This window comes from Xyrauchen texanus, chromosome 1, assembly GCF_025860055.1.
Source record: "Xyrauchen texanus isolate HMW12.3.18 chromosome 1, RBS_HiC_50CHRs, whole genome shotgun sequence".
Lineage (NCBI taxonomy): Eukaryota > Metazoa > Chordata > Actinopteri > Cypriniformes > Catostomidae > Xyrauchen > Xyrauchen texanus.
In genome coordinates, this window is record NC_068276.1 from 54,778,207 (window position 1) to 55,066,564 (window position 288,358).

General features: G+C 39.9%; 1 protein-coding gene across 1 annotated transcript; it reads left to right on the forward strand.

Moving 5' to 3' along the window:
- The first annotated feature begins 4,505 nt into the window (after positions 1-4,505).
- LOC127634562 (zinc finger homeobox protein 3-like) lies at positions 4,506-195,967 on the forward strand. The gene is made up of 10 exons (XM_052114206.1): positions 4,506-4,917; positions 66,968-70,055; positions 73,752-74,248; positions 115,206-115,437; positions 166,114-166,221; positions 184,156-184,289; positions 184,715-184,915; positions 188,063-188,180; positions 188,270-193,723; positions 194,065-195,967. The coding sequence occupies exons 2-10, from the start codon at positions 67,004-67,006 to the stop codon at positions 195,756-195,758; spliced, it is 11,490 nt and encodes a 3,829-aa protein (XP_051970166.1). The 5' UTR covers positions 4,506-4,917; positions 66,968-67,003; the 3' UTR covers positions 195,759-195,967.
- The last annotated feature ends 92,391 nt before the right edge of the window (positions 195,968-288,358 follow it).

Here is a 288,358-nt window from a genome sequence, read left to right on the forward strand (position 1 = left end):
CTTCTGAAAAGCCAGCTACATGCCAAGGTCTCCAGTCGTGCGCGCACCACCTGATTCCAAGTTTGGTTGCGTGCGTAAAGTTAAGATAAATATCTTGCCTTAGGCATATAAAAAAACATGTTTTTATAATAAAACATGTTTTGTTTTTTTGATGATAGTTGATTACATTCTAACCACGGAATCGAACCAGTTGCTCTCAGACATTTACCTGTATATGACGCAGTCCGGTGACAGGAAATATCTGCAGATGCAAACAGGGAATTGGTTACATCCCAGATGAGGCAGGTTCATGTGGTGTTTGAGCCCCTTGGTCAGAGTGAACATAAGAGGGCGCTGCCATTGCACCTGGTAACACGTCCTGCCCCAGCCACCCGCGGCTTCAGGCCGGACAATGCTTCTCTGCTGTCAAAGCCATTGAGTCCCTGTGTGTGGTTTAGACCGGCAGTACGCCGCAACTCTCACTGCTGCAATACATGCATCGGTTGGAAGACCAATCCCCAAAAACTGTTGACTGGTGACTAAGTAAAAGTTGAATTAGTCAACCATGCAGATAAATTCTAATTAAGTGCTTTTTTCCCCTCATTACGGATGGAAGCAGATGCAACTCAAATGAAAGCGCCATTCAGTCAGTGCAACTTGGTCTTGTGCGGCTTCCATTTTAATACAGTGACATAAACCTGCAAGATCTGTATCGGATCTACAATGTTCTTAGTCTATTAATAAAGTTACAAGACTATTGTAGACAGCAGCCTTTATCTCTAAATGCATTCGCCTCTTTTCATTTCCTTACTGCTCATTATTCAACGGTGGCACGCGCGGTGCATAAGGGGAAGAGGATCCCCCACCCCACCACCCCCCGTTTTGTTTTTTGTTACTGCAGATTATGTGGCATTTATTGTATGCACGTCGTTGGGATGGACCGATGTTTACACGTTCCTGGTCGGATCAATCAGCATGTTCACCAGAGGGGTTGTTCATGCATATTCGGTTGCCTGTACAGTCATTCTCAGTCGTATTTAGGACAGTGCATTTGCAATTGATTGAACCTCACAGATAAACACATTTACCCTTTGTTAAAAGAGAATTCAATAAAGATTATGCGAGAATATTGTTTTCAACGGAATTAACCTGGCCAAATTGGTCCAGAAATCGAAGCTCTGGTGATATTTGCGTCCATAAATACGGCTATCAAGCGCCAGACAGGACCACACTGCATATTCAAATGTGCTTAGATTTGCCATGGCAGGTTACAAAGCGACAGATAAGCTGTGATTCCGTCTCTTTTCACGCGCCGGCCTCTTATGATCTCACTGGCCCTCTAACTCTTCACGCACTCTATTTTCAATCCATTCATTTTTACAATCCCTCTCTCCCGAGAGAGCAGGCACATCACAAATCCTGAACATTATCTCTTAGGTAAAATCTGTATGCATATATAACATATCGACACGCGTAACGTTGCTATCTTCATGAGTACAACACGGGTGTTCGTAAAACTGCAACGTTAACGTTTTATTTGTAAATTTGCCAGTCCTGTTCCTCCTCGCACGTGATGGAAGCCAGTTTTTGTGAATGTACAGTCTAGGGTAACATTTCAGATATCTATGCACTATACGTGACGACAACAGTAATACAAATATGCTTTTTAAAATAGAACTTTAACATGTACACAAGCACACCCACGCACAAACAGCAGAGACTGTCACGTGTATGTTATATTATTCCAGGAGGCCACAGTGTTTGTTATTGCCATTGTTTGTTTAATGCACTGATATGCTTTTGAGATAATGCGTCAGCACGTGCAGTGCTAGTGCACTGGGATTTATATAGACTATATGTGTGTTTCCTTGAACTCCCAAGGCAAGGATCTCCATTGCTGCTCTCCAACAGGCCTATATATTCCGCATGGCATGAGATGGAATAAAGTAAAACAAAACACAATAATTATTGTATATTATACATTTCTTTTTATTAAAGCATAAAATATTTTCCTGCAGTTTTATTATTGCATTGAAATATTACATACAAAATGAATTATTAGCATCAATTGTATAAACACTTTCAATGTTTAATTCTGTAATAATGCACAGACTAATCAATTATAATTGTACAGCACACAAAAAACACATATTTATTAATATTATTTTAAGTGCAAATCATATGTGTTACGTACAGTGGAAGTAAGTTATAGTACGACATTTACATTCACATACGACCATATTCTGAGAAACAATTATATTGTCTGTATTTCATTGTGCAATAAATAAAAAATAAAATGATAAAAAATAAAAAAATGCTCCAGTTACAAGACACATGAACTAAAAAGTTATATCTGATCATTTTCCAATAAACATTATGTAATCAATGAAAGTAAACCGGTTAGTTGTATTTGGGAGGATTAGGGCCCCTTAGAGTTGTCAATAGTAAAAGTGCTCATCGAGAGTGTGTGATATTGTCATTTCTTTAGTCAGAATCAACAATAGAATTATCATGAGAAAGGACACTGGGCTCACAGGTTGGATCTGGGACACACGCTTTTGATTCGGGAAGAGGGCGTTTTAAGTGACCACTAAGAGTATAGAGTTGTTTTGGGGCAAAGTGGAAAAAGCAGACCAGTGGAGAAACCCACCGATCTATATACTACATTTGTTGCTATTGATCAAATGTCACCTCTTTGAACGCACGCGCTTGAAAGTTACACTACTTATTGCGAATTATATATATATCTATAAAAAAAGAATATACACAGCATGTAGAGCGTACTATGTCATTTTATCTGGCCATGCTGCTTATTTAAGGAATTATTTGCATGCAGTTGAAATATAAAATAAAATATGAAATAAAGAAGCATCACTTCAATACAAATGTAGGCTATTTTGTTTTAGATTACAAAAAGATTGGCTATTAAAAACAAGCTAATGCTTAAAAGTAAAGTAATACTATACTTTGATATATAGTCACGAAATTACAAGACCAAAAGTGAGTAACACAATGTTTAAGAGAAATACTTCTAAACAGATTGCACCATCTCCCTCTCTTCAATTATGTGTGTAAGTGTGTGTGTGTGTGTGTGTGTGTGAGAGAGAGAGAGAGAAGAGAGAGGGGAAGAGAGAACGAGCAGGGGGTACAGAAAGACAAAATGTAATATATTATTATTATTTTTAATATGTCTAACATTTTGTTTAAAATCATGTATACAGGGATTTTCAGTCTACTTTCTTAGCAATGTAGCTACTTTTAAATATGCAACATATATTGCTCCTCGCGCAAAGTAAAGCCTCTATGTAGAGCGTTAGGTCCAGCAGAAATCTCAGTCAGGAATTATATCAAGTTGTCCAGCAATGCTTAAAAGAGGAAGGTGATCGCTTTTACTCTGTCTAGTTTATGCACAGTTTTTCCTCGCAGTCTGTTGCAATGTCTTGATTCATCCTCCTTCAACAAATCTCTCAATATCTAGCATGATGAGACAGACCGTGAGCGTATAATAAAGCGTTACTACGATATAATACATTTCATTTATTGCATTAAAAATGCCGACATGTAACTTTTTTCTTTCTTTTTGGTTTTTATACAAATGCTGTGTTCCATGCATAGTATGCAGCGTGTTGCTAACCTGTCATTTCAAGCCATAGTTTAAAATCTTCATTGAAAATCCCTACACTTTCTTATAAAATGCAGATATAAACCAATATCGTCACCGTGCACGCTAAATTAAGATTGCTATGTGCAATTGTTTTTATTCTAATAGTCACTTTATGAATGTGCACAAAAGTTAAAGCGAAACAGCCTTACAACCTGCAGATTGAATATATATATATCATTTATTTATGATTTGTTAATACATGCGTTGTACATGTATAGTGCGTCTAGTTACTTTTTGCATGCACCTTTTTCGACGAGTCTTGTTGTTTACGATAACGTAGATAAGTGCATATCCAACACAAAAATATTTCAAGGCATTTTTTATAGCTATATCTCAAATAACAATGCTTCATTGAGGGTACTGCGTAGTACTAGTTGGCTATGCTGATAAAGCTGCATTTCTTTCACTTTTGTTTATTCTAAAGGAATACAATGCAAATGTTATAATTCCTGTTATTAAATGATTTTTATTAAACCAGAGGAATATCTAAAAGTATGGAAAACTTGTTGGCTGTTCTAAGTGCCCTAAATTATCTCCTGCAACGACGGGTTTTCGAGTTAAAATATGTGTCATTTCATTTCATAAAGATCCTCGGTTTGATAAACACACTTAAACGAGCGTATTTCTAAATATAAAACTAGCGCCGAGCGAAAACACTAGTGCAGCAAGGGGCTGCGCGCGCGCGCGTCTCCTCTATTAACTTTCAGTGTCTTCCTTCTCATCAAACTCTTACTTTGTGCTGTGCTTAATTCCATATTTTCAATTCCCGATCACTACTTTTCTCTTTTTCGTTCTCCATCTATCTATCCATCCATTCCTCCCTCCCTCCTCTATCTACCCTCCTCCTCCTCTCTCTCCTCGGCTCTCTGCTGAATCTTATTGATCCAGAAGGTGGCTAATTAGCCCTTCCCGTCGTGCCTGTGTAATGAAGCACATGCGCACTGAATTAATCACAGCCATTTTTTGCAGGAAACTAATTAGCAGGAATAAAGATCCAAAGAGTTTTTTTCTTTTCAATCATCAGATCTCACTTTCGCCCCTTCCTCTCTCCCTCTAACACAAGACTCATCGCCTGCTTTGCATCCAAATTATTTTTATATTGCCTTTACAACTAATACTCTGTTTTTTTTTACTCTCCGCAACAACAATGATCTTTCTTTTACCAGCATCCTAAACGCAAACTGACCAAAAGGGACTGCCTTGATGGGATCTTTAGCCAAAGCGTCTCAATACTGGATTAAAAAGCACGGATCTCAAAGCGGCAGCAAAACATTGTAAGTTGTAACTTTGCTTTCTCTTTTTGCCTCTCTCTCTTAACGATTCGTTTGTCTTTAGTTTCAATAACAGACTAAAAGCGATGGCTTTCGGGATTTCATCGTATCAGCCCCGGGTTTGCCTACACTCTTAGTATGATAAAGAACGCGCGAGCGCAAGTTATTTTCATGCAAGTTGTCTTTTATTTGTTGTCTTTTATTAGTATCTTTACCTGTGTTTACATCTGGCTTCGTCCTCGCTCCTCTCATGACTGGAGGAAAAGAAAGAGGCAAGACAGCGATTCCTTTTCCAAACAGTTGGATTTAAAACACACTTCTGCATTTTCATGTATTCACACTGGTCAAAAAAAGACAGAATAGTGTCAAGAAATAGGTTTTTAAGAGGACGCCGATGTGGAAGGGCAGCGATGAGCCATGGGAGACTAGCGGGAGCTCTGCGTGATCGTAGCCGGGAGAGAAGCGTCGTTGTCCAGCCTGCGAGTCCGTCCGTGTCCGCTGAACGGGAAGCGTCGCCCGCTTTTCCATTTTTTACACCGATATGCTCGTTCGTCCATAGCGTTCATTCCCCCCATGATTAAGTGAACATCTCATGAGCAAAAATCCTCATTATTGTGCTCATCTTTACTTTTCGAGTCCCCTCTAGTGTGGATTTCTCCGCCCTTTGCTTTGCATTTCAGTTCCTCTCACACTTTCGACGTCTTTTCGCGTTTAATTTTTCATTCCAAGCGTTGTGAAAGTTGTTCTTTGCTGCTTCCCAACCGGAGTCACATGCAAATCGATAGGCATGTGTGTGTGTGTGTGTGAGTGAGTGTGTGTGTGTGTGAGTGTTTAGGGGAGTGTGTTTGGTATAGAGACGGAGCCCCGGGTCTCGAGAGCGGATCAGCCGGAGCTCACAGAGCCCGAAGAGCCGCGCGACACACCGCAAGATTTATGACCAATACCGCCGACAACTTTAATCAAGAAACGCTTTGATATGGTGTAACATGCTATCCAAAATCAAACCAATGAAATGTAATTGACAAAACGCAGACACCGAAAAAGATACGAAATGTGCTATTATGAAGGGGTTACAAAAAAAAAAAAAAACGACAAAGAAAAAAAGTATTTTAAAATGGTAAACAATGCCAACCGCGTCGCTTAGCTATTCTGTCGAATTAGCTTAAACTGTTGAGAATTAAAAATACCCCACACATGTACGAGGGGGCTCAAATATGAATGAAATTAGCTTTATGAAATATACAGGTGTTGCATAAATAAAAAAGGTGAGATGTTGGACTTGAGGTGTGAGGTTAACGAAGAGATGTATATGGAAAGATAGTCCCTCGAAGACATACAGACAAAAACAAGCGGAAATGTGGATCCATACTTTGATACAATGTAGCCCACGGTGATATACAACAGGAGAAAACAGAAGAGACGCAATGGATGGACAGACAGACCCAGAGCTCACTGAGTGTGTTTGCAAGCTGCTGCATGGATGTGCAGGGTTGGGGAAGAAAAAAGAGGGGGAGGTTGAGAGATTCGGGGTCAGATGGCAAGAAACAAGGGAGCAGGGGTCACCGAGTGAGTGGAAGAAAGATAAAAAAGAATGAGAAGGGAAAATCCAACATTACCCTGGAAGGGAAGAGTGGGGTGGGTGGGTGAGTGTGTTATGTTGCGGGGTCACACAAACAATACACCCAGTTTGTGGGGGTTAGCAGGACTATAAAAATGCACCTCAAGTTTGATCAACAAAAGAGTAGCCGAAAAGAGAGCGTGTTTGACTCTGCATTGGGAAAACGTAATGTCCTTCGTTTGAAATGATGGATTTCTTCTTTCTTTTTTGGGGGGGGAGAGAGAGAGAGTGAAAAAGCTTATGGAGGAAGGCATGCATGCAAAGAGAGTTGAGAGGATAGCATGGGTCAAATAGCCACGAGCCATATCGAAGGAATCAGGGAAGAGGTCAGAAAAACACAAATCCCAAGACCTGTTCCACCCGGCGTGTCCTAACAAGAGCAACCAGAAGCTAATGCATAGGTGACACACACTTGCATGGGTTAGGATTCAGCGGCGTTTGGAAAGTGGCGTTTTTGCATTTTGCTTTAAAATATTTGTATAAACAATGGTGCATTTTTATCAGCAGAATTGCAGAAATGTATTAAAACGTGTGTGAGAGAGGAAATAGGTAGCCAGAGCGAGCCATTGTGTTTTTGTTATTACATTTCCAATTTTTCCTTTTTTTAACCATTTGATAGGGTGCATAGTGGGCAACCTAGCTCTTCATTTTTTTTGCGGTCCCTTGTTTTTAGGAGAGAGAATGATGGAGGGAGGGAGGAGAAGGACAGATAAGTCAGGGTTTTAATGTCTCTCGGCTCCCTAGTAGAGGGGTGGCAATAATTACAAGCGTCACACAAAAAGGATATATAGTATAATTCATGGTCTCTGTCTCTCTCTCTCTCTCTCTCTCGGCTCTGGCTTTTACCATCACAAAACAAAAACAGCAGGCAAGGTCTTTGCCATCTTACCCTTCAGAAACTCATGGATAGGCTATTCAGGGCTAATCCTTTTGGGGACAGTGATTTTGATGGCAGTTGCCTCATTTCTAGGAAGTGAAATTGCTGCAGTATTTGTTGTCTGTCTTTGCCTTTGTGTTTCACCTGGTTATGAATCACTGAAATGTTGCATTTAGTTTCTCTCTTCAGTATGCAAGGCAAGCAGTGTAAAAGACTATTTTATGTTGTGCAAGTGTATCTAAGTCAGGGAAATACTCTCTTATTATAGGGTTTGCACAAACGTGGATTACTGTGATCGTCTGCATGTTGGGCTGCTGTAAGGATATTTGAAAATGTGTGACAGTTGTGCATATGTTTGCATTGTGGTTTGGTTGATCATTCAGCTTTTCATTTTAAAACTAAAGAGAGGCACTGTAGACCTTTATTTGATCTACATTATATATTTTTTTATAATAATTCACCACAAACTATTTTTGACAAAAAGTGTTGTCGTTTTTTTTTCTTTTTCGAAATATATTTTTATAGTTAATTTTGATTCATATTGGACTGTTTTATTTTTTAATTTAGTTCTCATACACACACACACACACACACACACACACACACACACACACACACACACACACACACACACACACACACACACACACACACATATATATGTAGCATGTGAGAGAACAAACTGAGTTTCCTTATTACAATTTTCTGTTTCAATATGCGCCCCTATATCTGCATTAGTGGTCACCTAAAATAACTGAATTGTATTGTTTTTACCATTTATTAAAATGTATTTAACCTAACCCTATCTATTGTGTTGTTCTTGCAGCTTTTCTAAATTTAGCCGTGTTTTGAAATGCTAATATTATAAATGTATTTGTTTGTATACTGTTCACATGATATAGTTGCTTGGTGAAATTGCTGGTTCAGCATTAAATGTGCTATTTTGCTTTCTTTCTGTTTCTACGGAAAAGCGTTTCTCTGTGGCTTGATGCCTCACCTCTTCCTCTTATGAAAACTGTGATTGTATATAATGCCAAGTGTACTTGTTCTGGTCATGTACGGTGCATGAATGGAGATGCCTCTTTGATGACATGCCGAGTGGCGTGCATGTGCATGACTGTGTATGGATATTGTTGTGGAGATATAGGGCAGGGGGGACTGTGCTTTCCTCTTTACCCCTCCCTGTTCTCTCTCTCTCTGTCTCTCTCTCTCTCTCTCTCTCTCTCTCTCTCTCTCTCTCTCTCTCTCTTTCTGGAGCCTGGCACCCTCAGGGAAAGCCTCAGTGGTAGAGGGCCCTCTTTGGGTCAACAGCAATGACAGGCCGCCCATGTGCATGCTATACGATCATAGCAGAGATATTGTGTGTTTATACATCTGCTATGTAATCACCACAACTTTCTCTACTAATCAACACACTATTAAATATATATTATGCACAATGCAATATTTATGTTTATATGTGCCACTACAAAATGTACAAAAAATAATCAACACTCAAACTATAATGTATACATACACAGTTTTAGAAACATTGAGATTTATTACAAACCATATTAGTATGTGCCACTTTTCCACGATTTTAGTATAAAATCACAGTGTTTGTTAAATGTGGAGGTGAAAGCAGTGTGTGTGTGTGTGTGTGTGTGTGTGTGTGTGTGGAGAGGAGCCGATCTCTGTCACGAGTTTTCCATTAATCCAGTCGTGCCGAGGAGGCGCTCACAGAAAGCCCAGCCACCTCCATTTGCTGTAGGGCTTGGATTGTGTGTGTAAATTAGGTTAGCAGAAGCACTGGGTCTGATTACACATGATGGTTTTGAATATGCAAGCCTGTGCAGTCAGGACCAGTTCTTCCAGTTGTCCCATAATGAGGGAGAGGACAATGGCGTACGTGTCGGTGCTATCATTAAACCACAGGCTTGGGGTAGGCTGAGTGTGGGTGGGGAGGATGGAGTGTGTGTGTGTGTGCACGGAAGGGGGTTTGATAGTTAGGTATGCTATACCTGTGTAAACTCAGCCTTTACCACAAGCCCAACTCAAGCCACGGTTTCACCTTACAGACGGTTGTGTGGACTGGCTGCACTTTTGCTTTCTATTTCCTCTTTTTTGTTCTCTGCTTTTCTGCTGCTGTTCTTGTATTTGTTCCTGGCGAAGTTGGCAGGAATGTCTGTGGCTTGCTGTTTCACAATATGTTGTCATGTAAACTATCTTCAATTCATTGTGGTGATTTATTGTGTGTGTGTGTGTGTGTGTGTGTGTGTGTGTATATGTGTGTGCGTGTGTGTGTGCATGTGATGGGATGGGATGTAGTGTACATCTGACTTATCATTTGTAGAATTATTATTATTATAATTTTTAAACACTACTTTTTTCTTGCTGTTATCAGGATCATCATTTGTGTGCATATACACGCACATACACACATTATATAACAGCAGAATTTAACTAACCAGATATTAAAATTGCTTAGAGTGTTTCTATTTTAGTTTAGAAGGGAAAAGGGGGGTAGAGATAACTGAAAGAATAGTCCTCACCTGATCAGGTGAATTCTGAGCTGTTTTGTAGACAGCGTCACTCCTGAAAGGGAGACGTGTGTGTGTGTGGAACAGAGAGAGACAGGAATTCCTGTTTTATTGCGAGATGCTGCTTTTGCACATTTTCCGTCAGTCAGGGAATATTTCAAGAGACAGACGAAGCCCTCAGCATTTGTTATTCACATCTAATGTCACGAGGACATTAAATAGATGCATTTTACTTGAATGAATATTTTGGCTAATTTATGTGTGTTGGGAGGGTGAGACAAAAATGTGTTTATATTTTTTAGACCAAATGGAATAGTAAATGTCAAAGTAAAGAAGATTGATATTCGTGTATATATATATATATATATATATATATATATATATATATATATATATATATATATAAAATATAATGCAAAAAATAGCTGTAATCTTTTAGTTTTTATTGTTGTACACCCCCATGCATGGCATTTGTGTGTATGCATGTAGGTATGTGCGAGGGTGTATTCCAGCATAGCAGCATGGCTGTACAGGCGTCACTGTTAAGCAGGCCATAGCTGAGATGGGTAATAGCAACGTAGCATAGCCAGCCGCTGGAGATGCTAGTCTCGACCAGCAGCTCTCAGTTCTTCGGCAGGGAGATGGACACGCTATTCCCCCTCCTCCTCCTCTTCTCTGCACCCCAGAGCCCAGCGTCCGGCCCTCCGCGCTGTCGCTTATCATCACAAAGAGGCAGAATGCATAAAACATGGAGGACACACACAGAGACTGGCAGCCCAGGTTGCCTTTCTCCCTCGACAGAGACAAAGAGTGAGGTCCTGTGGCCTGTGACGTTGACATGATCCTTGCCTTCTGTCGCATTCGCTCTTTTATTTTTTTGCTTTCATTCATTCCATCCAAAGTTTAACGCATTGTGTGTATGTATTTTTGTGCAGGTGTATGTCCTCTTCATGTAGAAGGTGGAGAATGTTTTAGTCTGATAAAAAAAAAAAAAAAAAAAAAAAGGTAGACAAATGCAGAGAAAAATATATTTAAAACAGAAATTAATAATTTAGTTTGAACTTTGCTGACATTTTCGTATATTATTTATATAGTTAAAAAAAAAATAGCAAAATGTCACAAGTTTGGCTTTGGCTCTTCTTAATATAAATAAATCCTTTATGATTGTTTTATGACATGATAATATGATTTAAATTTAATCGAGCTGTTAGAAGCAGACTTGTGCTGTGGAGGTGATCAGTCAGGCTGATCGGGGCCCTGAGAGCATCTGCAGATGTGATTTTTCCTGTGCATTTTAGGCTTAGCATGCCATATTATACCGCCAGCGTTAGCTTCAGCTAGATTAGCACCATGACAGGAAAACAAACCTGGATTGAGTGTGTGCGTGTGCAACGGTCGAGGAGTGTCGCTGTATCATGCTCTCTCAATTTCGCTGCTGGATTACATCACAGAATTGATCTGTTACATTAGTCCATACATTTAGTCTGAATATTATGTTAGGATGAAGTGCATCATTTGAATGCAAGAGTTATATTTGTGTCACAAAAATGAGTCAAAACGCACTGTAATTTCATCTTTTTTATTTAATTTTATTTCATGTTTTATTTTTAGTGTGCATACTGCTCAACACTGGTGCTCTGTGGATGTATTAGGCTTATAAATGTGCACCACATTTATTTTTCTGGGTGTCAAATCAGTGAGCGCGCTTGGATCATTTGCAGCTGAGCGCCTTGCTTCATGCGCTGTCACTAATGCTGACTCTTTCTGTGCATGTGAGTGAGTGATGGAGAGCACGCGTGAGTGTGTGTATAGCGTGTGAGGGCTTCAGGAATGCTGAGTGGAAACGGGTGAAGCCCGACAGGCCGATGGCACTTCCTCTCTGTGTACGGCACAGCTTATCCTCCTCAGGATTAAAGACAGCAGAAAAGAAAAGAGCGATGGCAGGAGCCCCCATCTCCCTCACCCTCCTCTCTCCCTTTTTCTGTGTTTGGAGAAGAAAAAAAAAAAAACTCAAACAAAAAGCGTGATTCATTTGCAAATGTGCTGCAGCCCGTACGGGTCCCCCATGGTGCACTGGGAGAGGAGGAGCAGAGAGAGGGAGGATAATAGGAAATAAAGGTATAGTAGCTGTGTCGTTCGGTTCTGTTTTTGTGGCAGTGAAGCCTTGAGGCACCTCTCAGGCCAGTTGGACTCTACAATCTATTGGTTTGGTCTGAAACAGGGCGGCTGTTACAAACTGTGCCACATATTGTTGAGTGTTTACGTGTGTGTACATGCACGTGTATGAGCAGTCCTTGTGGTTTTGATATTGTGGTGTGTGTGTGTTTAGCAGTGAAGGGGTTAAGAGGCAGAGATAGTCCTCTTTATCTCGGTGGCCCTCTTTGTCATTGTTGTGCTGGAATTGAGCTCGCTGCACCTCACTTGACCACAGCCAAGCAATAAAATGGCCCCTAAGTGCTGCAGGCTCCATGTCCCTCTAACAGCACCTCTCCTCTGGGCTTTCACCTCGCGCACACATACACATGCAGTACATACGTTTGCAGGATATAATGCCATAGACGTTATTCCTGTTTCAATTTGTTTACTTTTGTTTTTATGACTATGAAAACTTGAAGGATGAGAGATTTTTTTTTTTTTAATCAGTATTCATGTTTCACCCGTTTCCAGTGTCGTTTTATTATTTGTTTACATTTGCTTTTCTTACCATGAAAAATTTACTCAAGGAAGGGATTTTTATTTAATTTAACTGCAAACGTGTTGAACCTGTTTGTAGTGTCATTTGTATTATTAATTGTTTACATTTGTTTTTCATATTAATATACATTTGAAGGACGAGATATTTTTTTAGTACTTTAAAGGCATACGTCACACCTGTTTCTAGTGTTGTTTGATTCTAGTTTCATTTTTCATACATACCAAAAACATAGAGTTTAGTATTGATTTTTACTCCATAGATGTTACACCAGTTTTTTTAGTGTCATTTAATTTTTTGCTTACGTTAGTTTTCATACAACGAAAAATTTTAAGGAATTTTTTTACACAATTTGGTTTATTTATTTTTAATTGTTTATATATATTTAATACATTTTCAGTCCGACAGCATACACTAAACTGTGACATTTCTGTAATAACCAAACTGTACCAAAATCCAACCACTAGTTAGTAGATTGGATATTAATGGGATTGCAATCTAGTTTTATACGAATTTATTGTTGTATCATTTGATACATTTTTTAAGGCAATAAGTGCATAACGTGCATTTTCAGGACACTGAACAAAATCTGCTTATACGAAGGGGGGTGGGGGTGGAATTTCTGTGTTCATCTCATTTATTATTTAAAATGTGAAATTGAAATTTATTTAAAATTGAAATTGATAAAATAGTGCATTTAGTTCATGCAAGTTGAACACATGATATTTCTGTCCTTGTGTACACTACATTAGATTCTGTGTTAGTCATTTGACATGTTTTATGTAAACATATAATTAAAGGTGATACTGTGGTTGTTTGACTGTGTTTAAAGCACGTGTGTGTGTGTGTGTGAAGATCAAGGCCTGTGTCTGGCTGAGTGTGTAGACAGATCACATCCTTCTGTGGTGGCAGCCATTTTGGTGCAAATTCAAATATTTCCATGAGAAAATAAATTCAGGATTCGGTTCTGCTTTGTTTTACATAATGCAACATTTATCCAACCACTGCCTCAGACTTACTAATTAAAAACAAATATTCTAAGAAGCACATTTAATGGATAAATAAATGTATTTAATTTTTTCCACTGTTGTTTTTGCTTTGTTTCAGTTAAAAAACATAATTAAAAAAAATAGGAAGGTTTATAATTTGCCATTTTAAAATTTTGTTGATTTTTTTTTTGGCAGATTTACAAGTGAGAGTGGTGTAAAATCCCCCCAAATTTTGCGCCTGTGACTCCGAGCTGGAAGAAGTGTTGTTCTCAATAGTAATGATGATTGTTTACTCCAGAATTCTTTTCCTCTCAGACATTATAATTAAATGTTGGACAGAAAAAAGCTGTCTCTCCTTGTCACCTTCCTATCACATAGGTATCTAAGGAGACACGAGAGGAGCAGTGTGATTGGTGTATCGGCACAGGGAGACTGGCGAGAGGTTAGCTCATTGGCTGAGGTTTTTAATTGGTACTGTGGACACCCGTCCACCCCCTCTTGGGTGTAACTTGTTTTTGCCAGGTGCACTGTGCTCTTTATTTAACAGTTACATAGGGCCACAATTAAATCAGGCCTGAGAGTCATACTATTTCTATCTATCAATTTTAGGATGGTGCATCTGGCTGCTAGTCCTACACACTTGCACAACCTTTATCTCTGCTCTGCTAAACCATCATTTTATTCCTTTTGTTGGCTATTCACACGAAGAACCTTGAATCAAATTGATTAAAAAGAGGTGGGCGTTGCTGCAGGATATGGGGTTGAACACACTTGCATAGGCCTAAAACGCACCGAGGACAGTGTGAAACAAGGGGTTTTCAGGATATTTTGTCAGTTTGAACCCCCTGTGCCTGTTGTATCAACCCTGCATCCATTGGTTGCTTTATTTTCAAGCCATTCCTCACCCTGATTCTAATTTGGGAGTCTGGGGTGAGTGGGTTTCGGGGGGTGATCGTCCCACTGGGGATTGCTCAAAGCCAGACAGCCACTATAGATCGGTGACCCCCACACCGTGACGTCACGTGCTGTCTGCCGTTCTGTTACGTGTCAGCCAGACGCTGACCTTTTGTGGCACACGACCAGTAGTAGCATCTAAAATCCTTACCTTAAAGGAATAGTTCACCCAAAAATAAAAATTGCTCCCATTAACTCATCCTCATGTTGTTCCAAACCCCCATAACATTTGTTTTCTTCTGTGGAACACAAAAGGCGATGTTAGGCAGACTGGTAATCTCAGTCGACATTCACTTTCATTATATCTTTATTCCATACAATGAAATTAAATGTTGGACCAGGCTGTCATTCTGTCCAATATCTCTTTTTGAAAGAAAGCAAACATTGTGAACAGAATATAATTTAGATTTTCTGGTGAATTATCCCATTATTTAGCATAGAGAAATAACTATTATTCAAGGATGTAACCAAATATTAAAGACTGGGGGGAACCAAAGGTAAAAGTGAATATGGTAAATGCTCTGAACTTATAAAGTGCCTTTTTTATCCTAAGAGGTTACCAAAGCACTTTACACTATGTCCCATTCACCCATTCACCCATGCACATTCACACACCAATGGCGAGAGCTGCCATGCAAGGCGCTATCCTGCCATTGGGAGCAACTTGGGGTTCAGTGTCTTGCCCAAGGACACTTCGGCATGTGGAGTCATGTGGGCTGGGAATCGAACCTCCAACCCTGCAATTAGCGGCCGACCTGCTCTATCACCTGAACCACAACCGCCAATATTTCAATATGCTATTGAAAAACCCATATGGATTGGCTAGACAGCTACTATTCTGAAAATTGTGGTGGATGCCCCAATGCCTTCAATGTCTTTTTAGTTTATGAACCTTATCATAAAGGAAATCTTAAAATAACCCTCTTAGATTTCATTTTGTTGTTTGACTCGGATCTTAAAGAATTCTGAAGCACCTATTCATGCTATAATCCTCTCTTATAGGTTCTTTGTGTTCCTTGTTTGAACCTGAACAGGCAAAATGTTGCTGCGTTTTTGCCCTGAGCAGCAGTAGTCACCTTATCTGTCTGCTGTTTTACAGTTAATTTATCGAATGCCTAATTTTTGTGTTGAAAGATGACTGAACTAACTGGACAAGAGAGTGGGAGAGAGAAAGAAAGAGAAGTGTTCGGGGTCAGGTAAAGGTGAAAGACTGGCTGGGTGCTCACATGAAACATTTATGGATCAGTTACTCTGTCAAGTGCCAGTCTTTTTCCATGTCCCCTTTTTTGTTATGAGTTTGTAACTGTACATATAACAGTCTCCCCCACCTCTTCTTTTCATGCAGTTTAATCTGATGCCAGTGTTTAAATGTAGGTGTGTGGTGCTAATAGTCAAGGATGGTAAAGTCTTATAGTTGCTGGAAATACACGTGGAAAGCTAATTTGTTCAGTGCGGAGTAAATATTAATGTCACACCCTGGCAATGATAGACATGGTGTCGGGGAATATGGCACTCGTGTGACAGGGTGTCAGAATTTGTCAGACGTCCAAATCACACAAGGAACTGAGTCAAGTTACATATGAAAAATATCAGTCACCTTAGTTCATGATTGCAGATCTCACAAACAAGATCTCCTTTAATATATAATTTTATTTTTTTGTCCAGACAGCAATGTGATGTATGGAGAGCAAATTGAGACTTCCTGCTTAAATCTGCTTCTGCTTCTAAGATTTTTCTTTGAAAATGACCTCTAGAGTTACAGAGGACATATCAAATGTCATAAACTGTGATCAGATTTCTTAAGATGCCAATGTCTGAGGTCAAAAGTCATATATTTTAATGTGAACTTAAATAATTATCATCAAATGCTTCCCAGAGTACATTTCAATCCACATATAGTACATTTTATAGCTCTATCATCTCACTGTATGTTAACAATTGTCTCACTTGTTTTTTCGTATTTTATTTTTTCTTAGGAAGGGATCTAAAAAAAAAAAAAGTCAAAATACCTAAAAATTGACTTTAAGATAACTGCTGTTTTAACTAATTTCAGTAAAAAATATTTTGAATGGGTTAAGCAACCTGAATACATTAGGGTACACCAATTAAATAATTTTTTACGAATTAGGCGGAATAGCTCTTTATGAAACAAGTGCATGTATCCACTTTTTATAGTGTTGATACTTAATGGAGCTCTCATTTATGATTCTTATAAGTCTCCTCAGCTAAAAAAGAGCATCTCTGAGCAATAAAATTGTCCTTTGGTCTGAGTCCAACTTCTAATGAGGGTTACAGGAATAACTGCTATAGTCCTTGCTGAGAAGACAAGCTGCAAGTGTGTGCTTTTGAGTGTGTCCTAGGGCTGAATGATTGAAATTATGATTATTAAAATAATTATTGTAATTGCCATTTGAACTGCGATATGATAAACATAAATAAATCAATAAAGTTCTCCAAAATTAAACTATGTTTTGCACATGCTTTTTTGCCGACCAGAAGTACTGTTCTAGAAAGGGTTTTCACACTTGAGTCCTCTTAAAACCTAAATACATAATTTTTAATACATAAATAAAACAGTGAAACAGAGGGGGAAAAACCCATCACATTGCAACTGTCTGCTTTGTATTTTGTTTTATTTGTGAAAGGGTCAGCTCACTTTTCATTATATTTATATATATCATCAAGTTGAATATCGTATTATGGGAATATCATATATTGCAATAAAATAATGATGTTAGAAAATGTATATAGGAATGTATTTTATAATAATAATAATGATTATTATTAATAAAAAATAATACTTATGATTGTTATTTATACTATTAATAATAATAATAATAATTATTATTATTATTATTATTATTCAGTAGTAAATTATTTCTTTAATAATTTCTTACTTGCTCTCGTTAGCACACCAAACCATACTCAAGAGCACATCAGTCACTTAGGGCACTAGATAGAGAGAATTTTGGGGTATAAAACACAGAACCGCTCTGAAACCACATGTGTAATATACTGACCCCATTTACATGTATTCAACAATTTCATTTAATTAAAAGGCAGTCCTCATCTCAGCGATTTGAAAATCGCACTGGGTCATATCGCAATTTCGATTTTATTTTGATTAATCATTCAGCCCTAGTGTGTTCTGTGGGCTATCTCCATTTTGGTGTGGATATCTCCTGTTGGTAACACACATTGTGTTTACAGTGGATGGGGCATAGGGGTGGAGGGTGCACAGACACTCATTTCATCACTTCCTTCCTCTGCTTCGTTTTTATGAATTGATCTGTCATAACAACTGCTAGAGTTGTGGAGGAAGCTAAAAGATGGAGAGGCTCATGGAAAGGAAAGATTTGTTGCACGTTTTACAGAGAAAGAACAATAGCAGCCATCCCAAGGCCTAGATGAGGTGATCATGAAGCAGTTAAAAGGAAGAGGTGTTATTTTTGTTTCTCGGCTCCATCTGTGGGGCCGAGCACTCGGGGAGTTCATACTATCACATTTGGAGCAGGCCAAAAGAAAATGATTTTACTCCAAAACTCCCTGAGAATGCTCAGTGTGCCTGCCTGTTTTTGTCAGGGCTCATTTCAAAGGCTCGAAACACTCTCATGACATAAGTAGACAAACAGGAAGCCTGGCTGCCATCTTTCACAACTCCTTTGAAATGGGAACTGAGAGCAGGCCACTGCTAGCAGATGAGTGCCAACCTGTTGAAGGCAACAGGCACGGGGGAGGAGGATATGCGCAAAGGGAGCATGTTTCAGTGGAGGCCCCCCAGGGACCCCATTTCCCTCTCCTGGAGGGTCTGGAGGTTTGGTCACCGTCTGTTATGGGCATGGCTCGTGATGATGTGCTTAGCACTTGACAGCATGCACATTTATATGCAAATGCTAAACAAGCAATAGTTAGACTAATTACGGCAGATCCCATTGAGTCCGTGCCAAGCTCAGTGAAGGAAAGGGAGTTCCTACAAGCTGGGATGGACTTGCCCTGCTTGTTTACTCATTGTCTTTCTTTATTAGCCCCTCATTGACACTCCTCCTCAGCGTGTAGGGAGGTCTGTTTGTGGGCCAATCTGCTTTAACATGGATGTAACTCCATTGGGCTTGATTAAAACTAAGCCAGCTTGAGTTTCACAGTTTCTCCATGCAGCGAACCCTGTAGGAAAAACTAGGTTTTACAAGCTTAAGTTGTTCCAGTTGGGTTTTGGAACATGCTAGTTAGGGCTGGGACAACGAAATACGTCGACACAAAATATGCGCGTCGATTCGTCGGACCCAAAACAAAGATGGCGGCGCCGGCAAGTAGTAGCAACACGATTGGCTCCTCAGACTATCAGAAGTGCAAGGCGGCATGCACTCGTTCCTCTAAAGTATGGGAATTATTTAATTTAAAAGGAAACAATTCCGTGATATGTCGTCTTTGCAAAATGGAGATGGCCTTCCATTCTAGCACCACGGCAATGCACCAGCACCTTAAGAGGCGCCACCCGGTTGCAGCTGCAGATGACAGAGCACCGTAAGTTTTTTTCAACTCCCCACTTTGCACTCGATGTTGGAGTAGTCTATAATACGTTGTCGACACCTAAAGTTTTCGCTTATAGCTATTAATAATGCGCTTATAGCTATGAATGTCGTGAAAAATACATAGAGGACACTGACAACGCACTGACAGACAGGACCAAGCAGGTAACATTTAATAAAGTCTCAACTTTCAAATTTGGTCATTCAAAGAAAATTAAACCATAAATAGGCCAACTTTTTTGTGGCTCTTTAATGTGTCGTGACAGATTGCCTCAGTTAAAGCTGCTCGTGAACCGATCATCTTTTCCTTGGTTAATTTATAGCATCAAATAGGCTAAACATGAATGTAGCCTACATCAGAAGGACTGTTGTTTTAACCGCGGAAAGATGTCAGTACAGTAGCCTACAATCCATTATTCAAATTCAAATCCACCGACGTTAATCTTCTCTCTCCTGACTACTTTGTCGGATAAAAATGGCGTATTATGATTGATTGAGCAGATCGCCAGTCAATCAAACTCCCGGCAAATGTTTTTTTTTTTTAACATTTTATACACCCCCACCCCCGATGAAACCGGTATTACCCCCGATGAAACCGGTATTACCGGTGTTGTCACAAGTCGATTAATCGAATCGAAATCGAATCGGACTGAAAAAACGAATCGTTAGATTAATCGATGCATCGAAAAAATAATCGCTAGATTAATCGTTTAAAAAATAATCCTTTATCCCAGCCCTAATGCTAGTTGGTTCGTTGCTTGTCCGAGGTGGTCTGCTAGGTCAAAACCATTTCACTGGCTTGTAGTCCAGATGACTAATCATCAATACCACCTTGGATTAGTTAACGACCAGCTACAATTCATGTAAATGTTAATTTGCACTTGCTGAACATACAGGCCTCTTTTAGGCCATTTTTGCACTAATATAGTTTTTTGTCTAAAAACACATTTACATATTATAATGGTACATTTATACCTCTTATCCACACTAGAACGCTGTGGAGTGAAAATACAGTCTATCACAGCATACTATTTCCTAATGTTATCGTTTTCTAAATGAATAGATATTGTGTCGATGTGGCCATAGTTCACCTAAAAACGGACAAAATGCACTTAGATTTCTGTTCTGCTAAGGTGTCATGTAGAGATATTCCTTCTGTTCACGCACATCCCTGACATTTTTGACTTTGGAGAATCTTTCTTGTCAAAGAGTACTGATAATAAAAGGTAACAATAAATTGTGGGTGTGGTTTGGACATGACATTCTTTATTTTCAATTACACGTGCAAACTGAGGAGGTTGTAGCTAGCTAGATAGTAACTATCTTTACGTTAAAATGGATACATTTCAAGCCCATCTCTCCAAGATTGTTCAAAAGTAAAATATTTACATAATGATCAACAAAAACTTCACAAACTAAAATTAAAAAGGTTGCATGCATAGGTTGGGGTTCTTTAGTTTACTCAGGAGAAAAATGTTTGGCTGCTTCTGTTGTAGGAATTAGGCCTTGATTTAATTTGTGCAGGTCGCGAAGTTGGTCTGTTGGTTGCTAGTAGGCACCCCTAATCGAGTGCAGTATCCAGGTGTTAGTTGGATTTTCCAGCAGGGGGTATAAACCTCTTAGCGCATACCCTCCTACAAATGATGCTCTAACTAATTACTCAGGGTGCTCAAAATGCATTTAGGTCAGCTTTTATTTTTTATTGCATGCAAATTTACGAGCAGTTGAGAGGGAAATATTACATTTTGGAGTCAGTGGCTCTTATTGCCTGTATGGACAAAGGTGGTATATACTGAAATGTAGTGTCACCAGACAACAGGGCCATACTCTCTAACACACAGTCCGCATCCAAGCTTTTAAAGACTTGGTTAGAGCAAGTGCTATTTCATCATAAAGAGCAGGATTCACAAACCTGGGAGCAAATTTTTATTTTCTTAATTATTTTTAGGTGCTCACCATAATATTTAATCTGAATTTATTGCAGCGGACAAATCATGCAGCTCCAAATGTTTACATAAACCAGCAGATCTCAGATCAGACATGCTTCAGAACGGACTGGCTCTTGTTGATTGAAAAGTGTCTCTCACTGGCAGAAATGACAGCAGTGCTGGAACCAATTTGCAATGATAGAATTATGGCAGAGGCAGGCAACACTAGAGAGGAGAGGGCAGGCATTACCTCCATTTTGAGCATAAATGTTGTGAGGTGGAGGAAATTAATTTTGACAGTGTTTGAGTGTAGCCAGATCCCTGGGTTTGGAGTTTAGGTTTGACCTCGGTGAAGATAAATCAGATGGATAAGCTTTGCTCTGGTCTTGTTTCCATTGCTTTTTCAGGTCGTCTCATCCCTCAGTGCTTGTTTCTCCTACAGTTTAAACTAATTAGTTGTGGTGCCTCTTTAGTTATCTGGATAAGCAGCTATTGTGGGCTTGAGAGAGATGCTATAGTTATGTTGCAGAACATAGCTGCCTATCTATGCAACATTGCCTATGTGCTCTACCAACTCAAAGACTGTTCTAAAAGGTGGGCAGCAAAATTATGCTGCATTTTCGTTAGCAGCTAGCATCTGCTCCCATGACAAAATTCTAAGGTAGCATCGGATCCCTGATGGGTACGGTAATCTTAGAATGCATTTCAACAAGCTCATTGATAAAGTCAAGAGAATTGTTGTATGGATTGTATTCAATGCTGAAAGTATTGCTAAAATACCATTTTACATTGGACTGGGTAAAAATATGTATTTTCCGTAATCTTATTTGAGCGACCCTGATATCGATTCTTAAAATCCTATGATCAGTCTTTTTCATTAAAGTTTACTTCAGTTTTGGTTGTGTTGAGTATTAGGTATGTCTGTTAGCCTAAATATATGGCAACTGAAATGTATAATGTTTGTCCTGTTCATCTTTTTATTTTATTTATATTTTCATGATGTACAAAGTTAGAAGGATCCCTGTATAATTTACAACATTAGCTGAAATGTTTTTCATATGCAAGCAAAATAGACATTATGACTGAAATACATTAGACCCTAATTTGTCACAACTGAATCAAATTGAGAGCTTGTGAATCGGAATCAAATGTATTTTAAGGTATTGCCTTACTTTTCCCCAGTGCTCATGCAATGCTTTTTTCATGTTGTTAGCTTAGCAACATGCTAATTTAATATGTCACATCTCTCATGTGCTTCATGTGAGTAGTGCTATTTTGTGTGGTGCTGTTTATAGACGGTGGTAAATCTCTCACTTATGATGTTCAATTTGCGGATATGTAGGCAGCTAGGCAGATGCTTACTACATTTTGGGGCAGAGCAATTTATGCTAATAATTTGTAGTATGGAATACGTGTTAGAGAGAAAGGTTTCGGTTCGGCTATCCTTAAGAGTACTCTTCATTGACATAATGATTTTTATACTGTGCGAACTATAGATTCTATCCCCTAACCCTACCCCTGTTCCTAACCCTCACAAAAACATTTCAAGGGGACACTAGAAATGTCCTCATAAACCACATTTATGGCATAATACCCTTGTAATTACCAGTTTGTTACCTAAAAGATGTTCTGGTAAACCCCCCATCCCCCCCCCCCACACACACACACACATGGTTAAACACATAACCAGACACTTAACTGTTTGTATGCACAGTGTCTGGTGAGGGTCACATTTGGCCTGGCTACAGTGGTTTGATCAAAGGTTGTGTGTGTTGTGTACATCTGTGTGTGTTTGTGTAAGCCGTGGTTCCTCACAGAACACAGCTGGTCAGCACTGTCTCCTTAGCAGAGGGCAACACAAGTTCCTCTAGAACTCTGTCCTGGAAAATTGTCTCTCTCTTCCCCCTCTCTGTCAAACACATACACACATACATTGGCCTTAAAAGTATATATACATGTAAGCCACGTTTAATGGATGAATGTTGCATTATAAAAAATAAAAAATAAAATAAAACCAAGTGGAATCTACAAACAGATTATTGAAGACCTTTTCTCAGTTTTCGAAAGACATTCATAACTTTTTCAATGTGGCTAAAGTGTCCACATATTATTAGGGGCCACTAAAAGACAGTACACCTATTGAGTACACATTCTTTACAATATCTGGAAGCTTGCTTTTTGCCACTTTGTCTCTTTTTTTTCTTTCTTTTTCCCTTCTGCATTCCTTTCTCCCACCTACTTTTTTATATATTTTTTGTATTTAAACTCTCTCAAGGTCCTTTTCTTTTTTATTGTCCTTTCTCTCTCTGTACCCTTTTCTCTGCATGTCGTCCTGCTTTTTTCCTGTCTCACTCTTTCTCTTGCTGTCGTGTGTTTCTTCAACTCTGTCAGAGTTGAGAAAGGCATTCAGGGCCCTTAATCCCAATTCCCTCTATCAGGAATGCAAATGTGTGAGTGTGTGTGTGTATGTGTGTATGTGTGTGTGATCCGCCAAGGCCTGGGAACATCTGCATGAGGAGTCCCCCTACACACGTTTGCTCTCTCTCTTTCTGTGAATTCATTGTTTCTCTTCACGGCACTGTTAACCCTGTGTTGCATGTCCCAGCTCCCAGCCCGGCCCCTTTTCAGAAGCCATGTCTCCACACCACGTCTGTCCATCTGGACACTAGACATAATACACTGTTTACTTTCTCTCAGCAGTGTGTGTATGTGGCTTTGGGCTGGGGGTGGGTGGACTGGGTGAGCCCTTCTGTCAGACCTGGTTTAGCTACTCATCTGGCTGCTAGCAATTTGAGGCATACTTTGAGGATTTAGCCCTCACATTTTACCCTGAGGTCCACTTCATGTCGGAGTCCAGGTGGGTAGGAGTGAAGCTGGCCAATAAAATCAAGTTATTAGATTTAAACCCGCCCCTCTCTGACAGGTATCAGAGCGAGAGATAAATTATTGTTTGGATTGTCTATGTTTTCAAAATGATTAATTAATGGTAAAGCGCAACTGACAACGTGAATCTGCATCAAAGCCAAGTGGCCTTGATTGAACTACAGTCTACAGTCTTCCTCTGTCTGTCTTTCTTTCTGTTGCTCTATCTGTCTGTCTGTTGCTTTATCTGTCTTTCGGTCTGTCTGTCGCTCTTCCTATCTGTCTCTCTCTTTCTAACTCTGTTGCTCTATGTTAATCGCTCTATCCATCTATCTCTGTTGCTCTGTCTGTTGCTTTATCTATTTGTCTGTTGATTGCTCTAACGCTTGCTCTGTCTGTTGTTCTCTCTGTTGCTCTATCTGTTGCTCTGTCTGTTCATCACTTTATCTGTCTGTTGCTCTGTCTATAATGTCTGTCACGCTTTCTGTCTGTCTCTCTCTTTATATCGCTCTATCTGTCTTTCGATCTGCTATCCATCTATCCCTGTTGCTCTATATGTTGTTTGCTCTATCGCTTGCTCGGTCTGTCACACTGGCTGTTGCTCAGTCCATCTGCATCTGTCTGTCCCTTATATGTGTCTGTCGATCTCCTATCGCTTGCTCTGTCTGTCGTTCTATCTGTTGCTCTAGCTGTCTGTCTGTCTCTCTATCTCTGTTGCTCTATCTGTTTATCGCTCTATCCATTTATCTCTGTTGCTTTATCTATTTGTCTTTCGATCACTCTATCACTTGCTCTGTCAGTCATTCTGTCTGTTGCTCTGTTTGACTGTTTGTTTTCCACTTTTTCTGTCTGTTGCTCTGTCTGTCATGCTATCATCTATCTCTGTCACTCTTTCTGTCTGCCTCTCTTTCTAGCACTCGATCTGTCTCTCGATCACTCCATCGCTTGCTATTTCTGTCATTCTGGATGTTGCTCTATATTGTATGTCTGTCTATCGTTTTATGTTGATCGCTCTATCGCCTGCTCTGTCTGTTTGTTGTGCTCTCCATCTCTCTGTCAATTGCTCTATCGCTTGCTCCATCTGTTGTTCTGGCTGTTAAATCTATCTGCATCTGTCTGTCGCTATATCTATCTGTCTGTTGTTCTATATCTGTCGCATTATCCATCTTCCACTGTCGCTCTATCTGTCTGCCCTGTATCTGTCTGTCTGTCAATCTCTTTATCGCTTGCTATATATGTCATTCTGAATGTTGCTCTATCTGTATGTCACTTAACATCTATTTGTCTGTTGCTCTATCTGTCTGTCACTCAATCTATCTGCTGTTCTATCCATCTGTCTGTTGCTCTGGCTGTTGGGAAATTCATCCATCTTTTACTTTATTTGTCTGTCACTCTTTCAATCTGTCTGTTGCTCTATCTGTCAATGCGTGGGCTATATATTTATCTCTGTATACTGTATCTGTGTGTCTATCTCTTTTTTTTGCAAGAGAAACAGAAATAAAATTAAAGTTGCAGAGATGCCCGTGTTGTGATTCATTGAAAATGTAGAGCAGGAGACTTTCTCGTGTGCAAGCACATGGTCACACATGGCCACACACCCCTCACATTCAGCAAATAGGAGACAGCAGGGGAGTGGGTTTGCTTGTTGGTCCATGTATGGATCCCCCTTGCAGTCATACACTCTCTTCCACACAGCATTTATGTTGGAACAGCGGTGCTGGCCATTGTTATCAAAGGCGCGATTAATCATTACATTTGTGCAAAGCAGGGGCGCTGTTGCCATGGGGACCCAAATGATCTGCACTGCTTTGCATGTCAACAGAAAAGTTTACAATCGTGTTAGAGCAAGGGCGAGGCCTCAACTGAAACCTGCAAGCCTGCCTCTGTCTCCCTCTCTATCTCTCTCTCACTCTCCCCCTTTCTTTTTTCCTCATTCACTCTTTGTGGACAGACAAATAGCTCTTCAAACAAAGACTTACACAGCTAATCAAGATGGCCCCTAATGAGTGAGTCATGGGCGAGAGCTATGAGAATACTAGGAAGAAAAGTGTGTAAAGAAGTTTCTGCATTATTGAAATCCCATTCACATAGATTTCCTTTTGTTTAATATCAAATGTGACTGCAAATAAACTTCAAAACATAACCTTTATCTTTTTTCTCAGAACGTCCACTGATCAGACAGTATTATGACATCACTCAATGCTTAACCACTTGAGTAATCTGTCAGACACAAGAGGAAGGGAAAGAGAGAGACTTGGCATGCTTTGGAAGAAGTTTGAGGACTGTGAAGTGTCTATGGGTGTTTGCTGTCTGTAGAGAGCTCTGGAATGTTTTTTTACACTGCGTTCAGGCCTCAGGCCCCGACCTGCTTGAACTAAAGAGCTTCCATTGACCCCCAAAACACACAGAAGGGCATGACAGCATGGCTCTATTACACTGTTCGTGCTGAGTGCTTCATTTTCAGTCAAAACATAACGCGACATTCAAACCATTAATCTTTTTTTCATTATCTGTGGGGGCACTGTGCTGCACTCATTAGACACATATTCCTCCTGTTTGTTTAGCCATTTCAAGCAAGCTTTTCTAGCTGGTTTTGCTGGAATGGTCTCTCGGCAGCCAAATGGGATTTGTATATGTAAATATCATTTGGACAGGCAGTGAGAAACGGAGTTGGCTAATTATAGCAGCTCTGAGAAACATGGGGGCTAGTGTGGAAAATGGGCCCCCACTATGGCCATGTTTTTTTTCTAAGACAAATTTGGAGATCATAGATGGAAACAGTAAAGACATTTAATTTTTACATTTACATGTATTAATTTGGCAGGTGCCTTTATCAAAGCGATTTGCATTACATTCATGTTGGGAATCGAACCCTTGAACTTGCCATTGCAAGCACAACACTCTTCCATTTGAGCTATAGAAGCTACATCTTGTGGGATAAGATTGGAGACCTTTGTTAGACACTTTTTGAAGCATACCATCAGATAAATTTGAATCATGAATCAGTCACAATACTCTAGAAACTAGTTTTTACCCATTCTTTGCATTGCATGTCACTCATGTGACTGTTTTGATTATATGTTGCTGTTGTTTTAACCATTGGTTAACACCATTTTATGGCAGTAGGAGTCAAAATGGCAGGTAAAGAAGCCATAATACCTTGCAAAATACACACACACACAGATACTCCAGCCTGAGAGTTGTTTTTTATTTTAACATACTGTACGAGAGGAAGTTTTTCTTCTGTAATTACATGCAGTCGTGACACGTGTTTATGCTAGAGTCTGCCAGAGCGAGGCTCACTCTGTGACAAAATACCACTTAAAATTCTTCCCCGAATCATTTATCAGTACCTTATTCTACTCACTCCCTCCATTTCCGGTCACTCACTGTCAGAAACATTTGGTGAAAGAGTGCACAGCATGTCTGTGTGAGAGAGTAGGCTGTCCTCAGCTCTCCGTCATGTGTGCATGGAGACTTAAACACCAGCCGGTGTTTAAAGGGATGCAGAGGATAAATGTTGTATGTGACGTCTGTTTAATACAGCCTAGCACGTGTTTCCTTTCATTTTTTTTTTAATTTGTTCTTGAAATAGACGAAGGAAGTGAAGAATAAACAAAGAGAGTGGACAAAAATTCATTGAGAGAAGTCTTTGGGTACGTTCACTATGGACTACTGTACTATTGCTCTTACTCTGCCACTGAAAATGATGTAGTACTACACAGTATTCAAATGTTCTGCATGCATGGCGTACCTTGATGACCTACTGCATTTGCCAAAATGTGCAGTAAACAAATAGAGCACATTGTGTGGAACACTTTATCTTACAATTCAATGAACTCAACTTGACCTTCCATTTCCTATGCGACAAATAAATAAAAATGGGATTAATAATACATTTTTCAGAAATGATAACTGAAGACACTGAATTAAACATGCAATGTCATGGGTTCATGTCACATGCAACATGCTAGTGTTTTAAATGTTTATCATTGTGTATGGCATCACATTATATTTAAAACTCTAGTACACAGTATATAGCACATAATGCACTGTATAAAGTTAGCAGTATACTAGTAACCAACCCATCATGAACTTAGCCATTGTTGCCTGTAGTTATGTTGTATAACATTCCATTAACTTGTTGGGGGTAGGCTGATTGTGGGTCACTATCTGCTGTTATATGTGGAGGAGAAGTTCTTGTGGAAGTGTAGCGGGCTGGCAGAGCAAAGCACTGTGTTATTGAGGTCAGCTGTCCAGAATGATTTCATGTTAAAGATTTGGCGAGTCAGCAGGGTCAGAGCAGAAATGCTATGACAACACTTTCTCCTCGCCGATAAGGACTTGCCCTCTTTCCGTTCTTCTCTTAGAAAACAGAGAGAGGGATGGAGTAACTCCAGCATGCTACCCACTACATGATCAGACACACTCACCAACATGTATTCCACGGCTCAACAACAAGGATGGTCCAACGTTACGGGTCCAATTTGACAGAGTTTTAGGCCAGTAGATTGAACTGTCTTTCCTAGCCAGTGCTGTGTTGTCACTACATCGTACATTTGATGATTATGTGTATCTGCTTTTGGTTTGATCGCTAGAATGGGTTGAAAATGATAACAGAATGAAACTGCAGTTTTCAGTAATGTTTTGCACCGTATGCCCTTGTTTTTCAACAAATGTGTGTATGAATTAATAGCTGCCACAGAGTTAAATTATAGCTGTGAAATTTCTGTCCATTATCAGAATCAGAATCAGCTTTATTGCCAGGTATGCTTCCACATAAAAGGAATTTGTCTTGATGACAGGAGCTTCCAGTGCACAGCAATACAATATAGCAACAAGACAGCGATAATAATAAAATAAAATGTAATTAAAACATGATTAAAATAGAATAAAATAAACATTGAATAAAAAATAAAGTATATATATAGAATACACAATAAGAAAAAAAATATATATATACACACACACACACGTATCGCATACGTAGTGCAAATACATACAGAGCAAGGGAATGTAATTGCAGAAGAAGTAGGATATATATATATATATATATATATATATATATATATATATATATATATATATATATGTAGACTAAGCTGTGTATTGCACATAATTATTGCTCAAAGGGTCAGTTTTAACTGTTCATGGGATGGATAGCCTGTGGGAAAAAACTGCTCCTGTGCCTGATGGTTCTGGTGCTCAGTGCTCTGTAGTGTCGGCCAGAAGGCAACAGTTCAAAAAGTTAGTGGGCTGGGTCAGTGGGCTCCCTTCACTCATTCTGGAAGTGTACAGTTCTTGAAGGGAGGGGAATCTTTGTTTATTTTTTATTTATATATATGTATTTATTTGATTTTGTTAGGGGCAGTAAAAATCTTGGCATGGCAAGTAAAAATAGACCATGCCAGCAATAAAATAAATACAAAATAATCCTATAATCACCTCTGACTTCTTGAGTCAATCTCTTTCTTTCCAGCCTCTTTCACCACACACAGTCTGCAAAGTTCTAAACAAATATCAGAATAGTTTAAAATAGCATTTGGGATATTTCCTGGATGTCATGGTGGTGCTATCTGGGTGCTTGAACAATCCCTGCCTCTGTTTCCCATGCTGCCCGACCTCTGAGTTCAGCATACGGGCAAAAGTGACACAAGCAGATTCTTCCTCAGGAGTTCCGTTTGGAAAGTGCAGGACTGTAAACAAAAAATTGCTCTCATGCAGAAAGTAACCGGAAATAGGAAGGTCCAGGTCAGAACTGGAGTCTGAATGTGTTTTTCTCAGCACATTGAAACATGTGACTAGCATTGTGTAATGTCTCAATATGGCCATTTGAATGCTTGGATGATTGTAACAAAAGCAGTCAAATGATAGAAAACTGTATAAATTGTTGAAAATGTGGCCAACCACACACCCTACCCCCAGCCTGTGTTGTTAAAAGATATAGTCCAATTCTTTGTGATTTCGAGGGTGTGTTGATGTAAGATGATAAGTTCTGTTGGGGCAACCGTGCTGTGCTGGCAGCTTAAACTTTCCCATCATTTCACTTTTCAACGAAAAAATTCCCCCAGCGCAGAGAGCCACACACAGATATATGTTGATAATTTATGGCTGCTAGGTCCTTGATCAATTGATAGCAGCGAATCTTTTGGTAAATAGAGTTTCAGACATTTTGCCAATAGGCTTGGACTATTGATTTGAGTGTAAATTAAAAACTTAATCAGGTCTCTGAGATAAGATTTATCTCTGCCCCTAGCAAATTACAAGGTGGGCTTAAGAGTCAAGCGAGGCACAAGCAGTGCCATAGAAGAGCGTGCCAGTCCTAGGTACAAGAACACACTCCCTCTCTTTGGTTGAAAGTCTGTGCTAACTCTTTTTTTCAGACTGTTGAGTATGCTTAGGGTATTTGACATAGTGGATTACATTGTCAAAGTCTCAAGAGATCTAGATTGGCTTGAAAAAGATTGCTTGTATTTCTTAAATGGATTGAGCAATTTTGTAATCCTCTTCCGCGCATTTTGCACACACTCACCATTCTCCATTCTGGTAAAATATGTAAATCATTAAACTTTCGCCTCATTTCCTGAATACCCACCACAACCCTCCAATTGGTCATTTTCAAAATAGCATTTTCATGTCTATTAATGCAGCCTGTCAGTGTATACATATTCAACTTGTTCCATATTTTATGCATGTTAAGACAATTCCTTTGAATTGCACATTGATTAGATTATGGATTTCTACTGTAATTGCTAAACTGAGATATTCTGTGTCCCAACCTGTGTCCATTATTAATAATGGGGAATTGGAATGCATTAGAATTAAAAAAAAAAAAAACTTTGCCTCTGATGCTCTCGTACCTCAATGAAGGAATGAGATGGCGAAAGAATAAGTGCAGATTTTGTAGGATAATGGGCATTTACTGTTTTTAAGCTTCAGTGGTATTTTGGCCTTCGGTACTTCGTTTTTCTCTGTAATTAAAACCAACATTTAGTCTGTGATTAGAGGACGAATTGACTCCTCTGTGGGATTATACTGCCCTCATTATATCTCCATTCTGCTGCTCATATATGGAGCAGATATAACAAGAGAGAAAAACAAAGAGGAAATGCTCTAATTGCTAGATCACCAGACTTAATCTATAGGTGAAGTTCAGGAAGCCCATGAGAGCAGATCTATCTGAATACGGTAATAACTTAAGATTCACACATGCCTTTAACTACTCACCACAAACCACCTTGCTGGTATGATCATTCTCATGCCATAAATCACAACCTAATACTAACTCATGTCTTGATGTTGTTTTTGCATTAACATTTTTCTTTGGAAACTTAAAAAAAGATCTACTGGCACCTGCATTAATTTCTATGCTAGTCCAGCTTTGTTAGTACAAAGGTTTGCTGGTCTTCGCTGGTTTAAGTTAGTCTGCCAGATTGACCAAGCTGGTGTCCCAGATGGGCCATCTTAAAAGTGCCTAAAACCCCTCTGAATCAACCCAAATGCCCAGCCTGACCAAGACCAGCTAACCATCTAAGGCTGTTTTTAGCTGTGTTTTTTTTAGCAGGAAATCTGGTTTGTGAATCAGCATAGCCATGATGTTCACCAGGAAAACCTAGCAGTGAAGGTGAAGCTGGTTGACCAGCATGGTCTTTTTGGTGAAGTTGGTTGAATTAATTATGAAATCTTGTGAGAAAACCAGCAAGTCAGCATCCAGTACACAACTTATGCTGGTGACCAGGTATGCTGCTCTTTTTAGCAGGGTCATCAGGGACGTCAGTCATTTTGATGTAAGTATCCTCACTGAAAGGCCATGCTACTGTAGCTCCATCCTCCCAAATGAGGGGGGCATTGTTAGTAATAGCCTCTCTGGCCATATTAGCCATGGAAAGACTGGTTTAGTTAGGAAAAGTGTAGGGGGATTTTAGCCTGATAAAACCACTCTTTCGCTCTTTAATACCCAACAGCTAAAATCAATAGGTAGGATAATACTGCTGCTATTCGTCCAGTTGCTTTTATCTTCTGCCACAGTCAGCCCACATAGAAATGTGTGTGTTAGGAGACGCTATAACTGGAAGTGACTGATAGGCTTAATCTGATATATTTTTGAAATGCTGATGTATTGGTTGTTATTTAGTTCCTCTAGAGGTCATGAGTAACAACTGCGTGTTTTTCCGTCTTGCACTTTTTCCCTTTTGAGTTTTCTGGAAGAGCGCCAATATGGAAGGCTGTGCCACAAAGTTACACATATAGATCAGTTTGGCTGTGGTGAACTGGGTGTTACTCCTTGGGAATAAGAAGCCAAGATGTGTGTGGTGATGTAAATGTAAATGAGGGAAGCTCCTCTCAGTACCTTGATAGTTCTGGAAGTGTGGGCCAGAGGGATTCTTTCTTGTTCATTGAGCTTGTGTCTGAAAAAAAAAAAAAAACATTCTGCCCAGGCCTGCTGCTCTTCGTCATGGTCATCATGGTCATTCAGGAGAAAAAGACACACTTGTTACTTTAGGATTTCTGTCGGATTTAAGCGGTCTCTCAGGCCATATCCACACCAATGCTTTTTCGTTTACAAATGTATTTATTTTGCTACATTTTTCTCTACTGAAAACACAGAGATTCGAAGACGCTTTGGAAAACAATGATGTTAGGAAACCACAAATAGAGTAGTTGTTTTAAAATTAATGCTATTCAGAAAAGTGGCCTAGTTGTTAGCGCACACATTCGTATGAGCTTCCTATTTTGTTGTCTTTTACGGGTGAAAATATGCACCGATGCATCGCAGTGCATTGATCTATCAAAGTCATTTTGATTTGTCGAAATTTATGAATCGATTGCTTGCGGTCAGACAGACGGATGGATGGACGGACGGACGGACGGACGGATCAATGGATGGATGAATAATGCCGAGTTCGGCTTTCTGTGTCATTATACAAAACTGTCTGTATCCATTTGACCAACGTAAGTTGTTGTTGCTTTCCACCCCGATTACAATATATTATGTTAATATTGCTTTTGTATCTCCATAAAACAGTTTAACCACAAATAGAATTTGGCTTTTAATAAATGTGACATCTGGGCAGACATTGGCTGTGAATGAAAACACTCACTTTTTAATGAATTCTCTTTATAATGAATTATACAAATTGGGAGCGATTGCAGACTGTTCTGAAGGGAACTACGTGTGATTGCTCAATGGCACACGGCGTGTTTGCTGCAAACAGTCCTGCGTGACAATGCTATTGAATTCTCGTAAACGGGCTTGACAAGCGGAGGTGCCTCCATTTAGTCACCTGGTGCCACTTTTCCTATCCCAAAATAAATAGGGAACTCACGGTTACCACATATCTCGTGTTACCACCTTTAAATGCTAGTAATAGACTGTTTTTAATTCTATGACCATGCCCTATATAAAGATGGATCTTATTTGCCTGCACGTGACATTTCATCTTTAATTACTGGTTTCAGATTTCACAATGTATCGTGATGCATCGTAATTGTTAGGTAGAGAATCGTAATCCAATCGTTGTCAGATTGATGTCACACTCCTACTATAAAGGGAATTTGCAATAAGACAATAAAATTAAACTACATTTTAATGCATTTTCTGAAGAAAAATCTTTTAAATATATAATATATATATAGTTAATTTATGTTGCTATTCAGTTTTAAAGCTATGGTGTTCCTAGGTGGTTGCTAGGTTGTTCTGGGTTGTCACTAAGTGGTTGTTTACTGACCAAAATAAACAGAGCTGACCCCTAAGTCTCTATAGTGTTCTCCTTTGGTCTCCCATTCAGTGTCAGCCTATGGGATTTTTTTTCCACACTTTTTATCATGGTAGCAAGACAAAATGCATGCTGAAGTTTAATACTATGTTTTAGTTATTTAAAAAAACTCCTAACCATAAGTATGAGCAAATTATTATTTTTTTTATTATAATAGTCTTAGCAAGCAACATTAAAACGGAACACTAAATATTTAAATTGTAAAGACACGCTGTTTTTACAGTTTCCAGTCCCGCCTTCTTGCCCGTCATTGTGCAGGCTGTAAAATATTGCCCCAGGTGCTGGGAGGTCAGCCTGTGACATCCTTACCCACAGTGCAGTGTATTAAAAAGAAGCGGGCCCAAGATCTCAGTATATCACAGAACAGAGAGAGCCTGCGATAAGGCCTGCCTGCCTGCACATGGATCAATGAAGGTTACTGACATCATATCACAAAGTGATAGCCAGTGCTTTACCCCCGGCTATTTATCAGCCTATCATCTCATAGAGCGAGAGGAGATGGTGTTATGAGGGCAGCACTTCTTTACCTTTATCCAAGCCCCATCGTCCCACCCCTTCCCATATAACCTCTCTATCATATTGTGAACTTCTCAGGTGAAGTTAATGCTTTTCACATTGACGCTATACTCAGATGCGATAATCTCGTTTCATTGTCTTTCTGTTTTCCCCTCTCTATGTCAATACTGAGCTGTGTTTGCACTCAGTGAACTGTTTCCCAGGGCCTTAATTGGCTATTGAATGGTTTCATTTTTTTTAATCAAGTATTTTGATCATGGCAAAATGTATTGAGCGTAGGTTTGTGTACTATAATTTCCCATCCTATAATCTTGTGCCTTTCGAAGCCGTGCTAAATTATTTTGGTGTAGAATGAGAGAGAGAAAGAAACATCTGTGTCCAAGGAAACACTAATGGCCTTCACGACTCTACTGCCTTTTTTTGCCTCATGTCTCTCGCTTTGTCCAACTTACAGTTATTATGGTCATACTCTTTTGCTTTGTCAACTTTTCAGCCAACCTCAGTGTATTAGACCCCTGTTCTCACTGACCATGTCAATGTGTTTTGAGTGTAAGGGAGTGTGTGTGTGTGTGTGTGTGTGTGTTTGTGTGTGCATATGGGCGCTTATTCTCTCAGGTAGCGTATGAGTTCCATTTATCAGCTGCCCAGGGCACATTGTACAGGATTTCCCCCAATGGGTTAGTGTGTTACTGCTCTGTCAATACCTGCTTGTCAAGGCAGTGGAGAGCAGAGGGAAAAGACCCCTCATTCTGAGTACCGAAGCCACTTATTGAGCAGCCAATAGCTATTTACCTCCTGACAGGAAGGGGGAAAGAAGGCCCCAGCTGAGGTAGACAGATTTTGACTTTCACATTCTCTTTCTCACTGTCAGGGCTGACGTTATCGACAACATCAACAATAAAAAATTGTCTACAAAGTGTTTAATTGTCGAATAGTCGTTTGATCTCATGTAACGTAATATGAGATCACATTCAACTCTAATGATAATACGCGAGAGCAGTACTGCAGTTCGTGCCCGACTGAGGAGAGGAAGAATTACACTGATCACAGTCCAGATGCACTCTAAACTTTCCAAACAGCTTCAGGTGATGCATATCAGAAATATGAGGGAATTATACTAAATAAGTAAATACAGAAGCACTCTCATTGTGGAATAAGTGTAGCTGGAGCTGCCTCTTTGCTGAAGCTTCTTTAAAGGAAACACCCCGGCGTTACATCTTACATTTAGTTATATGCGTTATAGCTGTATCAAAGTTCAAATATTCAGAAGCAGATCATGTAAATAATTACAAACTCCGAAAGTGTAATTTCTCTGTGCGGTCAGTGCCTCTTCTGTGTGTTGCGCGAATGTCCCGATCTAAGGAGGAGAAACTGAAACTGTACCTGGATGAGGCACACTCTGGCGTGGGGATGCTCATCCCTAGAGTGTGTGCTCTTGCTGCAGCTAGATTATAACGTGATGGCTCGCACCTTATTTAATCATAATATGTGTCACTGTGCATTTCTTATCATGAAGAAAATTAGCAATATGCAGCTTTGTTAATACGAGAGCTTTTTGTGAGTTAAAGATGGATTGATGTGAACAGAAAGGTGCGAGAGGGTAGTCTTCGCCTCATTATACCATGCAACAAAATATGTTTTATGATTTGTTTTTGCTTTGGCTTCTTTCCCAATATAAATATATAAAACTCCTTTAAAAAAAAGTAGCATATATGATATTTAGACTTGCTTTTAGGGAATAGATCTTGAGTATAAGTATATTTTGTCTTTACTGCACTCGCAGAAGTATAAACAAGTGAAAAATACACTTATATGCAAAATACACTTACTGTATATTAAAGATACATTCTCTTAAAGCGCGTCTAAATATCTTATATGTTGCTTCTCAAATGAAATCTTGTTTTAAGGATTTTTAGACATTTTTAAATGGAAAACAAGACAAAAACACTTGATAACACTATCATTTTTTTGCAGTGAATTTCTTTACTGAATTAAACTTAATGAAAAGTATTTTTCCCCTTTAATTTATAGGTATTTTTAAAAGATGATTTTGTCATCTTTATTATTAGTAAGCATGTTTAATACAACCTTTTTAAGTCGGGACACAAGCAGAATAATTGGTTTAGAGCTAATGATTAATCGTTGCAATAATCTCTGAATAGTCGAGCAATCGTTCTAATAATCATTAGATTAATCGATTATCAAAATAATCGTTAGTTGCAGCCCTACTGTCATTTGCTTTCTTGTCTTGTTTAGCATGGTTTTAACTGAACTTGTGGAGAATAGAATAATGGAATAACCTGGCTGCTATGTATTTCTTTGTATGATTGCTGATCAATAGCTGTGGAGGAACAGATTAACAGCACGCTGGAGGCGATTGACCCACCCAATTTACTGAGAGTTCCCTGCTACTGTAACACTTCCTCTGGGTTGTCAGCAGGTTCAGATGGAATCTGGAGGGAAATCAGTGGAATGGATTTAAACTTGTTAACTGTGTTATTACTGGAGACTGAAAGCATTATCAAATTAGGCAAAATATTAATAAGATATGTTGGATGTGTAGGAGTTTTTGAATGATGGGCGTTACAGTTTTGCAGAAATCTGCCAAGTTCTGCAGGCACACATTCCGCATGGGCCAATATGTTTGTTTGAGAGCTAGAATTTCCCTTAGGAAAGACAAATTTGAAATAACTCACTTGTTTCTCCTAGGCAGCAATGAGATGTTATGTACTGTATGTCCACTGCTTATCAGATATTTCTCCTGAGAAATGGGAGTTTCAGAAGTGGTCTCAACAGTGAGCGTATGTATTTGCACAATCTTACGCCAACTAAGCTTTGTAAGTCTACAAAGTGTAAGGTCAGGTTAACTGCCTAAAACAGTTTTTGTTTATCAGGCTAAGGTCATAAATGGTTTAAGCTAAAAGCAATCAACACATGTAGATTTTTGATCATTACCCCAACTTCGCTCTACATGTTGACACTTTTCCGATGTTTTAACTGGCATATCCAATGTGCGCAATTGTTGTGCCCATGCCTGTTTATGTTGTGATGTCAAAACAGAGTAACCTGATGCAAACACAGTCAAATCTCATGCAATCATGGCTTTCTGGCACTGTCATATTTTTCAATTAGCTGATTTTGAGTAGTTTTCAGTGTGTTTTTTACGTGTAAACATAATGTCACACAATATGACAAGAAGTCAAACATGTAAATATGAACTCAAACATTTCTCATCAAACTGTTTTAAGCACAAATAATCAGAACTGTCCTATTCACATTAATTTTACACCTTTACTATGTCAACAATTGTCTAATTTGTGTCTAATTTTGGTTGAAACAAAGTCACAAAGATGCATTGAGAACTCCATAAATTCTCCTGAGCTATGAAAGTACAACCTCTTGAGCAATACAATTTATTTGTTTGGTGGCATACTAGGTGCTCTTGGTGCAGTGGGTTGTCTCTTGTGCCAAAGCCTTGTTTCCTCCTGTGGAGTCCGTGTGTTGACAGAGCGCATCTCTATCAAGTGAGCTCCCAGCTCCTCCGTACATGCTGGGCTGCTCGCAGTGTGCAAGTGACCCAGCCCAGGCTGACTTTTATCTGGCAGTCACACCCTGCCTGTAACCCCTCCTCGACCCCGCCTCGACCCCCCCTCCACCCCGGGCCACAAACACCTCCATTGTGAATGCATGTTTTGATGGATATTTCATTTAAGGGATCTTCTTTGATTCAACAAACAAAATTAGCTTTCTCTGTGATGCGTATTCTATTCCTCCTCTTCTTTCTGTCTGCTTTTGTTTTCTTTAAACCTCTCACTCCACTGAAACTCTTCGCCTCCTCTCTATCTCTCACTCTCTTTGTGGGTTTGAGCGGACATGGTGTTCCACGCACTGCTTTTGGTGGCCTGTTGGGACACGTATAGTATACCTGAGTCACAGAGCGAATGTTTAACTCATGGAGGTCCACAAAGAAAACACACACTTAATTACACATGCATGTATACACAGCTGTCCATATAAGCATTGAATCTGGCTTTGATAGGATCTGTACATTTAAACAGATTCCCACATATGCATGTGCATGCACACCCACACACTTTTTATTGCTTAGAGGTTGCTTTTTCATACCTCAGGGCACTTAATGGAGATCTCAGATTAGGTTTTGAGATATTTCTCCTAAAATTCCTAAAAGCGTCATATGTTAACTTATAGTAACAGCATAGAGCTAAAAAAAAAAACATGTTACAGCTCAGGTAGCACGGGTAATTTGGTCTTTGGAGAATTGCCTAGATGAGAAATGTTTTAGTTCATATTAAAATCTCAGACTTTTGCACACTTTGGTATCTTGGCAAAGCTGGGCACAGTTTGAGACATTTTTGAAAACTCTTCTGAATCTCTAGAGGAGACATGTGTGATTACTGCTGTCTTTTCTCTGGTGGAAAAACCTGAGAAGCAAGCAAACACTTATAAAAATTCTCAATTTTTCTACATTTAATCTCATTTCTGCAACCGAGATATAAAAGAGATCTCATTTGTGATTTATCTCTCCTTCTGACATGTTCGGTAAATCAAAGCAAAAACGTATGCCCGCATGAACAGCCTCTCAAACATACCACACACGAATCTCCCTCAGTGACCCCGGCACTCCTTCCTATTGCCAAATTGGAAATGTATTTCATGTTTATTAAGTTGAAATGAGACGTTAATTCTGCATAAAAAAGCAGAAGAGTCATGCTAGAGCAGCATCTTAAGATGTCCCGCTGCTAAAGGACAGCTGTCCAAACAAGGAGAGGGGGGAAAGGACTAGAAAAACACATTATATAAACATTTGACAACAGTTGCTCTGTAATCTGGTTTTACTTCCACAAGGCGAGGAGAGGCCTGTGGTCCTGGGTTGGGCCGGGCTGAAGGGGACACCGATGCTTTTGGGTTGAAGCGTGGTGCGCTGAAGAGGTCAGTGGCAGAGAGAGAGAATGGGGATTCATGGAAATCCTGTTGAGGACACCGAATTATGTTTGATCTGCATGTGAACTCTGCTGAAAAGACCAGCATTGCTTGCCACCAGACTATGTTGTATTTAGGATGCTGGTATTCCCACCAGGCTTCTTAACTAGCTTAACCAGCAAGACAATGGTGATTGACTTTACCAGTTTAACGCACCAATATTTGTCTATTTTTAAAGACACATTCTACTTCCTATGTCTTCATGTCCCTGGACTATGCATGTGTGTGAATGTGTAAGCTGAGAGCAATATATGCTTGGGGGTTTCCAGCATAAAACAGCTCTGGAACAGAGGGAGGTTTGTGTCCTTGGCCTGGTGGTGGGTGGCATCTCAGGATTCCCATGTACATTGCAATTATCTGTCAGACTGTGAAGGGAAGAAATGTTTCTTGCTGTAATTTATTCATGTGTGACTGAAACTGAATGGTAGCCTACACGATTAGGTACTAGTAGATACTAATACACTGTAAATATTATTGGAGCCGTGGCCTAGCTGTTAGCATGAGTGCAGACACTTCAATCTATGGTGTTCAAATGGGCAAAACAAGCTTGTATCCAGCTTACAACATTCCTAGCATTTGTTGTAATCTCTATTGCATAAAAATTGGGAAAAACGCATATAGGAAAGTTAGAAGGAAAAGGTACAACATTTTCGTTTTCCTGAACTCAATGGTTTGTCATTTCTTATTATCTACACAAAAGTGTAGATAATGAATTTGAACAGGGAACTCGAGTGTTTCTTGGTAATGGTTCTGTATAACATGTTTTTGTTAGGGATGGGTGGTTTTTCTGTGATCATATACAGTGTTTCCCCAGTGTTTTACAGCAGTGGTGCTGTTGTGCGCACGTCCACAAGCCCGCAACTCCAGACCCGTATTAACGTTGGTCAAAGAAAACAGGTGTGTCAAACTCAATTTCAGCCTGGGCTACATAAGGGTTTATTTGTGCCCTCAAAGGGCCCTTTGAAATTTTGGTGCCAGCACCTGCTTTGGTAGCACCTATGCAAATAATATTACATGCTATGTGCATTGAAATGCACATTTGACAGAACAGTATTGATTTTAAGGTTGGGATTCAGATGAAAATTATGATATTAACAACAGTTACAAAATGAACACCTAAGCTTTATATGGCTAAATTGAAATATTCTGACAGTGTGATTAAATTGGGTCTTCTTTACAGATTCCTTTCATCCAGCTCCTACTGATAAAACTACAGTAATTTCTTGAAATTTCTGAAGGCAATCAAAACAACTTACAATTTCCTACAGTCAGAGAGCATTACAAGAGTACAGATTTTACACAGATGAAAAAAATTGTCCATATTTATGAAAATGCCCCATAGTTCTTCTATAGTATCCATAGTTTTAACAATTATATTTTTAACGGTTCATGGTATCTATAGGTAAAACCATGCATGGCTCCGCACTACCATGGTTAGTAACAATGGTTTCTATATAAAGAACTATGGCATTTTTTGTAATGAAAAAACAGCTGGTTAAATCCATTTAGAAAGTTTTTCAGCCACATCTACCATAGGTAATACAGAACAGTTAGTGTTACTGCAGTAAATCCATGGTAAAGTTTTCTAAGTGTTGTCTGATAATTGAAAAGCCTTCTAATTGATGTTTTCTCCTTTTTACTTTGTCAATGCCATTTAGAATGTGGGGGCTGTTAGTTTTAAACTAGTTTCATCACCGAGACATAAGAGTTTTGCAACAGACAATTCTGTCCCGCATTCAAACGGGTTTCGCAATCCCAGCCGCGCATCTCAGTGGTTCACAAGAGCATTTAAAATAGTCTGTTGATCAGTCGAGACCAATCCGCGAATTATCGCACCTGCTCTGCCCTCGTGCTGCTATGATTAAGTAGTGTTGATAATTGACCCGTTTAGCTCTGTTTCATTCTGCTTTTGAAGCAAGCAAAATACGCTCCAAAAACACACTGATTGTTCAGTGAAACATTGCAATCACATGCCATCCTACGTTTCAGAAATTAGCTTGAAATTAAGTGAGTTTGACGTGTTGATATGCGGTGATGTCACTGTGAGTAAGTGCATGTATTTGTGTGTGTGTGTGTGTTTGTGGTGGGGTCCCTTTCGCAGTGTAGAAAGTGCACAGTTGAATGGGGCTGGCAAGCGTTATGTTGCATTAAGAATATTAAATTAACCATATGAAATCCCAAGAGCGATGCTCATTATTCAGCAGTGGCCAGTGCCGCTCTAAAATGCATATAGGGTAAACACTGATATAGGTATTGGCTATAATAATAATAATTTAAACAAATATTCAGATATTTAACTTTTTTCCTCCAAGTCATATACTGTTCACTTTCTATACTTTTTATAAAAGTAGTACTTCTGTACTTTATATATGTTTTGATGCTTGATTTCAGTTGCATGTTTAAATTACTATAAACTGTACTTTTGTTTAAAACAGGCAAGATCTGTAGATTTATCTTGGCCATTATATTGTTTATCAGCCATATCATAAAGCATTATCAGTTGTTATCGACATACATTTCTAAATCAGTGTTCCTCTAGATTTTGTTCTAGTTGAGGGAGAGCAGGCCTTCAAATCTGTTTGTCTTATCGGCAGATGTGTAAAGGAATAGAGAGAAAAGCAGGGAGTACAGTGTTGGGAGGTGGTGAGTAAAACAGGGATGTGGTAAGTCATAAAATGTATAAAGTAGTAGGATAAACTTGAGTCAGGTTTTTTTTTTTTTGCAGAGACATGCAAACATACATACACACTTCCCTTACCCTGGCTGTCATCACTTTAATATTTTGTTTTAGATGTTCAGGTGTGGCTACCTTTGGCAGCAAAACCCAGTGCTTAGGGCAATAACAGGCTAGTAGGCAGGGTGCCAGTTCAACTCTGCAAACATTTAAATCTTCAATTTTGTCTCTTTCTCTCTCTCTCTCTCTCTCTCTCTCTCTCTCTCTCTCTCTCTCTCTCTCTCTCTCTCTCCTTCCTTCTCTCTCTCTCTTTCCTTTTAAGTGAGATTGACCTTTAAACAAGACTTGGAACACTACAGCTGTTCCTGACTTCAAACAGAGCTCAGAGAAGAAAAAGGTGTCTATTAAAACATAGTTAAAGCCCCTTTTTGCCTCTGTGACTCTATGGGGATGTAAGTGACTTAGAAGCCCTGCTTGGAAAGCGAGAGAGACGTTAAGAGGAGAAAAGGGGCAAGTGGCTCAAAGAAAGCCACTCTTTTCTCCCAGTTGGCCTCAGTCTTTGTAAGGTTGTGATCTTCCCACATCAAAGTTCAGAGTTTAGGGGTCATGCCTGGAATCACTCTCCATTATTCATCTCTTGCTCACTTGTAACTCTTCTAAAGTCAGTTGTTCTCCACATATGCTGTGGGTGAATGTATGAGGTTGTAGCATGAGAGTTTGGCGGAGTCTGCCAGACAGACTCTCGTGCAAACAAATAGATAGATGAGAACATCTGAGGACAGTTTGTCACGGAACGGAGTTGCTGGAAAAAGTTAAGATGAGCGCAGCTGAACATAGCAATCTGACCACTCAGCACTGAATCATTAGTGACTCATGTGCTTGATGCCAGTATTCCTGGCTGCTTTTAAAAATAAAGCTCCCCATTTTTCACCCTTGTCTCTCTGAACTACATAATAGATGATTTTATTAATTCACTCACAACAGCTCGTCTTGCTCAATCATTACACTGTCCCAGAGATGAGGAGCCACTGTGGACTGGACCAGAGTTACTCAGTGCCTGCTTTCCCTTAGGTTCCAGTTGGCCGTCCATTTGTAGAGGGCAGACAATAGGGTTTGTTACTCACATATAACCTACACCAGCCACTTAGCCTTTTCTCATCCTGTTTTCATTGCTTTTTCATTCTGTTTTCATTGCTTTTTCATTCTGTTTTAGTAAAGTAGATTTAGTCTGAGCCATGGCGTAGTGGTGTGGCGCTCATGTGTTGTGGATGAAAGAGTTTCAAATCTAGCTGGCAATAATTCATATTCCCATTCACCCCTCATGTCTTCTCATCTAAAAGTATAAAAAAAAAAATCTGTGAAATATGAAAGAACACACAGAAAACAAATTGTGAAGCTATACTGTGAATTAGGGCAGTGTTCTTACAGAGAACCCTTGGGGTCAATTACTCATCAACTTTCATAAAATTGAGTAACTATAAGGGAACTACTGTTTTTTTTTTTTTTTTTTTTACATTTTAAATAGACTTTTCAAATCCATATATCTGTAATAAAAAGCTAGCATGGTTGTTCTGTCTAGAGTGACTATTCTATTCACTTTTGTCTGTTTAGGGCTGTACATTTTTTTTTTTAGTGTGCATACTTGTGTATTTGATTATTAGCATGGCCATGTGGATGTTTTTGTTTGCATGGCAGTACAACAGTAATTAGGAGCTATAGGGACTGCTTTCGAGTCTTTTTATTTGCTGGCTGCTGGGGTTAAGCTGTCATTATGAAAATGGCTAGCCTTCCCCTGCTGATACCTTTCTTCGTCTTTTGTGTGGTGAGCTGTGCTTTAATTACAGGTCTGTGAGTGATGTCACTGCTGTGGCATCTCCTGCCATTCACCTGGCGCCTCCACGTTCCACTCACACACGTGTGTGCACATTCAAACACACACTGCCCCAGCTGCCTTCCTTACCTACCTCTGTCTCACCCTTGAATCCTCCTCACCCACACTGACGGTTGGGTCTGACCAACCCCAACCCACCACCTACCAGTTTAGAGACGGCATGAGATTCCATTTGATTATTTGTTCTCTTAAGGCAGATATTTAACTTTTCTTCCTCAAGTGGCTGAAAAGGAACCCTACAACTGTTTTAGAAAGAATGAACTTGTGCCAAAAGAAAAGGAGGAAGAAAAAATGCGGGAATATACGTGTGTGTAGTCCTGCTCACGCACGAGCGATGTACCTTACATATGCATTCTAGAAGTGTGGGATTATGCAGGGGGAGGTGTCTTTGAATGAAAATTGATTTTGGTTCCACAAACGGATATTATCAATTTCAGAGAAAGAGCAAGGGAAGAGAAGACGCACCAGTGAGTGAAGGAGGGAATGTTTAAATTGCGCAACACCTGAGAGGTGAAACGCTTCATTACTGCAGGAGAAGAGAATGTTCAGTGCAATTCAGCGTGGAAGTCATGCTTCAGAGCTACACCTGACCTAGGGATTGTGCTACCTGAATGGCCACAGAAACTGCCTGAAGACTATGGAGCACTTATCATAGATGTTAGTTGACCCTGGTATAAAAAAAAATGTGAGAAGGATTCATCATGATACCTAAGAGCTCTGCAGAAATAAAACAGGATTTAATGTTTTCTCAAAGGGGAAAGAATGGTAGGTAATGTTATCTTGTTCACAGTTACAAGAATCCTGCTCAGAGAATTCTATGGGGTTTCATGTTTTTAATATGTATATTAAGTTTTTCTGGTACAACAGAGGTTTTGTCGAATAACAACCTCCCCCCATTCATATGCGAGCAGAGCTTCGAGTGCGGACAGAGCCGCGTGTCATCTCGGAGCCCTGAGGGCTGAAATGTGCATCTCGCTCAATGGCTTCGGCACACCGCTAACACTCCCAGTGCTGCTTCCAGACATGGATTAGGGAAAAAAATGTGGGAAAAAATGGCCTCCTGAAAATAAATTATTAAAATATGTGCCACGAATGACAGGTAACCCAAGTCAAAGTATAAAGACAGATAGAGAAAAGGCAGACAATAATTACAAAGCTTTTTGTTTTCAGATCCACTTTTAGCTGGCTACTTAAATGCTTGATCCCAAATATATGCCTTATAATTACAGTACTGGGCCCCATTCGGGCAGAGGTCTTTGGTGGGGATTATGCTCTCAGTGTGTATGTTTGTGTGTGATGGGGAAAAGATGGCACAGTTGTGTACTGTATCCTTGTCCTTGATTGGCTGAAGAGGCTTAAGTCCTTGGCTGAGTCAAGTCCCTGTTTTCCCCACACAAGGTAATGCCTACTTCCTGCTTTTCTGGTCTTTCATGGCCGATTTGAGCAACACTGCTTGAATAGCCTATTCTCAGAGCATACCGCTAAACTAAGCAAGCTAATTCACATCTGTGTCTCTCCCTCCCTCCACAAGCAACTTCCCTCTCGCTCCTTTCTTCTCTATGTGCTTATACAGGGAGATTTATGGTGATTATGAAATTCTGTCTCAGTGATGACTGTCTAATGTGGTGTGTGTCATGTTGAGTTGACAGGGTCTTTTTGGATGGGTGTCCATGGAGGCTAGGCAGCATCCAGAGCTCCAGCACTGGCTGTCACCAGGCTGATGGAGATGGTGCCAAACCCCAAGCCATGGCTCTTGGCCAGGACTTTGTATTGTCTTAGACAGTGTGACAAACCAACAAGTTTAAGCAAACAAATGAGACAATGAGTCATGTTGTGAGATCAAATGCACCACCTCTGATCACCCTTAACTTATCTTGAAGTTCTAATGATGAATGGTTGTTTTGTATGAGTGCGTGGAGATTCATCAGACCTGTGTGAGAATGAAAGCGGGAGATCTGCCTCTTTAAGCTGTTAGCTTTCCTAATAGATTTTTAAGCACTGGCTTTAGTGCATGTTAAACCAGGATTACCCAATCAATTATGGCCAGTACAAACAAGGATTACTAAAACACTACATTTTTCTTGTGCAAAGGGTAAAAACAGGGCAAATGAAGGGAGCAGTACTACTGGTGATGAGCAACTCAATCAGGTCTAGTGTGGAAGAGGTTAGTTGCAAGGTCAGTGGGGTGCCAGAGAAGGAACATTATATGACGATACAAATTTTCTAAGTACCCATTGTTGTTTTTAAAGGACCCTTAGAGGACCTAAAGCAGCTCTACAGGTTCTCTGGGTGCCGTTGTATCAACCTGTGGGTTATTTTTTTTGCATAGGTTGGGCATTTCATTTGTAGAACAAAGTAGGTAATTATCCCCCCATTGTAAATTGTATTGTTTTGTTGGTGTAATGTGATTCTGTATTTAACTATATGAAAGGTGTTATGCAAGACATGTTTCATATGTTTACATTTTCTTTCAAGATATAACAGTAACATGAATGAATTGCACATTTCTTTTGCTGACGTTTGTGTGTACGTGTCTATATTCTGGCAGTGACCTTCCTGAAACATGATCTGGAGGGTGTAGTGTAAGATGTACGTGCTGATACATCCCCATCTCTGCAAATATATAGAGAGGGCATAACACTGTGTCTGTTTACTTTTTTAATCTCAATTAGCAGCCAAAGTCTCACAGCACAAGTATAGACACATTCTTGCCAAACCAGCTCTGTGTGTACATTTGTGTGTGTGTTTAATTGAGCTTACCTCTCAGTGAACCACTACATATTCTGTGCATGTTGTAAGCATACTATGGTTGTAGCTTGCCCTCACTCTACCGTCATTTCTCTTTCCACCTTTCTATCACTTTTTTTCTGATTCACATTTCTGTTGCACCTTTGCTGCCTGTTGTCATTATTTGAGTTTCTTTGATAGGGTATTTTACTCTGGCTTGTGGTGTATGATTCCTCCCTTTGAGTCATTGTACAGGGCCTTTGAAAAGAGCTTGTATGTCATCTTAACCTCAGAACGAGGGGTCAGCCACTGTTGAAAAGAGTGCTTAGGGCGAAAGAGTGCAGGAGAATCCCTCTGGATGTCTCTTACAAACCCTCTCACCCTTTACATTCCTTTGCCATCGTGCTCTCCTCCCATCTCTGTCTTGGTGGTGAGTGAATTGTGATTGTAAACCTTCTCTACTCCCTTCCCTCTGGCAGGAAGACTGCAGTAGGAAATAAGAGTGGCCTAATCAGACCTAATAAGAATGTGTTAGTGATGGGGGGGTGGGGGGCTGTTGAAAGGGTTCGAGTCCTCTGTGGAGACACAAATAGGCAGAAGACATGCTGGGTATTGAGTTACCATGTCTGGGCCAAGCTTGAGCTGACTAGCAGAGCTCTCTTAGTGTCTCTCACATAAGAGGCTTTATCTTTAGATATTAAAGCTAGTATCCCCGCTAGACGAAACTGTTGTTGCAGTGAACTGTCGTTATATCAGTTACCAGTGTTGTTAGTAGTGACACTAGCAGCATATAGAATTCTACTTTTATTGTCATAGACATTTGTCTTTATTTACAGTGTATCATATCTTTTCTGTTGTGTGAATATGATTGCATCTTTATCACAACACTGTCATCACTGTGGGAGCCTTCAGGCTAACTCTCAACATAACTCAAAGCAAGAAAAGAGACAGGGAAAACAAAGCAAAAAATGTGACTGTTTTACCCCCTTTAGAATTTAATCCAACTTAATTAAGAAGCAATGAAGAATCCACAGATAGCATTCTGTAATTAGCTTAAGCAGGGGCTGCTGTAACCCGATCCACTGCATTAATGACAACATAAGGCCCTGTGAAAAGCATCATTGTTCTCCGGATAATTGTCGTTTTAGTTAACGGAGGGCAGAGGAAAGGCTCTCCTTGTTAGAGGATCTTGGCTCAGGCTGTCGACAGCCAGGGGCATAGATAACAATGGGTAAGCAGGGATGGGGCTGGCACTGGCCCTGTGCCCGCAATGACAAGCCCACTTGTGCCCTCTGCCGAAATTTAGATGGCATGTATAGGAATTAGCCCTCCCCTGGGTGAGGGTGGGGGGGGGGGGGGGTGTTCATGTTAATGACATGCCCCTGAAGGCTAATGAATGAAGAAAGATCAATAAAATAAGGCAGATGTATGCAAAGAGCATTTTACCGTCTCCATACGTTCACTGCCATGACAAACTTTTGTGAATTAAATAGCTCCTACTTAAGAGGAAAACTGTCAACTGATTTAATGTCAAAGATGTTTTTGTTGTCTCATGTTTTCAGTGTCATTTTTAGATTAAATAAACCATGATGCAAAAGATTTGTAAGAATGCACAATGGTGTGCTATTTCAGTTGAGGACTTGGATTAATCTTTTTTGGAAGCAGGCAAGGTGTAGGGGTTAGGGTGCAGCTTGGGAAGGCAGGTATGTTCACCTGTTTTGAGCTCTTTTCTTTGAGCTCCCCATTGTATCCAACCAGCCGGAGCTGTTAGTAATACGATATCTGCCTTTAAGCAGAGAGGGAGAGCAGCCAAGTCTTAACTGCTGTCTCATCCTGGCAACGGCATGGATGCTGTCTGCCTCCATTCATGAAGACGGAAAGAGAAGGATGAGAAAAGAAAGAAAGAATTCCCCTCCTCCCAATCCCTCCCTGTTTGTTATAGGATCAGGTCCACTGAGAAATGTGTCTTGCTCAGTGTACTTGTCCAAGTTAGCCAGATATAGCGACACAGTTCTAAGTTCAACAGATAAAGCTCAGCTTTGCACTTTCCGCAGCAGAATGTTGCTAGTGTTGGATTTTGGTGCAGGTGACCGCACGTCTTCGATTTTGTGTCCTTTTCTTTTTGTATCCTTTGACCAAGTCACTTTCACATGGGCTCACAAAACGACCATCAAAAGGCATAATGTCCTGTTCGCAATGTCCCAATGTCTTGGCTGTGTACCAATCTTGCAATAGATGAGACACTTATTAGTGTACTCAAAGCGATATTGTAAATGGAATTGTCTGGCGGAATAAAAAACTGACTGGTGACATAATAGCCAGGTGCTAAAGATTGGGTCGACACTGTGTGGTTTCATTATTTTAATGTAAACAAGGATGCTGCTTTTGCTGAAGCCAAATGACACACACTGCAATGCATCAATTGTTTTATTGCATTGGGTCAGGAATATGATTACATCTCTGCACTTCCCTCAGGCTTGAAATTAAAACCCCAGTCCACTGTTCAAGACCTTGGAGGACTTTCCAATAAGAAGCCAGAGGGCAGGTGGTGACCCCCTGTGGCCTTGGAGTATATTATTGACCAGGTCTGGCACCCCAGTTGATTGCTTTATTGTATTGCTATGAACCACAGTGGTTGGAGACATCTGTTTGACCCAGAATTGTTAGGTGCATCACATTGACCCTCACCTTAGTGGAAGAGATATGTGGCATTGACCTGCACCTTAATGAGCGAAAGGTTGATCTGCAGGACTTTAGGGATAATGACTCTTCTACCAGGCACCTTCCTTCTGTCTCAGCCTGTAATTTAAAAGCTGTTGGGTCTGTGTTGTCCCCAGAATTTGGGGTGTGGCTTTTCCTTGACTCCAGACCCTGGACCTAGAGTGGTGTTCATCATGTCACGAGTAGGGAGGAGGAAAAAAATGCTGATTAATCTTCTACAAATAACAGCAAAATGCTGCAAGATCATACATCTTTGATACCCAGGTGCTGGAGATTGGAGAGAAATGAATCTAAATCTCTGGGTACCAAGTGATGTCAGCAAGAAGTTCTATATCATTAAGAGTGAGGGGTCAGCAGCATCATGGCGAATATCCCGTTTAGTATTGCGGTTTGAAGTTGGAAATAGACTCCACTCAAACCTATTCCTCCCCCTTGTCAATATGAAGGTATTATTGAAGCCCAGACTGAAGACATTATGGATATCGTGCATCCTGTTTCAGTTGTTTTACATTAGTTAAATCCTGGTGTAGACATTGACACACAGACCTGCTAAATCTCTTTTGCTCTCACTCTGTCAACCTGATCAAGGCAATTTAGACTTGCATCCACAAGCTTCTCTCTACCTTATACCTTTGTTTTCCTTAGCTTTTGTCTTAAGTGGCAGTTTTCTAAGGCTTCCATCAAAGCTCCAGCTGTAAAAGAGGGTTGTTGAAATATTTGAATAATAGACTCTACTTTACAATCCAAGTGAAGCATACCTGAGCCCTCTTACCTGTAACAACACCAATATAAGAAATAAATACCTTTTAATACAATTAATTTCTGTTAAGATTCTGTTAATGTTTAGATTGACTTCCCTCTCTGTGCCCTCCCTAATGAGAATGAAGAAGGGATAGTTTCAGATAATGAGCAGGTGTTGACAGGGTCAACAGGTGTTGCTTTGGCTTTATGTTCCATTCCACCTCCCCCACACTCATGCCTTTTATCACATAATGTCTTATTGGCTTACATTTGAGTTTTCAAAGCTGTTCATTTTAGTTTTGGATGTTCATATTCTTATGATTGTACAAAGTGCTGGGTTCACATAATCTGTCATTCTAGGGAGACCTGGCTGTATGGTATGGCCACAGCACCATTTAGTTTAGTATATGACTCTTTGTTTGTCTAATACAGGCTCGCACACTGTGACCCACTCATGCTAGCCACTGAGCTCCCTGTGCACCCCGCCCAATGAAAAGAGTGCACCTGGCATCGTAGTTCACTTCAATTAATCCATTCAAATTACAGTCCCTGAGCCAATTAAGCACCTCTCATCTTACACAGTCCCTCCCCAGCACGAGGCTCTTTCCATTGCTGACATCAACCGTTCGGCCCTATTGCAAGAGGGGTGGGGCATAACACCTTTGCTTTCTTCTCCACGTAGTCCATGCAAATTTTCTTGGTCCCTTTTCCTTAGTGTGTTCATTTTAAAAGATCTTTTTGCAAGGCAGATTTAATATGTTGCCTAATCCCTATAGAGCAGGAAATGAAACCGTGTAAAGTCCAAACATGGGAACTTTGCAAGCGATGACTGCATTTCTAAAGCATACATGTCAACAATGTTTCAGAGAATGACTGTTAGATAAATTCTAGGAAGTGATTGACCTGTGTTTCATTGAAGGTGAGTGCTTATGTGTACATATACAGTATTTTTACCATATCTGTATAGCACGGTTTGTGACTTTAAAGACATTAAAGAGCATGTGGTCTGTTTACCATGTTGTGTTGGCATGTATACATAGCCACACACTCGTGCCTAGAGCCCTGGCACAACCAACTACAAACTCTCTGCTCCACTGAGCAATTTCATTCAAAGTATAGCACTAGATCTGGCAGCTTTCCCTCACCTTATACACACACACACACACACACAAAAAGAGAGAGAGAGAAAGAGAGAGCAGCTGTGTGTGACACATTCTCAAATGGTTAGGAAGATTGAGCGGAGCAATACCAGGGCCTTAGGTTAAGATTCAAAGTGCCTTGCAGTTGATCCTTTTATCCCGTTTTCTTTAGTAATCAGAAAAGGCACATTCTGACAGCCATCGAATGTTTATGTTGTTTTCTGCCACACTTACTCTTTGCCAAATCCATGTGACATCATTAATTTAGCACAGTTTCAAACTCTACAAGGCTGGATGAATTCCAGTACCTCAGAGTAGCCCACAGAGTTTATTATATTATATTTTAGTGGTTTCTAGTGTTTTACTCCTAATATGTTTATGCTATTTTTTTTGTCGCATTAGCATTGGAACTTTTATTAGGCTCTTATCTTTTGGTTTGGGATAAATAACCATGGCAGGTTAATCTGTAAGTGTCACGACACTCGTGCCCATTCGCTTGCCTTTGTTTTGTTTTGTATTCAAGCTCAACCTGGTTATGGCCAAAGTGTGCGACGTCTGCCTGCACACATGCCGTTGACTGTACTAAAAGAGTATCACAAAGCTTGTAGTGAGCATGTGTCAAAGCCGTCTGTATGCACACACGGTCAAAAATGTACAGTATACTTTGAAAGGCCGAATTCCCTACTGTAGGAAAAATGAAGTATATCTTAGCCCTGACGATCAATTCAATCTTGGAAGGTGAGAACACAGATATCTGGCCTTTCTTTAAGCAAGCTTAATACTCTAATTCTCTGCCTCTTGTACCCCTCTTAATCTAGCTGTTCTCCTACCCCAGCAAGAGGTGAGAGATGATGGATGGAAGTTTATCCCTTAGTCTTACAGCAGTGAATGGGCCCCGTCATTACAGTATGATGTGTTTGCAGTGAAAAGGTTTCTGTGTTACTCCACCATGCCAAAGATAACTTGCTGGGTGTGATACTGATTTGTCTGTACTCGACACTTACTTGTTGGCATTACATGGCTCATTTTCTGGGCCCTTGGAGACATTTTGTTATAACAGTAGATGTGTGCGTGAGGGAGTTGGGGGTTCTTTTCAATGTATCTTTCAGTGGTTTGGAGTCTCTCATTCTGCAGGTAATTACACAGCAATGTAAATTACAGCAAGGCAGCAAGATCCATAGCCCCTGTCGGCACTACTCTATCCATGTATTCGTTCCTCTTGCCTGACCCTGCTGCTAACGGCTAAACACAACAAGCCACATCTTAGCATGGGCCCCTGTCTATGGCTTCCCTTGGATAAATCATTAGCAGATGATGCTTTCTTTTGAATTCCTTGTTTCTCTTTCTTATTCTCTTTCTCTTTCAGTCTCTACCAAGCCCTTCCATACAGTATGTTCATGGAGTTCAAAAGGAAACAAAACCGGTTAATATTTAGCAGTCAGGTCCCAGGGTAAAGGGGTTGAGTTGGGTGCATTTTTTAACCTCATAGGTGCTCACACACTGTTGATGGTATGATTCTGTCCACTTAGGAATGTCTCTTCTCTTCCAGGATCTGACCTTTTGACCCTTTTCTGACACATGACTGCAAACTGAGATTGTTCAAGCAGTGCTTAAGGCTCTCGTGCTCTCTCTCTGTCTCTTTCAGGCCTGTCTGTTATTACACACACATTGATCTGTCACCAGCACTTAGCGCTCTATGCTCCAGTATCTTCCTCGGCTATTAGACATAAATCCTAAAAACATGACCACAGAGAGAATGTTCTAAGTTGGGGATCAGTGTCTTCTCTCTGTTTTTCTCTTTCTTTACCTCTTTCACTCTATCGCTCAATGTCTCTCTTTCTCGCACCTTTTCTTTCCGTCTTTCTCTTCTTGGCCCAGCTTTGCTCCAGATGTATTCTGCATTTCATGTGGCGCAGTGCAGGCAGGCAGGCCATGTGAGCAGAGTGTTGCTGGGCTGAGACTGGGCCGGGCTTTGGGTCTGCTGCTCAGCGGTTCAGTTAGATGTTGCCGTTAGTGTGATATGAACTTCGACAGACTGTGTCATGCTTAATGCCTCACTTCCCAAACACAGCTCTGTGAGGCAGATTTATATCTAACAGGTGCTGCTGCAGCATTCAGTGCAGCATTGGGACTGATGGGGTGGGGACAGATTGTGGCCTTAATAACAAGAGCTAGAGAGGAAAGAGTTGTGAACTCTGTTTTTCTCTGTCTGAAGTCCACACACATCGGCAACACATCCCAAACAGAAGAAAGAGGGAATTGCAAACATTTGCTAGGCTTCTTGGATTCTTATCATACACGATTTGAATTTCCTCTCACCCTGCTTGGGATTTTAAGGAGCAGTGGGTTTTGTGACCTCTGCTGAGTGCACAGTGGCTTAAGCCCTGGCAGATACCACAATGCCAGGATTGTCTGGGAGTGTTGACATGCCAGCAAACTTTGACGGGCTTATGTTAGTGCCGTGGTGTCTGTTTTTACCCCTGCTGCCCCTGGACAGCCTGTTAAGGCAGCCGTTTCTCCTCCTCTTGTCTCTTTCGTCTTTCTAGCGAGCTGTCTGTCTGATTATTTTTTTTATATATATCAGTCCTCACAAATTAGCTTGTAAAAATTGGATCTGGCTCCCTTTTTAAATCTAGTTTTAGTTTAAAATTTAGTCTAAGAATGCAACAATGCCCATCAACTTTTTTGCCATCTTGGTTCTGGAAGTATTTTCCTATTGATTTCATAAAGTACTTCATTGAAGAGAGTACACACTTTGATTTGAAGCAAAACTTTTTTTAAAAAACAGACCAAAAGACATGGGTTCAAGATTGTGTACTTATAGTCTTTAATGGGAGAATGAACAACAATCCCATGAAGTGTAGAATAAATTAATTTACAGTTTTGAAGCATATAAGATTAACAACCTTGGAGCTCATGGTAGGCCTGTTTTTAAAGGTTTATTATAAAAAATCAGTTCCACTTTGAAAAAAAAGAGTGGTATTTGTACTGTTGCACTCTATTGAGGTTTTACAGATATTACTTATGCCTGAAGCCTTTCCTAGAAGTTTTTTTTTGTCTGTAGGTGATTAGGAATCTTTTGTTTGCTGATAGGCGTGACACCTCCTCTGATTGGTTGAGCACCTTTTTTCTGCTGATTCTATTGGTTGGACATCTCTGGTGTGCCCTTCAATGTAATCAAATTATTTTTCAATTTGTAAACTTGGCCTCCACTCATTACTCGATTACAAAAAATCCTTGATTACAAAATTGCGGAATCGACAAATAAGGTGGAAGTAACACAGTCCACGGATGAGGGTGCGAACACATAATGACATGTGAGCTGTGTGAGAAATGTGAGCTGTGTGACCGAGATTTCAAACAATACAGGACCTAAAAAAAGATCACTTCAGCTATGCAACAGCACTTGACAAGATGAAATCCAGTTTTCACAGACCCACCGGATACACACACATGGTAAGCTCATGCGATTGCGGTGCTGCATGTCCAGAGGCGCTAGAGAAGTTGAGCCCTTCCTCGACACGCGGAACATGCTACATGCTTAACTTTGAATTCACATTCAAAACCTATTTATCAACACAATCATTTTGCAATATTGCTTTTATGAAGTAAAAAATATGTCCATTGGACGGATGCACAAACACATTCTGTTCAATAAATCTGACCAAATCCAGATGATCTAAGAAAGTTATTTTCTGCTAATTATTGTTTTAGTTCTGTTCTGTGTAATTTAATTACCATTTGAATGGAATGTGATATTTCTCCTCATGTAAATTAGATTTTGTGATGATTGTTAAAAAAGTAGTTCGCAATGGCCCACTTCCGATAAATATTTGATAGTTCATGGCCATTATTACAGGTAAAAAAAAAATTTGCGAATCCAGACAACTTCATTTACTGAATAAAACTGCAGGTCTATCTGTAAAATATGCTATTAGTCAAAGCTCAACACGAGTCTGTTGTTAAAGCCACAGCTGCATGTCTCGCTCCCCACAGACGCAATATAAAACTTTGGCTTACCTAAGGGAGAAATGTCTGTCTCCTCATGTGAAAAAATTATTAACAGTGTTAAAGGAATACTTCACCCAAAAATGAAAATTTGCTGATAATTTACTCACCCTCAGGCCATCCAAGATATATCTGAGTTTCTTTCTCCATCAAAACAGAATTTAAGATTTCAAGCCTCCTCCTTTAAACAATGCAAGTGAATGTACTCCATTTTTGACGGTCCAAAATGCATATTTAGAGTGCATCAAAATAATCCACACAACAAAGTAAGTTCTTCTGAACCCAAACGATTGATTATTTTTTAGAAACAAAACAATAATGATATGCTTTTTAACTTCAAATGTTCGCTTCAGTACAGCTCTGTGACGCGTGAGAGGGATGACATAAGCTTGTAGGTAAGGTCACTCGTCACGAGGAGGCAGGAAGCGCGTCATTGTTTACAAGAGAAGGAGCGCTGTACAAAAGCTGAATTGTTTTTGCTGTAGATTTGTATTTATATACGTAAGTGTATTGTTCAAAATGGTTGTTTGCTGTGTGTATCCTGGATGCTTCAACCTTCGGAAACCCCAAAGATAATGCACGCCGGGAAATATATTCACTTTTCATCGATTGCCTATACATGATCATGAGAGATTGAAGCTCTGGCTTATCACGCTGAACCTGGATATCAATACACCCCTATATACTCTCAAATATTGGAGGGTGTGCAGTGAACATTTTACCCCTGAGGATTACAGACCATCGACAAGCTTTTCCATGGCCTGTTTTCCCATTTTTGAGATCTAAACGGAAATGGGTAGATCATGTTGTACTAGTTAAAGAAAAAAATAGATTGTGCATGAAAAAAAATGAAAAAAAAAAATAAATATTTTATATTATAGATCTGATTTGGGTGTCTGTTGCTTTAGATATTGTTTGCAAATTGTTCTGTTGTTATTCAGTCTTACAATACATAAAAACTTATCTTTCAGCACCTGCCTCGAGGCTACTTTGTTACACACGTAACTACCTGTTTTCTCTGTGTTTTTCTCTCGCTCTTGCACTATTGAGTGTTACAAATATCAACACTGCTTAGGAAGAATCCATGCCACTGCACTTGCTTTTCCTTGGCCTTGTTTCTCGTAAGTACTTCAGGGTGAATACTACATAACGCGATATACCGCATGTTATGGTTCTGATTTATTAGTAGTGTCTACATACCGCAAACCGATCGATTCATTTAGATAATGAAAGTTGTTACAAAGCGAACCATCTGCAGGTGGATTGGTACTGTGTAGTTTAGAAAATAATAATGTTAACATTAACAATTTGGTCTTTGTATAAAATGAAGCTTTACGGCTGTCAACTACTCTTTGGTTTATATTTAGCTGAAAATGAGCCTGCTTAGCTTCCGTAGTGTCCCATAAAAATAGACTGTCTGTAAGTGGCAGCATTGGTATCTAATTGGAGATGTACTCTGCTGTTGTGCGAGAATAGTCGGGCATTAAGAGTTAGTGCCATCAGTAGGTATCCCAGTAGGTATCCCTTTAATTCGCCCTGGGAGTCCCACAAACTTCCACATTTTGAATGGCCTGCCTTTCCTGTTTCTCTTTGTTTTCCTTAAATGTCCGGACATTCAACACCAGCAAAACACCACCTTTGCTTCCCTCTGTTTCTCCAAAGAGCACATTATTCCTTGTACTTTATTAACACTCCATAATTCTTTAAAGGGGGTTGGTGGGGTGCTGTAGAAAGCCATCCTCCCTCGTGGTTTATTGCTTAAAGTGAGCACAGCTCTTTCCCAGGATAAGAGATTTAACTAAGCAGAGAGGAATTTGAGCCAGAACTCATAAAAGAAGTATTTGTGTACCAGAGAGAATTTGTACTTTTCTTTCCAAATCTTTGTCATTAATGACTTTATCAAATGTGAAGTGGAGAGCGAATGGAGTTGCAGTGTAGGGTCTTCAAAGCAAGCCTCTAATTATTTATCCAGGATATCCCACTGACAAATTATAGCAAATAAATAATTTCCACAGAATGGTTTCACTGGGACACCCTTTAATCCCCCCGTGTTTGTGCCTTTGTGCCGGTATTAGATCCTCAGATTCTATTTGAATACACAGGGCCAGAGCAGGACATGTAGGAGGTTGTGTCTTCTCATAGCTCATTCTCCCCCGTTGATGCTTTCCAGCTCTCACTCCTGAACTGCTGTCACACTTTGCTCAAGTTTCCTCCTTAGTCTGCCCTCCCATACCATCCAGAGGGATCATATCACACTCCACGGGTTTAAACATTTAACAACACACCAGGCCTCGCTGCGGTTACTCTGCCTAAATGTTTCTGTTCCACTTTTGCCAGCCTGTAACTCTTAGCGCCCTGCTCCTTTAAGAATGCACTACACAGGTTATTTGGCTAATTCCAGGTGCTGTTTCTCCCATTGCTCTGTTTTACCAGGTGCGGGACTAGGCCACTACTGAGGTATTTGTTTTCCAGATTAGTTAAAAAGACCTTGGATTAGAGGCAGGTTATCCAAGCTCTATTCAGCCTGCCATGACAGTGATTCCTGAGAGAAGCTCAGGTGTTGAACGCAGAGTTAAAGAGAATATCGTAGCAATACTCGCAAATAATCCTTTATGACTTCTCCACAGGGAGGACAAATATGACAAAGGACCTTATATATAGACCTCAGTCCCTGATATAATGCTTTCTTTAGGGCCTTGTGTATTGCTATTGAAAACTAATTCAGTTCGACCTGTGTCCCAGTGTTGTGCACAGCTGAAGTCCCTCTCATAAACCGTTTATATGGAGCTTCAGCGATTATGATAATGAACAGTTTTATCATCGGACTTACAATCAATAATGCAGCTTTTTCAGGTTTAATATTTCAATGGTATTGATCATCTTAACAACCGTGTTTGCGGTCGACTTGCCTTAACTGCAAACTCAGAAAGAGAGTTGGAGATGAAACGGTGAATGTGGGGGGGGTGTGTGGTTGGGGGCGGGGGGGTGTGACTAAGAGGGCATACAAAATCCTTACATCAGATGAAATGTAAAATTTCTTATATGTACAGTATAATAAATCAGTGGTGGTGGCCTCATTATTAAGATGTTGATAGAACTCAGTCTTTCTGTCAGCCACCTTCTTCTGCACAAGACAGATAAGCATGGTGCTCGTAAATCCATGTAGTTTGCATTTTTCTCTTCGAACCTTTGATACACGTATTTGCGTTTTCTCTGTCTGTCTGTATATCAATCTGTCTCACCCTTGTGAGAGAGGAGAGAGAGCAGTTTCCTTGAGCTATTAATAGTGGAGATTTGATAATTAATGAAAATGAAAGCCTTTGGGCCAAGCTGGCTTTGACTAACACGCGGCACACACACAAGTAACATATTCTTATATATACACAACACATGTGTATATGATACAGTATATTGATATTATATGCACATACTCTATGTACGTGTAAAAATTTGTGTATATATATATATATATATATATATATATATATATATATATATATATATATATATACTATACACACATACATACAGTACTGTGCAAAAGTCTTTTGCATAAGATGTTTCACATAAACATGCAAGGTTCAAGTAAGACTACTTTTTGCTGATTTTCTCTGGCTTATCTGAGAAGGTTGCAATGAACGCATTTCAAACATGCCTTGGGTATGCGTGTGGAAAACACATCCTGTAATTAATTGTTTGTTCCAAATGAGCTTATTCACAATTTTAGAATGTACGGGCAGGTGCATGAAAATGCAGAACTTTCTTCATGATAGGAAAATAGGCAAATGCACGTGTTCTTGTGCTTTCGGAGAAATAAGTATTCTTTCCCCACTGTTCCCTCCTGTGTTGTGGAGCATGCTGTGAGCTCTCAATGTGCCTGGAGGTGACTGGAGGGCTTTTTGCAGCACGAATATGATCACCCATCTCTGATTATACATCAATACCTTTATCCCAGGGTTAATTTATGCACTTACACAACACAAAGCTTTATCTGAACCAACCACTGGGGAAGGTGGAGGCAAATAATGTGCTATTACTTTCCTGTAAGTTTTGTAAAGAGAAGTGAGAAACTCAGCATTCGACTGCCAAGAGAAGCTATTTTACAATTCTAGAATAGCATTTTTTAACCTGATACCATTTAAATATCATATTGTGGCAGTACCATGGTACAGTGAGGGTATAATATGGTAATACTACCATAGTACTTTTTGTCAAAACTATAATATACTTATCATATTAATATACCATGTTATTTTTATGTTCCTATGTTCATTTTTGGTGGTTTAGCTCAACTCAACTCGTAGAGCATTGTGATACAACAAGGTAATGGGTTAAATTTCCAGGGATCTTGGCTACTGATAACATTTAGAATTTGAATTCATTATACAGGTGAAACTCGAAAAATTAGAATATCGTGCAAAAGTTCATTAATTTCAGTAATTCAACTTAAAAGGTGAAACTAATATATTATATAGACTCATTACAAGCAAAGTAAGATATTTCAAGCCTTTATTTGATATAATTTTGATGATTATGGCTTACAGCTTATGAAAACCCCAAATTCAGAATCTCAGAAAATTAGAATATTACATGAAATCAATAAAAAAAGGATTTTAAATACAGAAATTTCGGCCCTTTGAAAAGTATAATCATGCATATGTACTCAGTACTTGGTTTGGGCCCCTTTTGCATTAATTACTGCCTCAATGCGGCGTGGCATGGATGCTATCAGCCTGTGGCACTGCTGAGGTGTTATGGAAGACCAAGATGCTTCAATAGCGGCCTTCAGCTCTTCTGCATTGTTTGGTCTCATGTCTCTCATCTTTCTCTTGGCAATGCCCCATAGATTCTCTATGGGGTTCAGGTCAAGCGAGTTTGCTGGCCAATCAAGCACAGTAATACCATGGTCATTGAACCAGGTTTTGGTACTTTTGGCAGTGTGGGCAGGTGCCAAGTCCTGCTGGAAAATGAAGTCAGCATCTCCATAAAGCTTGTCTGCTGAAGGAAGCATGAAGTGCTCTAAAATGTCCCGGTAGACGGCTGCGTTGACTCTGGACTTAATAAAGCACAGTGGACCAACACCAGCCGATAACATGGCTCCCCAAACCAACACAGCCTGTGGAAACTTCACACTGGACTTCAAGCATCTTGGATTGTGTGCCTCTCCATTCTTCCTCCAGACTCTGGGACCTTGGTTTCCAAATGAGATGCAAAATTTGCTCTCATCAGAAAAGAGGACTTTGGACCACTGAGCAACAGACCAGTTCTTTTTTTCTTTAGCCCAGGTAAGGCGTTTGACATTTGAAGCCCATGTCCAGGACCCGTCTGTGTGTGGTGGCTCTTGATGCAGTAACTCCAGCCTCAGTCCACTCCTTGTGAAGCTCCCCACACATTTGAATGGCCTTTTCCTGACAATCCTCTCCAGGCTACGGTCATCCCTGCTGCTTGTGCACCTTTTTCTTCCACACTTTTCCCTTCCACTTAACTTTCTATTAATGTGCTTTGATACAGCACTTTGAGAACATCCAACTTCTTTTGCAATTACCTTTTGAGGCTTTCCCTCCTTGTGGAGGGTGTCAATGATGGTTTTCTGCACAACTGTCAGGTCAGCAGTCTTCCCCATGATTGTGAATTCAACTGAACCAGACTGAGAGACCATTTAAAGGCTTAGGAACCCTTTGCAGGTGTTTAGCTGATTAGAGTGTGACACTTTGAGCCTACAATACTGAACCTTTTCACAATATTCTAATTTTCTGAGATTCTGTATTTGGGGTTTTCATAAGCTGTAAGCCATAATCATCAAAATTATATCAAATAAAGGCTTGAAATATCTTACTTTGCTTGTAATGAGTCAATATAATATATTAGTTTCACCTTTTAAGTTGAATTACTGAAATTAATGAACTTTTGCACGATATTCTAATTTTTCGAGTTTCACCTGTAAGTCACTTTTGATAAAAATGTCTGCTAAATGCATCATAATTTGTTCGGGCTTTTTTGCCTTTTAGGCCTATTTATTTGACAATGAATAGTCACTAGTGTCACATGATGATCTCGAAGCACGTGCAATACCCACCAGGCCACATCTGTGACATACTCTATGGTATTTACTTGGTACCATGGTAATACCATGTTTTTAGTTTTTTTTGTTTTGCATATATCATAAAGTGTAATTAAAGAAGCATTTGTTTTCGTCAACATTCTTCAACTAATCCAAGGTCATGTAAAGTTTTTGAGGGGGAAAAAAGGTTTCCTCTTTTTTTTTTTTACATTCAATTTCAGGAAGAAAAGAGTAGCTTTTGGGCAAAAGAGAAGTGGTGCTTAACAAAAACAACAGTGAGCAGGGAATCTCTAATAGTATGCATTTTTAATAGAGTAATGTGGATATGTTGAGTGTGGTATTAGCTCCATAGATGTGAGTGGGCTGGTATGAAGCTTATTTGTACTCCTGGGCCCATTCCAACGCAAGCCCCCCATGCTGCCTACTAATTGGCAGGAGACTGGGAGCTTCCTGCTGCGTGTTCGCCACTTTCTCCTCGCTTTACCACCCCACCAGCTCTTTTTGCCAGCTTTCCCCTCCGAACTGAGTAATTAACCCACAGCTAATTAACCACTTCTAATTACACATGTGGAGCCTGTTTCTTTCACACTAACCAAAAGTGATGAGACACTTTGCTCCGCACAGACTCCCCATCAGCTGCCTTTGAACCCATTCCATATTTCATCGGCTGAATAAACTCAGCTAAATGTGACTTTATGCTGTATCATACATGCTTTGTCAGGGACATATATATGTTCCCTTTGTTTTGCTAAATTGATTGCATTTACAGATCTTATGCTGTTACCCAAGAGCGAAAATTATCACCAAGATTCAGTTTCAGGGCCTAGAACAGAGAGCGCTATTGATACCTCGGAATCAATTCGTCTGCGTTCAGACCAGAGGCCAATTAGTAACAGATGAGTTTGCAGATGTTTACTGTTACATAAAGTCACAGAGGAGTACCTCCTATTTCCACAACAAACATAATATATTAAACATTGCCAGAATGCAGGATGAAAGGGCTCCTGACACACTAATAGAAGAGTTGCATGCTGGTTAATGTATTGAATATTCACAATATATTTTTCATGATGATTTTGCTTGCAATGTATACATTTAGCAATATCCCAAGGATTTTACTGAGCTTTTTACTGTGCATTGAAAAGAATATTCTGGGTTCAATAAAAGTTAACTTCAATCAACAGCATCTGTGGCATAATATTGATTTGAACTCAACGGTATGGAATAACTTGAGTTAGTTATAGATTTGTTTCCCTTGGCATAAGCCCTGTCCTACGTTTCAGCATCAGAATTCTAGCTCAAACCATCAGAACCTGCCGGAAGGTGATGACGGCAGGGTAGAGGAGCTACCTCCACAACAGAATGGGACCTAAACTGGTGGTGTTGGGGTGGTGGTGGGTGAAGCAATGCAGCATACATTTACATTTATGCATTTGGCAGATGTTTTTTATCCAAAGCGACTTACAGTGCCCTTAATCTCCCCGGAGCAACCTGGAGTTAAGTGCCTTGCTCAAGAACACAAAGGTGGTGGCTGTGGTGACGACCTTCAGTTTACCAGTTCAGTGCTTTAGCCCACTACGCCACCACCACTCCCACCATACGAGCAATGAGACACATCTGTGGGACCTTATAAGGCATAGGCTAGATCATGATTGGATGAGATTCCGGAATTAAAAAAATTTATGATGTAATGCTACTACAAGTCCTCTGCGAGAATATTCGCTTAGGCTTCCATTACCACAAAAATTAATTTTGACTTGTCTCCTGGCTTTTTTTGTTGAAATGATGGTTCCTCTGAAGAACAAACAAACAAACACTGGCCATTTCTAAGCAAATATAAAAATATTTAGAGAGATATATTGAATATTATCAGAAGATTGAGATGGGTGTAATTGTTTTAGCTAGGAACCAGTGTATAGTCCAGTTTTTAGCAGTGCATTGGCAGCACAGCTGTGCACAGTTGCAACAGCATGCCACAGATATCTCTGCTCTCTCATCTCTTACTCACAGCCATGCCGCTCTTTCTCACTCTCTCTATCAGTCTTTCTCCCTCTCTCCACAGCCTCATTCTCAACACTGCCACTGCTATTTCTGTTGCACAGACTGATAGCTTGAACTAAAGATCATTGATTTTACGGGAAGTAATGTTTACAGCCAGAGTGCCATCGACCTGAGGTGACTTTTTGCCTTCTGACACAGCAACTCCACTGAAGTGTCGCTGTGTCTACAGTAAATGTTCAGTATATGGAAGAGGTGGAAAATGTTTCAGTCCACTCTGTTTACATTTACTCACTAATAAAGCTGAAAAAAAAAAAGAAATGGTGCCGACTCAAAGTGCCAACTGTGATACCTCCACAGTAGTGCTGTTGAATTATACAGGAGTCATGAGCAGCCACTGATGCCATTATTAATCATTTAGGAAATTAAATATTTTATTCTTTTGAAATAAATGCTATGTAGGTTAATGATAATATAACAGTACACAAATGCTGTGCTTATTTGATTTGTAGAGAATTAAGTGTGCGTTTGGGCTCCATAACATTTCTGTGATCAGGGTGTTCCTCTGTCTCAAACTTGTAAAGGTTTTACATACAATAAGATATGTCATGCTGACTAAAAAAAACAAAAAACAGTCTTCACTAAAAAAAAGAAAAATGGACATGTTGTAATTTGCCTAATGTTTAGCACATCTGATCGAATCACTGTGCTTTAGTGCCCATGCAGGTGACATGAGTTTGAGTCCTCCTTGTGAAATTTTCCAAAATCCAACAAAGTGGCAAAAAGTCCAAAACACACAAAATGAAGCTGCGATTAGGGCACATATATTTTTTTTTATTTAATTGGACAGTCCTCAGAGATGAACCCTGTTTACCCTCTCTGAGCCTTAATGAAAACATTCCCTTGTGCAATATCTTAAGGCCCTACTTTATCAATAGGAACATTCCCTTCCCACAGCTTCCTGTTACTTGCCTAGCATTTATGCCATTGATTTTTCAATAAGCTCCCTAACCCTAGAGTGGCCAGCCTGTGTGATGGCTAGATCTGGCAGAGTAAGGAAAAAACACAAAAGCAGGGTCCAATGCAGACCACTGGGAGGTGATGATGAAGCCTTTTTCTGGATGCTTGAAGGATATTGTGTTGTGTTGGGGGTTGGTTGTGGCGGTTCTTTGCTGGGGCCAAGCAGGAGTTAATTCCCCAGGAGAGAGTAGGGAGCGTTGGGCCTCTGGGAGTCTGGCCCCTGGGCAGGTGATTGTGCGTGCTTAAAATCAGACTTGGTCCTTAGCCTTTAATTCCCTCCTTGTTCAGCCGCTAAATCTCAACAAATAAAAGGGCCCATAAATGTAAACGTATCTAATTTTCTGTCCCCTCTAAATTACATCCAGACCCTGTGTTTGACAGTGTTCTTTATTTGTGCTTTTTTTATCATTATAAACCTTATCTACTTTGTTTGGAAGGGTGAGGTGAATGTTTTCTATTCTGCTTAATGTTAGTGGAGAAAAATCAGGATAAACCACATAAAGTAGTTGGTGACCATACTAAATTTACAGAAAAGACCATCTCTGTCCCTCTATAGCTCATCAGTGGGGCAGTAACTGTCTTCCAAACTTTAATATTGTATTTTAGTTTAAGAACTCTTAGTATGCTTAAGCTAGGTCTGGTACACTTCTGTCCCAATCATTTTTATCTGGAAAGAAATGAAAACATGCATGCATGTTGTCTAATATAACTTACCCAGGTTATATCGTCCATATTGTGCTAGGTTATGGAGTGTTTGAATTCTCTGCATTGGCATTACAGAAATCCACACTTGTGGATTGTTGAGAGCTGTTGTACTGAGTGGGAGGGCGGCCTAATGCGTATTTACTTTAGTTGACTGAGGATGCATCTGCTTGCATGTCTGGGCCTTCCTTAGTGAAGGGTAGAGATTAAAGATTTCCCTTCTTAAACAGGTGTCGCTTTGGAAGCAGACCTTTAGCGGACAAACTGCATTATATCTGCCCGCCCATCTGCGACTGGCAGACTCCAGACAATCCTATTCCATCAGTAACCACTGCAGGTTATTGAATTAGACCATCTCCATTTTAAAGGGCAATCCTGTTTTCTCTGGAAGCAGCAGACGGCTTGGGCCGCCACTCTGTAACACTGGCTAATTATTTAAAGGAAGCCATCTCAATTGCTTCAAATGAAATGCATATCATGGCAAATTTTCAAGACTGACCATTTGAGATCACCAGACTTGTTAGTCATAATCGTTGAGCGCTCTATTACATACAAATTCGGAATGTTGCTGTAGGTTGTAGAGTAGGCACTAGGAACCGGTCACTGGAATGGAATTTTTGGACACTTTCTCTAATATGTTAAATTTGACTTGCATATTTGATAAAAAAAATAATATTGCCATGGACAAGCCAGAGAGCACTTGCAATCAAATTATTTATATTGGGTATCTATTCAGTTTGATGAAATGCACATTATTTTTGTAAATATAATGTTAATTTATTACACGTAAAATTTGTGCTGAATAAAACCACAATTAAGAAAATAGCAATATACAACAGCAAAAGAAGATATTTAGAAAAACATGCCCATTGTTTGGAGGCAGTATGTGCTCAAATAGTGATTTTGATCACTATTTGGCTGTGTTTGTGTGTGTGTGTGTTTGGGGGGGGGGGGGTAGGTTATTGTCAAATTTTCATCAGATATTCATGAAGAGGTAGTCAAACATGATCAATCTTCCCAGCCAAGCGCTGTCATGTAATACATTTGGTGGGGGTGGGACTGCAGACACAAGACTGCTGAAATTTGCATCCCTAAGTAAATAAGTAAATAAATCAAGTAGAGGCAGTGAATGTGCTAATCAGGCAGGACATGGTGGTTAGCGTGCTGCCGGGAAACTTTGCTCATGTAATATTCAGCAATGGAGGGTGAAAGGGCAGGCCAAGAGTTATTGGTTTCAGTTTGGTTGCCCCCTTTAATCAATACTGCCTGCATCCCTTTATTAAAATTATTAGCTCAGCAGTATCTCTGGCTATCATTTTATCTCCTTGCCTGTTTGAAATTGTGGCCTGCTCTTGGCTCTTTGTTGCTTGTATTCATATGAACTCATCTATAGTGTGTCTCTAGCATATATTGAACTATCACCTATTTGAGCACTATGTGCTGTGTGTGGGATCTCTCTATAATGGAGGTCCTAAAACAGCATAGCTAATATATTTCTGTAAACCTTCAATTATTTCTGCGGGTGTCAGATGGATCGTGTGCTGATGGCATATTTCACTGTGTCTAATTAGTGGCACAATGGAGCCTTTTTATCCATTAAGTTGTTCTGTTACTCTGTTTCTCATACCCAACGTTAATTAAAAAGAAAAAGGAAGAAAAAAAGATGTATGCAGGCTTTAGAACATGGCAGACTCTGGGTATTGTGTGGAAGGTCTAGATAAAAGATGGTAACTGGCTGATATGACAGAATGAGGCATTTGAGCTGCCTTATTAGTGCTTGTCTGAGGTATTGTTTAAGTACCTAATCTAACCTAATGAGCACTCTGTCATTGTCCAATATTAGATCTCACACTTTTGTTTCTCATCTAATCTACTATACATTAAGCAGATCCTCTCTCTCTCTCTCTCTCTCTCTCTCTCTCTCTCTCTCTCTTTATACATAGCTTTACCATTTCTCAAAATACTTTGTATGTTTGGTTGAATGTTCAGCATTGCAAGACTGATCATTAGCTTGAATAGAAACAATGAAAATAAAGCATTAAATATGTCTTGTGTATTTTAATATCATTATACATTATAAGCAGAGTTTTAATCATGTCTTTTTCCTCATCAGGCTTGGATGCGATGAACGCCTCATGTAGGCATCAGCATGGAAAGCTGTGAGTCTCCCGTGGTTTCTGGGACAGACGATGGGCTTGGCTCCTCTGCCACCTCCCAGCAGCAGCTCTATCCACAGCCCTGGAACGATCACGCTAACGCACAGGTCTCATCCTGTAACCAGCCCTCTTCCTTGGAGCACTTGTCTCTCTCTGCACCCCACCCAGCTTATCTCCAGAACCCCAGCACACCCCGCGAGACTGTGAGAGAGCATCAGCAACAACAAACACTGTCACAGGCTCCCAGCGATAGCTCCACTACCAGACGGCTGCACCCTAAAGTAGAGAGAATAGAGGTGGAGGAGCAAGAGGGAGTGAGCTGTGGAGAAGAGGACGAAGATTTGGAAGACTTGGACGAAATGGAGATAGACAGCTGTTTCCCAAGTCTGCAGCCCTTCCCTGGTGTACCCATGGTGCCAAGTGCAGGGGGCATGCCCATGCTCATGCGGCAACAACCCTCCCATATGAGAGGAGTCACAGAGAGTGGGAGTGAAGGAGAGGAAGAGGAGGAAGAAGAGAGTAGTGATGTGGAAAACCTGGCGGGAGAGATAATCTACCAGCCCGATGGCTCTGCCTACATTGTGGAGAGTCTCAGTCAGCTGATCCAAAGTGATGGGAGCATGGAAACAGGCCTGCTCACCTCAAACTCTCTTCCAAGTGGGGGAAAGCCAGGGGAACCTGCAGGGACCTCCTCTTCTGTGTACCCTCAGATCATCAACACGTTCCATATAGCCTCGTCTTTTGGAAAATGGTTTGGCTCCTCAGACCAAGGTTTCCCCAATACCTCAACCCTGGCAGGCCTCAGTCCTGTCCTGCACAGTTTCCGTGTCTTTGATGTGCGGCACAAAAGCAACAAGGATTACCTGAACAGCGACGGGTCTGCCAAGAAGTCCTGCGTATCCAAAGATGTTCCCAACAATGTGGATTTCTCTAAATTTGACAGCCTGGCCCTGTATGGCAAAGGCAAGCCTATCCTCATGTGTTTCCTCTGCAAACTGTCCTTTGGCTACGCACGTTCCTTTGTCACTCACGCAGTCCACGATCATCGCTTGACCCTGTGTGAGGATGAACGCAGGCTTTTAGGCCACAAGCATGCATCAGCCATTATACAAGGCATTGGCAAGGACAAAGAGCCACTCATTAGCTTCCTAGAACCAAAAAATAAGAATTCTCCTCCAACGCCCAACCTGGTAGCTATGAACTCAGGCCAGAGCTTTTATGGCACATTCAGTGGGGTTCATTTAGAAGGGGGAGGCTGTAGTGAAGGAAGTGAGAGCCTCCTAAACAACGATTCTGATTTGGGTCTCCAGCAACAAGCTCTCCTCACATTTGGGGGCCTTGGCAGCCCTAAACCACCCTCCCTTACATCAACCCCATGCCCAGCCAAAGACTCCAGCACTCTGTCCAAGATGCAGGGTAGGAGAACAGAGGGGTTTTTGGGGAAAGTGGGGACTCATAGAGGGGAGGATGGGGATGCAGGATCCTGTGAAAGTAAGGCTCTCCTTCCCGGTGAGGATATGGCCTCAGAGGAAGAGGAGGAGTTTCTTTTAGAAGAAGAGGAAGAAGAGGTAGAGGATGAAGGCCATGGGGTGGCCTGTAGTGGAAGTAGCAGCGGGGGCTTATTTGTGGGGGAACTGGCTGTTTCAAACCAAAGCATCTCCAAATCTCCTTTATTAATGCCTAGTAGCGCTCTCCAGCCTTCTGCGTCTCTCTCTGCAGCCAGCCCCACACACAGCAGCAAAGCTTCTGCTTCCATGTCCTCTTCCTCTATCAGGGGGTCAGAGGAGGGGATAGCTGCAGATGGTGGGGGGAGGACTTCAGAACTCCCTCTGAGCTTTAACTGCCAGGGGTCCACAGTCCCCATGGCAATGGTGGCAGCCATCGGCAGTGGGGGTGAAGAGGACGGGGCTGCCTGCTCCTCTGCGAGCACATCCTCCCCTCTTGCCTCCAATGCCGCTGCTGAGGAAAGTGCCAATCGAGATAGTGCCACAGCTCCTGAACCAAATGAATGCCCAGCAGAGGGAGAGGAGGACAGCACTGCCCTCCTCCACCACCACCTTCACCACCATCACCACCACCCACACCCTTCACCCAATGCCTACACACACCCCCATCATGCAGCTGCTTGTGACATGTCAGGAATGGGTGAATGCACCCAGAACCATGGGGCTGGGGGCAATGGAGTAAGCGGGGTGGAGTGCCCAAAGTGTGATACAGTCCTAGGCTCCTCACGCTCATTGGGTGGCCATATGACCATGATGCACTCACGTAATTCGTGCAAGACACTGAAGTGTCCTAAGTGTAACTGGCACTACAAATACCAGCAGACCCTGGAGGCCCATATGAAGGAGAAGCATCCGGACTCTGGAGGCTCCTGTATGTACTGCAGCAGCGGACAGAGCCATCCCCGTCTAGCCCGTGGGGAGAGCTACACTTGTGGCTACAAGCCCTTCCGCTGTGAAGTGTGCAACTATTCCACTACCACCAAAGGAAACCTAAGCATTCATATGCAGTCTGACAAGCATCTTAACAACATGCAGACAATACAGAATGGAGGATCTATTCCAACTGCTGGTGAACAGGTGTTTGGGCATGCGCCTGGTGGGGTGGTGCCTGTTTCCACTGCTACCCAGGCCAGCAGCCATCACCCTAGTCACCACCACCACCCAACCCAGTCCTCCACCCACATGGCAGGGCCCTGTGGTACGCCCTCACCTACCAAGCCAAAAAGTAAGCCCACCTGGAGGTGTGAGGTATGTGACTATGAGACCAATGTAGCACGTAACCTGCGCATTCACATGACGAGTGAGAAACATATGCACAATATGATGCTGCTACAACAGAACATGACCCAAATGCAGCATGGTCGGCTTGGTTTTGGGGCCATGCCATCACCTTCAGAGGCTGAGCTGTACCAGTACTACTTGACCCAGAACATGAGTCTGCCACCGGGCCCTAAGATGGACCCCTCTGGAGCTGATGCCCAGTTCTTACTTGGAGGTTTTCATCTGGACCCCAACATGGCGGCCCTGGCCCCAGCACTAGGTGAGTTGATTAAAATGCATATAGTTAACACGTATTATATAACCTGTTTTGAACATTTTATATTATTGAGAAATATTTTTATTTGGTCTTGTGCTATTTACTGGTCTTAACTTAGGGGGACAGGAATAGATTTTTTTTATTCTTTTTGCTGTAGTTTTACTTCCCTTCATATACAAAGGACTTCTAGGTTCACTCTTGCTACATCATTATCTCTGCCAATACAAACATGGCCAATTCAATCATTTTAATTGTACATGCTGTAATTCTCTTTTGTTTCCATATGTGGGACTTCCATATTCACTCTTGCTACTTCATTGTCTCCACCCATACAAATGCAGCCACAAACACTTTATTTTCTCCCCAAGCTGGCTCTCTGTCTCTGCCTGTTTTCTTCAGGCACACCTGCCTTGTTTAACATGCACTCACCCTCTTAAACAACTGTTGAAAAGGTGTGTGAGGGAGGCAAAGAGAGAGAAATAAAGAAGAGATGCAAAGAAGACTGAATTGTATTTGAAGGGCAGAAAGTGTTGATATGCAGAGAGATAAGGACCACTCAACACAGTGTGTGGAAAACAAACTGTGTGTGATGTTCTGTACTGAAAAGAATTGACTTGAGTGACATCACTGTCACTAAGGTGAGGTATTTAAACTGATTTACAGTTTCAGAAGCAGTCAGTAGCAACTGTTTCAGTGTCTAGCTTTCCAGAGATAATGGCATGGTGCTATAACACACAGCTATCATGCTCGGTCTAACAACCAAAGTGATTGGAATAGTTTATGTGTTTTTGTGAAGGCTGACACATTATGTCATTCTATCTGTGTCACTTTGGCTGGAAAATTTACCCTATTGTTGCCCCTTTTTCTTTTTTTCACATAGCTGTTTTCATGTCATTACTATGCAACTACTTTTTTCCTGTTTTTGTAATTGCAGCTATACATTTTGGCATGGTCAAAACGGCTTAGTGAGCGTAATTCAGCAGCATAGCGGAGACTATAGCGTGCCAGCTACAAGCCCACAATTTTCACAGACTTGTCTCAAACTGTTGCCAGCTCAAAGACATAAAAAGGAATTGATTGCCGTGACTAATTCTTTTTTTTTTTTATCCTCCCTCTTTTAGCCATTTGCTTCATTTTCCAGTGAGAGAATGTTCAATGTGCATATTACAGGGAAGAAATGACATGGCATTAGGCTTATAAAGTACAGTGTTGTCATTACACAAACAATTAAAAATGTTCGGTCCACTCACATATATTGAAAGTCACACAACAAAGCATGAATGTGTAGAATCAGAACTATTTAGGAACAGTTTGCTGTATTTAGGGTTGAGATGACATATCACATCTCTTCTGATTTGTTTTTCATTTTTTATGAATCACCACAATAATTTATAATTTTTTTATTTTTTAGAATTTTAAAGTTGCTATATGTACGATTGACAACAAGCGTTTGAAATTGTTACTGCAGTCCAAATTCAACATATTGGAGAGTTGCCTGCCCCGCTCCAGACTCAAAGCTCATGCGGGATTCGCCGTTTTGAAAGCATAATCGGTCACTTTTGTGATTGTTAAGAGCAATGATTAATGTGCAAAAGTGAGTGATATTTATATGTGTTAAGGGTCTTTCACATGACTTTTCACATGAAGTCTATGAAGTGACGTCACTTTACACCAAAGTGTTTTTCACACACACGTTTTTGCTTCACCAATAATGTATTTGAGAGTACTAAGCAACAAGAAATATTTAAAAACTGTCCAAATTTGTAGACATTGAATGTCTCATAATTTCTTTGAATTAAATATGACCGTATGAATTTCAGAAACCCCAGTAGTTGAACTAATTTAAATTCACCAAGAAAACACTTAGACCTAAACATAAACTAGTCCTTTTATTACTTTCTGCTATCAAAGCAACTGCAAGCTTTTTCTCTCTTCCAAATACATGTTTTCAATGTTTATTGTGCTACTTCCTGCAGAAAAAAGGTTGGGAAACACTGTATTAGATCATAGACTAATGCATGGCATGAAATATGCACAACTTTTCAGTCATTTTTTTCTCTTGAAGATTTGTCTTGTTATTTTCAACAATGTCCTGACTGTTTTAATGTGTCAAGTAACTTTTACTTGGTGAATTCCATTTAGAACAGGCTGTTAGGTTTGCTGTTGAATTATTTTCAGTAAATATGTCTGTATTCGCTAACATTGATTCAGTGAATGCATGCCATGTTCAATATTTAATGAACAATGATCTTAATGCAAGGCAAGCATGTCACAGATAAATGTTCATTTTCAGCAGAGTTAGTGTCAGATTTGGCTGTTGGACAAGTTTAAGTATTTTAAATGGGTCGCATTAACGTTTTATTACGGTTTTCTGAGGGTTTCTTTCACTTTAGACTAGTTGACTCCAAAATTTACGTTTAAACGTCATTGAAATTAGTCGTTCCACACATCCTTATATTGACTGATGTAAAAAAATATTCAAAATATTTAGATTACAAGGCATCATGCTTAAGAGGTTAGGAAAACTAAATATAATCTATAGATTAAAAGGTGTATAGATGAGAGGTTTATGGAAGAAAAAGAAAATGGCTTTGTTAATCAATAAGAGCACTTTGATAGCGGCTGTAAGAGTACTGAAGAGAGGAGTTTGCTTGAAGGATAACTCACAAAGAGTAGAGTAATAAGAGGCAGACAACCTGAAAACAGCAATTTAAAAAGAGAAACTTTGATTGATGGACGAGTTTGAACTGCAAGTGGTGGATCTGGGATTGATTTGTGGGGATTGTCAGGGGTCTCCCTGTTCCTGCTGTAAAAGCTAAAGGTAATGATGAAATGAGCAGGCCACATGCTGCCCCAATGAGGATCTGCTAGAATTAATTTAGTGTAAAGCCATACAGGTTCAGCCGGTGCACTCAGTCTGGGCACTTAGAGATTGAAGATCAGCAAGTGGAGGCAAAAATGACTATGCAACCATTCTCTCCAAATCTCTGCCTCTAGCGTCTTCCCCAATCTGTGCATAGAATCTGTGCACTATTGTTATTGAACATCTGGTTTCTATGGCTCCTGCATTTTCCTGAAGCTTTGAGCAGCAATAACCTGGATGGTGATTCTGTATAGATGTTGTCCAATCAAAGGTGAAAGTACCAGAGGGTTCTGAAAAATTACAGTTCTATTTAATTGTTTTATTATTTAATGAAAGAAAGCTCTGGTTGATTTTCAGTATAATGTGCTGGGGAATGCTTTAGTTGTTCTGTAATGATTGAATAACTTTATTTTTGCACTGCAGCTTAAAGCCTCTGGGGTTGATTTAATGGCAGGGCTATGAAAGTGCAGTAATTCGAACAGGACTCTGTAAATCCACACCTCCAGTCTCTCTTTTCTTCTCACTTTTTCTCTCAGTTGTTGGAGCAGGAGAGCAAATCCACATTGACTGCACAGACAAACATGGTGCTTTGTTGAAAGGCCGAACTATGCACCTTTTCCCTTTTTCCCAGGACTTTCCTGCAACTTTTCTTGGACGGAAAAATGTCCTGAACAGATGATGTGCCCAACCCTTATGTTTACATTGTATTGGTCCATATGTCCAAAAGTTCTTTGTTGTTGAGGAAAATTAAGTTTTGTTGATCTGAAAGGTCTAAATGTTCAGAAACACATTATATATGACTAGCAATGATCTCTGTTTGTGTCCTCTTCCCTTAGTTGGAGGGGACATGACCATGGATGTACGCCTGGGTGGAGGACAGCTGGTCTCCGAGGAGTTGATGACCCTCGGCGAGAGCCTATCCCAGACCAGCGACCCCTCCCTCAAACTCTTCCAATGCGCTGTGTGCAACCGCTTTACCACTGACAACCTGGACGTGCTGGGCCTGCATATGAGTGCCGAACGCTCGCTCCCCGAGGACGAGTGGAGGGCAGTGGTGGGCGACTCGCACCAATGCAAGCTGTGCCATTACACTACGCAACTCAAGGCCAACTTCCAGCTGCACTGCAAGACTGACAAGCACGTGCAGAAGTACCAGCTGGTGGCGCACATCAAAGAGGGCGGCAAGGGCAATGAGTGGCGCCTCAAGTGCGTGGCCATCGGCAACCCTGTGCACCTCAAATGCAACGCCTGCGATTACTACACCAACAGCTTGGAGAAGTTAAGGATGCACACAGTCAGCTCTCGTCATGAGGCCAGTCTCAAGCTGTACAAGGTGAGTGACTGAAATAATAATTAGAATGAAGGAATAACAAATACGATTTATAACTTTATAGCATCGTTCTGGTTAGGACACTTTTGCCTGATCCACAAATTTTAAACACACCTCCAGTCTACTGTATGACTGAATCGACCTGCACTTTCCATCTCTACTGACGACTATAAGTGATTGGCTAGTGCAGTATATTAAGTCCTAATGTGCATGCAGCTTAGAGGGGAGAACAGGGGCACTTAGAGAGAGGGAGGTACATGGCAGGTCAGTAGGGTTGGGAGAAGGGCAGCTGATGAAATTGCTGGATGAGAGGATGAAGAAGTGTGAAGAGACAGAGGTTTGGTGCTAATACCGTTCGGAGTGGGAAGGGCAGAATCGCTCTCGACAGCCGTATTGATTTTCACCGGTCTCAGAGCTTCACCTTCTACACTAATCATTCCATAATAGCCAATGGATGAACACTCTCTGAACAAATGGCCATAAATCTAACAGGCCTGATTCCATTTAGGCACCTATCCTATGTGTCTGCGATCCCAGCTCAGGCTGTGTTTAACCTAGACTGGCACGACTGCACACAGGGACTTCTCTTCTTAAAGCTTTCTTTCTTTCTCACATTCGCTCACTGACTTTCACCCATTGCAGCTACACATCACTACCCAAGCTTACTTAACCTTGGTTTACTCTTAATTTTCAAGTGTTATACTCGTTGATAGTGAATGAAAGCAAACAATATATGCCATTGCATTTTATTTTGGGAATGTGCTTAAAGTCAACAGCATTTGCGACCCATTTTACTTCCGTTATGCGATGTAATCATGAATGAAACCGAATATTAAAGTATCAAATATGTAGGACGGTACTTTATTACCTACAAAATTAGCCTAAAACAGTGCCTAAATTGCTATTCGAATCTTGGTTAACATTATATTCCCCGCCCATAAATGGCTATGGCAATGTCAGCTGAAAAGGAAATAATTTTAAGGCAGAGAAAAGTTATTACATTTTGTTGAAAGATTATGTCGACAAACTTTTTTCTTTGGAATAATGTGCACTGATGAATCGTTCACAATAATACCAGGAATGTACAGTATATTTACAGTATACAGTATATTTATAGGATCAGTTTTGATTTTATGCTGCCTGTAAGATTCTTGACCCTAACATTAGATATTGACTCATACATAAACATACTTTCTTACATGCACTCACTTGCCCTCAGTATCCTGCACTTCACCACAAAGAACAGTCTGAAGAACGTAATTTACAATAATGAAACCTGTGGCCGTTAAGTGAACTGCAGCAAGCTACCTGTTGCTCGTGCTCGCACTCATGCACACACTCAATAGGAATGCGAGCGAGTGAGCATTGGCCAAAACAATGACGTAACGTACAAAGAGACTGAACGTGATTCACCGGCATCATACTGACAGATGAGATAGCATAATGAACATTACACCATTATGACAAAAATAAAAATTTTACAATGGAAAATAAAAATAATAGAAATAAAAATAATAAACCTGGATTTTTCACATAGACTTTTAAAGCCAAACAGAAAAGCATATATTTGCTTTTAGCAATGCCTGCCCAAAAATTCAACAAAAACTTTTCTTATAAATAAATAAAAATAAACTGAATTAACTAAAGAAACTGTATGCCTACTTAATGTGTCTATGCAGGAATAGGATGCTATTCACTGATGAGCTTCAGATTAATGGGTCTCTGCCCAAGTATGCGACCGCAAATACTGAAAACTCTCTCCGATGGTGCACTGGAAGCTGGGATGCAAAATACATGGCGTGTTAACTTGCTTAATATCGGAAACTCCCACAATTTCGGAATCTAATGACACATCGCTGTCCTTGGTGTCAGCAGCCTCCCATTCAGCAAAGTTTTTAAAAGCATAATTTTGTGCTGGCAGCGGTTGAAGGTTTTCCTCTGAGTTTACCTCATCAAACCCCAAATCATCAACCAGCACTTTGACGGCATGAATCACAGATTGCCTATCATTATCATCAATCATCTTTAACTGATGCAGTTTTGGAGTGAGGAATTTTGCTATTTTGTAGAGCATGTGAATTCCATTTGCTGCCAAACTGTTCGGCGACATTAGTTCGTCCAGACGTTGTACACAAGTCGATGCATTTTCAGTGAGAATGCAGTCAGCCCTGGCTGCTTCGCACTGGTTTCTTAGTCTTACGCACCATGGCAGAAATAAAGACATACTTAAGGCCATATTGTCTGACTCCAAGTCATTGGTTACATCTTTAAACGGCTTCAAAAAAGTCACCAGGTTTTAAGAGTATTCTTGTTGATGCACCCTGCTTTGTCATACTGTTTATTGTCCAACAGGATTGTTGCAATATCATCATACATTTGAGACACGGAATCTAGCATTCCAAAATTAGAATTCCATCTTGTCTCCACTGACTGCTTTAGAGACTTACTCTAAAGGTAAGTTGCAGGCCAGAATGTTTGAAGTAGGTGACTAGTTTTTCAGATCTTTCAGAAGCTGGCCAACTTCGGGTTCTTTATCATCACAGCGGACGAGAATGCATGTGAAAGAACGATGTTGAGTACGTGAACACTACAGTTCAATCTTGTGAAGCCACTATGTTTGCTCCTCTGTCAGTGAGGAAGGCAATTTTTTTCTATTCCAAAAACTGTTTTTCAAGCTTGATTTTGAAATAGTAAAGCTTGAATGTTTTCACCATTTTTGAAATGTCTGCATTTCAAGGGTGCAAAGAGCACCCTTGACACTAACTAGGAGTTTGTATCTATGTAATGTATTGTGGCTGATAGGAAGGAGGTCTTCCGATATTTTTCGGTCCAGATGTCAGTTGTCACAGCGCATCCATATTTCACAATTGTATCGTCATGTCATCGACAACAGCTCTTCTTGTTTGTGGCCTTTCACTCGAAGGCAGTATCTCCGTCACATAAACTTTTCCAATCTTTGCTGCTGTGTCAACGAGGTGCTGCATTAGTTACATTTACATTTACATTTATGCATTTGGCAGACAGTGCCTTTATGCATTACAGTGCCCTTATTACAGGGACAATCCCCCCGGAGCAACCTGGAGTTAAGTGTTTTGCTCAAGGACACAATGGTGGTGGCTGTGGGGATCAAACCAGCAACCTTCTTATTACCAGTTTACCAGTTATGTGCATTAGACCACTACACCACCACCACTCTCCCTAGTTTAGACACGGAATCAATTTTCCTCAATTTTGTAGTTTGAGTTATTAACACTTCAAATCTTAAGTTCAATTAAATTAAATATACCAAAAAGAGTCCAAAACTTGACATTTCAAGTAATAATTGTCAACTTGATTTTTACAGTAATGACAACTTTAGGGTTTACAGTGTATGTCAAAAACAGCTTCCTCTGCATCTGGAAATAAACAGCCGACAAGCCTGAACCAAGGTTTTCTTGCTCCTGCTCAAGCTGGAACACGCATGCTGCATATTTACAAATACCACAATGATTCAAATATGTAACACAAGACTCCTGATGTGTTTGGCTGACCTGTGGAGGCAGTGCTGTAGTCAGGGGCCTCATGCTGCTCCAGGCATGGTTTGAGACCCAGAGAGCCACACTGAGCATTAGCATCAATGGCAAGCAATAGTAGATGAATATCTTATCTAGCCATTGACAGCATTTTATTGTTCAGCATGGAGCTGTTTTTCTGGGAAACTTGAGAATCCACCCCATACTGACTTTAATAAAGTGAGCTGTTGGCACGAGAGCATCTAAGAAGCACCGTCATTTTCCTTCCTCTTCTGTCTTTCCATTTAAAGTGATAGTTCAACAGTAAGTGAGAATTCTTTCATTGTTTACTCATCCTTATGATGGTCCAAAGCTGTAAGATAACTTCCATGAAACACAATACTGCCAGACTTCTGTGTTCCACAGAAGAAATTCATATGGATTTGGAAAAACAAATGACAGAATTTTCAATTTTTGGGTGAACTATCACTTCAAGGAAAGAGAGATGGCAGAAAAGAGACTATGCCTGCAAATGTTCAATACTCTGTGGCAGCTTAGAAATGTTTGACACATCCGAGCATGATCATTTGTAAGCTTTAAGCTGCTTAAAATGGTTCCTCAGCCCTAAAAGCCCCGCTGATCCGAACTGAGAGGAAGAAAGAGTAAAGTTGACTGAATTGAGAGCAGTATCAGCCATGTAAGCAAGCAACTTCCATCAGCGGCAACAGGCCTGCCCACAAACTAAGACATTCACAGCTTGAGTTATTGCTGTTTTGCATGACATACAGCTGTGATTAGAGGATGATAAGCATATGCTGCTTCTGAGGTTTTGCTGTGGCAATGGTTTCTTACCTTGCAATCCCACAAGCTTCAGATTGCATTGAATTTATAGCTGTATAGACATACTGACTGGCTTACACCAACTGTGTGATTTGCTAGCTCAGCTAGACGGACTGTACAAGTGGTAAAACAGAAAATGAAAGGGAAAAACACTTTATTTATCCCTCCCAAATGAAATCTGATACAAAATGCAACATTTTCCTCCTGCAGGGAGAAAATAAATCAAGTCAGCATAAACAGGCTGTAAGATGTGGTAGATCCTTGGGACACTTTGCCCAAATCAAACTGGTTTGCATTAAACAGGCCCTTTGTGTGCACAGCTCCGTAAATTGGAGCCTGTAATTACTGGAATTAAAAAGGAAGGTTTAAACTGAAGGCTAAACTGGATGGGATAATTTGAGAGTCTGTGGTATGCGGTACATATTAGGGCTTTCTAAAAATACACCTTCCCCCACCACCCCACAGATTGGAATGTTCCAAATGCCTTCAGAAAGCTTGGGAGAATATGCCTGACTGCATGGACCACTGCACAGCGGGGGTGATGCTTCCTGACTTTGGTATCTGGGGTACAGGATCAAGTCCCTCTCTGGTTTCAGACACGCCCGTCAGTCAATCTTGCGCTCATCTCTGATGAACTTTTACTTTCCACTGCTCCCTCAGAGTTCCCGCTCACTGGCTGCTTTGCAGTGGCGAGAAAGATGTCATAATGGTCACTTGTAAGGTCTTGCAGATGGGCCATATTACAATACTTGTGTCATCACAAAGTTTAGGCTTCTCATGTTCATACTGGTGGAACCTGCAATATGCATTGTCATAGAAAGTTGCCACACACAGTTGATGTATACATTTATGCATTTATGCATTTATGCATTTGGCAGACGCTTTTATCCAAAGCGACTTACAGAGCCCTTATTACAGGGAGCAACGTGGAGTTAAGTGCCTTGCTCAAGGACACAATGGTGGTGGCTGTGGGGCTCGAACCAGCATCCTTCTGATTACCAGTTTTGTGCCACTACACCACCACCATATGTAGTTTTAACATCAGTTAACGCAGTAGTTAATATCAACTACTGTATCAGTGAATGTTAATTTTACAGCATAGTTCACCCACAGATGAAACTTCTCTCATTATTTACTTACCCTCATGATTTCCCAGGTGTGTATGACTTTCTTCACCAGGTCACATTTGAAGAAAAAATTTATAGTTCAGTAGGTCCTTAAAATGCAAGTGAATGGCGATTTCTCTTTTGAAGGTCCAAAAATCACAGACAGTCAGCTTTAATGTCATCGATACGACTCCAGCTGTTAAATGAATGTCTTCGAAAGCGATTTGATCGCTTTTGGTGAGAAAAAAGATCAATATTTAAGTACTTTTTAACTATTATCCAACGTTTCAGGAGAGGGGGTAGTCCAAGCGGTCTCTCATTTTACATATTTGCATTGCCATGGGTACTGGTAATCTCACATTCTACACTTGGTTGAAACATCCAGGATGAGCACACAAATGCACCATTGTGAGTAAAGAAACCGATATTAACAGATCTAAATCAAAATCAACCAAGCTACTTTTACAGCGTTCCTCCTCATTTGTAAACAGCGCTGCTCTTCCAGCTGTGACACATGTGCGTCAGTTCTCGCGTGTTTCAAATGCTAATACAATTATGTCACACGCTTGTACCGCTGCTGACCGGAAGCATGATTTAGAGTTAAAAAAAAGTACCTTAATATTGATCTTTTTCACAACAAATGCCATTGTTTTGCTTTAGGAGACATTAATTTAACAGCTGTTGTCGTATGGATGAGGTTTATACTGACTGTCTGTGATTTCTGGACCTTCAAAAGAGAAATCTCAATTCACTTGCATTTTAAGGACCTATGGAGCTATGAAATTTTTCTATTTTTCCTCAAATGTGTTCTGGTGAAAGAAAGTCATACACACCTGGGATATCATGAGGGTGAGTAAGTAATAGGGGTGTAACGGTTCTCGGTAAAAAAACGAAGCGGTACGGTTTGCCAACCACGGTTTGGTAAGCATTTGCTCTGAGGTTCATCTCTTGTTTAATAATGCATCTGGATCGTACAGTTTGATGAAGAAAATAAAGCGCCATATAGACATGCACAGTTGTAACCTCTGCTAATGCACCTGTATGGATCTATAGATGGACACACTCTGCCTGTGTTTCACGTGGGTCAGCTTTCAACAGAGAAATGCTGTCCTATTAACTGTTAAAACTGTATGTTAAATCAGTTGATGACATCAAAGTTCTGCCCACGTTAGTTGGCAAAAATGTCAAGCGGAGAAAACAAGCCACAAGAGAGGAGCCCCTGCATCATTTAAGTCTCCTGTCTGGGAACTTTTTCTTTATGCAGTCAATTACAAAAGCGATGGTCAAAAAACATTTACAAAACAGGCACTGTTTGCAGACATTGCTCGACACGAGTGCCGTATACTGGTAATACATAGATATTTGATTATCTATTTATGCCGACATCACCATGTTTTTTATAGAATTAACCATGGTTTTATGTAGTAATACTGTAGTAGCCATATAATAACCATGGCTTTACTATAGTAATATTGTAGTAGCCATGACTGAAGTAACTATGACTGCTGTCACCATTGTTTTCTTGGCAGAAATCATAGTTTTAATACAATTAACTATTGTTTTACAACAGTAATACTGTAATTTCCATATAGTAACCTTGATTTTACTATAGTGTTGTAACTATGACAGTAACCATTAATTTTGTATATAGTGTGATTTTACTTCAAATACAATGTTTAAACTATGGTTACTGTAGTTAAACCATGGTGATTTGTAGTGAGGGTCTGTTACCAAATAGAATATTTTTACTTTGAATTTGGCAGTAATATTATTTCCCCCTTAACAATACATATTATACAAACCGTTATACAAACCGAAACATGAGATATTTGAACCATTACACCCCTAGTAAGTAATGAGAGAATTTACATTTTTGGGTGCAATATCCCTTTAATCTGGGTAAATATTTATTTCTACATATACTTTAACAGTACTTTATGTATTAAGAACTGACATGAACTTTGGTATTTTGATAAATTAACATGGTAATACTAAACATGAAGTTTCTATTTGTTAACATTAATTATCATGCACTAACAAAGCATTTGTTACTCTTGGTTTAAGTAGACCTCAATTCAGTCGACTGTCGGCCGTCTTTGGAACGTTCTTGAGAGGCTATTTCCAATTATGACATTGAAAGTCCTATCTACTTGAATGCTCCTTGGTTGGGCGTTCCAATTTCTCCCATTCATTTAAATAGATAGTGGCCCTTCTCTGGTATGATTATTCTCTATTCTAGTATATGTTAGTTCATAATGCTGTTAAAATATTGTTCATTGTTAGTTCATGATAAATAATGCATTAACTGACGTTAATGAATATAATATTTTTGCAAAATTGTATCTACTTTCCTATAACACATATTAAGGCACATTATTCCAAAGATGGGAATTTTTTTTTGTCAAACAGTCTTTGCAATCTGTCATCAAAATGTATTAACTTGCTCAGCCTCTGAAATGATGTTATGTTTCGACTGGCTTTACCAAGTACATCAAACAATGAGTGCCAGTGACATTTCAGATGGGGTGTAGCTGTCCATTTAATTGACTCTGGATCAAATAATTTCTTGCCCTACATTTTTTAGTCATTGAGTATCGAAAGTGCATCACATTACAGTAGTAAAATGGGTTGAGAATGCCTTTCTTTGTAGACTTTTATGAATATAAGATATTAAGTGGTGTTTTTTGATGAAGTAAAGAAACAATTGATATATAATTTATGTAGTGTTCTCTTTTCCTCTCTTAGAAAGCACCACTTTAACTCTTGAATGCACATCTATGCATCACCGCAATGAGAGAACACATTTGCTTGTAAATGATGAGTAAGCATGTCTCAGGTGCTGGACTGCACTGATGTTGAGTCTGAGACTTGGTTTTGAGCTTTAGACAGGATGGAGAGAGGCAGGGCCAGACCTGGACTTCCAGGCAGGCCTTTCAGGGGAAGAGGAGGTGCGTTGGGGCTGGCTACCTTCCTTGTCTCAGGGGCCGGTACGATCTCGGGTAATTGAGATTGATTGGATGTTATTTTTCCTCTTGCAAATGTAGTCCATTAGCTTGGCACATGCATAATCAGTTTAGAGCACAGTTAACTGAATGTAATCATGTTCCTCAGTGTCTGCTCGCACAAAATCCACTCCAGATGCTGCTTGGCCGTGGAAAGACAGGAAGAATGTGCCTTCACATTCACATGGGGAATCTTTACCCAAGAAAGGCCTCATAACACACATCCCCGCACCACCACCAGTGTGCTGGTCTCGCTCCATTAAACATACAAACTATACAAACTGTGTGCTACACACATTTACACACTCCCTGTGCACATACAAATACACACTCACACATTCACTCATCTGTTCACTACTGCCTAAAACGCCTGCTAACTGAACCCCAAATCACGTGTTGATGTATCTCAGCTATGCTAACAGAGCTTTGACTGCATTCCAAGTGCAGCTGAGGATCCAGCACAAAGCATTTGGATTTAGGATGCTCTCTACTAATTTTTCCTCTAATGCAACCCAACCAGATTGAGCGTTAGGAAGGAAAATGTCTATGCTCTGGAGAAAACAAAGCAAAAACACAGTAAAACAAATCAGACAGTAATGCGAAAAATAGGATTAGCCGTAGCGGCTATACTGAAAGGTATTAATGCGCATCTTATTCACAATCTACAGAGTAATCATTCTGGGTCACAATGGTAAACTTATTGACTAGTTGGATGTTAATTAGTGAGGTTGACTAGTTTATATATATATATATATATATATATATATACACTGATCAGCCACGACATTAAAACCACTGACAGGTGAAGTGAATAACATCTATTATTTTGTTACAGTGGCACTTGTAAATGTGTGTGATATATTAGGCAGCAAATGAACAGTCAGTTCTTGAATTTCAAGTGTTGGAAGCAGGAAAAATGGGCAAGCGTAAGGATCTGAGCGACTTTGACAAGGCCCAAATTGTGATGCTAGATGACTGGGTCAGAGCATCTCCAAAACAGCAGGTTTTGTGGGGTGTTCCTGGTATGCTGTGGTTAGTACCTACCAAAAGTTGTCCAAGGAAGGACAACCAGTGAACCAGCGACAGGCTCATGGGAGCCCAAGGCTCATTGATGCATGTGGGGAGCAAAGGCTAGCCCGTCTAGTCTGATCCAACATAAGAGCTACTGTAGAACAAATTGCTGAAAACCATAATACTGGCCATAATAGAAAGGTGTCAGAACACACAGTGCATCGTAGCTTGCTGTGTACAGAGTGCCAATGCTGACCCCAGTCCACCACCGAAAGCACCTACAATGGGCACGTGAGTGTCAGAACTGGACCATAGACCAATGGAAGAAGGTGGCCTGGTCTGATGAATCACGTTTTCTTTTAGATCATGTGGATGGCTGGTGTGTGTGGATCGTTTACCTGGGAAGAGATGGCAGCAGGATGCACCATATGAAGAAGGCATGCTGGTGGAGGCAGTGTGATGTTCTGGGCAATGTTCTGGTGGGAAACCTTGGGTAGTCATGTGGATGTTACTTTGACTCATACCACCCACCAAAAGATTGTTGCCGACCATGTACCCCTTCATGGTAAATGTATTCCAAGATGGCAGTGGCCTCTTTCAGCAGGATAATGTGCCCAGCCACACTGCAAAAATTGTTCAGGAATGGTTTGAGGAACATGACAAAGAGTTCAAGGTGTTGACTTCAAGGTGAATATGATGGACCAACAAGTTCGATCCATAGAGGCCCCACCTCGCAACTTACAGGACTTAAAAAGGATCTGCTGCTAATGTCTTGGCGCCAGATACCACAGGACACCTTCAGAGGTCTTGTGGAGTCCATGTCTCGACTGGTCAGAGCTGTTTTGGCGGCACGAGAGGACCTCCATGATATTAGGCAGGTGGTTTTAATGTTGTGGCTGATAGCTGTATATACAGTGTGTGTGTGTGTGTATATATATATATATATATATATATATATATATATATATATATGCAAATTTTCAGCAAAAACCCCCCAAAAAAACTGTAAATCTGAGGGAATCCCAATACTTTCCTTCATGTTTGACAGTGGCTAAATAAATGCTTGAAAAGCTTGAAGCTTTCGTGGGACCGCAGACAGCACACATGCCACATATGGCACAGACAGACACTGCATGCACAGAACTCTGCAGAAATCTCAGCAGATTTCTGCAGAATTGTGACATCTGTCATTCATAAAAGTTCTACACATTCCCCATCTAGTGCATGTTTTTTATGAAATATTTTAGCTATCAAAAAGAGTGTAGTACTCTCAGGTCCATTCAATACACTTTGCTATGTTTAAACCCCTTCTGCATAATTCCGCGTACTGTCAGTGCCTACACATACATCACAGCTAGCGTGTAAGCTTCACCCTGATTGCTGCGAATGACACACCAAAACCTGCGTTTATACAAAGTATCCCTAACATTCACTTAAAAACCCCATTAGCTGTGAAGTTAAATGTGATTAGAATTTGAAGTGCTTAATACAGTATGCTACGAATCTGAAAACGTCAACTTATGCGGAACAATTATATGAAAAATTTGAAATTATATGAAAATATATGTTCATGAATGTTTTTTACTGATATAAAAAAACATATATTTCAAAATATGACAAAAATTACCATTTTCATATATGTAAAATATTTTTTGAAACACTTAAATTTAAATATGTATATAAAGTAAATGCTCAGATATATAACATTCATAATATTTATTTGTATACGGCTATATGTCCGTATTTAAATATCAGTCAATGTAATAAATGCAACAGTCATAATTATTGAATCCTCATTTGTGTTTTAGTTAACAGATGTGTTGCATGTCTATTTTCACCTTAGATAAGTTTTCTTACATTGTCTGTGGCAGAACATTTTAATACAAAAATAATTAAGGGTCTTCAGATACCCACAGATGTGGTCAACCATCATGTATTTTATATGTTAATATTTGTATGTATGTAAATGTATATAAATAATATGTTTGTAATATTAGTATATAATATGTAAGAATGCGTATTATGTAGTGCCATATAAAAAACACATCCGATCAGGATCCAGCTGAACCCAAAACTAGCCTTATTATACAGTGCTTCCTTAAGACTGTGTCTGCAACAAACAGACTAGTTGATTTTGATAATATGCAGTCTTGCGCATCTCTTGTTATAGCCTCCATCAGCAAAATGCTGATCAATCAGTTAGAACTCCTCCATTAACATTTACATTTTTTCAAGACTTACCCTCATCAGAGGGTTGAACTCAGATCAGCTAACCAAATAGACTGAGAATGCCCGGCTCCAGCAGGATTGCCTTTTTTTTTTATTATCAAATAAAAGTGCTGTGTAATTTCGAGTTGAAGTCACAGGGGAGTGTTTTACCACTGTTGGTACGGCCCGTGGTTATATATTTAATCTGTGGACAGTGAAGCTCAACCTCTACGCCAGATAGAGCACCACACCCAAACTCTATAGTAGAGATGTTGAGAGGGAGGGAAGAGGCAGTTCTGAGAGCTATAGAGAGAGAGAGGCGCTTGTTTAGATGGAGATACTCTGCTAATTATCATGGCTGGTCTGCGATTGTTCAGTAATAGTGCTCAGTGGGGAAAAAAGGTTTGCTGCTGTTCCAGGAAGGGCTGAGCTTTGATTTACCGGTAGTACCATGCTAAAAAAGCACCCGTTCCATATCCACTGAGCTGCTACTGAGACATCCTGCCTCCCTTTAGTCAAAGACATAATCCACATCACCTAGATGAGCCCAGGTTTATCAAACAACAGGTTTTATTCTGAGACAACAGTGATATCTGGAACTAAACTTAAAGGGCACCTATTATGGCATTTAAAATGTTCCTAATATTGTTTTGGGAGTCCCCAAAAACAATTTTACATGCATGCAATGACAAAAAACACTTTTGTTGTCTTATAATATGCATTTATGTTTACCTGATTTGCTCACCGACTCCCAAATGATTCGTCCAACGACTCATTTTTCCAAACCCCTCCTTTGCGTGACGCTAATCTGCGGTGATTGGTCTGATGACCCAGTCAGTTGCTTGCATCAATTACATTGTGTTATAATGATGATGTTTCACCGCTTTGTAGTAAAAAAATCAAAATCAGTGAAGGAATTTGAGTTGATTTATGTTAGCGATCATAGCCCAAAGTTCGGTGGTAAACACCCAATCAGTTATTGTTTGCGTTAGCCCAACGCATAAACATATTGGTAAAGCACTGCATTACTACAAGTTATTGCTATATTCTTTATGACAACTCCAATAACATCGACAAACATTTCACATATTTCAAAAAAATTGACATTGGAGACCTAGAAGCTGCGCTGAGCGTAACTTACACAACACACACAAATACTTATTAAGCATGCTAAAAAACACATAAAAGCTACAATTATTAATAATACTTACAGGTTGTGATTCGTAGGAGGAAGCTGATCCAAATAAACTTGGTACTGAACCTTCCTTCAGTATCAACCGGCTCGCGAATCCACACTTGAAAGCATTCATGTTCGTAAAGCAATCGTCATTAAAATGACGCCAACACAGCACAAGGTTCGGGCTATACTTGTGTGGTATAGTTGTAAATATAAACTCTAGCCACTGATTCTTCACATGCTCGTCCCTGGGCAGTGAAAAAAAGGTCGCTTTTGATATTCACTTCAGAACACAGCGTCTTGTTGTCGACATGATGTTTTCAAGTTTTCCCCGGTGTCTGCGCGCAATGAGTGGGCGTGGCCAATTTGATAATTTTTCATCTTGACGTCACATCGAAAAGGAAAATGACTCATTGGAAAAACGATTCATTAAATTGACTCAGAGTCGACTCCTACTTTTGAGAGACAATAACTTTTTTTACGGTGAACTTTCATATATAAAACTTTGCAGGATGTTTTTGTTCACTTAAATCTATGTTACACACTACATGAAAGGTAATTTTCAAAATTCCATAATAGGTGCCCTTTAAAGGAATTGCTCAACCAAATAATTAATTGTGTTGTTTAATAACCTCAATGCTGTTCCAAACCCGAATGACTTTGGATGAATGGGATGTATGACCCATATGATCCCTTCAACACATAAGGAGATATTAGGGAGAATATTAGGGACTGACGGCCTCAGTCACCATTCACAATCATTGTATGAAAAAAATACAATGAAAGTGCATGGTGTCTCAGGCTAACCTTTTGCCTAACATAACCTTGTGGTCAATGGAGAAAAACATCATACAGGTTTGGAACAACATATGGGTGAGTATATATTGACACAACATTTATATTTGAGTGAACTGTCCCTTTAAAGTTTTAGTTTGCAGTTATAAATTGTGTACTTTTTTATAATAAGATGTTCTCAATGATCTGTATCTGTTTGAACACCAGGTTATCCTCTCAGCTCGTAGGCTGTTGAACTCATGCTCACAGAACCCAAACAGAGCTTAGCGCCCCTTTAAGAGGCGGTGGACTTTTCTCCAGAAGAGTTGTAGAGTTTTGCTGGAAAAGCTGTCCGTCAGTGTGTGAGGGGTGTGGTTTGTAATGTAGTGGACAGGCTTAAAACTGTGTGTCTGGTAGTCTGCAGAAATTTCACAACTCATTTGGCCCCCACCTCAGATAGGCCATGCGCTGACCCGTTGCTCGGCTGCAGTAACAGCTCGGCCGATGATTACACAAGCATCTGCCCATCCAAGTTTGTGTGTGTGCGCTTTCAATGGAGGGATCAGCAGCCAACGAGATACACATGGTAGGCCATGCACAATCTTTAAGGATTTCCTATATTACAAAAGATGGGAGAGAGGACGAGGGGTGTGTAGACAAACTGCGAAAGAGTATGTCTCTTTGTCCAGAGGCCAAGAAGCAGAAATTATTGTGATGTAATAGATGTTTGTTTTGATTTCTCCCCCTCCTTCTTTCTCTTTTTGGGCAGCCAGACAAGAGTAACTAAGCAATGCTGTTGCCACTGATGAAGGAAGCTGTTGATCCTATTATCTGCTGCTTGATCAGCACAAACAGGGTATAGGAGACCGAGGGAGGGACTGGGGTGCACGCAGGGATCAGAGTATGTTACGCCACCCTAGGAAGGCGAAAGTGTTTGTATGGTATATGTTTGTGTAGGCAAATTTAAGAAACTTTTTCCCTCTTATATAATTACATTTTTTTAACCCATCCCCTCCAACCACCTGTCATATACGGACCACATTTCACAACTAATTCCTGATTAGTAATTAAGTTCAGTCCTACCTGTTTTATCTCTATGAATATCTGGTTGCACATGGAAAAAGGTCACTTTATGGAAGTTTCAGAATGATTTTAAATTCCCAGGCTTTGTCATCGGCATGCTTTAAAACTGTATTCCAACCCTAACCCTAAAACCTACAGTATTTGTGACTCACAGTCTGTCTTTTCATCAGCTGTATGTGTCTCACTCTTTCCTCTTGCTCTTCCCCTTTTCTTTTCTTCATTCTTTGTCGCCTTAAAATTAATAAACAAAGCAAATACCTATAACACGCAAAACAAAATAAACCAGCATAGGTCACATGCTGGTGGGTGGTCCCTCTCCACTGCTCTCTTCTTAAGGTTAAATAGCATTAATCCAACCAGCCTGGAAAACTAAACATTTCTCCTGCCAAATCTTCTCTCTTCTCATTCTCACTTTGTCTCTGCAACCTCTGCCTTCCTTCTGTCATTCTCTTTTAGCACACTGTATGGAACAGTGTTTCTTCATTATGTGATATTTTTTCTCTTAATATAAGATCAGTATTGTTTTAAACACCTTGTAAAGGATAAACAATGGAACTCACCATGAAACTGTAGTCTTCAAAGGCAAAGTCATTCATCTATTTTTAAGGGATACTAGAATTATTATTTTTGGTTGAACAATCCCTTTAAGTTGATAGAAGAGTTAAAAAGAGTGCAATTATGCTGCCCGGCATTAAAAATCCTGTGCTGGACTGACCTGGCTCTTTTTTTATTCAGTTATTTGACATTTAGTAGATGCTGTGAAGTGATTTAAAAGTTCACGTATTACAGGGACAGTCCCCCTGGGGTTAAGTAGCTTGCTCAAGGGCACAATCTTGATGGGAGTCTTAGCTACTCTTGTGCTCTTGGTTTACTCCCCCAAGTTTGAACCTATGACTTTTACAATCCCAAGTTCCCATCCCAGAACTTCAGCAACAATGCAATTTTATGTCATGCCTTAACCAATGTTTTACCTTAGCTGTGCCAATCTCAGGCTTTTAAAAGATATTAGAGTTGTATACTTTGTATTGCAATCTCTGCCCACAATCCTCCCTTAAATAACTCATCAACCTGTCATAGCAAGGCGGTTGCACATTTTCCAAATCCCCAAATAAACGCTAAAGATCCTAATTTGATCAGCTTGACGTGTGGTTTCATATACATTTACATGTGTTTGTAAGTCAAATGCTAGTCAAATTAGACTATGCCTTGATTGGTTACAAGCTGGGCCTTTTAATAGTACGAGGCGAGAGTATGTTTAGCGAATTGGTAAGTATGTGTCTTTGACTTAGCAGATTCTGCCCAAGCCTGAGGAAGAAAGAGAGAGCACGGGCTTAGAGAAAGACAGCGGGTGGAAAAGAGAGCAACGGGCAGACTCTCTGGTTCAGCAGCATCAATACATCAGTGACTTAGCAGCCAGATTAATGGCCTTTGAGTGGCCCAGGCCACAAGGCTGCTCTCTGTGCTTAGTGGCTGACGGAGGGGCTGGAAAACACACTGTGTTTAGTTTTGGGCTGCTGAAGACAGTCTTGGGACAAATAAATCCACACATGAAATGAGGCTGTGGGCCTCACTGTTTTTCACTCACCTCTCATCACAGACAATGTCTCTCTTCTGAATATTTGCATACAAAGTTTTGCAGAGTGGTTTCCTCTTCCTCATGTTGGACACCCTGGAGTGTTTATAAGGACAGTTGAATGTTAGGATAAGGGTTTAGACTCTGTTGAAACGAGAGCTTTAGGCCAGGATAGATTTCCAGGCTGGCCCAGTCTGGTTGATTCTGGCTAGTGCTAGTTATGCAGGTTAGATCCTGGTCCAATTGGAAGTTCACTAGCAAAACCTAGCTGGTGAAGTTGGTCAACCAGTGTGGTCTTGCTGGTTTATGCTGGTGCATGCTGTTCACCAGCAAAATTTAGCTGGTAAAGTTGGTTTACCATTTTACAGGGCAGAAAGGACCAACTCTCAGGAACCTTACTTGAAACAGGATTGATTAGGATTGTTTCCTTTTACCTTGACTTGACTACTACAGCTTGGCGTAAAAAGAGTCAAGCCTAACTTCCCTCCACTGAGATGGACATCCATTGAAGTGTCTTATGCAAGGCCTAATTGCCATACACTAGAGTCCATAGTTAGGACTGGGAGCTGTAAATCTATCAGTGTTATGGGGGCAATGTTCTCACCAGATGCAGATTGCATATTTTCATCCCTTTGTAATTAAGCTGTTCAGCCCGAGGTGTCATATGGTTTTTATTGGGGCCCCTCTGGAAAAAAATATGAATTTCACACCTTGTTTTCTCATCATGTGCGTTTATGCATATAAAAAGGCGGAAAACCAAAAGGAAAAATGGAAATGAGGGATAAAAGCTCTACAGTAATACGTGGGCAAGATAGTTTGTTTTACTAAAAGGCAGAGATGTGAAGTTATCACAAAGTGACAATTTAAATTTAGTAGTTTGTCCCCAAATATTCATACTTGCTTTTTCTTGCTTCCTCTCTACCTGTGTTCTACTTTAAGCTCATTAAAGTAATGAGAAAGATGTTTGTTGAGAGAGACAAATAGAATTTGTCAGAATTGAAAATTGTCCCTTTTCAATTCTGCCTGTCCGTACAGGTCACCTAGTGTGTAAAACGCACACAGATGCCTAGTCCCAAATCTGGCGCCCTGAGCCCTTGCAGGCTTCCTCTGAGTCCAGACTTTGGTAATGTAAGCAAGTGCAGACAGATGGGGTGCTAGTCAGCGAGGCCATGAGTTATAAATGTGTGCATTTGGGACAGACTTCAAGATTTCAATCAGATACCACATTTATATATATTATGATTTTAGTGATAGGCTACTTTTATGCACGTAAAACGTCCCCGAAAAAAACTATTCAATAAAAACGGAATAGAAGCCATTCCATATATCTGGAAAACTAATCAAAACAAAATTTTGAACCAGTTATACATATCAGACTAAAATGTGATACTATATACATGAGAAAATCAAGTTACCCATCTTTAACAGGCAGGAAAAAATTATTATTGAAATACATTTTTATTCTGCAATTGACATCACCTCGTCTGCATTAATTTTTCCTCCAGCACAGAAACCCTCAGGATCAGTAGTCAGGACTGTTCGGTAGTAGTCCGCCACAAGACTGCAAGTCCACATCAAGTGTGCCATTTGGGACAGGGCCAGACACTCGCAGATACAGTATATATCCCATCCGTCTCTTTGAGGCTCTCTGTTTATGAAGCCCCCTCCCACAGATGAGATGAATTCTGAGGTCATCCACTCCATGGTGCCTTTTTTCCCTAGCTGCAGCTGCTGAAAGAAGAGGAAGAGCTTTTGTTCTGTTGTTAAGCAGTTTCACACATTTGTGTTTCATGAGGCATTTTTCAAGCAGCAGCGCTGATTTATGAAGTGGAGATTTTGGCGCTGTGGGTGCAGAGATAGAACACAGAGGAAGTCTTCGACACAGCCGCCACATTCTTCCACCCACTCCCTACTCTCTTCATCCCCACAGCATCACCATATTCAATCAACACCAGGCCTAAAATTAGGCCTGCTGTCTGCCGCAGACTTGGATCATTCGTTTAAACGGGTTATCTCTGTCACTTGTGGAGGAATTTCCTTAATTTATACTCGTTAGGTTGGAATGGTCTTGTTCTGCTAATTTGAACCAGAGAGCCTGTCTTTGCTACTGAATAAACGAGGTCTCAGAGAGATGTTATATATTTGCCACTAGAGAAGATTACAGGATCTTGGTATGCAAATGATTATTCAAATTATTGTTATATTAATTTAAGCACAGAGAAGAGAGGGAGTGCCATATTAATGAGATTTATGAAGCAGGCTTTATTAAATATTTGTTGATGTTGCAAAGGGGGCAATGTATGTGTATTAATTTGGCATTGGCTGGTCCCAGAGGGTCCCAGTGTACACACACACACACACACACAGAAATGAGCTTTTGATGCGTGTTTAGTCTGAGCAGATTGCTATTTTTTTAAGTTGGATCCATTAGAGTATCTCATTCAGAGTTACCAGTTCCCTAGCTCTCAAATGACAACCACCCCTTTTAAATATGGATCTTGTTACCCACATCCCTGTGTATGCTTTAATAACCATCACCTTAGAAACATTGTGAATAGGAGACACAACTTTTCTAATTGTATCTGTTCTTTGAATCAGAATATAGCTTGTCTTCTGTTATTCCAATCTGCTGAGCTTCTGATTAATTATTTTGTTTTGTTTTATTACTTGAGGAATATTTGAACTTTTTAAAAGATGAGACTGTTTATGGTATTAAATGCACAAGAGACAAGCAAGGAGTATGGGGGTGAATTATTTCAAATCTCACTAGATATTATTTGACTGGCCTTCAAATTCAGATAATGTTTAGAAACACCTAGCACAAAATTGGGTCAATTTTAAACCATTTCTAGCCATTTGTGCTAGCTTCATTGAAGGACAGTCTGATGAACAGGCCTTTAAAGTACTGAGTGAGCAGATGTGATATCTGTCAAGTCAATTTGCTCTTCTTCACAAAAAGAAGTCTAACAGTCTGTTAATATGTTAAAGCTTCTCCTCTGTGCCTAGGTGGATAGGTATTTTCAGTATTCAACTTTTAAATGATTTAACCTGATGAAGCCATCTCCAAAAATTCAGGGCTTTGTATATGAAAATGAAACACCATCTGCCATCTCTGATCAGATGCAACAGACATCAGAGCGAGGTTACGAAGGCAGAACAGGAAAAGCCATTAACTGCCAATCATGGCATCGATCGACAAGCCCGTCCACCACTACCATCACCACTGCCCCCCCGTTCAAACGCTCCAGAACACACACAGTGTTGCGTTTATGTGTCCGCATTGCAGGTTGTCATCAGGCTTAATGTGATGTAGCCTATGAAGTTTTAGGGAAGTATGCATAGTTTTTATTTGTGGATGAACTATCCTTTTAAATCAAGGTTAAAGTGTCGTCTTTTCAGTAAACTATTGATATGTTTGCTATTCATACTTGAAGAATCAATTTGCATTTTTTGAACATTTAAACTTGAGTCTTCAAAGCCATTTTAAATACAGCATAACCAAAGTAGGCAATTTTTCATGCAACCAGACACGTGATATGCATCATGCAGACCAGAGCTGGCTCATCCTCTACATCAGCACTGGTCTTTGCATTTTTGGATCCTAACATCAGATAAAGGGGAAACTAATAGAGTTGGCGAAGGACAAAAGAAAAAGGTGATTGATTTTTTTCTCTCTCTCTTCCTCCATTTTTAGCTTTGTCGTTAGGACCCACGGTCTTTAGGAGAATATATACCTACTTCCCCTCTTAATAGAGATGCTGTATATCAGAGGGTGATCAGGAGCAGAGGTCAGGGCTGGGGGGAGCAATTAAAGCTCTTGCATCTGCCAGAGCCGGGCCATCCCATTGTGTGCAATGCAGGCGGAAACAGAGGTGTGTGCAGGAAGCAAGCAAAAAGGCTATATTTATCGAACACAGACTTCTGTTATTTATTGAGCTTTACTAGAGAAGACTTTGATTAAACCTACTCCAAACCCACACTGAGCTGGAGAGATTTGCATACCTGACCCATCTGTTGACCTTATTTGGGTTTCATGCAAGATTTTCAGATTTCTCCTGGCCTCCTCTGGCTAAAGTGGCTTTGACCTGAACTCCATGACCAGCCAATAAAGCCGGACAGCACAGTCATGATAGATGTCATCTGGGGCCTGTGCTCTCTCACCCCGCTGCTGTGGTTTGCTTATCTATACATGAGCTGAGGAGTGGAGGAGAAGGAGCTGACCAGCTAACAAATTTATGTTCTTAAATTCAAGTTGTAATCAATCTATTGCATATGTGGCATAATGTTGATTACTACAAAATATTATTTAGGCTATATTTTTGTATATACCGTGTGTATGTGTATATATATATATATATATATATATATATATATATATATATATATATATATATATGTATCATTATTATTATTATTATTATTATTATTATTATTGTTTTGAAATTGTGAAATTGGTTGTGGTAATCAACATTATGCCTCAAATGCTATTGATTGAGCTTAACTTGTATTACACTGACAATATTCTTTGGAAACGTTTTCCAAACATTACATTGTGATTGTGGGAACATGAAAATGATAACCGTTAGCATTAGGTTTTTTAACATTCCAGAAAACCTAAAACCTTCCTGAAACCTACTTTGCCAGCCTTAGTTAGTGTTCACTCTCAAAATGTAAAGAAATCTAATTTAAAATGTGTGCAAATATTGTAAGAATACAAATAAAATAGACTGTTATTATTATTATTATTATTTTCAGACAACCCTACATTTTCTGCAGTTGGTAACTTGATAAATATCAGTAAAAAAATAAAAAAAAATACTAATAATAATAATAATAATAAAAAACTAAAAATAATATATATATATTTATTTATTTATAAAAAAACTGATATTTTTCAAGTTATTATTATTATTATTACTATTATCAGATAACCTTACATTTTCTGCAGTTGCTAACATATATATATATATATAAATTAATAAATTTTATATATATATATATATATATATATATATATATATATATATATATATATATATATAAAATTTATTAATTTTTACAGAGAATTTACTGACATAAATATATATAACAAATAACTAAATCAACCTGACAACGTTAAGCTATAGCAATGAAAGTCATTTTAAGAGTAATTTCAAGTCGAAATATATCTTAAAGGAAAATTTGCACATTAGCTTTTTTTAAACCATAAGGATTTTTCATTAGCATTGTTTTAACGTTTATTCCTTACATTTACACAACAGTAGCCAAAATTGATGGAACGTTCCCCTGTTAGTTGGGAAGCAGAATGGGGTGGCAGGAAAGACTACAAGACCAGCGATATAAACCAGACCAGCCATTTTCTCCTCCAGCTCATAAATATTTACTGGGTTGATTTATAAACAGGCCATGTTAAGACAAGATCAAAGTTAACTGTATCGGTTATAGTAAAGCCTGGCTTCTTGCAATGCCGCCCCGCACACCACGCATGTACCTATTAGAGCTCAAGGCCATACATCAGCAGACGAATTGGCAGGATTTCAGAGTGGCTCTATCCCACTGAAAGGCTAATAATGTCCCTGCTGATGTGGTACAGGGCTCCGGTCATAGCAAGAGAGACACATGGATTAGTTTAAAACCTTGTCTTTGTGCTAATGAATCTGCATTGGCCTGTTGTGCAACTCAAGTTTAGTGGTAGAATGCAGGTGGTTCTCAGGTTTCAGAATATGTACTGTGATGTTATGTATAGCCACTGTTAGAAGCAGGAGTGTGGAGACCAGAGACCGCTTGTCCAGGAAGAGGACCGCAGACAGCTGCACAGGCTTCTCTAGCCAGTAAGGCGACCAACAAAAAGGCTGAGGTGGGGGTGGGTGGTTAAGGGTCAGTACTAGCGTGGGACTTGCTAATACTAGTCTGCATGGTGAAGTCGAGGCACACAAACATATGCTTGCATAGACATGCACATGCGCACACACTGCTGTCCTACAGTGGTGGATAATAGGGGAGGGTGTCCAGGTCTTGGCCACTCTCACATTAATAAGAGCCCAGGCTGGCAGATGCGGTTGGCTTGGAGAGAACGGCTGTGTGTTGACCCCTGTGGGAGGGTTAGCAAACTCAGTAATGGTAGAGAAAGAGAAGAATTCTCCATGGAGATCTCCTCCTCTTGTCCTAAAAATAGCTGAATAAACAGGGAATCCATCACTTGGACAGGGTGTGCTCCGGGTGCGAGCGCAAGGAGAGCCGCTGTTAAACAGCTTGTCTGGAGACATCTGTCCGAGTTGAAAATACAACTAGGGTGACATATAGATGGCATGTTGGACAACTATCTAAACAACCCCCTTACGTAAGATTCAAGGTGTTTTAAAAGGTATTGTACAGCCACAAATAAAAATTCTGTCATCAACCTGGTTTCATAGGACCATGTTACTGTACCTATATTTTTACAGCATTAATACAGTAAATGCAATCAAATTGCACAGTAGCTCAATTGGAGCATTGCCCTTGCAATGCAAATGTCCGGAATACGAGTCCTGCTGAGCATGTGTCAACACGTGAGCCGAAACTGTCATAGAAAGCGCCACAATATGATATGCTTGCTTCAGCAGTTAGATTTTTCATCTCACATTTGCAGATGCCAATATTGGTTTTGTTTAAGATATACATTAGGGAGGTTGAATTTAAACTTGATAGAGCATTACCCTTAACCTCGTCTCTTTGGGAGAAAATTTGACTAGTATTTGGCGACTCTCAGTGGTCATTTCACCTCAGAACTGCTGCTGTACTTGTTAGGAACCACGCGATACAATTTACGTTTTTGTAAAATTATCACCTCCTGTCTTGACTCCAGTCAAGTTATTTTATTTCATGAGATCATGCTCGTTGTCATGCATTCACCCTCATGTTTGTTGTTCCAAACCTGTATGGAATGCAAAAGGAGATGTTAAGCAGAATGACAGCCTTGAGCCCAAAGTATACTTCGGTCAGACGCGAACACTGAGCTTGCGCAATTCTCGTGATCAGCAGAATGTTCGAGAATTGAACGCACGCATCCTGATTTGTTTAACCACGCATGAGCCTGGATTTATTCGCACATTTTAGTAGGTCCAAAAGTTGGCAACACTCACATTTGAGCCGTTGTTGTTAGATGTGCTAGAAGAAGATGTAATTGCCGGTAAACAACAGGAGATGAAGGTTAAAATACCAACGGTGGATGTGCACATCAAGAACACGTGTATGAGGAGCGTCTGGAGATATCTGAATTTCTATAACTTGAATCTTAAGGCGTATAAAGACATTTTCATGGGTCTGAACTCCTGAAGATAAATAGTCTGGTGTCTCGTTCAGTCGTAGCGTGCATTGTGTATGCACGCACAGTCAGATTGAGTATAGTTTCACTGGCTCACGTTCAACTGTACGCAGACGCTGAGTGTTCGCATCACATTCGAAGTGTTCTTTGGTCATTAGTTACCACTGACTTTCGTTGTATGGAAAGAAGATGCAATGAATGAAAATGGTGACTGAGGCCAACATTCTGCCTAGCATCTCTTTTGTGTTCCATGGAAGAAAAAAAGTAATACATGTAAAATTTTAATCAACATGAGGGTGAGTGCACAATGACAAGTGTTTTTGACTGACTATCCCTTAATGTAAGCATAGTAGAGATTTTTATTTACCATTCTAGCTGTAGGCGATAGGCGCACTCTATCACTCATCACACATGTTTGCTTTCACCGCAACAACATTGACAAATTAGCCCCAACCTTGAAAAACAGGTTTCTAAAAACTTGTTTTTCCCAAAAAGCCTAATAGAAATGAGAGAATATCTTTCAACCGTTGTGGTGCAAATATTAGAGAATGACGTTTTTTGTCTCCATTCAGCATCATTAGCTTCAAAGCTATGGCATATTTTGGCTTGACCAGCCATTGTGTTCTAATCTACAGGTAGAGGCACACGTAGAGCCTTGAAGAGTTTGTTATGCACCAACTTCAAAGATCTCCCAATGCATCAGAGAGCCACCACTGAGCAGACAGACACAGCTTTGGTCTGAGAAGGGTTACTGAATTATTACTGATGCTTTGGGGGGTAACTGTCCGACCGAAGGCATAAGGAATACTAATGATTTATTTGATTTTCCGTATGTGCTGATTAATCAATTTGAGGGAGATCTTCAGGATTAACTACCCTATTATGCCCTTGTAAGAACAGATAAGAGATAAGACTTTAAAATATCATGAGAGGGGAGCAGAGCCTGGCAACTCAAACTGAATTTTTGTCCTCTGCGGAACGAAATAAAAACACGAGGTGAGATTAGGCAGAACATCAACAGAAGGAAAGAGGGGGAGGGGGAAAAAAACGAGAGAGTGAGCAAGAATGATACTTTAGATTCAACCAGGACAGAGCCCAACAGATGTAACAGCTGTACTTCACAAGAGGAAAGATACGAGGAGCAAGAACTGGGCTTGCACAAAAGACGGGCTTATGGTGTGATTTGCCTGGAACAAAAAGACAACGTGCAACAATAGGAAGTTGGAAAACAATAGCTTTCTGCACCTGTAGGTGGGGGTGGGGGTGGCGGCAGTGAACCAGTGAACACGGGACCTGTCATAGGTGAGTGAGTACTTGCTTGTAGCTGTGCATGATCAAACAATGGCATAGTTCCTGGGCACCACCCATGTTCAAATCTGCCCTATAAATTCCCTATCCGCTGGCTGCTTGATGTGTTATGTCATGTGGTAATGTCTTTGATTTCGACATACCTCAGTTTGTAAATACATGAGCCTCTTAAAGGGCTGTGGTTACTTTTACAAGCGTGGCGCTCCCGGCGCTTTGGTGGAGAATGCAGGGGAGGGAGAGAGCGAGAGACACCAAGCCAGTTTAGAAACTGTATACAAGTCTCTCATAGCACCATTGCCAAGCCTGTACCTCCAGCCACTCATTGCGTATGCAGCGCAAAGTGAAGTGACATAGAAACTGGAGCTGGAGGATGAGTGAAGCCTCTCTGCTAGCAGCACATTAAGGCCCAGTTATAGACATGTTAGCACTCATTACCCTTTAAAGGCACCGTTCACCCAAAGCTGTTCACCCAAAATTGAAAATTCAGTCAGTTACTCACCCTCATATTGTTCTAAACCAGAGCTAGGAAATTACTTTTTTATTAAGGTATGATATTTGGCCACTCAAATTGATTTTCGGGGTATTTTTACATTTTAAATACTTAAATGTTTAATACTTAAATTGAACCAGTTAATTGAAATGGTAACTATGGCGTCTAAACTCTGAACTAGACAGGCCTATAATGAAATATAATGAAATGTTTCAAATGTTAGACTACAGATAACGAGGAATTCACTACTAGTCCATTTTTATCCTCCAAATATATGGTGCATTTTTGTCACTTTCAGTGCCATTTTCCCCCTGAGTCCTGGTTTACTTCTGTCTGTTTGAAACTCATATATCTTTATTTATTGCGTGGCACACAAAACATTAATCAGAATGAAAACCGTATACAGAATTTCAGCCTCAGTCACCATTTTCTTTCATTCTCATTTAAGTGAATGGCGACTGAGACTAACATTCTGCCATGGAGAAAAGGAATCATATGGGTTTTGGAACAACATCGAGGGCAAGTAAATGACTACTATACCTTTAAGGCTTTCTGCTCTTCTGTAAATACCTCTGTGGAAAAAAGACTCTTATTTTTGTCATTACCTAAACTAGGGTAGATCAACCTGCAGCAAATCGAATGAGGGCACTCTTCCACAACATTTAATACATTAAAGCTGCAAGTTGACCCTTTGGTGGCTTAATGCAATCCTATAACTAACATGCAATTTACATTAAGAGGGATACAAGCTTGGCTGTGCTGACGCAGTACCAGTGCCGGGAATTAAATGCCTCCAAATGGCCAGCCGTTGCTACAACCTCTACAATGGCACAGGGACTGATAGCTTGAGAGAGTTATTTTGGGACACTCTCACAGAAGTCCTTCAGAGGGCCCTGTGCAGCAGTTTTTTGCCCAGCAAAACAAAGCAGCGAAGCTGCCACCAATTAGCCCTGTACCTTTTTATTTTACTTATGATGACAATATTTCAGCTGCAATTATGCCAGGCTTGGAATGATGAGGGCTTAGGTTATCGATTCACTATTGATCACTCTGATCAATGGACATTTTGTTTCTTTTTTATGGAAAGTGAAGTTGTATTCTTTTCTTTACTGCCTAATGAGCTGGAGTTGATTATGGATCTCATAAAGCTCTGTATGCTTAAGAAAGAAAGGGTGAGCCTCTCCCAAGGAGCTCCACTTTTCAGCACAAGTGCTTTGCTTCTCTGGGCATAGGCTGGAGGCCTGGGCTTAAAAAAAGATTGTTTCAGATTCATGTCTTGCTGAAGGGCAAAACATACACGGCGTCAGTGAAGTGTTTTTATTATTTCTTTTTTTTCAGTTTTTTTTCCAAAAACAGAAATGTGCCAGAAAGCACATCCAGATTTACTTGAGCTGGACTGTATGTGATCATGACTGGAAGATATTTAGAGCTGGAGTCATAACGTGCTATTTTCATGTTGATATTTTGTTATATGATTAAACATTTTAAAATGAAATATTACTTACTAGATAAGCAACACTTTTATTTTTTGAATTAATGAATTTTACACGTATAGCACTTTTCTGACCGTACACTCAAAGCGCTTTTACATAGTGAACAGGGGACTCTCCTCAATCACCACAGTTACCAGTATATTTTAATATGATTATTCAAGTGTTTTATCTACTGTTAATGTTGTTATGCTGCAAGATATTAACAGTGCAAGATATAAACAGAAGAAGAAACATATTGAGAATCTATATAAAGAAGAAGATAATAAACATGGATTAATCTAATCCATTAATCCAGTATGTTGGTGATTTCTCCGCTTGAGCTGCGAGTTGAACTCGCCAACACCAGCAAAATTAATCGCTTTAAATTGGGTTTATACATAATTCAAACGCATCTTATTTTTACATGAGATTCATCAATATTTCCACGACATTTATGGAACAACTTACATCTGCACAGTGAAACTAAATAACAAAATTTCACGGCAGTCAGAATGTGTGCAATTGTGTCCATTTTGCACATCATCAAGTAAAATATATTAATTTCTAATAAAATTATGTCATTTTTGTCGGAGGAAAACTTACTAAAATTAGTTAATATGACTACTTCAAAAGTATAAAACTGACCAAAACTGTGAGAAAACAAAATAACACTGGTAAGCTAATTAAACTGTAATAACACTAAACTAAAAACGAGCAGTAATGATAGGGATAAAATATACTTTATTAAACGTGAAAATATGATTAAATATGCAATATAACAATATGAAGAGATCAATTTCAGAACTCATACATATTAGTAAACAAAACATGCACAGTAACTCCCCCCTGACAACGTATGCTTCGTGATCGGTAAACATTCATAAATGCATGACAACCCTACCAGACATCATACTGTATCCAAAGCACTATATCCGGTAAATATCATCGTCAAACATATAACATCCATCCCGCCTACTGCGATGCTGTTCCGAACTGTGTGAGTGTGACTGAACTGAACAGTGTGCTCAGATGGAAGACGTGACATCCGGTACTTCTGTCCAGTGTTTATGTACATGATGTAATGACGCAAGGAGGAAGGACACAAACCAGTGATTTCATGCCAAATCGGACCAGACAGCTCAAATACAAATAATTTGTATAGGCTTACCGCAGTAAATTGGAGTAAGAAACCAAAAAATCATACGTAGTGCAGCTTTAATGTTGCATGATCTATTAATGTAGTAGTATAAATACGCCAACACTGAAACTGAGAAAATGGTTTCAATCTTGATTGAACTTTTCACTGTAAGATTTCTCTGAAGTTTAGCCAAACCCTTCTTTCTTTCATTTTGGTCATTTAAGTCATAACTAAATTTTGACAATGTCTAGTTACTGTGTTTTGCATTTTCAGGGCAATATAACTTTGTATAGTGGATTTTAAGTTGAAACTATGACTTTTATAGAGACCAGATACAGCAAACACACACTGTATGCATTTGAAACTCTCTATACACTCAAAGTTAGCAATTGAGTAAAGGCAAACAGCCGAGTGTACCTTTAGAAAGTGTATCTTTAGAAAGCCACTAGTGAATGGATAGGTGCTTAAAGTTTGCGTTAGCACTATATCGCCCTCAAACACTCAGGATACTTATGCAAATAAGCTTCCAGAAGTAACCACCCCCGCCCTGCCCCCGCTCTTTCATTTGCATGTTAAGAAGGGAAGCACTCTTAGGGCCTGTTGCACCATTGTAGGCCCAACACAGCTAATAAAAGCCAGGCCCTTTAAGCTGAGCTTAAATATTTACTTTGGCACAGAGCCACGTTCAGGCCCTTATTACACCAGTCCTGTGGGTGAAGCTGAAGCAGAGCAGATGAGAGGGGGGCAGAGCCTGGCAACTCAAACATTTCCTCATCGGAGACCAGTTCAAACACACCATGATCCTGACTCCAGACTGCCCTTTGTGAATTTTAGAGAAGAAGAACAAGGAAGAGGAGAGGATTCTTACTGCCTTATCGCCTAGCCTGGAGCATCAACCAATTATGTGCTAATGAAATATTCACATGGACTAACAAGGAACACTAGAGGTGAAAGCTAGATAATGCAAGCCTGAGGAGCTAATACTGTAGGGCATTCTCCCATTTCTGTTGAGTCTGACTCTTAGGATGAGGATTTGCTGGAGTATTCCCAATAATCCATTACATTTTTTGTTATTGGTATGGTTTGCCCACTGTTGACCCTTTTCATTCAGGGATTTATGCTCTTTTTTTGGACTCTAGTAGACATGGTGAGTCTACACATGGTGATGATCCTTTGCTAACTCAGTCAGAACTTCAAGAGATGTGCCATACATTAACAGATTGGTCCTCTGTAATGTCTAGCACCTGTCCTGTTACAGAAGGATTTCTTTGACGTGTGTTCCTTGGAAGAAGAATTTTATGTGGACTCTTGTTGATTATTTGTAGAATAGAAAACTAGAAGATTTCGCAAGTCTTCTAGACTAGAAGATTTTGCCAATTTGAGTACACTTAGCTGTATAAATAATAAAATGTGCAATTAGCCAAATGTCTTAAAAACTCTTGCGGCCATTGTCAGTCACATCTTCAGACAGTTTTGCTGGCATCAACCCTGTTCAACCAAACAAACCTGTGGCTCACTTTCAGATGTTTTCTTACGGTGCAGTTATTGTTAAATTGGCTACACCGTTTGCATCCAGGAACCCTTTAAAGGAGCCTTAAATATCCTATTTGTGGCCTCAAGGAACTTGAAGATATATTTCATGTGCCTCAATGTCTTTCCTTTATAATAAACGTTGATCGTGCTTAGAGTTCTTTAGAGTTTTTGGAACTAAGCACAAGTTTCTCAGAGAATTGAAAGGGTGCTTGGGGGATCTCCAGAGGGTTCTGCGTGTGTGGCATCCGAGGAACTCCAAATGGTACCCTAAAGTATCTTAATTTTTACAGTTATATCATATGTCATTTGAAATTGTGGTTGTACAGTTCTCAACACAACCTGTACATCTCCAGCTGTAAGACAACAGTGTGTTTTATGTATCTGACTTTGTGAAGTAGATCTAGTGCTTTAGTAGAATTGCAGATTTGTTTTTTCATTTCCTCACAAATCAATCTGTTCTCACTAGATAAGCAGAACAAGTCATGTTTTCAGCTAATAAACAAATAAAGCATAATTGAACGCTCTAAGTACATCTGAATGTCTCTCAGTTGATCGTCTCTGTCTTCTGTCTGCATGCCCCGAGACTTACAGAGCATTCTTTTACGGTCCCATCCCAATAATTAGCAACACAGTCTTGTACCAAATGGAGGGGTAGTTATTGGAAGCATGCTAGAGAATGCAGGGTGTAGGAGGATCCGTGCAGGTCCCAAACTGCCCTCCTAAACTTCCAGATGGCACCATGCTGCCGCAGCTGTCTAGGGACAGTTGGAACAGCTGTGTGTGTTGCCCCCATAGCTCCACACAGCTGTCGCCTCCTGCAGGCAGTGTTATTGTACTACTGGGGCTGGATGCGGCTTGGAGCTCCAGGGCCTGTATTCATAAAAACAACAGGAGGCTAAGCTGTTAATTAGCTCTTCATGGTGGAAAGCGACGTCTAGCGATTAATATAGTTTTGCTACTCTTGTTATTTTACCCAACCCTGGATTAAACACAATTTCCTTCTTTATCTTTGAGTCTTTTACTTGAAGAAGAGGCTTGGCTTGTTGTGAGTTTAAGTTAAAGGGGTAGGTGTGGACAAATGTTGACATTTTTTGATCCCTTCGGGATAATGGAGCATTATTATAAGTATATGGCTATTGTTATTCAAATATAACTTATGAGCAGTGGTAGCAAGGTGAAGCCACCGGGCCTGGTGAGGCCGTGGCGGGATTCGGCATGTGACTGGATATTGAAATTTCCTCCACCCTGAGTTCCTATTCTCCTTTCCTTCTGTTCTCTCCCTTACTTACCCAGACCGATTCGCCCAATGAATTATGTGAACACATTGATCATCTGATTGAGAACCATTGTTAAGGAGCACAAGGGCATTACTGGAGAAAGGGTTACCCCATGCTTGTTTTGCGACGGCGTATGCAAGAGGGTATTATTTAACTGCTTGTCACTACAAACTCCTTCTAACCACTATTGCTTTTTGTTCTAACACACAAAGAAACATACACAAACGAGCGTACACATAATCAACAAGCCAAATGACTGCAAGCATTGATTGCCTTCTTTCTACAATTATGTTCCTATTGTTTACTTTCTAGCTGCTTATTTATTCCCAAGGAATTTAATAATTATTGCTTTATTTAGTGTTAAGGTGCACTGGAGTGGTATAAGCTGCTATGCAGGATTCTAAAGACAGAGAGAGAGCAAGGGGCAGGAAGTGGTGGGTATATATTTAAGGGGAGGGTGCATGCTCTCTCTCCAGCCACTGCAAAGTGTCTGGGCATGTCGCTGCTCGCAGTGACTAATTTGAACCAGCCGCTGAATTTGGCATCCAGCGCAGCTTCTGTGGTCGCGGTTCTGCTACTCCATCCACTACTGTTGCAAAGTGAGAAACAAGAAATGAGTGAAGGGGGTGAAACAGAGGACGAACAAATTGACTGCTACAGCTTATTGAGTAATATCACTCTACCAGCTCTTAAAAACTAAATATATTATTTATAATATATTAATAATTTTTACCTTTGAGAACCTCCCTGGATGTCCCCAAAGGGAGGTGTTTTCAGTTTAGCAAACTAGAATATAAACCCACCCAAACCCCACACACACACACACACACACACACACACACACACACACACACACACACACACACACACACACACACACACACACACAAAGAGTTTGATATGAGAAAGGGTGCAGCTTCCCGTCTCATCTCTGCTTGGGCTTTTCTGCCCATTAGGCAAATCCCTTTGTCTCCTCTCAGGATGCAGAGCAGTGATCTCATTGGCTATTATTTAACCAATGACATCATTAGGCCAGTTACAAAGGTGTCAGAGCACTTGATGGTATCCATCAGGATGACATATGGTTGAAGCTAGTCTAGCATGCTGCCCTAAAGGCACCACGTTGACCCTATGGCATCATGATATCAATGAATATGTTATCTGGCTTTTACTTGAAGTGTACGGCCAGTAGTTTTTAAGTATTTTGACTTAGAATGCTCTACTGTAGTTTCTGCACCAGACCTGTAATTTTCTTGTCTCTGGTATTTGTGTGTGTGTGTGTGTGTGTGTGTGTGTGTGTGTGTGTGTGTGTGTGTATGTATGTGTATGTATGTATGTGTGTGTGTGTGTGGGTGGGTGTGTGTGTGTGTGTGTGTGTGTATGTATGCTTGAGTGGATATCACCAGGCCTCGCCACTAAGTGCGTAGAATCATTGGGATAATTACAAAGCAATACACATTCAGACACACTCTGGCTCACTCACAGTGGGAATTTGTCAGCTCTGGGAGAAATTGATAGCTATTTAGCCACTGGATAGTCGTCTGTTTTAATGCATCAATTTTGTATTAAGAGCACTGGCAAATTTAATAGGAGAAATAGGGGTTGGAGCAAAAAGGGTGGTGTGTGTGTTGCGGTTTACAAACCACACGCGTGTGGTGGACTTTGAGCTAGAAACATACTCTATGCAATTAGACAAAAAAAAAATGCATACGCAAATGATTGGCCTACACATTGAAAGTGAGTGATGATGTTTTAGGCTACATTTCGTACATTCTTGCATTTTTGTGGTGGAAACAAGGAGCATTAGAGTCTACCTTCAAATGTGTGTATCATTAAACCATTAATATTCGGTAGCTTTAATTAATTTGCTCATCAATATTATCTTCAAACACTTCCTCAGCTGTGACACTAGTAGACCTGAAAGAGAAAACTGAACATAGAACAAGTCAGTTAACAGGAATAGTCGTTATAGTGCCCCTTGTGGCAAAGCTGAGTATGCATCATGCACTGGTGTTGCTTTATGAGTTGTGAATCGTGTAACAACTTGTGAAGTCTAGCTTACACAGCTCAAAGTGTTCATATGTTTTAAAAAAAATAGTATTTTTCGGCCCTTAAAGCTGCTTTACCATGTCTTATCTGTGGGCCTGGGCATTTAAGTTGGAGGTTTTCACATGTGTGCTGAGTGCAATCGGCCTGCCCTTTATTCGGCTCTCTGGCAGTTGAAGTGTCGATGGGAGTGAAAGGTGTCTGTTTATTCAGCCCACTTAAGTGAATGCTTCTATAGATCATGCACAGGAGCAGGTAGGTGTTGAAAGTGATAGCTCTGCACAATGGGCACAAAGCAGATAGAAATGTTGTGTTGAGTTGCAGCAGTGTGGATGAGGTGGACTACTCTTATATATTTTTTTTTTTTTCACTTTAATGTTTAAAGTCAGAAGACTGATTCATCCTCCACTTAGGTCGTTGTGCGAGTTTGAGAGGGTTTTTGTAGTTTACATTTTAAATGAGTTTTTATTCCAATATTTTTAACAATTTAACTTAGTTTTAATTAGTTTTCACTTGGTTTTTAGTTTTTTTTTTAATTGATTATGTGTGTGTGTGTGTGTATATATATATATATATATATACACACACACACACACACACACACACTGGTGGCCAAAAGTTTGGAATAATGTACAGATTTTGCAGTTTCGGATCACAAAGTTGATGTACTGATGTAAAAACAGCAACATCTTTATTTGAAAAAAAGTCATTTTTGATCAAATCTAGAAAGGCCCCATTCCCAGCACCCATCACTCCAACACCTTATCCTTGAGTAATCATGCTAAATTGATAATTTGGTACTAGAAAAACCCTTACCATTATAACACCTCTGAAAGCTATTTGGCTCATTAAATGAAACTTAACATTGTATTTGTGTTTGTTTTTTCAAAAAATGTCAAAACAAAATTTAAGGTCAATATGATGTCAATAATGGCAAAAAAGAAACAGCTTTCTCGAAACTTGTCAGTCATTGTTTTGAGGAATGAAGACTATGCAAACTGAAGATTTCATATAAAGGTGTAACTACAGTCTTCAAAGACAAAGCACAACTGGCTCTAACAAGGACAGAAAGAGATGTGGAAGTCCAGATGTACAACTAAACAAGAGGAGAAGTACATCAGAGTCTCTAGTTTGAGAAATAGATGCCTCACATGTCCTCAGCTGACAGCTTCATTGAATTCTACCCGCTCAACAGTAAAGCGAAGACTCAGGGGTGCAGGCCTTATGGGACGAATTACAAAGAAAAAGCCACTTTTGAACCAGAAAATCAAAAAGAAAAGGTTAGAGTGGGCAAAGAAACACAGACATTGGACAACAGATAATTGGAAAAGAGTGTTATGGATCTTAACCCCATTGAGCTTTTGTGGGATCAGCTTGACAGCCAAATCTATGGCAAGTGCTACAGGAAGTGTGGGTTGAAATGTCACATGAGTATCCGGACAAACTGACAGCTAGACTGCCAAGGATCTGCAAAGCTGTCATTGCTGCACATGGAGGATTTTTTTTATAAAAACTCTGAATTAGTTGAAGTTTCTGATTTTTTGTTTTGTTTTCAAATTGTAATAGTAATTTTTCACATTATTAATGTCCTGACTATACATTGTGATCATTTGAATGCCACTTTGGTGAATAAAAGTACCAATTTCTTTCCATAAGAGCAAAAATCTCTACATTATTCCAAAATATTGGCCATATATATATATATATATATATATATATATATATATATATATATATATATATATATATATATGTATATATATTGATTTATATTAATTTACATTAAGTTGTAGTACATTTATTTATTTATTTATTTATTTTGTATGTTAGGTTCTCTTAATTTAATTCATTAACTAATATAATGTAAATATGGTTAAAAATTTTAAATTGCCCGTGGCCATCTAGTGGTATTGGCATCTAGTGATGTTTTCATGTTTAATAGGGGAAGAAAAAAAAAACTTTTTTAAAGGTTTTAAATGCTATAATATACTGTTTGTAACAAAAAATTAAATTAATTTGTGGTCATTTAATTTTATTTTAGTTATGGAAATTAATGTTATTATATACAGTACTGTGCAAAAAAGTCTTGCAGCACAGTACTTGCAAGGTGTTTCACAAAAACATTTGTCTTAAGATGGTTATTTATATCTTCAGCTTTAGTGTGTCAATAGGAAATATAAATGTTAGACTCCCAAACATTACGTTTGCAAATAGAAGAACAGGGATCCCTGCAACAGATGTCATGGCCCCCACAAAGCCCCCACTGAACATCGAGTCAGTTTGAGATTACATGAAGAGACAGAAGCAACTGAGACAGCCTAAATAGACTGAAAAACTGTGGCAAATTCTCCAAGAAGCTTGAAACATTCTATCTGCCAACAACCAAGAACAACTGTGTCCAGGTTTACCTGCAACATTTTTCACAAATGCCTAAAACTTTTGCACAGTAACGTGTGTGTGTGTGTGTATATATGAATATATATATATATATATATATATATATATATATATATATATATATATATATATATACATATTTTCCAGTTATGTTTTTAAGGTAATAATTACGGTAAGACTTTATTTGTTAACATTAGTAAATGCATTGGCTATCATAAGCTTACAATGAACAATATATTTTTACAGCAGTTGTAAATCTTTGTTTGCAGCACATTAATATGTGTTGCAAAACTATTGTTCATTGTTAATTCATGTTAACTAATGTAGGTCACTAATTTGAATGAATACAACACTATTGTAAAGTTTTACAATAGTTAAAAATTAAATGTTAAATGTTTTCATTTAGTTTTCGTTTTCATTAACAATAATCACACGGGTGTGTGAGAGAGGAATCAAGACTTTTGTCCAGTAAAGATGGCCCGCACTTGCTTGCCACACATACATACAGTACTCCATCGACCAATTCAAGTTTCGCTCCACTGCGCTTCCCTACAGCTCACATGCTTTCTTGTATGTCTGCCATTAACTTCCAGCCAATTAAATGAATTTTGAGTAGTAAAGTAAGCCATGCTGACTCTGTGGCCTGCTCTGGCTCCAGGGGCCTGAATGCGGCTGCTCTGGGGCCCCTGTGGAGGGGAGGCTTCTCAACGGCACCCTGACTGGCCCCTCCCTGCCCGGCGAACATGACTTTTTCATTAAGTGTCTGAATTCCTGCACTTCAGTTGGAGGTGATTTATCAGCATGGAGCTTCATCCCAGGATCATAGAAAACAGACACGCTGCACACAACCGCACTCTCGTGTTTCACGTTCAGACCCAGAGGTGCGTGTCCACGGATGTGCAGTATGTGTGTGTGTTTAGAGTTGGGTGGGAGATTAGGTGTAGACTGCATCTCAAGGGTCCCTCATGCAAATGGTTTCAGATGGAATTGTATGGGTATGTATCTTAGTGCATATGTGAGAGAGAGTGAGGACTTGGACAGGTCTAATGGACTTGATGGGGTATCTGGTGTCATGTTGGATTGCCCTCTGTGATTTTACAGCTGAGTTTGCCCACATGTGTCAGATCTGGAAAGCAATATACGTATCTCCGCTATATGGAGATTCATAAATAATATCTCCTATGGTAAGTGGAGAGTCTTGAACCCCTCTACCCAGCATCAGGCACTCCAGTAGCTTGCCTACCTTTACAAAACAGGACAGTGGCAATACCATGTTTTTTGTATATTGCTCTGATGATCATATCTGGATATTCTTTAAAGTACTTAAAGAGGATATGGTATTTACATTTACATTTGCTTTTATCCAAAGTGACTTAAAGTGCCCTTATTACAGGGACAATCCCCCTGGAGCAACCAGGATTTAAGTGCCTTGCTCAAGGACACAATGGTGGTGGCTGTGGAGATCGAACCAGTGACCTTCTCATTAACAGTTATGTGCTTTAGACCACTGCGCTACCACCGCCTCCTTATTTGTTCAGTACCATGGTAATTAGTTGCCCTAAAAAGCGATTGGACAGTTATTTTGCACTTAAAAATGGCAAATGTTTACCAAATTATGCATTGATATTCATATGTTTTTAGGTGTGGCTAAAGTGTCCATATACCTTTTGGAGCCACTGTGAACCAAAGTGCTATGGTATTACTTTCTGATAGCATCACTGAACCATTGTACAGTGTATTGCTGACATCTTCAGCATTAAGTATGTGGTGAACTGGATTCAGTTTGGGCAAAGCCGCTCAGGTTCACAGTGATATATTGCTCTTTTCTGGGTCCAGTCAGCGAAGGATCACCCGTATAAATTCTGCCGTTTTTTTATGGCTGCTGTAAAACTCCTTAGGTTTTTTTAGGCTCTTGAAAAGATCTTTGAAGTTCAGTTCAGGTGTCGTCTTTTTTTCTTTCTTTGCTTTTTTTTTCACAAAAGATGGCAGAAGTAAAGACATGCATTTCAGTTCATATATTCTTCTCTTTCAGCGAAACAAGAAACGGTGCTGTCTTTTAGCACAAACCAGATTTGGTGATTTATACAAGCAAATCTGTGAAACATCAGTGTACCTGAGCACTGATATTGCTTCATATGTGTTAGGGAGGATGATGTGGTGAACCACAGCTCAAGCACAGCCCAAAACATCCAGCAGCACCTACTCAATGACATCATACCCCCCACTTCAAAAAGGGAGAGAAGGAGAGCAAGAGAGAGCGCATGAAGAAAAGGCAGAGCTTTATGCGATCACCTAATAACTCCATTACATGGCGCTGAGGGGCACACACAAAAAGCAAACGCGCATTCCTGGAAGTCAGTGGCCCTAATGCACATCTTAGGTATACCAGTGTGACATATGATACCAGTACCACAATTGCTTTGGAAAAAAAAACCTTATAGCAATGTTAGGATATTACCCGGAAATTAAATATTACCAGAGAAGGAGAACATTTCAGGGAACATAATATTTTTTCCCCCTCTCTCACTGTTGTCAACACCTGATGTGGCCTTGATTGGGTTAAAAATCTAATGTTACTCGGGCTTTGTGCATCCGAAGCCAATGGAAACGCATCTCATCTATGCGCTGCAGGGCAAAGCCAACTCGGCTGCGTCTTAATGAATCAATTTGTTTTCCCCGACCTTTGTCAAGGTTTGGGGGTGGTCTGTGCAGGAGATTAAGAGCTTCTCCGCAAGAGAGAAAATACATGTTTTGCCAGACAAAAAAGTAGAGAGATATTTTTACGGATTTGCATCATCTCTATTGTGGTGCAATTTAGTTGCTTTTTGTGACTCACGAAACAAGGAAGGAAAACATCAAATACAAGGTAATCAGGCCTTATAAAGTTAAAAGAAAAAAATCAAATAATTCTATTAATTTATAAAAGTAAATTTAGGTGGTGAACATCTCAAAATGATTCAGTGACTCACTCAAAGCACAAGACGCTCATTTGTTGCACCTAGTGACATCTCCAGAAGGGGTCAATAAACTAATCAATTAATGAAACTGAACACAGAAGCAAGCCATAATGCTCTTTATTTTTGCAGTTTATTCTGCACAATTGTTCAGATCATTTTCTATACTTTAATCCTTAAATTGGTGCTTTTAGATTATTCTAAAAAAATAACCCTGGAAAATATGTTCGTGGATTAGTGATTGTCGACTTTCATGGTTTTGCATCCCTGTGAGTTATAAACTTAAGACAACGATGACAGTCAGACAACACTGAGTTGGTAGCGTGGTGATTCCACCTTAATACCTCGGGATGCAAATTAATTTTCAATAATTCAGTGATATTTTATACCGTGGTTACCACATGTAGTATGTGGAAAACACGAAATCTAGTTATATAAATGGCATTAGCATTAAAACGCAGAATGTCATGTAATATGACCTATTTGGATGAAATAAATGTTTGAATGTACAATAAATCAAATTAAAATTGTGGTATGTCATAGTGTAATCATTAAACAAAAACTTTCTGATTTAATTGAATAAATACATAATCTGCGAGTGATGCGCACTTCAAAATGAATGTGTAGAGACAGCCACTCGTACACTGACAAAACCTCATCATGATCGTCATGCACGCTCTTGTGTGTGAAATGACAGAGAAAGAGAGCACTCTGAAGTGTGCAGCACATACAGACATTACATTTTTTTAATTAAATCACAGCTTTGTTGGCATTAATAATCACACTGGGCCAGGCAGGAAACTGCTTATCTGGAGCTGAGAAACTACTGTCAAAAACTCACAGAAATGCCAAAATAAAAGCTTGATTTAATTAGACACATGTGTTTTACTTAAATATTACACTTATTGTGTGCATAAAATGTCCTGGGTATTTGTGCCTTGAAAAGAGTTGGAACCCAATATGTACAGGGCAGCTGAAAAGGGGGGCAACTGAACCTTTTGTAGTGGGCCACGCTTCAGTGGTGCCCACCGAAAGGCTTTTCCATATTGTAGAGTGTATGTTCAGCGGGAGATGCAGAAATAAACAGGAAGAAATTACATTCCTAATATTTGCCTCTGACCCCTTAGCATCCTCTTTGAAAACCTCTGAGTTATAGATAGTGGTAGAAAAAGGATTTGAAAAAGGTGCAAGCCAGATTCGAACCCACATTGGCCACATAAGCACCACGACGGCCAATAGGCAATGGTGTCAACCTTATTTTATTTTGTACAAAAATTTGCAATGACCTTCATACATATTGTTTAAGATAGCATATACAATTCTGTACAATTAATGGAGAATGGTTATTTGTTTTTCTCGATTCACTTTCAGAGTGAGGGTATGTATTGTTGACATGTACAGTATAAATAGCTATAAATCTATCACTCTAATACACAAACATAATTTACCAAGGGAAGAGTTGCCGTGAAGATTAAATAAGGGAAATATTGCCATTGATTGACTTTGGTAGTATTCACAAAAGTGCAGCGCTAGCTTTTAAATAGCTTATGAAACAATTATGATTAGAAAAAGACAAAGAGCAAGGTTAGGCAGAATGTATTAGTAAACTACTTTGAATGGGCACATATGCTAACTAGAGAATATCGGTCAGCCCTGCAAACCATCCCATATAGTTTTGGTTTGTTCTAATCAATTACATGTGGTGTGCTCAATGAACGAAGACTCAGCTTGGGAATGTAGTGTTACCATAATGTGCACAGTGTGGTTAGACTTGTTTTGGGTATGTGGATCACAGCACATGCCATGCACTTTCCTAAGGATCCGTATACCCTCTTCTGGATATTTTCAGATCACTTCCATCTCTTTTCATCGCTATCAGAGAAGCATGATTTGACTCACTGGTGATCAATATTTTGCATTCCATGCATGAAACAGGCAGATGTGCGGAGTTTCCTTTTCAGAGTCGAAAGACTTCTCTTGAGTGAAAGGGATCAATGCCCTTTCCTCCGTTCCGTGTCCTGGCTTCAGCTTTTCCTGTTGAGGCTGACATGTGCCTCTCGTGCATACCTCACCAGGGACACTAAAGTTCCTCCTCTGTCTTGTTAGCACTGAAACACGTTTGCTCATGCTAAAGTCCAGAGACCAGAGTATGATGCTAGATGTTGACTTTGTGTTAAACAACAGAGTCCTGATTGGTAATTGATTTAGTAATTGGTACATGCCGTGAGGTATTCCTTTAGTTAAAAATCTCACGCTAAAGGCTCATTTCCACTTACTGGGTAAATAGGATTTTTTTAGTTTGCCTAAAAATGTACAAAATGCACTGACATTTTCGGTGTTGGTTTGTTGATATTTTTCCAGTTTACACACATCCCTGAAATTCTTGACCTAGGAAAACTCGGCTAATTGAAGAGCATTGATGATTGATTACAACTAATCATGGGTGTGGTTTGGATGTGACATTCTTTATTGATTTATTTTCCTCAACAAAATGTTTAGATTTTTGAGGATGCTTTAGTTTGTTCAGGAGAAGAAAGTTAGACTTGTTCATATATAAATTAGCCTTTACTCATTCTTGTTTTGTCAAAGAATGTTGTTTGTTGATTAAAATTAATCATGTGTTTTTTGGGTGTCAGTCAATTTCTTTAATATTTACTACACTTTGTGTAATACAAGCAGGCTTCATTTGTTTAAGATGCTTTAGTCATGAAAAAGGTTGGGTTCCTCCATTGTACAAATCATGCCTAACTCTCTTTGTTTTCTCTCCATCTCCGCAGCATCTACAACAGCATGAGATTGCAGTGGAAGGTGAGTCTTGCTACTACCACTGTGTCCTGTGTAACTACTCCACCAAGGCCAAGCTCAACCTCATCCAACACGTCCGTTCCATGAAGCATCAGCGCAGCGAGAGCCTGCGGAAGCTCCAGCGCCTGCAGAAGGGCCTGCCTGAGGAAGAGGAGGAGTTGAGCGCCATCTTCACCATCCGCAAGTGTCCGTCTGCTGACACGGGTAAGAAAGAAACTAAGTTCATTGTGATGGATCCTTATTGTGATGGATCATTCTTTAGCGCAGTGGTTTTTTGCTCTTGTTTTGTGGCCCCTATTTTGAAACAGAGAGTGAAAAATTCAGACTAGGTTACTAATACAACAGATTCTTATGGTGTCAGCATCTTCAACTGGTTCTTGAAGCTTGGTCACGTGGCACAATAAAGACATATTCATATACAGCAGGGATTTCTAAATTCCCACATTTAAAGGTATAGTTCCTAAAAATATATATTTTATAACCCTCATGTTCCAAACCTATATTACCTTCCTCCGTGGAACCCAAAAGGACATGTTGAAGAATGTTCACCATTCACATTCATTGTATATTAAAAAAAGGACGCAGTTATGCATGTTTGGAACAAAATGAGCGTCAGAAAATGATGTCAGAATTGTTTTTCTTTTTGGGGGGGTGAACTTTGTCTTTAAATAAGGGAGATATCCAAAATATGTAGTGCTGTGGTCTACCAGGTTCAGAATTGGAAAACCACTGAAATAGGAATTTGCGATTCAGTGAGATATTCTCTATACTCACTGAGAGAACACAAAGTTCCTCTGATTTTTCAGGTTCGGAAACAACTTTATAAATAGTGCAGAACATCTACAGTCTCACATCTGTGTCTGTGACATCAAAGCGCCCGGTGAAGTGCGAACCGGGGCTCTGTGCTCCACTGATCACTGATAAGGCGAGAGGATATCCTCATGACTATACCAGTCTGGCACAACACATTCATTAATACGAGTACAGTCCCTGTTCTGTGTCACCATTAAACAAACAATCACAGATGCCATTAAGATCCAAACAGCTAGGGGATGGGGTGGCGAAAACAAAAGGCGGAGGATGAGACCTTCGTCATTACATACGTCATGTTGGCAACGTTAGCCATAAAGATGACAGAGACGCAGTCAATTAACACACTGTTTCAGCATGGATTTGGTTTTCTAATTATTTTGACTCTTGCGCCCTAACAAGAGTTCCATTGAGCGTTGCCCTCCCCTCCTTCCCGTGAGCCAAGTGGCCCGGCCAGCTCTTAGCCTTGTGCCATGGGGCAGAGAGAGTAAGAGAGAAAGAAAGACAGGCGGGGGGAGTTGGCCTCTAAAGACGCTTTGTTCCGAGGAGGCAGGGATAATGAAGCCAGCGGCCGGGAAATTGCGCAAAAGGCAGTCACAGATCTGAGGAGAATCATTAGAGAACATATTTAGCCAAGCAATTAAGGACAATTAAGCTTTCTGCTCGCTGCACTCCAAATATGTTAATGACTATAGTACAGTGGACAAGTGAACATGCAAAGGCAATAGCAAGGCCCACTTAGGCTAAAAGGGTGGTGGTGGGGGGTGCTGGAGATTTAGAGTTTGTTTCTGGTTAGGGGGAGGTAAAGAGTTCAGAAACAAGTCTGGTTTGCTCTCCTGCGAGCGCTCTCTCTCTCTTTTTTGGTTGATGTATAATTTATTTATATATTTTCTTGGCTAACCTTTCATGTGCGTTAATGGATTCCCTTGTTTGTGAGGCTGGTTGGAGGTTAGGTAATGACTCCTGCAATAGGGATGTGTGCGGCATGCAGTCGCTATACACACACAAACACACACACACACACTTGCAACTCTCTGAGTATTTTAACGCTCAAAAATTGTCCCCATTCACTTCCATTGTAAGTGCCACACTGTAACCAAAATGTTTGCTCTTTTTACAGAAAAGGTGTGAGGAGTCTAAATACATTTTTGTGGTAATAAACATTATGCCACAAATGCTCTCGATTGAGCTTAACTTGAATTGAACCTGGAATATTCCTTTAAAAGTGGTTACTTTTTAAATTGAGTAATCCATAAAGTCAGTAATCGTATTATAATTTTAGCGTTAGACTAATTTGTAGTTTATAGTGGGTTTTTTGAGTAACGTGTCCAACACTGTAAGCAATTATAACTTTCATTACATTTTAACCTGTGTTTTGCCATTAAAATACCCATGGAAGCTGGCATGGTGATACATCATTAACAAACACCTTTTTTTTTTTTTTTTTTATGCAACCGCAATCCTGTTGTACCTCCTTTGCATCAAAAGAGCTAACAAACAACACATTATCTGTGCTGTTCTTTGTAGTGAGCTATGACTGTGCGCTTTGATGATGACTGCAGTGTAGCCATGCAAGCTTTTTGATGTATTTAATTACAGTTTTTTTTTTCCTACACTAGAAATTATTGCATTTCTGTACCTTCAGGATAATCATATGTAGATGATTAAGGCTGAGGTTTAGCCCATTGCTGTCTAGTAAATGCTGATGAAGGCCAAGGTGAGTGTAAATCCACCAGCAGCTCAAATGGAATGAGCTAGCTTCTTAATATTAGTTACTGTTTCTTACGCAGACAAAATGAGCGAAAGAGCGAGAGGGGTCCCATAATCCCTGTTGTTTAATAGCTGATAACTGATAACTGATGGTTTGGGCCTGAGAGTGGTCTATAAGGGCTTCCGAGGGGAATCGCTATCCTAAAAGCCTCTGACACTCTGTTTACCAAACAGAGCGGGCTGTAGTCTGAGCGTTGAACAGCTGATTGATTGCCCTACAGATGCAGGATCAAACTCTGGCTCCTGTTGGCCAAGCCAGGAGCTAACTAGTCTCCGTCTTGTCCATAGTTCACAGTCCAATGACTGAATGTCTGATGCATATTGCGCACAAAACTGGGAAGCACTGTCTTGATCTAATAAACTTTAATCTAACTGTCTTTACGTAACTACCGATAGTGTCACTTGGTAGCAGTTAAAAGTGATATCCAAGAGCAGAATTTAATATTTTGCTTTGTCTACAGCTGCTTTGTGAAATATAGCACAATCAGCGGCTGTTGATTGATATCCTTGTGTCTTTTGCATCAAACGCACTGTGTGTTGTATGTACTGCATGCAGAAAATGTAAGTATAGTTTGGCCATTAGTCTCTACAGGTTTTCTCCATAATTTTGCTGGAGTTAACGGGAATTTAACTGTCCATTATTGCGTTTTCATCTATCTCAGATAAACCCTCCCTTAAATGTGATATATCGCTTCACTTGTCAGTCAGACAGCTCTTCATATCTAAGTGGCCATTTTTTGACTAGAATAAGTGGCATGTGGACCAGACATGTTGCCATATTCTGGCTATGCCAGACTAGGAGCAGGTCTGGGCTGCAGCTGAAAACAAGTGTATTTAAAGAGCACTTTTTGCAGAGTCACTTAAAAAGAAAAAAAAAAAAAAACTCTTTTATATACAGTATTCATACACTGATCAGCCACAACATTAAAACCACCTGCCTAATATTGTGTAGGTCCCCCTTGTGCCGCCAAAACAGCACCAACCCACATCTCAAAATGCTATTCTGAAATGCTATTCTTCTCACCACAATTGGACAGAGCGGTTATCTGAGTTACCGTAGACTTTGTCAGTTCGAGCCAGTATGGCCATTCTCTTTTGACCTCTCACATTAACAAGGCATTTCCATTGGCAGAACTGCTGCACACTTGATGTTTTTTGTTTTTGGTACCATTCTAAGTAAATTCTAGAGACTGTCGTGTGTGAAAATCAAGGAGATCAGCAGTTACAGAAATACTCTAACCAGCCCATCTGGCACCAACAATCATGCCACGCTCCAAATCACTGAGATCACATTTTTTCCCCATTCTGATGGTTGATGTGGACATTAACTGAAGCTCCTGACCCGTATCTGCTTAATTTTATGCACTGCACGATTGGCTGATTAGATAATCGCATGGATGTATGTTGGTGCCAGAAGGGCTGTTTTGAGTATTTCTGTAACTGATGATCTCACACACAATACTCTCTAGAATTTACTCAGAATGGTATATATATATATATATATATATATATATATATATATATATATATATATATATACTGTATACTTAAAGGTCAAATAAAAGAAATGAGGTGTGTAATAAAGAATGTCGGCCTTCTTCACCCACTCCCCCGGTCCAACTCCATGCTTCAGCATCTTGATCAAATTAAGCTGATAATGAACATACTTGTTCATCAGTGAGTTCAAAACATTGCAAATTTCTCACTGCCGTCCCCCACGCCCATGAACCCACCCTCCCACAGACTACCTTTACACATCTTAATGTCCTGCCCACCAACCCCTTGCCCTCACCCGAGTGAAACCATTCCCTCCTGGTGTAATAGTTAATTTCCTCCCCGCTAGCTCTTCTGAGGCTCTGGGCTCTTTCTTGTGGTCGAGGCACAGTTGCTAAAGTGGTAGAAGGCTCCCCTGCTTGTTAAAACAAAGCTGGCCCTGGATTTCAGGGTCAGCTAGGCAGTAATTCCCCTGGCTGCCTCCGTGTGGCTTGTAACTTTGTTGGTGTTATGTGCTTGACAAAGCCTTGTTTCAAATAGTTTTATATGTTTAAAGTTATAAAGGCCTTACAGTTAGACATTACAGACAGAATGCTAGTCAGACAATGTAGGATTTAATGGTCATTAATGGTTGCTGCTAGTTTTTGCTAAGTTGTTCTAGCTGGTTGCCAGTATAATTCTGTTGGTTGTTATGCGTTGCTCGGATGTTCTAGCTGGTTGTTAGGGTGTTCTGGCTGGTTGTAAGGCATTGCTATGGTGTTCAAGCTAGTTCTTATTGCTAATAGACAGAACAATGTAAGTCAGTTGTGTTTGGGGGATTTTGATTGTTTGTCACTAGAAAACCACAAGTCAGATAATTTAGAAAATACATAGCAACCCAAGTTAGAACAGTCTCAAGGTCTGTGCCAAGTTTAGTACATGTTGATTGAAAGATCTTGGATAATTTTGGTCTTGGGTTTGGGATTTTAGGAAAAACATTAACCAAGTATGTATGGTATGCTGGCTTTGTCCAAGCCATCTGTTACACCCTTGCATCATGGTATTGGGGTGTATTGGATGATTAAGAGCCACTACCTTTTTTCCCCTTAGAATATGGAAAAATATAGTTTTTATTAATCTTTTTGTGGTATGTAACAAGTTCAGAGCTCAGCAGGCAGACTGGTTACATGTTTGTTGTCTAATACCCAGAATTCTTTGCTGAGCAATTAGTGTGGAAGTTGTGAATTAAAAGAGCTCACTGTAATAAACATTAACCAACAGATACAGCACTTTAATAGTTCAAAAATTTGGGCTGCACCACCATCCCTGAGGGAGTTCTATTCCGTCTCTCTCTGGAACTGTCACATTCTATTTTCTGGTCATTTGTTAACAATACCAATGAGAAGATCATTTAAAAAAAAAGATCCATACCGCTAATTCAGAGAATGTGTGCTATAGCATATGCTGTTGATGAAAACAATTGATTGTGGAAACATTGATTTTCTTTGTTTTCACTTATGTTCCACATGGCATTTTTTTAGTGATGCACAGAAATGAAAATTCTGGGCCGAAACCGAAAATTCAGGATGCACTTGGCCGAAAACCGAAAATTACTATTTTAAAATAGTTTTTTTAATATATATATATACAGTATATATATAATTGTATTAATTTGATACTCTTTAATTAATTTCATGAATTTAATTAATCTGAATTGAAAAACTACAAATCAATAAAATGATCACACTTTTATTGAAAGTAACACACCAAAATTGGACAGAAAATATATTATAACAATATTAAATATATTATTCTTTATTCAGTTCTTTAACAATCAAATTTAACAGATTTTTTTGTTTTCTTTACCAATTATCCAATAAATGTAACATTCTAGAATACTCTAATGATGTGCAAAACAGCAGTCATGTAATGAACTTAGCAGCTCTAGGCTAGCATCTTACAAAAAGTTTAAATATACTACACAGTCATTTTAATGATAACAACAGGCAGAACACAGAACGGCAAACTATTCTGTTTATGTAAACGTATTTCCACTTTAATATAAAATTATTGTGCAAAACAACAGTGCAAAACAGCAGTAATTGAACTAAAACCTAACTCAACTGTAAACGACAGATGTAGCCTCAAGTGAAGAACAAAGTTTTGCAAGGCTAAACTAATTTTAATGTAATTGCTATACACAGCAAATTGGACTGCTTTCTATTTAAGTAAAAGTGGCAGGTTTCTCTTCAAGAACAAAAGATGCTCAGCTTTCTGGCAACTCAAGAACATGAGATGCTGCACTGAATAGTCTCTCTCTCTGTGCTAGTGTTTGGGGCAGATAAATACCTGCGTGCAATCTGCGCAAGCAATGGAAAGCGAACTTTTGTTCATGAGCCAGTAGTCAAGAGGATTGTTGTGTTCGCAATATGAGCGTGAAGTGATCGACTGTGTTCCGCAACTGCTTTCGGGTCCTTGAATAACGTATAACGTGCGAGGCAGGACTTTCTAATGCCCTCCTAGGTAAAGATGGTGCCCTCCTAGGGATTTGGTGCCCTACGCAGACTGCAGAGTATGCGTATAGGTTGCGGCAGTACTGCTTATTAGTATTAAGTAGTATTTCCACACCGCTGACATCGGCCTTATGATTAGATCGATCGAGAGTGAAAACTGAGCACTGAGGTGCAGGGAGGCATGTATATCGGCTTATATTTTCGGCCTTTTTTCTCATTCGGCCAAAACAAAAAATGCTATTTTTGCCCAAAAATTTTCGGTGGCCGAAATTTCGGAGCATCCCTACATTTTTTTTTTCTTCTCTCAGAACTAACCAAATTCAGGCTTGATTAAAGTAACCAATCGCCCATGAGGACACACCAGCTAAGCATGATTAGACCCATAACAACACGATATACTGTATAAGGGTATTCAGATATGATAATAATGCACACACACTCTAAAACATTGAAGTTGTTGGTGTCAGTGCCCGAGTGCAGGTGTTGTGGGCCAGGGTTTGTGCCACATATTTTTTGCATGTATGCATTTGGCAGACGCTTTTATCCAAAGCGACTTACAGTGCCCTTATTCCATGGTCAATCCCCCCGGAGCAACCTGGAGTTAAGTGCCTTGCTCAAGGACACAATGGTGGTGGCTGTGGAGATCGAACCAACAACCTTTTGCTTTCCAGTTCAGTGCTTTAGCCCACTACTCCCTCTGATTCGCCCACAGAGTGGCAAGGCGGCAGAGTTTCCCATCCTATTAGAGCACCGCACAGATAAAAGGCAGAGATTGTTTTAATTCCAGCCCCCGCGCTGAAAATGTGCCGCTCAAGCATGCCATTCTCTCAGTCGGCTTCCATTTGTCTTTTTAACCCATCATTTGCCATAAAAGAAAGGAGCTCTTTGCAAGAAGGGTTTCCTGAAACCTCACAGCAAAGACACCCAGGACAAAACACACTAACACATGCTTAAACACACTCAGTCAGCTTCCACAGTGTGTGTGCGTGTGTGAAAGCTTGATGTGTGGGAAGAGGCACTACAGCAGCAGATGACAGGTTTTATGAGTGATGTTCACCAGGGCATATAGCTGGATGACACATTGGGGTCTCTCATTTCAGAAGACTTAATGGACTGAAGTTTTCTTTCTTTTCTTTTTTTGCACTGCAGACTGACAGACAGCAGCAGAGAGAGAGAGTTAGAAAAGAGGTACATGGGATTGGGATGGTTGGCTGTTTGATGGCGCTACAGGCCTTTGGGTGGCACTGCTCAGAGCAGAGGGGAAGATTTGTATGTGTCTTTGCAGGAGAGAATGGGCAAGACTGTTTTGGAGAGCACACACTTTGCTCTGGCACTTTGGATTTGCTCCTGATGTAAATCTTTTTGCAGATTGCAGCACTATGTTTGCTGGGCTATGATGCACTGGAGGAAATCACTAGCTGTGTCCCAATTGACACACTATACACTTACAAAAATATACAGTGCACTCAGCCATGTAGTGTATGAATTTTCAAAGTGTAGTATTGTCCCAAATGTAACATTGAACAATTTGTTTTTACTACAGCCATTTAACAGCTGACAGAAGTGACATTTCAAGAGAATGTGATATGTTGCCACTAGCTTTAGTGCGTTAGCCAACCTATTTTCAACTCTTGTATCTTAAACAATGGATATATTCACACAGGTTGGGGTGATGGTAAAGCATTCAACTCACAGTTTTAAGCTGCTGTATCCACTGAAGTTTTGTTAGCTGCTACATTTTTCATTATCTAATTTATGTTTTGTCAGACCAGCAGTACAGCCAGATAACTCCGCCCCTTTCGCCATGTATTGCAAGCCGCATGTGCTGAGGGCATGAAGTGTCCAACGTTCTACACACAGTTTTGATGGTTGAAAAAGTGCTTTATCCTGGTACACTACTTTTTTGCTACATTTTCAGTGTTAAAATACTACTCGCACTACTTGCACTACAAAATTGCTTAGAATAGGGTAGAAGTGGGATGCACCTCCTGTCTGTAGACAGTGGGCTCCTCAGGCCAACTGCAGCCCTCTCCTTTCAGGGCCCAAGCTTCAGAGGAAAGCTGTTGTCATATCAGTGCTCTGGAGACTCTAAACTAGTCTCATGTTGTTCCAAAACTGTCTGACTTTTTCTTCCATAGATCACAAAAACAGAAAAGCTGAATGTTAGCCTCAGTCACAATTCGTGCTTATTGCATCATTTTTCCTTACAATGAAAGTGAATGGTGATTAATTCTGCCTAACATCTATTTTCGTGTTCATGGAAGAAAATTATATTGGTTTGAAGCATCATGATTGTGACAACGCGGGTAAATTATGACAATTGACATTTTTCGGTTAACTATGCCAATAATGCATATACCCAAATGAAAATCCTGTGCTTATGATTCGCTAGTTGTTCAAAAGAATAAAAATGGTGCCTGATGAAGAGATTGAAATTAGTAATTTGATTATAAATGCCCCTTAAACTAAAGCACACTTGAATTTATTTTAAATCATTATACACGGATGTAGAGTTCCTTGGAAGTCTATCTGAAACCAGTATCCTTATAATTAACTTTCATACATGAAACCCAGAAAGGCAGCTGCCTTCACTTTCAAACACAGCCTCCATTTGATTAGTGTGTTATCGCTGCCAAGAGTAGTACATGGGATTATAGAAGTGGGTCCAGTTTGACGCTGCCCCTTGATACAATAAACATGGTGTCCTGTAACAAACCCAAAAGTTCGCCCTGTCCCAACAAGTCTTGCATCCTTCTCCTTTCTCTACAATCTGCAAGGTGCCTCATGAATAGCTCCAGCTACAATGCCAAAATAGTGCAAACACATATAATGCACTGATTGACACTTTATTAAAGCAAATGCTGGACGTTTGCTTGGCTCTGCAGAAGCTCCCAGTACAGCTCTGGGACCGAGTTTAGTAAAGGTCAAAACAGGGTAGAGTCAAAGACTGTTAAGTCTTACCTTTATTGTTACTGGGCTGAAATGTCACCCTGAGCTAAGAGGGATGTGGTAGGGGCCACATGCCTGCATGAAGCATATAAAGCATTCTGCTGGGGAAGAGGCACGATGAAGGCTGGGTTGGGGCCATCCATGTCATTGTGTCTGAACCCGGGGCCCAGTACAGCCCTGCAGACAGAAGCCATGCCTGGAATGTCCTCTCCGTTTTACATGCTTGTTAAAAAGCAAAGTAAATCTTCCCCTAAACAGGATATTATAGCAACTAACCATGACCCCAATGCCCCAATTATGTGTCTCCATGCCACGGTACATCTGAGTAAAGACAGGGCAACTCATGCAACAAACATCATCAAGGCTTCTTTTAATAAAGTCTGGTATTGCTGGGATGCTGCTGAAGATTAGAGGAAGCAAGCCGATTGGCAAGGGCCCCACCAAGGGCCTGGAGGGCTCCGCTCAGCTTCTCTTGGACGTCTGTCCCTTAATCTGCCGCTGAAGGGTACGAAGCAGAGGAAATTGTTTTTAGTCCGCCAAGCGTGCCACGAATTTCATAAATACATTACCTTTCATTTTGAAAAATATTAAAATGAAACTATCCCTTTTATTAAAGGGCCTAAGTGATGGCTTTATGGATTTTCCACTCAGCACATGTTGGGCAGGGCTCGTATGTCCGCGCCAAGCTCACACAAGGAAGTATTTTCTCTGCTGCTCAGTTTATAGACAGCCGCTGTATAAATTCCTTCCCTGGCTCATCCTGTTTCTGCAAATTGACGAAGAAGCGCCATTGCTATTCTGGGATTGTCTACAAATCGAAACAGTTTGCATGACGATGACTTCTGCCGTTTTACTGGCCAGGCCTGGATGGTTTCGACCACTGGCTGTCCTGACAAGAAGGTGAGAGGGGCCTGGGTCATACAAAGGTACTTGAAGCAGTACGTGTGTGGGAGATGGTGTGTTTATGTATGTCGAGGTCCATGTGCGAATGTTCTAAATGGAACTCCCATGCCTGTATTTCTTTGCTCTGTTTTGCTCGGTAAATTATAAGAGGGTGCAAATTGTACAAGTGCAGCAGACTTTTATTGTCTACAGGCACACAGGCTCACAGACACCCTATTAACACACATGTGGGTGTTCACACACACCCACAGTATGATCCTGCATGTGGGTGAAAGAGGCCTCCGCTGTCATCAAGCCCACTTCAGGGCCCTCCATTTCAGGCCCTTGCGAGGTGCACGGCCCAGCGTGAGCTGAGAGAGGAGAGCATTATAATATTAGTTTCTCTACCACCTCTTTCATTCCCTTCGCCCGTCATTACGAGACTCTCACTGAAAGCTGATCCAACAGATAGACAGTCCATCAGGAGGCAGTCATCTCATTTCTACTTACCAAACGTGCTAATGAGTTCTATTCCGGGGACCTGGAGGCTGCAGTGGGGAGTGTGAGTGGGGTGCGAGGGTTTCAGGTGGCAGGCTGAAGGCTTGTGCTCGTCCCGTGTCAGCCAGGGCATTAAGACCACAGAGGACAGGAACTGTCAGTCATGTGTCCAAGCTGACTGCAGCTACATATTTAAAATGCTAAATATTAGTAACTGTATTCCACTAAACTTTAAATAGTTGGTAATCAGAATAGTTTCATTCAAAAAGTATTTTTATTACTGAAGAGGCTACTTTGCATTTTAATGTAATTTGTCTAATTTAATATTTAGCCTATTCAGTTGGAAAACATTTATTAATATATATGATGTGATCCGAGGAGCGTTTGAACGGCTGTGAAACACTTTATGACGTGCTTCATTCATACAAGTTCACACTGTTGTGAGTAAAAAGGTGGATATGATGTCAATGAGTAACTTTCCCTGGGAAGCTTAATAGATGAGCTACATCATGTTTCTACAGCTTAACAAAAAACTGTTAGAAACACTTTGACAAATGAAACATAAATCCAATAAATACATGATTACATGCCTTGTCAATGTTTTTAATGCAGTTAGGGTATTTTTACAAGGCATACTAATCAATGTAGCCTTTAACATCGTATAGAAAGCTGCAAATAATATATTTTCTGCCTCATTCTCTGAACACAATCCACATACAATCAGAAAAGGATGTGGTTATTTTCACTCTGTGGGGTCTTGAAGTTTGGAGAAGCAGAAATAATTAATCTTGTGTAACATGTCATGTGAACATTTAGCTTTATGATAAGCCATTCCAATACCTCGACTCGGTTTTTCTTAAATCAGTTTGCCACAACATTGGAGGTATTTTGCCACAAGACCCATTTTCAACCGAGCTTTAACTTCCTGGCTGATTTTGCTTCAATACATCCACATATATTTTTTTCCTCATGATGTCATCTATTTTGTGAAGTACACCAGTCCATCCTGCAGCAAAGCACCCCCACCATATGATGCTGCCACCCCCATGCTTCACGGTTGGGATGGTGTTCTTCGGCTTGCAAGCCTCACCCTTTTCCTCCAAACATAACGATGGCCATTAACAGTAAAATATTTGTTTCATCAGACCAGAGAACATTTCTCCAAAAAGTAAGATCTTTGTCCCCATGTGCACTTGCAAACTGTAGTCTTTTTATGCCGGTTTTGGAGCAGTGGCTTCTTCCTTGCTGAGCAGCCTTTCAGGTTATATCGAGATAGGATTCATTTTACTGTGGATATAGATACTTGTCTACCTGTTTCCTCCAGCATCTTCATATATACACTTTTCACACCAAACTACATTCATCTCTAGGTGACATAATGCATCTCCTTTCTGAGCGATATAATGCCTGTGTTGTCCCGTAATGTTTATATTCGAGTACTATTGTTTTACAGATGAACATGGTACGTTCAAACACTTGGAAATTGCTACCAATGATGAACCAGACTTCTGGAGGTACACAATTTTTTTTTCTGAGGTTTTTCTATAACTACTGATCTCCTGGCATTTTTACTTGCTACATTCTTTAGAATTTACTCTGAATGATGCCAAAAACAAAAAACATCCAGTGAGGGGCAGTGATTATTTTTTCTCCAAAAATGTTTTCTGTTTCAGCAATTTGGTGTGACTATGGCTGGAAAAAAAATCAATAAAATTCAAATAATAAAGCTCACAGAGGGATTGAGAGATGGAGTTTTTCCATCATCAATTAGAGATTTTTCTAATAGGTTAGTTTGTCCCCTCTAGAGAGAAAGAGATCAAAGGCTGTGATCTTTGGCTGTGGATGAGCTGCCTGCATCTTCTATAGCTCTGACAGCATAGTTGAAGCTACGAGAATAATGCCTCTTCTCTCGCTAGCACATGAAACAAACCCTTGATGCAAGGGAAGATGTTTCATTGCAACCTGCTGGCATTGAGAGATATTTCCTGCAGTTACAATGGAACACCGAAACGCTAAAGAGAGCCATCTTGTTCTTCTGCCCCGTCAATTAGAGGCAGCCAAGCAGATGGCACTGATGAGAGAAGCAGGAATAATTCAATATTCCACCCAGCTAACCTTTACCTGTGGAGCCACACGGCAGCCATTGATTTGGTTCTCGCTTGATTATTCACACATAGCCCTAAGGAGAGAAGGAGCGAGTGACAGAAGCGGGGACGTCAGGATGTTAAAGACTCCTGATCAATGTGACATTAGTGTATTCTGACAGGGGTCTTTGAGGGGAACGGACGCGGGATTCCTACACGAAGATGCCATTGTGTTCTCTTCTTGTACACAGCTGGCAATACTACACAGGCATGAAACAGTGATTTTCACACTGTAACCCATTGTAGTAGCCATGCTATGGGCTTTCTCGATTTAGCCAAACTGTAACACATGGTCAGCATAGATTCCTCATGGATAAAGACATCTGATTAGTCTGCACCCGGCTGAAAAGACTAGCTGGGACCATCTTGAATTTCCATGCTGGTCTAGGTTGGTTTATGCTGGTAGTGCTGGCTTGGTGCTAGTCTAGCTGCTGTTGCACCAGCCATAGCTTGTTCTCTAGCAAGAATTTGAAAGAGAGGATGATTGATCAAGTTAGGTTTCCTGGTTAAGCTTAAATGTACATAACTGATATAAAAAATAAAAATAAACTTAACTATTTCAATAAAATATGCATATGAGTTAAAATGTAATGGTCACATGTGATAAAGGTTTTATTGTGTGATAATATCACTTGTAAAATAACATTGTCTGTGTCAAGTTATAGCCAATGTCAAAAACACAACAATTACTGTATTTTCTTTTAAAACAGTGTTAACAGAATAATTAATGTAAGTGCTTTTATAAAATTATAAGCTTCACATTTTTGCCTTTTAAACCCTCCAGAAATTGACCCCATTCAATTCCATAGTAAGTGTCTCAATCTAACCTTGAATTTTTCTTTTTTAAAAGAAATTGTTTTGGTGGTAATCAACATTTTGCCACTTAAGATGTCTATTGAGCTTAACTTGAATTGAATCTAGAATATCCCTTTAAGAACAATGAATACTGGTTATTCGCATGTCACACAAGACTTTGCTAGTGAAGCTGGTTGATCAAGGTAACCTTGCTTGTTAAAAAAGTTAACAGGCTTGGTAGGGACAAAAGCATGCCAGCATCCCACTCTGGTGACCAGCATCCTAAACACATAATATGCTGGTTATCAGCAGGTCAAAGATTTAACTCTCTAATTCAGAGGATTCTCAGGAAATACGATGCACCATCAAGGCCTTGTTTGTCCAAAATGGACTCAACCAGATTCCTGATAGAGGGAGAGCTCTGTTTGACCAGATGTGAGGGCTCTAAACGATGGTCAGATACAAGCTCATATTTGTTTTTGACAAACTCTGACATTCCTGGAGTGTGACTGGGCCAGATTTATGAGGTTACAAGCTCTCACACTATCTCTTTGTCCACTTGGACTCTGTCTCCATGTCATTTCTGTTTTATTAGCTGCTAGCCGACAGATTCTCACTGCAGCTTGCTTAGATGGGCCTGAGCAATGTACCTCAGCCTACTGATTGATGATCTTTAGACAAAGATATTCACTAAGAAGCATTCTAGCACTGTGTCTAGTGTCGGCCCACAACTGTATAAAATAAGATGAAAGTCATGGTAGCTGCCTTGGCACATAAAAGACAGTGCTCTCGAGAGGAACAAAATAATTAATTTAGCATGTTGTATAGGCGATTCCTTGCCTTGGTGTCAGTTGTGGTACCATTTGGCAGCAATCACACCCTTATTTTAGCCATATTTTAGCAGCACTGGTTAACAATAGCACTACTAAGCCTGAATTGCCTGAAATTCCCTCTTTCTTTGTTTTACAAAGTGCCTGTTAAACGCTTACTGCATATGCAATACTTTACTTACTGCAGTTTACAAGCCTTTTTAGCCTTTTTGCTTTGGGATTCTTGGTATGGTCATTCACCAAGATTTTGGAGTTGTTGAGCATTTCTCGCTGTTCGAAATCAGTTTTAAAGACACAGAAGAGGGAAAGGGGAATGCAAATATGTCGGAAGCTTCCAGATCAACCCACCCTGACCAATTGAAAGCATTAAGATGAATAATCCACAGTTGAGAAAGCAAGCAAAGGTCAATTTTCATGCTAACTGCTCAGTCACCATAAAGGAGTGCTCAGCGTATCGAGTCGATTCAGCTGTGCTGTACTGTCAAGAGGGAAGGACACGCAATTCCGGCCCCACTTTAGAGCTGTGTGCCACTACATTAGACCAAGTACTGCTATTAAAAGCTTCTCTCTCTCTGTTCTCCTCTCATTCGCCATGGTCAATGACTCAATGCACCTGTTTTGAAGGCTTCTCTTAAGTTTTTCTTAATGTTCTGCATGCTGAAGTACAAACGAGCCACTCATACACTCATTTTTGGGTGAACTATGCCTTTAATCTGAAGTTTTACTCACTAGATATTTCAGATTTAGCTTAACAATGTTCACGTGTTTCGTAACTCTTACAAATGGGTGCCGCATCCCAGAAACACTCTTGAGGGCCTCATTCTGTCTCTCTGGCTCCCCATATTTGCCTTCAGTTTTCACTGCTGCCCATATGTAGGAGAAGCAAATAGAGCCTAGTGTGGAACTTAAATCAGAATAAAGGGATTTAATTTGTGCAACTCTGGTCCCTGCTTATCTGAATATTCAAACAGGCACTAATAGTGTCTCAGAAGGGTGGTTGAGCAGACAGGGGCAGAAATTAGCATGAACTTCCAGAATCATTCCACTCGGTGTCCTTAATGAGCCAATGCTGTTGAGCAACCTTGATATGAGCAGAGATGAGAAGCCAACCCATGCCTTTTAAAGAAAAGATACTGTACACAGACCCACAAGCAAATTACAAAATCTACAAGTCCCTAGATTTCAAATCCATTCCCATGGTGTCCGTGATTTAAACCAGCTCAAACCAGACACATCAATAAATGATGATTAATACAGTCAACCCCTGTTTATCTCCGAGCACAGCCTAGAGACTAAAATTATTATTACTGGGGTGTAATATATAAATAGTCTATATAATTTCTCTGACCCTATATATGATTTCATCTGTATTTGCTGAATATCTCAATTAGTTGTAAAGGAGGTAGATTCAGGCAGAAAAGGTTGAACACTGCATCGTAGGTGTCCGAAATGAGCGAGCAGGTCGCTGTCAATCACGCCATGCCTGCCGCTAATCTGCTGCTAGTTTAGTTTCTAAGGTGCCTTTTTTGTAATGTAAAACGGGGTGAGAAAATCTAATTTGGAGGGGAAAAAAGAGCGATGTCTCCTTTGTTTAAGGGTCTTCCGCAGTCACTTTACAGGCCCTATTGTGCGCAAGCTCACAATAGTATTAATTTGCACTCCTGGTCCGGGTTCTTCCTTTCTCAAATTTGCGGTGCAGTCAGCTCCTGTCCGTTCCACTCTGTCTTTGCACTTCACCTCCATGCCCCAACTGAGCCCAAAAAAAGCAGGTGGCTCAAAAACAGAAGTCACCATGTCAAAATTCCATATATACACCCCTTTTTTCTAATTCCACCCCATTAAAAGCGAGAGAAAAGGCAAATTCTTTTGTGCTTTGTCTGCATTTTCCACCTCCAGGAAAGAAATCAATTTTTCTGACCAAACTTGAGTGTCTTCCCAAAGTTTATCTGATTTGAGGCATTTGGGATTTTAAATGAGAAATGATTGAGTTTTGATTGCTCAAAGAGTTAATTGGCACTGTCGCTGTCAATTCGGAGCTAGTTCCCAGCAGTGAGAGATTTTTCTTCGAAATTCTACAACACTTCAGCACACATCCAGAGAACATGAGGGGGAAAGACTCAAACTAGTAATAACTGATGAGCAGATAATTAAAAGCACTTCACTGCTGATTTTATTATGCTTTAAGATAAAAAAAAGTTCAAGCCAAACACTTTCAAGAGGATCTGTCTTTCGGAGGAAAGCCTTGGAGGCAGAGGACTTCTTGTTTGTCCTAATGGCCTTACTCCCAAGTCATTTCGTGTCCTAACTGTATCAGAGCGATCAGCCGATACGATAGTGTGACATTGTACTTGATCATAAACAGACTCGGCTGTGCAAGTGATTTCTCTCAAGTGTGACAGCTGGTCCAGTCTTCTTTCATGTGAAGATAGGAGCCATCTTTAAATTAGCTCTTGAACATCGCTACAAAAGAAGAGCTCTTAAAGCACACAAGATCCTCTCATAGATGCTACATGCAAATCTACTGTGTCTTAGCGCACTGCCGCTTTTTAGTCAGTGTAAGCAGGAGTTGATAAATGTGACACTCAAGATATGAAGCTACTCAAAGGATATGAAAATAATCAACACAAGAGGTAGTACAATGAGCAATATAATCCAATGTGTATATTCAAAAAAAGAGTTTCTGGGATGGTAAGTTCATTCTACGCTGTAGAAGACTCTGCACAGTCTTTGATGCATTTCCCCTTAATTTAGCAAGGTAAATGGAGTTCCCTCATATGGGAACGTAATAATATTTGCTGTTGTGTTCCATTAATTATTATAGATGTTACCCCCTATAGTTTACTTCCCTGTTCCAAACCTGTAAATGTGAAATGGGTCTATTAAAATCAATTGAATGACAGACAGATGTCCAAAAAATGACATCCCCCATCTCTCTGCGTAGTTTGCCCCTTGCCTTTTGTGCTAATAACTGAATAATGACTAACCTTGTCATATTTAGTGCTCTAATGGCCTTCTACTTTGTCCAGGTGTAGTCATGCGTGATTAAAAAAAAATGGGCCAAAGTTATTCAGCTACATGTAGTCTTCTGCACATTTAAGTGTCCTTTTTTGTTGTTGGATAGGTCATTCATAACTTGGTCTCGCCGTTGATGTACAGTGAGAGATATTGATTGATTAATGCACAAGTGCTCGGAATCCATTTGGCACAGTGAAAGGGAATGAAGGGAAGATTTCTCTCTTTCTCTCTCTCTCCCTGTCTCTTACTCTTTATATTTTCACCTCTCTCCCCCCATTGTTCGAAGGGCATAATTTTTCGCCGGCTGGGTTTAAGGGACAAAAGGCCTGTTTCTGCCAAGTAATGCATTCAAAGGAGCATTGATTCTCATCAGTGTCACTTGAATTACTCTCAAAGCCTTGACAAGGATTGCTCTTATTTTAACCTCCTGTTTCTTTTTTTTTTTCCTGCCTGAAGAGAATTTCCAGTCCATAGTTCCCCCTGAAGCCCCTAAAGAAGGGGCCATTTTTAACCATAGGTGTCCATCATACATGAATAAATGGTTTGGAGAGGAATGGTGTTTTGATTTTTGTCCTCTTTAATTGGCTTTGAGTATAAAATGCAGGCTCTATGATTGCCTTGTGTGTGACACACACATTCAGAACTTTGCGATGCATTCATCCCTCATCTGTTAAAATAGAGTGCATCGTGGGGCGCAGGGGGGTTTTAAACCATGTCACTGCTGTGCGTCTATTGTCTGTGCATGGATTATTTCTGCAAAGACATGGATATGCTCCCCTCCAAATGTGGTGTCGCCTGGCCAGGAGGGCTTTTTAGGGCAAGGTCATGGGGTCAATACCTTTGCGCAATATGGCAAGGCAGAAAAGAGCTTCAGCAAGATCCTCAGCGGGGAGCTCTGTGAACCGAGCTCCTGAAAGGCGGCCGCCCGACCGAGAAGCAAAGAGACCCCAGGCCTGTGAACCCACTCAGCCCTGTGGCTTTCATCTCCTCTGGGGAGACCTCCATTACATGCCCTCTCTCTCCGGACTGATTACTGCTACTGATAATGCCCATACACACACATACATATACACATACACATACACACACACACACACACACAGTGATATCCTGCTGCTGTTCACCCATAGTATTGCGAGAGTGGTGAAAACAGATGATTTGAAAACCATTGCGACAAAATTTGCTTCATTCTTTTAAGCTGGTGTGTTAAATTTTTTTTAATGTTAAAATACTTTCTCCTATTCCTCTTTAAAAGCATAGTTCACCCAAAAATTGGAATTCTGTCATCATTTACATACAATCTTGTAAGTAGATTTTGCTTAGATTTCAATCATTCTTTTATTTTCATTCATTGCCATGTAGATGTCTTGGGTACAGACAGCTACATTACAATGGGTCTTGACCACAGCGCTGTGAGTACAACAGTCACGCAGCTGTTGAAAGGTAATTCTGCGGAATATATGGAGAGTTGCTGTGCCCAGTATGTGTGGCCATTTGTGTGTCCAGTTAAATGCAATGAGATACAACATATTAATGACAAAGGCCATTCGACCGTGGGCAATATCTGAATTAGCCCTCAGTAAAATTGCATTAATGTGGCTCGCAGCTGTCATTCTCTGCAAAGCCCCATCTTTAAGAACTTTGCTTTGGGGGTGAAACGAAAAACAGTCATACAGTGGTATAGTGAAAAGAAAATGCCCTGAATAATCATTGTATTTAATGCTCTAGTCATAATCTCAGGTTTTATGATGGTTTTCTAATGATTTTCTAATGATGTTAAATATTAGCAGAGAGTGCATCTATAATTTGAACATAGCGGCCGTTTTGCAACGTACCCGATTGCAACAGCAATGAATATTGCAGCAGGGAATAAGATTTAGGGTCCATTCCTTTTGGTGTTTTATTTTGCCGTCTCCCTCTCCCCCATAAATCCTCATCAGGTCCCTTTCCCTATGCCTCTGTCCTTCTCTCTCTCTTTCTCTGGAAGCATCCACCCTCACCCGACACTCCCCAGTTGGGAACGCAATTAGGTGCAGGGGCCATTTCATTCAGTGCCACTGTCTGTCGGCTGCTCGCTCTCTGTAGTCATTCGTACGGCGGAAAAAAATGGCCATCTCAAATTAGTTGCACCAGCCCAAGTGGAGCAAGCACCTCTCCAGTCTCCTGGGAAATAATAATCATAAAAAGAGGAGATGGGAGGAGGTAGACGAGAGGTAAAGGAATTGGATGGGGGAAACGGAAAGTTTGCCCTGAATGTCTATCAAATGAACAGCAGCAAAGCAAGTCCCTGATGACTGGCAACGCAAAGCAAAATATGTATTAGAAACAAAGCCTTTGTCGCCTTCCTGGGCCCTAGTTTAATGAATTACACAACCCCCCAACACACCACACCACCACCCAGCTTTTTAATTAAATGTCTGCTGTTCCATCTCTCTATCCGTAGCTGCCCATTACAGAGGCTAGATAAGGGATTGCTATCTGTAGCATGTTAAGAAAGGCTGCTGGGCAGCCAAGCCTCATGAAATTTGTCACAAGATCTCATTTTCTTCATTGCCAGACGTGATGCTTATAATTGATGTGGAGGCAGTAGTAATTTATTGACCGTCTGCAATTATCATCCCCTATGAGCTGGGGGTTGTGACTGCAATTTAGATGGTGTGGTGGGGTGGAAGACAGAAGGGGGTGTGTGCATCAATGCAAAATCCTTTTTTAATTCCTAACTTTCAAAGCCATGATCACCTGAGGATGCAATGTAACGCCCTGACGCCTGGCTTAATCAACAAGCAATGTGTGATGGGGGAAAAGATATCTGATCAAGGGTTCTCAACTAACATTTAGTCTTGCGTAGCCAAACTTGACAACTGGCATGAAGTCTGGTCTACACTGCAGCTTAAATTGGGGCCAAGACCCACCCACTCTTTGACTGACATGTGAAGTGACCAACCACTGTTTGCAATTTTGCATAACATTTAGGGACCAATAAATCTGAAATCTGAAACAGCTAGGATGAAAATGCACAGTATAGAAGTTTGAAAAAATTTATATTGTTTACTACCAAGTGTTGCAAACAAAACAAACATTTAGCATTTTCAGTAATATTTAGGGGCAACTAAATTGAAATCCAAAATATCTTTGAGGCAAACGACAATTTTATAAAGGCTCTAGTTTACTTCCAAGTGTCGCAAAACCCAGTTTGTGTTTATGCGTAACATTATAGGGCAAATCAATCTGAAATACATAACTGTGGAGCGGAGGGGGGCGGGACAGGGCATGCGACATTCCAGCCCGGCTCCGCCCCCCTCCGCTCCACACTAACTTTGATGGAAACATGCACTAAACTTGTATGATAAAGTATACCTAATATATCACCAAGTGTCAAAAACAAAACGAGAAAATATGTTTCAAAGATTTAATGTAATTAACTGATTCACCAAAACCTACTCTGAAATAATTGCTTAAGGCCAGCCAATCAGTTAGGAGTTTGCTGCTTAGAAAGATCAGAAGAAAGATCTTGCAACTTTTGTATGCCGTATGCTTCAGACTAACTACCATCAGTACCTCTTCTATGTGTTCTGTCCTCACACCCGATTTGATCCATCTTCAGTTCCCTCATCACTCCTGGGACTGTTTCTAATGCAGTCATTTGAATACTGAAGAGGATCAGGGACTTGCACTCTATCAGTGGAAAATGCAATCAAGCATTTATTATTATATTTTAATCAAATCTTGAATTTCTTTTCCTTATTACCTTTTGCTGGCAGATCTAATCAGGCAATGAAAAGAAACAAAAACCAAGGGCAAGTTGACACTCTATGCCATGAAGGAAATGCATCCAATAACTCTAGAAAGAAGTCAATCAAAATTTTGGCTATTTTAATGTTCACTCACACTGTTTTGATTTTCATTTGTGGCTCAAGTTCATTAATTTCCTTTTTCTGGTCATAACATTAAACAATTGATAAAAAAAAATCCTCTGATTGCCAGTATGAACCAAACTGCTGCTGCTTTAAAAACAGGCAGTCATTAACACAGAAATATCATTAGTGATCTCAGACTCAAATGAGTGTGTGTGGGGCACATGAACTGTCTGGGAAAGGGTTTGTGTGTTCATTAGTAATGCCCGCTGTGTGTGTGGGTATGTAGTGTTTATCTTGTGCCATGTCCTTATTTACACCCATCACTCTGAATGGCTCACCACCATTGAAATATGTGGCAGGGCGGAGGGCGGGGCCGGGTCGTGATTCTACACACCCAGTCCCGTATTAGGCTAATCAAGCCTTCGAGAGGGATAAAGGTCAACTGCAGAGGATCGTGCGGGAGAGAGAGATCGTTAACAGACATGTCCGTCATGTGTGTGTTTGTGTGTCTGTTTAAGTTTACTATTAAAATATTATTTACACCGTCAAGCCGGTTCTCGCCTCCTCCTTTCCATTGATCCCTTTACAAAATGTTAAAGGGATAGTTCACCCACTCATGTCATTTTCAACCTATGACTTTCTTTTTAATGTTGAACACAAAGGGAGATGTTATGAAGAATGTTAGCCTCAGTCAACATTCACTTTCATTGAGATGCAGTTACTGAGACTGACATTCTGCCTCACATCTCCTTTATTTCTTTTTTATGTGAAACACTAAAGTCATATGGGTTTGAAATGAAATGATCATGCGTAAGTGCTTTCTATATTTTTCTTGATAAATGTGCTATATGAGTGTATAGAGTTGATGCAATGCAGGCAGCATGCTAAGATGTCAATGAATGGGGATAGCGCCTCATGCAGGACTGGAGGATTGAAGGCTGTGGTGATTTATGATTAGGGCCAGGGAGGGGCGTAGATTGCGGGTGGGGTTTGGCGCCCTTCGTGCTATTATCTTTATGGTATAGAAAAGCATGCTTCAGGCAATCAGCATGAAATTCTTAATTGCTCAGCCCAATTACGTGTCACCCAGGGGACAGAGTCTGGGGGATCCGCCTGAAGGGCGCAAATCGTGTGAATGACTGGGTGCCCGCCATCGTGCATGTGTGCATATGCTTTCGTTGGCAAACTAGACAAAATCCAGCTTTTACCTTTGCATGACTTGTTCCTCTGACCTTGATCTTTCTCGTGCATTCGCTTCTTCTGCTAGTGTACACATCTGAGTAGCTCAGCTTTGACATTGCCCTTGTCTAATGTCACAACAGGTCTCTCAGTAACTCAAAGTGAATGTCTAGGGAAGCCTTGCTGCATGTGAATATACGATTGTGGCATTAATATTTGTGTTTTAGATATAAAGTTTTAAATATAAAAAAGCTTTTGAGGAATTCCGTTCATAACCTCTGATATTTGTAGTCAAGTCAGTCCACTCGTCGGCCATTTTTGAAATGCTCCCAGGCAGCTGTTTTTCATGGAAACAAGTGGCATGAAAGTTCAGCTCCTATTTACTTCAGTGGGGAAAGACCTAAATATATTTCAAATCAGCAGTTAAATCTGACAACAGTGGTATTATAAAGTTCTTCTATAGCTCAGATCACACGAAAAAACACTTTTTCAGTCTGGTCCAGCTTGTACGAATGCACATTCTTGAGTTGATTGGCGATGTCTGTATCTGAAACGTGATTGGCTATTTTACCTGAAACAGAGGACCTCCTCTTCTACATTCGCCAAGTTGAACTACAAGTTAAAGCTTGTTGTAAATTGGTCTTCCAAATGGACAACAACCCCAAGCATACCTCCAAAGTTGTGGCAAAATGGCTTAAGGACAATAAAGTCAAGGTATTGATGAGGCCATCACAAAGCCCTAACCTCAATCCAATTTCCGATAGTTTGTGGGCTGAACTGAAAAAGTGTGTGCGAGCAAGGAGGCCTACAAACCTTACTCAGTTATGCCAATTCTGTCTGGATGAATGGGCCAAAATTCCTGCAAATTGTTGTGAGAAGCTTGTGGAAGGCTACCCAAAATGTTTGACCCAAGTTAACCATTTAAAGACAATGCTACCAAATACTTACAAAGTGTATATTTAAAATGTCCTAAGTCCACAGGAGGGTGCAACGAATACATTATAAATCAAACAGCACTTTGTGATTATTGAAAAAAAAAAAAAAAAAAAACCTGTTAAAGAACTGCATAATAAATAAAAACAAACAATTTAACCTGTTTCTCACATGCTAAGTAAAAAGCAAAACGATCAGAAAAAAGCTTCATTAACAGATCTATGTTAACTTAGTATTACACTTGTAAGAAAATATGCAATAAAGCATTGTGGTTGTATTTTACAAAAGTTTTTTTTTTATTTTATTTTTATAAATATTAACAATTTAAATTAAAACAATGAGGCCTTCAGTGTTTCACTTTTATAACTTGCTTCAAGCTTGTAAAGGAATTATTAAAGAGCCAGTAATTAAATAGAGAACGGAGTAAACATTGCTTTAAGTTTTTTTAGCAACAGTGGCAATTACACATTTAAGAAAGTATAATATAAAACATTAAAAAAGGTAATTTAATGCAAAAAAAACTACTTAAATACTTGACACTCTTTACTGTGTGATTGATCTACATTAAAACTGATTTGATGCTGTAAGAATGCCTGAATGCCTCTAAAAGGCAGCATGCAGCTGTATACATTTAGACATCGCACAAATCTAACATTTTGACAAATTTGTCCCATCTGCTTATACATTAATGACCACGTTTGCTTTAATATCTCAAGACAGCACATATTTAATCCTGTCTGTTTATACTGGTAATTCATTAACAGCTGTGTTTACATTAATATAATCTAAAGAGTGGTATTTTGATTTAAAAAAAAGCAGAGTCTCATGCTGGAGCAGTGCATTCATCACAAGACACAGGTGCATGGGTAGACACGCATTTGAGTGTTTGAAAGCAGTCAGATCTTGGTAATGCTGGTATTTTTGTAGCATCGGTGGCTATTAAAATATTGAACTGAACAGAGATTATGTCACACTCCTTGCAAATCGTGGCTGCACCCTGCGTTTGTAAAGCGCTGTGCTGGACAAACATCTTTGGCCGTTGCGTTTGTGCAGGAGCGCTGTGTTTTGTAGATGCCATATACATTTTATCAACATTTAAAAATGCATCTTGAAGTTAATTTTGAATTTAAATTTGACCGCCTTAAAAAATGCATGCCACTGGAACGTTAATTTACATTGCAGAATTGTTGTCATTTTAAAATGAGATCGTGTGGTTGTCAGAAGTTTTTTTTATAGGAAAAATCAAATAGTCTCTTCTTGTTTAAGTGGACCAGAATAAGCCTCAATGAGGACCAGACTTTATGCAGAAAAATGTAGTTAATATATGTAGTTTGACTTAATAGGAAGATTACATGGGGGCTGATGCCTCTGGGACGGGTCAGGACCGTCATGGCTGTGCAGAGAAGGAGAAATGTGCAAGTTGAGGCATTTAAAAGTGAATGAGCCTCTCTGGAGATAAACTCCAACAAAACGAGTCTCTTTTAATAAGACTCAAGGGGAGTTCGGAACACGGTCATCCATTGAAATTATTTGCCCAATGTTCCACATCGGCTTCAGGTGGCTTTTAGAAGGAACATCCAACCTTTCATACCTCCATTAACCCCTGAACCCTGTGCATACTCTAAAACATTACCATGAAACACCATTTGTTCCTGTATTAAGCAGAGGACTTGGAAAAGAGTATGTTTATGTAAAGTGTAAACTCAACACGTCGATTAATGTGCAGTTTTTCCTTTCAATTTTGTAGAACTTAAGTACCGACAAGGTGTACCGGTAAATGTTCGATCGCACCAGACTTTGTGCTCCCTTCTCATCCATTCATACTCAAGCGAATGCAGAAGAACATAAACATGTACCAAAGTTGCTACATACCAAAGTTTGGGGAACTCTGACAATTGAATTTGTATAGTGAAAAGGCGTTTAACCAATAGAGGATCTAAATGTCACACTGACCACTTGGCTCAATACAAAGAATACAAACTTCAAAACTGCATAAGTGGTAATGTTACAGAACAGTATGCTAGAAAATATATATTTAAACATTTTAAATGTACTTGTCATTAAAAACAGAACCTTCGGAGCATGACGACATCCTGTTGCCCATATTTGTTGCATTGTGCAAAGTCATTTTGCATGCAAATTCTCTAGTGTGACCACACCTTAATCCTGAAAAAAGCCTCTCGTTGCCAGTGATTTCAGCATCCAAATGATTTGTTATTTGGCAAATGAAGAGCTGCACACCTGCCATTAAAACCCTCCATTTTGTCATGGTGCACTTCCACCTGTCACTACCTATTCCCCTCTCCACTGCTCTTGTTTTTCCGTTAGAACATTGTGTTTTAGTGCAACATGCTGCTGTAATATTTAACATCTGCATTCCCCGTAGAACACTCGGTGATGGAGAGAGGATTTTAAGTGCTAATCAATGTGTCTTAAAAAGCAGCATTGATCTCAATTAGAAAAAAGAGAGAAGGAACTTTGGAAAGGAGCTGCTTTAACCGGTAAAAAAAAAACAAGTGTGGCACGTGTTAAATGGAGATTCTTGGCGGCGAACTCAGATGTGTCACTTCGCATTGTAAAGGTTATTGGTAATCCTTCTGAACATTCATTAAAGTCCTGTGAGGTCTGGGAATAGTGATTTAAATGTCCTTTTGCTATTTCTGTGTTTAGTGCCATCTGTAGAACCACTGGTTTGTGCTAGCCATTTTTGCTTTTGGTTTTCTGGAATTGTAGCAATTTTTCTTTCGTTGCTGTGTTTCTCCTCTTGAAACAGGAAGTTTGAGCATGACTTATCAAAGGGCTCATCCCTTTTTTTAACAATAGCCAGTGGTCAGTTGCAGGTTGCATTAGGGGTAGTAAAAACCGAAAAGTAAAAAGTGCATATAACTGTTAGTAGTTAACGAACACTAGCATACACCGTAGATGGCCTCAAAGCTTACAGACTAGGACTGAAATACACAAAACTCTAAACATGATTTCATAGTGTTTTTTAAACTAAACTAGACTGCAAAACAAAGCTCTTTCTTTCCTAGTTTCCGCCTCCTTGTATCTTTTCTATTCTGCTTATTCCTGTCTTCCAAACCTCACATTTCTTTTTAAGCTTTTTGTATATAAAGGAATCGCTCTGTTAATTCCTGCATGACATCAGTATGTTATCTGGCCTGTCCGGAGGAATGATGGGGAGAAGAGAGAGCGAATGCTGGCCTGGTTAGGGAGGAATGGCAGCTGCTCGGCAGGAATTGATTGCATTAATTGATATGCCAATATGTAAGCTTGTTACATCCACCATTGCTTAGGATGATGGCTAACAAGTCCTGCTGATCAATGGAACCAATAAAGGCTTCATCCATTAATGAGCAATGTGGTAATTAATGTTAGCCCTAAACCAATTAGACCGGCTACTGGATCTGCTTGTAAGAACAGAGTGAGGTCCTGTCCATTTGATCTCTTTTCCAATCGCTCCCTTGTTCTTAAATTACACTTACAAAAATGTATTCTGATGGTATCATGGTGAGGTGATGGCTTCTGATGGTAATACTAGTAATATATATAATGATGCTGTATTATTACCCTAGTCATATACCATGGTTTTTATGGTTTTCCATAAAAATAGTGTTTCCCCTCCTTAATAAGTCCTACCTATGGTACAATAAAATTGCTGGTATCGTATTTTAATATTCAGATGTAAACACTGGAATTGCTCTTAATTAAAGGAGTAACTTGTTAGGCCTATTCTGATCAAATTTAAACTTTTTCATTGTTAGTAAGTACCCAGTAGTACCCAATCTTTAATTTATTTGTACCCAGCAGTACAACAAAGTTACATTGTGGTCTGTTCTCACCCAAAACTAAATAGATTGCTTCAGTTGACATTGATTAAACAACTGGGCTCAAATGGACTACTTTTATGCTGCATTTATGTACTTTTTGGAGCTTCAAAGTTTTGGTCACCATTCATTTGCATTGTATGGACCTACAGAGCTCAGATATTCTTCTAAAAACCTTCGTTTGTGGTCTGCTGAAGACAGTTCTTCGCATCTGACATGGCATCAGGGTGAGTAAATGAGTGAATACAATTTTTTGGGTGAGCTATAACTTTAACTCTAATATGTAAAGAATATCTTGAAATGTTGAAGTTGTATAATCACTTCTACACAATTAGCATGTAGATAACAGGTCATCCCTGCCTTGCAACTACACACATGATCAATGTCATGGGATGACACATTGCTGAAGCTTGACATAAGCACTCTTAAATGTTCATGGCGTGACGTTCTACTTTGAGAGATGTGTCTTTCTAATGTGCAGATATCCGGTTACAGTCCTAACTGCGACTCTCATTCCACTCCTATGACATCATCGCTCACCTACCTATTGTGGAGGTATTTTGCCAGCAACAACTTCTCTTCATCCCCCTCGTTTTTTTCTCTCTCTGCAGCTGTGTAGATCCCGAGCAGTCAATCAAAATGCTTCTGATAGACACCGGGTCTGTACAGGAAACACAACATGCTTATAAATCAATACTATTGTTTTCACATTGAAGAGCAAGACCAGTCCTGCCTGGAATCCATTACCTCACTTATCAGGCTACAACATTTTAACAAAGGACATTTTTCCCAACCCTCCCTCATGTCCTTCTTGACTGATGCAGCAAAAGTACCCCCCCCCCCCCCCTTGGTTAAATCCAAGAAAAGGTTATTACCGCAGGAATAGATATTGTAGATAAGGTGGACATTGTAAATCTCACTGCGAGAAAGGGACAGGAGAGGAGTGGAGAGCTCACTGAAATGATGGTAATCTTGGTTTATTTGCCATTATGGTTTGGCCTCCCAAGGGCTTGTAATGAATTTATGTGCTTTAAGTGAATGTGAGAGCTGGCACGGTGATGAGGGGTGCGTCTGATTGTGTTTCATAAATTATGGAGGTCTTTCTTAATTATGTATTTGTTTTTGTGTGTAAGATTATGCAAGGGGTGTAAAACTTGTTATGTCTTGCATGTTTTGTGATGTGTCAGGGGACAAAAAGTGTGGCTGTGAACTCATTGATATACAACCAGTAGATCACAGAGATACAGTATGAAATTGGAACATTCACCTCTCCAGTACAGCTGAAAGCATGTACAGATAAGGTAGGAAATCACGACATGTAAACATCCTAAAGGACAATTTTATTGCTCAGAGGTTGCTCTTTCTTAGCTGAGTAGACATAAAGACTATAAAATTGGGCTATAGAATTGTGGATGACATATTCAGATAATTTGATGTTGACAGTCACTTTACAATAAGGTTGTATTAGTCCATGTTAACTAAGTTATTTAACTAATGTTAAAGGGATAGTGTAGCACCCTCATGCCATCCCAGATCTCAGCGTTGGGCCTCACATTGCAAGTGAATGGTGATCAGACCTTTGTGGCTTCAAAAACTTTCAGATGTTAAAGTGAAACTAAACAGGCACCACATGTTGCTTTCAGATGTAAAAGTGAAAGTGGAGATTTGGAGTAATAAAAGAACTTATATTGTTCTGTTTCACACCCACACTTATTATATTGCCTTTGAAATGGATTCTTGTACAAACAGACATTTTTAAGAAAATACAATTTATTTAAATAGAAATAGCCATTTGTGACATTTTAAATGTCTCTAAATCATCTATAAACTAAATAATGTGCACATTCCTATTTCAAGTTTATACATGAAATATGACTTTGGCTATTAAGTTTACATACTGTACAAAATGTATTTAATGCAGTATCTGTTACTATCGCAAAATGATCTGTATCTGTATCTGTATTCGGATAGAACTGAATGTGGGTGGGCTTAAACTTGAAGAGTGACAAAACTAAATGAAACACCCATTTTTAAAATGTAACTCAATTACATGTATAGTTTCTATAAATAAAATATGCCTTTTATATGCCTTTTCATAATAATAGCCCAATAAAAATAATACTAATTATTATTATTACTATTACTATGAGTATTATTATTATTATTATTGTGCTATTATTATTTAATTATATTATTGTTAAAAAAAATGAAATTTTTAAATGTCAAGCACACATTTTGCAGTGAACATTAAATTCAGTTTATTTTAAACAACAGGAATTTAATGCAGTAGTACAATACCAAACTGAAACGGATTGATAGAATTGTACAACCCATCTGTGATGGTGATGTGCGAGGAACCGGACGTTGGGGAAAAACATTTTTCAGTGAAAAATCAAAAGTAAATCGCAATGTATTTAACTGTAGCTATATCTGATATTATTAATAAAACATGGATCTTGTTGCATTGGCATTTTTTGTGTTGATATTTTTATATTCAAATATTTATAGATATTAAAGCCTGTAGACTGATATTCATGCGAAGGGAGTGGGTCAATTTTGCCGGGAAAATCCAAAGGATGTTATGTTTATGTGTTAAGGCTCCCCAGAGCCTTGCCTCAGTCCTTCCAATATTCAACAGTGTCAACAGACAATATGCAACACTAGGTAACGTTATCTCAGAGATGGAATCCAGCAAATGTCCGGCTCCCAGCACAACACCGACTCCTACACAAACTCAGAGTCAACCAAAAAAAACTAAAAACAGTTATCTACTGGATCCAGTCTAGCTAAGCGGTAACATGGTCGAGCGAAAACTAGAGTGAACATCGGCAGGGCATTTGATTCCTGGAGGGACCTTCATTCGGTTTTGAAGATCAAAATCAACCCTGAATTGGAATTCTTCTTATTGGAGAGGTAAACTTACATAACTCCAAAGCATGTGAAATATAGTGGTATAAGAAATGATCTGTGTAATTTTAGCTAACTTGATCTTGCCTGCTAACGCTGACGAATCACAAGTTACCTTGCTACGTAACTTTCAAATAATTTCAACAATCTTTACTTTATACTCAAAGTCATTAATGTCAATGTTAATATGTAATTATTCAGCAAGGTAAACTACAATAACACATTAAATGAATGCTAGACAATGTTCAAGATAATACAAAAATGTCCATTCATTAGTGTAACGTAACATAACAAAAATATATACAAACTATTATTATAAAACAATAGCGCATCGATATAGCAAAAGGACAGTTGTGATGGAATCACATCAATATAGAACTGTGTCAACTTATTTATAATGTTCAGTCTATATTATAAACAGCTACTGTCATCATCCACCATATCTAGCTAACAGCTATTGATAAAGCTGGCTAGCTAGCTAATGCTGACATAGGCGTATAAATGCAGTCAGTGTATCATGCAAAGAAAAGTGATTACTTCAAACTACAGTCTTGCATAGTCAGACCTTTATCCACACTTTGTTTTAACCATCCCAGCACTGGAGAGTCAAATATAATGTGCAGTCTCAAAGTTTCTAGTAAAAGTCATAACTGTGTAATTTTAATTATGTTGCCTCATCAGTCAGCATGATGCCGGACTTCAGACACTTTGTTTTGGTCGATGCTCAGGGTCAGGTTCAGGTTACTTTATTTATACCAAGGTTCACCAAGGTTGATATGGTTGTGTCCCTATGGAGTGTGTGCTCGCGATCGCGAGCAACATGCAGCTGGCTGCAGTTCACTTAATGGCCACAGGTGTCATTAATAACAAGGGTTTCTGAATCTTACATATTGCACCTTTAAAAACAAGTGAAGTTTGATCAGTGTTAAATGTGTTCAGACGGTTCTCTTGTACCTGAATGAACGGCTCCTTTCCAGCATAAAATGAAATATGCAGAAAATCACAGGCCAGAAAGTCTTGGAAAAGGAGAGGACACCGGCGGCAGTTTATGCAAGCTTCTGTACTCATGATGTTGTCGTGCCGCGCACAGCACGTTTTAGTTTATAAACAGATTTACCACTTATAACTTTCTTTTTCTCAAAAATTCTGAAATATTATGTGTGTTTGTTTATTATTATTATATGTTTCCTATGGAAGGGGTTTACAAAAACTTTGTAAAAAGCAGAAATAGAAAGGAAGCAAGAGAGATTCGAACAAGAGAGGCGGGCACTTCATCCATCTCTCCAACTGAAACCTATACTCCTAATTGGTGCTTAAAGTGGGGCAGACCAAATAAACAGTAAGTAAGGTGTCTTGGTGGTGGAGGAATGTCAATTCTTGCGACTTGCTCAAGCCTGCACTCTGAATGGTTGTGTATTGACCCCAGCAGACCCCCAGAGGATACCCTAATTGAAAATTAATATTGAATCAATGCTGTAGGCTATTTGCATATTGATTATAAACATCCAGGAAGGCACCAAGTATGCACAGGATCAATAGAGCCCTTCTGCAGCTGGGTGAGCACACTACATCACATGGCAGCTGCCTGCTCTGGAGGTTAATGACTGGTGCTTGTACTGGCGCTCTTGTCAGGTGGATTCCTACCATGGGGGCTTTAGCTTTAAAATATAGTACAGGCTGCTAGAAATGGATAGAGAGACAAGCCAAGAGAAATGTTTAATACATTCTTCCTTGAAAGGAAAGCACTATTAATACTTGTCTTTTGAGTTGTATACCACCAAAATTGTCCTCGACTCATGTATTTGAAGTGTTACGCTTGCTTGGACTACAAAACCTAGTTGAACAGCCCTCCATGAGTGTTGATTTAGGAGGATACATTGACCTTGTTTTCTGCCCTGCAGTTGAACCTTGAACCTACTGTAAACAAATTACGAGTATGTGTGCAAAAGCTGTGTCTGAGTGTACTGTATGTGCTTTGGGCTGAATGAAAGGTTGACTGTGACTTCCTCTATCTTTTGAAGGAACAGCACAATATGAAACAGATCAAAGAGGCCTCATTTTAATTTTGGTAGAACATTCACAGCATTACGAGACAAAGGAGAACAGATTCCAGCACTTTTAGGTCCAGATTATGATTCAACACATGCATTTTTCTCCCTGAATCCCTGTAATGCTTTCCACATGTTGGACAGGGACAGAGCAGAAGAGGTTGAGAGGGAAGAGGGCAAAACAAATGAGAGTTTGTTATAAGAAGAATAAAGAGAGAGTTTGGCTGGGGATAGTTTTCAGTTTCTAAACCTCTCAAACACAACAAACTGCCACAGGTGATGGCCCTGTCATTAATTCCTTGTGCAGTTTAGCTGTAATAAGTGGTGCTTACTAAGGCAAGCATCACTATTACTATTGCTCATACTTAAGGTTGGGGAATTGATCAAATCTCTTAAACTTTGCAACATGGTCTCAATGTGGTCAACGTGGTTATATGTGTCTCCAGGTACAATTCCCTGCAGTTGTGAAATGAACACGAGTGGTGCTACAACAACTTTTTGTTCACTTTCACTCAAATGATGACTTTAATTGCTGATTATGACTTTATAAATACTTATTGTTCTCTATTACTCAGACCCTGCTATTTTATTATGTCGACACACTTTAACTCTTAATGCATATTTTGAAAAACTATGTATTTTAATGCTTGTATTACAGACCCACCTACATATATACACTTATTCCAATGTGAATAGCTTGCACAGTTACTCACCTGATAGAGCATTGGACTTACAGAGTCGGAGTTCAAACTAAAACGAATGCACTGTAAATGCTTTAATCTGACTGAAATTGTTCCTGTAGGTTACAAATTTGGCAAAGTCGGAGTAACATTTACATTTACATTTATGCATTTGGCAGACGCTTTTATCCAAAGCGACTTACAGTGCACTTATTACAGGGACAATCCTCCTGGAGCAACCTGGAGTTAAGTGCCTTGCTCAAGGACACAATGGTGGTGGCTGTGGGGCTCAAACCAGCGTCCTACCTGATTACCACATTACCAGTTATGTGCTTAGACCACCACACCACCACCACACCGTAACAGACTTAGATAATGCGACTGTGGCTCAGCTTTATAAATTTCAGTTGGGCTGAAAATGAATGTGTCTGTGGATCGGAGGGGGCGGGGCCGGGTCGGAATATCGCGATGGATAAAGGCGGCCGGTGACGATGGTTCGAGAGAGAGAGAGATAATTTATATTGACTAGCCGGTTCTCTCGTCCTTGCCCATCATTAACTGTGTTACAGTGTCTTTTAAAATCATCATATAAATGTTTAAGTTAAGTCCTACTAACAAACCTAAATAGCTCGGCTTCGTCTAACATGTATACACGTTAATTGGATTACACGTTATTGGACTACTTGGCCTCGCCATTGTATGCTCCGCATGCTCTAGCTCGACTATACTAAAACCCACTGTAGCTCGATTATAAATAAACGTATTGATTGAGACACGCAGGTGAGCTCTTTTGATTTGGGTCTCTAAGCAACCATCTAGATCACCCTAGAAACCACCCAGAATGCCCTCCAACTGCATAGCAATGTGCTAAAAATGACTTTGAACACCTTTGCAACCTCATAGCAATCAACCACAACACCCTAGCATCATGGTGGCAAGTTTTCACGGGCAAAAAACACTCAGATTTAAACTCTCTGTTCCCTAAAGGACACTCCCAGCCATTCACACCTTACCATATATATAGGTTGTGTCTGGCATTAAACTGATCTTCTCCCATCTGTAGGAGTTGGATCTTCAATTACAGCCATTTGTAAGGCAGTAGCCCCTCAGCTCTGAGACCATCTGTGCTGCAATCCCAAACTCCCCCCTCACAGGACAGCCTGGCCTGCTCTGGAAGCCTGGAGCCGAGACCGGGGCCTTGGGAGCCAGGCTGCATCTGATTGCTTCATTACAAGCCCTTTTATTGACTTGGCTGCACTGAACTGATGAACTGAAGCAGTGGACAAGAGCACATAATTGGGAGAAATGAATTCTTATCACAGCCTTCTCATGAGGCCGCCGGTCCTGGCTGGTGCCTTGTGAGGCTGTTTTTTGCTGGAGCTCAGACAGAGAGGAAAAGAAAAGAAAAGCTGGGATGAGGCTTCTGCCTGTATCTGGCTGAATCTAAGTGGATCCAGAATTAATGTGCAATTTCGGTTTAATTTTAATGTGTTGGCAGCCTAAGTCTGTTCTGTACACTGTGAAACTTGGGCACTTAGGCCATTGTCCCAATCTAATACCTCATTGCTCCTAGTGGTATTAGAAGCACTGTTGTTTTGTTATAACTAAAAAGTGCAAAGGATTCTTCAGCATCTAATACATTCTTGTTTATTTTCCACCCTGCAGCCTCAGGGGGGGTGGGGGGCTGTATTAGTTAGTGGCTTCACCCAGCTCATATTTTCAGTCCAGTCATCAGGCATGGCTGCCCCAATGTTTACCTGAGGGATGAATAATTAATGTGAGCTACCTGCTCCCTCATTTCAATGAGACAGACCTCTGCCTAATTAGACAGAGAAGTCTTCCTCGCCCAGCCTCCACAGTGGGGATGGCATCAAAAGCAACAATAAAAATAGCAATAACAGAAGCTTTTTATATAAAAGCACAGGGCTGCAGCGCTGGCCCACAGTTGCAGAATTTGGTGGAGGGATTGGTGCAAAACCTTGGAACCAATTTAGGCTCAACAGTGGTCTCAAAGGAACAGAATAATAGTTAATCCCATGCTTGCCCAAGAGAGACCAATGACAAACCTGCTCTCTCTCTCTCCCTCTCTCTCTTACTCTCTCTTTCCCTTTGCTTCTCGCTTTCTCTCTCTTCCAGTCGCTCTGCAGAGTCAGCACAAAGGAAACAAATACTCGTACATACAACAAGCTAACCTTTCATTCTACAAAATGTTGCTGATTTGATCCCGAGACCATTGGCTTCAGTTCCTCTGAATGTTGGGAAGTAATACTGAATTGTATGGACATGTGCTCCTCTCACACTGCATAAACGAATAAGAATATTTAGCTCGCAAGTACATGAACATTTGTCAACACCTCCTATACATGGGTAATTTCGGACGGACGGACAGACTGATAGATAGAGTGCTTGCTTATAGAATGAACTCTGCTTCCAATTAATGGGCATGCAGGATGTTTATGTGATAAAGTAAATAAAACACGGGCAAGATTGGTGGTATTTTTACTCCCTGTTATTTTAAGGCAGCCGCTGCATGTTCAGGCAAGGATGGTGCGATCACTCACATCTCTCGACTTTACCTTCTCTTTCCCTGAGCCAAAGATAACTTGCTGAATAACAGGAGTGACTGTAATCATTTCGGTTCATCTCGCCAGGAGCCCATCACAACACAGCGCTCAAACTTTACTCCACATTGAATGCCCCGTCCATTCAAACTGATTTACGACATGTGTCAAAGGAAGTCTAACACTCTGAGCAAGCTACAGGCTTGTTACATTGTACATGTACATCCATGCGTTTGACAGATGCTTTTATCCAAAGCCACTTGGTGCATTAAAGGTATAGAGTGGCATTCGAAATTTTGAGTCTGTTAGTTAAAATGCATACTTTTTGTCTTTCTGTCGGTCTGTCTGTCTGTCTATGTGTTCCCTGGGACTGAACCCATGAGCTTGGCGTTGCTGTCATCAAGCTACAGGAGCACCAGGCATTGCAGGCTTGTTCTAAATGGAGCAAATTAATGCTTGCTTTCTGGGTTTAAGGGCTGGGAGCAAATCACAACTGTTAATATCTGTAAAAGCATGTATGTGTGTTGAAAATAAATTAAATGTGCTCACTTGACTTATGTGACCCCCACTGGTGGACATGAATACAGCCAAACTGACCATGGAACTCTAGCCAATCCATGTCATTAGGACTTTAAAGGGATAATTCATCCAACAATGAAAATTCAGTTTTCATTGTTTGCAAGGCAAGTAAAGATCTGAACTACTGGCCTGATTGGTTCAGCAGAAAAGATCCTTATTTTTTAACCCTGAGTGTGGAGCAAGGGAAGGTAGAAGATAGAAAAGAAGTCTCAGCCAAAAGGCCAAACTCTGGCTTCATCGTCGAGATGATCTTTTTCAAAGAATGTTTTTGAGTCCTTTTCTTTCCAGTGAGCCAGTCGCCATACAGCAAATTGGTAAACTGATTAGACCGAGATTAGAGGATGCTGATAAGAGATTGGATGGATATACTCACGAGATTAAATGGATAACTAGATCGACTGATAACTAAGTTGGTGCGTTGCCTCTCTTCCTCGACCTCCCCAGTTTCTATTGTAATTAAGGCTTTAAGGTGTGCGTGTGTAATCAAATAAATAAATAAATAATGGCCGAATTATGCGATAATGAATTAATACATTACAGGAGGAGACTAAATAAGCCCTGGCTAATTGCATAAGATGAGTCTTTTTTCATTAGCTTTTTGAGGCGAAATCTCATTATATGCATCACAAACTATAATCCTCTTTTAGAAATATGTAAATTTGCAATCATGGGAAGAAAATAAATAAATTAACTGACAAGAGGAAGGGGGGATACATTTGAAACAGCGTTACTGTATGGCGTGTTTGCATTCCGCTTGCTTGGGCACCTCATTTGTCTGGCCGTGACAAAAATGATCTTCGCCCACCTGTACATTTGATGAATTTTGACTGCTAGGTTTATTGGAATCAACAATTGTCTGGTTTATGATACTGCAGTAATTCTAGTGTTTGCTTTAGCATAGGTTGGTCCCTTTAAGTGTGGGAGGACCCTAGGCTGTCCTAATATTTGCCAAATGTTTGTCTGCTCACAGCTCTCACTATTTTTAACATACATTTTTCTCAGTGGGTATTTGGCTACAGTGCTGGTACAGAAAGTCCTCGATTCTCTGAAGCACTGTAAATTTTCATTTTGCTCTTTACACTTTTCATCACATCATTTCCTAAATGAATATGTGCTCTGCAACCCTGTAATGAGAATGTAGTGCGGCTGTAATCGAGACTTTAATTATGAAAAAATTAGCTTTCCCTTTCATTTGGCATGAGCTCTGAAGTACAGCGTTTTCAGTTGTGTTGTTGGAACACATACAGTACATACTGTATACTCGGGCTTTTAGTCATGCACAAAAAACACACGTGCAAATATTAATTGTCAGCCGGATAAACATATCTATAGTAATTACATCAGAAAATGGAGATGAGGCCGATCATGTTGTGTATAATTACTGCAGACAAACAATGCATGTCTATTAAGCGTCATTATGGAGCTTTCACGGATAGCAATCCAATTACCACTAGTTTGTTTCTCACTGAAAAAAGGCACATTCGAGACCTGCAGTATCTGGACATCTCACAGCACTAAACGAGTGAGACATTTACAAGCCTTAAAGGGATTGTTCGCCCAAAAATGAAAATGTTCATCTTTTACTTGCCCTCATGTTGTTCCAAACCAGTAGGGCTTACTTCCATCTACCTTTCTTTTGTGGAACGCAAAGGAGATGTTTGGCAGAATGTTAGCCTCAATCACCTTTCACTTTCATTGCATTGTTTTTCCAAACAATGAAAAGAAATGGTGATTGATGCTGAAACATTATGCTATAAGTGTGAGTAAACGATGATGTATTTTAAATTTGTGTGTGAACTGTGTCTTTAAAAGTGCTTCATTGGATATATGTGCATCAACTGATCTGAGGTCATAGGTGGTTGCAATGCAGCCAGGGCATCTGATGGCTGCTGAATTATTTATCCTGATTGTAGGACAGTTTCCAGAGCGACCCAGACCCCAGTAAAACAACTATTCTCCTCACTAGTGGCCATTAGGGAAAAAGTGCGAAGAGGCTTTCTTTGGGCATAGGAGATTTCATGTGCATTGGAGGGCGAATATCAGGGGTTTAGGGTGATGATGACCCCCTCCCTGTTCAGTTACTTCACGCTGGGTCAACTCTAACACCCAATTGTCACTAAAAAGAGAGTGCAGGGTGAGATTCTCAAGATCAAAGTGCAGAACTTTTTCATTAAGAAAGAGAAAAGGCTTTATTTGTAACAAAAAAGAAAGATAGAAACAAGCAGACATTTTCCTATCAAGGAGAAATGTCAAGCGCGGTGGAGAAGCGATAGTCTGCGCGCCTTCCTTTGTTGTCCCTCCTGACATTGTGGGCTAATTTTTCATGGTTATTTGAACTGGAAAATGAAAGAGAGGTTTGCGATTATTTCCTATAAATGACAACACAATCGCATTACTCTTCAGTACAAACACAGAGAGGATATTGCCTTTTCATATTTCATGTGAACGTAATGGATGGGTTATGCAAAGAGGCCGAAAACGAAAGATAAATGGAGGAAGGGAGCAGCAAGTGTTTGATTAGTATTAGAAAAAGGCCTGAAAATGGGATGGATAAAGCATATTTCCTTTTTTATTTTATTGTTTATTTTTTCCAATAACTGGTGGCGGTACTGAGCTTGTTTTAAGTTCCTGTATAACATACACATTGGATTTCAGTAGCGGATTGCTATTAGCTGCCACCGGGGGTGGAACTGCAGCGATCTGGCATGTGTGTACAGGGTGTGTGCATATTGCAGAGTGTACACTGCATACTGCCTATTTTTATTATTTTATTTAAATTTTATTTCATTTTTTTATAGAATGCAATATGCAATGATAAACACTCCAATAAACAGTAGTGTGCTCCATTTTTGTTGCATTTTCTATTGAAATGAATGGCTATTTGGCCGTTTTAATCCAGTTTTGTGATTGTGCTAAAAGTCTTAAAGCCATAGTTCACCCAAAAATAAGTCATATAGGATTAAAACAACATGATAACATGGTAAACTATCACTTTTCAACTATCACTATCAATTTTAATAATTAATAAAGGTGGAAACTTTTGTTGAACATGTACTAAAATCAATACTGTCTCTTTAACACAAAATGGCATTTCTGTAAAAAAAAAAAAAAAAATCTTTAAATGAGCGCATTGTTAACTACAGAGGACTCGAATGGCTTTACCTTATCTGTGCAATGCATGACTCAAATTAAATGTTTTTTGTAGTTATTTTTGATAAACAACTGATTGTAAAGAACAGACAGGATATTTAAAGAGACAGTATTCAATGACAAATTGTTTGCGTGGATCTCGTCTTCAGACACACAATACACGGAACAACTTTTACTCTCAACACGCTGTGAAAGGATCTCGCTGCTGGACACTTCACAACTAACCTACACAATCTGGAGAGTGAAATGTAAACATTTACATGAATATATTTAGCAACAGCCAGTTGCTAAATATATTCACTTTAGTGACAAAATTTAGTTGCAAATGCAAGCGATTTCCTCTCATTGTAGTAGAGGTTTGTGCGTTGATTGAAATATCGATCTTGGGATTTAAGAATCGATATTGAGATCATTTAAATGAAGATTAATCGTTAAAACAATATTTTTACCCACTTCTATTGTGGAATATAGTTTTCCACTCTTATTCTCTGTTATATACTGCAGTATACATACAGCATGTTGCAGAAACAGTAAAAATAATATGGTAGTATGCCATTCCGAACATAGCCCCTGAAGATGCTTTTGAACAATTCTTTTTGAAATATCTTCTGAATCCCAATGTCCCGCATCTCACTTCACTTCAGTATGTGTGTATACTATATGCCTGCATAGACACTAAAAGTGCTAAGTGATCCACCATCACAGTTAGCAAAGACCGAAAGCAGCATTAAAATCACACTTCTTAAGCCCTTCATAGCTATCATGGTGCTCTGCAATCCATTGGCAAAAACAAATCGATTCAAACCACACTTATATTTCTAAAACGAAATGGATTGTTATTTGATATTCATATGCCCTTAGAAATTCTGTTTTATCTGATGATCCACAAACATAAACAAGTGTGTGGTGCTGCACATAGTCTTCAATTGCAAGACATGTATGGACAGAACGCCTCAGTGCCGTGGGGAGCCAAAATCAAGCCCACCTATGGTGGGAATACAGCGTGTTGTTTGAGTTTGTGTTAAGACTTGTGTTAACAATATGATAAATGGTAACTACCAAATGCCAAGGTGGGTGCTACATATATAGGTGCATGCGTACGTTCAGGCCCATCCACATTGATTTTCTGAGCTAACACCTCTACAGAGTGATCCAAAGGCAGATGGATGCACTACAAAGATATGCAAATGCCACGCTCAATATATCGACAGGCGGAGATCTTTCTCAGAGGTCCCACTATACCAGGCAGACCAGTCTAAAGAGAGACATAAACAGATAAGTAGCTGGTAATGGACAGGCTCTGGATTGTACAAACATTGGACAGATCATCCCGGACCTCCGCGAGTACGGAGTCGAACTGTTACCGATATTGGGCCGGACACATTGGTCATTCCGTCCAACATTAATAGGAAACATTTGCATGGAATATGAAAAGCAGCCAAATGGAAATTAGCTTTTGTATTGTGTTTGCACAAAGGTAAACGGAATATAATGACATTTGCATTCTATGCGAGAAATGTTGTGTTAATTCGCTCCAATCACTGTTTGTAGATTAGCACTGTGTACGCATTCAAACACATGCATTTCCCTGTTAAATATGGAGGGATGTCACCGATCAAGTTGAATGTCATACTTATAATGTGGTTACAAATGTTCAGATTGGTAGAGTGTTTCTGTATTTTTTGCTGTATGCTTACATGCTCTACCTGGTAATTAAATGGAGTTTTGAACAATGCTGTACACAGGGAGAGATGAGCTATGAACAAAGGAGCAATGACAGTTTCAGGTTATGTGATTTTCATGTCCCTTTCTACCAAATTAAAAATCAATACATTTTTTTTCCGTGTTATACATATTCAGAGCGCCATCATAACCCTGCCTTTAATGGGAGGGTGGGAGGGTTGTATCCACTGGGCTGTCACAACTGTACCATCACATTTTCCAAGCCACTGGTGAATAAATCAGACTGGATGTGATCGGCGCTTTGAATGCAACGTTATGTTCATTCTTGTATTTTTTTCATCCCCAGTACTTTTTCTCAACCCTCTCTAGGATGTCTCGGAATTGCATATCATTTCTTTATATGTTGCTTCCTTTATAATATATATATATATTTCTGTGTTAAATATCATATATAAAATACCTACTATTGTTTTCCAGCAAAAATACAGTTTATACAATTATATTTGTATGTATGGTTACATTATACAGTTTTTGTTGTTGTTGTTGTTTTTTGCTATGAACTGAACACGTTTCACAGACATGTGACTAACAGAAATGGAATAATGTGTCCCTGAACAAAGGGGGGGTCAAAATCAAAAGTAACAGTCAGTATCTGGTGTGGCCACCTGCTGCATTAAGTACTTCAGTGCATCTCCTCCTCATGGTCTGTAGCAGATTTGCCAGTTCTTGCTGTGAGATGTTACCCCACTCTTCCACCAAGGCACTTGCAAGTTCCCAGACATTTCTGGGGGGGAATGGCTCTAGCCCTCACCCTCCGATCCAACAGGTCCCAGACAAGCTCAATGGGATTGAGATCCTGGCTCTTCGCTGGCCATGGCAGAACACTGACATTCCTGTCTTGCACAGAACGAGCAGTATGTCTGGTGGCATTGTCATGCTGGACGGTCATGTTAGGATGAGCCTGCAGGAAGGGTACCACACAAGGGAGGATGATGTCTTCCCTGTAACTCACAGCTTTGAGATTGCCAGCAATGATAACAAGCTCAGTCCGATGATACTGTGACACACTGCCCCAGACCATGACAGACCCTCCTCCCCAAATCGAGTACAGGCCTCGGTGTAACGCTCATTCCTTCGACGATATATGCGAGTCCAACCATCACCCCTGGTGAGACAAAACTGTGACTCGTCAGTGAAGAGCACTTTTTGCTAGTCCTGTCTGGTCCAGCGAAGGTGGGTTTGTGCCCATAGGCGATGTTTGTTGCTGGTGATTTCTGGTAAGGACCTGCCTTAAAACAGGCCTAAAATCCCTCAGTCCAGCCTCTCTCAGCCTATTACAGACACTCTGAGCACTGATGGAGGGATTGTGTGTTCCTGGTGTAACTCGGGCAGTTGTTGTTACCACCTTGTACCTGTCCCGCAAGTGTGATATTTGGATATACCGATCCTGTGCAGGTGTTGTTACACATGGTCTTCAACTGTGAGAATGATCAGCTGTCCTTTCTGTCTGCATGTAGCTCTGTCTTTGGCGTCTCACAATACGGACATTGCCATTTATTGTCGTGGCCACATCTGCGGTCCTCATTCCTCCATGCAGCATTCCTAAGGCACGTTCACTCAGATGAGCAGGGACCCTGGGCATCTTTCTTTTGGTGTTTTTCAGAGTCAGTAAAAAGGTCTCTTTAGTGTCCTACGTTTTTATAACTGTAATCTTAATTGCCTGACGTCTGTAAGCTGTTAGTGTCTTAACGACCATTGCATGTTCATTAATTGTTTATGGTTCATTGAACAAACATGGAAAACATTGTTTAAACCATTTACAATAAAAATATGTAGTTATTGGGAATTTGATTATTTTTAAAATACAGTACTCTGAAAAAGGGACGTTTATTTTCTTTGCTATAGAATTTATTTCTTTATATATATATATATATATATATATATATATATATATATGTATATTATCTTAATTTTTTCTGGAAACAATTGCATATGTTTTAATTATAATGTCACAAATGAGGCAGCGAAGCAGACGAGGAGAGAGGATCTAAATGCAGGCTTCTTTATTATTAACAAAATACAAAACAAACACAAAGGAAAAACCCTCGATGGGGAAACAAACATAAACTAAGAACTCAGGCAGGGAAACACAGATCAGGCTTGACAACATTCAACGAACGACCAGGAGTGAACAAAAAGCAGGGCTTAAATAACCAGGGAGTGATGACTGAATTAGACACAGGTGAGAACAATGAACAAAATGGCAGTGGTGATGGCAGGTGGATTCTGGGAAGTGTAGTACATTTAACAATGACAAGTGAAACCCAGGGCAGACAACAAGGGAATCGTGACATATAACTTGTTGTACATAAACTATAACGAATACTAATTTATGTCAGCCAGCTTGGTAACATTACCGTGGTAACGTTTTTGAATCAGCATTAATTGCATTATTGAACAACGATGTTTAATACATCACCTATATCCAGAACTTGAAGTCTGTAAGGCATAAAAGCACACAATGAATTTAAGATGTAGTGACAATGCAGTACTGTCCCAATGTGGTGAAAACTGGCCAGAAACTCTCTCAAGCACTGGGTTATCGGGCCCCCCTCATCGTTGAGCCCCTGCGGAGATATAAAGAAGTGAAAAATTCAGGGTGACGAGACACATAGTGGTGTCTGAAACACACAGGAAGTGTTTCCCCATTAACTGTTGTGGATGTAAGAATGAGAGCAGTAGGACACTAGTGCAGTGCTGTTGTTGTTGTTGAGGGACGCGTTGACTGTCTGTCCTCGTCTTTGTGAAGGAAAATGTCTCCAGGCGCAGGAGAACAGTGTCCACCCAGCCCTTTCAACCTCAGAGTGAGCAGGGCAGAGAAAAGCACAGCCATCCACACTCCACTGCTATTAATGTGTTTTGTGTTTGAGAGACAGCTGTCAGACACTGACTAATGGCTCCTGTATGTGCTTGTTTGTGTATTAGCTCAGGTCATGGTTTTTATACATTAGCCATCTCTAGTCTAGTTTACAGTTACAATTATTTTTATTGTTTTTACCATTTACCATGTTTTTTTGTTTTTTTTCAGATATTTCCTATGGTAATCCAGCATTTATTGGACACTTGAGTACCATATTAATGCCATGGTATATGGATAATGCTATTCATTCAGTGCCACGGCATGTACTGTATCAAAGTATTATTTTTTGTGCAGGTATAACAGTTCAGAATCATTCGTTTTTGATTTTTAACTCAGTTTGTAAAAAAAAAAAGTGTACAATAATATACTTTCAATGGAATCTATGGGGCAACCATTGTACACATGCACCATAGACTACCACTGTAAGTCCATAATTGGCAGTAAATATTTTTTTGTCTGTGGTAACCAACAGTGTGCTACAGATGCTGTCAATAGATCTTCACTTGTATTCATTCATTCTAAATATTTATCTTTAATTTGATTTGAGATGAAAATATATTAAGTTTTACATGTTTAGGCATATATCACTTTAATGTAAACTCAGTATTCTATAATTCTTGTTTTAGGGCAATGTGAGCTTTCCCTTCTGTTTGTGATCAACTTGCTGTTTAAAGTTTGCTAGCTGTTAGCTAACCCACCCTCCTCCTGTTCCTCCTCCTCCTCGCGCCTCCCCCCTCCAGCGCACAGCCCCTTGGAGACACAAAGTATTCATTCACATTTAGATATGGGGGTCACGTCAGGGCCAGTCTTGAGCGAACGGCATGGCTTCTGGGAGGCAGGTCAGGAATTTAGCACATAACTCAACCCCGCTCCGATACAGAGCCACAGCCCTTGAAACCAAAGAGGTACTGAGCTTTCTTTTTTCCCCCATGCTGTAGATGTGTGTGTGTTTGCTTGAGCGTGTGTGAGAATGATAAAGACTGACAAACATGAGGTTGTACTGTTTTCGTTCTATAGATTTGGGGTGAGTGAGAGAGGGACAGAGAGAGCACGGGACAGAGGGAGGGATTTGTTTAGGAGTGTGGCCACCATGCGCACTACGTTGGTCTCTATGATGTTTGCTCCCTAAGCCTGACTCGCACTCACCGTTTGTGGTGACTGAGGGGTTTACCCAGCGTGCATTGTTTTGGGTGACTGAACTCATTTGCTTCAGTTTATAAGCTGTTTTGGAGTACAACATTAATGTTGTTAGAACATTATGCCATTTATTGTGGTTGTGCTTTCTTCTCCAAAAGATAACACAGACTAATACAGTAGCTGTGACTGAAAGGCTGTTTGTTTGTTTGTTTTTACATGGTTGCATTGCTGAATACTTGATTCTAATTGGTTGACAGACATTCCAAAGTGTTTACATTTTCTACATTTGTTTTTTCTATAACTGCATGAATGTGAAATAATTCCATGTATGTTGACAACCTTACAGTTGAATATCGCTATGCCATGTAGTGTATAATGGTTGTGCCGAAAAACAATTTCTACTTTCTTTTTTTTTTACCCAGCGGCATTGTTGAATTCAAGACTTTGATTTGTGGATGGACATTCCAAGACGTGAGCTGTTCCAAGATTTGAGAGTTTTCCTTTTCTTTCTATTACTGAATTATGATAAAGTTGTTCCTGGTTTATTGACCACATAAGTTGCAGAAATTGTGGGCTCGTCTGGGATTTGTACTGGCTTTGTCTTGCATTGCTTGGTTCTTTGGATGGCTTCTTATGTTGGTCCCAAACTTGGGTCGTAACATTTGCGTATCGCTTCGCAACATTCTTTCTGAACTAGTAGCAGCAGCTTGGGCTGTTTAATAGATTCTTGTGGCGTAATAAAGCAGTTCCACACACTAGCGGATTTTAAAAACGAAAACCTAGAAGTGTCTTGAGATAAAGCATTATATAGACATGTACTTGTGGTAACTGTGGTATTAGCATACTAATTTACTCCAGACTTCACATGTGCATTAATTTTCAATAATTAAATACCCTTCTGTCAATTAATACTGACCGTGCTGCATTCGATGGATGGTTTTGTGAGCGCTCATCGAGCGTTCAGGTGTCAGTGACAGGAGGTTGTGGCTGGTCTTAAAGGCAGCGGAGGCAGTGTTTTTCTGTGTGTTGTGGTTTAGAAGGGGGTCCTGTTTGGGGCGGGAGGGGCACGGACGTGGCCAGAGGAGTGCTGATATGAAGAGCGGACAAAGCGTTAAAGCCCCCAGCATGAAGCCTATGTCCCATTGTCCCACAGAACCCTTCTGTCACTTTCATTTTCCACCGCACAGTTCAGAGTCAGGACAGCTTTGATATAGGGAAGGGGTGCGGGAGCGGATGGTAGGGGGCCAGAGGGGGGACCTTAAATAAAAAAAGAAGGGGCAAGCTGGGGAGAGAGAGATCTGTGAGGTGTGAAATAAGATTGCGTTTTTATCCAACACTGCAGCGTTAAAGACAAGGAAGCTGTCTGTCTGTTGTGGGATAAATGAGAGGGAGAATGAGAGGTAGACGGATAGTGGGTGATGTGGCCCCACAGATTTGCAGTAGTATGTGCTGTGACACCTGGTTAAAATGATAACCAGTGCTTCGGTAATCCTAATGAGAATAATGAGAGAGGCAGCTGTTCAGAGGCAGACCAGCTCACAACACTCCACTTCACTTTGGCTGGTGGAAGGTTGAGGGGAGGCAGGCCAAAGACTGCTTCAGATGCCCTCAACCCAATGCTCAATCTACAGAGGACCCGAAGCGCTTTTCAGGTATAGTTCATCAACATAGCTGTGCTTTAGGCAGTGACAAGATGATTTCTGATGAGTTAGATGCATGGTTTGTATGAATACACAAGCTTGCCTTTGGTCGGCTCAGGAGAGGCTGGAAGCAGCAGTGGTTAGCATGTATTATTTATTTGGCGGTTTGTGCCTGTCAGTATGATTAGTATGTGTGTAATCACTGTTCTATTGGGAAAATGGGGGAAGGCAGCATGGCCTCATCTGAAGGTAATCGTGCTGTCTTCCGAATCTCATCGGTGGCGTGCACTTCCTGTCTAGCATCTGCTTCTGTCATCTCCACATATTTCTCAGTCCGTGTTCTCTCTATATTTTTCTGTGCCTTTCTAACCTCTCTGCCTTCATCTGGTCTGTATGTGTGTTACTGCATCTTCCAATCGCTTCTTCCTAGCTTGCATAGGGTGACACCTATAGGTCAATGTGAAGTACTGCAATCTAGTTATGCTGAGAGAAAGACTATGTGTTGAGTGTGTGTTTTTTTAAGACATTGTATCCTGCAGAATGTATGTGCTGCTGCAGTTGTGGCACATTATTGGGCATCCACTGAGATGTCTGGGTTTGTCCTCTGTGCAAAATTTAAGTCCATTTTCTGTGTTCCACATCGAAATGTTGGAGTAATGTGTTTCCTCAGAGGACCGACGAGCATTTTAATTTCTGCCGCTGCGATGGGCTTATTCTGTTGGCGTGATTAGATTAAGTCAAAAGTTTAATACCATCGTACGAGGATGGGTTAATGAGGATGATTAATTATAGAGGCTAACCTTCAGGGTATTGTCCTTTAGATTTTTAGGATTTGGGTTAGCGAATGGCCTACCGCCATAGCTCCGAGTTATTCCCACTAATCAATTTCTAGGCCCGATCTATGACTACATTTGGGTTGGTCCTTTTCATTTGCAGCTTACTCTTAAGGCCACTTGTGACCTTTCATTAATTATGACTGGCCTGAGTTTAATCATTGTGTACTGCCGTGTTGGCTCTGATATTAGGAATGGGCACATTCATTTGTCTCCTAAAGACACTCGGCAATGGGTGGAATTAAATGTCTACCTATCTGCATATTATGGGGGGAGGTCCAGTATACAGTCGAGGAGTTGAGATGTTGATTAGAAAAGTAAATGAAGAAGTGACGTGAGAGTGCGTATGCTGAGATGAGATTAAAGTCAACATGAATTCAAAATATTTACTGTCTTAATGCACGTTCCTTGTCTTATTGGAAGATATTCATCGGTGTTTGTTATTTTTTACATTTTATAATCTTTATAATCAAACTGTAATCACTTGCTCTTGCTCTAAAACGACTTTCCTTTTTGGGTGACGTCATCAAGACCTCTTATTTTTCAACCACCTGTAATTAAAAAGCTACTTTTCTCAATCCATTCAAATAAAAATAACGAGAGCCAAATAATTTTTTTTTTCTCATTCATAATGTATCCTGTTTCACTCTGAAATCACATTATGTAAGTAAAATGGGTAGCAAACTCTTTCATGTTGACTTTCAGGGACGTATTCAAGTATGCTAGAGAAGGAATTAGACACACTGGCAGCTCGTCAAGAGGTGTAAAATCTACCTGGGGATTATTTTGTAATCTGGCTGCTTCTGACTCCGTATCGTACAGTAATTCCCAGCAGCCTGGTGTAGGTGGATTTATCTAGACTGCAGCGCTTGGTGTGTTCCTTTTTCGCGTGTCCTGCCCATATCTCAGCCCAACGCTCAGTAATGTTGGGTTATGGAGAACGGAAATTACCCGTTGCCTTGGGAGCATAACAGAAACAGGCTCGTTCGTGTGAGAATGAAATTTTGTATATGTATATTTAGCCAGTTATTCCACACATGCCTACATTTAAAGAAAGAATCAGTGTGGTTAATATGACCTTAACTGCATAATCCATATTGCAATCAAATGCAAGGCTACTTGAAACAGGTGCAAAACAAGTGAGCATTGAATCATTCAGAGTTGTTTTTAGAACAGAATCCCTCAAAATGAGTCCAGAAACACCTTTATGAAATTAACAACAGTTCTGGTTTCTTACCTCCTCCTTCAAACCAGAAAACTGCACTCCTGTAGGGAATTATGCTGTAATTTTCCAAGGTGTTTTTTGCAGTTAAAATGAAAAACATTGTGTATTAGCACATATAGTTTTATAAACCTGAAGTGGTGTAAGCAAGAGTCTGTATTGTTATTCTGGTGTTTTCGTATGAAATTACTATAGATCTCCCCGAATGCCACAGTAAAAACCACAGCACATGTAGGCTTTAGCAAACGGTCTGCCCCAGTTGTGTTTCGTCTTGGTGCATCAATAATTAAACCAGTGCAACAAAATGCAGAATTACACACAGCAATCCACACAAGAGCATCAGATGTAAATGGCTGTAACTGCTCTACACACACTCATAGACGCACATACACAAATGGTTGCTTGTAGCACATTAAGTCAAGGAGATGGAAATGTTTAGAGATGTTGATGTATTACCCGCAGTGAGAGAGTTATGGCAGGGGCATTTATTAAATACGCCACTCCATGTTCATGCAGGGACCAAAAAAAAGTGTTTTTGAAGAATGATGGATCGAGGTCGCAATTTAACAGTTCTAGAAACCGAACACTGATGAGAATAAACTTTAATGGATTGCGTGGCAGCTTTTGGAACTGGTTGGTCTCGCATTTGGGTGAGCTTCTAAAGTGGCTGGAATATTATTGGACAATAAAAGCTGTTTTAAGTTAAGGGTTTGAATATTGTCATGACAAGGCAATCTTTGCGTTTGCTTTGAGCAATGAATATTTGAACAGGATATTTCAGCGGCCGTTTTTGTCCTGTCGATATATCAATAACCCACCTGATAGAGGGCAGAGTGTACATGGAGGCATTTTCAAAAAGAACATTTAAGTACATTTGCTGAGAATTAGCTGACTTGTGTAATAACTGATAAGGCTTATTGACGACCACAGACTTAACTATTGCAAAATCAATGTTTGTGTGCTCTAGCCACGGTACTTTTAAACAAGCTCGGCCCAGGAAAAGGGGTGCTCGGGGGGCACGAGTTGGGAATAAAAAGGATTGATGCCCTTTTTATTATCTGTTTTTCAGCATCTTCTCTTCGTTACTTACACATGGCATTATTGGAGATCCATTGTTGAGGGTTCACTGCCTTTAAATGGCCTAATATATTGAACAGGGGGCTTTTAAGGTGGTTACAGGGGATTTCTGCATTTGACTTGGCAAAATAAAATGAATAGCGGGCTGAGTTTGAAATATTTATGTTTTTCTTTCCCCCATTGCATTATCTTGGGTTTTAGAAATGAACGCAGCCTGATATTGGTGAGCGACCTAGGGACTGTAATTATGAACGTTGAGGGAGAAATGCTGAGAAACTCCCCTTTCTCTCGAAACTCAAACAATTATTTTTCCTGTCTGCCTGCTCAGATCCGCTGTGGAAAATGTGTGTATGTCTCAACCACATGTTTGCGGTTTGCTGCAGTTTTATGTTCGTATTAAACAGAGGAAGCCATAAAGATATTTGTGTCATGGTCCTGCATAAATGAAAAATTATAACTGTGGATTTGGGCCCGTTTTAAACGAAATCACTTTAAAAAGATGGCATCACATATATACGACATTATGAATATAGAAATCATGAGTGAAAAAGGGGGAAATTCTAATGCTGCAAAATACGTTTATAGTGGAAAAATCGCTGGAGTTACAAGCATTTAATTTTCTAGAATTGTAATCGGATAGAACCAATTGAAAGTATAAACATATTATTAAGAGTATACAAGCTATATGTATATAAAAATACAAGCTATATGTATATATATATATTTTATGCTTGAATTTTTTACTCTATTAATCGTAATCATTTAAAAACCAAACCTCTATGCTAATAGTCCAGCGTGGTAGGAGAGAGAAGTGCCTGCTCTCTTTGTCTCATAACCTTGTAAATGCTTGTCAGTGAATGTAATTGTTGCATGCTCCTATAGAAAAAAACTCTGCCGTCCCTTTAAGTACTTCCACCAATTCTGATGAAGTGCTGATTTACATATCCCATCCTCTCCTCCCCCTTCAGGAGAGCTGAGTGAGGATGTGGAGGCTGCCAGTGAGACCACCACAGATCAGGAGGACCAAACCAAAGACAGAGAGAGTGGGGGGGAGAGGGAGCTCACCAAAGGGACAGGTAAGCCTTATCCTTCCAACTCACTATGAATGGGGATCAGTGTAATGGGGGGGCTCTTTGATTTTAAGAGGGTTATATTACACATACACACTCGCAAATGTTAATATTCACAGCTGCATTATTGTTGCTTATTCAATAATGTGATTTTTACTAGATAATATTTCGGTATCCTTTTAAGAAGCTCTATTTTTTGTTTTTTTCCACAAAATCAAGCTTATTTTAATATTTTATTTCTCACCTCTGAGAAATTAAGTTGGGATTTCCAGTGAAAATTTGCCTTGATTATAGCAAACCTGGTTAAGAACACAAGTCATGGTCTGTGTAGAGAGTAACAGCACGGCCATGTGTCTAAACACATGTGACTGTATTGTGTGCCTCTCTCACACACACACACACACACACACACACACACCACTGAAGAATGCTATCAGAAAAGAGTATTTTGTAGGCATGGATGTGCGTGGGGGGGGGGGGGGGGGGCTATGGCAGGTGCAGGTGTCAGATTTCATACAGAGGTGTGGTTTAAAAGGAGGGGGGCTGCTTTGGTGTTGGACTGGAGTGGAGAGTGAGGCCTGTGGTGGTGTAAGTGGAGATCACTGGTGCGTTGCTGTCGCTGATGTGCTCTGAAAGCTGCAAGGGCCTGCAGCACGTGTGTGTGTGAGGGACAGAGAGAGTGAAAGTCAGCCAGTCTGTGCTCTGCCTCTACAAATGTGAAGGGTATGCATGTAGTGCAAGGGTCGGGAACCTTTTTTCACTAAGGAGACAATTTTGTAATTTTTGGTTGAGACTACTCAAAAGCAAACAAATATGCAAATATTACTAGGTAACATGTTGCAATATGGAGTTGAGTGCACATGTTTTTGTGGGTCTCCATAAAATTACTTAATTTTACTTCATGAAAAAATGTACTTCCTTTTGGGCTGGGCGATATGTAAAAAACATTTGAATGATAATAATTAAAAATATCAATATCTGATTATATGTTCAATCCCCAAGTTCGGTGCATATTTTTACTTTATTGATTTTGCTTTAAAAATGTTATAAATGTATTGAAACAGGAAAAACTTGAACAAAAGACATTTCTAAATTCAAATTGCACTTTAAACGAAAAAGCAATACAAATAATGAAGTGATAACAAAAATACGATATATAACCACCTCACAAATCCAAACATTTACAGTCTCCAAAGGCTCCATTTGCCATCACATAAGTATCAGTATGTGGCAACAGGTGCAAATTACTAGCATACAACTTAAGAACTAAAGACAGTTATAAATGTAAAGATTATTATAATAATCATCATAATAAATAAGCCTAAAAAATTATTGTGTTCCCAAAAAATGCTTCAAAATGTGCATTTTGTGGCTCAGTTGGTATAGCGGGTTGGCCACTAATCACAGGGTTGGTGGTTCGAAATCCCGGCCCACACGACTCCACATGCCGAAGTGTCCTTGGGCAAGACACTGAACCCCAAGTTGCTCCCAATGGCAGGTGAGCACCTTACATAGCAGCTCTGCTGCCATTGGTGTATGAATGTGTGTGTGAATGGGTGAATGAGTCACAGTGTAAAGTGCTTTGAATACCGTTAAGGCTTAAAAAGGCACTATATAAGTGCAGACCATTTACCATTTATCGAATGTGTTTGTATTCCATTTTGGTCATATTTATGCTGCCTAAAGAAAAAAAATAGAACTCAATTTTAGGTTCAAGGTGAACGTGTCTTGTTTTACTTTATGATTTAATCACTTTCGGTTTTGTTTCTTGAATACAAAGATACCTGTATATATTACTAAACCTGCAGAGTTGCGTTCACAATGTGGCAGTACCTCACCAGATGATCGGAGATCATGTGCAGCATTCTCATAGACCACATTATTCTTACAAACGGTTTTCAGTTGAGTGAAACTGAGAAAAAGGAGTGATAGCTCTTTACATGCGCTGGTTTCACAAGACAGGGTCCCGCTGCACCCCTCTGAACAGTGAATCAGACACGAGCATTGACGGCTTTTCTTTTGTCTGTTCTTAAAATTATAATAATGTGTGTTTCTTTAAACACATCTGTATTTCTTGTCATGTGTCTCTCCGAGACATCTTACAGGTCACCCACCTTTGCGAGTAGATGAGCCAAATTACTTGTGCATGAAATGCATTTGGAGAGGAGCTTGTGAACTGGATTGAGTCACGTCGCATTTTGCGGGTGCTATATCACACCCTTTTTGCACTTAATAAATAACGAACGTTCATTAAATCACTTGTAGAAAATGCTCTTAACAGCTAATTTATTGGGAAACGAGTCCCAGAACTCTATGAACGTGTGTGTGTTGGAGAAGCGCTTTCATTGCACAAGTAAACTGCAGAGCTCACTGTGCACATATCAAACCAGACGCGCATCGGCGGCTTTTCTTTCGTCTGTTCTTCAAAATATAATCACGTTTCGTCAAACACACGTCTTTGTGTTTAGTTTCTTGTTATATATCTCTACGACAAGTGTTTCAGGTCGCCTTCTAAAGTGGCACTCGGCATGAAAAATCTGCATTTGGCGGGTGTTCATTTCAAACCTTGTTCACCAGAAGTAGGCTGTAAAATTCTGGAGAAAGGAAACCAAAACAGTGTCATTGACTTCAAGCTTTGCAATCGCACCCACACTTTCTGTTGGAAAAGTATCTCTAGAAAGTTTTAACGATCATGTGTTGGTGAATGTTGAGAGACCCAGCGAGCCACTTGATTTTTAACAAAGAGCCACTTGTGGCTCGCGAGCATAGTTTCCTGACCCCTGATGTAGTGTAATGTATAGTGGGGTCCTAAAATGTTTTTTTTTTTCTTTCAAATTATACAATATTGCATAACAGTTTTAACTAAAGTTGAATTTTAAAATGGACATGAAGGTCCCCCTTTTTGCTTGGACTCTTCAGTGTGTGCAAACTGATGATCCATTTTATCCACCATCATTTGAGAACGTTCCAAAGAGCATCTTGTGTGCATCAGTGGAAGCAAAGAAATTTGGCCATTTATAAAAGGTGCAGAATTGTAAATAGTTTAAATAGTTTTTACTCATTCTATGTCATAATGTTTACTTTTTCAAAATCTTAAAGCTTTCTGTTTGCTGGTGTAAAGTAGATTTTGAATGCCAGATGTTAAATGTGGTCTCAGATTTTGGATTCCATTGTATGTGTATGATATGATATGAAGTTTTTTAACTATGCATCAATGAAATGTAATCCAAAAAATAATTTTTAACACCATTTCAAACATAATTAGAATAATTTCAAGTATTACAGGTACCTCTGTAGCACTTCTACATTTACGTATTATATAATTACAACAACTACAGTAATTACTAGCTACTAAGCTTAAACCTAATCCCAACCCTAACCTTAACCCATATTAAGGACATGCAGTTACCTAATTTTACTCAGTACTTTCTTGAGTACACTGTATGCAGAAAGTACACTTCTATCAGGAAGACTTGCAGACTTGAGTGTTATTTAAGATGACATTTATTTGATGAATATAAAACAGAAAGGTAATGTCTCTCTTTGGCGTAAGCCCCGTCTGGCGGTCCGAAGAAGTTGTACTCTGAACCGTCATATCCTGCCGGAGATAGGAGGCAGGGGCGAGGAGCCTAACCCTGTGCAGGACGGGACTCAACTGGTGGTGGTGGGGTGGTGGAGGTTGCCGCATTAGCACACTGAAACAGCAATGTGATAGCTTGTGAGCAGACTTATAAAGCAATGGCTTACATGTGATTGGCTAAGAGTTACCTAGCTAAAGGTGCGATGATGTACAGCTGCTAGTCTTCCCGCTAGAACTACACTGCGCTTACATATACTGTCAAAAGTGTAACTGCTACCGTTATTCTGCCTCGCTGCAATTTTATTCTTTAATTACATAGATATAACAATTTTCTTCTGGGTTAAAAGCCCCAGACAGGAACTCAGGTGTGAAGAGTGAGAGTTTTGACCAATGATGTAAAAGAATGTTCAAGACTGAAAGGACTAGGGTTTATACAGTCATGTTTTGGACACTTCAACACATCTCTTTTTACAGTATCTTTTTATTCGTGCACAGTTTAGACATTGAACATTAGTTACGCATGCTGGTCTGACTATTATGTGTCTATTTTTCTATCTTCCGTTTTCTACATTCACAAGGAGTTCAGTTCTTGTAAGTGTGTAGGCTGTTTGATTGGAAGGAGGAAGTGGATAGGGTATGCACATGGTAAGAATGTCCTTTTTGTTTTTTTACTACACCGGTGAAAGAAAATGACTTGATTCCTCACAATTTGCTTCAACAACAAAAAGGAAAAACAATTGCAGTTTTTTTGCATTGCAACTTTTTTTTCAAAACAGCAAAAAAGTTTATCTGAGCATCTGAAGGCAAATCTTTTAAACCCTTTTTTTTTCGACTTTCATTTTAAATGAGGCACAGTTGTTTGTGCACTTTGAGCGAGTGCCACTCGCCTTTGATGGGGAGAAATAATGATATGCATCGCTTGCCTGAAAATGACTAAAAGTATATTTTAACACATCAAAATAAAGCACTTTAAAAAGCATTAAAATGAGCTGCTTGATTAATAATTCAGCCGTACCTGTGGTGCCGAAGAAGACGACTCTTCGCATTAGGAGCACTTCTTCTTTTTCTGAAAGGCATGCGATTCGATACAAGAATATTAAATTCCTTTCCTCCCCCTGTCAGTTACTAATCACCAAATAAGTGTGTTTCTATGTTTTCACAAAAGATAGATGTGCTTGCATTTGAAAAATGTACAGGCTTCCCAGCAGCTTATTAGGAACATTTAGTTAAAAATAGCATGCATTAGGGAACCAGGTCTTGGGTGCCATTTGATGTCTTGAGGAGAGGTGGAGAGGGGAGTGATGGGGTGGCAGTGGAGGAGTGAAAACTGGCGGTGTTGTGATCTATGATACCGGTGCTGCTTTAATGGAAGCTCTTTTATATTCTTCTTCTTGTTTGCAACTCACTTTTATGATTGACGGACAGTGCACCATGAGACAATGCTAGGAGAGAGAGCTTTTGAACCCTGGCTAGACAGTAACTGGATTTATTTTAGTAAACAGAGGGCTCTTGTTTTGGCTGCAGATTGTCTGAGAATGTGTCAATGGTGAGTTGCTGGACTTGGCTGCGCCAGCGGCATGGCTAACCTGTTATTTAAAGGCATGTGTCCACGTGGATTTGAATCACACTAGGGTCTGTCATTAGGGAAGTTTTTCCTCTTATCTTAGTCATGCAAACATTGAGTGTTGCAACATATGTCTGTTTTACAGATGACACTAAAGTTGAGCCTATTTGCACCACCAGCCAGCAAAACGTCTTTCAAGTTAAGCTGTAACCCATTTGATGGGTCTTTTTTATGAACTGAAAGCGTAAAGCACAATTCATTAAGAGTATTTAGAGAGCGTTGGATATACCACTGTTAAGGATATGCATCTGTTAAGTGTGTCATTTGGGACTTTTGTCTTTAAACAACTAGGCAATCTGAAACAAATATGGGAATAACAGTGAATAATACAGAGGTTCTGCTTTTGCACTGTGAAAAAAAACATGTTCTTACTCAGTATTTTTGTCTTGTTTTGGAGTACAACATACTAAACAGGCTAAACATCCTTACAACAAGATTAATTTACTTATTTGCCAGGTAAGAAAAAAATCAGAATTCAATCATTTAAAACAATAATTTCTCTGAAAACTAGGCTTTATGTCTTAGGTTATTTGACTTTTTCAGCAAGTGTCTTGTTTTAAGGATATTTAGATATACTCATTACTTTTTTGCTGTTTAATCATGTTTCATTGAGTGTCTTTTTTAAGAGGAAAGTCACAGAAAACTGCTAGATTTGGATATTATTTGAAATCATTCATATGTATTGAACAGTAAATGTGGTGGTGGCAAAGTTGCAATTGAAGCTACCTTCCCCAATAAGCATTCCAGGCGTATCTAATAATAAATCTATGAAATATTTATAGGAGAGCCCCAATCTGTGGAGTGAGCTGGAGTAGCATTAGGAAATGGGGTGACTGGGTGGTAGATGGGGACCCTGTCTTTATTAAAGCAATAGGTATTATATTATATATATATATATATATATATATATATATATATATATATATATATATATATATATATATATATATACACACACACAGAAAATAAGGTTGGAGGGACTAACAGATGGAGAGAGGGGAGGATATGTGGCAAGGTGGAGCTGAAAAAGGAGAGCAGGATTGTTAATACACTTAAAGGCCTGGAGAAGCGACCACAATGTGATTTGATATTTTTAACATAAATTTATAGGGGAGGGGGTGGAATTGAGCTGGTAACAGAGTAGGGGGTTCTGCAGTCTGCATCAGGTTTATGAATAATTCCTCTCACCCCCTCCCCACCCCCAACTTTCAAATTACTGGGGTTATAGCGAGAGCGAAAAAAAATAATCAGACGCAGGTCAGCTGCATTCTGACATAAATGCGGCAGCCTCTCTAAATCGTTCCTATGTCTTTTGCCTTATACATTTACTTAAATGGATGCATCCCAGTGATTGGATGCATAGGAGACAGTGTGTATCTGTGTGTGTGAGGTAGTATGTGCATGCACATGTGAGAATTGCATAAAGAGAGAGAGAGAGAGATGAGAAAATAGACAGCAGTGAGAAGGACAGCTAAATTATTGTCCTCTGACTACAAGGTGAACATTAGCACCCCCTGGATGCAAAGGAAGTGTAGTACAAGATGAGCTAATTCAAGCGTTAATTCAAAGCCTTGAAGTCCATCAATACATTTTACAGGTGTTGATATAAAAAGGCAGGACTCTAGCCATCACATGTTATAATCGCATTGAATGAAAACCTAGCTCTCAGGGCAGTCAGCTGACTGCATGAATATCGCTGAAGAAATGGTACATATACAGATGAAAACTCTCATCATTTTATAACAGCATAATGATTGTATCATCCTAAAGGTGTTTTAAAATACATTTACTGGGTAGTGATATATTCTGAAAACCACATCGCTAAAGTTAGTTTACAGCACACCCTCTCTGCAATGAAGCATCAATCAATGCTTTTTTAAAAGATCCAGATGAGTTTGCATATTCATGTCGTACCTTCTGAAAGGGGTTAGAGTTAGAGAATGACCTTGTCATTCCTTAAATTAAAATTATATTTGTCTTTGAGACTATTAGGCTGTAAATTGTCCTTGTTTGTGCGCCAAAACTCAGAGAGATCTGTGTTTATGAGTTATACTCCCTATATTCTAATTGGCATGCCAGAGAGAGTTGCTTGTGTGCGTATGTGTGTGTCAGTGTGAGTACAGTATGTCCTCTAAAGGTGATTGCAATGTTAGCTTCTGCTTAGCATCACAAGATTAATAACATGTCTACTAATTGATATCTCCTTTTAATTTCTTCATTTTAAATTCGCCTTTGTAGCAGTCACGCCTGTGGGCCTACACAGGCAATTCAATGCAGAGCCATGGAGGTGGTCCCTTCATTTAATAGTGGGTTATACACAGAGGGAACAGTGATATGATAAGCCATAATATGGAGTGGCGTTGGCGTTAGGCTTCGGTTGTAATTTTCTTCATTTGAAATTAATTGATGCAGAGTAATTACCTGAGAAATATTAGGTGAATTGGAATACAGCCCTTTGTTGCTCAGGGCACCTACACGGCCTGCATATTAAAAAGAGGGAGGGGATTAGCAGAAAAGATAATATTCAGTTATTGTTAAAGGAGGTAAAAGTGAATGGCATGTAGCACTGGGGAGTTGGACTGTTTCTCCGTATTAATGGTTAAACAGATGAGGCTTTGGGAGGAGAGGTGTCTCCATGATGTCTGGGAGGAAAAGAGATGGGCCGAGAAGGCTATTGCAAAGAAGAGCTGGAGAAAGTATAGTTGCTTTTTGAGGTAGGGAATTGGTCAGGTCATGACAAATCATAGTAGACAGGACTAGATAAGGTAAGGAGGAATTGGGAGGGAGCAGATATTTAGAAGTTACCGACCATCTGATGTGTCCCATGCCTTTTTTGGAAGCACATTTACATTTATATATTTGGTAGATGCTTTATCCGAAGCAAACTGTTCCAGTTGAATTTATAATCCGGATGTTGCTATTGTCATTACAGCAGTTACAAAGGACTTTAAAGGAACTAAAGAACATTTAGACCATCCCAGGTGGGATTCGAACACATAACCTTTGGGGTACTAGCCCAGAAGGTTTTGCCACACCACCTACGCATATCTGAAGATCTCTGCTGAGATTTTTCCAGGGCACATGCTGCTCTCTGTTTTCCAGGAGAAATATTTTTCAAGATATTTCACTGTCTACCCACTTTCAATATCAGTTTAGTCTCATAGGATATGACTTCCCAAGGACAGAGGGGTAATTACATGATGGCAGCTATGGTTACATTTGAAGACACTTTCAGTGGCATAAGATAGGGTTGTAACAATCATCGATCTGTATTTAGGTATCAATCAAATAACCACATTGAAGCAACGTGTGAACATTGATGTATTTTTTAAGATGCATCTTTATTTTGACACTCATGCTACCCATGTCTATACGCATTTCTGTCAATCCTATTTTGCATTTCCGTCAAAGCGCAAGCACTCTTTATGTTGTACTCTATAAATTGGACGACATGTGCCAGGTGATGCAGCAACGTAGCACCTGGAAAGAAACACGGAAATCTGACAATCCTGTCAGATTGGATTTTCACTTTTCAGAGAGCTCAATACAATTTTCATATTATATTTTTGTTGCAGTTGTGAGTTAATAGAAATGTAACTGATTGTGTAAAATAGGCACACAATATCATTTCTTATACAAGGAATTCAAGGCTCTCTGGAATACTCAATTCTGATTAATGGCGCCATCTAGCGGTTTGATATTTCTCAGTAACAACCGCACATCCACGTATCAGACTGCTCATTTTTGAGCATTATTTGCTAGCCGTATTTCCTGCTTCTCGGATCACTGTGCAGTCTCTACAAGTAAGCTAATAAAATAATTTGAACTCAAATGAACGTTTCATGCGCGTTCATTTATTTATTTGAAAATTAGTCTAATAATAAGATTCATAATGAGCAGTCAGAGATTAATTAATTACAAAATAAACACCCACAGCTGTTCAGCTTTTTCATTCTTCTCACATATTTACATAATTTCAAATGAAATCAACATAAAATGTCCATATATTCATTTGGGAGGATAATGTAAAGTCAGGTTGTTATTGCAAAATAAACCTCTTTAGGATGATACAAGACCCCCCTGCTTCAAGTAAGGATCCTGATCACCCTTTCTGGATTTATTTTGCGATATCAACTGGCTTACTGTACATTATCCCTTACATATCGAACGCAGGCCCCTGAATCGAATCAAATCAAAAGCGCATCGCAGCAGACTTTGAGGTATCAGCAAACATCGGATCGCTGGCTAAGCGAATCGATATATGATTCTATCGTCAAGAAACTTTTGATTTAAACCCCTAACCTAAGACTTGTTGCATTATTGCTGACATGCTTGTGTCAGATGAACACTTGTGTGGTGCCTTCCATGAAAGCATTCTGATTGAGAGAGAGCAAGCACTCAGCATTGACAGCCTTCCCCTGCCTGGCTGAGAAACGCTGTTCTGCTCTGGGAGGTTAGAAAAGGTGCCAAAGTCCAATTCACTTACGGGACACTCCAGAACAAAGACCTCCTGCTTACGGAAAGGCCCATGAATTAATAATCACCTAATTGACTTTAAGACTATTTTCCCTCCTTCTCCTCTGGCTTTTCTGATGTCAGATGAAAGTTGGGGCATTGTGGCTGACTCTGTGGGCATTGCTGCAAGCGCAGGCTACTGCTGAATAGTAGAATTGAGGTCAGATGTACAGATATTACATTAGGATGCTTTTGAATAGGGCAGTGGGGGAAGGCACTGCGTGCATAGTTATGTGGGGTTATGTAGTTCCCACAGCAGTACTCTTGACCAAAATGTTGTGGGTTTTGTAAAGAGGTAAATAATTCCAGATAGAGAATTTTGTATGTAATGTAGTGAGTTTTTCTGTGAGGAATAATGCTAGATATGTCTTGTCAGAATATCAGTGCTATAAGTGCTAATATTATACACAAGGTATAGATTATTCAGATGTTATTTGTCCAGTTTAAGATTATTTTCATTAGCAGATATATGGCTACTTTCAGATTATGTGATTGGGCTAATATTTGTCCATTTTTTTATTATTATTATTATTATCATTATTATTTTAGGATAATTGCACCCACTTTATATTAGGTGGCCTTAACTACTATGTACTTAACCATTTGAAACAACGTACATATTATGTACACACATGTTGTTGCATTGCAATTACTTTTAAATTACTTGCATTTAATTACATTTGTAGTTACATTGTTAACTTTACCTCTAACCCATCCCTTACCCCAAAACCTAACTGTAACATCTAATACTAACCCTAACCTACCCTTACTCCTAAACCTACCCATACCTCAACACCAGTAGCAGCAAATGTGGGCATTTTGCAGAACAACATCATAGTCTTGTATGTATTAAATGTTAGTACATAGTAGTTAAGGCCACCTAATATAAAGTATGACCAGTTTTTGCATTGGCTCATATTGGGCCATCTCATTTGTATCAACCGAATGTTGGCCACATTGAGGTTGTTGGTATCAGGCAATATTTGGCCATTTTGAGGTTATTTTTTTCAGATGATATTGTGCCATTTTGAGGTTAGAATTTTTTGTAAATATGTTGTATTTGTACATTTTACACATTTCACAAATGTATAATTTTATTGTATCATGTACTGCACATATCTTTGCATTATACTAGCCACTGGTCACCGTGTTCTCAAGATTTCAACTTTTACCTGTATTGGTAAACCACTAGTACACAATGCGCAGTGCTCTGAGCCTGACACACACATGGGGGGGGTTCTGGTCATGGTCCCTAATAATGGATCTGACCTGCTCAGATGTTGAGCTGTGTTCCTGCAGCAGCCCAGCCGTGTGAACACACACGTTATACATGCCAACAGTCCCTTCTCTGCCTGTTTATTGGTCTCCATTTTGTTCCAGCATGCTCTGTTTGATGATGTTTTCTTCCCCGCTTTCTCCCTGCATCTCTTGACAACAGAAAACAGGATATGGTAGTTGGCTTTAGTCATGGGGGTTTGGTGGCAGAAGTGGGTTTTTGGGGCTTTTTTAAAGCAAACAATTGATCAGATTTATGGAGTCCTAACAGGGCGTGACAATGTGAGCCTGTGCCCAGAGGCAACCCTCCCCTCCTTACATGTGCTGTAGGCCCCCAGCAGGCAGCTGCTCCCCTGACCTCACACTATTCAGTTGAAATTGTCAATTACACAGAATTGACAATGAAAAATTCACTGATAATGCTGCAGTAGTGTTGTTAACCCCTCTTCAAGCATACTTGGAGTGTAGGACAATTGTTTCATAGATGGATTTGCATGCATTTAGCAAAACTCAAATCATATTATGGTATGGAAATTATTTGCCTTATTTTTTTATTTCTTAGCCTAAGGACATTATTCTCTCCACTGCCTTGACAGACAACAACAGACTTATTCAGAAGCTCTGTTAGTTATGAGGAAAAAATCTTTCTATAGGTTTTCTGAGCAGCTTTAAGCCATCTGGTCTATTCTTATGGACTAATTTAGCATTGTAACCCTAGTTTACACCAAAATATTACATGAATGTCCTTCAAACAGTGTGAAAAGCGTTCATAATCTTTGTCATTTCATTAAACTTTCTTTTTTATGACAGTGACGGCAAATAAAGAAAAACTTTAGTAACTATTAGGGTTCCCACTGTCAACCTTGAAATATCAGGACATTTTTAAATTGGGATTTCCAGGACTGGAAATTAATAAAATCTTAAAGTTATTAGGGAATATACTGTCTATTTATTTGTAGTTATGTTCAGCTCTAAAAATGTTAATCGGCTAGAGATTTGTTTTTATATATATTTTAATTTACATTTTTAAAAACTCTTAACCGGTATTGATGAACTATACGAGAACTCATGGAAATTCATTGGTCAAAAACTCTAGGAACCCTGAACAATGTGATTTTTGCAGAAAATATGGTTTACAATATGGTAACATTTTAGCAGGATCAGGCTGAGAAACAACCTTTTTATATACAATGCAATGTATAATGCTGCTGCTACTGATTTTGAGGTATGGGTAGGTTTAGGAGTTTTTATATACAATGTTTTTGTACTATATATAGCACGGTGTTATTTGCGGCCCAGAATTAACTTTTTTGTTGGTGCTGGAACAATATTTCTACGGAGTGCCTATTTGCACCCCAGTGTAAATATTTGCACCTCAATAGTCTGGTGAAGAAAATATAGAGAAATATACGACAAACCAACCAATAGATATCACTGCAGTGGCTTGTAAACTTCTAATGAAAAAAATGTACTTTTAGTTTGTTACAATGGGCGGCGTTCCTGTTGTTACTTTACTTACTTTAGCACCAAGACAAGCTGATATTTCAAGATTAAATTGCAGCTCCAACTTATGGCAGCACGCTGAGGTAATAATAATAAAATTATTAATAAAAACGCTGGCTTTTCTGTGTAATGAGATGGTCTTTTTCAGGGTGATTCTGTAACTGGGCTCTTATGACATACATTTTTATGTGTACATTTTTAAATCAGTGCAGCTATATATCAGTGTGCCCTCGCTCTGGCAACAATGGCAGCTACTTTTATTAACTGTTAACTGTATAAATCCGTGTAAACATCCAAGTTACCATAGAATTATTATTTGCACTGTGTGCAGACTCCTGAGTTAAAATATTATCACTTCAGTGAATTATTTAGTAAATAAAGAGTTGTTCAGCTTAATGGCAAAATTCTGCATAAATACAAATAGAATATAGAATAAATAGAAGAGTATATTTTAAAATGTATCTGTATGTTTTGCCTCTCTAAATTATTGTTGAGTGTACATCAAATGTACACTTGAAATTAGAGTGCATTGTGGGTAAGAATGAGTGGCTCACTCAGAATTCAGACACTCCTACAAAATGGCGGACACCCAATATAGTGCACTATATAGTGGATAGGGGGCGGTTTCAGACACAGTGATTGTTCCGCGACCGGGGTTGGTGCCCTACACAGGCTGCATACTTTTCGTTCAGAGAGCAGCGGTACTGCTGTACAGAACTAATGATTTAAATACTTACGACACTGAAAACTGTAACTACACTGAAATAAGAATCCACACAGGACTTTAAAAGCTATGAATTAGCAAAAGTAGGGATTAATAAAGCATGATCTTGCTTTGGTTTATATTTCAGCATTATATATAATGTCCCTCTGGGACATTGTTCACATTTTAACTGTAATAATTACTAGAAAGGTTTCCAAACCTCTCTTCTTATGTTAGACTTTCTTTCATCTTCTGAACACAAATGAATATTTTTAGAAAATGTTGGTCCATAAAATGCAAGTGAATGGGTGCCAACAATTTAAAGCTAAAAAAATCAAACAAGTCAGTATAAAAGTAATCAATAAGACTCCAGTGGTTAAATCAATATCTTCAGATGCGATCTGATAGCTGTGGATGACAAAAAGATAACTTTCACATTCTTCTTGTTTTTTTTTGGAGATTCTTCTCTGCATAACGTCCATTGCTGGGCAGGGAGAAGAATGTGTAGCAAAAAATTACAAATATTGATCTTTTTCTCACCCACACCTTAACTACTGTAGCCTTATGGATTACTTTAATGCTGCCTTTATGTGCTTTTTGGAGCATTAAAATGTTTTCTGTGAAACTCAAAAGATGTTAGACAGAATGTTACAGACTGACAGTTCTGTCTAATATCTCCTTATTATGTTGCATGGAAGAAAGAAAGTTATACGATTTGGAACAACATGATGGTGAATGATGACAGAATTTCCATGAATAATAATAATAATAATAATAATTCTGTATTCCATGTTAAATGTGTATTATGTAATGGACTATAGGGGAGTTAACGTCCATTATGTTAATTGTGAAAGTTATGAGTTACTCACTACTTAAGTACTCTTTTAATTGGGTACTTTCTTACTCTTACTCAAGTAATTATTTATGTTAGTACTTTTACTTCTACTTGAGTTATTTTAAATTTTTTAATAATTGTACTTTTACTTGAGTACAATTCTTGGCTATTCTACCCACTTCTGGTGAATGTGTACCGTTGTCCTAGCGATCGCAGTGTGAATACGTATTTTGTCCCACTCTTTTTCCCATCTGATTTCCTGTTTCCACTCTTAATATGTCTTTTACTTAAAATAGTAGATACAAATAGGAGTGGTGGTGGTGTAGTGGTCTAAAGCACATAACTGGTAATCTGGTAATCAGAAGGACGTTGGTTTGAGCCCCACAGCCACCACCATTGTGTCCTTGAGCAAGGCGCTTAACTCCAGGTTGATCTGGGGGGATTGTCCCTGTAATAAGGGCTCTGTAAGTCGCTTTGGATAAAAGCGTCTGCCAAATGCATAAATGTAAATGTAAATTGATATAAATGTTGATTTCATCGCAGTGATTTGGTCACAGTGAATGTTGGGGAGTGCAGAGAAGGGTTTGATCCAGATGTGGGGTTTGTCAGTCACACTCATTTCCATGTGAAACCATGGTTACTGTGGTAAAAACAAGGTTATTCTTTCTAAGTTAAGGTTAGGTTTAGGGGTAGAGGTTAATGTAGTGTATCTATGGGGCTCTAAATCAACACAATAAATGCACTGCAGTGAAGCACATACTGAATGTTTGTATTTAAATATGGGTGCAAATATTATCTGACACTATTTGCACCAGGGTGCAATTAGTATCTACCATTTTGCACCAGGTTTGGGATGCAAATAATATCTGCCACTATTTGCATTGGGGTGTAAATAGCATATACCATAGAATCTGTCATATTTCCATTAATAAATCTTAGCCCTACCTTAAAATCAGAGAGAAATTATTGAATGATAAGACTGTTACTAAAGTCACTAACCCTTAGCCTCAACCTAACTGTTTTTGGTTTATAGTTCTGTTATTCCAAGACCCACAAGAATGTTGATCCAGTAAAATGCCCTACCAAGTTACCGGAAAGTGGGCTTCTTGAATGTGGTTCAGATGGGCTGAGGATAGGAAAAGGAGAGGAAAAGCTTACGTACAGCCACAGACTCAGCCACTGTCAGTAGAATCATGTGGTCAGGACAGTTCCAGGAGGGAGAGAGGAGAGGTTAATGGCAACAAATGGGAGGGTTCTTTGTTTAACATTTCCTTTGTTTATTGGTGGATGTGTCTAATGGGATTGGCCATGACTGGACCTAATAGGGCAGCAGTGTCTGATTGGAGAATTATCTTGGAACAGCATCAGGCAGTGTTCCCCAAAGCAGAGCCCCCCACTAAAGCCAGTGCTCAGCTGCCCCTGACCTGATTGGACCTGACACTTTAATGTCCACCCGTTGAACATGGTCAGCCCTGCTTAACCTAGCCCCTGTGCCCCCCTCCCCGCAATCCCCTGCTCTCAATTTGCCCTCTCAGGACTGGACAAATTATGCCAAATTTAACTCTTTATGGCCTCTTAATGGGTTGGCGAGAGAGAATGTGGGTGTCTTAAGTTTTACACTGAATTCTTTCCCTTAGCAGCCTAAACAGGCTTAGTATGGATTTGGTTTACTATATGAGCCGATTATTTTGACTTGTTGCTCTAATGCCTTTGTGTGTTGCCACCTCTAGTTGGTTTGTCTTCTGTGGCTTTGTCATGCTCTTTCTCTTTCTTTGTTTGTGTCACAATCTATTTCTCTCTGCCCTTGCTTTTCTTTCTTTTTCTTATAACTACAGATAATTCTTTTTGGCTAAGCTCTGGCTCTTCTGTTGTTATGGTTCGCTCTGTGAGTGTGAATGTAGAGAGTGGGGAAAACAACACTATGCATGTTAATGGCTGAGCAGATCGCATTTAAAGGATTAGCTGTGTGAACTGCTTTATCTTCTCTCTGAACACTTTTGAGATTCCAGTGACAGCAACTAGCACAATTAACACTTATGTTTAGTATGAGCAGATATCTTAGAATAACTTTGCCCTGGAATATACACATTGTCTTGTATATATATATCTTGAACAAATCGTGCCATTTCACAAATATTAGGGTGCCACATCCTAAAGAAAAGTGCTTTGTTAGCCTAGCATTACTTCTGTAGTCTGTTCAGACTGAAGAATTTCTAGCATTAGTGTATTTTCAAGTATTATGTTAAATTAGTTAGTCTTTCCTTATATTTGTATATTCTGTTCTATCCGAACCCTGTATTCAGTAGTGCACTATTTTTAATGTCAAGATTTATAGATCCTATGAAAGTGACCGGCTAAATGTTTACCCCAAAAATTAAGACCCTTTGATGAATGTTTTTTTCGGAGGCCACTAAAACACGACATAAGAACAACGCAATTACAAAAAAACAAATACGATTAAAATATGAACAAAATACATAAAAAATGAATTGATGCTCAGGCAATTGTCATTAGATTTTGCATCTTTGCCTCGGACAGACGACTTCTCGTGGCAGTTTCAATTTGGTTTTGTAGGCTGAACCCAGCGTCAAGCGCCGCATCGTCCTCCACATGACAAGAGTTGCAAAAAGCGTCACAGAGGGGCGATTTTACGAGTTTGCCACGTAAACGTAAAAAGCGGGAGGTTTGCACAATAAACATTGAAAACATGAATTTGGAACAGAGAAAAAGCTTGCAGTTGCTTTGATAGCAGAAAGTAATAAAAGGACTAGTTTATGTTTAGGTCTAAGCGTTTTATGGTGAATTTAAATTAGTTAAATTACTGGGGTCTCTGATATTCGTAAACAATAAGGTCATATTTAATTAAAAGAAATTATGAGACATTCAATGTCTCCACAAATTTGGACAGTTTTTAAATATTTATTGTTGCTTAGTAATCTCAAAGACATTATCGGTGAAGGAAAAACGGTGTGTGTGTGTGTGTGTGTGTGTGTGTAAAACACTTTGGTGTAAAGTCACTTCATAGACTTCAATTTATTCTGCAGCGCTGTCAAGTGAGTCATGTGAAAGATCCTTAACACGTATAAATATCAGTCACTTTTGCACATTAATCATTGCTCTTAACAATCACAAAAGTGACCAATTATGGTATCAAAATGGCGAAATTCTCAGAAAGGTGAGGAGTTTGGATCCCTGATTTAATTTTTTTTTTTCATGCATTTATTTACTTTGTGAAATTTTATCATTTTTCACGGCACACCACAGTGGTTGGGAAACACTGCCATAGAAGAAATGTACACAGATTTGGAATGATGGATGAGGGTGAATAAATTACAGAATTAAATGTTTTGGGTGAAATATTACTTTAGATTCTCAAAGACATATTTCTATGAGAACTACAATGTAGAGTAACAAGAAGCACATGCAAATCTAGATTTACAGAAAACCGAAATAAACAAGCGATACTTTCGTATTCCAATGAGAACTGTGAATATGCAAGGAAGAAGAATTAAAATAGGAACCAGAGCAGACCTCTTTCCTCTTGATGTAGTTTGAAGCCATCTGTGGTATATTCGTGATTTCTCAAGTTGGGTGAATCCCGTAGCTGACGCCACACTTCAAACGGCTTCATCTAAGAGTGCATGTATCCAAAAGCTGCTCACTATGGCAAACTTATGTTTTGATTAGACATCTGATGTCTTAAACATCCAACATATGAAGAGACAAACCGTCAAATCACCCACACGCTGCCTCTTCAAAAATTGTAATTCTAAATTGCAGTAGTACGGCAATTTACTGCAGTTCATTTGTGTAAGGGCTGGATTATTGATTGATTTCATACCACTGTCTACTAAGTTTGTGCCCTGTTTTGACAAGTATGCTTCTTTTCTGTGGGTCTATTGCAGGATCCAACCAGTCGGAGAGGGATCAGACAGATTCCCCAGTCCCCTCCAAGCGGCCTTCCTCAAGGTCGGAGACAGCGGAAAGCCCCCTCTCATCGAAGAGACCCAGGACAGCTGAGAAGAGCAGTGCAGAGCAGGTAAGAAGGATAATTTACAATCTGTTTGTCTAAACTAGATTAAAATAGACCTCATCTAATCCTCAGACATGCAGATCTCATTAACTGTGTCCATTAATTAACAAAACATCCAAGGATGTTGTTCTTAGCCATTTTTTAATGTGGAATATTAGAGTGTGGCTGTCCCTTTTGAATTATGCATGCACTTCTATTCTAAAAAATATTATATTTCTTTTTGCTGAAACTTTTTGCTGCTCTTGCAATGCTAATTGTGCAAAAAAGGAAAAATCAATATGATATTTGACTGATGAGAGCTCTTTGAAGTGTCTGCCTCTCAGAGTAGCACACTGCTCTCTGCATGGGAGTGATACCAGCCTTGCTTTACCCTTGATTTTACCACTTTTCTCAAGAAGCTAACATTCTTTCTCTCTCCTCTCATTGTGCAGATGTACCAGTGCCCCTACTGCAAATTCGGCAACACAGATCTGAACCGCCTCAGAATGCACGTGATGACGCAGCACTCAGTGCAGCCTATGTTCCGCTGCCCGCTGTGCCAGGACATGCTTAACAACAAGGTCCACCTGCAGTTCCACCTCACCCACCTCCACAGCGTGGCACCAGACTGCGTCGACAAGCTTATTGCCACAGTAAGTCTACAATTATTACAGAAGAGTATAAGGGGCGTTCACACTTTCTTGCATTTAAAAAAGCTAGATGGCGTGCAATGAAACTTTAAAAATAAGGAACATTTATAAGCACAACACTCTTCTCTGCTAATGTGAACATTCAAAACACTCAAGATAAGTATATCCTCCCTAGGTTCGTCTGATTGGTCAATTGCTTTAAAACTGAATTTGATGTGCTGCAAAACTATTTTGACCTTGACACAGCATCTAAACAATTCTGTGCTTATGGCGCGCAATCTGATGAAATTATTTTGATGTGCTTTGTGTTGAAAGTTAAACTGTTTTCACCTTGACACAGCATCTAAAAAACGTTGTGCTTATGATGAACAATCTGACGGAATTGTCTAACACGAAAGCATGGTCTATGTGAACAGCCCCTTTGTGTGTTTCATTGAGTGTATATTTTTGTGGGGGTTGGCAGTATTAAGACAGACAGACAGACAGACAGATAGATAGATAGATAGATAGATAGATAGATAGATAGACAGACAGACAGACAGACAGACAGACAGATAGATAGACAGATAGATAGATAGATAAATTCGCCAAATTTTAGCTGCAAAGTTTAAGTTTGCCTGTAGAGTTTGAATTGCTGGGCTGATCACTCTGAACTCTGAAGGCATCTCCACTCATGCAGCCAGAAAGCAAATAGTGAACACATTAGAAGGGGCCAGACGGAAATATTTTTTTCTTTTATAGAGGTAATAACGCTACTGAGCCCCGTAGAAGTGCAGTGCATGACAGAAACAGAGCTAATACAGTGCACATTAAAACCAGCACCTTTTTTACAAGCAACAAGAGACAATCTTAATGAATTCTGAATCAGTTGACTTTTATTTCTTGCAAACATTGCATAAAGATGCACTTGTGCTTTCCCCACCTCCTCCCTCACTTTTCCTCCTCTCCCTCGCTCCCTCACTCTATGTCTAATGTTCTGCCTGTCTAAGATAGGGGTAATGAAAATAATTGTGCTTCATTAATTCTGAGTCTGGCTAGATGATAGCCATTTGGAACTATGTTTGCCAATTAGACGGTCCAAATTAAAAGTGACCTTGGGATACTCTCAGCACTCTGTGCTCTTTGCCTAATGATGCAGTTGTCTAGAAACAGTCCACTTTGTAATGTTAATCACTGGCATGTTTTGCTTCTGAAACTCTCTGTACTGGTCACAATCATTTAACACTTTCAGTTTGGAGAAGATTGAGTGAGGAGAGTAGAAGACATGGCTACATTTTTACAGTGTGACTCTGATTGCAGTAATCAGATTGTTATGTGCCGGACTGTTTACTTTTCAGTGTTTCATGCTTAAAAACATGCAGTTGTGTGGTACTTTGTTTTAAAAGGGATAGTTCACTCCAAAAATTCTGTCATCATTCACTCACCCTGAGGTTATTCCAAATCTGGATGACTTCATATTTTCGTGGATTACAAGGGGATATTTTAGGTCAAATGTTAGGGACATTCTGTTTAACGTCTCCTTTTTATGTTCCATGGAAGAAAATCATATGTGTTTGGAACAACATAAGGATGAGTAAATGGAGTGATGGTGGCGTAGTGGCTAAAGCACATAACTGGTAAAGAGAAGGTTGTTGGTTCGATTTCCACAGCCACCACCATTGTGTCCTTAAGCATGGCACTTAACTCCAATAAGGGCACTGTAAGTCGCTTTGGATAAAAGCGTCTGCCAAATGCATAAATGTAAATGATGACAATGTTTTGGGATGAAGTTTCCTTTTAATATGCAGTTAACTTGACTAATATCATAAGAGAGATTCAGTTTATAGAATGTTATGCCATCTCCAGTTTAGATTTGTCGAGTAAAAAAAAAAAAGCATTGAACAGTTATAAACCAAATAACATTTATTACTAAATGTTACATGGTCAGGCTAGGAAAGCTTTTGTTAATTCATCCCAAGTCCCACAAACATTGTGCTGGCCACTGAACCATAAGGACACAAACAGGGAATGAAGAAATTATACAAGCAGACATAGTGTAAAATGGAGAGACAGAAGGGAGATATATTAATGGGATTAGGGTATTGAAATGCATGATGAGTGAGGCCGATTGTTCAGTTTGTGAAGTTAATTGAAGGAAGGTGAAGCAGACAGTGGCTCATCTCTCAGCCTTTTCCAATCTTAATTACTGATTATTTTTAAATAGGAACCTGTTAATGAATCTGTTGTGTTTTTATTCTGAGAGATAGATAGAGAGAGAGAGAGAGAGAGAGAGAGAGAGAGAGGCATGCATAGAGAATCATGTGCACTTGAAAGATAGAGGTGAGGTTGCTGCTATTCACACTTGATTGACTTCAACCTTTTGCTGAGAGCAAAGCAAACCTTGCTGCACTTTTGCGCTTTTATCACAACAATATTCATTGCTACTTTAAATGTTCTAATTAAATCCACTGAAAAACATACTGGTCATGATGCGCTTTTTATCAATGGCTATGTTTCAAGTAATAATTTGCATATTTATTTAGATAACAGTACTCTGTGTTGAAGGAAAACATCTGAATGCTGTAGTGCTGTATGTTAAATTAAGAGTACTGATCATTATCTAGAAATTGACAGTTGTTGCATTACCCAGAATTCCAGCCAGAATGACTGCATTTCTTTGCTCATTGGAATGTTTTGCACATTTTATGATGTGGAAGACTTATTTAATTAGGCTCCCTAATAAGCTTTTCAACTGGCCAAGGTAGGCCTCTCAGCCTATCATAATAATTGGCTGCAGCAGCAGCAGGGCTATCGCAGAGCATGAAAAAACACCATCAGTGATTAAAGTGCAAATTCCACGAATGGAAAATGAAGTCGCCTTTGTGAAAGAGGGTGGCTGTAATGTTTTTCTCAAAATATTTTCATGTTTATAGCACATCATTCACCTGTATCACTTTCAAATAATCTCTTTTACAGGTTTTTTCCCCAAAATAAAAGCATTTTATGTGATACAAAAGTATATGAAAATCATTGTTAAAGAAATATTGCTTGTTGGAAATGTGTAATTTCTTGTCCTTTACATTTAATTTGAGATGTTGCACATTCCCTATCAGGAGGTTGTTGTTTATGACCTATAATTAACATGACATACCTTGTGATTTATTTTTCCAGGTGGCAGCATCGGAAGTACTGCCAGCAAGCATGTTCACACCAGTCCCTGGACCAGAGAGAGATTCTCAAATCATGCCTCAGTCCAACTCAAGCTCTGAAGACATTAAGAAACAAACAGGTTTGAACATCTTGCAATTTAGAAAATACTTCTTGAAAACACATCAAAACACAGTCAAAATTGTAATTTATGTTGTTTTGTCATTACAGAGGTGCCAGATGTTGAGCCTGAGAAAGGTGTTTGTCTGGCCACAGATAAAGCTGAAGCTCGCAAGTCTCCTCTTAAGGAGCAACAGCCTGCAAGAGATGATTCCACTGGTTTTGTTTGTTGGAAAAAGGGCTGTAACAAAGTCTTTAAATCCTCCAATGCCCTTCAGATGCACTTCAATGAGGACCACAATAAAAGGCCCCAACTGCCTGTCTCCGATCGTCATGTCTACAAATATCGCTGCAATCAGTGTAGTTTGGCATTCAAGACAATAGAGAAACTTCAACTGCATTCCCAATACCATGTGATCAGAGCAGCCACGATGTGTTGCCTTTGCCAGCGCAGCTTCAGGACCTTGCAGGCACTCAAGAAGCATCTGGAGACAAGTCACCTTGAGTTGAGCGAAGCTGACATCCAGCAGCTCTATGGAGGTTTACTGATGAATGGAGATCTGATGATTATGGGTGACCCCTCACTCGGAGAGGACCAGGGAAGTCTTCTAGATTATGACAAGGAGGGTGAGGAAAGTGACCAAGAAGAAAAGCAAAGCCCAACTGGCAGTGACTCTGGATCTTTGCTAGAGGATTCTGGATCTGAACCCAAAAGAGCCCTGCCATTTAGAAAAGGCCCTAACTTTACAATGGAGAAATTTCTTGATCCATCCCGTCCATTCAAGTGTACAGTCTGCAAAGAGTCATTTACACAAAAGAATATCCTCCTTGTACACTACAACTCTGTGTCTCACTTGCACAAAGTCAAACGGGCCCTACAGGAATCCACCACTGGCCAGCAAGAACCAACCAGCAGCCCTGATAATAAACCCTTCAAGTGCAGTACTTGCAATGTAGCATACAGCCAGAGTTCGACACTGGAGATCCACATGCGCTCAGTTCTTCATCAGACCAAGGCCAGGGCGGCAAAACTTGATGCAGCTGTTGGCAGTTCGAGCTCTGTTACCATTAGTGGCCCAAGTGGAAGCACTTCTAATAGCACTTCAACCCCAAGCCCAATTCCAGCCACTAACTCCACCACGAGCTCTAGCAACAGCAGCAGCTCACCAGTAGGAGCCCAGACAGCACAGAGCACAGCAGCAAGTCATTCTCACAACATTGACAATTTGAGCAACTCAGCATGTCATTCATCTCCTTCTGAGAATCATGATGTGAAAAAGAAAAAATTTGCTGATATACTTTCCTCAAGGGGCCATCAGCAACAACTCCAGCAACAGCAGCAGCAGTTGGCCCAGGCTCAAGCACAGGCCCAAGCTCAGCTCCAACAGGAGTTCCAGCAGGCCGCTCTCCTTCAATCCCAGCTCTTTAACCCTCTTCTCCAGCACTTCCCGATGACAACAGATGCTCTTCTCCCACTTCAGCAGCAACAGTTGCTCTTTCCATTTTACATTCCTGGGGCAGAGTTTCAACTAAATCCAGAAATGAACCTAAGCTCTTCACTAAATTTGAGTGGATCTGCTGCTGCTTCACTGTTGGAGGAACAAAATAACTCTACTCAGCAGGCCCAGCAGAGCTGCTTGCAACAGCAGCTCATGCACCATCACCTTCAACAACAGCACCAAGCTCATTCACACTCCCAGGGTTCAAGCCAAATGGCTTTACTTCAGCAGAGTGCTCTATCTCACCCAGTGGACAAAAAGCCAAAGCCATCTCCCCACAGTGAGAAAGAAAAAGAGCTGCCAAAGGATAAAGACATTTCTGATAAAGCAGAGGATCATGCTCTAAAAGACACTGCAGAAAATTCAAAGTCCAAAGAAAATAAAGATGCTGCTCAAACTGTAGTCAATGTAAACCATGACTCTGGATTTCCTCCTCCGAGGATTGCCTCAGATGCTCGTGGAAATGCAACCAAAGCCCTGTTAGAGAATTTTGGGTTTGAGCTGGTAATTCAGTACAATGAGAATAAGCAGAAAGCACAAAAGAAGCCAACAGGGTTTCTATCAGGATCCAGTGGGCCAGCTGGTATCACCAGAGTGGTTGACCCTATTGAAGGATTAGAGAAGCTGGAGTGTGAGTCCTGTGGTAAGCTCTTTTCAAACATATTGATTCTGAAGAGTCACCAGGAACATATCCACCAGGCTTTCTTCCCATTCCAAATCCTAGAGAGATTTGCCAAAGAATACAGAGAACAATATGACAAGCTGTACCCATTGAGGCCCCAGACACCCGAAACTGCTGCTCCTCCACCACCTCCTCCACCCCCACCTCCACCACCCCAGAGGGTACCAACACCAAATATTCCTGTTACTACCCCTACCCTCACACCGCCAACTGCTCCAGCCCCCCAGCCTCCAGTTCCACTGGCTCAAATCCCAATGCAAATGGATCTGCAACTATTCTCTCCACTCATGATGCAGCCTATGTCACTCCAATCATTACCTTCTCAGATTCCTACCCAGCTGCCAGCTATGGAGCCCAGTCTTTCCACTGATCTGGCCCAGCTGTACCAACAGCAGCTGACCCCTGCCATGCTGCAGCAACAGAATAAGAGGCCCCGCACCCGTATCACAGATGACCAGCTTAGGGTGCTTCGCCAATACTTTGACATCAACAACTCTCCAAATGAAGAACAAATAAAGGAAATGGCAGATAAATCCTGTTTGCCTCAGAAAGTCATCAAACACTGGTTCCGTAACACACTTTTCAAAGAGCGCCAACGCAACAAAGACTCGCCTTATAACTTCAATAACCCTCCAATTACCACACTAGAAGATACAAAAATTGATTCAAAGCCACCCTCCCCTGAACCTCAAAAGCATGAATCATATGGAAATAAGAGGTCCTCACGGACAAGGTTTACAGACTACCAGCTGAGGGTACTGCAAGACTTCTTTGATGCCAATGCTTATCCTAAAGATGATGAATTTGAACAGCTGTCCAATCTTCTAAGTCTGCCAACTCGAGTCATTGTTGTATGGTTTCAAAATGCCAGACAAAAGGCCCGTAAAAATTATGAGAACCAAGGAGATGGAGGAAAAGACTGTGACCGACGTGAATTATCCAATGACAGATACATTCGCACTACCAACTTAAATTATCAGTGCAAGAAGTGCAGCCTGGTTTTCCAGCGCATATTTGACCTTATTAAACACCAAAAGAAGCTCTGTTACAAAGATGAGGAGGAAGACGGCCAATATGACAGCCAAAATGAGGACTCTGTTGATCTCTCGCATGAATACTACACTACAACTGGGTCTTCGGGTCATACCCCAATGCCCTCATCTTCAAGCCTTTGCCCTCTTCCTCCCACATCCTCTGCATTCTCTCAGTTGACATCATCTGAAAAGGAGGAGCCTACTCCTGCAAACACCTCAAACTCAGATGAGAAAGCAAAACACTCTGCAGAAGCATCATTGGGCCAAAGAGAACAGACGTCTTTGAAACAGGAAACCAGTCATCCATCTGAGATGCCACAGCAGGGGCCACAAAGAGAGGAAAAGTGTCACACGGTCCCAAAAAATTCTAAGCTCTCTTCACCATCCCTCTCCCAAGAGCAACAGCATAGTGGTCCCTCCATTTCACACACCAGTCAGACCTCCCAGACTTCCCACATGGCCCTCAATGCCCACTTAGCATCTGCCTCACAGCAGCAGTTGGCCCAACAAATGATCCAATATCAGTGTGAACAGTGCAAGCTTGCCTTTCCTTCATTTGAGCATTGGCAGGAACACCAGCAGCTTCATTTCCTGAGTGTCCAAAACCAGTTTATCCATCCTCAGTTCTTGGATCGCTCAATGGACATGTCCTTCATGTTATTTGATCCTAGCAATCCTCTCTTGGCTAGTCAGCTCCTAGCAGGAGCCATACCACAAATGTCCAGCAACTCTGCCACTTCTCCATCAACGCCTACATCCACTATGAACTCCTTAAAAAGGAAGTTGGAGGAGAAAGCAGGGACTAGTCCAGGAGAAAGTGACAGCATGAACAGTGGAGAGGAGCCACACCGGGACAAGCGCCTCAGAACCACTATTACCCCAGAACAACTAGAGATTCTATACCAGAAATATTTGCTTGACTCTAATCCCACTCGTAAAATGCTTGATCATATTGCCCATGAGGTGGGGCTTAAAAAACGGGTTGTACAGGTGTGGTTCCAAAACACAAGGGCCAGAGAAAGAAAGGGACAGTTTCGGGCTGTCGGGCCAGCTCAAGCCCACCGTCGTTGCCCATTCTGTCGAGCCTTGTTTAAGGCTAAAACTGCCCTAGAGGCCCACATTCGTTCACGGCACTGGCACGAGGCAAAACGTGCTGGCTACAACCTGGCGCTTTCCAGTATGTTACCTGAACACGAGGCCATGCAGTTTAAGATGGAACCCCTGGATATTTCTAGCTATGCTCATCTTGTCCCTTCTAATAATGATGCACAATGTTCCTCGCTGTCACCTGTGAGCAAAAACATGGACTTGTCCCCCAGGGCTCTTCTGAGCCCAACGTCTATCAAGGTTGAGGGAGTGGAGGAGTTTGAAAGCCCAACCATTTCCTCAGTAAACACAAACTTTGATCAAAATAAACTTGATAATGACGATTGTTCCTCGGTGAACACAGCCATCACTGATACTACAACAGGTGATGAGGCAAACGTTGACAATGATAGTGCAGATGTGAAGCACAGCCATAACAGTGGAGATTTCTTGTCTAAATCTGGGGGCACCGTCCCGTCCATTGAGAACGATGAACAGATGTCTTCGGGACTGGTGAGCCCTGCAACAAGCTTCTATACAAAAGACTTTGAAAATGAAAATATAATAGATTACAGTGAAACATCCAGTCTGGCTGACCCTTGCTCACCAAGTCCAGGGGCCTCTGGGAGTAGAAGCATTGATAGTGGAGACAGGCCAGGTCAAAAGCGCTTCCGTACACAGATGACTAATCTTCAACTTAAGGTGCTCAAGTCCTGCTTCAATGATTATAGGACTCCAACGATGCTAGAGTGTGAGGTGCTTGGCAATGACATTGGACTTCCAAAGAGAGTTGTTCAGGTCTGGTTCCAGAATGCTCGCGCTAAGGAAAAGAAAGCTAAGCTCAGCATGGCTAAGCACTTTGGTATCAACCAGACATCTTATGAGGGACCCAAGACAGAGTGCACTTTGTGTGGTGTTAAATACAGTGCTCGTCTCTCAGTACGGGACCACATCTTTTCCCAGCAACACATCTCTAAGGTCAAGGACACCATTGGAAGCCAGCTTGATAAAGAGAAAGAGTACTTTGACCCTGCGACGGTTCGTCAGCTGATGGCTCAGCAGGAGATGGATCGCATCAAGAAAGCTAATGAGGTCCTGGGACTAGCACAACAACAAGCCATGCAGCAACAAGGGATGTTTGACACACCTGCCTTGCAAGCCTTGAACCTTCAGTCAGGTTACCCAAATCTACAGGGGATCCCCCCTGTTCTTCTGCCAGGTGTTGGCGGTCCCTCCATTCCAGGCTTTAACTCATCCAACTCAGGTATTTCACCACATGAATTCTCTGTTATGGGTAATATTTGTAAGTCTTTTTAAATACAAACATTATTTAAGTATTATTCTGTATTTTTTGTCTTGTTTTCCAGTTAAATAGCTAAACATTCTTACATCTACTTGTTTAGAAAAATAAACATTAATTAAGAAAAATAAACTTGGTTTCCCTTTAACTTAAGATTGTTTCTTACCATATTGCCAAGTATATTACCTTATTTGAAAGATATTTAGATATTTACTGTGAAAACTACATGTCAAACATATACTGCAAGATTCTTAATTGTGTTTTGTTTCTCTGTTTTTGTCTGTTTGTTTCTTCAATTTCTTCAGCTTTAACCCCTCCAAAACCTCCAAACCTCCTGAACATCCCTGGTGCCAGTGTACCCTCACCTAGTCTCCCCACATCTGGATTACCTAACAAGACACCTTCCTCCTCTTCCTTGGCCTCACCCAGCCCAGCTCAGGCCAGCACATCTGTTTCTCACTCCAGCCCTACCCCTGCATCTACATCAAACTCTGTGACAACCCAACCAAGACCCCGTCCTGAACATCCCAAAGATTGTGATACTGAGAGGGCCAGGGAAAAAGAGAAACCCAAGGAGAAGGTTGAGAAGCCCCCTACACTATCCTCCGCTGGGGGCACACCTGCTCCCTCTGCTTCTGCTGCCAGTGCCAAGAAAGAAAAACCAGACACTGCTGTTCCAGCCACCTCAATGCCGACACCTGGAATGGAGTACGTGGTCGACACTGCCCAGCTTCAGGCTCTACAGGCGGCGTTAGCATCAGATCCAACAGCTTTGCTAACAAGTCAGTTCCTGCCCTACTTTATGCCTGGCTTCTCTCCATATTATGCCCCTCAGATACCAGGTGCTCTTCAAGGTGGATATCTTCAGCCTATGTATGGTATGGAAAGTCTTTTCCCCTACAACCCTGCTTTATCGCAGGCTCTGATGGGGTTGTCACCTGGATCTTTGCTTCAGCATTACCAGCAATATCAGCAGAGCTTGCAGGAGGCACTTCAGCAACAGCAGAGGCAACTTCACCAGATTCAGCAGCCCAAAACAAACCAAACTGCTGACCGTAAGGAATCTGCCAAAGATCTGTTAAAAACAGTGCAGAAGAGAAAGTCATCTGTTGAAACCTCTTCCACTCACAACAATCTAGCCACTGAGCAGCATGAAGTGGACAGCAAAGGTGCAGTCCCCCATCTTGACCAATTTATCGTCCCCAAAGTTCAGTTCAGGCTAGCGTGCCGCAAGTGTCAAGCTGTCTTCAACAAAGAGGAAGCGGCTATCAGCCACATCAAGTCGATATGCTTTTTCGGTCAGTCTGTGGCAAACCTGCAAGAGATGTTGCTTCGGGTCCCCAACAGTGGGAAAACAGCAGAGGGCAGCCTCTATGACTGCCTTGCCTGTGACACCACCCTAGAAGGGGACAAAGCAGTCAGTCAACACCTGGTTTCAGCCTTGCACAAACACAGAAAAATCAAGAGATCCAGAAATGCCAAAGAGCACGCTATTAGTTTATTACCTCATTCTTCAGCCTGCTTCCCCAATCCTAACACCGCATCTACCTCGCAGTCTGCCGCCCACTCAAACAACACCCCATCCCCTCCATCAACAGCATCAGCAACTACACCGTCTTCATCCGTGTCCGCATCATCATGCACCAACTCCTCCTTCATGGCCACCCCACACAACACAACAGCCACAAGCAAACCCTGGTCCCAGACCTCTTTCTCTAGAGCTTTAGCTGGGAAGCCCAATGCCCCCTCTTCTGCATTGTCTTCTTTTCCTCCCATTTCCCCTCCTTCAACAGTTACCTCAAGTTCATTGAGCACCTCAGGAGTCCAGACCTCAATACCAACAGACGTCTTTACCGATGAGTCTGACTCTGACAGCAGTCAGAAATCAGCAGACAGGCTGGGCAGGCCAGCAGAGGAGCCGCAACAGCCTGGCTGTCTCAAAGACAGCAGTAGTTGTAGTAATCTTGCTAGTGTAGGATCGGACTCCATCAGATTGTAAACGCTTTCCGTGATGAACAATGTAAAAAAAAAAAAAAAAAAAAAAAGGGAAAAAAACAAGAACAAAACACAAAAGAAAAAAGCAGCAATGTTTAAAATATGTTTAAAATTATACAGACCCATTTCAGAGAAAGATGTGTAAAGACTAACTGCAATTCCAAAGCTTGTAACCAAAAATTTTAATGTTAGTGGATTGTTTTCCCATACCAACATAATGGTTTTAGTTTATTACAACTCTTTATATATATATATATATATATATATATATATATATATATATATATATATATATATATATATATATATATATATATGTATAAAGAGAGAATATCTTAGCAGTTAACAGTTGATAGTGGAATGCTGTATTGCAGTGGACTGCCTCAAAGTTATTTGAATGGCCCCCAACCCTCTTTACAAAAGTCAACAAACTGTCCCTTGTTTGCATAAGTATTTTCACATTATAGCACAGCCACATAAAGCCAGTTTGTACTGTATGGGAGAATAGTCTTACAGTTTTCTTGCTATCTAAGCATTCAAATACCAATGGCTTGCTAAAGAAAAGAAAATAATGTAATGTCTATTTTATTCTCAGGTCAACAGCTCACAACCTTTTCTCGTTACAAAAAAGTCATTATTTAATTTTGTTCCAAACAAATTGGAGACATTTATGTTTTTGTATGACTTTTAATGGTAGAAAGTATTCAGAATTGATACTAACTCAACTAAAGTCTCTGGGCATTCAATCAGTAGCTGAATTTCTGGTTTTAAACTTTCTTAGTTTTTGTGTTTCCCTTTTTTTTTTTTTCTAACAGGAGAGTTAACGATCCCATTTTACCCAGACACAAAGAGCATTGCAGGCTTGGGGGGGGGTATTTTTTTTTTAAGGAAAAAAACTTTCTGTATTTATGATAGATATATAAATTTTTGGTGTTGAGTAGATTGTTGCATTGGAAATGAATTTACAACAGTATGGTAGATTGAAAAGTCTTTGTGTACATTTAGCCTTTGTATTGTCCAATTTAAGGAGCTTCATTTGATGTTGTCTTGGTCATTCCAATAGACTAGATTGAGAAGGAAACTCTATTTCTGTCAAATTCTCAGCTTCATGGTTTGTGTTCTCCCAGTTGAATATCTGTCACCAAGGGTTTCTCAATTTTGGTTGGTGCAGCACTGACCAAAAGTGAAGAGAAATCTGGGATGTGTTTGAAAATTCAGTTATATTTGTGTTACCGTAGTTCACTTACCACTGTCTGACTTTCTCTATCTCTGTCTTTATCTGTTCCTCGCTTCTTTCTTTTTTCATGTACCCCACTACCTTTGTAGATTTGGAGATAACTGCCTCTCCTTTAGCACTACAAAGCAGATACTTGTTTTCATGCCTTGTGGCTGCAGTTTGCTATAGGCTGTATGTTCATTTCAATTATGTTGTCATATATAATAATGAAATAATAATAATAATAATTTACATGCTTTAAAATTAAAAGAATATCCAAAGACTTAACACTTTCACCATTGGTGCATAAAGATGAGAAAAGAGGCTTCTTTATACTTGAGAATTTGTTGCTGTTTTTAAAGGAAGATAATACGTTTTAAAATAAAGGAAGTACACATTAGAGTTGCTGTTTTTGCTTCTTTGCGAGCAGACAGGTGGCTTTTTTAATGTCAAATACTAAGAAAACCAAAAATTGAAAAGGACCTTTGTCCTTGCGTTGTGGGGTAGCACCGTTACAGAGCCATTGCAGTTTGTAAGACAGAAGTTTTGTTTAAGTTTTCTGTCACACATTAAATCCGTTTTTGTAAAAAATTTAGAGTGTAAGATCTGGTCTTTGAGAACATATGTTTTGCTGCTAATGTAGATTTGGAAAGGCAGAATACCTAAATGCATGTTCCTGTTGCTTTTTGGTGAAGCTTTAACAAAAAAAGAAACAAACAATAAACCATTTCCCTGCCCCCTGCAACATATTTTTTCCCTTCTTGTTGCAAAAACGGAACTTTGAAGACTGTGAATATATGTTCCAAAATACTTTTTTTAAGACCAATGTTAAAAGCCAGTTTGTTTGTAATGTTTGTAAAAAAGAATTACAGTGCATTCCAAATACTACACATGCGTTTTAATGTCATAAGCAAGGACTACTTCGTTTTATTAAATTTGGGTATAATTCTATTTTAGCCCATTTCTAAGGGGACATTAAGCTGTTGTTTATCACTATTTGATTCCCTCATTCTGATCATGATGTGTTGAGAGTGAATAGGATCCCTGCAGCCATTAAATGACTTTACTCACTTGAACTAGATCACCAACTCATAGAGGTTACCAAAAAATGTACATACTGCGACAGGTCTGGTACTTACTCATCTCACTGGTCTGGTCTCAGAATGAAAGTCTGTAGAGGCAGCCTCCTCTGCTGGAAATTCAAGTAGGGAATTAATTTTCTGCAGGGTGTAAAGCCAAGTTCATGCATGTAAAGTCTTTTCAGGTTTGTTAGGGGTATCTTCATTCCAAAGGATTGTGAGACAGGGAAAGAGCAGGATTTGTTTAAATGTCCCTTGTTTTGCATGGTGATAAGGTAGAGTTCTGCCTTTGTGTCCAAAGAGGTCCCTCGCTTTTCATTATTGCAATGGAAACTATTCAGTTGTTATCTACAAGGCCCTATCATAAACGGAGTTGCTTAACCAAGTCATTTTAAATTAGGAAAATATGCTTTTGGGGGTAAAACGTTTAACAAGTGTACAGTGTATGGCTTTAGTAACATTTCCACACTTTTCATAGTGTGTAAAAGTGTTTGGTGTGCATGCTATTGTAATTGGGTTAATTTGATCTGCAAGTTTGCCACTCCTCTCAATCCATGTTATCTGTAATATTGTTCATATTCTTTTTATTTTAATTTTTTTTTGAGAATTCTGATATTTTATAGTTTATTTTTGAATGCTTTGCATTGTTTTGGTCTCAGATAATATCTTTGATTATTTTCAAATAACTTTATTGTATTTCCTTTTTGTTGTTGTCCATTCATAAATTCATGTTTCAATGCCAGCTTTCAATTTCAATCTCACCTATTTGTTTTCTATCATTCTCTGGCCACTTTATGGTGTTACAATGTTCCCATATTTGTTTGTCTCGACACAGTTGTATCTCTTGCTTCCAACGTTTTTTGTTTTTTTTAAGGCTCTCGTGTGGGGCAAACTTCCTCACAATTGTTTCTGCCAGCATGGACTTTATATGTGTGTATGCGTGCGTGTGTGTGTGTGTGTTTCATAAGAGCCAGCATCAGTCTGAGTTTTTATACTTTGTAATCTATTTTCTACTTTTGTTTCGCACCAAAACATACTGAGCTGCAAAGCTGAATCTTCTGTAAAGTTGTGTAAAGATTTTGAAAAATCTGATATTCAACACAATAATTACATTATGTGGTGAAAGAGGATACCGAAGCACTGAGCAGTTATTATTTGAATTAACTATATGAATGTGGCCAAAGCTTCATGAAGTTCAGTTGGTGCCCCTGATGAGTGTATATTTATTATGGTTAAACCAACATGTGGCTGAGATACATCAACTCTCATTGGGATACTTGATTTTTGTGGACATTTTGCAAAGAGAAAAACAAAGACAAGGTTATGCTGTAGAGGTCATCCTTTTGCCCACTGTGAAAATAAACATGTATACAGATATAGATATATTTAAAGAAGACATCAACACTTTTCTTTGAAATGACAAAGAAGGAATTAAAGAGAAACTAACTCTGGGAAACTTGAGAGATGTCATTGTGATGTCTGTCGGAAAAGGCTGTTGGCACACCAAAACTGGGCATGGGAGCCAAAGGCAGGGTGGACGCTGCCCTGGTATCAAGTCATTATTTAACTTACACTAATATGCCAATGGGAGTGGACATGTGACACGGAGAGGAATTTATCTGGGTTTAAGCGCAACTCCTGGGACACCTACTCTCTTCTCTCTCTGGATCTGCATCTATTTGGACATTTTCTGCACTTACGAACGGGATGGACTTAAACACTTGCTTACGTTGTCTCCCAGTTCACGGTGTTGCTACCTGTTTCATTTTCTCCGGCCTGTTTCAGTGACTGATGCATATGGTTACCTCCGGTCAGAAAGTGATCTGATCCAGTCTGGCATGGAGTCGACCAATTCCAACGCACCATAAACAATGACTTTACTGTTCAAGGGGAGGGGATTTCTTGGGTGTCATTCCCAAGGAAGCAGATGAACACAAAAAAAGCGAAACAACCAAAATTAATAACCAAAATAACAAGCAACCAAACGAAAACCCACGAGCTCCAGTTACATGGATGAACTGCTACTGGAGTTTCCTGTTCCTTCAGTGGCTCCTGGTGCCACAGCATTTTCAATGCTTTTTGTGTTTCCTTTTTTATTTTTTTCCCCCCTCTTTGGTTTTTCCTTGAGTTATTCCTCCTCTGTGGCTCCAGGTAGCCCATCCGAGGATAGAACTTACAGCCTTGCAATGTACAAAAAGAGCAAGTTAAACCAAAAATGTTGTTCTTGATGTCTTTTCTATACTGTAGTCTTGTTAGCTTTTTGTTACTGTAATTATATGATGAAGATTTCCAAACTGTACCAAATGACATGGAGACTAACATACATAAACCACATGGAACTTCAGACTTTTAAAGAGAAACTTTTGTCACAAAAACCTTGTTGTCCTAGTTAAGTTGATTGTAGATGGTAATTGAATATACTCCTTTGAAAATATTTCATCAAGTATGTTTCTTGCTCATTGTGATACATTAAAAAGTATGAGCATAAAATGCCCTTCTTGACTCAGACCATTAATTGTGTGACACTTTTTTGAATCCATAATTGCAATTAATTGAATGCACAATGCACACGATTTGACAGCCCCTCTAACACACATTCCCGATGGTTCATTCTCTTGTTGGTATTCTCTACAAGAGCAGTCAGAAATTGAAATTGCTCTTAGGGAACGTCTATGACCAAGATTAATTAAAACATATTAAGTAAGATATGTAGACGTGTAGCTAATTAGAAGTGGCTGTTTTTGACAAATTGAAGTTGAATAAGACTCACAATCATATATAATTCCTTGTGAAGTTTGCCGTTGAAAGAACAGCTCTGAGATTAGTTTTGACTAGAGAATCAAATGCATCACATAAGGCTAATTCAAAGCCTTGTACAGATTAGAGCTTCATTGTGGATGTACTTTTGGGTGCATCATGATATAGTTTGTTGGTGATTTGTATTTTGTGTTCACGTGTCCCACTTTGTTCTTTGATTATTTCATTTGCATTGTTTGAATGAAAGGTATCACTGATTTAACTTTACAACTTTACCTGCCAATAGTTTACAACATTTTAATAGCAGATTTGAAATTATTCAGATATGATCAATACTCCATGTAAACTGAAATAAATATTTAAGAAAAAGAGAAACACTATATATATATATATATATATATATATATATATATATATATATATATATACCATATATACATGTTTATAAATGTACAAATACATATATACACACACTCTGTATATATAAGGTAAAGCTCAGGCCAGCAATCAGATGGTAGCTTACTGAACTTCTTTTAATAATCTAGTTCAAAGTGTCCACATAGAGTATGAACACTTTTTTGCAGACGATCATTTCATGTCTTGAATTGAAACTAATTTCTCCTCATTATGAAGAACAGCCAGTGGGTCTCTGCTCAGGAATGTGACACACTCGCAACATATTGGTTTGATTCTAATGCAGGAAGACTCCCTATGTCTCTTTTGAAAAGCAAAACTGCTTTAATATGGAAGAGGGGTTGGATGGTGGGCCTCTCTCTCTACTAACCAAAAGATCCACAAAGGCATGGGCTCCACTTTTGCAGTCATCCCTGATAAAGGGCTGCACTTTTGTGATGCCTTAAGACCTTAAAGGGATAGTTCACCCAAAAAAATAAAACATCTTTCATCATTGACTCATTCTCATGTTGTTCCAAACAACGTCTGTGTACAGCGCGCATGATACAAATTTCGGCATCAGCAGAGTGCTTGAGCACTGACTCCATGCAGCCTGATTTTTCTAGCCGCACATACTTTGAACCCCCAGTATGTGTTTGGAATTATTTGCATTAATTAATGGGTCCACAAGGTGGCAACACTCAAAGTTGAGATGCTAGAAGATGTAATCGCTGCTTAACAACAGGAGACAAAGCTGGAAACAACAACAGTGAGCAGGTCAGGAGATACCTGCATATGTAAAACTAGAGTCTTACAGAATATAAAGACATCTTTATGGGTCAAAACTCCTGAAGAGAAAGAGTCCAGCATCTCGAAGCCAACCGCCTGTGTATACGCAACCAATATAAAGACATCTTTATGGGTCAAAACTCCTGAAGAGAAATAGTCCCGAATATTTTCGGCAAACGCCTGTGTATGCACGACCAGTCAAATGTACTATACTTTGAAAGGCTGAGCATTCGACTGTATGCAGATGCTAAAGGCCCCAGCACTGGCCAGTAAAATATGTAATATGTATTCTTTAGAAAATGTGTAATTTGCCTCGTTTACATTCTGAATGAATGGGGCTAATATGCTAACACTACACACAGTCATAAAATGTGGCGGTTACACTCTGTTAATGTATTTTATGATGATACTGTTACTACTGCATAGATTTGTGTATAGAAGAGTGTTAATGGGTAGAATACAGATAAAGAATGATGATTAGCATACCTTTCTTTGGGCAGATGTGTGAATAGCTTTCAGATGCAGACAGCATATGAGTGAAGCAGTATATCAAACAACAGACTGAATGGGTATTTAAGAGTATTTGAGAGATTTGATTCCTTTAGTAGATTATTTGAAAAAAATTGCATGACATGTTCTTGTAAAATGTCTCCATGCAAACGAGCATACAGTAAATTTGCATAAGCTCACTAATAACTCTGCACACCGATGTGTTCATGTTGACTGATCTTATCTGACTGAACAGGATTTAGTTGTTGGCCTCAATGTTGGTGGAGCTCCAAGTCACACCAATCGATGACGTAGCTCAATGGCAGTTAGAAGGTGTTTAGCAGCCGGTAAGAATTGTTCCTGAAAGTTTGCCCTGGCGAACTGTTATGAACCACCAAAACGAATGCAAAAAACATTATTTTGGCCAGAATTTGTTCAAAATGACGTCACACGTCATTTGTTCTTCGATATCGCGGGAAGTGGGTAGGGGCCTCGCCTCAAAAACAAAGTATACTTTGGGATTTAGTCACCATTTTCTTTCATTGCATCCAGCTTTAGAACAACATGAGAGCAAGTTAATGATGACAGAATTAACATTTTGGGGTAAACTGTTCCTTTAACAGTGCACTACTGTTGAACTGTCTGAAGTACTTGTGGTTTTGTGGAAGGGTTGTTGCAGGGGGACCAGGAGTGACCTTGAGTGCTGCAAATTGTCTGAAATTTCAAAGTCATTTTCAAAAAGGATTTGAACAAGGATTAAATCTAATGATATGGTTCCAAAGGACTTAATGTTTCAGACAAAGGCGCATTTACTGTTAGCTTTCACAGTTAAACTCACTGTCCACAGTGTTACTGTACTTGGCTGATTGAAGGGATGCAATTTATCCTTAGTGTAAGAATATGACACGTGAATGACAATATGCACAGTGAGAGCAGTGAGCATGGATTTAGACGGGTGTCTAAAAACATATTTTTCACCATCTCACAGCTCACATTTCCACAGCAGTGGATCAGCCCTCCTGTTTCGAATATTTCTTGCCAGTGGGGACTGTATTGTTTTACTATATGTGCACCAGAGGTGTATGGTTCTTAGAGACAAGAAGTTGTCTCTGCTGTGCTTGCCACTGTACTTTCTGCTCCTCAGTACCCCTACAGTCCAGACCCAAGGAATTTAAAGGGAAAGTTCAGCCAAAAATGAAAATTCTGTCATCCTTTATTCATCGTAATTTTGTTCCAAATTTTATGACTTACTTGCTATAGTGAAACACAAAAGGAGATTTTAAGTATTTTTGAATGGTGGCTTGCAACTAACATACTTCCTAAAATCTTTTGTGTTCAACAGAAGAAAAATAATCATATTATCACTTTAAGATATGGGCTGTCCAGTTCAAAAAGTGGCTCCAGGTTCACCAGCCATACTGAGTCAGTTAACACTCAGCAAAACATCCCAAATGAATTCTAATTGGATCAGTGTGAATAACCAAACCACTTCCTCTCAAACTCCAGACCAGATGGAATTCTCACACTGATGCTACATTGTATTGGCACCGGGCCTGAGTTTAGGAGTGTGAAATTGAGTTAGCGCCTGGGTGTAGCACTGGAATTAAGCAAAGGTGCTTCCTCTTTAAAGTTTAGTGACCTGTTGGTGTAGAGTTCACCTCACTGATTCAGGGGCCCAGATCTAATTAACTTCCCAAGGGTTACTTTTGAGAGTAAAACCATTCCCTAAATTTTGTACGTTGAGATTCAGAGATTAAGCCAAAGGTATGCTTATTCGACCACCATTGTAATGCAAAAATTTACAATACTGAGAAGAAATAGCTCAGAAGGCACTTTCCATGAATAGCATGCAAACTAGTGCTCAAAACGCCAAAATGAAATCACATTTTTGCTTTTTTTCAAAAAGCATCAGTGAAGGGAGGTGCTTAACATTTAGAAACATCTGCTTGTTAAAGGGACAGTTCACCCAAAAATTCACATTTTCTCATCATTTACTCACATCCCAGATGTGTATGACCTTCTTTCTTTAGCAGAACAGAAACAAAGTTTTTTTGAAGAATGTCTCAGCTAAAAAGTCTCCTCCCTGCCCAGTAGGTGACGATATGCAAGAAGAATGCAAATAGCTAAAAAAAGAATAAGAAGAAGAATGTGAACATGGAGATTGAAAGTGAAAAAGGACTTAAATATTGATCAGTTTCTTACCCACACCTACCATATCGCTTCTGAAGATATGAATTTAACCACTGGAGTGGGTGGTACATGAAGAGAGACTTTTCATTTTGGGTGAACTATAAAATTATTTGTTTTACAAACTTTGAAAAGTGCTATGTGCTACAGTATGTGTAGAACCATGCAATGTCTCATGTATTGCATGTTTTCCTCTAATTGCTCTGTAGATTCAGTGAAACTCTACAATTCTATTCTTCTATTATTTGTGGAACATCAAGGGTACGAATGTTCGACAATTAAGCCAGAGTGACTACAAAAGGTGCAAGTGTAAATACAAAAAATGCTATGTGATCATAGTCATTGGCTTAATTGAAAAACATGAATGCTTTACTGGCTGCTTGGCACTAAGACTACAAAAGAAAGCAAATCAGTAGCAGAGAGTTGGGAGGGAACCCATGGCAGCACAGATCTCTGCATGACTTTAAAGAATGCACAGAACTGCTATGCCCCTCTCTGTTCAATTTAGCCCACACCCTGAGCCCTCTCAAGCTATTGTACCAGTAAGCACATTGCATTCTACATACAGTAGGCCCACAACAGTTTGTGCTTCTTGTGCTGTCTAATGCGAGCATGACTTTTGCTATTGTTTTTACTTAGGGATGACGATTTAAAAAGAAATAAAAAACCCTAACCATAAGTTCTGTGTGTTATTACTTTTCTGAGTGCACAGACACCTGGTGGACAATAAAATTAAGGACTTCGATAGACTTGCCTTTAAAGATGTACCCAAGCCACATCTAGAGGCCAGAATGTTATCGAGACTTGGGATCGGCTGTTTTGACTTGAGCCACACAGCAACCACCCAGAACACCCTAGCAACAACCAAGCAATGCCTTAGCAACCAGCCACAAGACCCTAGCAACTGCATAGAAACCACCTGCAACAACCTACAGTAGCATTGTTTTTGTAATTTTGGCCTAATTGCCACTTAGTAATAAGAGGAGAGTAGAGAGAAGACAGGAATATGACCCACCCCCCTCCCTTTTTCCTTCTTCATTGCCATGCATACTGTGATCACGTTCTTCCTCTATCTTCCCTCTCTCTCCCGCATCCATTCATTGCAGGCATCTTTCCCGCTATCAATGTCAAAGCCAAATTATGCTCGAACTGCGAGGACAGGTCAGACTAATTCAATCTCATCTGTCAGAAGAAATGATGGGTGAAGGCACGGCCGGTACAGGGGGAAGACTTAAATGGGAAAGACGAGTCACTCCCTTGAATTGAGGGATGCTGCAGAGCTCTATTTAAAACAGCCCTTCTCACAGGCATGTGGGTGTCCCTGACAGGAGAGGGCACACTGATCAATTGATCACATGTACACCTCAGTTGGAACATTGCCAGCAATTTGTTTCTAAATAAACACACAGAACCTCTAAAAGGTATAATTCACCCAAAAATGAAAACCAATTGCATTATACAAAATAAAAGCACAATCTCACTTTTTTAAAGGTACAGTTCACCAAAAAATAAATATCCCTTGCATAATATAAAATGAGTTCAATCTCTACTTTTATTACATTTATGCTTTTTGCATAATTTATAATGCTTTATAATGCTTATTTTTAGTGCTGGGACATTTAACGTGTTGTTTTGACATTCCTGAAACGTCACTATTCTTTTTCTCCACTTTCGGTGGTTAAAATTGGCATATATAAATTTCAATGAGGTACAAGCTTGACTCGACTGCACAGAAACTGATTGTGTGGAGCAGTGCACATTTCTTCATTATGTGCAATGCATGTCTCAGGCATAATTTACACAGGAGTGGATTTATTGAATGGAGAATGAAGACTTCACCTGCAAGCGGTAAGCCAGGTGTATACAGATATAGGCAAGCTTCTGTTTCTCTTCACATTGCCTGAAAACAAGGCACATTCAGAGAGGGTGGCTTACATGTAATGGTAGCTAGCTGGTACTGTATGTGATAGCTGTGCAGTGTGTAAAACTCATTCCTGGCCTTAAGAGATGCACTAGTGACCGAAGCTAGGGTCATGACTTTTCTAGCCTCCTTGCTAGCACCTCCGACTCCCATGACGGGGATCGCCGGGTCAAATCCCACTCGGGGTGGGTCAAGTAGGACTGGTGATTCTGGTGCCGTGACCCAGATGGGAGTGAGGTTTAGGGGGTGAGTGTAATGCTAGCCAGCTGGTACTTGATAGCTATGCAGTGTGTAAACCTCAATTCCTGGCCTTAAAGGGGTCAAATCACGAGGAATCAAATTTTCCTTGATATTTTGACAAATAAGAGGTCTTTCTACTACTACTTTCAGAACTAAAAACTTAATGCCCAATGCAATAAAAGCATTTATTGAAACTAAGCTGCCAAAATGCCTCATTCTCTACTTCCGTAATATTGTGATGTCACAAAGGATACAATCATGACCGCCTCTGCAGCAACAACATCAAACATCACCACACCCTTGGTGTGAGAGAGAGAGAGAGAGAGCAGGAGAGCAAGCAGGACAAACAGGCCTAGTGTGGTCTAACTATTCGTGAACACCACCCATCTGTGCTATTTTTAATTGTTGGTGTATGTGAACACACACTAGATTTACATTTACATTTATGCATTTGGCAGACGCTTTTATCCAAAGCAACTTACAGTGCACTTATTACAGGGACAATCCCCTTGGAGCTCAAGGACACAATGGTGGTGGCTGTGGGGCTCGAACCAGCATCCTTCTGATTACCAGATTACCAGTTATGTGCTTAGACCACTACACCACCACTCCACACTAGATGGACGTCTTCGTTTTATTCAGTTTCCAGTTATGGGATTACGTATATAAAATACAAAATATAAGTCACTGTATTCCACTACAGTTTCAATTTAAATAACTGATATTTAGAATACAGTTACATTTCAAAAGTTTTTTGATTACTGAAGTGATTACTTTTTATTTTATTATATTGTCATTTGTTTCATTTAATATTTAGTTCAAATTTATATATATATGATGTGATCCAAAGTGCATTTGAACAGCGGTGAAACACTTTCTTATGATGTGTTACATTCACACGAGCAGACAGAGTAGTATGTTTGAAGTAAGTTTGGAGCATAAGAAATAGAAATAAACCTTGTCTAAATTGTCTGCTTTACGCAAATCTAAAATGCTATTTTACATGCACATTTTACCAGACACCATCATATTTTCTATCATGAAAATTCACGTTGGATCATATTTTTTTTTCTAGTAAGACTTTTGTTATCAGGGCAAAAATCTTATTCTTGATAATAGTTTTTGAATTGTTTTCCTATAAAAAATATCTAAAAATCCTTAAAACAAGATCAGTTTGATTTATCTTGTTTTAGAAGCAACACTGCATTAGATATTTAGGTTTTTCAGAGAATGTATTTTTAACATGTTTATTTTGTCTTGCTGTACTGTCAGAGTTTTTAGAGTAAAAACAAGTGAAAAATCTACCGTAATATTAAAAATGATACATGCTGAATATAGCATGGTAGAAGGTCACTTATGTACTGCAGAGCTAGACCTTTCAAAGCTTTGTATGTAGTTAACAAAATTCTTTAAAAATATGACATTTAAATGGTAGCCAAATTAACAACAATAAAATGGGTCTAATATGATCATATTTCTTGGTTCTTGTCAGCACTCTGGCTGCTGCATTTTGAACCAATTAAAGTTTATTTATTGAACTTGCTGGACATCCTCCATGTAATGCATTACAATAATCTAGTCTTGAGGTCATGAATGCATGAATTCGTTTTTCAGCAACAGTGAGCATGTGTCATAACTTAGCAATATTTCTGAGGTGGAAGAATGCTGTTCTACAAACATTGGAAACTTGATTTTCAAAGGAGAGTTTGCCATCAAATATAACTCCTAAGTTCTACGCTGTAGAAGAGGATTTATCAGTACATCCATTGAGAGTCAAATTATATTTAGCAACTTATTTTTAGAGGTTTATGGTCCAATAATTAGTACCTCTGTTTTGTCGGAAATGAGTAGAAGGACATTTCTATCCATCCAATATTTGATTTCATTGATACACTCTGCTAATTTGGAGAATTGTGAAATTCTAACGGGTTCAAAGTAATATAAAGTTGGGTATCGTCTGCATATCAGTGGACACTCAAAAATTACATCATTTTTGCAAGTTCACACACCTCTTTAAAATTATTTCTTATGATCTCCGATTGCCGAAGCTAGACATTGTTAGTGTCATCATGAATAACAATTAAGATCAAATCTATGTTTAGCATTAGCCAGCACTTGTAAATTTGATCTGATGTCAGATGCCCAAGCACCCAAAATGCATTTAACAATAGTGGCTGGAGTCTCTATTTCCACATTCCTTACAATAGAATCTCCTATAACAAGGGCACTTTAAACATGATTCTCAGTAGGTGCATTGATTAGTGGGGAGAATTGATTGGAAACCCTAACAGAAAAGAGTATGCTGCCTAGACGTCAAATGCCCTTCTGTGGGTGCTCTAGAGCTGAAAGTGTGTGTGATGCTCGCTGTTCTACCTGCATCCGAAACAGTATCTACCGGCTTCTCATTCTCACTGACCTCCACTCGCATTCGGATGTATGTCTCTAACTCATTAACCTTCACCATCAGCTGGACTAATTACTTACATTTATCACATGTAAATCCCTCACTGCTGTTATCGTAATTCTTTGTTGTTGTTATGGTTGCTCTTGAGCAGCGAGGATTTGAGATAGATTGTTTTCTGTTGTTGTGGTGGTTCCTGATCAGCAGAGGTTTGAGATTGATGCAATAGTCCATGTAAAACATAAAGGATAAAACGAATGCAAGCAGTCGAAATGTGAGATATAGACTAGCGGGAAAAAGAATAGAAAAAAGAAAAGAAAACCTGTACGCACGGTAATATACATGCAGATGAAAGAGTAGAAAGGTGGGGAAAAAATGAAGCACACGGTAAAATGGCAAAGGATAAAACATTGAACGTAGAGGAATAAGCAATGCTAAGCAGGCTAGCAAGCTACAAATAAACACTGACTTGTGCAGAGTGCTGGCAGCCAAATTTCAGGATTTTTAATTTAATAGTGCATAGAAATTGAATTACACACTGCCCTCTTCTGGTAAAAATAAATATAAAAAAAGGCAACGTTTATTATATTCTGTAAATATAAATCTGGAGTATCTTATTGACATTCAAGCCTCTTTTAGACCACTTAGAACAGTTACTATAACACTCTATTTCTGAAAGAATTTATTCTATTTTTTCCTTGAGGTTTTCTTCACTCTCTGGCGCTTGTCTCTTCTTGCTGATCTTATCGCTGACATACCCGCTGGAGTCACTTGCAGGGAGAGTGGAGTGTAATCTCTCATCCGAATCTTTTCTTTCATCTTTCTTCTTCTTCTTTTCCTCTTTGTGATGTCCATTTTAGTTGCAGTCCACCTCCATTGTGACCACCATCATTTCATAGTTTTCAGATGTTTCTTGTAGGTCGCTGTTGTTTATAGTCTCTTTCACAGCAGACTCCTTTTCCTGTTTGTCTTTCTTTTTCTATTTCTTGGGCTTTGGATTGTCAGTTGTATCTTCTGTTGATTCTGATTCTGTTGCCAGTTCTTTAGCTGTTTCCACAAGGGCTTTATTCTGTTCAGTTTTGGCCACAAGCTCTTGGACCCTAGATCTCTCCACCCTTCCTCTGATGAGCAGCACACCTGCAATTTCAGCATCCAGCTGAAAGACCTAAAATTTCAGACTACCTCCAAAATTCAGTCCAGAGTCCCTCAACTGTTCTGGGGTCAGGAAAATGGGCTTCACTACTGATGCATTAAAGCATCCATGAATATAAAATACAAATACAATTTACAAATTATAAAGCATACAATTTTGATTCATTAACAAGCCTACCTATTCCATTGATAAAAGTGATATTAATTTGTTCAGTTAAGCATTAAAACGTAACAGACTGCTTAAAAAATTATTATATCAAAAAAGAAATTGAGGTCGCACAAACGCACCCACCCAGTCCGAGGGAGATTGTACAATTTTTTTAAGCAAATGCCTTCAAAAAGGTTTCGAATCCCTGCCCCTCAAAATGTCTGTGCACGCTCACTCACTTTCATCTGAACCAGTGTCAAGAATGAAGCTGCACGAGAAAGAGTCTGCATGTGCATAATGTACACTGAACACTAGCCAGAGAAAAAAATTTAGAATTTAAAATTGAGCAATATAGCCCCAGTTACTATTCACTATAGCAGCAGCTTGAACATTTTGATGATTCTGTGCTAATAAGCATATTTTGCATAGAAACATATTTATGTCTACCACGCACATCTATATAATGTGTGTGTGTATATATACTATATATACACTGGCGGCCAAAAGTTTGGAATAATGTACAGATTTTGCTCTTATGGACATAAATTGGTACTTTTATTCACCAAAGTGGCATTCAACTGATCACAATGTATGGCCAGGACATTAATTACATAAAAAATTACTATTACAATTTGATTTTCTTTTTTTTTTACTTACTTCAAAGAGTTTTCATAAAACAATCCTCCATGTGCAGCAATGACAGCTTTGCAGATCCTTGTCATTCTAGCTGTCAGTTTGTCCAGATACTCAGGTGACATTTCACCCTGCACTTCCTGTAGCAGTTGCCATAGATGTGACTGTCTTGTCGGGCTCTTCTCACGCACCTTACAGTCTAGCTTATCCCACAAAAGCTCAATAGGTGTTAAGATCCATAACACACTTTTCCAATTATCTGTTGTCCAATGTCTGTGTTTCTTTGCCCACTCTAACTTTTCTTTTTGATTTTCTGTTTCAAAAGTGTCTTTTTCATTGCAATTCTTCCCATAAGACCTCCTGAGTCTTCTCTTTACTGTTGTACATGAAACTGGTGTTGAGCGGGTAGAATTCAATGAAGCTGTCAGCGGAGGACATGTGAGGGGTCTATTTCTCAAACTAGAGACTCTGATGTACTTATCCTCTTGTTTAGTTTTACATCTGGTCTACCACATCTCTTTCTGTCCTTGTTAGAGCCAGTTGTCCTTTTGTCTTTGAAGACTGTAGTGTACACCTTTGTATGAAATCTTCAGTTTATGTAGCCTTCATTCCTCAAAACAATGATTGACTGAAAAGTTTATATATATATATATATATATATATATATATATATATATATATATATATATATATATATATATATACGTATATATATATAAGCAATATCACACGAACAAGGGTGTCCCTAAATCAGCACTGCTGTGATTTCAGTGCCTTAGATAATCTTAGCAGTGCTGATTTAGGGCCATATTGCACGATTGCGAGTGTGATATTGCTTATATACAACAGTTCAACGAACAAGTAGTTTTTAAAACTAAGGAAAAACTGAGTATGGTCTTAAAAATATAATTGTGCATGGAAATACTTTCTTACGCAATGGATCAGAATCTGCCATTGCTCTTCAAAACAAAGGATGCGTCCAAGCCTCCTGAAATGTCACTTCAGAAGCAGTATCACGGCTTGTGCTGTTTCGAACAAGTTATTGGATAAACAAGGATGGGTGTGTGAGTGTGTGAGAGAGAGAGAGAGAGAGAGAGAGAGACGGATGGAGCATGTGCAATCACCTGTTGCCACTCCCAAGCAGAGATGCTGTCAGCTTTCTGAAGATCAGCTTTCTCAGTGGAAAAATAGCATCCAAGTGGGGGTATTTCTCCCTGTTTCGCGGTAGCCAGTGCGCAAGAATCGATCACTATAGAAACCGCAATGTCTTCTGCCATTTTAAAGAGCACCCATTGTGTAATTAATCAGTCTGTTTTTTTTCTCAGCTGTGATGAGCCGTAATGCTGAAGTTGTTTGTATAAAGCCATTGAAAGCTATTTCCTAGCTTTAGTAGTGTAGTATTAATACAATCGAGCACGAAGAGCTGTTTTATGTAAACACTAGCTGACGCGGATTCACTTCACGTCCCCTAACTGGCTCATATTACACACAAAAATTATCTTTTGCCACCACCTGCTGGTTAACATATGCAATGTAAAAACAAAAAAAACAAACAGTAGCTCTTAACACATACACTGTTCTTACACTTTAGTTTAGAATGGTATGAACACAAACGGATGAACGCTGATGGTGTCACAACATTAGTGCTCGTAGAACGTCTCGTCAAATAAGATTTGAGGACCGGAACTATCTGTTGTATATTTTATGATATCAGTCAATTTAATGTTTTTTTTTTTTTTATGACTATGTATGGACTTTAATTAAATAATTCACTATTATTATTATTATTATTATTATTTTTATACATAATTAAAAAGATAAATTATAGAGGTTCCATACTGATATTATACAGAATATACTGTATGTGTATGTATATATACTGTATATGTGTAAATTAGAAATAATATTAGAAATACTGTATTGTAGATACTATCTGAATAACCCTAACACTTAAAATGTAGGTGGTTATACGTATACAGTTCCCTTGGAGTACATTTTATCAAGAAGGATTTTTAACCCAAAAAGACACAATGTATCTTACTGTGTTCAATGACAAATTCCATCCAGACATTTTGCTATTCCATCCTTTTTTACCAACCCTCCCATCCCCTCCCACCACTCATTCCGAGTCCAGGGGAGTGCATCTGTGGATGTGCTGGCAGGCACTGGGCCTCGGTGGTGCATTTTCCGTACTCTTGGACATAGGATCAGGTGTCGCCGTTTTCACAGCACCTTCTGTTTCTCGTTAACACGAAATGAGCTCCATCAGAACGAGTCCGAGCAAAACTGAGCAAAAATCAGTCCTGACAGGCGGGAATATTAGCCTGTGACGGCAGCCAATAATTGAGCGATCGGATCCCCCCCTCTTTGGTAATGAAGAGAATATGTTTACAGAATGTGGTTGTACTTTTCTCTCTTTCTCTCTCTCCCGTCTTGAATGCCCTCTCTGCACAATCTGCTCTTTTCTTCAATACGTGATATATTATTTCAGCAGAAACAGAGGGATAGTTTTACTTCACTTCAAAGTTTTGCTCCAGGTGTCATCTCGGTAACCTCAAAGCAATGCTATGCAGAGAGCTCTCTTGGGCCTCTGCGAGAGAGTCAAACTTTTTTTAAACTCCCGAAAAGATTTATGAGCGTGAAAGTATATGGTGGCGTGAGAGAGTGGACCATTACACTTCATTACTGTTTGTTTTTTTCTTTTTCTCCATGCAAAAATTATAATGGGAAGACCATGTATGATATTACTCTCTCACTCTCTCTCTCTCTCTCTCTGTCTCCCCCCTCATATTGGGATGTCCTACTAAATGTGCTTCTCAGATGGGTCTGGCAAAATGCTTTAATGGTTAAAGAAAAAGTTCACCCAAAAATAAAAAATTAATGATTTACTAATTTCACTCATTTTCGAACAATTCATTCCAAACCCATATGTCTGTCTTTCTTCTGCAAAACACTAAATTCTATATTTTAAAAGAACATCACAATCACCATATATTAGCTGTGGATAGTGACTCACTGAAAGGTTATAATAGTTTTTATTTCTATTTCATTTTATATTTTTCGCTCCAATTTAGTTAATTTTGTTAGTTCTTTGTTAGTTTTAGTTCAGTCATAGTTTTTAAATATTTTATAGTTTAGTTTTAGTTTTTCATTACATTTAGTTTTTATTGAAGTGATACATATAGAATGGGGAAACAGGCATTTGTGCAATGTAGGTCGTATAGCTGGACACCCAAATGTACAGTTTGTAAATAATACTTGTAATATTTCAGTTGCATGTTACTGCATAATAACTCATATACTAGTATTCTGTGTGTTTACATATAGTAAACTATTCATCTATATATTCATCTATACAATACATATATACAGGGTATATAATCAGAGGCCAAATTTCTCTGGTGTGTGTGTGTGTGTGTGTGGGTGGGGTTGAAAATGTAAAAATAGGTTTAGGGGTAGGGGATAGTATCTATAGTCTGTACAGTATGTCTGTGGAGAGCCCTCATAAGGATAGCCATTTTAAATAAGTTAAAGAGGGACAAGAATAGGGTGGAGGATGCAAGGGGGGGGGGGGGGTATAAAATAACCAGAATACTGTAAACTCAGCACTCAGCATTTTGCAGCCACATTCATGTTTGAAACCAAGGGTGTGAGTGCATGTGTAAATTTCCTTAATGTACCTCTGCTGCACTGTGCATTACAGGGTCTGGCTTTCCGTGCCTGTGTGTATATGTGTTTTAAAGAGCTAATAGAATGTGAAGGCTGTATAGAGAGCTGTAGTGGTCACAGCTGCTTTGGAGTGTGACTTTTAAGCAGGGTCTGTTTCAGAGAAAAAAGAAAGGACTGTGAGACACTTTGAGGTATAGCTTCAGGTTTCACATCGTTTTTGGGTCAAGGTCCAACCCCAAGAATAATTTTTCATATAATAATTGGTAGAAGTCTTGCTCTTATTAATATTTCTCAGACTCTAGTCTGTTTCAGATTTATTTTTTCTTTCTCTTTTACCTTCCTTTCTTCCTAAACTGAAATCTGTTTTGTGTGTTGTTGCTCAGAGGGTTGCGGGACAGGCCCCTGACCCCCGGCTGGCTGCTCTAATGACGAGAGAGGATGAAAGTGGTGAAGTTGGTTCCCAGGCTAGCCCATGAGGCGGGGTGCAGGACTGTGAAATAGACATGTAATGGAGACCAGGTGTGTTTAAGGTATCCAAAGAGGAGAGGGAATCTCCTGTCCTGTCCTAGTTAATCCTAACCAGTGTTAGGGAAAAATTAATCTAAACCGTGCTCTCTCTCTCTCATGTGTAGTGTTATGAAGGCCAATTAGGTTTAGTAAATGCGCTAAATAAATAAACTCAAATAAATGTCTCTGTACAGAAGTTTTATTAATTTACTGATCCTTCAGATAAGGGACAAGGGACTTTTGTATGTCTTGCATACAAAAGTCATCTTTACTTTAAAAGTCAAAGAATTCATAATAATAAAAATACTGGAAAAGTTCAATCTAAAGAAAATGAGTATTCTCAGGGCATTCATTACTTATATTTTAAAAATATAATAGTATTTTTAAAAATGCATGCTTTATACTTGGAAGCACATGTCATTTAACCTGCCCTCAGCAACAGGTCCCAATGTTAAACTGCCAAACAAAGTGTTTAAAAATGCAACATATTCATAAATACAAATATCAAATGAAAGGAAGGGATCTGTAAGATATCTGTCACGATCCCCTGTTGTCTGCTCTGTGTTTCTCCCCTGTCACCAATTCCGAACTTCAATTCCCACAATTCCCTGCCCTCATCACTGCCAGTGTCACTGTTCTCATCTGTTATGATTCAGACGAGGAGTGAGGATCTAAATGCAGTTTTTAATAAAGTAACAAACGGTGAACAGGATAACTAAAAATAACTAAATCTGAGGAAAAAAGACAAAATGACTCAAGCGTACAACACATGGTTAAGATGGAAATATTACAAATGTTGTCAACACCATCAGAATTTTCATAATAGTACGAAAAAGACTTTACGCTCTTGTTGGGTGGATCAAATTAAAAAAGCATGCTTTTTAATTTGTCTGATGGAGTTCACAGAAATTACAGTAAGATGTAAGTTATGAAATGAATAAAGGTACATTTTCAGAAATAAAAAGCATTTTTATAAAAACCTGTTCCCTTACATGAATCATTAGCTGAGAGCTTTGTCTACAAATATATCAATTTCAAATCAATTTAGTATTAAAAAATAACAACTGTTTTTTTATATATATATATATGTTATAGTCCGTTATCTGAAGAATCGAGATAGAGTTGTATTTAGTATGTACTTTTATGTTTGAAGTTGTCACCTCAATTGAAATTTTATATATTTATAGATTAGTTACATGGAATGCTGATTAATTACACAAATTAATCACATTGAAATATTTGCTTATAAATATTTAAGAAGACCCTTCAAATAACCATAATTCATTATATAATAATTAAATAACTTACTTATATACTGTATATTTACATTTATGCATTTGGCAGATGCTTTTATTCAAAGCGACTTACAGTGCACTTATTACAGGGACAATCCCCCCGGAGCAACCTGGAGTTAAGTACCTTGCTCAAGGACACAATGGTGGTGGCTGTGGGGCTCGAACCAGTGTCCTTCTGATTACCAGATTACCAGTTATGTGTTTACACCACTACACCATTATATAAATAATAATACAGATAATTAAAATGCATTATTGTGGCAGACGAGTAAAGCATTGATAAGACAATACAAAAATTGTCTATAGAATCCAATATATTGTGTATTTCCATGGTACATAAGCCTATCATTGGCCTACAGATCATAGCAGTCCTTTATGCAATTTAGTTCCTCAATCTGTCCGAAATATATTTATTATAAAGGCGTCAATGTACACTTGCAACAAGCAGTTTGGTTGTGTCGCTTCATAAACTTTCTGTTTTTAGGTCACTGTGTCAAGTTAAATGTAATTTGAAACTTATAAAAACATTTCTTGAGATCCCTGCATCTAAATTTGAACTCAAGCTGTGTTTGAACTCAAGAATGTGTTCTCATCTTGTGTGTCTGCTGTGGGTAAGTGTGGTTTGTTTTCTGTATAAGTTGTGCTTTGCCTATTGAGCTCTTGTTCTGCTTACCACCCACTGGAAAAAGCAGGTTGTACATCAGGCTTGAATTGCTCCGATGGTAGGAATTATTTCTTATTATGACCCAGGGACATTGTGTTAATTTTTTTTATTTAAATGTTTTTATTTTATTAATCGCACTGAATTAACTAGTTAAATCGACAGCCCTAATATAGTATATATATATATATATATAAACTATATTTGAGATGACAATATGATTGAAATTGTGTTTGTTGTACATATAAAAATACTGTACTGTACTCTATTTATGTAATGATTGTGTGGAAATCAGGAGAAGGCAGACAGGGAATTCGGATCTAAATGTGGTTTATTAATAACTGAAACACAAACACTGGAACAAATGAGAAGTCCACAATGGGAAAAGTAAACTCAAACACAAAATAACGCATGAGTGAACACAGGTTGACAAACATCCACGAAGGGCAGGGTTAACTAAAACGAACACGAGTGAAGATGGCAACACGGGCAAAAGCACGAACATGAAACGATAACGATTGACAAAGGGAAGGGGAGAAAGAGGGGTTTAAATAAACAGACATGGTAATGACAAAATAACAGACAGGTGCGGACAATAACACAGTGATCAGGGCTGGGAGTGTGATCCGGGAATTGTGGGAAGTGCAGTTTCACACACGGACAGTGAGACTCAGGGCGGACAACAGGGAAAACGTGACATGGAGCGGGATCGGTGACGGGTGAAACGGAAAACACGGCGCAGACAACACGGGAACGTGACATAAACGTGACTAGTGAAACAGAGAACACAGGGCAGACAACACGGGAACGTAACAATTTATATTTTTACTTTGTATTTTTATTAATTTATATGTCAAGCAGTCTTGTAATAAGCAGGATAACGAGCAGTTAGATGGACATCAGTGCAATTTAAACACCAATAGAACACAAACCAAAAAATATTTTTCTTGTAACATTATGATGTAATTTGTACTCAAATCAATATTTCATGTCCATGTATGATTATTTTTTCGTTATGTAGTTGTAAGGTTGCCAACGGTCAAAATGACCAAGTCTCGTATTTCACTAGTGAAATGCCCCCGTCGAACGGCACTGTCCCATGCTTTAGCGCTCAAAATCCTCAAAGCGCCCTGTATTGTTAGGTCAGAATTCTCAGAGATGATCCCCCCTCCCTTTATTGGACGGCACTGTCCCGTGTTCAAGCTAAAGTGTCTTGTATCTGCATGACGTTAAGTTATGCCATCCTAAGTAGTCGTGTAATAAGCGTGCGTCGGCATCCTGATACACTTGTCGTGTTTCAGCATATTTTGCGATACACGACATAACTTGTCCATTTAATTTTGTAATAAAAATCTTCTGATTGCAGAATTAGCCTAAATTCTACTGAATCACCTGACTATATATATATATAAAGATTTTCTTCCTTGAATAGCTTTAGTGTAGTTAGCTCCTTTTTCCTTGTAGCTTGTGTTGATAGATACTTTTTCAGGAGTGGCTTGACTGTAATTCAGCTGCTTTAAATTTTGAGCAGTTTGTAGCTTGTGAAGCTGCAGTTTCAAAGTAGCTTCCCCAACACTGAATCCTATACATCCAAATGCCTATTCATCAGCAAACTACCTTCCTTTAAACCAGACCAGAGCAGTGATCCTGGAAACATAATGGCTCTATTTGATACTGATGAGTGTTTTACTGCATAGATGAGTCTTTGTGTTATCTCTCATCCAGAACACCTTTATTTGTTGAGCGTTTACCCCAGATGCTCACTGTTAATCTCGAGTAGCTGAAGTTTTAAAGCAAAGGTCAGGAGGATCAGGCCGCAAAAGTGTTTCTAATCAGAGCAGACAGTCTCACAAAGCTCCCCCGTAATTACAATCTAATTAGCAGGCACCAGATGAAATCCAGCGTGCCATTTCACATCAATAATTTAACTCCTTCGGAGACAGCCTTTAAAAAACACATCTGAGGAACTGATATTTCATCTGACATTAAACGTCTCTCTCTCTATTTCCTTACCGTAGATCCTAGAGTATGTCAAATGCAGGCAGTTAGGGCTGCTTATGACAGCCTTTACACCAGGGGCCTAATCTGGGCCCTCAACATCACAGCTATTTTCAAAACTGCTCTTTCTTCAAAGGAAATGTGAAATCATTATAAAACTGGATATTGTTTCAGATTTCCCCTTATAATCTTGGCCATGTTAAGCCAAAAATGCAGATGTTTCTAGGGAAGGGGCGCAAACCTAAGCGCATGTGATGTAGACAGACAGGAAGCCGACAGATGCTAAAGCAATCATTTTTTAGGAATATTGAAGAGTGGAAGATTTCCATTTGATTTGTCACCCTTGCCATTGAAACGTCTGTTGCTCTGAACTGTTAACCTTGTGAGGAAAAATGCAATTCCATTTTTGGCATGTTGGCTTGTCTAATAATATTAATCAAATATTGACATTGTGTTCACGACATATAACAGGAAGAGAGGAAAGCAAAATAAAGGAGTTTCAAACGGCAGCTGTGTGGTTTCATGCACTATATGACCAACCTCTATAATTACTGGTCATGTCTGGTGTGGAGAATCACTTTGACATACAATTGTGTGCTGCTTTCTGAAGTTATTCTTGTAAAAAGCACTTTTGGCAGACGTAGGCCTGCTGAGGGTTTGAACAGAAGGAAATAGTAATTTAAAGACAGATCCCTTTTACTTTGTGAATTAGGCTGTTTGCGGGAGAAATGTGTGCTCTACTTTTAGTCAATTGTAATGCTTTGATTGCATTTTTGTGTCCATTCTTCTATGTCTGTGAAGTCATCTAAGAGACCTTGATACAATAAGTATTGACTTCACAGAACGGATCAGTATGCTGAGGTCTGGAACAGGTAGTGTGTGTGTGTGTGTGTGTGTGTGTGTGTGTGTGTGTGTGTGTGTGTGTGTGTGTGTGTGTGTGTGTGTGTGTGTGTGTGTGTGTGTGTGTGTGTGTGTTTGTTTGTGTGTCAATTTATGTGAGGTGTATAGACAACATCAAATAAATGAGTTGTAATTAGTTTAATTATCCCATCTGATATAATGTAATATGCGGTATGGTCATATATGGTTTACACTGATATAAAAATGTCACATACATGTACATGCATGTTATATATTTCAAAATATAGGCTTACTAGAAAAATGGCGATTTCATATAAATGTACTTAAGATATTTTCACAAATAGGGTGCAACAGGGCTAAAGGCTCCCTGGGGTAAAAGGCTCCTTTGATTGTATTTTCTCCCAAAGCACTAAATAGCATCAAAAACTACCACAGGACTTTCCTAAACACTTGTTTGTCACTATGAATTGCAGAAGTTTCCTGTTCCATGAGATAAATGTTTCCATGTTTGATTTTAAGGTTGTTTGATCTAATATTTAATGCTTTTTAAAATGTTGTAAATCTATGTAGCTCATTGATATACTGGAAAATGTCACATTTATTTTGAGACAAAATAGTTTTTTTTAATTTTCAATTTTGTTCAAGGTGATTATATCAATACCTTTTCAATAACTGTCCGGTAAGTGAAAGAAGAGTATTTGGGGTAAAAATCCCCCCTGTTGTAGGGGCTAAAGGCCCCTATTCAATTAAATCGTTTTTATTAAGTGGCCCAAATAGATTTGTTATGAAGAATGTTCAAAGTGGCTCACATTGACTGATCCAATCATAACGGAGATTAATTTGATTATAGAATACTTGAGATGTTATGAAATGTTGACTGTGTTTGAAATTAACAAGAAATGATGCATCCTTTTCTAAAAGTGGTTATTTTAAATAAGCAGTATTTTGTTTCATGACTCTCTGTTGTTTACCTTGTGTTTTGCCCCGTTATCTGTTTCCCCATGGACTACACTTCCCACAATTCCCTGCCCTCATCACTGCCAGCTGTCCTAGATTGTTTTCACCTGTCTTTCATTAACTCATTATCCATTGTGTGTATAATGCCTAATGTCTGCTCAGTCTTTGTCAGTTGTTATGTGTTTTGACCTCCCCTGAATGACCAGTGCCCTTTGTAGATCTTTCCTCCTTTTCATGTTCTTGTTTCCCATCGTGGATGTTTTATTTTGTTTTTGTGTTTACCTGTAGTTTTGTACTTGATTATTTCTCATTAAACTCCTTAGCCACACTTAGATCCAGCTCTCATGACTTCCTTCCAGATCTTCTGAGTCTGCTCCACGCCATGTCACAGCCACGCCTGAGTCTGCTCCACGCCATGTCACAGCCACGCCTGAGTCTGCTCCACACCATGTCACAGCCACGCCTGAGTCTGCTCCACGCCATGTCACAGCCATGCCTGAGTCTGCTCCACGCCTGAGTCTGCTCCACGCCATGTCACAGCCACGCCTGAGTCTGCTCCACGTCATGTCACAACCAAGCCTTCTGCGACTCCTTGCTCCAAGGCTTTCCCGGCCCCTGTCTCCAAGTCGAATGATCCGCCATTGATGTTAGTGCGTAGGGCTATGAAGACCCTACTTCACAAATTGTCAGCGCCCATGCCCGGCATGGCCAATGAGCCAATGCCCACGTCCGCCACGGCCAACGAGCTGGAAGCCTAGTCCGTCCCAGAGCCAGCGTTGCCAACTTTAGCCGTCTGGAGGAGGAGAAGGAGAACAAGGAGAAGGAGAAGAAGAAGAAGAAGATGAAGATGAAGATGAAAGGCTTCTGTTCCCAAGTCTCCGCCCATGCCCATGATCACAGAGGTCGTTCCCGAAACTCTGCCAGTGTTCAAGACCACAGAGGTTGTTTCAGAGTCTCTGACAGTGTTCACGACCACAGAGGTCGTTTCCGAGTCTCTGCCAGTGTTCACGACCACAGAGGTCGTTTCCGAGTCTCTGCCAGTGTTCACGACCACAGAGGTCGTTTCCGAGTCTCTGCCAGTGTTCACGACCACAGAGGTCGTTCCGGAGTTTCTGCCCACGCCTGCCACATCCAACGAGCCCACGCCCACAACTGCCACGGCCAATGCCCACGCTTGTCACGGCCAACAAGCTAGAAGCCTTGTCCGTCCCAGAGCCTGCGTTGCCAACGTCGGCCATCCGGAGGAGAAGGAGAAGGAGAAGGAGGAGAAGAAGAAGAAGAAGAAGAAAGTCTTCTGTTCTCTGCCCATGATCACAGAGGTCGTTCCTGAGTCTCTGCCCATTCTCAAAACCACAGAGGTCATTATCAGGTCTCTGCCCATGCTCACAACCACAGAGGTCATTATCAGGTCTCTGCCCATGCTCACAACCACAGAGGTCATTATCAGGTCTCTGCCCATTCTCACAACCACAGAGGTTGTTTCCGAGTCTCTGGCCATGTTCACAACCACAGAGGTAATTCCTGAGTCTCTGCCAGTGTTCACGACCACAGAAGTCGCTCCCGAGTCCAGAGAAAATACACTGTTAAAAAAAAAAGAAAAACAGTGACTAGTGTTTCACACATTGAGGGCTGTCATGTTAATGCCTGTATATTGTGCAGTTTACATCCATTTGTATTATTAAATTAAAGAACTTACTATACCAACCTTCTGGAACTGTGTTGTTAAACACCATAGTAACAACAGATGGACACATGATAGCTTAAAGTTCATCAAGAGCATCACTTCCCAGAGCAATGACCAATACACATGTAGAGAAAGTGCACAGTATCACTCACACCACATGTGGCACTAAAATAACGTGATAAACATTAACTAAACTATGTAAAAAATAACAAAGAACACCCCGATGTGCATAACTCAAACATAACTATTTCCACAAAACCTAATTAAATGTGACTGGTCACACAGGGATTTAGCAATGCCCAATGACGGTTTTTTACCATAATTTAAAAAAAAGTTTTACCTTAAAAGTACATTTATTCCCTTTGTTTAACACAAAGAGATGCACTATGTTTCTTTTTCTTCTCTCTTTTGTTTAGCAGTCAGATAATACCCTGAAAAACAGTTTTGTATTCTGTGTGATTGTTTACAACCCACTGGCTACAATAATAGTAATACCTTGTGTATTAGTTGTATAATAGTTGTGCATTCAAGGAATGGCTCTTTTTAACTTTAAACTTCCAATACCTCTTTCCTATTAAATGACAATCCGACTAACATTATTTTTCCTTTTTGAAATGTGCCGCAGAAAGGAGACACATTTGACTTCAGAAAATGCATATTAAAAAGTTTCCTTTCTGTGAAAGATAGACGCTGTACAAAACAAATCTTGTTCCCTGCTTATCTGATGATAATCACTTAAGAAGGAAATTGCCTCATATTACAATCTGGCTGGCTATAAATGTGTAAGTGTCTTGTGAACACAGATGTGTTAGATTTGAATGAGGTGTTGGAAAGAATTGATGTCATTTCCTATCTGAATAAAGGGATTATAGCATGTGTATGTTTCATTATGATGTAAAAGCTCATTTTCACACAGCGTTTTCTTTACAATACGGCTTTAATATCATAATATTCTGGTCTGGTCACTGAGAAAATTATGTTTTTTACTTCTGTAAATGTAATATTTACTGGTGTTTCATGAAAAGGTGTAAAATGGTACTTAATACACTTATAATCTGATTTCCATCAAAACATGCAAAAGTAATCCAAAAGTAATCAGATCAAATTACCTAAAATTGTAATCTACTAATTTAAATTACTGGTTACAATTTCAGATGTATAAATTACATCTAATCTAATTAATACCAGATTATATTTCAGAAGTAGTCTACCTAAAATTGCCAGCTAAAAACCATGTAAAACCAGCAACCAACTTAATCTGGTTTTAGCTGCATTTCCAGTGGGAGCAGTAACTAGGTAAAACTAATATGTCGTAATTTTTAAATACTTCAGCTCTCTATAAAAACAGATAGAGAGCAATTAACCCCATCTATCCTTCAATATATAAATTTTTGACCAAACGTCCCCACTTGACTACTGTAACGAGGTATGATGTATTAGTCCTTTGCTGTTGCCATGGAGACTATAGTCCCCTGTTACTTGTCACTTGAACACCGACACGCACCAGTATATAATGTCATTCCATTCCACATGTGGAAAAGTGGTAAGGAAAAGACTGTGTGTGGGCAGGTTTGGGTGGTTTATGAGGACATATTTTAGGTTACAAACTGGTAATTACAAGAGTATTATGCTATAAATGTGATTTATGAGTATATTTCTAGTGTCCCCATAACTCAATTTTATACAAAATTATGTTTTGTTTTTTTTTAAATGTAAAAATACAGAAAGTTATTTTTTTGTGAGTGTTAGGCTTAGGGGATAGAATATATATAGATTGTACAGTATAAATATCATTATGTCTATCGAGAGTTCTCATAAGGATAGCCAAACAAATGTGTGTGTGTGTGTGTGTGTGTGTGTGTGTGTGTGTGTGTGTGTGTGTGTGTGTGTGTGTGTGCGTGCGTGCGTGCAAGTGTGTGTTCGTGTTAGTGTGTTGCAGAAATTGTCTGTTATATTTTGGTGAGATTTCCATCAATAAGTGGGAGAGGGGTGCTTCAGCAAAGGGGAGAAGCCTTGTCTTCTTGCCTCCACCCAACCCCTCAGAGAGTGAAGGTGGATCTGTAGATTACAAAACGGGGTCAGCATGTCTTAGAATAATTGCTTTTTCCAGGGAGACCTGTGTCATCTCTCTCTCATCTTTCAAAGGCTACTAGGCTGCTAGTTGTCTTACAAGAACATTGAAGAACCTAGTGACAAAATAAGCAGGTATTCTTACTTTAGCTCAGTTTAATGAAGTATACATTTAATTTGATGAAAATAATAGAGGTCAGGACTGAAATGACAGATTAAAATTTTTCTCAATCAATTTGGCACATTTACTGAAACAAACTTACTATGGTCAAATGTCTAAGTACAATCCTCACATCACATGGTGCATTCAGCACAGCACTCTATGTGACCTGCAAAAGGTGATTACTCAATCAAAAGAATTAACTCATGTTTCAAATGTAAATAAATCCATCAATGAATAAATAATTTTCATCAAAACAAAAGGTTCCTTTATCATTGCTTAGATAGTTATCCACAATGTAATATTGTCCAATTGCTAACATTGTATATGTAGGCAGCTGAATAGTATTGATGTCAAAAAGTCATGGAACACACAATATTTTCAACAAAACATTTATTCAAACATTTCTCATCATTGTATGTACACTTTACAGCCAACCGAAAATACATAAAGAAAGCTTGTACAGAACAAAATATATATAAATAAAATATGTGCAAGAAAATCAAATATGCTGCAAGTTCATCAACCACATGGGTCTTCCAATCTGTCCTTTCTGTCTGACCACAACATCACACCTGATATCCTCCCTTGCAATCCAATGAGGGAAAAATATTTTGGCATGACGCAGCCACACCCTACAAAAATTTGCTGTGATATCCTCATAACCAGCATTAGTAAGGACAACTGGTTATGAGGACTGATCATAGACCTTCCATGTCCATGCAGAAAATAACTTCTCAATTGGATTTAGGAATGGGGAGCATGGTGGGAGTAACTCCATCAAAAAAGGTGATAGGGCAACAAACCATTCCCTGACTGAATGATGGAAATTTACGTTGTCTCAAACTATAACATACGTTGACAAGTCATTACTTACCAACCCCCTTTCATTCTCAGGAATGGGATCCCTGTAAAGAGCTTCCAGGAAATTGAGGAGACATTGTGTGTTATACAGCCCAATGATAAGGAGTACACCATTCCCACATATGGCAGCACACATTATAATGTTCCCTCCACGCTGGTCTGGCACATCAACAGTGGCTCGGTGACCAATAATATTATGGCTACGTCTCCTTATTTTGGTCAAGTTGAATCCTGCCTCATCAACATACACAAAAACGTGTGGGGATTCATCAGCCTCCAGCTCTCTATAAAATATAGTAAAGCAATTTAGGAAATAATTGCAAACACTGCCAGAGTAAGTGTATATAAACAGCTGCTTACCTCTACGTGGCATCAAGTGTTCCGGCATTATACCCAGCCTTACCTGAAGATGTCTTTGGAACTTGATCTTTTCACTTCCGACGAGGAATTCTCAACTGCTCCGGACTCAGCTTGTCGAGCCTGGGATCATCTCTCCTTCTCCCAACACTGTTCCTCAACCTTCAGTGGTGAATCAAGGTTGCCAAGCTTCACGTTCGGATACCTCTTCACCCAGGCACTGCTGCTGGATTACTTCTTCTCCCCCTCCCTCAAGAGCTTCACATATCTCCTCATCCATCGCCTCGTTCTCATCCGACAGCTAAGCCATTCCCGGTATCGGCAATTGGACCATCAATGGCTTAAGACACGCTCTCGCAGATATTCCATACCCTCTGCATTTAAACAAAGTTCAGCTCTATGACCTGCTTGTTGCCCATAAACCACACCAGCAACTTAAGTTAAATGCCCTAAATTGTCTGCCCTCAACGCCAAAAATTGCAGTAATTAGCAGAATTCTGTTTCAGCCATCCAGCTCCAGCGGTAATATTTACCCGCAGGTCACCATGGAAGTTCAGCGCTTGCGCAAATCCTCCAGTCGCAGAGTGCTATACCCTCCCCTGCAGAGCTCCCTTCTCATCCTTCTCTCCCTCATCAATCTACCATGGCAAATCTTCACTCAATAACAGAATTCTCAGCAAATCCTCCACCTGTCCACTGAATATTCCACTGCTCATACGGGCCATCCTCCCTGTTCTTCAATGTCTCCATCCCTCTATCCCTTCGTATGCATGGGCCACTGGAGCGTATTCCCTCTTGAGGCTGCCTCCTCTGGAGAACCCTGCTCCACACCCATTCCCCTCTTCACATTTATCCCCCCATCTACTCCTCTAATATCCCCTACCCCAGAACCATTCCTTGCTTGTGCCTCAGCAGGTCCTGAATCCTTTCTCAGCTAATCCCAACCTTCCAGCTTGCCTTCCCACAATCCCACTTCAAACAGCCACACCTCTTGCTATTCCCTCAAACGCAGCTGTTGCAGAACCTCCGCCAGTCTCCAACACCTTCACTCTCAAATTCTAGCAGGTGCTGATATAGACTTCTCTTCTATACTTTCAACAGTCCCTCATGGCAACACGGTTAGATCCATAGACTGCGGCAAGATCTCAGTAAATCTAAAATATCCCTCTCCCAGCTCTTCTTGAACACGCACTTTTTTGCTCATTTATCTGAAGCGATCTGCTAGATATTGCCAAATAATCACTCCGTGCCGTACCTAATCCATCTGCTTGATGATTTCCTCACCATTTTGCCTCACAATTCTCCCGTGGCTCGGTGTTCTCCAATCTAGGAATTCCTATGGCCCAAGAGAAAACTGACGGTCCATCCACTTCTACTGAATTTCTAGGCATCCAACTTGATATGGCTAAATTTATTTTCACAAAGAAAAGATTGCTAGGATTATTTCAATCACTTCTAACATCTTATCAAACCCAAATTGTACCAAGTGTGATCTCCACTCTCTCCTCGGCCTAAACTTCACCATGCATATCATTCCCCAAGGCTGCCTTCATCTCACACTTCCTCGCTCTAGCTTCATCCGTTCTGTCCTTAAATTACATCATAGTCCTGAATCAAGCATGCCAGGCAGACTTACAACTAAGGCTAACTTTTCTCAGCCACTGAAACAGCCAGGAAGTAATTATGCAACATAATTACTTCCTGGTTCGAACATTAGATTTGAACCTGGATCGTCCAAGCTTCTGAATCAATGGTCATTTCACAGGGGAAGGCAAATACAGTAGAGCTGATGCAAAAATGTCTAATGGGAGATGGCACTTGTCAGGGAGTCGGTAAAATGTGGATAATCCTTGGGTACTGGAACTCTTGGAAACAAAATGCTGACTTCCTATGTGATCTTCCTGTGTGATCTGGCTGTCCTCTTGAGCTTTACTGAGGTGTCTTTAATAGCTGAATATTGCCCTCATTTATATGGATGCATGGAAGAAGAGCCAACAGATTAACAGTAGTCAGAAACACTTTACTCCACAGTGACTCGCACACAGCAGAACATGATAAAAAAGCACAGTGAGAGCACAGTTCCTCTGTGACCTAAACTCATGTTGTTTATTGTAAAACAGGTTAAAACAATTCTGGTCCTGGATGCCAGTTGGTCAGTACAGCATATATCTGTGCTAAAAACAATCAATAAAAGAACTATTCCCTTTCACACAAATCAAGAGTAAAGGGGCAGATTATGAGTTCATATACACTTACTTTTTGCCCTATTCCACATAATGCACTCTTATGACAACAAAACACTTTATCTATAGTGCATGATTTGTAAGCCAATACATTTTAATGTTTGCATAACATAACCAACTACATTTAGAAGCTTGAAATGCAAATTAAATGACGTAATGGCTCAACTGCACTTGCAACGCAACGAACCGTGGTACGAGTCCTGAATAGCACGCAAATCTACATGCAAGTCGAAAGTATCATAGAAGCGCCACAGAATAACATGATTGCTTTAGAAATTGCAAATTTTTTTTAGGGTCACATTACCTTTTTGTGACACTATTGGTTAGGTTTAGGTTAAAGGTGTATGGTTGGGAGGTAGGTAGGTTTGGTTGATTTAAAACTCGCTAGACCATTAACTTTAAATATATCTGTTTTACCTCACTTTTGGCACCTCAAAGTCAACAGTTCACCTCGAAACTGCTCTGATACTAAGCGTGTACTGTAAGGAGCAACATAATATAATTTAGCAATAATGAACCACACTCACATAACTTTAATGAGATCAGGCTAAAAAAATCAAACACATCATAGTAAAAGCTATGATGTGACAACTTTTTACTATACAGCATACTGTGTACAGTATATAATTGAAATGCACCCAGAGAGGCCAACTATATACCTTAGTTTACATCTCAAGGACAGCATATTGCATTCAGAAGGATGTCACTTAATACATTTGCTTCATAACTTAACATTTTAGAGTAACTGCTTTATAAAAGCAGGCAAAAGAGGCACTCGAGATTGTGCTATATTGTGAAAATGGTCAAGGCAGAAGGAGTTTGCTGTGCATCATGCCTAACAATGCTGTTTAGCTGTAACTATATTTACAATACAGTATGGCCTCTAAAATATAATTGCTAAATCAAATTACTGGTAAAATGAAGCCACATTCTCACATTGAAAGTCTATGTTCTATGGGATGAATTAGGGGAGAAATTAAGTTGAATTATGGGCAGTCAAGATTGTGTTGAAATGGCTATAAAACAGGAGTGTTGGGAGAGTGATCAAAGACAAATAACAAAACTCACAACCCTGAAGACAGTGTCGAGCGCTGCTAAGGAAACGTATCGGTTACCTAACGTAACCTCGGTTCTCTCTAGATGAGGGAACGAGTATTGCGTAAGCTAGCTTACGCTACGGGAAAGATTCATCTTTTCTGAGATATTGAAGCCAAAAAATTATCCTTAATTTTTGTATCCATTGTCAACGCAGTGCGGCAGCTGCAGACCTTGAGCGGGCTAGCTAGCGAGCTCATAGGTTGCTCTGCGGCAACTGCTGCAGCCTATAGACGAGCTTGGGCGAACTCGCATCCAATGAGAGGCGTCCGGCGCTCACTGCAACAAAGCCCGCCAAAATGGGCATGACTAGAGTGCATATAAGCGTAGTTCGTAGGCTGGAACCCTGGTTTTCATTGACTGAAGCGAAAAGTCGCCGTGGCGCTGAAGCACGGCCGGCTACGCAATACTCGTTCCCTCATCTAGAGAGAACCGAGGTTACGTTAGGTAACCGATACGTTCTCTTACGAGAGGTTCTCTCGTATATGCGTAAGCTAGCTTACGCTCACGGAACCCATTGTCAACGCCGTCGCGCCAAGCATCCACTGTATGAGCCCCAGGGAATTAAGGGGGACCCGGGGAGCCCTTATGAGTGGGGAAATAATATTTGGCCGGCAAGAATGCGGGTCATTGATTGTGTAATACATAAGCACATAGTGGGAAGGGAACGACAGAGTGGCGGTGCCGGTCTGTGTGGAATGTGTCCCATCAGTGCAGCTCACCAGGGGAGCTGTAGCGTATTAAACAGCTACTAGTTTTGCCTGCAGAGCGGGCACTTCCATATTGTAAAATCTGACAAAGGTGGAGGGGGAAGTCCATCCCGCTGCCACACATATGTCGTGAATGGAAATCCCGCTGGACCATGCCCACGAGGATGCCATGCCTCTAGTGGAGTGAGCCCTAATGCCCAACGGGCATGGCAGGTCTTTTGACGCGTATGCAGCAGCAATAGCGTCCACTATCCATCTAGATAGTGTCTGTTTCGAGGCGGCGAGACCTTTGGTGCGCCCTCCGAACGAAACGAAAAGCTGCTCAGAGCGTCTGAAAGCGGCGGAGCACGCAGTATACAATCTCAGTGCTCTGACCGGGCAAAGGAGATTGGCATCGCGTTCAGCTATCGGTGCTAGCAGCGCCGATAGGGAAATGACCTGTGCTCTGAAAGGAGTACCGATCACCTTGGGAACATAGCCGTGTCTAGGCTTTAAAATGACCTTGGAGTCACTTGGTCCAAACTCAAGACACGCAGCGCTGACAGACAGCGCGTGAAGGTCTCCCACACGTTTGACTGATGACAGGGCAGTCAGAAAACGGTTTTGAGTGAAAGGTATTTCAAATCCACGGATTGAAGTGGTTCGAAAGGGGGCTTTCATAGTTTCGAGAACTATAGAAAGATCCCAGATAGGAACCGATGGAGGCGCGGGGGTTCATCCTTCTAGCTCCCCTGAGGAAGCGGATGACCAGCTCGTTTTACCCCATGACTGGCCGTGCAGGGTTCAGCGAACGCCGCAACGGCCGCCACATACACTTTGAGCGTGGATGGGGATCTGCACTTATCCAGCAGCTCTTGTAGAAATATGAGCAGCGACGACACCCCACATGTCCGCGGGTCCAGGTCTCGGTCGGTGCACCATTTTGAGAACACAGACCATTTTGACGCATAGAGTCTTCTCGTGGAAGGGGCTCTAGCGTGTATGATGGTGTTTATTACTCCTTCTGGCAGAGCGACGGGTAGTCGTTGATCACCCATGCATGCAGCGCCCAGCGCTCTGGGTGGGGATGCCAGATTGTGCCGCGAGCTTGAGAGAGGAAATCTGCTCTCACTGGAATGGGCCACGGCGCTGTCAGTGACAGCTGCGTAAGCTCTGGGAACCATGTCTGATTCTCCCAACGCGGGGCTATGAGGAGCACCGAGTGACGCATTTCCCTGATCCTCTGCATTACCTGTGGCAACAGCGAGACGGGAGGGAAGGCGTAAAGCGGGCGTCTGGGCCAGTCCTGGGCCAGCGCGTCCTCGCTTTTCGAGAAAAATATTGGGCAGTGAGAGTTCTCTTTGGACGCAAAGAGGTCTATCTCCACTCTGCCGAATAGGTGCCATAACGTCTGGACTTTTTGAGCGTGCATGGACCATTCCCCTGGGGGAATATTGTCTCTGGACAGTCTGTCCAGGCCGTCGTTCAGGTGGCCTGGCACGTGCGTCGCCCTCAGCGAGCGCACTTGGCACTGGGACCAACTCAGTATGCGTTTCGTCAGATGGAAGAGGTTCCTGGATCTGACACCGCCCTGACGGTTTAGGTAGGATACCACAGATCTGTTGTCCGAACGGACCAGGACGTGGTGACCCTGAATGACCGGGAGAAAGCGCACGAGCGCGTACTCGACTGCTATCATTTCCAGACAATTTATGTGAAGGAGCTTTTCCTGAACTGACCATAGGCCGAAAACCGGAGAGCCCTCGCGAGACCGCGCCCCAACCCGTGTTGGACGCGCGTCTGTCGAGATGACTTTTCGGCGAGATACAGCTCCCATTGTCACTCCCGCTGATACCATTCGGCCACTGTCCAGGGCTGCAGAGCTGAAATACAGGTCTGAGTCACCTTGATGGGCTGGCAGCCTGTGGCCCAACCCGGCGAGACGCGGGTGTTTAGCCAATGCTGAAGCGGGCGATGTGCAGTAAACCCAGCTGAAGCACTGCTGCGGCTGAGGCCATGTAGCCTAGCACTCTCTGAAATTTCTTCAGAGGTGTGAGGCTGTTCATCTGAAATGACGCGGCTAGTCGCTGCACACTGCGCAGCTGTGTAGATAAGCGAGCCGTCATTGCCACTGAGTCTAGTTCTATTCCAAGGAAGGAAATTGCCTGACTGGGCTGTAGTGAGCTCTTGGTCCAATTGACTGCAAGGCCCAAACTGTTCAGATGACTGAGGAGAACTGTCCTGTGAGACAGAAGCTCTGTATGTGATTGTGCCAAAATCAGCCAATCCTCCAAATAGTTCAGAATTCGCAAACCCTGACTCCGCAGGGGTGCGGCGCCAGCGTCCATGCACTTCGTGAAAGTACGGGTGCTAAGGACAGGCCGAACGGAAGGACGGTGTATTGATAAACCTGGCCGTCGAGGCGAATCTCAAGAATGGCCTGTGACGGGATTTATCTGAATCTGAAATTATGCATTTTTCAGATCGAGAGAAATAAACCAGTCCCCTGGCACATCATGCGCGAGGAGTTTGCTGGTTGTAAGCATTTTGAACGGTCTTTTGCAAGCTTTGTTCAAAACCCTGAGATCTAATATTGGTCTGAGGCCGCCGTCTTTCTTGGGAACAAGAAAATAACGGCTGTAAAACCCCGACTCGCTCAGGGAGGCGGCACTCTCTCTATGGCCCTTTTGCACAGAAGGTTTGCTATTTCTGAACGAAGCATGCACGCTGCTTCCGTGTTCAAAGTAGTTTCGAGCCAGCTCTGAAGCAAGGAGGACGGCGATCGAACTGTAGCAAATAGCCCTGTTTTATTGTGCTTAACACCCATTCGGATATCCCTGGAATATCTTCCCACGCTTTGAAGCGTAATGTTAGAGGGTGAATGGCCAAATCGCTCTGATTGCCGCACACAGCGCTGAACAGAATGTGTGAGCCGCTTACTGTGCTTATGCTGGACTGCTCGCAGACAGCATGGACAGGCTGTTCTGTGAGTGACTTCCGATTGAGGTGAATGGGGAAAGAGTCACGTCTGTTAAGTGATGCGCAAGCATAGCCACGGGCACGGGACTTACATACAGAGAAGTGTTTGCTGGCCGTGTGACAGAGCGGGCAGAGAATGGGCGCGCGACGTATTCATGAGCGCATTTATTGACTCTAACACTCGAGTGGTTCAGTAACCGCTTTTGAGTGTGCTCTGATGGGGACACGGAACGTGTAATGCTTGTGTGTAGAGGTGAACACTAGATTGTGGGCACATTTTCTACACATAAGGCTGGTCGTGTGACAGAGCGGCCAGAGAATGGGCGCGCGACGGATTCGTGGGTGCGTTTATTAACCCTAACACTCGAGCGGGTCGTAACCGCTTTATGTGAGTGTGCTCTGATAGGGACACGGGACGTGTAATGCTTGTGTGTAGGGGTGAACACTGAATTGTGGGCACATTTTCTACACATAAGGCTTTATTTTGGGTCGCCGTGGAAACGGCGTTTGAGTGCAGGCAAGCGGGTAATATCACCGGCTTGTTGGCTGCTGAATCCACCACTGCAGTAGCCTGAGAGAAGGGGACTGACAGGGGCGTACGGGACTTACATACAGCTGGCCGTGTGACAGAGCGGGCAGAGGAGGGGCAGCGCGACGGGCTCGTGGGCGCGTTTATTAACTCTAACACTCGAGCAGGTCGTGAACCGCTTATGTGAGTGTGCTCTGATAGGGACACGGATGTGTAATGCTTGTGTGTAGGGGTGAGCACTGGATTGTGGGCACATTTTCTACACATAAGGCATGTTTACTCTTTACAAGATTTCTTTGGGTCGCCGTGAAAACGGCGTTTGAGTGCAGGCAAACGGGTAGTATCACCGGCTTGGTGGCTGCTGAATCCACCACTGCAGTAGCCTGAGAGAAGGGGACTGACAGGGGCGAAGCTTTGACGGTGGTCCGGCCGTGGCGGGACTGAGCCGTCGTTTTCTCAACAACGCTAGGAGGACTTCGGTTGCTCAGGTTTCAGTACAATCTTAGGCCGAGACCGCAGGGGGCGGCGGTCTGCGGCGGCTGTCTGAGCGCGATCGAGGGCGCCGCCGTGTCGACGCTGAGAAGTCTGGCTTGTTGAGCTGGGCGCTGTGAAGAGGCTCGTGCAGGAGGCTGGTCACGTGGGCGGCCTGCAGAGGAGCTAAGCGCGACGAGGCAGAAAGAGATTCATGGCTTGGGCTTCGAGAACGGTCAACAATGCCACTCACCGCGGAACCGAAGAGACCGGACAGAGAGAGCGGCGCGTAGTGCGTTCAGCTTCTCCCAAGTCGGCTAGTCAGACCTGAAACAGCCTCTGTCTGTAAGACGGCCATGGAATGCAGAGCAGATGCGCTTGGCCGGGCGGCGGTATAGGTGCGGCCAACACAGGCGGAAGTAGTTCTGCAGGCCTTAGACGGGAGCACCAGCTTAGACCGCCATCTCGCGGAGGGCGGGCAAAGGTGCGGCGTGGAGTCTGTTGGGAGCCTGCTCAGGGGCGGTGACCACTCGAGCCCGAGGCGGTCGACGGCCTGTGTGAGGAGGCACGTTAGTTCCCCTTCGACTCCGGCGCAGGTCCTGCTGGATTCCTGGGCCGAGGAGGAGGCGTGCGAGCCTGACCACTCCTCGCTGTCCGAAGCCATGATGGAACAGCCCTTATCCTCCGCTTCTTCGTCCGAGATGGCAGCAGAGCAGCCGCCGGGCGGCAACTGCGCGTCCCGGTGGGCGGGAGAGTGAAGGCGATGCTCGAGGGAGGGGCTCCGGCGAGGCAATCGCTTCTACCACTGGTTCCGGCAGCCTTTGAGAGCGGCGCTTTTACTGCGCGGCTGAATGGAAGGCGCGCGGCGTTCGGTCCTGAGCGCTCGAGTCGAGCCCGCAGGGTCGACATCGAAGCTCCTCGCAGAGATCGCATCCGCCTTCAGCGAGGGCGAGCTCTGCATGCCCCAGTCCCAGGCAGAGAGCGCCAGATGACGTGGCGGTCTCCGGTGCTGAGAGGGGCGGCATGAGGCGCAAGTGGAGCGAGGCATCTTTAAAAAGACGCTCGTACTCTTTTGTGAAGTTCATATGAACTAGCTTGCTTTAAAAAAGGATACGTCGCCGGACGGCGTAGCTCGCAGGACGGCTGAAGGTGGCGAAGACGGCCGGCTTCTTCGAGCGCTGTCCACGCTTGCTTGATGCCCCTCGAACGGCGACGCGGCTTCCAGTTCAGAGATACGAAGAGCTTCGCTGAAGAGATGAAAATCAGGGTTCCAGCCTACGAACTACGCTTATATGCACTCTAGTCACGCCCATTTTGGCAGGCTTTGTTGCAGTGAGCGCGGGACGCCTCTCATTGGATGCGAGTTCAGCCCAAGCTCGTCTATAGGCTGCAGCAGTTGCGCGAGAGCAACCTATGAGCTCGCTAGCTAGCCCGCTCAAGGTCTGCAGCTGCCGCACTGCGTTGACAATGGATACAAAAATTAAGGATAATTTTTTGGCTTCAATATCTCAGAAAAGATGAATCTTTCCCGTAGCGTAAGCTAGCTTACGCAATACGAGAGAACCTCTCGTAAGAGAACTGTACAGTATTAATATTCTGGCACTCTGCCGGATTCTGTCATCACATATTTGACAGAGTTCCTTCTTATAGTGTGTTCTGCATGTGTCTTACCTTTCATTCCTAGTTTTAATCCTTGAGTATTTATAAATTAATTCCTCAATCAATAGCTTTGTACAAAAGCAATATATAAAACTGCAATACAGAAAATGGATTATAAGGGGGAAACTTGATTTGTTACGTGTTCTCCATTATTTCTTGGGCCCAAAAATGTATTTGGACACTTTGTAGTATCACCTAAAACCTGAAAGTGGCATCTGCAATCAAATAATGCTAAATCTTTTCTCATCTGTTTCTGTCCAGTTCTGTTGTCTTGAGAGGCACGCAGTGAATATCTCTCAAATGTATGCTTCTGTCTGTGAGCTACATTCCTTCCTGTCTTCTCTCGGAAAATAATATGCTCACAATGAACATTAATCCTCACTTATTTTTCTCTCTGTACTGGGCCCTTTATTATTTGCAGGTGAGAAAGCCCTGTCTCGCTCACAGGCAGACAGACGTGCATGTTTGGGAGGGGTGTATCAAGGGGAAGTAATAGCTAGTTGTTGTTTGGCATCATGCTAGTTTTAGAAAGAAAAAGCTGCAAAAAGAGGCGAGAGGGAAAATTGTAAAGAAAATGCTTGGATGAATCAGGGGTGGATGAGGAAACGGGCAGACAGAATGACAAATGTGATTGGCTGGGTTTTACAGTCTGAGCTATCCTCAGGGTAACATATCTAATGTGTGTTAGAGCTGGATAGCAGATCTGAACAGTAACCGTAAAATGAACTTGCATGTTAAGACACAAAGGATAAATGAAAACTAATTAATTTTGGTTCTTCTTAAAGGAATAGTTCACCAAAAAAATTACAATTCTCTCATCATTTACTCACCCTCATGCCATCCCAGATGGGTATGACTTTCTTCTGCGGGACATAAATGTAGATTTTTTTTTTAAATATCTCAGCTCTGTAGGTCCTGACAGTGCAAGTGAAAGGTGGTCAGACCTTTGAAGCTCCAAAAAGCAAATAAAGGCAACATAAAAGTAATCCATAAGACACCAGTTTGTAAATCCATTTCTTCAGAAGCTAGATGATATGAATGAGTGTGAAACAGATCAATATTTAAGACCTTTTTTACTATAACTCTCCACTTTTGTCCAGCCCTGACCAGTAGGTGGCAATATGCACACACATTTTGAATCTCCCACATCTATCATATTGCTTCTGAAGACCACTAGAGTCATATTGATTACTTTTCTGCTGCCTTTACATGCTTTTTGGAGCTTCGAAGGTCTGGTCACCATTCATTTGCCTTGTATGGACATACAGAGCTAAAATACTCTTCAAACATGGGCATAGCCAGGAAATAACTTTTGGTGTGCCTCAATAAAAATGGACTTGCCAAGCTTTTAACAGCAGAGAAGCAGCACATTCAAACAGTTCTTTCACACTTTCAGAAATCAGAATTTATGCAGTTTTTAAACTATTTTATAAGTCTAAGAATAATCTGTAACATTCTGGGTTGGCCTGGGTCTAATCTGGGTGGCCCACCCTGGACTACACCACTGTCTTCAAATAATCTTGTTTGTGTTCTGCTGAAGAAAGAAAGTCATACACATTTGGGATGGCCCGAGGGTGAGTAAATGATGAGAGAATTTTCATTTTTGGGTGAACTATCCCATTATCTTTAACATGCACAGTGACAAAGAGTGAGATACTGCCTTAGACAGTAAACTAAGTACACTTTTCAAGCAAAATATTTTCAAAAAGATATTTGGCAGGTTTCATAAATGCCATCAATGACAGTCTCAGTTAACATTCACTTTCAATATAAGGAAAAAAGATGCAATGACAGTGAATGGTAACGGAGACAAACATACCGCCTAACATCTACTTTTGTGTCCCACAGAATAAAGATAGCCATATGTCTTTGGAAATACATGTGGTGAGTACATTCTGACAGATTTTCTTTAATTCTGTGATCATTTACCCATACTTACTCTATGATTGCAGTCACTATTCACTTTACATTTACATTTATGCATTTGGCAGACGCTTTTATCCAAAGCGACTTACAGTGCACTTATTACAGGGACAATCCCCCTGGAGCAACCTGGAGTTAAGTGCCTTGCTCAAGGACACAATGGTGGTGGCTGTGGGGCTTGAACCAGTGTCCTTCTGATTACCAGATTACCAGTTATGTGCTTAGACCACTACACCACCACTTTCATTGTATGGAACAAGAAGCAATGAAATAAAATGGCAACTGAGACTAACAATCTGCCTTACTTATATATTTGGGGGGGGGGACTTGGCTCAGTGTCTGCACATTAAGCTGGGATAGGATACATTATTTAAGTACAGAAATAATTATACACTTCAGCTTTATAGATGAAAATAATATGAGGGGAAAGAAAAGAGAGACATCACAAAGCTTTACAAGGTCAATGTTATTACCACGTCTGGGCCTGAAATAATAGCAAAGGGGAAAAATGTGATTTTGGCATTGTGCAGGGCTTATCTTATCAGAAAGCATTACACCGAATGAAAATCTCTCTTTGACTCAATCCCTGCTCTTGTTTTGCTTGTCTATACCTCTTGCACCATGTCTTGTTGAGATCAAGAGAGAAATCGACAAAGATATTTTATCATTCATAGCATCAGAAGAGCTGGATGTGTATTGAATCATGGGCAGCAGTTCTACTCATTGCAGTTCATGCAGTGAAATCAATGCACCTACTGGAATATGCATCCAGCGAGCACAGCGCCTGATTTTAAAATTAATTGGTTCAGATTTGTCTGTTTGGCTGTGACAGACAGTTGAGTACAACCCCTATATTCACAATATAGCATTGCCTTAAGTGCATCATTGCTTTTATAAAACATTACAATAAAATACAAATGTTAATCCCACAATTTTCCATTCAAACCTTAATTATACAATGCACGGTTGGTAATGCAACATGAAATAACAAAGAACTATACTATATTTAGAATTTAAAATTAGCCAAAAAAAAAGCAATTTTGAGATTATGATGCCTATTGCGCTATCTAATGCTAATGATGCTCTAATGATAATGAGACATCCAGTATCCTGTACTGTACGCTGGCTTTAATGTCACATCAAAATATGTAAGTGACATATTAAGTGACATGCTGTATATTCATTCAGTGGTCGTTCTCTTTGATAGGAATAAGGAATGATTCGGGGGCAGACACTTTGTCGGCTCAAACCCTTCTGCTTTCCCCTCTGGACTTTCTCTGTGTTCCTGTAAGCTGCTAAACTGAGATCCCATGTACTTGCAATGAAAAGTGACAGGAAATTGACTAGACCATTGGAAATCAATGGAAAGTAAATTCACTTCTTAAGTACAAGTGAACAGCTGAGAGCTACCTTCTGTCTTTGCTCTTCTTTTTCTTCCATTCTCCTTATTCTCAATCTTTCTCTCTCTCTCTCTCTCTCTCTCTCTCTCTCTCTCTCTCTCTCTCTCTCTGCCAAATTTTTTCTATCTGGAGCTTTAAATCTCTGTCTGTGTTTCTGTATGGGTCAATACCTGAGCGAATGCATGAGAACATAGCTGATATATGACTAGGTGAATCCTGAAAACTCTGTTTGTTTATTTTTTTGTTTGTGTATATGTGTGGTTAGAAAAAGTATTGCAAAATAGCCCTTTTTAACACCTTTGCAAACACAGCCAATAAAACTGAAATGTCCAAATGAAAGCACACAAATATAAATATAGTGCACATTGAAACCAGGGGGATGAAAGCCTCAGACAACACACCCACTGACCACCCACGTACCGCCCATGGTCAGTTAATAGACTGTCGGATGTCTTTACACAAAAAACTGACAGGAGCTTTCTCAAAACGATAAAGTTCAGTCTGATTGGTAGTAGAGGTGCATTTTTTTAATAACAAAGTTGCCTTTATAAGTTACTTGGCTGTTACAGTAAAAGCTTCCAAGAAATATTTAAAGAAACGCTTTTTTTTAAATATGAAAATTCTATTTAATAATATTTTAGTACTTGACATCTGTTACACCTCCATGAGAGCTTTGAGAGAAGCTTATTCACAGTGACTTGCATGTTCACGCAATAACTTATTTTAATTATTTACAACTTATTTGCACTAAACAAGACAAGATCTTGCATAAACACATGCACACTACTGTGAAATTCATAGAGAGAAGTCATAGGGTTTTGGAATAACGAGAGGGCAAGGCTTTTTGGTGAACTATCCCAATAATTCTTGGATTTGCCAACATTTGCAAGGTTCATGGCATTTAATGAAAATCATGGCACTGAAAGATATAAGAGTTTTTCAAGGCACTTATTAGCAAGAACTCCTTGAGCTCACCTGTATATTAATTTTGTCTTCAAATTTACATTAATTTCTTTGTTATATAAATATTTGACATCTAAATGTCACCCAGAAAAATTATCTTTACATGTCAGTCAGCCTTATCCTGACATTCTGGGCATATTTTCAAAAGAATACATTCTAAAGGCAAAAATAAAGACCACAGAAATGTATGGGCCTAATGTTAGGAAATGTACAAATAATGAGAACCTCAAAGTGTAGAACAATGTAGATGACAGGGCTCAAATAATTATTACAATGCTATAAACTGTGTCATAAATTTGCAACACTTTTCTCTTCCAAAAGAAATGACAAAACAGTTTTTAAAATTGTAAAGCGGAAAGACTGTCTTGAGAAGAAGACTTGTGTGCTCAGATGGAATGAAAAGAGTAAAGCTAGTTATATTTCTCCAAATGATGTTCCTGTAATCGAGTCAATTCCCCTCCCAAATTAATTTACCATATTTGGCCAATGAGGCCCAGGGAGCTCTTTGATGATGTAATGCCCCATACAGGTTAAAAGACTTTCCTCTTAATCCAAACCACCGCTTGCCCTCCAGAGATCAATGGGAGTGGTGCCTGATCAATAGCATTACATACAAATCTCTGTCACTTTCCCACAAACAGTGCTGGCACACGATTAATCCCCCCAGCTTTATCTCTTTCTTCTTCTTCTTCCTTCCTCAATCTGTCTGGTAGCCATGCATAGTCAAATAAACAATTAAAAAAGAGGCAATTAATGCAGTGCAGTTTATGACTTAAAGAGGCCCTATTGAGCTTTTTGGGATTTTACCTTTCCTTTAGTGTGTAACATAGCTCTTTGTGCATGTAAACGTTCTGCAAAGTTACAAAGCACAAAGTCCATGCAAAAGGGAGTTATTCTCTCCCACAGACAACACTGCTCAAGAACTACAAGAAACGGGCTGTTTGTAGTCCATTAATTTCTTCCGTAAAGTATCTACGTCACTATGTAACACATTTGCATAATGCCCGCCTAATGGCTACTTTAGCCGCCCTCAAACAAATGTAGTTATAGCTGAGGCCAGGATGAGTTGGGTCGGTGTTGTCGCCATGTCGAGAAGATGGTGCAAAACCTCTTTGTTTGGACTTCCAAAGGCAGACAAATTGCAGTATCAGTGGTTCAAATTTACTTTCATTGCTTAATAGTACAACCACAACCAACGCCGGATTTTCAAGACGGTTACTCTTGAAAGATGGCGCAGTTCCCAATTTGTTGGGACAATCTGGTGCTTCGGGATCACAATCTGTAAGTATGTTTGATTTTTTGTGGACTAATCTGCTACTGAGAGTTCAAATGTGGAGTTTTGTGTTTTAGCTACGTTGTATACCCAGTGCTCAGCTGTAGGCCTCTGCTAACCTGCTAGCTAATGTTATGTTGAAATGTGTTGAAATAGTTTTGCTAATCAGCTTTGGGCCCATTTTTAACTGCAATTGTGTAGCATTATGCAGATTGTTTGTCGTTCTTACTATCATGAATAGTGATCAATTGTGGAGATGGATTTATTTTTACAAATGGTAATTTTACGTCTGCAATCCACAGTAGAGCTTGTCTAACTTGCTATGTAATGTTATTGTTTTGGTAAGGGTTTACTGTTCACCCATGGGCCGGCTTTTGCCTAAAGAGACAAGAGGTAAATCAGAGCATTTGAGCAATAGGAAGAAGAGAGGGGAAAAGAAATGTACAGTATGAGAAAAATTAAGGTTAATAAGGTCTCTCTCTCTCTCTCTCTCTCTCTCTCTCTCTTTCTGTGTCTGTGTGTGTGTGTGTTTGGGTGGTTTAAGAGGACTTTATTTAGGTTACAAACTGGTAATTACAAGGGTATTATGCTGTAAATGTGGTTTATGAGGACATTTCTGTTGTCCCCATAATTCAAATTGCTTAAAAAACATACTAAACTATGTTTTCTTTTTTTTTTTTTAAGTAAAAATGCAGAAAGTTTTTTGTGAGGGATATGTTTAGGGGTAGGGTTAAGGCATATAATCTATAGTTTGTACAGTATAAAATTCATTATGTCTATGGAGAGTCCTCATAAGGATATGTGTGTGTGTTACACAGAAATGTTGTGTGTCAGCATAGGTCTCCAGGTTTGTGTTGTATTGGTTGTAGCTATGGCTTCTGGCTACATGACTGGAAGTTGGTGCCTGAATTTTCATTACATATTAAACACCATCTCTGGGGAGATTTCGGTGCAGATACATCAGTAATTTAAAATAGATCTTTGTCACCATGTTGATGATTAAACACCAAGATGTTTGTGACAGTTTATCTCCATTATCTGCAGCACACACATGCACACACAGGAGTAGTCTAGGCAGGGGTTAAACCCACTGCACCATAAAATCAGAGCTGTTCAAAAAATGGGGGATAAGAAGGAGAAATTATATTTCTTGTGTGATTAGTTCATACGTGGCGCACCCTGTGATTGAGGATGGGGATTGGTGTGTTTTTTTTGTTGGGGGGGTGCAGTAAATTATATCTAACCTTTCAATTATTCTTTCAGATTCTATTACAACAGGTGTGTGTGTGTGTGTGTGTGTGTGTGTGTGTGTGTGTGTGTGTGTGTGTGTGTGTAGAGAGAGAGAGAGTTAGAGTGAGAGGGAGAGGTAGGACATAGAGAGAGGAAGGGACAGGGCTATGTCTAACAGGGCTAAGAGCAGTACATTTTATCTAGCCTTTGATTCCTGCAGATCCTATTACAACAGTGAGTGTGTGTGTGTGTGTGTGTGTGTGTGTGTGTGTGTGTGTGTGTGTGTGTGTGTGTGTGTGTGTGGAGAGAGAGAGAGAGAGAGAGAGAGATAGGGAGGGAGAGAGAGGTAGGACATAGAGAGTGTGAGGAACATGGAGCGAATGTGTTGCAGCAGAACAAATCGGAAGAATTCTGTTTCCAGCTGTCTGGAAGAAATGCATTTGTCTCAATTTATTATGCTGTCATTGTTACACTCAGGTACCAGGTGCTAAAAACAGTGCATACTGTAAACTCCCGGTGTTATTCACTTCTGCCAGCTCTGTACCCTCTCACAGTGACTGAAATGTTCTGTTCGGCCAGCTTATAATGACAACAAAAGTGTAGCTACTTTCTCATTTTAGCTCCTAGCTGCTGGCTTCCTGGAATATTTGAGGTGTTCTTGTCCACCATATGTCACCTTCAGTGATTATAAAGTAGCTGGCACTGGCTATTGCATTAGCGCTTGTGTGGAGATTGCCTCTGCGTGAAACATTAGACAGGCAAAATTTACTCGTCCCACTCTTCTGTATGCCATGTTTGTGTGTGGTCATCCAAATATTGTGCCTGATCAGAGTTTTCCTCAGCTCAACTGAATTAAACACACACTTGGTGAAGAAAATTATGAACATTTTGCACATTTGTCAGTGTGCCAATGTGCTCAGACACAACAAATGCAAGTTTTAAGGGTTTTTACCTGAGATGAATTGCTGGTAATTGCTGTTTCTTTGTTCACAGTGAGAGACGGGGAAATAAAAGGGGCCAGACCTCAGAGTGAGGGAGAGAGAGACCAGCTGAATCTTCGAGTGTGGCGTTTGAATGTTTTTGTGTAAAGCTTTACCGTTAAGCAGTCAAAGAACGTGTTTTGTGTGAAGAATAAATGTACCTTCAAGTTGGATTCACCATCTCGCGCTTCCTCATTACTCGAACCTGTTACAATAATCATCTGGGGTGGTCCCCCTTGAGCATTTCATCATCCAAAGACACTGTACCACCATCCATCTTATAAGAGCTTCCAGTATGCTAGACAGAGTTTCTGTCAGCCCTGAAGCATAATTTTCGCATTATTGTGTACTGGCTCACTTCGAGCACTGATGTTACAACATAAAGCATTTTTTTTTTCAGTTTAAAACTATTTTGTAATCTAGTAATTATTCAGATTTGTATAAGAAGTGTGTTGATTTTCTGATACATTGTATAATAGTAAACTATTGTTTTTTAATAGTTTAAAGCAATAGTTCACCCAAAAATATTTACTCACCCTTATGCCTTCCCAGATGTGTTTGACTTTTTTCTTCAGCAGAACACAAACAATATCACAAGAATATCTCAGCTCCAATGCAAGTGAATGGTGACCAGACCATTGTAACTCCAAAAATCTAATAAAAGTAACATAGAAGTAATACATAAGACTCAAGTGTTTAAATCCATATCTTCAGAAGTGATCTAATCGGTGTGGGTGAAAAGAAGAACAATTTTGAAATGTTTTTTATCCTAAATCTCCACTTTTACATTTACACCTGAAAGTCACATGTGGTGACTTATGCCGAGTTTATGCTTTTGTGGAGAAGCATGAAGTCATAGGAAAATTGGAGCTCGTACACGTGAGTGGCGATCACAATGTGTGAACTATCAAAGACGCGATTTCAGAGAAACGCTGATGCGTTGCCGGTGTCAGCGAGGTATCTAGGATGATAAATATCTGGACCTGTCTGCGATTCCAAATCGCGCAATGTGAAATATGTTTGACTGAACACAAATTCAGCGTTGACCTACAGCCAATGAGAGAGCAAGAAACGGGGCATGGGAAGTTTCAGTGGGAGGAGTCCTGATGTTCCTGCAACAGAACATCAACTAGCATGGCTGCGGTATCAAGAAAGTCTCATTGGACCGAAGAAACGGAGGAAAAATTTGTGGAACATTGGCAGGAGCACCAGTGCCTATTTGATGCTTCATCTGAACTGTACCACAACCGGGTGGAGAAGAGAAGAGTTGGAGAGAATTTGCTAATTCTTTTGGACAGTCAGGTAAGCAAATAGGTAGATTTTTCAGCAGGAGGTACTTTTTCATATGGTAACCAATAAAATATATGATGCCCTTAGGTGATAAAAAAAATACACATCATATTCTGAAATGCATAACATATGATCATGGGCTATCTCGTTTCCCTTCTCGCGTGTACTCTGTTGTGAAATGTAATTTGGAGTATCATGCAGTACATTGACGAATCTGGAAATCGTCAATAGTGAAATGTTTTCTAATGTGTTCACCCCTATCGCCGATTCCTTGTGTAATTTGAAAACGCTACAACTTCCATGACAAGACAGACAGATGTGTAATATGAACGGTACCACAATCCGACGTTTTTGAAAGTCATGTAGTGTGTAGGAGGCATAAGTTTCACTTTCACATTTGAAAGTTATAGTGGAGATTTAGAGTAAAAAAGGACTTAAATATTGTTTGTTTCTCACCCACACCTATTATATTGCTTATGAAGATATAGATTTAAACACTGGAGTAATATGGTTTACTTTTATGGTTCCTTTATGTGATTATTGGAGCTACAAAGTTCTGATCACCATTCACTTGCATTGTGTGGACCTACAGAGCTGAGATATTTTTCTAAAAATCTTTGTTTACGTTCTACTGAAGAAAGAAAGTAATATGCATCTGTGATGGCATGAGAGTGAGTAAATGATAAGAGAATTTTCATTTTTGGGTGAACTATCCATTTAATATGCATTGGGTTGGGAAAATTATGTATGATTTAAAGGGATAGTTCAGCCAAGACCCCTGTGTTGTTTCAAACCTGTATGACTTTCTTTATTCCATGGAACATAAAAAGGGATGTTAGGCATCTTTTTCAATATAATGAAAGTCCTTCGTGGCTGTCATTTTGTAAAAAAATAAAACATCTTTTGTGCATTTTGAAAGAAAGAAAGTCATAAAGGCTTGTGAACACGTGCGCACAAGTTGTATAGACTAATTTTATGGTTCTTTTTGTCTCCTTTGGACCTTGACATCCTTTTTCTTTGTATGGAAAAAAGCAGCTTGGACATTGTACTAAACATCTGCTTTTGTGTCTCACATAAGACAATCTGTCAAACGGGTGTGGAGCAACATGAGTGAATGATGACAGAATGTTCATTTTTAGGTGAACTATTCCTGCTGCACACTTCCGTGTTGCTTATTCAATTATGCCATTGACATGAGCAAAAAGGCAGCATCTAAAAATAAGCTTATTCAGCACATGATCCTTTCAAATGGACAAATTAGCTTTATTTGTGGAATTCATAAACACAAGTGTCTTCGCTAGCCCCCAGCATACTGAGAGCTCAACATTCTACGAAGGATCAGAAATGAAAACAGGTGAGACTCTGACAGAGATACACTCCTCATAAGTCACCTTATCTGGTTGTGCTGCATTACATTACCCAGTCTAGCATGTGCTATGCCCAAAACCACAAAAGTCGTCCTGTTGGCCACAGTCTCCCACACACTTTAAGCACCAAATATATTCCTTTGAGGTCAGAGATCATTTGGCCTTTGGTACAAAATTTGTCTAGACAGAAAATTTTAAATGCAAACTGGAATGATAAAAGCCAACTTATCATAATATAAGTGGAAGAAAAATGTGTCTTTTGTGCTAGAAAGCTGGACTTCTGATGCCCAGTTCATATTCTGCTGAGAATGTTGTACTTATGCATCAGAATATTAATCAAGTCTTATTTTCTCCTCCAAATGAGAGGTAGATATAAACCTAATAGGGTGGCTGGACATGTAGTGCAGAGCATTATTAATAAAGGGGAGTGGTGTGCAGACCACTCTCTTTTGAAGATAGGTTCAGAATTTGTTTGACAGGAAGTGGGGTAATTACTTTCTTAAAGTAATTTTCTTACTTTTAGTTTTAATTATATAATATTATAATTATATATGATTATTATGTTTGTTTGTTTTTTGTTTAGTTTTTTTCTTGTTTTTGTGTGAGACTATTTGTGACCACAGGGGTTAGGGGTTGAGGGGTTGGGGGGTGGGTTTGGTGATTGGGGAGAGGGTGGGGTATAAGGTGGCATTAAATGTTAATTCAGTGTATATATGATGTGTTTTTTATTTTGTTATATGTTTATGAATCAATAAAAATGTTAATTGAATAAATAAATCAATAACATAAAAGGAGGTGTTGGGGATGTTTTGAGATGGAAAATTAAAACGAAGGTATCTTCCACACTACCTGCTCCTTTAATTGCATTTCCATAATGAATTCTGACATCTCAAGTCACCAAAATCTATCATTCTGAAGGGCATTATTCTTCAATTAACCTGTCACCCCTCAGCATTTTGCCTCTTTCTGCCCTGGTCTGCACAAAAGGAAATAATAATCCTAATCACCTTCAAATGTTAAGCAGATTGATAATTCACTTTCACCCACCTCCCATCTCCCTGTTCTCTTCTGACTCCTCTCATCTCAGGGAAAACCCCTGTAGAGAGATGCTGCTTCCAATCCACACACACATATTCCCATATGGAGTCCTTTTGGACATTTCTTCCTTTGTTTTTGGTTTCATTTCCTGCATTTTCATTTTAAAAATGCATGGGAAAATAGGTTTTCTTTTTTGAAATTAATGTTTTTACTGTAATTGACTCTGTATTTCTATAAAGTAAAAAAAGATAGCTTGAACTGAAAACACTGTAAAAAGAGTTGAATGTGTAGCCAGTTACAAAGCTTTTTTGATTTTACTCAAATTCCTGAACCAGTGCACCCTAACGTTCGAGCTCCAGCCATCCTCCTTCCCCTCGGACCGTTCTAAAATTGCATACATCATCACTCTCCTCTTGGGAAGAGCGCTGTCATGGATGACAGCCATGTGGGAGGCCCAGGGTCCCTTGTGCACAAGCTACAGACTGCTCTCAACTGAGTTCAGACGTGTGTTTGACCATCCTGTCTCCTGCCACAAGGCATCAAAGCACCTTCTTCACCTCCAACAGGGCATCCGCAGTGTAGCTGAATATGCCATCCAGTTTAGGACCATCGCAGCGGAGAACGGCTGGAATGATGTGGCCCAGATGGTGGCTTTCCAGAAAAGGATTTCAGAGGATATCCAAGATGAACTAGCTACTCGTGAGGACGTGGGAGATCTAAAAGTGCTCATTGAAATGGCTGTGCAGCTGGATAACTGCTTGAGGGAAATACAACTGGCTCGGCGACCCCCAAACATCCCTCGAACCGTTCCGGACTCCTCTGATCTTCCTCGTCCCAAGACATTCCTCCTACTCCCGAGCCCATGCAGGTAGGAAGACTTCCGCTGAGCGAGAACACATAATTAGAGAGAAGCTATCTATACTGTGGCCAACCTGGCCATTATTGCTCAACCTTCCCAGAGCTTTCGGGAAAAGCCCAAACCCGTCCTGAGGCAAGAGGGCTGTGACGGGCACCACTCTATCTGCAACTCTCGAAAATTCTGGCCTCTACCTCCTTGCCACACCCACATAGGGTGATAAAATTCACACCTTCCAGGTCCTAAAGGATTCAGGCACAGCGGGAAACTTCATGGATCAATCACTCGCAGAGACTCTGCGAGGCCACCAACTTGGAACTCGGGAGGATGGGCATGGCTGGTTTCTCAGGACCACTGGCCGAATAAACTCAAGAGAGGGCATCGGGTTTCTGTGGTGGGCACCAGTCCCTCCTGCAGCACAGCACCCCAACAACATGATGCTGCCACCCCCATGCTTCACGGTTGTGATGGTGTTCTAAGGCTTGCAAGCCTCACTCTTTTTCCTCCAAACATAACTGTGGTCATTATGGCAAAAAGTTCAAATTTTGTTTCATCAAACCAGAAGAAATTTCTCCAAAATGTAAGGTCTTTGTCCCCATGTGCAATGGAAAACTGTAGTCTGGATTTTTTATGGCGATTCTGGAGCAGTGGCTTCTTTCTTGCTTACCAGCCTTTCATGTTAGGCCAATATAGAAATTGTTTTACTGTGGATATAGATACTTGTCTACCTGTTTCCTACAGCATCTTCACAAGGTCCATTGCTGTTGTTCTGGGATTGATTTTCACTTTTCACACCAAACTACATTCATCTCTAGGAGACAGAATGCATCTCCTTCCTGAGTGGTATGATGACTGCGTGGTCCCATGGTGTTTATACTTGCGTACTATTGTATGTACAGATGAATGTGGTACCTTAAGGCATTTGGAAATTGCTACCAAGGATGAACCAGACTTGTGGAGGTCCGCTATGTTTTTCTGAGGTCTTGGCTGATTTCTTTTGATTTTCCCATGATGTCAAGCAAAGAGGCACTGAGTTTGAAGGTAGGCCTTAAAATATATCCACAGGTACACCTCCAACTGACTAGTTTTCTTGAATTTTCCAAGCTGCTTAAAGGAATAGTTAACTTGTGGAATGTAAACTTCTGACCCACTGGAATTTATTAAAAATAAGATTTACTTTGACAAAAACCCACTTTACGGTTATATTTTAATCTTATGAGTTGTTTTTCTAAATAGTGGCATTCACTAAGCTGATAATTAGTGATGACACACCTAGTTTTACACACACACTATAATTGTGTTTTCCTGTCTCTGTCTGAGCTATTTACCACAATTAATCACGTTCATGTTCTTTAATGGAATTAGATATCACACAGAAAGACTGAATGCAAGTCAAAAAAAGATGTGCTTTTACTGCTATTCTATCACTACAATGTCACACAAAACTGCATTGTCTTGGTTGTAAAAGAACATTCAGAAGCAGCATTCAGAGTTAAATGGACATATTCAAGCACTAAGCTGAGGAGTTTTTTAATCAATAAAACTGCCCTCCATGATTTAAAAGGATGGATGTTACATCTTTGAAATAATGTACTGCTCCATTAAATCATTTATTCTCAGATCCATCCATGTAGTGAAAAAATGTGCCACACACAGTGACAAACGAACTAGAAAAGTGGACTAGACCAGAGCGTTTGTTCTTAACTGGTGGGTTTTGATAAGGTTGCAGGTCTGTTCTGATAGGGCATGCTCTGTAGAGAAACATAATGTTAAATGCAACAAGAATAAATATGTTTTGAGTAGACCAAAATGTATTTTGTTTTTTGAAATATCGGCTTCTTAGAGAACGAAACTCGAAAAATTCAAGAGACTAAAAGTCATATACTCTATTCAGCCCATGGCATGTGAATATTTGGCAAATTATTGAACATATGCCACTCATTTTAATGTTTGATTTTAAGAAAAAAAAAAAAACATTCATATGGGTTAACCAAAAAATTGTATATAAATCCAATTAACACAAAACAAGAATACACCTCTTCTTTAAACATGTTTTCAATTAATGAGTTCAGTCAATATGACATTTTTAAAGTTAAAGTAAACTTGAAGTAAAAATGTTATGTGGTGTACCTGTCCAGAGAAATAAAAAAAAATAAAAAAACATGTTGGCATTTGTTGCTGAATTAACTTATATGCAGTAACACGATTTTATGTTAAAATATGATTGATATTTGAAATAAATGTTGTCCACCAAACCAACATGTAAATTAGTTAGACATTCTCTTGAATGGGTTTGAGAATGATGTTGGCATTTGTAAACTTGTATTAGCATGGTTTAGGTCCTATTTAGCAGACCACTACCACTTTGTCTGTGTAAACAAGGAATTGTCAAATAAAAAAAAAGTTTAGTATGGAGTACCACAGGGATCAGTTTTAGGACCTCTGCTTTTCTCCTTTTATATGCTTCCCCTGGGAGATATAAATCAAGGAAGAAGTTTCCACTGTTATGCCGATGATACCCAACTTTATATATCTTTGAAACTCTATGAAATATCACAGTTCTCCAAATGAGCAGAGTATATCAATGAAATCAAAGATTGGATGGCCAGAAATATCCTGCTACTCAATTCCTATTAAACAGATGACTACAACCAAGAAATATGATCATATTAACCACAATTTTCATCGTTAAATTGGCTGCCTGTTAAATTTCATATTAATTTAAAAACTACATACAAAGCTTTGAATTGTCTAGCTCTGCAGTAGTTAAATTACCTTCTACCATGCTATATTCCATCACGTTCATTACGAACACAAAATTCTGGCCTGTTAATAGTTCCTAGAATATCAAAATCCACAAAAGGATGTAAATCCATTATCTATTTGGCTCCTAAACTATGGAAGTCTCCTTAACCCTGTTTGGGATGCAGACACACTCTCAACCTCTGTATTCATATCCAGATCCAGATCCGTTCCTGCTTGGTGTTGGACTCCAATGCTACGTGTCGCTGAGTGATGATGACTGAATGCAGCCAGTGCCAGCCAGACATCACTTCAGTCTATTACGTTGGACTTCAGAGCATGAACTGATGCCAACTACAACCTTAAGACATGGGATATTTCAAATGCCACAGCCTGAACCTTGGTCTTAGGATAGGCCTCACCAAAATGACCTGCTGGTTGAACTGCGATGCACCTCAATGATCTCTGCCTGCATCACCTTGGTCTAATGATGGACTGCACTCTTAAAATTGACTACATTGACTATCAATTAATTGCCAACAAAAGCCTTCATCAGTCAACTAACAAAGGACAATGCATCTATGTGAATTTATGCTAATAATCCAGGATACACTTCAAAGACATTAGTCATTACATTTCATTTACATGTATTCATTTGGCAGACGCTTTTATCCAAAGCGACTTACATAAGAGGAACACATAAGTGAATCATCTTAAGGAGACAGTGGTACAAAAAAGTGCAATAATACTAAGTTTCACTAGCATCAGAATAGTTGTATTAAAAACAGATTAAAGAACAACAAGAATTGTTTTTTTCTTGTTTTTTTGTTACTGGTTAAGTAATAATGGAAAAGTTGTGCATTTAGCCATTTTTTGAAGACAGAAAGTGAGTCAGCTTCATGGATGGAGTTAGGAAGGTCATTCCACCAATGTGGTACGATGAAGCCCAAAGTCCAGGAGAGTGTTTTGGTGCCTCTTTGTGTTGGTATAACAAGGCAATGTTCCTTAGCTCTGCAGAATTTATTTTAGGTATGCTGGAGCAGACCCAGTGACTGTTCTGTATTCCAGAATCAGAGCCTTGAATTTGATACGTGCATCAACTGGCAGCCAGTGAAGAGAGACAAAGAGTGGTGTAACATGCGCTCTCTTTGGTTCATTAAAGACCAGCCGTGCGTTCAGGATCATTTGCAGGGGTCTAATTGCACATGCATGGAGGCCTGCAATGAGAACGTTACAGTAGTCCAGTCTAGTTATGACAAGTTACTGAACAAGCAGTTGTGTGGCATGTTCAGAGAGGAAGGGTCTTATCTTCCTGATATTGTAGAGTGTAAATCTACATGATCTTGCAGTCTTTGAGATGTAGTCTGTGAAATGTAGCTTATTATCGATGATTACTCTTAGATTTCTGACTGTTTTGTAAGCCGTTACTGTAGTTGAACCCAGCTGCACAATGATGTTGTGTTCATCAGCGGGGCTGGCTGGAAAGACAAGGAGTTTGGTCTTGGCTGGATTAAGCTGCAGGTGGTGTTCCTTCATCCACGCTACCAAACAGGCAGAGACTCAAGCAGTCAACATGGTGACGTTGGGCTGAAAAGACAAGTAGAGCTGCGTGTCATCGCCGTTGCAGTGGTAGAAGAAACCATGTGCCTGAATGATGGGTCCCAGTTATGTTGTGTATCTAGAGAAGAGAAATGGCCCAAGCACTGAGCCCTGAGGTACCCCAGTAAGTAGCTGATGTGACTGGGACTCCTCACCTCTCCAGGCTACTTTGAAGGACCTACCTGAGAGATAGGAATTAAACCAGACAAGCACAGTTCCTGTGATGCCCAGCAAAAAGAGTGTGGAGTGTAAGATCTGATGGTTGACTGTGTCAAAGGCTGCTGAAAGGTCTAGCAGAATCAGAACGGATGATGTGGATTCAGCTTTCGCCTGTCTCAGTGACAGATAGCAGGGCAGTCTCGGTGGAGTGTCCACTTTTGAAGCCTGACTGATTGTCATCCAGCAGCTTGCTCTGTGAGAGATAGGTAGATTTGATTGAAAACTGCCATTTCATTACTCTTACAGTTCATACAAAATCTTTGTTTAAATACTGGCCCTTCTGACTTACTTAGTTTACTAATTTTAAACCATGACTTGCACTGCACACAAATAACTAAATATGCCAGAGGGGAACTGGCCCCCACGGTGTTGTGAAAATCGCTATACAAATAAAAAATAATTGACTATATATTTTGTTGTCTTTTTTTAATTAATAATTAAGCTGTGTAAAATACCATGTATTCAAGGTGCAAGTAAAGTATTTAAATAATAAATATTAATAGTAAAGTAATTTAATCTATTTGTTTCTTCTTTTTTCAGAAAATGCTATACATATTTTTCAAAAACACTGTGTGTGAAACCAACATGGACACAGTGAATACATTTCTAAGAACCTGACACATGGGTTTTAAACTAGATTTTTTTAAAGATTTCAAATGTGTTCACCTCCAAAAACCTTGTTTGTCAACGACCCATATGTGATAAACAATTTCAATATTGTGTTGGGTTCTGCTTGATCTCCAACATATAATCTGTGTCCTTAAGAATAACCCTGGACCACTAGACTAAAGAAAGTTCTATGAGATGTGCAGTAGAGGGTACAAAGGCTGTGGGCATATGCATAGAGGAATGGATGAATGGCAGGGATAAGGCACCTGCCTGCTGGCATTATGTCAGACTGGCTAGCAGTTAGATAGCTGTTGATTTTTCTTTATTTTTCAAAAGACTCAGTTTTAATTAAAGGTTTAGGAGAAAAATGCCCAAGCTGATGGTATAATGAGTTGCTGCGGGACATCTTTTTAATAATCCCAATTTGTAACAAAGATATTGTCAAGATTTGGTATGCTCATGAGTCACAGGGCTTCTGTGGCCATGTATTTTTATTGCCAGATAAATCTTCTAGAGCCTAAGGAATGCCATTGTTTGCACGTAATCTTCTGATTGAACCGATGACTTCATTTCACCTTCAGTTTAGGATAACTGCGAACTGAGAAAGGATCACATCATGTTATACATTACATTCATTATGTAGGCTACTTTCATTGTGAACCCTTAAAAAGCCTGTTATGATATACTGTCGCAGCATCATATTATGGCTTTGGTCTTCAAATGCTCACAGATAACAGACCATATTATATTTTTGGTTACCAATATTATTTACATATATTTTTTTATACAGATACCTTATCCATTTACTTACAGTGCATTCTAGGTATTGGTTTTCCAGTATTTGTGTTCCCTGGGAGTCGAACCTATGACCTTGGCATTTGTAGTGCAATACTACAGTCATGCCTTGGCACTTCACATGTATGTTTCAACAGTTAAAACTGCCCCATTAAGCAATAAATATGAGGAATTCACAGTTTAGTCTATTTATATTTATCCAACACATCCTACCTATTCTGCCATTACATTCCCTTGCACTGTATATCACAGGTTTATATTTAAATTTGCACTACATGTGTGTGTGTGTGTGTGTGTGTGTGTATATATATATATATATATATATATATATATATATATATATATATATATATATATATATATTAGGGTGACCATATTTTGATTACCAAAACCAGGACACTCGGCCCGGCAATGAGATACTCAAATGATACTCGAATTTTACTCAAAGATGCCTTGATAATTTCAATACATTTAAAGTAGGCTATGGCTCTGTATGGATAGAAAATTGTTATTACAAAATACTATCTATCAAAGACACAAAAATGTCCTGGTAAAACAGGACGTTTGGTCACCCTAATATATATATATATATATATATATATATATATATATATATATATATATATATATATATATTGTCTTATTGTGTATTCTATATATACACTTTATTTTCTGTTCAATTTTCATTTTTTGCTGTGTTGTATTGTTGTGCACTGAGCTTCTGTCACCAAGAGTATTTATTTTATGTGTAAGCATACCTGGCAATAAAGCTGATTTTTACTAATTGTAACTACTAATAAGCATCTAGGTCTAATAAATTCCAGACAAAATAATCTCTACTGTTTATATTGTGCTAACGAGACACCCCTCGCTGCACATGTACGGGACATTTGATGGACCATGATCCTCAATCGACATTGGCTCGCTGCGCCGTCAGTCACTCTGTCAACAAGGTGTGTACGGACGGATAAAGCGGGAGGGAGAGAGGCCGGAGCGGGTGTTTGGAAATATTGTGATAGTAAAAGTAACAGCGCCGAGATTTAAGCTGAATATTTCAGGTGTCACACGACAACAGTCATCAAAAGTACTGCCTCTGTATCTGCAGTGCAACAGGTACTGTAGGATGAATGAAACTTTATGACGTTTGTGTTTATTCAGTCACGTCACCATTCAGACAAAGACAAACACTTCCAAAATATAAGATGATAATTTTGTTTGGACATATTTAGCAGCCTAGCTCTTTACAAAATGAACAGTCAAAATGTGTAAAAATTGGGAACATTATTTTTGTAAGATTTATATGGGCCATTTTAGTAAATATTCGAACAGGGGATATTTTAGTCCAAATTTTATTAAATAATCTATTTTAAAAAGCGTTAACTATACCTGGACATCAAAATAATTAAGAATAATATGTAAAAAAGTTTTCAAAGAACCTATGTTAAATGGTTGCTTCTTCCATTTGTTTTTGTTGAATTTGCAACTGCATTGATCACATTCAACAAGAGCTGCAAATGAAGCATACACTAGCTCATAATGAGCTGAATTGATGACATATTTGAGACTCTTTTATCTGGATGTTTCCATAAGGCTGTAGTTCTTCTACAATACTGAATTACTGGTGGTCTTATTGCTGGAGTTTGTTAATGCAATTGGTGTCTGGTTTACAAATCTTCTCATCAGCTCATTAAGCTGATAAATGTAATTGATTACTGATTAGGGCTGGGATAAACGATTATTTTTTTAAACGATTAATCTAGCGATTATTTTTTCCGCTGCATCGATTAATCTAACGATTCATTTTCCCAGTCCGATTCGATTATCTCCCCATTAATTGACTAATAGCAATTTATACATGTTGATTTACATATCTGAATGAAAAAAAAATAAATTCCTTAACATTGCAATATATGTTTATTGCTCTTAAAATTCCAAAATAAAAGACTATACAAGTGCAAAGTAATGCATTCTTAGTCAGAGGTAGCGTTCAATAAAACCTTGAAGCCTTGAAAACACATAGGCTTAACTTACTGAAAAAAAGTGCATCTTGTTATTCTTCTTTCAGATTAAAATAACAACAACTTGATGTCTAGCATTCAATAAAAAAATAAAAAGGTCACCCAAAATACTTGTTTAGAGCAGTTGAAAGAATACAGTAACCAATGTAAACTTGAGGGCTTTAAGCTAATACAGAAAGTGCTTTTCCAACAAAAAATAAATAATGAAAATAAACATTCAGAATTCAACATTTATGTTGAACATACTGAAAAAAAGCATCTTCATTCACATGCAAATAACAACTTACACTCTGACACTTTCCTTTCACCTTAAGAAAACTGTGTGTGTGTGTGTGTGTGTGCGCGGGGCGCTTCTTCAGGTGCTGGTGCATTGCCGTGGTGCTAGAATGGAAGGCCATCTCCATTTTGCAAAGACGACATATCACGGAATTGTTTACTTTAATTTAAAAGAATTCCCATACTTTAGAGGAACGAGTGCCTTGCACTTCTGATACTGCACTAGAGCCACTTGTGTTGCTACTACTCTCCGGCAACGCCATCTTTGTTTTGGGTCTGACGAATCGACGCACATATTTTGCGTCGACGTCATCGTTGTCCCAGCCCTATAACTGATATAATGAAATTCACAATTGATCTGGTTGGCTAGCTGAGTGACACCTACATGAAATTTCTAGTCCTGAAGGGAACATGCTGGAAATAAGGCATCAATATATGAGGCGCTGAATGTAAAATAAAATGTTCTCTAAGTGTTTTTAATCAATTTACATGTAATATTTATATATGTAGATTTATAAGATTTACATTTAGATTTAAAGCAATAGTCCTTGTTAACTAACTTTTTAAATACTTAGTTAATATAAACTCTTTTGACAGCATCTGTGGCAGCCTATTAGTTATAGAAAACAATCGAGGCTCTTATCTCATTTTGACAAATCAATAAAAAATTGATTGACAGTTATTAACTTGCAATGTTTTTTTTTATTTTATTTTCTTAAGATTTATCTAGCCCTATATATATACAGACATTTGAATAATGTACTTTTTAAAATGCATATTTAGAGAAAATCCTTTAAATAATTTTTGTGGCTAAATTTGCCATTTTTTACATTCTTACATTCAGTGTCCCATATCAATAAAGCTCAACCTGTGTTGTGAATATAACATTGTTGTATTGCAAAGACTATTTGGCCCGAGATGGAGCACTTGTACTAAAATTAATGGGAGAAACTGTAATTCCCAATATGGTGGATGTAGAAAAGAAAGTCCTGCCTTACAGTAAAAGAGCCAATCACCTTTCAGATACAGATATTGCCTGTCAGTCCACTTGAGAATGCACATGCACATTAGCTGAACGACCCTGAAAAATATGTTTTTATTTTTGCATGATCGGAGTTAAAGAAGGACCATGTTGACAAATTATTTGAAATATGTTCTTTGACTGTAATCTTGACCAACTGTTTTGAAGAATGCTGTCTTTCCCTGTTCAAGTAGACAGGAGCTGTAGTTTTATGCTGCTTGTGCAACTGGTCCTGCTTGATCCGCTCCGAACGGGATTTGAACCGGCGTCTCCGTCATGGGATGTGGGCACACTTACGAGGAGGCTAAAGGCTGCGGCCTCTAGCGTCAGTTGCTAGTGTGTCTCTTGAGGCCAGGGGAGTGAGGTTTACACACACTACACAGCACGTTCCAGCTGGCTCAAGTTACACTCACTCCCCTAAATTTACATTTATGCATTTGGCAGACGCTTTTATCCAAAGCGACTTACAGTGCCCTTATTACAGGGACAATCCCCCCAGAGCAACCTGGATTAAGTGTCTTGCTCAAGGACATAATGGTGGTGGCTGTGGGGATCAAACCAGCAACCTTCTGATTGCAAGTTATGTGCTTTAGTCCACTACGCCACCACCACTCCTTTTCATAACAATCCGGGTCGCGGCACCACTGTAACCGGTCCTGCTCAACCTGCTCCAAATGGAATTCTAATCATCTTCGCCGGCATGGAAGGCGGCCACGCAAACTAGGAGGCATCAGTCGCTAGCATGCCTCTTGAGGCCAGGGAAGTGAGGTTTACACACACTGTACCACCTGGCTACAGTTACACTTGTGTGGAAAATAGCTGCACGGTAGCATTCCAAAGAGGATGTCCGAGTGGACTGGCTTGCCTTGAAAGGGACCTTAATTGTAGTTTGATGTTCCTCTATTGTAAATTGTAAGAACTTGGCAGTCCTCTGTTGTAAATAGATTAATCTATATGCCTTTTGTTTTCTCTCCCAATGATTTTAGAATTACTAGTACATTTCTCTCGTAATATGAAACAGGTTGCATCAACCCAGACATACGGTAGAACTGCTGGTGTGTCACAAATGATGAAAACTCCAAGGTGTATCTGATTTTGAGCTATACATTCTCTCCATTAACTTTCCCTTAAACTTTCCCTTCTTTTTCATGAAAGAGTCGCCTGGTTTTCTCATGAATTACAGCTGTGGTAGACGATACAATTAGCTATTGTGATCTGAGGCAGCGAAACTCTGAGTTTTTCAGCACTTTGCCTAATTAGAACTGATTACATGTGGAAAACAAAGGAAAGAACACTTGGGGATTGTGATATGTTATTAAAACCGTTTAATGCGTGGGCGGCTGCCTGTTTGTGCAGTGAGGGGGACAATTGGAGATCTGAGAGGGTTTAGCTGTCAGCTGAGGCTATGGTTCACTTTCTTTTCTTTACTGGAGCTCAAGGTAATTTTTAGTTTGTGTGCCACAGAGTTTTGGACTTTTGACCTTCATGTTGAATTTGACTGTGCACAAATGACCAGCCCCATTAAGGAGACAATGGATAATCCAGACCAAAGAATGGTATTCCATATTGCATGGTCTTATTGAAAGAGACTATCTGCTTCAGGTGTGTTTAATGAACTGTTAAGGCAAGCATTTGGGTTAGTATGTAGTATAATAGTTTTCTTTTTTAATGCCCATTGATGGCACATTATAGTTTAAATTTCTCAAGGGCCAAATGAGCCCTTGCCAGATTTTACATCTAGCAGGAGACCATTAACATCTACAGAATGCCTGTGGTCTCTTTTCTGGTTAGATATGCCCCAACATGGTAATTTTAAGCAAAACCTCACATTGTTTGTGTCTTAAACAGAAAGCTGCTGTCTACGGTTTTTGTGTGATGGTACCTGTTAAGGAAACTCCTTCCAGACTGGCTCCAAGGCACCATAACATCATGACCAATGATGTAGAACAAACTCAAGTGAGCTTTAGTGACAACCAAGTGTGTATTTAATGGCTACAATTTTTATTTCATGAAAGTTATGGATTAGTAAAAATTGAATCATTAATTGAATGAAAGTACAATTTTACGTCATTGAACTGCTCTGTCAGACATCATTCAACCAGTCGCTGAACCAAATAATGTACCTTGGATTATTCTAAATCATATGTATCAAAGGATACTTCACAGCATGTATAATAAACATTGGATTTGGACATCCTTGATACCTTTATATCTGTGGATACTGCCTGAGATTGAGAAGACAGCATTTTTCAGATTTCGAACATCGGCAGATATATAGAGATTTAGACAACTGCAGTCTCCTTGGCACTCTTCATGAGAGAAGCTCTGAGCAAGCATCAAGCGTGAGGACGTGTAATCAAGCTTCAAATCACGATCACTTAGGAGACTGCAAATGGCAAGAGTTCGAGTTAAAAAAGAAAAGTTACGTTTCTCACGCAAAATGTATCTTATCACTTCAGAAGATTTTAGTTGGATTTAATGTTTTACATTTATGCTGCTTTTATGTCATTTTTTAAGCTTTAAATTGTTGGACCCCATTGACTTGCATTGTATGAATATAAACATAATACATCTATGAATATATCTTTGATTGTTTTCTTCTGCAGTAGAAAGAAAGTGTTATGAGTTTGAGACTGCATAAGGGAGAGCAAATGATGAGACGATTATAATTCTTTGGGTGAACTGTTCCTTTAAATTTAAAGTTGTTTCTCACCAAAATCTATTGCATGCCTTCTGAAGACTTGGAATATGGTGCAGGAGTCACGTGGTCTATTTTTATGATACTTTTGGTCCTTTTATAAGCTTTAAAGTGGTGCACTATCGCTACTATTTCAATAAGACAGCCAGCGATATTCAATAAAACATCCCCTTTTATTTTCCGACTAAGAAAGTCAGTCAACTACATGAGAGTGAGTAAATAATGACATCATTTTCATGTTTGGGTGAATTATTCTTTAATCCTAAACACGGAGCTGTAGCCTTATTCATCTCAGAAGAATATTTGTTAAAAGGGGGAAACTTGTCTTAGTAACTTGATTACCACAGTGCTTGGCTGTTAAAAGGTATTGTACTGTAATGAAAGCCTGACAGTTTCATCGTCGTCATTAGCGGAAATAGTTTTTTTTACATCAAAAAGCTTTATGGGTTACAGTTTAAATATACATATATATTTTACCTTTCCATTAAGTGCCTCTGCATTGCATTGAATATCTTTACATCCCTTTGAAATGCCCTTTTACACAGGCAACTACCAGTCAGAGAGGAACATTTGGACAGAGAGTATTTATTACGACATGAAGAGAGTCATTTCTATACCTGCACTTGTTCTCCGCTCACTTAATGTATTACTAATTCACCGGGTTCCTCCTCAGCATTTAAAGATGAGCTGTTTTTCAGACGGGTCTGGCCGCTGATGACTGATGAAAGCGAGGCCGTGTCATGTCACTGGTTCAGGGCTGCTGCAAAGGATTGTGAGAGAGGATAATGCACACCTTTGATGAAGGTTGATGAAAATTTCAGAGAGTAAAGGGCCTCATCCTCTGTCTTCTAGCTTCAGGAAATAATAAATGTCATCTCCATACTTTAAGGAGTGCTGGTGGTTGGTGGAAGAGTTTCAGATTTAGCTGCATTTTTCCTGAGAGTAAAGAGATCTTTTTTTTTTAAAGGAAGTTTACCCCAAATGTTTTAATTCTGTCATAATTTACTCACCCATATGCCATTAGGGCTTTCACATTAAAAAAATTGTCTGATGATTAATTGTCAAACAAATAAACAAATCTGTTTTAGGACTTTCACTTTGTCTTGGTCAGCACATGGTTGTAAAATGTGATTGAAATTTAAAGTGCACAATAATTGGCAAAGATCAAACAACTGCGATCAGATGATTATTTAATAACCGCGACAGGCCAAGCTGTCTCAAACTCGAATACGTCTCAAATATGACTTCCTTGCTTCTACAAAACACAAATATATTCAGATGGAGATATAAAGTGAATATATACAATGCTAGTTAGTGGGCTCCAATGCTTCCAAGCTCCAAAAAGGACAAAAAGGCAGCATAAAGGTAATCCATAAAATCCATGTGGTCTTCTGAAGCGATGTGATCGGTTTTGTGTGAGAACAGATCAAAGCGTAACTTCTCTTTCACTAGAAATCTTGCCAACTACATTCTCTTAGGCGCAGTGATTATTTGAAGATTGCGCGGGAGAGAGAGATGTCCGTCATATGTGTGTTTGTTGTCTTTTAAGTTTATAATTAAAACTATTATTTATATCGTCAAGCCGGTCCTCACCTCCTCCTTTCCATTGACTGCGTTACACTGGTGCCGAAACCCGGGAAGGCGGAGGAATACGCCGTAGTAGAGTTCTCGCCACTCTACCGTCCACCCCAATGGAGCAGCCGCGGCCATCTGCTGGGGACGAGGAGGCCGGCTGCCTGGAAGAGGATGACGGCCGCCGATCGCGAGGGGAGAAGGGGTTCCTAACGGACCGCCTGGAGTGGTCAGGGCCGCTGCCAGGGGTGGAGGAGTCACCTACCAGCCGCTGAAACCACCGACCGTGGAGGGCTCGCTGTCGACCGCCTGGAGCTGGAGAACTGCTGCCAGGGGCGGGGGAGACCCCTTCTGTTCCCTAGAACGCGGCGGGGTGTTCCGTCCGCCAGGAGCATGAGGACTGCCTCCGATCCGCCCGGAGAGGCGCGGCTGTCATCCGCTAGAGGGTGGAGGAGTGGCAGAGGAACAAGCTACGGCGTATCGGAAAACTGGCTAGTAAGTGTTTTTTTTTTTTAATCTCTCTCTCCTCTCTGTCTCTCACTGCCGCTCCGCGTTGGCCTTTTCCCTCTCATTTAAATTTCTCAGTTTTTTTGGGGGGGGTACTACACTGTTAAGTTACACAGGAAGAACCCCCCCCCCCCCCCTTTTTTAATTATTTCAGTTTCCCTACCCTTGTCCCCTCCCTCGTCCAGGTAGATGGGGATGACCTGCCGGCTGCGGGGAAGGGGGCACGCCCCTCCCCAGGGAAGGGGGGGGGGGGGGTTACGTCATGCCGGGGGCTCCCCTGCCTGAGAGAACGAGGGAGGAATGTGGCAGGGCGGAGGGCGGGGCCGGGTCGTGATCATACACACCCGTCTTTTAAGTGTATAATTAAAACTATTATTTATATCGTCAAGCTGGTTCTCGCCTCCTTCTTTCCATTGACTGCGTTACACACCACTAACTTGTTTACTTCTTTAAATAAAAAAGTTTCAATAATAATAATAAAGAAGAAGCAGATGTGTCCATGCCGCCTTGGGTGACTGCCCATATCGCCCATACCTAAATCCGCCCCTACTCAGTAGTGTTGGCTGTTTGTAAATTTGTGGCTGAATATTTATTTTGTCCCAGTGGACACAAAGTCTTCTTTGTGGTCCATTTTCTCTGTGTGTCTCCATGCAGAGAAACAAAATCACATTTTCTTAGAACTCCACATCTGACCTTCCCATACCTCTGTGGCATCTCTGTCCTATTGTGAAGAGAAACCACCATGACCCTTAGTCACATTAAATGGCATTCTACTATTTACAAGTAGCAGTTTACTTGCCATTAAGGTTGTGTATACAAGAGTGAGTGCAAATCATTATAAAAACAGGGTCTGAGTGGCTGGGCTTTTATAGGGCATATTCTCTTACTCTCTGTGACACCGAGAAAGCTTTATATAGACTTCACAGATAAATAGTGTTTGTTCTCCCTGGTGCATTGTGGGAAGACAGCAGTGGGAAAGTTAATGGAATATCTGATATGTCAAAGGACAGGTTGGATGATTTAGTAGACATGAAGGAACCCACATGGACAAATGAGCCTATAGCTGCAATTTAAAGAGACAGGCTCAGTCTTTGAGATGTACAAGTGGTGTTGTGATGGTCTAAGAAGCAATTCATCTGCTTTGAAAAGAAGCTCCCTGAAGAAGGCCTACAGTATGGCTTAATACCTCGACAAGCACTTTAAAGACCTGCCTCTTTGAGTCTCTATGAATATTGTTTGTGTACTGTACAGTGTGTGTGTGGCAGTGTTAAGTCCTAAACATACTCTATGCAAGTATGTGAACACAGACGCACCTTGCTTCGCAAGCTCGATTACATGAGTCCTTGCGTTGTGAAATGTGTTGCTAGAGCAGATTTTTTGCTATTTGAATCTCTTAAAAAAATATATATGACGTTTTGTCCCAGTCCATTCAAATTAATTTGTTTTTTCTCTGTGTATCTCCCCACTCCTCAACTATCGACTCGTCTACCACTTCTGGGCTGCATCCGAATATGTAGGCAGCTGACTTGCTGCCTAATCAGTTAATGGCTTAACTGGCAGCTGTTTTGAATGAATGGAACTCTTAAGGAAACTGGTCTCCGAACAGTTTGAAAAGCACCTTATTTTCATCCTGCCTCCGTATACAGCCTCCGAAGGCAACATTTTCCTGGTTTCGGACGCAGCACCGGTTTCATGGTCGCACCTAAAAAATCTATTGCCCTCTTGTGGTCTGAGGTTTGTAACCACCAGAGCAATGCAGGAGCACATGTAATGTATATACAACTGTACTACACATTGACCATGTGTTGGCCAAGCGCTCACATCTGCATTTGCGTACTTGTGTGAAGTATGTTTCAGCCTTAATTATTGATAACGAAAGCTAAATGAAAACAGTTAAATTAATAGTTCACCCCAGAACTATTCTGCCTATTTCAGAACTAACCCTTGTGTCATTCTAAACCTGTACGACTTTCTTTCTTCTATGTAACACAAAAGACGATATTAGGCAGAATGATAAAAAGAGGAAAAAAAGGAGTTAAAATTGCTCCTCTTTTGTTTTTCAGAGTAAATTGGAACGACATGAGTGTGACTAAATAATGGTCTAACTTTACCGGTAATGGGAAACTGAACAACATTTTCATAACTCTAACTTGAAAACTAGCTAAAATAAAAATGACCACAAATAACATTTTGTTTTTAATAGATGGTATATCATAACATTTTTAAATCTTTACAACCAGCCTTGCAACTAGACTGCCCAAAGAAATTTAACGAATGTAAAAACATTTAAAGGGATAGTTCACCCAAAAATGAAAATTCTATTATCGTTTACTCACCCTCATGCCATCCCAGATGTGTATGACTTTCTTTCTTCAGCGGAATGCAAATGAATACTTTCTCAGCTTTGTAGGTCCATACAATGAAAGTGAATGGTAATTGTAGCTCCAAAAATCACATAAATGTAATCCACGTGACTCCAGTGTTTAAATCCATATCGTCAGAAGTGAAATAATAGGTGTGTGTGAGAAACAAAACCGTATTTAATTCCTTTTTTACTCTAAATCTCCACTTTAACTTTCACTTTCAGATGTTAAAGTAAAACTAAAAAGACAATGTGACAGGGCGTAGGGCAGGGCCGGGTCGTGATTTTACGCACCCTGTCCCTTATCAAGCACCCGAGAGGGATAAATGCCGACGGTGGTGCGACAGAGAGAGAGATGTCCGTCCTGTGTGTGTGTGTTTGTGTCTTTTAATTTATTTCTTCATGAATCTATTATTTATATTGTCAAGCCGGTTCTCGCCTCCTCCTTTCCATTGAACCCCTTTATACTGGTGCCGAAAACCCGGGGAGGAGGAGGGATACGCCGTAGTGAAGTTCTTGCCGCTACCATCCACCCCAGCGGAGCAGCCGCGGCTGTCTTCCGCGGAACGGAGATGCTCGGCCGTCTGGAAGCGGAGCAATTGGTCACTGACCGTGAGGGGAGAAGGGGCTCCTAACCGACCGCCCGAGCGGTCAGGTGCAAGGGGCGGAGGAGACCCCAACCAGGGGTCTGAGACCGCCGACAGTGAGCAGGGAGTGGGAGAACCGGGTCGTGATTTTACACACCCGGTCCCTTATCAGGCTAATCATGCCTCCGAGAGGGATAAAGGCCGACTACGGATGGTGGTGCGACAGAGAGAGAGAGAGAGAGAGAGAGAACACTTTCTTATGATGTGTTGCATTCATATGAGCAGACAGAGAAGTACGTTTGAAGTAAGTTTGGAGCAGAAGAAATAGAAATAAACCTTGTGTAAATTGTTAGCTTTATGCTAAGCTAAAATGCTATTTCTAGACATTTTACATGCACATGTTACCAGACACGATTCACATTGGATCATAATAAAAAAATTATGTTAAGACCATTAGGGCAAAAAAAAAAAATTCTGTAAAACAAGATATTCAGGTTTTTGGAGAATTTATTTTTAACATGTGTATTTTGTCTTGCTGTACTTGCAGAGTTTTTGTAGTCAAAACAAGTGAAAAAAATCTACCAGTGCTGAAGGAGTCATCCAAAGTATTCTGGTCAGTTTCTGACCTTGAGTTCATTTGATGTTGCAAATTACATTTTACAGCATGTATTCTGTAATCTGTAGTGGAATACATTTCAAAAGTAACCCTCCCAACCCTGACTATGGGTATGAAGTCTGGTCCATGTCACATCTTTTTCTGGCCAAGAACAACCCATTTAGGTTGTTAAATGCTTTGGTGGTAGGAGGGAGTGACCCAATTAAGCCCACCCAAATCTAAGTTTGACATGCTTTCTTGTTAACAGTCTTCCAATAAAGATGAATCTGAACACTCATGGTATGTTTTGTCATAAACTGGCAAAATTAAGTTACTTTATTTGACTGCAAACATGAAAAGTCCTGAGTGGGCTTATAAGGAACATGTTTACCATTTAAGCCCACATGTATTCTTAATAAGCCAACTATGCTTTTGAAATATAAATACTTCACATTTATCTAAATAAACACCTACATTTTAGACCTAAACCATCATAACCAGTTCCGTAAATGTTTAATTTCTGAATCTGACAGTCACTATCATTTTTTTCTCTGCCTATTAATTTTCTCCCTGCAATAAAAATTGTTTCAGTTTGTAGAGTTGACAATTAATTCAGTTTAATATGAGATTCAATGGGTTATTTGCTCACTAGGCTTATTAGAAACAATAGGGGTCAGTTGAAAATAAACCTAAATAATTTAGAGTCGTGGTAAACACATAATATTTTTTATGAATAAAAACACTATGTTTTATAATGTACAGCATTCTTTTTATTGTTGTATAAACAAATAAATGAATATTCTGCTTTTAATCTATGAGCAAACAGGCTTTGCATAGGCATTGTTCCTTATATGCCCACACGAAAAGAAAGTTAAATCTTGTTTGACCTCAAGAAGCAGTTTTTATTAAATTATTTTCTTTGTGTCCTGCACGAGCCCCAGATACTCATGAAATCCATCTTTTCAAATACAAAGTATTGCTGTTAAATACAAAGAACATAAATAATATCAAGTATCATTTGATTGATTAATCTCTTCATTTTACCATTTTTATCATTCCTCACCCAGTTTGTTCATCTGACTGTAGAAAATTGCTTTTTTTGAAGTCATCAAAATCAGTGAAGTTTTGGGGCAACTTAAAAAATGGCTGCCGAACAGTGGTAACACATGTTCCAAATAACTCACGAATGAAACATTTGATTGGCTCCAACTAAAAAGTTTAATAATACCAACAGAAATGTGCATTTCCTCTGCAAAAATACATTTTTATTTTGCAAAATAAAACAATATGTGGGCTTGCATGGTATATGGGCTTAATTGGGTCACTTCCCCTATTAGTAGCAGAGAAAGATAAAGAGATGTCTGTCTGTGGTCTGTTTGAGGTTACAGACTGCATGCGCTGTGACACCTGATCTGATGTTAATGTGCTGTTCTGTGTGAAAAGAGAGAGAGAGAGAGAGAGAGAGTGTAACGGAGGGGGAGATGGGTAGATAATCCCGTCCACCTGATGAGATTGAAGGCTTGGATTGATTGATCGCCTAATCATAGGAGGAAATGGGCCTGAAAATTAATGGGACTGCCCTTGGCTTGCTGGGGAGCCGGGCGGCTGGATTGCAGGGGATGTTAGCTGCAACTCTACATGGCCTTAATGTGCATGGGACCTGATTTCATTTGTGTCTGATATACAGTTATACGATCCCCACTAAATGATCAAATAAAAAAGGAAGAGGGAGAGCCAGGGAAAGGGTGTAAATCAAGCTTTATTGCCGGAATATTACTTTTTCATGCCAACAGAAATTGATGCTCAGAGAAAGGTGAAAGAATGGAAATCCAATATGAATTAGCACGAGTGGAAGGCCGAGAAAAAGAGAAGCGATGATGAGGATATGAAAAACTAACTAACAGTGCTGCCGGATTATATGTTTACCTCCTGATAAGGTTCGCATGATCAACCCAGTATCTTGCAGATTTGTTACGAGGAATTCTCTCACACTGTAAGGCAGGATTATGGGAAAATCCTGTGCCTTGGTGGGACTTCTTGCTTTCAAAGGTACCAGAGATTTCAGCTGCATCTTTTACCTACAGCTATTCTTCACCATACAACGGTCAACTTCATCTTGGAGAGATAAACTATTAAGCAGGGATCCCATTCTCTCTCTCTGCTGGTGGGCTCTGCTTTGCATGAGGGCAGCATCAAACCAGCCCTCGGTGTTGTCTGTAAATGAGACATGACAGTCACATCCACTCGGTCTCCAAATCTTGCCAGTGGAGATGCACATTGGACTTGAAAAGCTTCTGGGCTGTGCAGTTATATCCATTTCCACCTGAACTCCAACAGACCAGCAGTAATACCTCCATGTCCATCCATGGCAAATTGTAATATTCAGCCCAAAAGACAGCAACACTTTTGTGATGGAGCGTGAGCGAAACGAGGGTAAATTTAGCGCTTAGCTGCCATTTGTAAGTGGAGATGCCATGGCAGATCAGGGGCTGCATGAGACTAATGAGATGAAGTGTGTTATCACCAGCAGTCTCGTAAACAGGGAGGTCATTTGGTGTGCCAACCAGTGTTGTGGATATATGAATCTTATTTGACAGAGAACGATGATCCAAACAGCCCCTCCCGGCTTGTTCCATTGGATCAGTGGGAGCGGTTGTCACAATGTTGAAGATGATTTTTACTGGCTGGATGAACTCGGAGCTGACAGAAAAGGCTTCAATTAAGCTCTTTCACTTTTCATGCCATCATTTTATTTACTGAACACTGTTACTTACTAAGAATATATTGAGCTGGGAGTGGATTCTGTCACGCTCAAGAATTAGTACCAGGGTTGGGTTTTTAATCATTTGTATTTCTTTATGGTCTCTTTATGCATACATTGATGGGATGGGCAAGAACTAGTCTTATGTACACTTCAAAAACAAATGTTAAATTTTCCTGTTAAATTTACTGTTAAATTTACGGTATAAAACTGACAGCTGTGATTGCCAGAAATTCATGTTGTAGGCATTACGGAATGTCATATTGGTGCCTGTATAATTAACAGTTCTCTGCAGTATAAATTATTAAATGGTATATTGTGAGGATAACAACTACAATTACTGGAACTGCAAAAATCTGCTTTGTACTTCTGACATATACTGCTAACCACCATAGTAACACAGATGGTAAAATAAAAGGCCACTTGACAATATAAATGTAATCAAAAGTGGCCCTTCAACTAGCAGTGGCCAATTAAAACACAAAACACCTTAAAATGACACAAAAATAATGCAAACAATATTAACTTTAACAAATAGTTCACCCAAAAATGAAAATTTGCTGATAATTTACTCACATCCAAGATGTATCGGAGTTTCTTTCTTCATCAAAACAGAATTTAAGATTTTTAGGATTTCATTTCAGGCCTCCTCCTTTAAACAATGCCAAGTGAATGTACTCCCATTTTTTTGACGGTCCAAAATGCATATAGAGGGTAGACGTACATCCTGCCTCCTCCACGTGATGCGTGACCTTACCTACAAGCTTACGGCATCCCTCTCAGGCGTCAGAGGGATGTACGGAAGCAAACATTTGTAGTTAAAAAGTATATAAGTATTTTTTTGTTTCTAAAGATAATCAATAATTTATGTTCAGAAACTTTATTTGTCGACTGGAGTCGTGTGGATTATTTTGATGCACCCTAAATATGCGTTTTGGATGTCAAAAAATGGAGTACATTCACTTGCATTGATTAAAGGAGGAGGCCTGAAATGAAATCCTAAAAATCTTGTGAACTATTCCTTTAACCTGTTAACCGTTGCCAGAGCGCTGGCGCTCTGAAGCGTTTTTTTTTTTTAAATAGTTCAAAGTTACTATCAGATTTAATGTTATTACCTTGACAAACTATACATCATTAAAAAGATATAAGACTCAAGGTTCAGTATTTGACCACTATTGTATTCTGAGAAACTTATAGTGACAGTTATGTCTTAATTTGTGTCTGGAGTTATGTAATCACAAAAATTAGTCGATACCTTTAATATGAATTATGAGCGTCAGCCGCTCTCATTCAGATAAAAACTCCTGTGAGATCGTCATGACAGCTTTGACAAAACAACGTCCCTCAGGGCTTTTAGCTCAAAAATGTGCAGATTTGGAGAAATATTGATAGATTCTCATAGGTTTACATCAGATTTATATAGACAGGAATCATATTTATTGAATATATACCCAAATGCGTCGATGTAATCATTATGAGTGCTGGAGACTCTGATGTATTGTGTTATCAATCCATACTGGCAGCCTGAGGGCGCCGGCGCTCAGTGCACAGTATATGGAACTCCATATATGGAACACACGAAGAAGTGCCATAATCATTTGACATTCCAGGAAGTCCCTGACACAACAAAGCTATCAGAGATCGCTGTAACTGCAGATAAAGATGTTTTGAAGACAATAAACATGATTGCAATGATATTTGATTTATCTGTGTTCTTTGAGCCATGTCAGGTATTTTCATAATAATAGATTATATTGATAATGTAATGCTGATTGATATAGACTTTATCATCGTGCAGAATACTATAAAATAATATATTTTCTGTCTGATTTTTTTATCTGAAGCCAAATCAGAGCACAAAAGGTTATTTAAAACACTCGACTTGTGCTATAATGTAAGTTTTAGAGCACAAACATGGTTTTAATCTCATAAATTGTCGTGTATTGATGCTGTGCTAAGCTAATATGCTAGCTAGCTTGGTGCACCTGCTACCTAGCTGTTATTTTTATGAATATTTTTAAATTGGACTGCTTGCTGAAATGTTTCTTTTTTCAAGAAGGTCATTTTATATAGTTTAAAATGTAAGGTGAGAACTTTGAGAACTTTCCCTTAAAGAGATTAGGGATTGAAACAGTGTGAATAGCCAGTCGTTAGTAATTATAATGCAGACAAAAGAAAAGCATATTTAGAGCCATAACCAGGCTGGAGAGGTGTGAATGTGTGCAGGGAGACTGAGACTGAATGGAGATCGTTTACACCACATAAATAAACAGAGACAATAGACTGAATAGATGCTTAGAACATGAAAATAAACATCAGTTTGCATTTTAGAGTCTAATCAAAATAAAGTCGTATGACATGATCTTGAAAAACAAATTAACTAAATACAGAGTTTTAGACTTGTCATCTTCAGATTTTAAATATAACATGGTCAGACATGTGGCTTTAGCTGCAGTGCATTTCTAGATTGCTGCAATGCCAACTTCAATTTTATTTTCATGAAAATATTTCATAAAAATAAATTTCTAATAACTTGACAAAACTTTGAAGCTATTTATAACTATTTTTTTTCATTATGACAATAATTAATTCTACATTTACAATAAACTGCCAGGTGTCAGCTTTCAAATGGGATCATACTTGTGCTTTTAGAACAAATGGTTTATGAACTGTATCTGTTTCAGTTTGGGTATGCCATTTCTGGGGATTTTTCAAAAGTGGGGTTGCAGCTTAACAGGTTAACAACATAAAATGAAAAATACAACGACCCAATTTACAAAACTAATATGAAAAGATCAAAGAAACAAATATTTCAGTAAAATATAATCAAATGTGATGAGTCACAATGGGACTTCTAGAAACATCCAGTTGTTGTTTTTCAATGTAATTTTAACAATAGTTTACTGCAAAACATTCTACATGCATTATCTTGCTAAACATAATATAATGTTTTTTTTTACTGTTAAATTGAAGGTTAATCAGACTATTTATACTTTTAAAAAAACAACAACATTATTTTACTATATTATTTTCACCGTAAGGTAACTACCAGTTAACCATTTATTAGTTTTCCCTTTAGGATTTTTATGTTCTGTTTCTTTTAAAATTGCGACAACAAGAACAACAACAACAACAACAAAAATGGCACTTTAACCAGTCATTTCTGTCATTATGAAGTCTAGTCCACTTAATATTTTTCTGACCAAGAACCACTCATTAAGACTTGCCATTTTTGTAATCTGAAGTTCTGTCTACCCAAAGGTAATAAGTACTATTTATTTACAGACATAACTCACAATGGAATAGAAACAAGCAGATTATACAGTTCTGCTTGTGAATATCTAGTTTACTTGCTTCAAAGCAATCAGGACATGATACAGGCCAGATTCAAACCAGCATCCCTGGGAGCACCACAGTTCTTACAATACCAGGGCTGTTTTATTTAATGTTCAGAGTGCCATTTGGGGTTTTTCGGTATGATACATGCTACTTACTCCCTGTACATAAGTACAGTATAGGCATGATTTGAACAATGGTGATTGTGAATGATTCTCCTCTCTGTCTCCTCCTAGAGGAAGGGGTTTGTGCTGCAATCTGGGCTGGTTTCCAGTTTGCTTGTGCTCTGGAGTCAGTAGAGGGGCAAGACAAAGTCTTTGCAAAGGCTTGACATGCCCGCTGAAGGAAACAAAGCCCACTGATCAATATAATTGATCACACAGTCAATACCTCAGTTTATATCCCTCTCTGTTTACTCCTGCCTGTCTGTCGGCATATTAAACTGAGCGTGCTCTAAGCAGTCACCCTCTGGACCCTCTAAAAGCCGCTGCCTTATACCCACCATTGATTGACATGCAACAAGCTGCAGGAAGTGTTGAAAGCGCGGTGGCCATATTCTGTTTCCAAATTCCAGTGGACGATCAAGATGAGAAGGTTTCATATATACCAGCAGATTGATGCTTAGTCGTGAAGTGTTCGCATGTCCAGGCGGTGCTGAGTTTCTGATTAGCCTGGCTCAACTGCTCAAAGACGCTCCAAATACAATATTTAATCCATTTTGGGATTCTTTTTTTTCAAGGCCAGGACCTGAAGACCTCACTCTCACTCAAGTTATTTTCTTACATTTTCCTGACCATTATTAACAAGAATTTCAACCGCTCGGTACATCTCCTGTCCAGAAAAATAGCTTTGTTCATTTGTTTGTAAAGACTCTGTCATGTGCTCAGTTTCAAAAGGTAATTGCGAGAAGTATTTTTTATGATATAGTCTGCATAGTTTCACGTTGCCAGCTAATTTCACCCTCTTTATATGAAGACCTTGGGCTTTGCTCATGCAATATAATGAGAAAGATAATTGAGATATCAAAACATTGTGTTTGGAGAGTCTGTTCACTTCAATTTTCCATTAGCACACCTGTTCCATTACCGCTCTGTAAAGTGAGCTGACAGTAATCGTGAAACACTGAATTAGTGCTATGACACTTGACAGAAAAGTAAAATGACTTTTTTGTACTGGATTGTTCCAGTAAGACCAGAGTTCTCATGAGAGTGACTGCTTTTCTCTTTTTCTTTCTCTGTATTAGCCCACATTCTCTCTCACCCACCCATCTCTTTCCAAAACCCCCACCCATGTGTGTACACTCTGTGCTGCGGACTCTGAAGACCTTGCAGTGATTTAATCTGCATGTGATTTGAATAAGTCTGACCTTATACAGACAAAACTAATAACTAGGGCTGTCGATTTAATGCGTTAATTCAGTGCTGATAAGTTTTATAAAAAATAACTCGTTAAAAAAATTAACACAATTAAACGCATGTCCCTGTATAAGGAAAATTCCTGAGAAATGCAAGCTTGTAGTACCACCTGTTTACTCCAGAGGGCAGTAAGTGAAATTTCAGCTGTATGAAAACGTGCAGTTTATACAGTGAAGAAAACAACCTTCAGCAGCAACAACGCAGACATGCGCTACGCTCTTGCGCTCAAAACACTTGATGGAGTGCAGATTCAAACTAAGTGATCTCAAGATGTGTTCTAAGTATTAAACTATATTTAACCTGACACAGTGACCTAAATATTTATGTTTATGAAGCGACGCACCCGAGACACTACACAAGCATGTCTGACGCAGATGTAAATTGATGGGTCCTTAAACAAGCCCTCATAATAAATCTCCAACTGACTGACAAAGTCACTTGTGAAATGGATTGCTGTGAACTGTGTGCCAATGATTGACTTATGATCAATAATATGGTAGTAAACAATACATTGTATTCTAAAGCTGCTTTTTGTATTGTCTTATCAATGATTAACTCTTCTGCTACAGGAATGTAAAGCATTTTCATTATCTGAATATTTTTATATGCGTGTATGTGTATGTGTGTATATATATATATAATTGTTAAATATTTAAAGATATCTATGTATAATTTTTTCATCATTATATATTGAGTTATTGTTATATGAGGGGCTTTCTCTCCAAATATTTGTATATGCGATTAATCTATGGAGTTATTTCCTGTCAAATGTCGAGAGCGCATTATTGTAGCGCGAAGTACATTAATGTTATGCGCGAGCGCTGAATCCCTCTGCTCGCGCGTGAATATAATGCGCCGAAGCGAATCCTCTGCTCGCGTGGAACTGGGCGCGGCTCTCAGATACACGCTGCTCTTGAAAGAATTTTCTCGCGCCGCTCAGAGAATATGCCTGCACTTAAAACGTGTTCATTGCAATCGCGAATCTCTCCTCTTCGCTTAAAGTAAGCGTGTTTGTGCTTAGACTGTGTCCCGTGCGTCGCAAGCATGCCCAAGTACTCTTCTCTTCGATTTCTTCTCTTTGCTCTTGGCATAAACGCTGTCAAAACGGCAACAACCAATCAGAAAAGGCTTCAACGACTGACCAATGAAAACGCCGACATCGTACATGGAATCTTATTGGTTGATATTGAACCGCACATGTTCATGTGTTCAATCAAGACGATTCAATTCAATCAAGACGAGCCGAGATGGATCCGCAGAATCGACGATCTCAGGTAAACAGTTTTATTTGTTTTGATGTTAAATATGTCAAATGTATCTTAGAAATGTCTGGGAAGAGGGCGATTGGATTATTTTACATATAAATGACCTAGACTGTCAACCACATTCATACTACAGGCGTTATGCTCATTGTAGTGAGATTTTTGAGCCAAATAGATTTGAAAGCCGATTCCAAAAGGCAAAAATAATATTTTAAGTCTGATAATTAACACATTGTCTCGTGCAATCACACCAGTGATTAAACATTAAGTACGTGAGCGAGATCAACTGCTAAATTAAAATCTGAAAAAAGACTTGGGGAAGATAAGGTGGCAACATGCCCCGTAAAATTATGCTAGTCCTATATCTATTATGGTTGTCACTGAATGAAGTGATGTGAAATGAAAAGTGTCATCTGCAATAGATTTTCTTTATCGCGGATTGCAGCGTTGAGTGTTATAACGTTAATCAATCACCCACTTTCTGTTGAGCTTAATTAATGCAGTTTGGCCAATCAGAGGCATTTTGATTAAAGGACAAGTTCGGTATTTTACACTTAAAGCCCTGTTTTAAGATCGTTTCTGATGAAATAGAACGGTTAAGATTAAAATTTGGACCAAGCGCCATAAAACCAACGCACATGGCACCCTTTAGCGTCAATATGAGACACAGATATATATGGGCCAGAAGGCGCCTCCTAGTGGTCTAACCCTAACCAATCTTTCAATCTTAACCGTTCTATTTCATCAGAAACGATCTTAAAACAGGGCTTTAAATGTTAATTATCAGACGTAAAATATTATTTTTGCCTTTTGGAATCGGCTTTCAAATCTATTTGGCTCAAAAATCTCACTACAATGAGCATAGCGCCTGTAGTATGAATGTGGTTGACAGTCTAGGTCATTTATATGTAAAATAATCCAATCGCCCTCTTCCCAGACATTTCTAAGATACATTTGACATATTTAACATCAAAACAAATAAAACTGTTTACCTGAGATCGTCGATTCTGCGGATCCATCTCGGCTCGTCTTGATTGAATTGAATCGTCTTGATTGAACACATGAACATGTGCGGTTCAATATCAACCAATAAGATTCCATGTACGATGTCGCGTTTTCATTGGTCAGTCGTTGAAGCCTTTTCTGATTGGTTGTTGCCGTTTTGACAGCGTTTATGCCAAGAGCAAAGAGAAAGAAATCGAAGAGAAGAGTACTTGGGCATGCGCGAACGCACGGGACACAGTCTAAGCACAAACACGCTTACTTTAAGCGAAGAGGAGAGATTCGCGATTGCAATGAACACGTTTTAAGTGCAGGCATATTCTCTGAGCGAGCGCAGAGAAAATTCTTTCAAGAGCAGCGTGTATCTGAGAGCGCGCGCCCAGTTCCCGCGCGCGAGCAGAGGGATTCGCGCTCGGCGCATTATATTCCGCGCGCGAGCAGAGGGATTCGCGCTCGCGCATAACATTAATGTACTTTCGCGCTACAATAATGCGCTCTCGACATTTGACAGGGAAATAACGCCATATTAATCACGATTAATTAATTGGGACACCATGAATAATTCTATTCCAATTTTTAATCAATTGACAGCCCTACTAATAACAAAATCAAATCAGCCTTTTCATTCAGTATGGTACTTATTTGTGCATATTTGCCACTTCTATGATAAGACCTTGGCTGATGTCTAATCATCCTTTTTGCCTGCGTGCTCGAAGGCATTGTTAAACAAGGTTTTCTTTGGCATTTTAGTGTGCAGTTGTACATAATAAGTCAACATTGCCTCTCAGTGTCTATTTGCTTGACAGCTCTTGTGGTTAGGCCAAGAAATGGTCATAAGGTGTAACCATGTGGATATCACACATTTGAGTTTGTGTGTGAAGAGGCCAATTCATAGGAAAGAACAATCATAAGTTACATAAACTATATCTCGATTGTTTGTCTTGGACATAAATGAAAATTGTTAAGATATTAATTTAAGTCAGACAATCATTTAAAGGGAAAGTGCTTTGATATTTACTCATTGGCATTTTGGTCTCACAGTCACCATTCACATTGAATGAAAAAATAATTTTCATTTTTGGATAAACTAACCCCTAAAACCTTTAATCCTGCTTCTCTGACTTTTCTCCTCTTAAAAAAAAAAAAAAAAAAACAGTACAAAAAAAAAAAAAGAAAATCAGTCAAATAACCTCTCCTTTAGATATTTGGACTAAAATGTATTAAAGATACCAAAGTCTGCAATGGAACTAACCAACTACTGGAGAAAAATATGCTTAATGTATTGAGATTGAAAGTTATATAACACTTAGGTGTTATTTTAAAGAGTTATTCCACTCTCCAAATGGTGGTAATAGAGACAGAATGTGAAATTGATTTAAAAAAATAAAACAACAACAAATGGAGCGTATAAGAAATGGTATGGATTTACAAACAAGCTGATATTTATTTAACTTTATTTATTTTTCCAGACCGTTCCAGACCAATTTAACCCCCGAACATAAGAACCCAAGCAGGTATCCTGAGTAATGAAAAAGAGCAACATTTGAGCAATAACATGTTTCTCTGTGAAGTCACAGCCGCTACCTAACCCAACTCAGCCCTTTTAAACCCAACAGCCATCCTGATTTCTGTTTAATGCTTCATTTACTGCCAGTAAACAGTTTGTGTAAAGGTGTTTATAGATGATTCGTTAGATCCCCCTCCCCACAGGTCTACCAAATGTGTGCACCCCATTACACAATTTCTAATCACAGTAGGGGCTCAGTAAGGGTAGGATGGGCCAGGGTAGGACAGGCTAGACTGCAGTTTCGGGGTCTGAACACATTAAAGCTACACTCTCAGCTGGGGCCATCTGCCTTCCAGCTTCTGAATTACTCCACACAGCATGGCACAGACTGCAAACGAGTGAGCGAGTTCATTATACTATGCCGCATGTGTTTTTCAGCACCCTGTTTTGGCCTGTTCTAAGATAAAAGTCCTGTATGGCAGAATAACAGAAGCAGTGGAGGCCCTTCTGTTAAATTGACTTTTATCTTTTTTTCCTTTTCTATGTCACCTCCAAGCATGTGGAGTCTGATATGATAATAACATAAACATGTCCCGGGTATTAGAGTTAAGCTGGCTGATTAGGCCACACATCGATTAGTCTATCACTCCATACTGGCCGCACAGGTGGAGCCGTGCAGTGCTGCTATGAAGGACGAGGGCTTGCGCACACATTCAAACTAACCATTCAAACACACATTTTTAAAATGTATTTCAAAGGGAACTGGGCTTGTTATCAGACAGACTTACCATTCATTCTCATTTCTGTTTTACCTGTTATTTTCCTTGTGTGGGTGGTAATGCTTGTGAAATGGAGGGAGCAATTTCTGGGAAATTCATTTTTTGGGTTTTAGAAACAAGAATCCAGAGGAGGTTTTTCCATAACTATTTGTCCAGAGACACTGAACCTGTGACTGGGAATGTCTTAATGTATTTATGTCTTTATACAGGCCTATAGTGTATGTGTATATATATATATATATATATATATATATGCAGTAATGTGCAAATATTTTGCAAATGCACATTAAATGTTTCACAAAAACTTTGTCTTAAAATGGTTATTTTATATCTTCTTCTTTAGTGTGTCAATAGGAATTATCAATTTCAGATTTCCAAACATTCCTTTTACAAAAAGAATAGAAGTAGAACAAGGAGTCCTGCAACAGATGGTATGGCCCCCACATAACCCAGATCTCAACATTATTGAGTCAGTCTGGAATTAGATGGCAGACTGATTTCACAGTGATTTCGGAAGCAGTAGGTTTACTTACCTTTAGCTAAAATGTATCCGTGCTCACCGGAATGCAAAACACTGCCCCCAGTGGCCAAAACACTAACTGTTTTTGAGTGTATGAGCCCACGTGAGCTTGCGGGTGAAATTTCCACAGAGGGGCACCAAAAGCAATTTGTTTTCAGCTGTAATACAGTGAAGAGGAATGCATATTTCATAAACTTTACTCCCAATCCTAAACCTAACTGTAAAATGCAACCTTCGAATCCCACTCTTCACTGATTATGTGAATCTGGAAGGTAAACACACTGAAGCTGATTCAAAAATGTTTGAAAGGAGATGCTGTGTGTGACCATTTTGCACATAAAGAGACAGCCTTAATGCATATAACTGGCAAGTTCTCCAAGATGCTCTTTGAAAAACTGTACCAAGTGTCCTTAGGAGAATTGGTGCAGTTTTAAAGGCAAAGGGTGGTCATTGCAAATATTGACTTAGTTTTTTTAACATTCCATATAAGAAGACATAATGAACTGTTCTTTCAAACAGTTAAAAAAGGTATGAAATTGAGACTAGTAATTCATACAGTCAAATTTAATCTTCACCATCTTAATTGGTACAAAATGGAAATATAAAAACTTAACAGCCAAAGTCCCTTTCAAGGCAACTCCGTCCACTCGGCTGGTCCAGCTAATGCGTATGCGTGTTCTCGAGTTGAATGATATTGTCTATCTGAAAGATGATTTGTACTTTTACCTGTAAGGCGAGACTTCCTTTTGTCTATATGTTGGCCGTTCTAATTTCTCCTATTAATTTTAATACCAGTGCTCCGTCTCAGGCTAAATAGTCTCTGAGAGAGCATGTTTTTGATTTCTCATGACTTAATCAACTATGAACCTGTTGGTGATCTTTAAGGTGATAGATCACATTTAGGGACTCCTTTGAGGCTGAAGGAATTTCTGTTGGACCCGTTGAGTCTTTTCCCCCTCATATATATATATATATATATATATATATATATATATATATATATATATATATATTTGTCCTGACTGTGTCCCAAGAGACAGAGAGAGATTGAGAGAGAGAGAGTGAAAATGAAGGAGAAGCAGAAAGATAGAGCAGTAAAGGTTATGACCCAGCTCTTGTCTGAACAGTCTGAGGCCTTTAATCCAGGAACAAAGTAATTAAAGTCCACCTTTGCAAAAAAGGCCAATTAAAGTAGACCTCCGGTCCACTGCTTGAAATTGTGTTCATTTGCTGAAGAAAGTGAGCCTAGATTTTGGAACAGATCTAATATGTTATTTTGTTTCTTAAGGGCATTATGTTTGCACATTAATAGCCGTCAGTGGTGGAGATAGTATGATTGAGTGGAGTGTGTTTAAGGCTGATGACGACTGCACGGCTACTGAAGTGTTATTGGATAAGACATTGCTTAAGCTATGCAAACAGGCCAGATTTAATATGGAATAGACTGGAGAGTCTGATGTTTGTTGCTGTGCCAGGCCCCTGTTTCTAATTCCTTTTCCAAATATTGGGAGCACTAAGAGTTAGGGGGGTTGAGCGGTTGAGCGGCGTTACAGTGATGAAAGAGCTAGAAAAGCAAAGCGAACAGCCTTAAATGCAGCCAGGGTTCTATCAGATTATGTTTACTTAACCTCTGAGCATCTGCGTATTAATCTGTTCAAAACTCTCTGGTTACAGTGAGCAATGGGTACTCCTGCCATCGGTCTCCAGCACAACTGGCCCCAGCTGCTCTCCAGCTGTGCTCTTTGGTTTTTGGTTCGCCACAGGAGCCCCCTTTCAGACACAGGCCACAAACACTTCTGCCTCATTCACATCAGCCTTTCAAACTAGCGCTTACATCTGTAGTGTATTCACCTCAGTGGGCTACATTAAATAAAAACATAGTCCTGAATGATGATGAGTGTATTGGGTCTCATTCACTAGTAAAAGTGTACTTATGTCAGTGGTGATTTCTCAGGGCCAGCAAAGTCTTCTCTGCTGGTGTAACATGCCTAATAAATAAATAAATATTTTTTGCATCCTTTCATTCTCATTGACCTTTTTTAATGTATTTTCAGTCTCTTTCTAATCCTAATTCAATAATGAAGTAGAAATATATATGTATCCCCTTTTCTCCCCAATTTGGAAGGCCCAATTCCCACTACTTAGTAGGTTCTCGAGGTGGCGTGGTTACTCCCCTCAATCCGGGTGGCGAAAGTGTCAGTTGCCTGCTCTTCTGAGACCGACAATCTGCACATCTTATCACGTGGCTCGTTGTGCGTGACACCGCTGAGACTCACAGCATGTGGAGGCTCATGCTACACTCCGCAATCCACGCACAACCACATGCCCCATTGAGAATGAGAACCCCTAATCACGACCACAAGGAGGTTACCCTACGTGACTCTACCCTCCCTAGCAACCGGGCCAATTTGGTTGTTTAGGAGACCTGGCTGAAGTCACTTAGCACACCCTGGATTCAAACTCGTGACTCCAGGGGTGGTAGTCAGTGTCAATACTCACTGAGCTACCCAGACCCCGACTTAACACTTTCTTGCATGTTTTCTGAGACAAAGTATAAATTAAATAAAGAGAAAGAGAGAATGAGAATTAGAATGGCCAGACTGGTTTGAATTGAAAAAAGTCTACCGTAACTCAGATAACCACTCTGTACAATTGTGGTGAGAAGGTTGCCGTCGTTTTGGTGATCGAGTGGGTCCTACACAATATTAGGCAGCTGGTTTAATGTAGCTGATCGGTGTATATACTGTGTGTGTATAATATACATTATATATATATTATACACACACAGTATATACACCGATCAGCCACAACGCTAAAACCAGCTGCCTAATATTGTGTAGGACCCACTGTGCACTAAACGATAATGTATATATATAATATACATTATATATATATATTTCCATAATATTTTCTTAACTTAATAATAACTTATTATTAGGTTCCAAAAACACAATAATTAAAAAATGGCCTGAGACCCTATAGCAAAATTAACAGAAACAGTTACACAACAGATAATATGAAGATGGTGTGAATCTGTTTTCACTGTCTTTCTTATTTTAGTCTGGTTCTTTTTTTGTCCAGATCATTCAGCCATAATATGTACTGTTAGTGAATGAGACCTATTGTTTGAACTATTGGACTGTTGTCATTTTAATGTGTGCGTTAAGTGCTACTTTGCAGTTTCCTGCTCTGTTAATTTGTTTTGGGTAAAACTCTGAAGAATACAGAAGGGAGGTATGTTGAAGTGACATCTGGTGCATGATTGAACCACGCGTGTGTGTGTGTGTGTGTGTGTGTGTGTGTGTGTGTGTGTGTGTGTGTGTGTGTGTGTGTGTCAGAGAGATTAGGAGCTCTGTAGGCCTGCTCTATGGAGGGATGAATGCTGTTTGTGCTGTCAGGCCCAGCAGTCCTCCTCGAGTGAGCTCCGCAGCAGCAGTCAGCAGGCTGCCACTGTCAAACACTAAATCCACAGCAGGGACCCTCTCCTCGCCTCTGTCCTCCCTTCCTTTAAAGGGGCTCTAAGTCTCACCACAGATCATCCAAGTACACACCCACAGTCTAAAGAGATTGCAATACACCTTGCACTCCCTTCTTACCTTGACAGGCTCAGAGAGAAGCAATGGTAGTCTTGCTCTCCTCAGTGGCAGCCCACTTCACACTGAAGTCAATTGTTAGTGTTCTGGCATGAGACCTATAAATATTCATAAACATTTAGGAAATGAAGATTTGCATAAATGCCCATCAGGTGAAGATCCCCCATTTTTTTTTTTTTGCATCATGCCAATGTCTGCTATCTCAAAGACTTGTACAGATAGGATATATTTACTTCCTTGTGGAAATTGCATTATTTGGTCGACACTTTGAAAAAACAGTCTGGTTTAACAGTCAGACCAGAATGAGTTTCAGAGTTTTATTATATATATACACTCACCTAAAGGATTATTAGGAACACCATACTAATACTGTGTTTGACCCCCTTTCGCCATCAGAACTGCTTTAATTCTACGTGGCATTGATTCAACAAGGTGCTGAAAGCATTCTTTAGAAATGTTGGCCCATATTGATAGGATAGCATCTTGCAGTTGATGGAGATTTGTGGGATGCACATCCAGGGCACGAAGCTCCTGTTCCACCACATCCCAAAGATGCTCTATTGGGTTGAGATCTGGTGACTGTGGGGGCCATTTTAGTACAGTGAACTCATTGTCATGTTCAAGAAACCAATTTGAAATGATTCGAGCTTGGTGACATGGTGCATTATCCTGCTGGAAGTAGCCATCAGAGGATGGGTACATGGTGGCCATAAAGGGATGGACATGGTCAGAAACAATGCTCAGGTAGGCCGTGGCATTTAAACGATGCCCAATTGGCACTAAGGGGCCTAAAGTGTGCCAAGAAAACATCCCCCACACCATTACACCACCACCATCAGCCTGCACAGTGGTAACAAGGCATGATGGATCCATGTTCTCATTCTGTTTATGCCAAATTCTGACTCTACCATCTGAATGTCTCAACAGAAATGGAGACTCATCAGACCAGGCAGCATTTTTCCAGTCTTCAACTGTCCAATTTTGGTGAGCTCTTGCAAATTGTAGCCTCTTTTTCCTATTTGTAGTGGAGATGATTGGTACCCGGTGGGGCCTTGTAGCCCATCCGCCTCAAGGTTGTGCGTGTTGTGGCTTCACAAATGCTTTGCTGCATACCTCGGTTGTAACGAGTGGTTATTTCAGGCAAAGTTGCTCTTCTATCAGCTTGAATCAGTCGGCCCATTCTCCTCTGACCTCTAGCATCAACAAGGCATTTTCGCCCACAGGACAACCGCATACTGGATGTTTTTCCCTTTTCACACCATTCTTTGTAAACCCTAGAAATGGTTGTGCGTGAAAATCCCAGTAACTGAGCAGATTGTGAAATACTCAGACCGGCCCGTCTGGCACCAACAACCATGCCACGCTCAAAATTGCTTAAATCACCTTTCTTTCCCATTCTGACATTCAGTTTGGAGTTCAGGAGATTGTCTTGACCAGGACCACACCCCTAAATGCATTGAAGCAACTGCCATGTGATTGGTTGATTAGATAATTGCATTAATGAGAAATTGAACAGGTGTTCCTAATAATCCTTTAGGTGAGTGTATATATATATATTTTTTTTTTGCTTAAATTGCTATACTTTTCATTACATTTTAGCCAGATATTCATCATGAAAATAGCCATGGAATCTTGCATGATGTTCAATTACAAACAAACATACAACTAAACAAATATAAACATAAAATATCTCAGATTTTATGGACAGTCTGAATGTACAGTAAACCAGTTTTTGTCCAATTTAGCAGATTTAGTTTTGCCAAATCTACTACAATAGCTTAGTTTTCAAATGTCTAATTGGTATACTTTTTTGGTATAATATTTTTACTATATTATTAAATATAAATAAAAAACTATCTTTGAAAATGCTCATTTTTGAAGCCCTTGGGTTGTTTTAACCAGTGGCATTGAACAAGTGCTCTAGGCAGCTGTTTCTAAATGCATATGGCATTTTCGATGATATTAAAGAAGAAAAGAACAAAAATAAATGAGGGACTGGCTTTCTGGACTAGAGAAGTTCATACCTGTCTACCTATTTATTCATGCTGTATGTAGTTGCTGTCTGTACCGTAAAGATTGGCTGATGATATTTGATAATTTGCTTATGTCTATAATTTTGTTGACTGAAAGCCTGCAATGACAGATTAAGCTTTTATAACATTTCAGTTATGAGGCCCACAATCATCATCCAAATCCCTGACAGAGTTAATAAGAAAAGTACCCGAGCATTCCTGGAATGTTTTATCCTCGCCTTTTATAGTTTCTAGAAGTAAAGAGTCTCTTACCCATTAACAGAGGGCTTGTATGTATAGCAGGGCATAAATGAGGATGGCATATAAATAAACAAAATTTGAGTTTCAGAGCATAGAGAATAGTGCTGGATGAGGTGGATGGTCAAACAGTAGACCTTCGAATCTTTCTTAATAATGAATGAAATAGACTTTCGAGATTTCACATCATCAAAACGGCTCTTTAGTTACTGCTTTACCTGTTCACCAGGATTACATGCAGTGGGCTGCTCGGAGAAAGACCGCACCGGGACTCTCGGTCAAAGCTCATAGAAAGGTTTCTTGTAACATTGGGAAACTCAAGCTGTGTTATTCAGTGATTGAGGCTTCCTGCATGAGCTATCAGTAAGCCAGAGAGGGAGGTCATTTTTAAGAGCGCTGCAGTATGCAGTTAAAACCTCCCTAAATGCCCTGCCTTTACATTGAACAAAGACAGTGGACTTCAGTTAACATACGCCAGCAACAGGGTTGGGGAGTAACAGAATATTGTGATGGGATTACGTATTTAAAATACAAAATGTAAGTAACTGTGTTCCATTACAGTTACAATTTAAATCATTGGTAATTAGAATGTAGTTACATTCAAAAAGTATTTTGATTACTGAAGAGATTACTTTGCATTTTATTGTCATTTGTTTAATTTAATATTTAGTCCTTTCAGATGGAAAACATTTATACATATAAATGATGTGATCCAAAGTGCATTTGAACAGCGGTGAAACACTTTCTTATGATGTGTTACATTCACACGAGCAGACAGAGAAGTACGTTTGGAGCACAAGAAATAGAAATAAACCTTGTGTAAATTGTCAGCTTTACACTAAGCTAAAATGCTATTTCTAGCCATTTTACATGCACGTTACCAGGCACGATCATATATTTTATCAATAAAATTCACGTTGGATCATAATTTTTTTTCTTCTATTAAGATCTTTGATATTAGGGCAAAAATTTTATTCTTGATAATAATTTTTGTATTGTTTTTCTGTAAAATATAAAAAAATCCTGAAAACAAGATCAATTTGATTTATCTTGTTTTAGAAACAACACTGGATAAGATATTTAGGTTTTTCAGAAAATGTATTTTTAACATGTGTATTTTGTCTTACTGGCAGAGTTTTTATAGTCAAAACAAGTGAAAAAAATCTACCAGTGCTGAAGAAGTAAAACTTTTGGATATACGTTTGAAAGTAATTCACAAATTAACTTCCATTGTAAATGCATTACTGAAACCACAATTTTTGTAGATTTAACTTAATGAATTAAACATGGGGCATTCCTTTAAGTGAATGACTACATGCCATTGTTGTAATTTAATTTGTTAGCACATTATTGGAAATTCAACTAGTATTTGTGTCATATTCTGTGTTTGTATTATACTAACTTTTAACCCCCCAAGTTGTTAACATTGATGTTGATAACACAATGAAAGGCATTGATGCTCATTCGTGGAGAGCAGAACAGTGCAAAGCAACGGTCCTGTTTTTTTTTATTATTATTTTTGCCTGCCGCATACTAATACCAGAGCTGGGGGTGTAAAATGATACCTGCTGGGTGTAGTGTGCGTGTTTGTGTATGTGTGTGTGTGCAAGACAGAGAATGAGAATGCGCTACACACCCACATGAAAGTACTGCCATTAAAAATGATCAAAGAAATTACTGCACTCTGCTTCACAAGCTGTCACGGTATTTAATCCTATGTCTCTTCCTTGTCTCGTGCCTTGTTCTTAGTGTGTGTTGTGTGGGTGCGTGAATGTGTGGGCGTGTTGTTTGTACCATGATTAGCGCTCTGCCGCAATCACTCCTCTCACCAGCTGTTACTCATTCCTATTCCCTTTAAATTCTCACCACTCTCTCATCTCCTTGTCAGATCGTTGTTTGTGATGTCCGGTGTTGTTCGCTCTTCAGAGTTCCAGTCCAGTTCTCTCGTTGTCCCTGTTTCAGGTCCTGTTTGCTGTTACCCGGATTCGCCGTGTCTGTTCAACACTTCTCTTCACTCTTCTCACCACGATCATCTGACCATTGGAGACTCTATGCCACTAGACCATCACCCCGACTTTTCCCCTATCTTCTCAATTTGACTGTCAATAAACTAATTGTCAACTTGCAACTTGCTTCCTAGCTTCATTACGCCACAGAACGATCTGACCACAAGATGGAAGCAGCGAGTAACAATTCAGACAGCCTAGAAGAATTCGTGATGAACAGCAGACTTCAGATGGAGAACCAGGAGAAGAATCTCAATGACACGGCTCAGGCTGTCCAGGCTCTAGTGGCGCAGGTGTCCGGACTCACCCAGCAAATTCAACTTCTGCGTAGCTCCCACTGCGCCACCCAGCACCGCTGATTCCTCAACCACCACCAGCTCCTCCCAGTCGGAGCCCCGCCTACCGGTTCCAGAGCTATATTCAGGTGAACCTAATTTTTGCCGAGCTTTTCTAACACGATGCTCAATGCATTTTTCTTTACAACCCAGAACATTCTGTGATGAAAGAACCAAGGTCGCTTTTGTCCTGACGCTACTTTCTGGGAGAGCTGCCCTTTGGGGAACGGGCGTGTGGGAGAATCAAGATGAATGCTGCACCTCTTTTCAAGCACTCTCCGCGGAGATGAAGCGAAGCTTTCGACCGTGCTGTCTCCGGTAGAGAGGCAGCCAGAGTGCTGGCCGACTTAGCGCCAGGGGAGAGATCTGTATCAGACTTTTCTATCGAAGTTCGGACGCTTAGCGGCGGAGAGCCAATGGAACGAGGAGGCGAGTGGGACATGTTCCTGCATGGGCTGGCTGATCGCGGCCCAAAAGGAGATATACGCCATGGATCTCCCCACCAAGCTAAACGATTTGATCGCCTTGGCGCTTAGAGTGGACGCTAAGGTTATCCAGAATGGAACAGCGTAGTACAAACCAACCGCCTCTTGAGAGGATTAGGCGGTCAATGTTCTGGAGGCGGGACGCTGCTCAGCCCCGCTCTGTGATCCCGAGCCCATGCAGGTGGGTCGAGCCCGGCTTTCCGGAGGAGAAGGAAAGGCGGAGATCCCAGGGACTGTGTTTGTACTGTGGTGGTGCTGGACATTTTGCCTACAACTGTCCTTTAAAAGGATCCTACCGATAGCAAGTATGAGGCTACTATCGGGTGGGATCTCCACGAGAAGACCTCATCCACATCTACCCTCCTTCCGTAAGTCTTCAATGGTCTAATCACCGCCACGACTGTCGAAAGCACTTCTGGATTCTGGGGTCAAGGAAATTTCATGGACTACACTTTTGCACTCAACCACCAAGTCCCCTCAAGTCTCTCACTCACCGGATCGCTGTTCACGCCTCAATGGCCAGAAACTTCCCACCATTTCCCTAGCCACTGAAGACATCACTCGGCCACGCCAGGCAATCACACCGAGACCATCTCCTTCTACATACTGGACACTCCTCTTGCCCCCATCGCCCTTGGTCATCCCTGGCTCACCCATCACAACCCTAAAGTGGACTGGCAGTCTAAGTCTGTGTCAGCGTGGAGCACTCAATGTCATAAGTCTTGTCTTGTTTCTGCCTGTTCGCCTGTTTTTGTCCCTGTTTTTCAGGAAGAGGCGGTGGATTTATCTAACGTGCCCGCTGAGTACCTGGACCTGAAGGAGGTGTTCAGTAAGTCTCGGGCTGCTTCTCTCCTCCACATCGCCCCTATGACTGTGCCATAGAGTTATTGCCAGGTACATCTCCGCCTAAGGGCAAGTTATATTCACTCTCGATTCCAGAGAGGGAGGCTATGGAGAAATATATTTCTGATTCTCTAGCTAATGGATTCATCCGCTCTTCCTCTTCAGCCGGGGCGGATTCTTTTGTGGGGAAGAAGGATGGATCTCATGCACCTTGCATTGATTATCGGGTTGAACAACATCACGGTAAAGAATACTTATCCTCTACCGCTGATGTCTTCAGCTTTTGAGAGGTTGCAGGAGCATCTATCTTCACTAAATTGGATTTACGTAATGCTTATCATTTGGTCCGCGATCAGGGAGGGGGATGAATGGAAAACCGCTTTTAACACCCCCAGGGGCACTTTGAATACTTGGTCA

Excerpts from the sequence above, each read along its gene's own strand:
- LOC127634562 (XM_052114206.1), top strand. The coding sequence starts at position 67,004 with ATGGAAAGCTGTGAGTCTCCCGTGGTTTCTGGGACAGACGATGGGCTT. Across the intron at positions 184,916-188,062 it reads TCGACAAGCTTATTGCCACA|GTGGCAGCATCGGAAGTACT; the intron begins GTAAGTCTACAA and ends TTATTTTTCCAG. Across the intron at positions 188,181-188,269 it reads AGACATTAAGAAACAAACAG|AGGTGCCAGATGTTGAGCCT; the intron begins GTTTGAACATCT and ends TTGTCATTACAG.